We start from the raw sequence: 288,358 nt of genomic DNA on the forward strand, positions 1-288,358 counted from the left end.
TAAAATGTGCGTTTTATTTGTCAGCCCATGAACTGTAAACATATTTTTCATGAATTGCATTGTTAAAGCAATAAATTCTAATATCCAGTATGCTAACGCTAAAAGTGCTGCTAACATTAATAGTGGTGCCAACATTAACATTATCTGTAGAAAAAACAGTGGTCGAAAAATGTTGCAATTCACACAGCGCTGTCCGGCTTTTTTGCTGAAAATTACTTGCGCGTCCCAGGAAATGTACTAGGCGCCCAGCATGCACCAGTAGGTTGATGTTATGTTAATAACATATTCTGTTACTGTAACATTAACATGACTGGCTATTAACATAACATTAGCATGAAATGTTAGTAAAATAACATTAACATAACATAACATTAACATAACATGTTATTAACATAACATTAACATTACATGTTATGTTAATAACATAACATTAACAGTACATGTTATGTTAATAACATAACATTAACATAAAATGTTAATTAACATAACATCAACCTACTGGTGCATGCTGGGCGCCTAGTACATTGCCTGGGACGCGCAAGTAATTTTCAGCAAAAAAGCCGGACAGCGCTGTGTGAATTGCAACATTTTTCGACCACTGTTTTTTCTACAGATAATGTTAATGTTGGCACCACTATTAATGTTAGCAGCACTTTTAGCGTTAGCATACTGGATATTAGAATTTATTGCGCTGTGTGAATTGCAAAATTTTTTGCTACAGCGCTGTTGAGCACACTAAAAGCGCTCACATGTAAAATGAATGCTAAAACCAAAACTAATTTAATACAAACCAAATAAAATTCCCAAAAATCCCAAAACATGGAATTAAAAATAAAACAACTTTATTTACTTTTCCAATTTTTTATTCGCATCATAATTGTTTATTGTGTATAATGCTATCATTTCATAGGGAGAGATATATAATATTGCACAAAATGTCGTTTTTTGCTTTGCTCAAGCCCTTCGGTATTTGCTGGTTGGTATAATAATTGTCCGTATTATTAATAGTATTTACTAAACTTGTTCCATTAGTGATGACTTGTGTGTGTTTTTGCTCATTAGACAAAATTGCTTGCAGCGCAGACACATTGTTTGTGGAAAATTCTAATTTTTCAAATTTCCATAATTACCAACTCTACTTACATTACATTTTTTTACATATTTCTTTATATACTGATACTTGATGTTGCTGCGGTTTTTGTGGTTGTTGCGGCAAGGTGTTTAATAACGCCTTTGCTACACGCCTATTGCATTATTGTATTGGTTTTTATATCTAGGGGCGTAGTGAGATTTTAAATTATTTATTAATTTCTGATTTATTTTTGTGTTTTAATTTTTATTGTTTTTTCATTTTTATTAATTATTTTATTTATTTTTTTCATTTTTTTAATTTTAGTATTATTTTTTAAATTTGTATTATTTTTTTTTTTTTTTTAGTTTTTTCTTCATTTTTTTATTATTTATTATATTTAGTTTTTATTAATTTTTTTATTTTTTTACTTTTTATTATTTTTTAATAATTTTTATTATTTTTTTATTTTTTTTTAATTTCATTATTATTTTTTTATTTTTATAAATTTATTAATATTTTTAATTATTTTTTTTTTTAATTTTTATGTTTGTTGTCATATTTATTTACATTTTTGTTTATTTCTTTAATTTTCATAAATTTTTATTTGAAATTTTTTGTAATTTTTAATTTTTTTTTTAATTTTGTTTTATTTTTTTATCTTTTCTTTTTTTGTGTTTTTTTTTTAATTTTTGCATAAGTTTCTTAAATAGTTATTTTTGTATTTTTTGGTAATTTTTATAAATATTTTTTTCAATTCAATTAGTTGCTATTTAAGTGGCAAACGTTAGTTTTGTTTCTTCATCTTTCATACATATGCACATACTTATTAATTAATACGAATAAAGTGTGTATAGAGTAACTTACAATTAGAGAAAAATGTGTTCCAAATCTGCTACGCCGCCGTCTGTCCGCTTAACTGCTGTTTAGCGTTATTTTCATTTGATTTCCGCTTTTGTTGTTAACAATTTTGTAATTAATTAATTTAATTTTGTTTATTAATATTATTAAGTCTCTATGTATGCAGTTGCTGATTGCAGCTGACCGAGATATGTTGCTGGATTTTATCTAACGGTAATTGTTGTTGCCTATTTTGTAATGTTATTTATAGTTTTCGTAAATTGTATGCAGTAGTAAATGTAAATGTGATACTTTTTTATTTATTTGTTAAATTTAATTATTATCCTCGGTTCTTTTGTTCGGCATTTTATTGCAAATATGTATATACAAACATACAAATAAATAAATATTGCATTGTTAATTTGCATTTGCAAATCTCATACTCTCTTTTTCCACCTATCAACCTATGTTTGATGTGTATCTATGTATGTATGTATATATGTGTGTATATTTATTTATATATGTATATGCATGTATTAGGGTGGGTAAAAAAAAAATCGTTTTTTTTTCATTCACTTGGAACTCTTGATACTCTGAACCAAGAGTTTCTCAGACACCTCTCAGAAAATCAGTAAAGCATTTTCGAAAAATCTACCAGTTTTGTAGTCTAATTTTTTTTTCATAAAAAAACATTTTTTTATATTTTCCCTTAGTATTCTAAAAAAGGTCTTTTGAGGAAGTCTGTAGATTTCTAAATTTTCTACAAAAGTTATATTTTTTCCATTTAAACAATAAAAAAAATATATTGTTTTTATTGACCCACCCTAATATACAAAAAATTTTCTGTGTATATATGTGTGAGAAGTCTAAACAGCTTTACTTTAAATACCAAGCAAAAAATTTTTTTGGGGTTTTGATCCACCCTAATACTTATATAAGTATGTATATATATATATATTTTTCTTTCTTCATACATATGCATATGTTAGAGGTGTCTAAGGATCTATTCTTCAAAGTCTCAAGTAAAAAAAATATTAGATTTTTTGAACCACCCTAACATACATAAATTTGGCTATGTATATACATACATATGTGTAAGAGGTGACTAAGCACGTATTCTTCAAAGTACTAAGCAGAAGAAAATATTCAAATTTTTTTACCCACCCTAATATACACAAAATTTTGTATGACGTACATATATATGCATGTGTTTATAACATGTGCACTCGTTTGGCTTTGGCCTGTTTGTATTTGTTAATTAAATATTAGTCGACTGTGCAATTTAATTATGCAAATTTGAAAAAGGATTATTCTTATACATGCCATTTGAAATTCTTTTTTACAAACATACAGACAGTTTTTTCGGGCTTACTTTTTCCTATTTTAAAACTAAACTTTAACCACTTACACACGAGTTTGTGCGCTTTAATTTCAAATTCCACAATTTCGCTGGACACCAAAACAAATGCAACCCTGTTGGGCTGCGAACTATGAATTTCGGTGTGAAAAGTAGCAAAGCTGCAAATATTCGGAAATATTGTGTTGCAAGTGTGTGTGTGTTTACATTTAAATGTTTCACATATACATATACGCATGTATAACTGTACTTATTGCTAAATTTATACCTAATGTTTATTCTGAATTACGCGACTGAAGACTAGTTTTGCACCTTATACAAAATAAGGAAGCACACACGCGCTCAAAAGCTGTCCAGCTGACCTTCGATCGTTTAACATAAGCTGTACAAATCTGCTTATGCTTACCACAATTGTATTAAGTATAATTATGTTATAATTAAGTTATGTTTAAGTGCTAAGTAAATTTGATATAATGCATTATTATAAACGCTTACTTGTTTTTCTCTTTCAACTGCATTCACTCAACGGCGTTTGGTATGAAATTACAAAAATTTTTACTACGTTACTGCTGCACGCCCATTTGTGGCGCCTCCTTCCTTCGCTTCTGAAAGTAATTTTGTTTTTGCTGCGTCAGACGCTGGTCATGCTGCTCGCTGCGCGTCAGCTGTCGCTTGCTCCTCTTAGGTGATGGAGTGTACCTTCGCCGACAGGCAGTTGTGCACCACGAAGACCACCGGCTTGGGACAGCATTCCATATCCAGTTCCTGTAAGAAGTAGATTCAGAAATTATTTAAAATTGAGTTCAGCAAAAAATGAAGAATAAGTGGTTAAGGGTAGTGGGATGGTTCAAAAAACCGTTAGAGTATTTTGAAAATAATTATTTAGGTGTCTTGAAAGTGAAGCTTGTGATCTCAGCGACATTTGGTTTAACAAGACGTCGCCACTTCCCACACATCGCATCAATCAATTGATTTATTGAGAAAACACTACGGTGAGCAGATAATTTCACACTTTGGGCCGGTCGATTGGCCACCCAAACGGAGATATATAAAGTCTAAAGTCTATTCGGACAATACCGTTTCGACTCAGGCTTTGAAGCAAAACATCACGCGTGTCATTCGCCAGTTAACAGTCGAAATGCTCGAGCAAGTCATCTAAAATTGGACTCAATGAATGGACCATCTGAGACGTAGCCGCGACCAACACTTGAAAGAGATAATCTTAAAAAAATAAATCCCGAATTATGTTCTCTTGAATGATAATAAACACTTCCCATTAAATTTGGAGTTTTTGTGTTTTTTCTTTAAAAAAGTAGGGAACCTCGAAATGGATTACCTTTTATACAACCACACAATAACAAAAAGGCACCAAACTACACTTAGACCTCTTACTACACTAAGTTCATTAGTTCTAAGTTACTGGACTTTAAACAAGAAACGGTGTCATATGAAGCGTATAATATTTGGAATCTCTCTCCCAAACGTGGAGAGTTGCAGTTTTCTATACTAAAGTAATGCTTCAAAAGGTCAAATAATAGAAAAAGACAAGCTTAACTTAACTGACTAACTGCAAAACGTAACGCAAAACTTTCTAGTTAAACGGTATTTCCAGCAATCATACTGCTGAAGCTATCTCTTACTCTGGCTTGAACTGAACGATTCCTACTTGAGGCTCAAACCCCTACTCTGGTCTCTAGATGAGCTCATTTAACACCCTGCCTGCCATACTTTTTAAATTAGCTCTTCTAAAGCCCAGCATAGGAAGCCTCTAGTAGGAGGCAATCAGTTCGAGTCAGAGTAAGAGACAGCTTCGGCAGCATGATTACTGAAAATACCGTTTATCTGGGCACTAAATGACCTCATTCAAAAACTAGGGCAGGGAGCGTGTTTAATGACTCAACTATGGAAGAAAAAATGCTTAGTTGCAAGATTGAGGAATATCCATATAAGATAACGAAACAGCAACAAGGTCAAAAATGCAGAAATAAGCCGCAATCGACTGAGCCAAGCAAGTGCGGACACTTGCCACAAAACGTTTGATTTAATTAAGCCGAATTCGGAGGATAGATTAAGTAAATACAAGAAAACAAATTGAAATCCAAGCAATAAACACACATACTTCCAAGATAAGAGGCATGAAGCACAAGGCATGCGTATGCGTTGGCAGAAACATGTCGCACGAAGGTGTACAAGGCAAGCGAAGGTTAAGCAGTGTAAGGTGTTGGTGAAAAAATTTGTTTAATTACAGTTGACAACGTGCCACAAAATGTGGCGGTAGCAGCACTTGCCACCTACTTCACACCTCGAGCAACGCTGACTGCAGAAGAAGTAGCAGCAGCGAAAGCAATTGGAGCTGATGTGCGGGGCCACAACGGCCGTTGGGGTGAAACGCCGACACGAAACGAAGTGAAGGCCGATTTAAAATTAATTGCAACGTTAGCAAAGGCGATCAAGTGAAGAGCCCTCTGGCTGCTACTTGCGAAGTGACTTAAGTGACGGAAGGCTGTCGTCTGCGAAGCGCTGCAGAGGCGAAGCGGTGTCGAAGCAAGAAGCCATTCATTGATTATGACATTGACGAGCACAAAGGTGGGCCAACGACCAGCCGGCAATGGAGCCAGAGAGCACACGCAGTCGGGTCAGCATGCCAAACGCGACGACCAAACGATATGTAGCACGCGCTGATGTGCAGACCTAGCAGACTGGGCGCAATGTGACTGAGGCTGCCGCCCGTGTTGCTGGCGGTGACAGTTGACAGCGCTGCTTACGGTTGGCTGGCGTCTGGGACCGTTGGGCGCGCCGTGTGAAATTTTAATTGAAAACTTAATGCGTTTCACTTTGTTGCGCAATAAAAGACGGAAGGCGCGAAATGAAAAAAGGAAATATTATTAAGGTGAAGCGGCCGACACGGCTGGCGGCGCGCTATGCGAAATTGAGTCGCAGGAAATCAGATATAAATGAAATGAAAGTTATTTAATTTAATTAACTGGAATCACCGACCAACAAGCAGCAGCGGCAATTCGCAACAAAATGAAACGTAAACGCTAATTTCACTGTGAATAATGTACATAATTGCTTAATTCCACAGCCGACGCGCCAAGCAAAAGTAGTGACGTTTGTCTTATGAATTTTAAAGTGCTGAAATATAATAATACTTACAATTTCGCCGTCATCGCCGAAATCCAAGTACAGCATGCGCATGCCGTCGTCCGCTGAGCCCTTCAATTTGTCGAACGGAAATTGCCACAACTGTGTTTTGGCCTGATTGGGCGGCACTACGACACCCGCCGCCGCCGCCGCTGAAAAGCCGCTGCAGTCGTACAGGCAAAAGCCACGATTCAAATGCACAACCAATTGACACTGTCTGCCCTGGTAGAGGCAGCGGAACGAGAACTCACGCTGATAGTTGACGGCGTTGTGTGAACCCTGCACCAGTGCGCGCGCCCACGCGGCCATGTCACGATGCGTCTCCGAGCGCAGCCAATAGACCAGCACGCCGCGGGTGGTGCCGCAGCGCACGCAGAATACCGTCGTCTGTTGACCCTGAAAAATAATTGAACATTTTTCGCAAATAAGTGTTGTTACAAATTGGCGTAAATGCAATGGGCGCTTAAGTCCCTTGACAACGCTAAAGGCTGACAAATCGAGGAAACATTTATGTGTTCTCAAAATCATGTGTACTGGTAATGTGCTTAAGGCTTCAAAGGAATAACAGTTCACTGTACGGGTAGATTAAGTTTGGCATGAAAATCATAAAACCTAGAAGGCAATGTCGGAGGCTATATAAAGCACATCGTCACCTAAAATGCAAAACAACGTATCATCAAAAAAAAAAAAAAAAATTAAAATCGCTGTCAGATAAAATAAGCAATACATAACCATTTTATAACCAAAACTCAAATTATGTTTCAATATGAGTGGTTTCTTTTTCATACAAATATCGTTTTTCCTTCGCTTGTACACTTATAAAAAATTATGTTCCGTTATTTTGCCTTTTAGGTGATGATATGTAGGTAAATGATCAGTGTGACGAGAGTGTGGTCTTCTCCGTTTGTATACAATACCTGAAATAGTTCCGTAGTTTTTTAGAGCGTATCGCTCTGAAATTTCGCACACGTCCTTTTTTCACCAAGAAACTAGTCATTTGTCGGTATCGGCGATATCGGACCACTATAGCATAAAGCTGCCATACAAACTGAGCGATAGGAATTAAGTGCTTGTAGGGAGAACTCTTTTCTTTGTCAAGATATCCTCATGAATTTTGGCGTGGAGTATTGTCTTAAGCAATTGTATAATCTCAGAAGAATTTGTTCAGATCGAACCAATAAAGGGTATAGCTGTCATACAAAATTACCTGATGAAACTCAAGTCTTGTTTAAAAAAATCTGTTATTTGTCAAGCTATCTTCACGAAATTTGGCACGGATTAATATCTGAAGCAACGGTTTAAACTCTAAAGAAATTTTGAGATTGGACTACTATAGCATATAGCTACTATACAAATTGATAGCATATAGCTGTCGTACAATTTAATCGATCAGGCTCAAGTCCTTGTAAAGAGAACTCTTTTGTTTGTTAAGGTATCTTAATGAAATTTGGCAGGGATTATTGTCTGAAGTAACAGTTCATTCTCTGAGGAAATTTTGCGGATCGAACCACTATAACATATGGCTGCGCTACAAACTGAACTATCAAAATGAAGTTGTTGAAAAACTTCTTTAAATGTGCAGGGTATTCCAGCTTCGATCTGATCAACGCTTTTTTCTTATTTTTACTTTACTTATAGTGGTGCGCTGCTGAAAAACGGTTGCGCAAGAGATCCAGTTTTCAACTGTAATCCACTTTCTAGATTATCGCATGAAATACCTTCAATTCCTACAGTTTCCAGAGAAACCCCGTTAAATTACAGCAGTAGCGATTGCTTTTCTATTCTTCGCTGCCATTTTTGTGGTCTCCGTTTAAATCTCTTATACTCTGTTTGCTCACAGCATATGCTGTTTACCAGAATTTATCGCTTTCGAAAGATCTATTTGCGCACTAGCCAACGCTGAGAAAATATAAAAAATCAGAGGCAAAAGAGAAAAACAAACCGGGCAAAGCTCTCAACCAGTACAAGGGCATAAATTGCAACACTTACGTTCAAAGATGAATTATTGCCAGCGCCAGCCAGTCTTGTTGTTGCCAATGCAAAGCTCTCCAACGGACGTCCCCATGCCTCCACTGACCAAGGAGCGGACTCGTAAATCCTGCGAAAATAAACAAAAATCGAGAGAAGAAGCAATTAAAACAATGAAGGAAGACAAACTAATGTGAAATATAGTGTGATTTCAAGGGGGGTGCGGTAAATTGTGGCAGCCACCACAAAATGCGCTAAAAAAATTCGTTGAAAGAAGCAGAATAATGAGTAAAATAAACAATGAAGCCGGAGTTTGACCAGTCGGTGTGTGTGTGGACGTTGGTGGTAAGTGTGTGTGTGTGTGTGTTTGTGTGGACGTTGGCAGTAAGTGTGTGTGAAGAATGGCGCACGCTAATGGCTGCTGGTGTGGAAGTTTTGTAACAATTTCAAAAATCTGCGGAAAATTTGTACGAAAAATAGTTTTAATAGAAGATAAATGTGAAAGCTGGCACAAAGGATTGGCCGCCGCACAAAAACCCATAACACTTGCAAGGAAGTGCCAGACCACAACGTGTTCCGGCAAACATACAGAAACACACACATACATCAACACAGTTATAAACACAAAGAAAAACAAAAACAGTTGTAAACACAGCCATGCAAACACACACAAATGTACCGGATGCACAAAGCCAAGCAGTGCAAATACGCCCACATTGTGTTTGTGTATGTGTGAGTGATTATCGCTACACAACGGCGCTTGTAAAACTGCTCACAAACAAAGTATAAATAAAATAAATACATTATTTTCCGCCGATTTTTGGTCTATTGCAACAAGAAAAACCTGCATAGCCGCTCATAGCGCCGAAAAAACAAACCGAAGCCTGCACACGAACAATGATGCAACCTGCTCGTTGCATATCGAAATGGCTTTGGCGTAAATGCAGCCCATTGACTAGTTTATGGCTCACCATTTTCGTACTAGTTAAAAAAATACAACAAAGAACGTGAACTTCGGTTGCACTGCAGCTATAATACCCTTCACAATTGAAAGATTTCATAGAAGAATTTGATTTTGAACGTTCAGTTTGTATGGCAGCTATATGATATAGCCGTTCGTTCTGGAAAATTTCTTCGGATATTATAGTGTTGTCTTGGGCAATAATCCTTCTCAAATGTTGTGAAGATATCTAGTCAAATGAAAAAGTTTTCCATACAAGAACTTGAATTAGATCGTTCAGTTTGTATGACAGCTATATGTTAAAGTGGTCCGATCTGAAAAATTTCTTCGGACATTATACTGTTACTTGAAACAACGATCCATGTTGAATTTCGTGTAGATATCTCATTAAATAAAAAAGTTGTCCATACAAAAACTTCTTTTCGGTAGGCCAGTTTGTATGACAGCTATATGCTATAGTGATGCGATCTAAAAAATTTTTGCGGACATTGTAGCCTTACATTAAAAAATTATTCATGTCGTGTTTTGTGAAGATATCTTGTCAAATGAAAAAGTCTTCTATACAAGAACTTTATTTCCAACATTCAGTTTGTATGGCAGCTATATACTATAATGATCCGATATCGGCGGTGCTGGCAAATAAGCAACTTTTTGGAGAGAAAATAACGTGCGCCAAGTTTTAGCGATTTCTCAACAGCTACATGCCTTATTGGGTCTACGAAGTTGGCGCATATTCGCTCAGCTACAAGCTATATGGCCATATATATACATGTGTGTGTGTGTGTGAATATGTGTATGCGTGTATAAGTAAGTACGACTGCTCGTTGGTATGTGCTTTATTGGCGCACAAATTCGGCCGCCATCGCAGCCAAAGGCAGGGCGCTCAAACTAAAGCTGTGCATTGTAAAACAAATAAAAATGCCACAACAACAAAAACTAAACACACCAAATATTGTTGCGCCGCAATACAAAACCAAAAGGAAATACATAGATACAAACAAGAGAAAAAAACTAATTGAAGCATATTTTTTGCATGCCGCGGGTGGCTGGTGTGGAGTTGCGACCGATGTGTGAATTATTGCTCGGGCGTAAAGTGCGACTGCCGATATTTCAACTTTGTTTGCTGCAGAATATTTGAAATTGCCAGCAGTGCAGGCGTTGCAGTAAGCGACTAGTAAGATGAGTAGTAAACCCTGCTTATACAAACGAGCAAACCTAGATGCCGTAGACGCTGGGGTCCCCACGGTAGGATACACTGGAGGAGGTATCGATAGTGAGGCCACAGGGTCTATAAAAAATCGCGAAAAGCGCAGGCATCCTAAAGTATGACTACTTCTCATGGGCCGAGTAACTGAAGTCCATCGGGGATCGCAATGAACTAAAACTGGTCTAAGCATGGTTCATTGGGCTACCAGACTAGCCTAACTTAACATAAGTATAATTTCCACGCACTTTTGTAAGCTAAAGAAAATTGTGCCCATTTCAGTTGCCCACTTTTAGGCGCGACGCCTCTGTACTATTCGCAGCTTTGTTTTTACAAATTGTTTCTATTTTTGGGCTTTTGCCGTTCGCTTGAAAATTTTGTGGCTTTTCGCTATTCACTTTATTCATTTATTTATTTTAAGCTTTGTTGTTTGTTTGTTTTCCTTTTTTTAACTCAATTGGTTTGTTTAGTTTGTTTTGCACTTTGATTTATTTATGTTATTGTATTGCGAATTTGTTCCAATCAGTATTTATACGCTCTCTGCCACTCTGGCAACACTAGCTTTGTGAGCGCGTATTCTGGCATATTCCTGAATGTTTCTAGATATACAAGTATAAGCACCACAAATGACTGCCTTCCACTAAAAATTCAAATTCCAGTAAAAAAAATTCAAATATTTTAAAAGTTGGCGAATTTGCAGGACTTTGTCATGCCGATTAGGCGATCTCTTACAATATTATAAGGAAATATTCAGTTCTAGTGGATCATATGGAAAACTGGATGTAAAACGCCCATAAAACTGAATCTGCAAAGGCAGCTGGATAAACCAAAGATCGCCGTGCCTTTCTCTACTATGTGCTGCCTAACGAGATATCGATAGCGAATTGTTGCCAACTAAATGCGGTCCCAAGATATAGAATCAGAAGAAGTGATTGCGAAAATGAAGCATCGAAAAATCCCGCTATCGTATTGACAGCAGTGTTTTCTTAAATGCGGTCTCGGGTTGCTTACTTCGCTAAATGCAAACAGATGGGTCATTGACTTTCAGGTAGGGAGGTTGACATCACTAAATTCAAAATAAAACCTGACCAAGGATCATTAACCTCACTAACAGCCATTCACTTCAGGTTGTTGACCTCGCTAAAGGCAAATAAAAGTAAGTTAATATTGTAATGACGGCCGTATGGTCAACAGATTGCAGTGCCTTCCTCTACAAAAATGTATCTAACGAGATATCGACGGCCGAAAATGGCCAACTAAATTGCGGTCTCAACTTATGGAAGTATAAGAAGGTATTGCATAAAGAAATATTGGATAAACCCCCATCGAATTGATATACAGTTGGTCCGCGGTATTTTCTTCTATACGCCTCGGGTTGTTCACGTCGCTATATGTAAATTAAAGGATCATTGAACCAGGTAGGAAGGTTAACTCTGCTATATGTATACAAAAGGGTCAATAACCTCAGGTTGGGTTGTTGACACCACTTAATTCAAATAAAAGGCTCATTAACCTCACTAACGGACATTTATCTCAACAAATTACTATGCATTTCTTTGAAATAATCTACCTGACAAGATATCGATTTGCCAACTAAATTGCGGCCTCAACTTATAGAAAAATATGAAGGTATTGCAGAAAGAAATATTCGAAAATCCTCTCTTGGAATTGATATACAGCTGGTCCGCGGTCTTTTCTTGTCTGTGCTAAGTTCTAATTTATAGAGGCGACCAAGTCACCATGCTTATCACTGTCAACACTTTAATTTTCACATCCACAACGCAGTCATTTCAAATCACACTAAAAATAATACCAAAAAACTATGAAACCTCATCGCGTCACACACATATACGCATACATACAAACGAAGGAAGAACGAAAGAAAAAACTCATACCGAAAAATAGCAACCGACAATTTCCGTTTGCAATTTTGCAATTTGCCAAAATATTCTAAATTTCCGTAAGATAAACATACCGAAATACAGGTATGCAAATGCGCATCTAACTGTGTCTCCCCCTCTCTCTCTCTCTCTCTCTTTCTTAGCGACTTCATTCATTTCATTTTGGTTTACTAATTTCCTGCAAATGCCAAATGCTCGAATGGCTTCGAATATCCACTGGCGGCTGACAAGCAACAGCTTGCTGACACGGACAGACAGCATGCAGCATTCAGGACACACACACATGCATACATATGTATGTATGCAACGGCCCCAGCAAAGACTCACAGCGCTTGGAGATAGCTTTCTTTGGCTTTGTGAGTTGGACAAATGACAGCTCGCTCATAGCCGGATTCCATCTGCTTTTATAAAAGTGTGTGTGTATTACTTTTTAGCTGCAACTTGAAGCACACACATACGCACATACAAATAAAGTCTCCTTTGGTCCATAATTGGCATATGTGAATGGGCTATGCAAATGTATTGCAGGACGCCCTTTGGTGTCAACTATGTTGACAGATCAGAAGAATTCCAATATTTCAATGCACTATGTCATTCAATATCAGTTTACAGTTCATTTCGTTTCTTTTTTTTAATTCTTTCGACTTACTTTGAGCTCATCTGACACTAGCTAACTAGCTTTGTACATTTTCCACCTTCACCCGCAAAATAAATGAAATTCTACGGGAATGTGCTTATGTAAGACGAAAAAATGCTGAATATAAATTCTTCTATGCAATTATATACATCTAAATGCCCTATCATCCTAATGCCATACAGTAGCCCAGAAGTGGCTGCTTCTAAAGTTGCAGTAGACTTACTGCTCCACAGTGTAGCTTCTATGAGGGCGACGAGTATTCACTACGACAGCAGAGCGCAAACTTTACGCTCAAAACTTCTCTAGTAGTGTCCGTCGACACTAGAAAAAACATCAAACTACTTCATTATCAGACGCGTTTGGATGCCCAATTATAAAGGAATCGCTGGTAACTGCAAAGCCCATGAGCCTGACAGAACTAGCATCCTTGGCCCGCTCATATCGGAATAGGAATGTATTTCATCTCCATTGTCATCTTGCTTTATAGCACGGTACATATTGACCTTGCGTCCGTTAAGCAGGCATTGGTTGACGACCAGTTCCTCTGCGACTGCGAGATCCTTTTTAGTAGAACGTAGAGAGTATCTTGAACTATTTGCCTTTAGCTAAATTCATCTTTCCGAAATCGTGGGAGTCCTTAGTGGACATTGTCCAATAAGGTCGAAATCAAATTATCAAAGTTGTTTGGAAAAAGGTAAATTGGAAACATTTGGGCACATTCTTCTTCACTCTAGTCTAAAATTAAAACATATCGGCAGGAATACCTCCGACGAATCAGGAGACACAGCCGAAACTAACATTAGGAATAGGATCTTATGATTTATTATATTAGGTAATTGAACGGTCTGCCGCTAACCTGTCGAATTGAGGTCCTTCTTAGTCACATATCTTTATGTTGTTATTGTCGAATACAGAAACGGAGTTGTAGCCTTTAATTCTCTAATAATAGTTGAGGTTATATTATCGAAACAATTACTGAAGTATTATTTGATAATAATATTAATGTGAATATTTTAAAAATCCTACTGAAGAAAACGATTGCTCAAACTCGAGAACGAAAAAAAGGGGTCCGATTTGGCCGCACTCAAGTGTTTGCTTGAGAACATTCGTCGAAAATGGCCAAAATTGTGGAAGAACAATTCACGGATTTTAATGATCATAAAGCACTGTCGCATCGAGCTGCGATTGTGGCCAAATTTAAAGCCAAAAACGCAACAAATACCATTGGTCAAGAACCGTATTCTCCAGATTTGGCTCCGTGTGATTTTTTTCTTGTTCTCCGAACTGAAATTGCCGCCACGTGGAACCCGTTTTCAGTCGATTGAAGAGATAAAAAGAAACTCGTTGAAGGAGCTGTTGGCCATCCCAAAAAGTCTTATGAAAATTGTTTCGAGGGATGGAAAAATCGTTGGCATAAGTGTATTAAACATGATGGAGATTACTTTCATGGCGACAACTGATGAATAATTAAGTATTTTGCGTTTTATTTACAATTTCCGGGTACTTTTTTGTCACAACATTAATCCCCAGCGTCTAAGTTCTAGTGCCTCAACGAAGGTGTTCAGTAGTGCTTGTACAATGAACTAGTTTAGTATATATGCACAACCGTCTGTATATATTAGTATATATGTCTGTCACAAGTCCATATTGCTGTCAAAAGGCAGCAGCTGTCAGCTTTGTATGTATGTATATGTGTTAGGTGACCACAGTTCTGAACAATTTCGGATATAATTTGCGGAAATTGTGTTGCGTGGCACTTGACTTTTGCTCCGTCAGCTAGCATACACCCACCCAGCGTGCACTATACATTCTATATTCTTCTTCTTCTTCTCCTTTCGTTGCTGCTCCGCCTTGCGCAATGCCAACAGACACTACTTCCGTTGCATTGTGCAGCTGCTATAACGTTGTCATGATTGTTGTTATTATTTTTATATCCTTTGCCAGCAATGTTGCTATATTGCAATAATTGCACCCGAGACAAGCAAGCAAACAAACAAACGGGCATACGAAAAGCGAAGGAGCAACAATGGAAATATTTGCAGCAGAGTCACAGAAAATACACAAAGCAAAAATGCGCAGGAAATTGCAATCGTCGCAGCACCGGGCGTAAGGACACCGCGCGGAAACGGGAAATAAGTGCAGACACATATACACACACAGACGCACACACACACACACCGCACATGGCCGCCTGTTGTCCACCTGCTCTACGCAAGTGCACTGCTGTCTACACGCCGTAAAGGCAAACACTAGCAAGCAACAACATCCGCCTGACGCAGGAAGCGCATCTCCACACCACGTAGACACCAACGGCTAGGGTGGAACCCCTGCTTAATTTACTTGCAACATTGCTTTGAAAACGCAGATAACTTAAGATGTTTTTAGTGCATTCCAAGACCTTAAAGCTCTTCATATTTCAAGCTTCGAAGCGCGGATTTCGAGTGTGTTACGCCAGAGTCGGTTCTGCTAACGTTACAAAACGGTAAGCTCATTGCCATTTTTAATCAAAAAATTTCCCCTGCTTCCCACGTCCGCTTATAACTCAATCCAATTAAAACCCGTTGTACCACACAAATCCCATCAGTAATGTTTTGCTGAGTAACCCCACTTATAAATTATATCTGCACGCCGTCTCGCTCTCACACTTGGTTCGTAGCTGCGCGCTGTTTTCATTACCAGTTGACCGTTTGCTGTGCCGGCACATCAACCGTTTCACTCCCAGCTGCCCGCGGTCAGCGCAGTTAAGTCAAAACTTGTAAGGAACAAAAGCTGCAAAAAAAGGGTTACCAAGTCGTTTGTCATTGATTGATGATGTAATATTGCGCAATGTTGCCACAAAGTAAAAAATGTGCAAATAAAACATGGAGAACGTATCGAATAAAAAATGAAACAAATTCAAACAATAATAAATGAGCCCCATGAAAGGCGTGACGTGTGTGCGAAGAGGAGCTTGTAACCGAACAAAAAAAAAAGAAAAAAAGCAGCAAAGCATCTCTACACAATAACAACAATGAAAACGAGTGTCCGGCAAATCGCTTGTGATTAACTGTGCACATAATGGCAAAGCTGTGTTGGCGTGGTCAGCGGAGGGAATCGCTACGGATTTACATACAAGTATTTCGCATAGCAAATTGGAGTGGGCGATTGGAGAGTTATAAGTTTTTTGCGTGAACAAAATGAATGTTTTGCTCTTGACGAATTGAAGAAATAAACTCAAGCTATAAAAGTTTTCACAAATAAAAAAAGTTTCCAAACAAGAGGCAGCTATATGCTGTAGTGACCCGATCTGAACAATTTCTGGGATGGTTATTGCATTGGCTCGGATAATAATCCACGCTAAATTTTGTGACGATATCTTCGAAAAAAAATTTATTTTCAATCAAGAACTTGATTTCAATCGATTAATTTGTACGTTGAAGAGAAGACTCGTTCAGGACAACATTTGAACTCTTCAACTGATGAAACTATTACAAAAGTGAAGGATATGATGCTTGAAAATTGTCAGGCAAGTGTTAGAGAGTTAGCCGGAGAGCTCGACATCTCTAGCAAGTTTTAGAATAATTTTGGTCCGAAGTCCAAGCGACAGTCATCCGAGTGAACTGCGCACGATGAACCCGCTCCAAAGTGTGGAAAAACGTAACAGTTGGCTGGAAAGGTTATAGGATCTGTGTTTTGGTATGCGCGTGGAACAATTTTTACTAACTATCTTGAAAAAGGACGGGCCATCAACTTCGACTATTACGTATCGTTATTGGACCGCTTGAAAGACCAAATTGTCGAGGAATGGATGCATTTGAGGAAGAAGTAAGTGGTGTTTCACTAAGATAAAGCACCGTGTCACATAAGGCAGTGAAAACGATGGGAAAATTTAAGGAATTGGGTTTGGAATTGCTTTCGCATCCAACGTATAATCCTGATCTGGCTCCAAGGGACTAATACCTGTCCTCAGATCTCAAAAGAATGCTCTCTGGGAAGAAATTTTCGTCGAATGAAGAGATGATCGCTGAAAATGCGTTTGAAAAATTGCAGGGTCGCTATACTACTGTGGGCAAATAATAGTAAGATTTTTTAAATCCATTCGTCGATATATTTCTTTTCTACGTTGGTATCACTGTCAGTCACATGTCAAATTTCACATCAAAATATTCATAAGTGTTTAGTCCACGCTTGCTTTTCTGTAGTATGTACATCGATTTTTACGATGAGTGAAATTATTCAACAAGGAAGTTCCATCAAATTCTGTGTGCGGAAACAAATTTCAGGTGCAGAATGTTGGAAAAAGCCTTCGGCGATAATTGTTTGCCGCGAACAAGTGTTTTTGATTGGCACAAATTATGCAAATTGAAATGTTGAAAATGAACCACGTTCAGGACGAAAAGCAACACAGCTATGTTATGAAATGGTTAGTGGATGGCCATCAATATCAACTGATGATCAACATGTTAATAAAATAAAAGAGTCAGTGCTTAAAAATCGACAACTAACAGTCAGAGATCTTACTGGCATCTTTGGAATATCGAAAGGATCAGTGAAAACTATTTTGAAAGACCATTTGGGACGATGAAAAGTGAAAGCACGATTGGCAACAAAATAACTACATTTTTTCGAAAAACAGGTTCGCGTTAACGTCTGCTTTACGACTACCAGGATGTCATTAAATGTATTATTACTGGCGATGAATCTTGAATTTTTGTTTACGACATGGATACAGGCGAACAATCGGCCGAATATCGTAGCAAAGGTGAGCTGAAGTCGAAAAAAACACGTGAAAGCTTGTCAAAAATCAAAGTTTTATTGACAGTTTTCCTCGATGATCAAGTTGTGGTGGACTCCGAATTCCTACCGACCGGCCAAACTGTCAATTAGGGTTATTTTAAAATTATGAAGAAAGTCTTACTATTTTTTTATCTTATTGTAGTAATCAGTGTACCAGCCTTGAAGGGAACTATGTTGAATAAAAACATATAGGTTTGCCAAGCAAATGTGATTTACTATGGTAGACCGTGGACTATTCAATTGACCTCATAACAGTTTTCGAATATAAATATACAGAAATATTTGTGTGCTATGCGGCTTTAGAGTAAAGTGAATTATCAATAGTATACATCTACACACACACACACACATCCAAACACGCGACCCAAAAATGACGAAAATCGCAAACAGACTATAAAATAGTAAACATATGCCGCGATTAATATAATCCATCACTCAATGTGGCACTCAACGCGCAACTCCCTCCATTCACAAACACTTTGAGCTACTGTCATATATCTATTTACCGGAAACGGTGTCTGTATGACAAAGAAACGCACCCAAATTTCCACTCAGAAATTTATTTTTTTGCATTTCAGCGAACTCGAGAAACATTTAAGTGAACACCTGGGTAGGCGGTAAGAGGCAGTTAAGCAGCGCTTGAGAAATTGCTGTGGAACTGTGCGAGTATTTCTGAGTTCTTTGCGAAATTCCACTGAAAAATGTTGTTGTAATTCATAATGCGAATCTCTTTTGCTTTATGAGATTGCGCCGCACCTTTGGCAAACACAGGGCACCGGCGCGTATCATTAACTTCTATACGCAAATACAGATTTACATATACACACGCATTACGCAAAGTAAGTAAGTAAGTAAAAAAGGTAGACAATATTTACATGTCTCTTAGATTTTTGATGGTAAGCGCTGATACTTCCGCTCAGCTGTCGACATACTCAATATAAGTGAAAACGCTAAAGTGCCACACTCGAAGCGGCAATCTCACGGATTACTTGAACTATGGTTGAGTAAACACGTAAAATATACATACACATACACACACATGCAACGCTTAAAACCAAATAATACTTGTATATATATATATATATATATATGCCACTTCGGCTTGCTGTTTCAGCAGCGCAGCATCGTTATTGCCAAATCTGCCAATAATCCAGATAAAGTGTGCTACTCTACAAGTATGTGGCAAGGCGTTGAGCCCACCCGTCTGCTTGAGCAATCACTTACCTGAACTCGCGTTCGGTGACGGCGACAAAAATCGGTTGCCATTTGTCGTTTTCATCGGAACTCTCCGAGCTGGAACGTCCGCTTGGCTAAGGCACAATACACACGTTCAACATTGCATGTGCCATGCCGCATGTAAGCACATTTACAAGGTCAGCATACGAATGTTGCACGAAAAAACGTAGCAGCATACCGGAAAAGAATTGTAAATAAAATGAATTCATTAAAAATGCAATGTGAAGTGCAGCGAATGGTAGGAAAATGAAATGTAAGAAAAGCAAGGAAGGCAACGAAAGCACTGTAGTGCAGTCGCTGCAATGGCAGTTAAAGAGAAAATCAAACGCTTAAATCTACTTGCGGCATCACTCAGTCCGCCGCACTTTCGTTGGCCACTTACCAAATCGCCTGCGCCGCCGCCGCCAATGGCACTGGCGCTGCTGCCACCACCACCACCGCCGCTGCCAGAACTGCCACCGCCAACGCCGCCGCTGGTGCTGCCGCCACTCAAACGCCTGCTAAGCCAGCCAATGTGCTTCAGCTCGCCGATGACATTCATTAGCGCGCGATTGGCATCGGTGAGTGCGCGCTGTGTACTGCCACACATCGCCGAGTGCAGCGCATTGAACCAGATCAGCGCTTCGGCTGAGTCGGTGGCGCGCAGGATGCACGAGTGCACGCCGTCCGGCGAATGCAGTTCGATACAACGGTTCTCTGCAAATAAACAGAACAGAAAAAAAACAACAAAAAATAAGCAATAATTACTTAAGCAGTATATACATATATGCGAGAGGAGAGCAGTAATGGAAGGCATTAATGAATACATGCGCGTAATCAGCGGCTCAGTAAATACTTTCACGCACATTACGTGCGGACTGTTGATTTCACAAGCTTATATACCATATATGCGATATGATTTCGATTATAGAGGTAATATCAATTAAGGCAAATTGATATTACCTACCAGTGAGTTGAAGCAAGGTTCACATAATTCGAAGCCTTTCTAAAATTATATAATATCATACGAAGTTAGTTCAACAACAACAACCGGAAAGAAAAGTCGAATACCCTTTAACACATTCTATATATAGAAAACTTTTTTGTTTGAGGAAATATCTTCTTGAAATTTGGCAGAAATTATATGAAACAGAAAAGGTATAATCTCCGAAGAAATTGTTCAAATCGGACAACTATAGCGTATAGCTCTCGTACAAACCGAACGACCAAACTCAAGTCCTTGTAAGGAAAACTTTTTTATTTAACAAAATATATTCTAGAAATTATGTATGCACTATTATTTAAGATAACGGTACAATCTCCAAATAATTTGTTGAAAACAGACTACTAAAGCATATAGCTGCCATACAAACCGAACCATCAAATTCAAGTCCTTGTATGGAAAACTTTTTATTTGACGAGGTATTTTCTTGAAATTCAATATGGACTATTATTTATGATAACGGTACCATATCTAAAGAACTTGTTGAGATCGGACAACTATAGCATATAGCTTCCATACAAACTGACCCATCAAAGTAACGATAAAAATCATTTTGTACTTATTTAAGCTATAAGAAATGCAACTATGAAGGGTATTATAACCTCAGTGTAGGGAACTTAAATTTTCTTGTTGATTTTAGCGCTTCGCGAGTACCTCATTCTTTTATTCACAACTAACGCTATGTGATTTCCATCTCCAATATTCAAAAACAGAAATTGTTGCCGTCAGAAATTAATATATGCTTTAGTGGTCCCCTTTGCATTGTCGCAGTTCTTAGTGTTTGCTAAGGCAAAGAAGGCAGGTAAATAATAGAGACATCTACGCCACGAGATAATAAACCCAACGTCATTCATTTCTATGGTTATTTACTAGTTTATTAAACCACACTTCCTCATTTACTGGCAAAGTACTAAAGACAATACCTTCCACTTCCAAACTTTTCGCGTCATGGTCAGTTGTTTTTGTTGCCGCAATGGTGCATTGTTTATTCATTTCGAGCAGCATACATTTTTAATAAAGTAATATTACGCGAAAAAGTGCCAGAATATTTTAATTTGCGGAACTCAGCAGCGCGCCACCCGCATACGCCAAGGCGCACCTACCGCAGTCAGCATTAAAAATCATGTATACAATGAAGCATTGAAAGAGAAGAGGAGCTCTGCTGAAATATAGCGGGATATAGCGAAGCAAAAGTCTTGATTAAATTCCGTTGCTGAATAGAACGAACGGCTGTCGGTATAAACGGAAATAGACGAAACGCGTTCACAGAGCGAGGAAGGAAGTTGTGCTTTTTTCGCCGTCAGCATTTATTACAAATGCAAATTTTTACGTTCTTTTCTTATTATTATTTTTGATGAGACGGTGACTAACAACAAATTTCAAAATTTCAGCGCAGGGAAATCAGCAAAGCGTGCACATTTTGTTTTTGTTTTTCTTCACACCCGATCAATCTGCCTGCCCAAACAAAATTTGATAACGCTGATGGAGATGGCAAGCAGTAATGAAGCGCGTAATGAAGTAGCGAGGCGCGACGCTGCACAGTGGCCGATTTGGCTATGCTAGCTCAAGATTAGGCAAATTTCCACTGTTAAAATTGAGCAAAATTTTGTTTCCCACCGTTAAGTAAGTATCCATTTATCAAATTAGAAATATCAAATCCATTAATTTCGGTAAAATTAATAAGCTGTTAGCTCTCAAAGCTAACATATGGTAGGACAACTATTTTCAGTGGTGATATCTCGATTCAGAAATGTGCGAAATTTTTTCGGAATCACCTGTTTTGAATCTCCCATTTTCGTAGAGGCCCAAAACAGAGATAAAAGAAAATTTCCCCTGAATTTTACTCCCGAAAATTCGTTTTGTAATGCAATGGTGGATCCTTCGCACTTATTGTGAGTATCGTCGGATCCAGTAATAACAAGTTTAAGCAAAAGTTCTGCCAATAACTCGAGCAAAACAGCTTTTTTTATTCTGTAAGCCAGAATCTACTTATGGACTACAATGCAAAACACAAAATATATGCACATACAAAATATAAAAAAATTAAATTAAAAAAGCTTTAAAAAAATAAAAAAAAAAAAAATTTAAAAAACATTACAATAAAATTTAAAAAAAAATATATATATAAAAGTAAATAAAATTATAAAAAGAAACATAAAAAAAATAAATTAAACTAAGTTAAAAAAAATTAAATAAAATTAAAAAAAATTTATATAAATAAAAATAAATATTAAATAACAAATTAAAAAATAAATTGAATTATATAAAACAAAATTCAAAAAAAAAATTATTAAAACAAAATTAATAAATAAAAAAAAGTAAATAAAATTAAAAAAAGATACATAAAAAAATAAATTAAACAAAATTTAAAAAAATTAAATAAAATTAAAACAAAAATTTTAATAAAATTTAAAATCACATTAAATTAAAAAAGTAGTAATATAAAAAAAAATTAATTCACAAAAAACAAAAACCAAAAAGTTTAAAAATAAATTAAACTAAATAAAAAAAAAAACGTTTAAATAAAATTAAAAAAAAAAATAAATAAAATTAAAAAAAAAAATCAGATTAAATAAAAAAAAATATTTAATAAAAATAAAAAAAATATAATAATTAAATTAAATAAAAAATAATAATTACAATAAAAAAATTAAATTAAATTAAAAAAACTTTAATTAAAATTTAAAAAAAGTCTGATTAAAATAAAAAAAATATATAAAAAAAATTAAATATATTAAAAAATTATTTAAATAAAATTTAAAAAATGAATAAATAAAATTAAAAAAATGCAGTTTATTTCTTTTTATTTTAACATTTCATAAAAGTTACCAACTTTGTGAAAATATCGTTATTTTTGCGAAACTCCTTTTCGAAAGCTAGATAAGCCAAATCGGTCACTGTGCGCCGTGGTGACTTCCTTTTTTCTTGTATTTATATGGTAATGAGCGAACAACGGAGTCGTTGCTTGAAAACGCATGGGGTTGGAAATATTAAGTGGGCGGTGTAGTTGCCACATCTACAATTTCGGCAACATTGCAGGCGTTTGCGGTTACTTTCGGCAGTAAGTTTGTTGTTCGCACTCTTATAACGCATACACACACAAATAAGCAGCAACACGCAAAGCAAAGCCGAAGTTCCAGATTTTTGTGTTTATTTTTGTTATTGCTTTTGTGTTATCACATCGCCAAAGTCGGTTGTGTAGTAAATTACAAACTTTCCGCACTTTGTATACACTATCTGCTGTACTTGGCTGTGCACACTACTCCTTTAGTGCCCTTACTTATGGCTTAGGTAAATATCAGCCGTCGTAGTTTTCATTTCATTGTTGTTGTTTGTGTTTTTTCTTTTCTGCTTGCTTGCTTCATTACTTCGCTCGCTGCACACCATTCGCCATTTATTTCTAATTAAACAGTTTTTGTTGCAGCAACTTTGTTGCATAATTTCGCCTTGCGCCACCCATCAACTGTACGGCCATTATGTATGTGTGTGTGTACAGCCAAGTTCACTTACAGATATTTTGAAATATAATTTTTTTTTGTCTTTGGCAATTAAAGTGCAATCGTTTTTTTCACACACCTCAGCTGAAAGTTGCGGCTGCTACTTTTCGCCACAATTATAAATTGTGTTTGAAATTGGTCTTTGGGCCGTCGAGATGCCTTCTGTGTGTGGTATGAAAAATTTGTGGATGAAAGATTGATGGCAGCATTATTAATGGAAGTAAGGTCGACGACCAGCGCCTGTACGACTGCGAGATCCTTCTGCTCTAAAGTAAAAGGCAGAAGATCTACTGAGCTGCTTTGACTTGGCAAACTCCAACTTGCCGAAATCATAAGAGTTATTACTGAAAATTAGGATTATTACTGAATACTGACAGGCTAAAAATCCAGTCGGACTCAAGTTATCAAAGATATATGGAGCCGAGTTTGCTTAAAAACTCCAGCCACTATATTATAGCTAAAAGGCAGTAGTCCGATGGCAGTGGAACGACAGGCCGATTAAACGATCAAGCAACCCCCTCGAACAAATTACTCAGGAGAAATGGATAGTTGGATATAACGACGATCCGTCACTTCTATGCGTAAAGGATGTGGTTGCGAAGCTCAAAGCCCATGTCAGGGCGCCGTTCTGAAAATAGTGGACCAACTATGCATTCCCTCCATTCCGAAGGCGAAGATTCTCATACCATGCACAGTAAAACCGGAGGAGGCACTGCGCTTTTCAGAAAAAAGTCTTGATTTACCGGTATCCAAAACTACATTCACCATAAAACAAATCGGCCGAGGGTATTATACGAAAGGTTCGTAGTTAGCGTGTACCTCCACCTCAAGAAGCTTAGTCCGACTGACAACAACGAAAACAGCGACAACAGATAAGCGAGTGGTGGTAAGGATTCTACGAGAGATCTCAGAAGCCACATTGAAGTTTCAAGATACAGGTAAGACGGAGACGAAGATAGGTTTGTAGGCAGCGTGTACTTCCACCTCAAGAACCGCAATCCAATCGATGAGTACGGAAAATCAGATATCACACTGAAGCTCCAAGTCAAGGACAAGACGGTGTGTCAACTCGACAGAGCGGAAAAAGAGAATAAATTTAACAGTGTAGTTTCTGCAGATAAACCTGAATAAGAGCAATGTCGTTTCTGCCAAAATGGTCCCTGGAAACTTTTTTATAAGTGACGGGTATTATGCAAGTTAACACTGTTTATTTTTTGAAGAGCTTTTCATCCTCCTAGCTGTTGTGGGTTGACTTTGAGTTCAAAAATGTTTTAAGGATAGTCTGCTGTTTTAACCAGCATATCAGTTATGTCTAAACTGGCGGGAGTTCCATACGATTCGCTCTCGTGCTAGTGAGCGAGGATAGACCATTTGTATATTGTATGTCTTTACTGCAGTCCGAATGACAGATTTCAACTGAGCTGAGTTGAACAACTAAAGCCAAATTTCAACTGAGTGGCAGCATTATAGCGGCTCTGGGTATTAATGTTGTTGCATTGTTGACTATATTGATGTTGCTTTTGTATCTGGATTTGTGCAGATTTATTACAGAATTTTGTTTCTCTAGCCACTTACTTGTATTGCCAGCCATTATTTTATTTGCCACTAAGCAAAAGCGAATATAATTTTGAATTTTGAACTCTGCATTGTCTGGCACATATTGGGGTATGTCAGTATGTAGGCGCCTCTATTTGTACGCAGATACAATTGCATGTTCCGGCTAACAATAAATCACTGCACATTTGTTTGCACCGTTAGTTGGTTGACTGCTTTGGAGGGTTGGCGGTTTTAGCCGCCAAATGCCGACACCTGATATGACACAATTTCGACAAATACGCGGATTTCCATGTGGCAGCACAGCAAACAAAGCTATGCACATAACAATAAAAACAAAAATGCACTGAGAGCAGCAGAGAAGCGCCGACAATACGCGCTGCGGCATTTGACGCGTTGACTTTACAAAGTTTGCTGCGCTCAGAGATAAGAATTTTATAGAAGGAATATAATTTGAATAAAGCATCAACATATTGACTGTATAGAATGCAATTGTGGCAATAAATCGGAGCGTCGCTGGGAAATTGTGTTTTATTACAAATATTTTAGATTGTTATGCACACAATAGTAGCATTTTTTTAAATAGGAACGCTACAAAAGTAGGCCAAGTCTAGTCAAGCAGTCTATTGACATTTGTCTTTAGTAAGATTTGCCATTTCATCATGAAAGTTATACGATCCAATGGAGCATTCACCAACGTCTCTACAGAATCTATTCTGAACAGTAGCTAGTCAATAGGTCTTGTACCTGCTATAAAACGCTGGATCAGAAGCTTTTTGACCTCTAGACGGAGAAGAGCATAATGAAACGCCACTAAAATGACCAAGGAATCGTGTACAGGTACTCCCCAAGGTGGAGTGCTATCTTCACTTCTATAGACATTACTGGTGAATAAACTGTTAAGGAACTTCAAAGGCAAAACTCTAAAGATAGTGGCATATGCGCACGACATTGCCATCTTAATAACGGCAAGGTGTCTACAGACCATTATCAGTAGTATGACCACCACTCATAATACAGTCCAGAACTGGGAATAGCAAGCTGGTCAGGGGTTGAACCCGGAGAAAACGGATCTGCTTCATAAGAAAGCACAATATTCCACCATGAAGGTTCCCTTCGATTAGTGGGACACAAATCTCTCTCAAGGACCGCAACACTTATTTTGGGGTAGTCTTGGACAGCAAACTGCTGTGGAAGCACAACGCGGAAAAAAGTGTGAGAAAAACTAGCAATATTTTATATATACTGTCCAGAGTTAGACAAAACCTTTTAAGTTGCCGAACCACGGCAGCATATTTCAAGATGAGGTCTTTGCTATTGCGAAAGCTGAAGAGCTGGCCTCTAATGCACCTACAGGCAATTCTAGAGTCAACATCTACGTAAACAGCAGCACTCAAGGCATTATTCTCGTATCGCATAACGGCCAGAAGTGTCTTGGGAAGCAGGGCAGCAGTAAAAAGTGTTGTCAGAAGTAAGCAACTTCACTTCTACTGGGTGCCAGGTCACAAACATCAAACGCAATAAAATAATGGAAATACCAAGATCATGCCTGGTGGCGACACATCCATAAGATGGGGCTTACAAGTCGAGAATTTGATGGAAATGCTAAACCAGAGTCAGGGAAACAATGCATCTGGTGGCGACACATTCGCAAGACCCGCAAGATCTGGGCTTACAGGTATGATACAGATACACTGAAAGTGATGCCTAAAGCAAATTCGCATCAAGCGCAGGGAAAAAATGGAGCATTTCTCTTGTGCACCTAAGTGAACTCCATCTGGTATCGCAAAGGACCTATCCATGTAAGCATTGGCCTAAGAGTTTAACCTCTAACGGTAGTAGCGCCACATCTCAACTGACCTGTTAGTGAGGCCACATTGCCGGTTTGTTAAATACCTTCTTAGGGAGCATCAAGCGAGACAAAGTTTCAGAGCGATATCTCAAAAACTGAGGTACTAGTTCGCGTATATACAGAGGGACAGAAAGTGGTGCTTTATGCGGGCTCGAGTCAGCTCGATACGCTATTTGTTTAAAATATAATAATATAAGGTCTCCGTCGTTTTTTTGGGTATTCCAAACATCATGTTAAACTTCATAAACTCAGTTCAGAGTATAATAGTATTAACACTGACAGAGAGATTGGATTAAGCGCTTCGCTTACACAGGGTTTACCTGTAAATGGTTCGATATTGTAAGCATGATACTGTGCTTACTAAACACATGTATTAAGAGTAATGAATATTAAATACAGAACGCTCGAAATGTAGAAAGCTATGGCAGCAGAAAAATGAAGAAACGTAGCTTCATCCGCGCTCCTGTCATTCGCCAGCAGTGCAACTGTGCGGCGGAGGGTGGCACAGTGAGAGCAACGCTTTGTTGTTATGTGCAATAACGACGGATTAAAGAAAGAAAAATAGCAACAAATAAGACATTACAATTACTGCAACACTTGCAACACACTCATTTGCCACTTGCTGCTATCTCGCAGCCGCGTCGTGGCCATTATTTCTCGTTGCTGCGCATTGCCGCTTTCGCTCTTCCGTCGGATTTGCGGCTATGAGCACAACAAGTATAACAATAACAATAACAGTGACGCCGTTAGTACTTTTCCTAGTGATTAAACAATAGTATTGACAACAAATACAACAACTACAAATATAAAAACAACAACGTCATCAGCAACATCAGCTTAAACATTTGCAACGGAGGCGTTTGCCGCTGCCGCTGCCGCGCGTCGACGTTGCATTAAATCAACGTGGCGGAAAGATTAACCACAGCAACCCTGAACTCAATGCAACCCGAAAAGAGCGCGGGCGCTGAGTTTTACACAGCATAGAGCAGGCTTGGGCGGGGTAAATGCCGTCAAGTTGTGTTGTGGCACAAAGACGTTGCAAGTGCTGTCGGTGTGCGTGCGTGCTTATGTGCGTGTGTTTGTATGTTGGCATAGTGAAGTGAAACAAAAGTCGCCGGCATAAAAGCGAACACGCAAACGAAGAAGAACAACGTCGGGGCGGCGCATGGTTCGGCCAAGGCGATGGGGCAAAAGATATACACAAGTAGGACCCAAGTGATTACGAGTATGAGAGTGTGTGTGTGTGTGTGTAACAATAACTATTGCCACAAATGGTGGCAGCAACGGCAATAGTGGCAAGCAGTGCAAAGACGACAGCGCCTCCACCCCCTTCGCCATTGTCGGCCTCTGAGCAGCGAGTAATGAGACTATGCCGCAGGCTAGCGGTAAGGGCTTGAGGTAAGGGCTGGCGCTCATTGTCAGCAGATCACTGTCTTTGAGTGTGTATTTTGCGCCGGCAGTTTGCAGCAATTCATCGCATTTGCTGATGCTGCCATTATCGTTGCGAGCGACTGCTGGCTGCCGCATGCAAATGACAAGCGGCCCTCACTTGCAACACTCGTTGGTGCAGCTGCAACTGTGGTCTTAGTAGTAGTAGTTGTTGTTATTGCAATTGTTAGTGTTGTTGTCGGTTTTGTTGTTGCAGCTGCAGTTCTCGACTTAGGAATTGTTGTTGTTGTTATTGCTATTTTTAATGTTGCTTTCAGTTTTGTTGTTGTTGTTATTGTTTTGTTGTTCTTATTATTGTTTTTGTAATCCTTATTGTCATTGTTGTTGTTGTTGTGGGCATTGTGGGTTTCACGGGTGACGGATCCACATAAGTGTGTGTGTGTGTGCGATTGGGGTTTGGTTGCCTTTGCATAGATACCAAGCCTGCCACATAGCGGTGGCACTCAGTGTGAGCCGCTTAATCAGTGTGCAGTTGGATTTTAGAGATTTTAGGTCGACTTTGCGCGCTGGTTTTGTTGCCAGCTGAGCGAGCAGCAAAATGATTTATGCAAGTATTTATTTGCCTAAACACATTTCATAGTAAAAATCCGTTGCAAAATTAGCAAAAGTTGCAGGCGGAAGTCTAAAACATGTCTATTTTACGCTAAAGCATGTCTATGTCTTACTTAGTACACATACTTTTAGACACCTAGCCATCTACTATCGCTAGATGTTGAAAAATTCATTTATTGTTGTTGGCTGTGTACTCACCGGGATCGATGTATTTCAAATTGCGCGCCAAATGTGTCAACTGTAACGGTATATAACGCGTGTCGGCCCGCGGTGTGATCTTCGGCGCTGGCGGCGATGTAGGCGCGCCGGGCCCCAGTGGACACAGAAAAGCGCGCTGCAATTCCCAGCCCACTTCGGAGATAATACTGGCTTTTCGGAAGTATGGTGTTACCTCGCGCAGGAATTTCACTAAAAGAAGAAGAGAAAGTGTTTTTAAATATTAATAACAGTTTTGGCAACGTAAGCATGATAATGCGTACAGTTTTTTAAGTGAATTATTAAAAATGACTTTACATCAGCGGATTTTTGTCAAACATTTTTGCTGACTAGGGCGATAAGGTAGCAAATGTTTTAACAAATTAATAGAGAAGGTTGGTTAACTAAAAACAAGACACTGAGATATTGTAATTATTTAAAATTCTATTTTCAGAGGTATTGATAATTTACAGATTTATAATTTAGGTCAATTGTGCCTTGTCTTGAGTGAATCTTAAACGCTTTCACCTTAAGGTGTTATAATAGTCTAGAGGCCCGAATTTTGAGCGTATATTTTTACCATAATTTTTTTTTTTTTCATTGAGTTATGCGTCCTTGAAGTAGAGGGGGAGAAATGGTTGGTCACCATGATTTCTATCCCTGTGGTCATCTGAAAACTAAAACAATGTTCGATTCTGAAGTACAAATGTCGCTAGCTCAAGAAGCTAAACGTAAAAACGTAAACGGCTGCTCACTTTTTCACAAAGTTTTTAACTTTTTCGAATTTTTGAAAAATATAAAAAATTTCAATTTTTAATTTTCTCAACTTTTTCGAATTTTTGAAAAATTTAACAAATATTAATTTTACTTTTTCTCTACTTTTTCGAATTTTTGAAAAATATAACAACTTTTCATTGTTTTATCATTTTTGAAAATTATAACAAATTTCAAAATTTTCTTTTTTTTAACTTTTTCGAATTTTTGAAAAATATAACAAATTTCAGTTTTTATTTTTTTATTTTCTTTTTTTTTTAATTTTTGAAAAATACAACAAATTTAAATTTTTCATTTTTTATTTTTCGATTTTTGAAAAATATAACAAATTTTTCACTTTTTTTTTCATTTTAATTTTTGATAAAATATAACAAAATTAAGTTTTCAGTTTTTAACAGTATTTTTAAAAATATATATATATTTTCACTATGTTTAGAAATTTTTGAAAATTATATACAAATTTCTTTTTTTTATTTTTTTAACAAATTTCATTTTTATTTTTTTTTTTTTTAATTTTTGAAAAATACAACAAATTTGAACTTTTCATTTTTAAACTTTTTCGTATTTTTGATTAATAAACAAAATTTAATTTTTAATTTTTTGTTGCTTCATGTCATGAACGATGACGATAGTGTTTTTTCCATGTTTATTTCATGTTATTCCTGTTATACATATGTATATAAGAGCAAGCTTGAGCAACCTCGGCGGAGTTCTTCCCAAAGCTTTGATCGCTTTGATGAACCTTGCGTTGGTATCTCTCTCAACTGTCAGTTATTATGAAATGCTGACGAACATGCAAAAACATAAGTTGCAATGCCGTGCTGCTAGCAAAATATAACAAATTAACTCGCCTTCTCTTGCACACGCAGCCTACTGCCAGCGCCCGCTTTGTGCTGCCACCGCCGCGTATTGCGTTGCTGAAATTGAATTTACATTTTTGTGCACATCGGTGCGTTGACGCCCTTAGTGCATTGTTGCGGCCGCTTTTGCCGTTGGCAATCGCTATTGGCAGCACAGCTCGTCCCTGTCTAGCAGCACTGCTGCCACTCCCGCTCCGTCAGCGCTTAACCTTTGCTTTTTTCGCGTTTGTGCCGCGCTTTTTACATATTTTATGCAGATCAGTCGGTGCCATCGGGTATAAATTTGCATTGCAACGCGACGTCCTCCATGTAGTTGCCACATACATCTATATATTACTGATAAAAGGAAATAATCATGCAGACATGCACTATAAATATACACATTTTCAAGTCCTTTTGTGTGTGTGTGTGTAATTTATGGCGAAATTGGCAGATAAAGATGCCACTTTGTTATGTCATTCCATTTATGATATAGCGCTGCTTGCAAGTATTTCAGTGCTGACATGTCCATACACATGTACATATATGTATATGTATATGTTTGTATCTGTATAATGAGCGATTGTCATGTATCGCGTAATTTACGCAAATTTGTGTTCTGTATATGATTTTTCTTTTTATTTTATGCATTCTATGAATATATTTCATTATCAATTAGTGCATGAGGGTTCTCACATTTCCATCCAATTTTCATATTTTACGAATTTGTTGTTGCACCTGCTTTTTGCAATGACCCGAAATACAATAGTGAAAGCATTTTTGAATTCAATATAATATATGAAAGAGATACCGTGTGAAAATGTCTTTCATTAAGCAACAAGTTTTTAGAGACTCAACTGATTACTGCCAAAGCAGGTGATCCCAAAAATAAGCTTTGGAACTCGTCTAACCAACAGAAAACGCCGATATTCATATGCCCACTGATTATCAACAGCAGAGGTCTTTGGTTCCTAACTAATGCAGAGAAGGCCAGCAGTGAGCTGGCAAGGCTACATTGAAAAAGAAAGGGCCAATAACCATATGCAAAGCTTGAAGAATGAAGAAAAAAAAAAAAGACAGTGCAGTTTCATCAGGACAAGGCACCGTGTCGTAAGTCAGTGGGACCAAAATACATGAATTGCGCTTCGAATTGCTTCCGCATCCAAAGTATTCTACAATTCAGGCCCCCAGCGACTATTTTTGTTCTCCGATCTCAAGTAATGTTCGCTGAGAAGATATTTTCGTCAAATGAAGAGGTGATCGCCGAAACGGAGGCCTATTTTGAGGCAAAGAACATATCGTACTACAAAGATCGTTCCAAAAAGTTGGAGTGTTGCTATAGTCCGTGTCTCACCCTTGAAGGGAACTAGGTTGAATGAAGAAAAACGAATTTTGCCAACGCTAAAATATATGAAAAGCTTTTTCAGATCGGACACTTAAGTTAAATTTTTGTATGAAAAACATTTTCATTTGACGAAAGATATTCGTTAAATTTCTTGTGAATTAATATTTAAGACAGTAGTACAATCTCCGAAAAAATTGTTCAGATCGGACCACTATAGCATAGCTGTCACACAAACATACCGATCAAAATCAAGTGTTTCTCCGAAAAACTTGTTTATTTGTTAAGAGTAGTCTTGACTCGGTGCAACAGAAGTTGACTTCTTTGTTTTTATACCCTGAACAGGGTATATTTAGTTTGTCACGAAGTTTGTAACACGCAGAAGGAAGCGTCGGAGACGATCGGAATCAAGTTCTTGTATGGAAAACTTTCACATTTGGCAAGATATATTCACGAAATTTGGTATAGATTATTTTCTAAGGCAAAAATGTAATCTCCGAAGAAATTGTTCAGATCGGTTAACTATAGCATATGGCTGCCATACAAACCGAACGATCGGAATCAAGGAAAAAACTTTCACATTTGATGTGGTATCTTCACGAAATTTGATATGGATTACTGCTTAAGGTAATAATATAATCTCCGAAAAAATTGTTCAGAACGGATGACTGTAGCATATGGCTTCCATATAAACAGAACACATAGTTACTAAAAGAAATGCACCTGTGAAGGGTATATTAGCTTCGGTGAAGCCAACGTTAACGTTTTTTCTTGTTTTACTTTCGTCTAAACAACTTAATAATCCACTAAAATCCCCTGCAAAAACACTCTGTGGTAGCCACTTTCAATCAGTAGTCATCTGTAACTTCAATCATTGCATTTATTTTGCCTTTTTAGCAAATTGATTTAACTGTTATGAGGTGCTGCTGCCAACAACGCGAGTAGGATGCCATCAATGTGCAACAAAACAAGCTCGTCTGCCACGCCAATCGCATCATAGTTGTCTTCATTGACATTGTCTCAGTAAGCAAATTCTGCCACATCAGCACGCCAAAGTAACTACTTAAATGTAACAACTTGCAACCGGCGCAGCCAACACACACAGCCGCGCACAGTAAGTGACAATCGCAACTTCATACCATTCACACATTGACAGTGTGTAAAATTTCGTTGCATCCGCTTGCGACTTTCACTTCGCAATCAACTTACACTTCATTGCTACGCTGCCGCAATGAAGCTGTCAGTGTCAGTGCCATTGGCGACGTGCAACTGCTGTTGCTGCTGCCGATGCTGCTGCCAACAGGTAAACTTGAGGAGTGCTGCTAATACAATTTACATTTCCCGCCACAAGCGCACGACGTCGTGGCAACAGACACACACACATACATGCATATATACGTGAATATCGTAAGCGAAATGGCAAATGTCAGTGAGCGCGCAGCAACAACAGCAACAACTTCATCTAGGGCTGCAGGCGCCATCGTTTACCAACGTTTTGGCACTGGCAATCGGTATGCTAGGCTGGCGGGCAGACGGACAGACGGACGGATGCTGCCGTTAGGTGTCAAGTGTTGCAAATCGATACGCCCGTTAGTGTGGCGTTGGCTTAGCACACACTTGCGCACGCATGCGCCAACATGCAACACGGATGTTAGTTTGCCAAATTAGTTGGCAACATCCTTGCCACGTTTGCAGCAAAATGACACCACCAGCGCCGCACTCGCACCGTTATGTTAGCACGCGCATCTCGCATTACCGCCAGCACCGCTGCACATACAATTTACCAGCCAGCAAACAGTTGCAGGCAGCCGAGTGCTGGAGGTGTGCGTGGCAGACGCTCATTTCCCCAACACACAGCGCACACCAAGAGTTAAGTAATTGCCGTTATGTTGCATGCTCGATTGCGTTGTGTATTAATTTCAGTTGTTGCCAAATAGCAATCGGCTCAACGTGGCACATTAGCGGCGGTTGGGGCGCAATCGGGGCGACTCGCAGCGAAATTACTTCAGAACCAAAGTGGGCTGACGCAAGCGCGTAGTGCCGGTAAATAGTTGTGCAATCAGCTTAACGCTTAGTGTTTGCACACCTGCCGCAAATGCTGCTCATCTGCGCCCACACTGCCGCGCTAGTCCGCCGCTTATCCAGCAACCGTCATACGACGCGGAGGCAAGGTTTCGTTGGCATTGTGTACGGTTGCAACAGTTTTGACGCGCCATTGCACGTTTCCAATTGCTTTTGCTTTGCGCACTTAAGCGATTTGCGGCTTATTAGCGCCGCTTCGATTACTTGCCACATTTTTAATGCCTCATTACGGCAGCTGTACCCGCTCACTGAGCCTTTGCTGCGGCGGCAACCAATGCGGAAGCGCGCGCTGTATGCAAATGTTATCGGATTGCAAATTACTCGGATTGTTGCTGTTGTTGTACAACAAGCGGTTCTTATGATTTAGCTTGTTTGCTGCAATGTGATAGGTGTCGTCATGACGCCACATTAAGCGGTTTAGTCCTGTTGCACTTCGGTTGTGCGCTCCGCTTCTGGAAGTCAACGAGACACAAACACATATACCAACAAGTATATACATACATACTCATTCACATATAAAAACATACAAATGCAGGAAGTTCGTGCGCGCAGAGTAGAATAGAGAGAGAGATAGGGAGTAGTTAAAAGCAAGTGTTGCTTAAAGCAATGAGTTCATTTATCAAATGAATAAAAAACAGTTACGTAATGTGGCATTTTATGTGTGAGAAGTGGGAGCAATATGTGAAAAATGTTTAAAATATCTCAGTTGGTTCGCAGCTATAATATTCTTTATAATTAAAGAAGTTTTCCATCAAGAATTCGATTTTGAGCGGTTGGTTTATATGGCAGCTAAATGCTATAGTTGTCCGATCTGAACAATTTCTTCAGATTTTGTAGCATTGTATATACTACATACTAAGAAACCATGCCGAATTTCATGAAAATATCTCCTCAACTAAACGACTTTTTTGTATAAGGAGTCCAGTTTGTACGGCAGCTATATCTTGTAGTGCTCCGATCTGAACGATTTCTTCAGAGATAATATGGTGGCCTTAGATATTAATTCGTGTTGAATTTCGTGATTATAGCTCGTCAAATAAAAAAGTTTTCAAAACAAAAACTTAATTTTGAACAGTCAGTTTGTATGGCAGCTACATGCTATATTGAACCGATCTGAACGATTTCTTCAGAGATAATATAATGGCCTTAGATATTAATTCGTGTTGAATTTTGTGATTATAGCTCTTCAAATAAAAAAGTTTTCAAAACAAAAACTTGATTTTGATCAGTCAGTTTGTATGGCAGCTATATGCTATAGTGCTCCGATCTAAACAATTTCTTCAGAGATTATACCATTGATTCACTTGATAATTTCTGTGGAATTTCATGAAGATAACCCGTCAAATAAAACAGGTTTCCATACAAGAACTTGAATTTGGTCGTTCAGTTTGTATGGCAGCTATATGATATAGAAGGGCGATATCGTCGCTTCCGACAAATAAGCAGCTTCTTGGGGAGAAAAGGATGCGTGCTAAATTTCAGATCGATATCTCAAAACTGATCGATTAAATCGCATATATACAGACTGGCAGACGTTCATGGTCAAAATGACTCAGCTCATCATGTTAATCATTTCTTAATGGATATATATTAATGTGGTTCAAGCTACAAATCGAAAATTTCAAATTCTTTTGAGCAATGCTGCCAACGCACTGTGCATCACAGCTGCTGTTGCAACATGTAGTAAAACAGAAAAGTACCGTATCAAACAACAATACAAAAAATATGCAGGTCTCATGCAGCAATGAAATGTTCGGCTGCGCCTACTAACAACAAAATTCAGCATTTCACTTTGTTTATTAAGGCTGCCGCAAAATGTTGCACGATAGCTTTTGTTTTGTCGTCACACTTTAAATTTTCATATTTCGTTTGTAGTTGTTGGTATTGCTGCGTTAGTTAACTCTAGACTTGCCACTGATGCTTTGGACTTTAATAGCATAGTTGCACACACACACAGTTGCATACGAATTTACTCGTACATGTGCACATTGAAGCATTTACCGTTTTGTCGCTTTTTAAAAGCTGAAAGCCACTGCAAATTCCACTCAACACCGCTCTTAAATTGCTGTTGCACATATGTATAAGCACTTACAACGCACACACATACACCCATACATGCATATAAAGAAGGGCACATGTACATGTGTACACACAAGCAGTGCCATGTTGTAGAGCGTTGCATGCAACATACGTTCGTTTAACAATGGCTTCATCAAGCTCGTAGCTGCAATATGCTGCACTATCATCGCATCATCAAAAGCGCAGGCGACAGCAACAGCAGTTGTTATCAAAAGCATCAAACAACAACAACAACAGAAACGACATGTTGGCATCAATGTCTTTTTATTTTAAGTCATCACCATGCAGCATTTGAAGCCAAAGGCATTTGTTGCCATCTTTAGGGTCCTTCTTGCCACTTTATGTGGCGGATTGGCTGCGAAATGCAACTTGTCACGTTACATTCTGACTTTCTTCTACTTCATGAAGCTGCTGCTTTTCTCCAACTTCTTCATCAAATTCCGTGTTAAAGCTGCTTCAAGTCATCGATTGGCATTTTTTATCGCCAGCAGCTTAACTGCCACCATTTTCTTTGCAACTTTTTTGTTGCATACAACCGCAGCAAATTAATGCGCCAAAAGTCCCAACGAGTCACACCGAAACACTCACAAGCTAGCTCAAATATTATAGTTATGCAAAGCTGTAAGTCCCTCGTTGTGGCCCATTTAAGTGGGGCGGGGGGTATTCACCGAAGTGCAATGATTACAAAGTGTGTCAAAATAAACACTTTAAAGTCCATTCGCCAAAGTAACCACATCAAATTTGAATAAAAATAAAATTTGCATTGCAATTTCAAACCACCCCCAGCCTCATGGCGCTGCCCAAATTGGAGGGTTGGCGGGCTGCTATCAAAAGGGTTGTCTTGAATTGCTGGCGCTCGAGTTGGAGGTGGAAGCAGTAAACTTTTATAAGCAAGTAAGTGAGCAACTTGCGTTTGGGGAATAAGCAAGCAGAACAACAATGCTATTAAACTCGCATTTACCGCCGCCTTCGAATGTGTCTATATAATCTTGTGTGCATGTGTGTGGTTAATAGGGTGTGCGTTACATCGCTTTGAAATTTTGCACACGCTACTTTTTCCCAAAGAAGCTGCTGATATGTTGTAAATCACGATATCGGACTACTATAACATATAGCTGTCATACAAACTGATCGATTAAAGTTAGGTTCTTGTATGAAAAACTTTTTATTTGAAGAGATATCTTCATGAAATTCGGCACATATTAATATTTAGAAGAACAGTACAATATCTAACGAAATTGTGTAGATCGGACCACTATAGCATATAGCTGTCATACAAACTGAACGATCAAACTCAAGTCCTTGTATGGATATCACTTTTAGTTGTCAAGGTATCTTCATGAAACTTGACATATAATACTATACAGAACATCGCTATAATCTCCACAGATATAGCTGTCATACAAACTGACCGATCAAACTCAAGTCCTTGTATGGAAAACTTATTTATTTGACGAGCTTTCTTCACGAAATTTGGTATATGTTATTATCCGAGACATCGCTGCAATTTGTAAAGAAATTGTTCATATCGGACAAATACATATAGCATATAGCTGTCATACAAACCAACCCATCAAAATCAAGTTCTTTTAAGAAAACTTGAATCAGTGAAGGGTATTATAGCTTCTTTTTTTCTGTTTTTTTTTCATACGTGCCCTGAAGTTATAGTTTTTGCACAACAAAAATTTTATTTGATGCTTGCTTAAATCATTTTACGCTTCCCATATTTTTTATATGAGATTTTGTAATATTTTTTTCATTAAACTAGGAAGCCTATGACCTAGAAAAACTTATATTCTAGTACAAAATTTTCTGCTCTTTTAAATAGGTTTTAATAACTTTTTATATATATTTATAATTATAAATTTATATATCAAATGACCTGAGTAAACATATAATACTAATGATTCGTATATACAGTGTTGCTCATATGACATGGTGTACCAAATGAATATCATTCAATAGACTTGTACATTCTATGTTGGTCATACGACATGGTGTACTATTATAATACAGTACCTTTGGTGCATAATTTTAACAGCGTATAACTTTTAAAAGAAATATTTTATGAAAATAATTATCAAGACCGTCTTTGTAGAGCAAAAAATTTTGTTTTGAAATGTATATTTTTCAAAATTGGTTGCTTTGATGAAAAAAATTTAAAACAAAAGATAAAAAATCACATGTAAAAGAGCTGGATGAAAAGATTTGAAATATAAATAAATAGCTTCTTTACTTTAAATCACGTTTTAGGACAAAAACTGAGACTGCAAGAGGCAGTTGCCAAAAAATAATGAACTTGGTAAATAAAACATGCCCTAATATACACCTTAAATATATAGAAGCTTAATAAGAATTTATTTAGCGCAACCAAATATATTATTTACTAAATATATACACATTTATTGCTATATCTGTATATAAGTATGCCACTAAGCGCACATTTACACAAATATATTTCAAAGGAAAAGGTGGAGCTCCGCTTTTCAGGCATTATGGCTGCTCAAAATGTTCAAAAGTGTCCACCAAGTGGTCGTAAGAAGTCTACGCCCATTTTTAAACTCTTGCCTTGACGCTACCCTGCTCTTACCCTACATCGCCACAAGCTAAGTTGGCAGGAAGCAATAACTACAAAAAAGAAGCACATTCTAACCGAAAGCGACAAAATTTATTTTTCAAGTGTTCTGCTGGCATAACCAACGCCTGCCACCGCCACACGCCCCAACCAACATTGCCAACAGTTTGCACGAATTTATGATGTAGTTTGCGCTGTTATCGCTCCGCCTAAGCGCTGCTACTATTACAAATGCGCCGCATCGTTGTTGTTGTATTTTGTACGGACTTTGTTTATTATTGGAAGAGTTGCGCCGCAACCACTCTCATAGCAGGCACAAGAGTTGCAGTTGCATATTAATAACCGCTCCAAGTATTTTTCGTTGTTGCACTTTCAACTTTGCCGCTGCCTCGGGCGCCGGTCGCCGGACGCCGCTATGGCGGTCCACAGGCTGCGTTGGCTGAGGTGGGTGGACAGGTCGAGTTGATGCACTCACACTAATGGCATTGCGGGCGGTGCGCACGGACGGCGGTCAGGCGGTGGAGATTGAAACTTTTCAGTTTATCTTTCAGCAGTGGCCTAAAAGAACAGCCGTAAGCGGCAAAATAGTTGCAGATTTGTGAATGTTTGCAATGCAATTTACAATTCAATGTGCTCTCCAAGCAAGAGATAAGATAAGAATCATATAAAGTTGAAATGCTTCACAACAAACATATAGTTGTTGTGTTTTATTTAAAGTTGAAGCGGATGCAAGTTTTGCCAACTGTCGCCGGGGCCATTTAAGCAACGAAGACGCTGGCAAGTTTTGATGTTTTGAGTAGATTTACTTGTATTTGCGTCAGGCAAAGGTGAAGTTTGCTCGGGAGAGTTTTAAAATATGGGAGCCAGCGTTAAATGGAGTGTGAATGACAAGTCGGGGGATTTCAGAAAACCATAAAGGTAAGTTAATTAAAAGCACATAAAATGGAAAATACGGGTGCTATAAAATTTTAGTGAAAATATGTACTGTTAATGCAAGTAACAAGGTATTTACGGTAATACGAGATTTGTTCAAAATGAGAAAAACCGTTAACTTCTATTGCACCGAAGCTGTACGCTTGCTTAATAAATAAAGTTTTTCCATACAAAAAAAAATGTTCATACAAAAACCTGATTTTGACAGATCAGTTGGTATGGCAGCTATATGCTTCAGCTGTCTGAGATAATAACATATACCAAATTTCGTTGAGAAACATCGTTAAGTAAATAAGTTTTCCATTCAAGCACTTGAGTGTAATTGGTTAGTTGTATGACAGCTATATGCTATAGTAGTTCATTCTGAATGATTTCATGGCGATACTTTGACAAATAAAAGTGTTTTCTATACAAGGACTTGAGTATAATCTTTCAGTTTGTATGACAGCTATATGCTATAGTGATCCGATCTAAACAATTGTTGTTGTTATTTTATTGTTGTTTTTGATATTAATCTACGCCAAATTTCATGACGATATCTCTTTAAATAAAAAAGTTTTTCATACAGGGATGGTTGTTGCATCGATCAGTTCGTACGGCAGCTGTACGCTAAAGTGCTCTGATCTGAATAATTTTTTCGGAGATTGTAGTGATATTTTAGATAATTATATACGCTGAATTTCATAAAAATATTTGTGCAAATAAAAGAGTTTCCCATACAAGGACCTCATTTTGATTGTTCAGTTTGTATGGCAGCTGTATGCTATAGTGTTCCAATTTGAACAATTTTTATGGAGTTTCTACTGTTATCTTAGAGAATAATATATACCAAATTTGGTGAAGATATCTTGTCAAATAAAAAAGTTTCCCATACAAGGACTTTATTTTGATTGTTCAGTTTGTATGGCAGCTATACGCTATAGTGGTCCGATAACGGCGGTACCGACAACGCAGCAGCTCCTTGAAGAGAAAAGGAGGTATGCGAAATTTCGAATCGTTAGCTCAAAACTAAAGGACTACTCGGAGTACAGACGGCCATGGCCAAAACGACTCAGCTCAACTCTATAATTCTTAATAAATCTTATGTATAATTTTTTATGGCATCTGAGCCGGTCTTCTGTTACAAAATTATGACATACGAGGCTGTCTTCTGTTACAAAATTAATTTAACCTGTTCTGAGTGTGAAAAGTAATGTTTTAGTGCAATTTACATCAAAAGCTTTCTGCAGAGCTTTCAACAGAGCTTTCAGTGATATTGTTTTATGCAACTTGCTAAGAGGTTTTATTTTTATTTTTTATTTATTTTTATTTATAGAAAAATAACTATTGAAATATTGTATACCGTTTTGAGTCAAAAGTAAGCCTGTAGCAGCTTTAACTAAACTTTTCTCCTAAATATCAATGTCATACGCGCTTTAAAGCGCACTAGACATTTCCCCATGCCCCTCAGTACAAATAATTAGAAACGCCCATGTATTAGTTATCAGTGCACGCCCAAAAGTAGGCAATAATTAATAGCTGCACATAATGTACGCCATAAATCTCTGTCGTATTATTTTGGGCGCACGAACTAATATAACTGCAGCACGCCTACATACACACATGAACACACACGCACACCCAGCGCCCTTACAGCTTTTTTTTCCGCTGCCGCTAAGCCCAGCGATCTATGAATAAATTTGAGCTAAGCGTAGGCGTGGCAAGCGTTTAGATTAGCTAAGCATACAATTAGGCACAGCACTACAGTCAGTTGGACTGCGGGCATAATGCGCCTTAATTATGCGTTAACTGCTGCGGAAATTTCCGCGCACGTTCAAGCACGCATTCACAAAAGCGGGATTAAGTACAATTATGTTATGTGTGGACCATATGCTGGTATGCGTAAGAAAATGGATACTAGCTGCGCTGCATATCAATCAAAATGAGCCGAACTTTCAGGCATATCCAGTAGGAAAGTGCGAGCAGCAATATGAAGACACTAAATGCTAAATGGAAGGCAGGCAGCACTACATAGTTGGTATTTAACGTCTGAGTCTAAGAATTTTTTCTTCGGTCGAAGGCAACTTGCTAAGAGGATTTATAATTTTTGAATGAAATTATGATGGACATAGCTATAAGAGGTCATTAGTTTAGTCGGACTATAAGTAATAGCGCTCAATCGTGCAGTTGAGCGTTTGGATGATGAGCTAACCGGCCAAGTAAACCCAAAGCAGCCGCACAAATCAACCACTCTCCGGCCAAGGAAAGCTGCCTTAAGATAAGCACACAACTAAGCCACGCACATGCATATGTGGATGTAAAGGGTGTTTTTTTGGACGTGTGGTTTGCAGTAAGGTAATATTTTTTTCTATTTTTTTGTAGTTGGGCCGCTGTTACTTGACTTATATCCAGTTTGGTTTTTCAGACTTAGATATATAGATAGCTAGGTAGGATATGCTCTATTGTGTTCCCTTTTTCTTTCACATTGTTTCTTCAAACCTAAAGCCTTCAGAAAATCTAGTATTTGCTGGATTAATGTGGCTTTGCTTCGGCTGCTTTAGTCCCAGATGCGTCAGTCTTGCTCTAGTTCCCTCAACGCATTCTAAGAATAGTTATTTCCGCCTTCGTGTCTGCCTTTAGCTCATAGAAGCGACAAGTTTCGTCAGAGCTCAGTCCATGGATCAACCGAGGTTACTTATTTATTACCGCCGAGACGACAATACCATGGTGTACGTTGGCCTGGGTTATCTTGATGATAGGTGTCATCACATTCGAACAATATTTGCGCCATAGTCTCGGACTTTAGCTCACAGAGCGACAAGTTTCATCAGAGCTCAATAGAGCGAATAGTCTCGTTCGATACAGTTATCTGCATGACTGCTCCCATTCTTAGGGAACGCATTATCTCGCGTCGTGGGTCTGTCCTCCAAGATCGCCGATTCAACTTCGCTGCACCATTCTTTGTCGAGATTTGCGATATTTCTGAGTCCATTTGAGCCTTGGAAGAGAATATTCGACTCACTATTGCTGACATACTGACATACGGCGATAATTGCTGCCATAAGTGGTGATTCTGGGCTAGTTACTTATACGACCTGTCGCCCACGACTTTAGCAAGAATATTACGTTTGTCGCTGCATGTCTCTATAAGAAAGCTTACGTTTTTGGTCCTCACATTAAATTACAAGCATTTGATTTCTGCTTCAAAACCACAAGTCTAAAAAACACCCTTTATATATGTATTTAGCACGTGCAAGTAAATATATTTCACCAACAGCCGTGCGGTTAGACGCTTGGCTGCTGTGGTTAAGCTGTTTGCGTGTGCCTTACATTGCCATTACAACTACATACATACACTGTGTTTGAGTATGCATGTCTGAGTGTGTGTGTGTGTGGCAAATATGCACATATAAATTGAGTTGATCATATTAAATGCCGCTACTAACTCATTATAATAAATGTTAGTACATTATGTTGCTTAGCAAAAATCTATAGCCATATTAGTGTACTTGTATGTGTGTATGACTTTGTCTAAGGATGTTATTGGTTTTTGGAAATATCTGTCCAATATTGGCTAAAGCTACAGACAATGTTGCTTTGTAAATTGATTGCGGCTATTAAAAGCATTTACTCAAACGCATAGACGCACTTATATATTTCATTTTACATATACATATATACATAAATTAGTATATATATATCTTAGTATATATCGATACCAACCTAAACATATTGTTGTCAGCTACAGCCTACACGCATACAGCTGACGCTTGCCTCGAACTAGCGCTTCTTAAACACTGGTCAAAGACTTACTGTTCGCAGGCTTATTAGCTTTCTCTGCCTTTAATACGATTGGCATTGGCTTTGTGCCAGTATGTTGTTGTTGTATGTGCCTTGATAATTATATAATTATTAGAAATTCGACAAACGCTTTCACAGCGTGCCACAAGTCAAGCCAAGGTATGCAATATTCTTGCTGGATGATGTGGGCGACAGGTCGTATGAGTAACATTAGTGGTAACTATGCTTTTAGCATACAGAAATTTATAATATTAGACCATAGCATTGCCTAGGTATTATAGACACACAACAATTAAGTGTAGCTGAGTGACTTGCTAATGAACATTCCAAGCATTGTCTGCACATTTTGTGGGCAACTTCAAAAACGTCACACACACACACCCACACATATTTTAACAAATGCACAAAGTGAATTCTAGAGCAGATTATATTTAATGTCAGCATCTTTAATTAAATCTTATTTAGCATAAATTTAATTACCCATTTGAAATGGCGCACTGAGGTTTAATTACTCTTGCTGCTTTGCAATATTTGCATATTGTCAGAAATTATTGACGAAAAGTCGAGTTTGAAGCACCTTTAGTGCATTAATTGTTGATTGTACTTTAGTAGATGGTGTTTATACAAATGTGTACTATAAAAAGTGTATATTAAGTTCGCCGTATAGTTTGTAACATCCATATGGACGTCGGAGACCTACACCAATTGCCGGTGAAAGAGATATAATCGTGAACTTATGGAAGAAGGAAAAACTTTCTGTGAAATCGGTCTGTGGCAGGGGTCCAACTTACTCCTCAATTCAAAGAGTGATTGGAACCTATAAAGCTATGGATTTCACCGCTTCAAAGCCTCGTCTAAAGCGTCCCTCTAAATTAAGTGATCGTGAAAAGCGATATATCCTTAAGGAACTGCAGAAAAGTCCAGAGGCGAAGGCTTCAGATGTTGCGAAAGTGGTTAAAATAAGGTTCCAGAAAACCATTTGCCGTGACACCGTGTGCACAATTTAAAAAAAAAATAGATATTGAAGCCGGATCGCACGGAAGAAGCCCTTCAAAGCATTAACGAACAGGCAAAAGTGACTTGGATTTGGTAATGAGCATATTAATAAGCCAGGGGAGTTTTGGAAACGAGTTATTATCTCAGAAGAAAGCTATTTTTGCAAAGCTGGAATGAAAGAACGGAAGCTTTTTTGGAGAAAACAGGGTACTGCACTTAAAAAGCAAAATCTTGCGGCACAAGTAAAATATGGTCGTCGTGGTGTAATGGTATGGGGGTGTATGTCTCCTAACGAAGTGGGCGATGTCGAGTTTATTGAGTAAACGATGGATAAGAGAGTTTATTTGAACATACTTGGAGTGAATTTGAAGCAAAGTACAGCAAAACTGGTGTTGGAGGAAATTGTTGGCAGAAATTGTGAAACTTTGGCTTCTTTACATACGAACTTACTTGGCTTGATGACGAGTTTCTGAATATTACTCCAGAAAAATCAACCAATACGAATTGGAAAGTTAAGACGTGGTGAAATAAGCACCGAAGACGGTGAACGCAGTGGACGCCCAAAAGAGGGTGTTACCTACTAAAACATCAAAAAAGTCGATAGCAGGTACTCTGTAGATGTCAACTGAAAGTATATATCATATCATTCCCGATTATTTGGGTAGGACAAATTTCTGTGCAAAGTGGAAGTGAGCTTCCAAAACCAAACAGGAACAGATGATTCGGAACAATATTTAGAAATTTTCAAGCCCAACAAACCCAAGTTTTTGTAACGATATATGACAACAGATGGAACATGATGCCATCATTTTACTCCAAAGCCCAATCGGCAGTCATCCGAGTGGACTGCACACGATGAATCCACTCCAAGGCGAACGCAATAGTAGGCTGGCAAGGTTTTGGTGTCTGCATTTTGTAATTTCCATGGAATAATTCCTTTAACCACCTAGAAAAACAAAGAATAATCAACGGCGATTATTTCCTAGGGTTATTGGACCGATTGAAGTACGAAATCAACAAAAAACGGGTGCATTTGAAAGAAAAGAAAATAAAAGAAAGTATTATTTCACCAATACGATGACAAAAATTCTTCAGTTTAGAATTGCTTCTGCATCCACCGTATTCTCCATATCTGGCTCCTAACGACTATTTCCAATTTTCAGATCTCAAAAGTTTGTTCGCTGGGAAAAAATTTTCGTCGAATGAAAAGGTAATCGCCGAAACTGCGGCCTATTTTGTAGCAAAGTACAAATCGTACTACATAAATGGTATCGAAAAGTTGGAGGGTATAGAATATTCTGTATTTGTGGAGGGTAGTAAAGCTTTGGTGCTTTCAGTTAACTTTTTCTTGTTTTGTATATAAAGATTCAATATTTATTGATGTAACATATGCCTTGTATGCTACCAATTGCCATGTCTACTCTCAGTACAAAAAAGGCATAACTATAAAGGTTCATGTCATATGGATGCTTACCATAAATAAAGGTGAAACGGTGTCTTATGCTAATTACTATTAGGGTCACATTGAGTTTGTGGATTAAGGAGATTAGAAACAGCTAGCAGATTACAATCAAGCTAAAAGGTATACAAAAGCACTTTTGCCCATTCATCTAACCTAACTCAAATTTTAACTATTATTTCTACCACTTGCATTTAAACTATCCCAAACTTCAACTATTATTTCTTACTTAAGCACAAAATTATTGAAATATCTCTATAATAATAATTTTAGTTTAGCTTTTATGACACTAACACTTTCACATATTTTTTCTATTTCTTCTAATAAGACTAACACGAAGGCTTTCAAATATTTTTTCTCTTTCTTCTAACACTAAGACTACAGTTCAGCTTTAAGTAATTAACATTTTCGTGCTTGCGTTGTCAAATTTCATAAAGCAAATAGTTTCTGCACATTTTATTATTTAATTTTTAGTGCAAAAACGCTGCGAAGTATTGCCTTATCACAACAACAATAACAAACAAACGCGCAAATAACCGCCAACACATACAGCGCAGCGCTCGGCACAAAGTCCACTTCATATCAGCGTTGGCGCTAAAACAAATGGCAAACATTTTCGCAAAAATTGCAGAATAATAACACAAACAACAACAACAGCAACAAAAGTGAAGTTGAGTAGAGGGCAAAGTTAAACAGAAGAAAGCGCAAAAGCGCGTAAAAAAGTGCCGTTGCAAAAGCGGATGAGAAGCTTGTTTTGGAAACATAAACTACACTGGGAAAACAAAAACGGAAACTGTTGAAAGTAACCAAATGACGCGTAAAGGAAAATTAAAGCGAAAGCAAAGCAGAAGCAGAAGTTGCAGTGAAAACTTCGTGGTAAGCAAATAAGGTTTGGAGCGAAAAAGCGCGGTATTTCGGTATCTCAAATGACTATTTCAAGCAGAATTTAACTAAATGAAATTTTATAATAATATTGAAGTGGAAATATTGTTTTGAGGTTAGATTAATTTTCTAAGCAAAAGTTTTTCCAAAGGAATATATATTATAGTAGTAGATCTTGCCACGCATTGGTATCAATATCAATATCACTATCAATATCAATATCACTATCACAAAAATCGGTACAGTAGTTTAGGAGTTTATCTCGAAAAAAACTATCCGTCTTATCTCTGTATAGACGTGAACTAAACCCTCAGTTTTGAAGATATCAATCTGAAATTTTGCACATATTATTTTCTCCCAAAGAAGCTGCCAATTTAAAGGAATCGTCGATATTGGACTACTACAGCATATAGCTGCCATGCAAACTAAACGTTCGATATGAAGTACTTGTATGGAACACATTTTCATTTGAAGAGATATCTTCACGAAATTTCGCACGGATTATTTCCTGAAGCAACTACACAATCTTGGAAAAATTTGTTCAGATCGAACTACCATAGCATATAGCTGTCATACAAACTGAGTAATCGAAATCCAGTTTTTGTACTGGAAACTTTTTTATTTGACGAGATATCGTCACGAAATTTGACACATATTATTCGTCAAAGAACATCAGAACAGTACAACCATCGAAGAAATTTTTCAGATCGGACTACTATGGCATATAGCTGCTGTACAAATCGAACGTTCGATTCAAGTCTTTGTATTGAAAACTTTTTTATTTGACAAAATATCATGACGAAATTCGGGACATTGTAATTTCTAAATCAACGATACAAAGTGTGCAGAAATTGTGCAGATCGGACTACTATAGCATATAGCTGTCATGCAAACTGAGTAATCGAAATCATATCCTTGTATGGACAACTTTTTTATGTAACGAGATAACTTCACGAAATTGTGCCTGGATTATTTTCCAAGATAGTGCTATAGTTTCCATAGAAATTATACAGATCGAACTACTTTAGCATATAGCTGTCATATAAACTGATCGATAAAAATTCAGCCATAGTATGAGAAATATTTTTATTTTATAAGATATCTTCACGAAATTCGGTTTGGATAATTATCCAAGATAGCAACACAATCTACGAAGAAATTGTTCAGATCGAATTACTATTTACTAATTACTATAGCATATAGCTGTCACACAAACTGACCAATCTATATCAAGTTCTTGTATTGAAAACTTTTTCATTTAACAAGATATCTTGACAAAATTATGTACAGCTTATTTTTCCAGGTAATACTACATTCTTGGAAAAAATTGTTCAGATCGGAGCACTATATCATATATGTAGCTGTCGTACAAACTAGCCGTTTACAACCAAGTTCTGGTATGAAATCTTCGTGTATTTCGGTGCAACCGGAGTTAATGTTTTTACTTTTCTTTTTAACACATTACTCTTCTGACTTGAATCTCTCAATTCAGTTCAATGGACTCTACCAATAAAGCAAAAGAATTTTCGAATTTTTGGATACACAGTACACGAAGTATAAACCAATTTTTCGTTATGCGTTTACTAACACGCGTTAAGTACTCACACATGTGTGTGAAAGTCTACAAATTTAGCAACAACAATGGATATGGAAACGCAACGAACACTTTTCAACAAGTTCAAGCTGCTGCTCACCCATTTGTACACCACTGCAACAGCAACACATCAAAATTTTACTATTTACCATTGTTGCCGCCTTTTTCTTGTTTTTTTTTTTGCAGCGCACAATTGCAGCACGAACAACGCCACGACAAATTTGCCATACACATTGCAGTTGCTGCCACCCCACTTACGTAGCGTTGTTGTGCTTGTTGTTGGTGTTTTGAAAGTTTCAGCAGTTTGTTGTAGTCATATTATGTTAATGTTGATGTAGAACAGGTTAAGTGCTACAATAATAATAACAACAATAGCGAGCGCAAACAATGCGCAACAATAACTAACTGCAACAATACAGCGTGTAAGTGTAGCAACAATCCATCAGCAACAACATGAATTGCATTATGAACTAAGTGCAATGTGAATTTTGTATTTTGCACTCAACTATTTCGAGGCGAAACCTAAGCACACAGTTCAAAAAAGCAAACACTATGCGCATGGGAATGCTAAATATGTGCACAGCTATTGATATACTATATATATACATATAAACACACACATATGCGTGCAAGCAAGCATATTGTAAGGCGTCATGTTATTGTTGCTGTTGTTTAGTTGAACTTTGACGCAGTTTTTAATTGTGCTTAGCAGCGTGATTTAGCGCTTTTGCGCCACATGCAACACGCTTTGCCCCAGCAGCAACACTTTCCAGCCAACCGATGGCGCTACTTCCACGTTTGCTTGCGTCTCGGCACACCAGTGCGTATGAGTGCAATTTAATTAGAAAAGAGTTTAGATTTGCGCACACATACACAACCGCACAACACAACTCATGGAAGCGCTAATTGCTATAAGCGTTTAGATTCAACTTTTCTCAAGTCTTCCGCACAACTTGCCGGATTTTTGATTTGATTCCATTCAGCGCAGCACAATCAAACTGTGATTTGGCGCATTTGTTGTTAGCGAAATTTTGAATACAGTTTTAATGAAACGAACACTAGAAGGCTAGACAACTAAGTCAGCGCCACTACATGGGTATGTGTGTGTTCAAAATGAATGCTACTACCTGCGGCAGCTGTTATTCAGCAGAATTATAAAAGCCTTGGTGGAGACCATTGCAGCGCCCATTACAACTTAAACATTTTATAAACAAGCAATTCGCTAATGAAATCTCATTTGAAAAAGACAATAAGAAGCAAATCATTTAGAGCGCTATTACAACTCTTTACAGAGAGGAATTTTAAATATCGCAATAAGTCTTAAGTGACTTTTAATGAGTCTCTCCGTTTGTACATCCGCAAGTCTGCATATACGTGAATTAAACCCTCAGTTTTGGATATATCGATCTGAAGTTTTACACAACTCTTTTCACTCTAAGACGCTGCTTATTTGTCGTAAACGCCGATATCGGACCACTATAGCATATAGCTGTCATACAAACTGTTCGATAAAAATTTAGTTCTTGTATGGAAAACTTTTTTATTTGATGAGATATCTTCATGAAATTTGGCACGTATTATTGCCAAAAGAAAAAATTCAATCTCCAAAGAAATTTTTCAGCTCAGATTAATATAGCATATAGCTGCCGTACAAACCGAAAGTTCGAAATCAAGTTTTTGCATTGAAAACTTTTTTATTTGACGAGATATCTTTACAAAATTTCGGACATATTATTTTCTAAAGTAACGGTACAAACTCCGTAAAAATTGTTTAGATCGGACTACTATAGCATATAGCTGCCATATAAACCGAATGTTCGAAATCAAGTTTTTGTATTGAGAACTTTTTATTTGTTAAGTTATTTTCACGAAATTGAAATTGTATTAGTTTCTCAAGCAACGGTACAAACTCTGAAGAAATTGTTCAGATCGAATCACAATATCATATAGCTACCATACAAAGTCTGCAATAAAAATCTAGAAATTTTATTATTTGTGAAGGGTATGCAGGCTTCAGTACAACCAAAGTTATTAATTTTGCTTGTTATAGCTGCCTACCACGCTTACTAAACACCCACTAATTAAACACCCACCTTTATATTTTGTGCCACAAACCCAACAAAGGTAACTTAATGAACCGAAGGGACTTACACACATTTCAGTTTTACTATTCAACACATTCTTATACAATGTGCACATTTTGTTTGTATATAAATTGCCAAGCGGACATGCAGTAAAGACAGTTTTCCTGCCGCTTAAATTACGACAAATATCCTGGCATGCGCTTAAGGATGCTAAGTGCAACCCAAGACTGTGGCCAATAAATGATTAACCATTCCACAGGGCATTCACCAACACTCAATTGCTTTCCGGCATGCGTCACAGCAACTGTTGTTGCTATTGTAACATATATGTGCCAATAAAGTGTTGACGCAGCCGCTTTGGCCAAAGTTTGTGTGCCAAAGCACAAATACACTCACACATACACCACATATGCTGATATGCTGGGCAGGAAGGCACTGCTGCTAGTTTGGTTAATACGTGCAATCGCTGCTGAGCGACGTGGATGACGCTGCATGTGTTTGTGGTTTCATAAATAAATGCCATGGCATACACAACGGGCGTATTAACGGATACGGAGACGGAGACGGCGCAACAATGGCAGCAATTGGTCAAGTTGCGAAATGGTTGTGGCAGTCGGCGACTGTGTCTTATATTTAATTGCCGAGGTTGGCACACGAGTTACCACTAGCGCTAAGCGCTGCTCTCAAATAATTTGGTTTGCGGCACACAAATGCACACATATACTTAGAGGGTATAAAGTAGGGACACAGCGGCACACGGCAACAATGGCACGCGGCAGCCAATAATAATGGCATGCTAATTTAGCTGGAGTTTGTTGCCACGCAACGCAAAGTGCATGTGGCATGTGGCAGTCTGGTGACCATCAATAAATTGCAAATATATACATGTGCGCATGTCCACTTAGCATATAACAGCCAGTGTGCCAGCGTTTGGTGCTCCAAATGTACCCTTTTGAACGCAGCGCCATCCCGCTGCCTACTTGCATTTATAGTTGACTTCAGTTGTAGCCAACTACAACTACAACAAACACAATAACAATAACAACAGCCGGCACTACATCAATAATGCAATAATATTGGCAGTTGCATTTGCATAAATTGCAGCGCACACGCTTAGCCGCACTCCGAAACTAGGATAACAGTGGGCAGCGGTTGGTGAGCAGCCGAAAGCGTTGAGTAAAATATATTTATATTTATACGTAAAAATGTGCACGCAATTCGGTCCATACTTGGCTCATCGTGGTACACTCATATCTCCTCCGCAATTTGCCACAAACACCCCCCAACATGGTCCCACCTTCGGCTCTGCAACTTCAAGTGCTCGATTTTAGGCGCCACGCCATTCCCAACTACTAATTACTACAACTTCGGCGCTTGTGAATGCGGTTCATTGGTTATGTGGTCCAATTACTCATTCGGCCACACACACACACATATTTATAAATATATGTGTACGAGCTTGTGCTAATGAGGCGCATTTGCTAACTTCTATTTGTTTTTGTTTTTCCTATTTACTTGCAGCACGCACAGTGTTTATTGAAAACTACAAATGATTTCGGCTTCGTTCTGATTGGAATTGGCATTTTCCATTATAGAGATACCTCATATAACTATATGAATGGTGCTGCTGGGGACACTACCGCCATAATGTATTCATAAACTGTCACTCGACTCACGACAGACAACACACACATGTGCAGGGATGTGGTTAATTTGAATATTTCAGATACAATTTCCACAAAATTTAAGCAATACCGACGAAAATTTAAATTTTCCTCAATTCAAGTGAAAATTTTCGTATTCGGAGACACGGAACAGAAGACCGCAAACTAGGCCACACTTTTCTTATAGATATGAATTACGCCAAATATATTTGAGAGCGTTCACCTTGTGGAGAGATGTATTCAATGGACATTTAGGGATCTGTAGAGGCACTGTTCATGGTTGTATAGTAAACTCTCAGTATACCGGAAATTAGTTCGCAGGCTTTTCAATAAAGCCTTACTAGTTAAGAATAGACAGCCTCCTCACAGTCTCTGCGAATGGCAGGCACCTTGTCGTGGTAAAGGGGCTTAAGTCGCAAAGCACACTCGGCTCCTCCCCGCCGGTGTGAGTGGTGGTGTACGGCGCTACTCATTCAGGTTGGAAGAGACCGTGTGCGTGCGGCAACCAAGAGCTGTCACCTCCTAATCCAGGGTATTATGCGATTCCCGTGCCTATTGGACGATTTGCAGCCACGAGGTAAATTCAGCTATATTCCAACGGAGCCTACCCAACACCAGGTCGCCTGAAGAAGTAGTGTTGGCCTTACCGCGTCAAGAGGCTCTTGCGCGGCAGACTCTTGGGTTTCTCAGGAAAATAATAGACCAGTATAGGCAAACCAGGCCGTATGGAACTACCGATCTAGTAAGGTGGTCCTCGAGGCCCTAAGTATAGCCAAGAACAAAGAAAGCAAGTGGACGAGGAACTGACTCATTCCGGCATCAACTCAGCTGAACAGATTGCGACTGCCGCTGTCGTTGAAGGAAAGCGAAACGAGTCTCTTAGTGAGCAGGAATTGGTAGAGCAGGTTGGTGCGGGAGGTGAGGACGAGGACCTGTCTCTCATAAAACCAATTCTGTGATCTCTAGTGTTTATATAGAAGTTTCTCCGGTGAACCTGCACCACGCGACCTGGGTATCCTACTGATCCAGGAACCGTGGGTTTTTAGAGTAGAGGTAAGAGGCCTAAATTGAGGAAGAGGTAATTTGGGATATCTTTAGCGAGAGACCTTGTTCTTGTGTAGTGGTTAGAAACGATTTACACTTCTTCTGTTTCTCAGAGTTTCTAGCGCAGAATCTAGGATCAGGAAGGTTCTGACTTCGCCCTTGCATCGGCCTACCTTCTAGGGCAGACGATCATTTGTATCCCTAGAAGTACGAACTGAGATGTCATTCTAGGACAAAATATAAGCGGAGTGAGACAGGTAGATAGTGCGTTCTCCGTCGCTCGACTATAGAGCACGCTAGCTGCCACAAACCAGTTTATACAGGTACTGGACACTTATCACTGGGTTTGTCCACTAAAGCTAGCCATCAGGAAGTAAACCTGTTCATGGTTGTCTAGTAAACTCTCAGTACACCGGAAATTAGTTCGCAGGCTTTTCAATAAAGCCAAGCGCACGGGCAACTGGGAAGAATATAAGCAGCACCTAACAACCTATAACGAGGGGATTAGGTGGGCGAAGACAAACAGTTTTAGAAAATTCTGTAACAATGTCTCCGCGATTCCTGAGGCAGTCAAACTGAACAAAGCTTTGTCTAGAGACAAGATGGACACAGTATTATCCATTAAAATACAGGATGGGACCCATACAAGCAGCAAGCAGGGGACACGAAATTCGGGTTGGATTATTGTTCGAGGCAACGCTTCAATCTCCGAAGAAATAGTTAAGATCGCGGCACTATAGCATATAGCTGCCATACAAACTGATCTATCACATTGACGTTCTTGTAAGAAAAACTGTTTATTTCGAGAGATATCTTCACGATATTCGGCATGGATTATTGCCAAAAGCAATGCTTTAGTCTCCGAAGAAACTGTGCACATCGCAGCCCTATAGCTTATAGCTGCCATACAAACTGTGGATCAAAATCCAGTCCGTATATGAAAAACTTTTGTATTTGACGAGATATCGTCACGAAATTTGGCATGGGTAAATTTCTTGAAGCAGCGGTACATTTGTCAAAAAATTGTTTAAATCGATCTTCTATAACATATAGCTGTCATACAAACTGAACGATAAAAATCAGGTCACTGTTCGAAAACGAAAGTCAGCATGGACTATTATCCAAGGCAACGATACATTCTTCGCATACATTTTTCAGATCAGACCTCTATAGCATATAGCTCTCATACAAACTGTTCGACCAAAAACAAGATAAAGATCTTTTTGTACGTTTTATGCGATTGGTTTGACAAAAAAATACTACTCAAAATTCAAATCAAATTCAAAACTTTGGTAATTTTGAAGTACTAATGAAGTTTCAAACGTTAGTTATGCCTTCTGCATTTGTTATCGATTCCTGTTATAGACAACGCATATTAACCACTGCATATTAAGTTCTGTATATAATGAATATCAAATGCCTTGATCGCATTTTAATGGAATTTCCAAACCCAATGCCATTAGCGCGCCGCCTCAACTTCAAATTTTTCGTAGTTTGCATTTACATACTTCACTTTACTTTGCCTTCGTGCACTTAGCCGCTGCCTAGACGTGGCTTTGCACAATTATGCAGGTGTAAAACTGCACATGCATACACATACAGACACAGTAGTTATTATCTTGCCGCCACACGCTTTTAATGCAGATTTTTCTACAGCGCCGCGCATTTTCTTCCACTGTCTTTAACAACTCGCCTGGCATAATATTTTCTTACTGCGCCACACACACACACATCATCTATGTTGGCGGTCAACGTGGATCAAGTGCAGACGCTATCTTTACCTAACGCTTTGCACTTGGCTTCTGCATTTTTCTGCCTTTTCAGTGGCCTATCTCCTTGCTCAGCCGTGCTCAGCTTCGTTGGCTGCGTGTAGAGCGTAGGCAGTGGTAATGGATTTTATGGCACTCATTCAGCGTCTGCAAATATTTGTGCAAGTATGTGTATTGTTATTGCACTTAACTGTGTGTGAGTGCGTGAGTGTGTGTGTAGGTGCGTGGATGTCTGCTTGCGAGTTCGTCTTACGTGCACGTTACCACAAATGCAGCGCGAGCAGTGGTAGAGAGAAAGACCTTCATGAGCGCTCGTCAGCCGTGTGTTTAAGGGTAGACGCACTAAAACGTGCCTTGAACTCTGGAAATGTGCAACTTAAAGTGGAGAAAATTACTTGCTGTGGCAGCTTTAATGCCAAGAAACCTTAAAGATCAAAAGCTTCGAATGTATATAGTTAGAATATTTCTGCACAAAATCCTTATTGACATCAATGAATATTTCAACACAAGCTTGTTCTTGGAAGCCCAATGATTTCAAAAAAATGTGCGTAACAAAACATGTTTGTGAATTCGGCTTATAATTCTACGATTGCCAATAACGTATGAGTCTCAAATGCGCACAAATAATTACTTGACATTCCAAGCAACATTTAGGTTAATGAACCGAAATGAACTCGAGTGCCAAGCGCTTGGAATAACAAAGGCGAATCTGATACAAAAAACGCAAAGTAATTGATGAAAAATTGATAAAAAGAAACGCACTGAATACGAAGAGGCCAAAGCAACAAAAACAGGTAAACATATGTACAGATTACATATGAAATAACTGACTATGTATGTATGTTAGGGTGAGCCAAAAAATAGGGAAAATTGTCTAACTCAGAATTTGCGCGAAAATAAAACTTCTCAACAAATTTGAAGAAAAAAATTTTGACTGATGTGCTAAGAGGCATGTGGGGTATTTGAGGCGTCGAATTTGAATTCAAAAATTTAACTTCCTCTTCCTCTGCTTCGCCTGGGGTGGGCCTGCGTCAAATACTTTCAGAGCTGGAGTTTTCGACGACTGTTTGTTTGATGGTAGGATGTCGTCTTGCTCTCGCTCACTACCGAACCCATTTGCTTCGCTTCTTTGCCCAACCTGGGAGCAAGCCGAACTAACGGCGCGGTCAAGGATTAGGCTTGCGAAAAAATCATAAAAAGCGATTCAATTTCCTATAAAAACTAAGACACGAGATATTTTTTGGAATATTTTGAAGCTCGATTCGAGTTTTTTTTACCTGATAATAAGAAAAAATTAGAAAACTGTAAAGCGAAGGAGCTTCCCGTTACAATTAAGAGCGCATATGTACTTGAAGAGAGTTTCTCTGCAGTGTTAAACACTCAATTTTCAAGAGTACCGAACAGGAAAAAAATATTATTTAAAAATATTTTTCTTTTTTACCCACCCTAATGCATGTATTTATGTATGTAAGTGCATATCAGTTGCCGAAATGTCGAACTGTACGGCAACACTATTGAATATCGAACAGAAGAGTAGGGAAAAATGGCAAATATCAAAATAATAGTGAATAGTGAAGAAGACATATGAGGCGCAACGGCAAATAAGAAGCAAAGCACGGAAGAAAAACGAACACGCAAAGCACATTGAGCGGAAGTTCATTAGTCAGCGGCAGAAGCTGATGAATACGAAACTGAAGTACGAGTATTCTCAATTGTTGTTGCTGTTTTGACTTTTTTGTTTTGTTATTGTTGTTTTTTCTATCGTATTTTTTTTTATTTTTTTTTGTTATTGTTATTGTTTTTTTGGTATTGTTATTGTTGTTTTTTCTTGTTGTTTTAATTTTTCGTTTTTGTTGTTCTTGTTTTTGTTCTTTTTTGCTGGTGCTACTGCCACTCGTCCGACTACAATGGCCATTAGGTTCCTGGCAAAAATGGCGAATTCATTAATAACACACTCGAACACACATAACAACAACAAGGCCAACAGCACAATTCATTCATACAAATGGCCACATTTACGCACATGCCGTGAACGGGGGAGGGGAGAGTGGCTCCCACACAAGTTTACGAGCGCTTTGCGAACTCGTTATTTGCTTGTCGAACAAATGCGGCTGGTTGGCGGTTGCCATGAAAAAGACTCAAACGAGCGTATAAAGTAATTGTGAAAGGCTTTGTTGGCAAGAATTTCGAAAGAAAATTGCACGAAGTTTTAAAGAAGTTAGCAAATGTCGTTTTCGAACTCTTTCTAACAGGAAACTTTGAGTTTTGTATTGACATTTATATATATTTAATATATATGTATATGTATATACTAATATATACTAATAGAAGCGGCTCTTATTTTTGAGCTATCGTTTTGAAATTTTGCACGCATCTGTTTCTCGCTAAAATGCTACTCATTTGTCGTAATACGAGTAGCAATATCGGAGCACTATAGCATACAGCTGTCCTACACACCGACCGATCCACCTCAAGTTCTTGTGAGGATAACTCTTTTATTTGTTAAGATAACTGATGGAGTATGCTCTTGGAGCATTCCTGGACATTTCTGGAGAGTTCAACAACGTCTCTACGGAATCTATTCTGAATAGTACCCAATCAAGAGGTCTTGATCCTGCTATACAAAGCTGGATCAGAAGCCTTTTGACCTTTAGACGGATAAGAGCAGAATGATACGACACTGACCAAGAATGTCTGTAGAGATACTCCTCATGGTGGAGTGTTATCTCCACTTCTATGGTCATTAGTGGTGAATAAAGGAACTTTGAAGGAAAAGCCTCTAAGATAGTGGCATATGCGGATGATATCGCCATCTTAATAACGGGTAGATGTCTACAGACCATTAACGGTATTATGACCACCACTCTCAATACAGTCCAGAACTGGGCATCGCAAGCGGATCTAGGCAGATAAAACGGCGGGACGAATACCGGCTGCAGGGGAATTTACGTACAGAAACACTGACTATATGATCCCACTTTTCAACTGGGAAAGAAGGTTCGAAGTAAAAATAGGAAAAAATTGCTGGCAAAAAGGTACGCGCAACACTCTATATATATCTATATTGATGGTTCGAAAATGAAGGATGGTGCGGGAATATAAAGTCCAGAATTTCTTTGCTATTGCGAAAGCAGCAGAGTCAACATCTACGTAGACAGTGAGCAGCAATCAAGGCTGTAACCTCGTATCGCATATCGGCCAGAAGTGTTTTGAGAAGCAGGGTAGCAGTGGAAAGTGTTGACAACTTCACTTCTACTGGGTGCCAGGCCACAAAGACATCGAGGGCTACGAAATAGTGGACGAGATTGCCAAGAATGATGTGCGGCTATCATCCGAAAACACTGGGAAACCCATGCATTGTCTATACGACGATCTCGACAGAAGCATGGTAAAGAAAATCAAATACTAACTGGTCACCGGAGCCGTAAAGTTAATTTGTTCGAGATAGCAGACCCTTTTAAGATATCAACTAAACGTTTACATCATATCATTCACAAGTAGTTAGGTATGAGTTAGTTCTCTGCAAAGTGGGTGCAGAATGAGCTCTCTTTTGACCAGAGCTTCAGAGTTGATGATACGAAGCAGTGTTTGGGGCTATTCAAGCCCAATTAAGCCGAATTTTTATGCCGATATGTGACAATAAATGAAACACACACACGATGAACCTGCTTCAAAATGTGGAAAAACAATCGGCTAGCAAGGTTATGGCGTCTGTATTTGAGAATGTGCATGGAATAATTTTCATTGACTACCTTGAAAAAGGAAGAACCGTCAACAGCGACTACGAAATCGGCGAAAAACGGCCGTATTTCAAGGAAAGGAAAGTGCTGTTTCACCAAGTCAATGCATCGTGTCATAAGTCAGTGAAAACGATGGTCGAAATCCATGAATTAGACTTCGAATTGCTACCACTTCCACCGTATGCTCCAGAATTGGCTGCGATAGACTGTTTTCTGTTTTCAAAAATCTCAAAAAAATGTTCAATAGGGAAGAATTTTCGTCGAATGAAGAGGTTTTCCTCGAAACTGAGGCCTATTTTGAAGCAAAGGACAAATCGTACTATAAAAATGATATCGAAAAGTTAGAGTGTCGCTATAGTCAGTGTATCGCCTTTGAAGGGAACTTTGGTGAATAAAAAAACGAAAAATATGTGTTTTACTATGGTAGCCGTGGACTACAATTGAAACGGAGCAATAACAAAAACTCGCCGTCAAAGACCTTTAAATGTGCAGAGACCGCATGGGTGGCTCAACCGTGACAAAAACTAACCAGCATCAGCATCCACGCACAATCAAAACAAAGTAGCGTTTGACCTGTTTAAAACAACAAGTTGTGTACCAAATAAGCTAATGGCATGGCATTTCGATTTGTGTACACGAAAATACAAAGCCAGCGCAGCCCAACCCAGTGCAAAAACAAAATTGCAACCAAAACAAAACATTTGCACACCTCACTTGGAAGCTGGCCACCCCTGCTACTCGCAGGGCAAATTTAAATGAAACTAACTATACAAACATGCCGCTATACATATCGACAAACTAATTAATGCATGTATTCGTGTGTTTGCGCGTGTGACTTTGCGGTAATTACAACAACAGCGCAGAGTGACGCCCATAAATGTATGAGCTGGACTAGAAAATCAGTTATTTACAGCAGTTGGAATATTTGGCATATTGGAGCGCTGCTTTGCAAATCGATGTGTATTTTTGTGCGTGATTTGTAATCAATTTTTGCGGTGCGTACGCTTGCCACAGTTACGCAAAGGTATTTGCAATCACGTGCTGCCACAGCTGTGAGTGCGTCGCATAGCATAGCAGAGCAGGACTGCAAACATATACTACATTTATTTGTAAACAATTTGTGAAATAAATTGCAACGACGCGAGGTAAATACATATGTGACTGTGCATGCATAATTTAACACGAACACGAGCAGGAATAACATTATGTAATGTAAGCGGAAATGAGTGCAACATGACTTCTAAGTGATATAAAATAATTCAATGACTATTTATAATTTAAAATTTAGAGAAAGTATATAAAACCCGTTAACTTATAGTTCGAACACCCTTCACAACTACAAACGATTCCATAAAAAAACTTGATTTTGATAGTTCAGTTGTATGGTAGCTATATGCTATAGTTATCCGATCTGAAAAATTTCTTCAACTATTATAGCATTGTTTTAGGTTCTCCATACAACTAAATTTGTACCGCTAAATTCGATTTGAAAATTTCTTCAGATATCTTGTCAAGACAATAATTATGCCAAAAAGATATCTTGTTAAATAAACAAGTTCTCCATACAAGGACTTGATTTTGATCGAGCAGTTTGTATGGCAGCTATATGTTATAGTTATTCGATTTTGAAAATTTCTTCAGATTTTGTCACTTTGCCTAAGACAATAATCGATGCCAAATTTTGTGAAGATATCTTGTTAAATAAACAAGTTCTCCATACAAGGACTTGATTTTGATCGTGCAGTTTGTATGGCAGCTATATGCTATAGTGGTCCGATATCGATGGTTCCAACAAATGAGCTGCTTCCTGTTTAGAAAAGGACGTGTGCAAAAATTCAGAGTAATATCTCAAAACTTTCAGTACATAGTACATAATTTATAGCGTCTCCGACGTTTCCTTCTGATTGCCACAAATCTTCTGGAAAGCTAATCGAATGTCATTTACGCAACAACCTAGATCTATCGACTACGATTTCTATGCCTGTTGCGAAATTTGTTCCCAGCAACAAATTTGCAAAGATGTACCTCACTCTCATAGAAGAGTATCTAGAAGAAGTTTGTTAAAGCGAGTCTCGTGGGAAAACTGAAAGTTTGCCGGCAGCAGCGTTGCTTGCAATGATAAACGCGCACTATGTTGTTGCCGTGGTTGTAGTTGCTGCTATCGACTGCACTGACTGCGGACTGCAACAGCTGTTGCATATAATGAGATTACAATCATAATTTATCATAAGGGCAACAGCTGCAACAGCGACACAACAACAATATCAATCATGCTGACAACAACAAGCAGACGTGGTGCGGGAAAAAATAGATTTAAATTGAAAAACAAAGTCGCTTGCTGATGCATTTTTGAAAATATTTTGCAAAAAGTAGGAAAAAGAACAACAAAAGTGCAAAAAAAAAGTTTTCGTCAAAAAGTTGGCGTTAAAAAGCGCATAGGATTACGCAGCGAAAAGGCGTTCAGAAGTGACAGCAAAGCGAATTGACATGCAAAAAATGGATTAATTAAAAAATTCGACGAACGCCAAGCCAAAAGAGGCAATAAATTTGCGATGCGCCGCTGGTACGTGATTGGCATTTCGGCTGCGTCAGCGCGGCACAGCAGGCGAAGCAACTGCGTCAACGAGCAAAAATGCAAAAATAACACGATTAATTTGGTTGCAAAAACAATAAAAATAAAATAAAAAAATAATAAAAAAATTATAAAAATAGTAATGACGTACGTATGTTTTTCTACTTTTATAGCCTGAACAGGTTATAGTATATGAGATATCGATCTCATACAGGGTATATTATAAGAGATATAGCTCTGAAATTTTGCACTCATACTTTTCTCACCAAGGAGCTACTTATTTTGTCGGAACGGCAGGTATCGGACAACTATAGCATATAGCTGCCATACAAACTGAACTATCTGAATAACGTGTTTGTATGAAAAACTTTTTCAGTTGACGAGGTATCTTCATGAAATTTGGAGTGAGTTATTATTTGAGCCATTAGTGTAATCTCCGAAAAACTTGTTCAGATCGGATCACTATAGCATATAGCTGCCATATAAACTGAACGTTCAAAATCCATTTCTTGTTAGTTATCTTGCTATTTGTGAAGGGTATAATATCTTCGGCGCAACCGTAGTTAAATTTGTTCTTACTTTTGTCGTTTTTTATTGTTTCTTCTGTGCACTGACACCACACGGCGGCTTAAAGCCTACATTAACATTGAATTTAACGTCGTTTAACGTTTTGCACTCTTTCGATTATTTCAACCATTGAATCAATAGTCACTTCAAAGGCCGCGCACACAAATATTTTTCGCCAGTTATCATCGACGACTTTGTTGCTGTGTTGACTTTTTAACCTTGCAACCGGAAATGTCAGCTGAATGCGCAAAAAGAATGCGAAATTCGAGATTCGGAACAAAATGTGCGACTCTGAGCCCACAAAGGAATAAAAATTTCGGAAGCAACGTTGTTGTAGTTAAAAAAAAAATTAGTGTATTCAAGTAAATATTATTCTGAGGTTGTACTTGTTTTTGCGCGCATAATTTCAGAGCAATACAACAATAGAAACAAACTAAAAAGTGCACATTTTTTATAGCGTACTATAAAAGCTTAGTTAGGGTGCCGGTAGTACCAGTAACACGAGCGCAGCCTTATTGGGAGTACCACCCACTTGAAGGCAGCACCAAAAAAGTAAACTATACACGCACCACGCCAGATACGCAGCATATAAAATGCGCTTAACCAGCTTCTTACTGCTCGCCACGGCAATCGCGGTTGTTGCGGCAACACCACTTAAGCGCCCGAGCACTCACCAGCGGCAGCGAGTGCATTCAGCACGTCAGGTGTTGGCAACCACCGCGCAGCCAGTACAAGCGCGCACCGGTTACCCGGCCGCCGGCTTTCGGCCACACATACCCTTTGAGTTGCCAAGTGAACGCAAGACGACAGAGTTGCCAGCGGTGAGCAGCACGCCTGCGCCAGCTAACGATGTTACAACAGCACAAGCCGAGGACGTAGCTGGCTCGGGTGACGTAAATGTTGACATTGAAGTGATTGTCGAAGGTGCAGACGTTGAAGAGAATGAGGAAAAAGTCGCAACCACAACCGAAAACCCGAAGAGCGACGCAGAAGACGGCGTTGAGTTGCAAGTTGAAATTAACGAAGAAACCTCAGAGGCCGCAGTAGAAACGCACACGCCCGCAATCGAATATGGGCCACCTGTGGTCGATGCCGACACGGTCGAAGAACCTGCAGAGCACTTTCAACCGCCCAATAAAGATGCCGAAGAATTTGCCGCCAGCAATCCAACACTCGACGCGGACGTGGCCATTGTTGCTGGCAGTGCTGCCACTAATGTTGACGCTGATGCTCCCGCTCAGCCTGTTGCTGATTTTCCGGCTGTGGCGGAGGAGACCTTCACGCCTACTGTGGCGGCGAGCGATGACGACAACGCTGGCGCAGCTCCCATCGATGTGAGCGGTGAATTGGATGCCGAGGCGGCGGAGCAGCCAATACCAGCCGCAACTTACGGTCCACCAACCGGTGTTGATGAAGCAGAGTCACGTTTGCCGGCGGAAACATATGAAGCACCTGGCGCTGATGAAGCAAAGTCACGCTTGCCGGCGGACACATATGGCGCACCTGGCGTTGTTGCGGTCATGCCACCCGTGGTAGAGGAAGAAGACTTTGGCGTGGAGTTGAACGAATTGGAGCCAGCGGCCGCCGCCGAAGATGCCGAGTTGTCGGCAGAGCAAATTGAATTGCTTAGTGGACTTAGCGATTTGCAGAGTGGCCGTTTGATTTTTGTGCCCTCCGATGGTGGCAATTTGCGTCAGATCTTCTTTGCAGCGCCACCGCAGCAGCGACGCGCCGATCGGAATGGTCGCTTAGTCCGTGTTTAGAATAAGACTTTGAAAGTAAATTTGTTTTTGGTTTCGCAATGGTAGATTGCCTTGTTTATATATATGTGTAGTGTTCTCATAACTATGTAAAGATTGGTGTTAATAAAAGTCAAAACACAAACTCAATTTCGTTATTGAAAATACTTCTAGAACCTGTACTCGCTACGCACTAGACAGCCTGTAAGTTTACAAAATAGATCGATTCGGGACTATACCAGCTACCTCATTTTCCACAGATTAATCGAAGTTAAGAGGAAGGGTAGGAAGAGCCTTCTGTCGAGAGCTAAATCAAGTTTCATGGCTCCAAACCACTATAGCGTTTTCAAGATGAGGTGACTCTCTTCAAGGTAGCGGTAGATATACTGCTCTAAAGTGCAGCCTAGTCAGAAAAATATGCATTCAATTTGAAAGCCCATCGGCTATACCAGCCTAAAACTTGCTGACTGTGTGCTCAAAATTAGCTTCATGCTTTTTCCATTAAAGATTTGAATGAATGCCCGGTCACAGCAGAAGCAGCAAAGCCTATGCACTTGCTAGGGAGGGCACCTTTAACCCAATTGCTGCCGATTGGAAGTAGATCGGTGGTCGGATGTCTTCTTGCGTTCCTACCCTTGATATGGATGGTCTCCAGCGCGCTTGATACCCCTTGGTCTACAACCAACAACCATAACTAGTGCGACTGCGAGATCCTTCTGACCCAAAAGCAACCTTAAGAGGTATTCCAATTAAGGATTACGATTTAAGGACATGCACCTAGACAAAGTACAGAGAATTAAAAGGCAGCGGCTACCCTGGCTTGATCATGTCGTCCGAATAGACGAAAACACTCCAGCACTGAAAGTTTTCGAGCGGTACCCGCCGAGGGAAGCAGAGGAAGACAACGAAAGAACAGGTTGAGAAGGACCCGGTTGCTTGGGATCTCCAATTGCGATCAGCGAAAAAGAAGAACGACTGGCGCGCTGTTGTGAACTCTCAGTTATAGCGGTATCTACGCCAATAAAGAAGAAGAGTGAGTAAAAAGAACAGTATCTAGTTAGAATACTTATGGCGAAGATGTGAGCTGAAAGCCTTCGCATCTTACTAAGAGTATTTGCACAGTATCAAAACCAGGTGGCAACTGCGGTTTATGGCATTAAATATTTTGGCCGCAGTCTCAAAGTAAATCAAGTTAATTCAACCAAACATTTCATTCACGATTCATGTATTATTTCTGCACTGATGGCCATTAAGTTCCCACAATGTATCTGAAGCTACTCTCCTACACCAGCAAAGCTGCAATATGAGCGCTCATTAGACTTAATCATACACATTTGCCGTAAAAATCGCGATACATACTCATAAACTAGTGAATGGCAATACGCCAAAGAATCTATGTATGCATGTGTATACATACATGTATGTGTGTATGTATATATGTATGAATAAGCTCAAGTATATGCCACACAGCTGCTGCTTCGAAAGTTGCAAAAGTGTACTCCAAGTGCCAGTAATCGGTAGTGGTTAGTGTTGTAAAAATATGTATTACATTTCCCACTGTTTCACGCCTCTACCGCCGCGCGTACACACGACACTTTTGCCACCGGCATTAGCGTGCGAGCGCAGCAGCGAGAGCCAGGCTTAAAGGAAGGATGAAACATTAAATAAATCTGCGTCGTAGATTTGAGTACATTTCTCATAATTTGCGCACGCTACAACAACAACAACAGCAGAAGCAGGAACAACAACAACTACCACTGTTACAACAACATTTTACTACCTTGCTCGCATGTACACGTCCGTCCGTGTACACATTTTTCGGCTTTCCCGGCATGCGAGTGCAAATATTTCACTGGCACGACTACACACGCACAAAAGCCAACAAATGGGCACAAGTGTGTATCGCGAGTACTCAACACACACGCACACATACTCTCACATGCGTATGTGTGACAAAAATGGCACAAGTGGCCGGTAGTGGCGAATGAAAAATCCAACTGCCGTCTTCATTCATAAATCTTTGAAAGCTAAAGCCACCAGTAACTTGTCAGCCCAAAAGCTATGCGTGTAAGTGTGGGATTTAGATGTGTGCAGAAATATGAAATTTGGCGTGGCGCATTTACCAGCGCAAGTATTTCGCCACTGTGTGGGGGTAAGGTTGCGGGGAGAGCGCGAAACAAGTGAGACAATGCAGGCACAAGCAGCAGGCAAGAAGGAAGACTGTAGTATAAATGGGCTAAACTAGCCGCCTGGCAGCCGAAAGCTGCTGTGAAGGGCTAACAGACGTTAAGCGAAGCGCAAAAAGTGAAATATTTGCTTTAGTACCTTTTGCCAATGAAAAGCTTTGACTGTACAAAATTGCGCACAAATGGTGCACTTTGTAGATATACCCAGTGTAATAATAGCAAGGTAAGTTTAGAAGATATGTAGTGGGTGGTTTGCTAGACTACAATTGCTGCAAAAAGTGATCGAAAATTGGTGACGCCAACAATTTTGCTTTACTGTAAGGAGAAGGGTTTGAAATGGTTTTAAAAATTATTTCGAGCAAGCGAAAAGTCGCTTGACTGAAATATATTCAAATCAGCCGCGACCCCAATTTTCGACCACCTTTTCCAGCAATTGGAGGCCGTATGTCAACAGTAACGAGCCAAACATTCACTTTCAAGACGTCAAGCGACTTCACATAACCCTATCAAAAATAAGTTCTGTTGGAAGCAAAGGTCGTCCACATCAACATTCTCCAATTCAGGCAGGAAAAATGCATTAATCATGGATCTAAAGCGTTGTTGTTGTTCTAAAGGTTATCTACTCATCACTTGAGTGGTAAGGTCGGACTGGTTGTCATCAAAATCTTCTAACGGTAAACTCACGAAACGTGTGGTTTCGACTGTATCGGCCCATAAAAAGAAAGCTGTTTGATGAGTGAGGATCCATCTAGGACTCCTTGTTCGCTGGACATATATTTGTTATAAGAGGGTCTGAGGAGGAACTTCTGGATAAGTAGAAGTTTAACCTGATTCAACAGCCAAAACAAAGTTGCGCAGGGGTCACACAAGGTTCCCGGGGCAACTCGAGCGCTTCGTCTGCAATGGGTGAAGATTTAACTCCAAGTACGACGTTCACTGGGAGAAACTCGATGAAGGTGATGATGGCTCCGCTGTGAATATCCGTCAATATATGTCTAAAGTTTACTGCATCCGAAGTTTGGATATAACAAAAAAGTAGAGGAATCCGAAATCCGGTCGAGTTACTGTTCGATGTCATCGACGTAATGACGGAAATACCTGTTCCCAGGAGGCGGGTTTGCTTCAAGAATACGACTGCAGGTAGAGTTTTCGCGGAAACATTCCATCCAAAACTATTTGGAGAGGAGCTTATTAAGTTCCTGGACCGGAAGCAAGTGGTTTCACTGTGTAACTGTTCGACTGGAGACATCAAGAGACATCCTGCAATCGTTCGGAGTGCAGAATTCTGACACATCTGAAGCTTCTTCATCCGTGTTTCACTACATCCAGGTGACCATATCGGTGCAGCATAGCTTATGACCGGCCAGGTTTCCTTGCGACAGTCGAGCCTACGAAATCGGAAAGAACCCAAATTTTTAATCTGACCAAGAAGTGTTCACGCGGAAGGATTCTGCCACTGCAACAACAACCGGCCGGCTTATTGCTTTTTTCTTTGCACATTTTTCCTTTCCCCATAACCTGCCGGCTACTGACTTTGTTTGTTTTGTTGCGCCTCTGTACTTTAGCAGTATTCGCGTTCGTATGAGAAGTGAAGAAGCACAGGTTTTCGAGTGTAACACCTAAAATCGGTGGGTTGTTAACTGTCTGCACTCCGTCGTCCTGTTAGGAGATGTGTTTTGGGACTTTGTGGAGGATGCTGTCCAGCTGATTTCAAATAAAAATCGAGAAATGTCAAGAAGATAGTTGCTCAGTATTTCCCATCGAATGTAACATTATAGCCGACTTCATTTTTGAAGAAATATGTACCAAAGATCCCCTCTTACCATAAGATAAATGTATGAGAATTTTACCGCGACCTAAGGTCTATTGCGCCCGCTTGCCATAAGCAAACAGTAAGAATACAGTAGATGTAAAATGATGAAACTTCGGAGCTTCATATCAGCATAAGAAAGCATTGGACTGCTAATACCATGAAGGGTATATGAAAGCCACACCTTGCTGTGTACATATATAGTTAACAGCACCAAAGCTTTTCGTGTTCATAAACACAAACCTGAAAAAACCTTCAGAAAAATCAACGGAGTACGGAGAGAAAAACTTGAGGTCAGCACTTAGCTCATCTGCGACACAGTCGGTATTATGTGTCACGCTAGATGGCAAATGAAAAATAGAAACAAATTACAACAACAGGAATTGACAAACAAACATTTGAAAGCATTGCCAGCAAGCGGCGATAGCACAGTTGCACTTAAGTTGTCAAGCTGCCTTTGTGCAATAACAATGGCCGAATACACTGTTGCCGTTTGAATGCAGCAAGCATTTCATTTCTTAAGTGACATTGCAACCAACACATGCTCTTCCTTTGTCACGCCTTCAACGCACATTATTGTTTTCGCCTCGTGCTCAGCACTCACCACTCGCTCGGCCAGCACTCGCTTACACGCAATTTCCACGAATGTGTCACGCGCATTTGTCATTGCCTCGCAGAATTTTAACTGCCTCGAAGCGGCGCTTAATAGTCAAGCTGACATTGTATGTATGCTCCGAGATCCAGCCGACGCCTTTCGCCTCGCAGCTGCATTCAGCTGTCGTCGTCCTAGCTGCAGCACTTTTATTGCTCCACTTAGCGTTTTCTCATTTATTTGCCAACAACTGTTTTAACTGCTGACTTCTTTGCGCATTGAGCTTGTTCAGCTGTCTATGCTGTGCTGTGCTATGTCACATTGCAGATCAAGGACGTGACCACAATCCTTGTAATGTATGTACATAACTGTAGTTGCTTTTTCTAGTTTTGAGGTTATGGCAAAGCCAAGCCTGGATTTGTCTTTCTATGTTAACGCTCGTTTGCTGTTGGCTCTTTTTTGTTTAAAACACAAGCAAATGTATATAAAGGGTGATACATTTCGAGGTAGCCTACTTTTTTAAAGAAAAAACACAAAAATTGGCGTAGACACGGCTTACGCGGTTAAAGCCAAATTTGTAACTGCGTGCCAGTCGTTTCTTATATTCGCAATTCGGCGCCAATTCGAGATACCAAGTGTAGCCAGGTTTTTCCCAATCTGATCTCTCTAACGCAGTGTAGGTCTTCCTCTTACTCTGCTTCCTACGGAGGGCACTACATGTTTATTATCATTCGAAGAAACATTCTTGTTCATTCATTTCTTGAAGATAATCTCTTTCACTTGTTGGCCGCGGCTACGTCCAGATGGTCCATCCGTTGAGTCCAATTTTCGATGACTCGTTCGAGCATTTCGACTGGTAACTAGCGAATGACACACGCGATGTTTTGCTTCACGGCATGAATCGAAACGGAATTGTACGCATAGATTTTAGACTTTACATATTATCACAGGAAAAGGTCTAACTGTTTGATATCAGACGATCTTGGTAGAAAAACGACCAGTTTAAACGTGAAATTATTTGCTCACCGAAGTGTATCCTACTACTTATCGTATTTAATACCGGGCCTTGCAAGCTCAAGAAGCTTTTATTTAATATGCTTCTAGCTTCTTGTGTTAACTGCTGGCTTTGCGACATGGAGTCGGGAACTTTCGAACACTTGATGCTAGACTTGACTACCATATTGCTCAGTATGGCAAAGCAGTTCTATATGATAGTTGCTTTGGAGACTTTGTATATATCTACAGACCGACTTATTATAGCAACTACTATCCATATGTATGGCACGCGGTCATGCAACTCCTGTCTCAATTCCCTCCGACATTTTCAAGCCATCAGTGTACCACTCAGTTGAGCTATCTCTTAACAGTGTTTCGAGCGTGTAATAATTCTATTCAGCCTTACTGCCAAGGGTAACTTCAAACTTCCTTGTAAAGTTAACCTCTTTGGTAATACTGCCCCTTGAAAGAGCAGCCAGTGGTCTTTCATCACTTAGCGCCTGCATTTATTGGGACGAAATTATCTTCCCTCTGCCAACCCTTTCAGCTGTCATTTGCAGCATTGTGTGTTTAGCTGTTTGACTGCTTAGTGGGTATAGCGATGCATTCCAGCATGAACTCCAGTGCTGCCGTCGGGACCTACACATTACATCCGATGCGCAGATGCAGGCAAGTCTTTGCAGTTTCGATAGTTGAAGTCAGACCGAACTCTGCGTTACTCCATACGCTCCATATTCTCCCACGATCCTAGTATACATCCTTGTGATAATTCTTGGCTGACAGCCTCAGGACTTCCTGGCAAGTCGATTGCACACCATGCAACACATGCTGCTACCACCGACGAATGAAACCCACAGTGAGACCCAGATATTTGACCACATATGTCCATAATTTCTAACTCTCTGCCACCAAGTGAAAAGCAGCCTGAGTAGTAGTAGCTTTTCCATCTGTTTAACTATTTAGCTTCGGTGCAGCCGAAATAAAAATTTTTTCTTTGTTTTTCACTCAAATACATTTTGACGTTTTCTCTGCTTTCACTCTACTACAATGTCAATATCAAACTTCGCAACAATAACCAAACCTCTTTAGATTGGATAAAAAAGCGCAGGTACTTGTTTAGTGAAAAGAAAACGCTGAGAAGATATCGAAAACTCCATTATAAATTCCCCAAAGTGGCATAAATAATTTGGATAAACGATAGGCACGAAAGATGGCAAGCACTAAAGAGCAGGTAAGTACCTCAGGGTAATTATATAAACTCAATTTAAATGCAGTTGTTATACAGCATATAACGAAAGTAAAATAGCTGTGAAAGCTAGTTACAGCCGTTGCTAAGAAAACACATTTCTCAATCTTTAGTGCAGAAAATTTTCGAGCGCAGCAGCTTACGGGTATTGCCACGGACCAGTACACATGCATACGACGCGTAGCCGTCACTTATTTTAAGGCGAAAATCACGTGCCAAAAACTTGCATGGCCGTTTTATTTCAGACGCTAGTCACTGCTACGCGCTCGGCAAGCCTAAATGTAACTTGAATTAAGCGAAAAGTTATACACCTTCTCGCGAGTGCGTGATGTGCGCGAATGTTTTGTAACTCTCAGGGATTAAGGCGCAAGTTTTGGAACTTCATACAGTCTGGCACTCCAGCTATGGTATGTACATAGCAGTGGCGGATGCAGAAGGGGTGGAAGGTTTTGTGTGTCAAATCCCCTAAAAAAATAGAAGATTTTAATTCCAATTTTCAATAACCTTTCTTTGACAGATCATGCCTAAGTCGTGTCAAGCTGTCCTGTCATTTTTCTACAGTTTTGTTTAGTATTTAATCATGGAAAGACTTAACCCGAAACAACATTTACAAATCGTTCAACCTTATTATGAAAACTCACGTTTTATAAGGAGTGTGTTTCGAGCGCTTCGCTCAACTTATGGTCAACATAATTGGTCTACTGAGCGTACTATTCCAAACACCCTCATTACTTAGGGTCTCACCCATCTTGAGACCCAGCATTCATTTTTGGAGGAAGCGGTGAAGAAAAAATAGCAGTTGTAGCCGAGAGTGTGCACGAAGACCGTGGAGAGTCGATTCGGCGCCGTTCGCAGCAACCCGTACTGACGTATGGACCGAATGGGCACATTTTATGGCAAGATCTTAAATTTAAAGGGTACAAATTACAGCTTGAGCAAAAACTGAAGCCGCTCGAGCTTCCCAAGCGAGATCGGTTTGCTTTATACGCTCTTGAGAAGTTCCAAGAAGATCCGACGATTTCGAGCCAAATTTCGTTCAGCGATGAGGTCCATTTCTGTCACAATGAATATGTAAACAAACGGAATTTCCGCATTCGCGACGAAGAGCAACCTGAAGAGATTCAAGAGCTACCATTTCATACAGAAAAAATAACGGTTTGGTGTGGTTTGTGGACTGGTGGAATCATATTCTTTGGGTCCATATGCTTTCAAAATGATGCCGATGAGAACGTAACCGTAAATGGCGATCATTAGCGCCCCATGATAACCGACTATTTGAAGCCTGAAATTGTAACTCGTGATCCTGGCCACATTTGGTTTCAACAAGACGGCACCTCAGTAGATTTATTGAGAGAGCACGTCGCTGAGCAGATAATTTCCCGTTTTTGGACTGTAAATTGGCCACCAAGATCGTGTCATATCACATCATTCGACTTTTTCCGTTGGGAGTATGTAAAGTCTAGAGTCTATGCGGCTAGTCTCGCTTCGATTCAAGCCTTGGAGCAAAACATCACGCGTGTCATCCGCCAGCCATGAGTCGAAATGCTCGAACGAGTCATCGAATATTGGACTCAATGGATGGATCATCTGTGACGTAGTAACGCCCAACATTTGAAAGAGATAATCTTCAAAAAATAAATGTCAAAAAATGTTCTTTCGAATGCTATTGATATGTAAAGTGCTTGCGTTTGGTAGGCGTCTACTCGCTTGTGAGCGCATTAAATAACAAATGCTAAACCCCTCGAGGCAATCCCTAAACCCACCTACTATCTTCCACATCATACACAATATTTTTTCAGGCTTCGCTTTCGCAACATTGTCGACATTAAAAATATTAGTTGCTAATACTCATGCGAGCTTATTCATTTTTCACATATTCGAGAGCGTTGCTTATCGCTGCACAATTTCGCATTGTAACGGTATATAGAAGAAACACGCGGAATTCCTTTTTGTTATCGGATTTAGCCAAAGTTAATTTAGCAAAGTGGCTCCCAAAAGGAATAAGAATACAAAGCGACGACAAAAAGTGGCGAGTGCACAAATGTGTGGCAGCTGAGTAAACGAAAGGCGAGCAAATTCAATAACAGAGAGACAAAGTAGAAAAAAGGCGAAATCCAACTAACATTTTCAGTTTAAAAAACAACGCAGACGGCGGCGAAGAGCAGCGTGGAATCAATTTCGATCAAAACCATCGAACAATAAATGTACACTTATCGCGAACGTAAACAGTGGCGCACACAAGTGTGTGTACGAAGAGCAGGCAGGCAGCTTTCAAGTGATGAAGACAGATGGCGGTAGAGAAGCGCAAAAATATTTGTGTTAAAGAAAAGCGAAAATGTGCAGCTGGCAGCAATAATTCAGCAAGCATTCGCAAGCTTTTTTGCAACAACTGGCAACACATGTGAGCGCGTATGTGTATGTATGGCTGCAGACAGATTGAAAATGGCAGATAAAATCAATGAGTATGGCGGCAGCGACGAGCATTAAATAAGAATTGTGAAAATATCAGCAAGCTTGAGGAGAAAAACGCGCGAGGCAGCGAGTGGAGAAAGCAGTAAAACTTGCAATGGAACAGCGGGGAGGGGTAGTAATTGTGCTTGGAGCAACAGGAACAAGCGTTGAAATCGCACTGCAGCAATAGCGGGTTTTGCCGCTACAAAACAGATGCTGTTGCATGCCACATGCGATGCCACGAACAGCGGCTATGCAGGTCATGAGGCAAATAGACACGACAGCAGCGGCGGCAAGCGGCGAGAAAGTGTAAGGAAACTAACAACACATTGCCAAGCAAGCATGTGAACATGACGTCAACTACAGTTAGTTGTCACAAACAACAACAATAAGTGCTATAGCAACGGCGTAACGGTGGTGTTGCAATCAAATAATATCAAAAGCAAAAACAACTAAATATTTCCATGAACTGGCAACGACATAAAACAGCAACGCAATGGCTGCAACAACAACAACGACGGTACAAGCAAGTGCAATAACAAGACATTGCCACAGCTAAAAAGCACCGTTAGTTGTCAGTTGTTGTGGCTGCTAGCACGGCGAAATGATTGCGGCAACGCGAAATGAAATTAAAGTCATCGATAATGAGATATGCGACGCAAAAACCAGCAAGCAATTGTCTAACACTCCACAACGCTGCAACAGCAACAAACGCTGAGACGCCAGAAACAACAAACACACTGTGACGCCAGCAATGCAGGCAACGGCGTTGCGGCTGTAGGAAGGGCAAACAACTTCGTTAGACAACCGCAGGGCGACAAGTTGCATGTAGTCATTGCGACGGCAGGCCAAAGACAGTGGCGTCAGTGATATGCTGCCACAAGAAACCAGCATCATTGCTGCGTGGATATGAATTGCAGTAAAATGTCAATGAAATTGATTACTTTAGCAATCTTCTTCGCTGTCACTGCCACCACTGATTAGCGCGGCGAACTTTCAAGGCAATGACAACTAAGAGCAAAGCTACGTGTCACGACTTGTTGGCTATTGATGAGGCAAATGAGTTTTGAAGAATGTTGCTATTCGAAGCAGACGCTTAAGATATATGCGTGTCGCTTTTGCAAATTTCGTATGCAAATTATATCAAAGTAAAGAAGTGTTTCATTAAAGAACTTAATTTTGATTGTTCAGTTTGTATGGTAGCTATATACTATTATGATCCGATCTAAACAATTTCTTAGGAGATTGTATCGTTATCTTAAGGAATAATTTGGGCCGAATTTTGTGTAGATATATTTATGATTAAACAAGTTTTCCATACAAGGACATCATCTCGATTGTTCAGTTTGTATGGCAGATATATGTTATAGTAGTACGATCTAAACAATTTCCTAGGAGATTGTGCTGTTGCTTTATGGAATTATTTTTGCCAAATTTCGTAAAGATATCTTGACAAATAAAAATGTTTTCCATGCAAGGACTTGATTTTGATCGTTCAGTTTGTATGGCAGCTATATGCTATAAAGATCCGATCTGAACAATTTCTAAGGAGGTTGTACTATCTTCTTAAATATTAATTTGTGCCGAATTTTGTGAAGATATCTAGGCAAATAAAAAAGTTTTCTATACAAGGACATGATTTTGATCGTTCAGTTTGTATGGCAGCTATATGCTATAGAAGTCTGATCCATCCCACTCTGACAAATAAGCAGTTTCTTTGATAGAAAAGTACGTATGCAAAATTTCAGAACCATATCTCAGAAACTGTGGGACTAGTTCACGTATACATGAACAAGGAGAAGGACTCGATTGATATTCTAATACAAACTTATTAGCTCTACAAAAATGTTCTTAATGAATTTTTCCATACAAATATTTCTTTAAAATTTGCACGCAGTTAAAGTTATGCATTAATTGTACTGTATTCCAAAAGTACACCATGTCGTATGAGTAATATATAATGTACAAATCACTAGTATGATTTTCATTTTGTACACCATGTCGTATGAGCAATCCACAATGCACAAATCACTTGTACGAATGCTCAGGTCATTTGATTTATAAATTTAACAGCGCGTAAGCTTTGAAGGAGTGGTTTTATGCAAAAACTCATTGGAACTTGATTGTTGTGCGGAGAATTTTGTATTAGAATATCGCTCTCTCCAGGTTGTAGATTTACTTGCTTAATGGAAAATATCAAAAAAGCTCATAACATATAGATGAATGAAGAAATTTGTGAAAATTAAAATAATGCACTTGTTTACGTTGTCTAATTTTTTTGTACAAAAACTATAATTTCACGAGGTGCTCGCAAAACAACATTAAACTTGGCATGTAAAGTACACCCTAATGTTTATGTGTGCATATGTAAAGTCCGTAATTCTAATTAGTTTAAGAATTGAAGTGGAAAAATATTGCGTTTTTTATTCTGTTTGTAATTGAATTTATATATACAAATATTTTTTTTTGTTTATGTATATGTATGTGTTTGTTTTTACATTTACATTTATTCGTGATTTCTACTCGTCTGTTCCACTTGGTTGGGCAAATGAAATTGATACAAATATTTGCGTTGCCTACAAATTTGTTGCCAAAAAAAGTGAAATGAACAAAGTCTGGGCACAAAATGAATAAGTTAGTCGCGAGTATTTGTATTGACTCCGTATACGATGAACTAATAGAAAAACAGGCAAACACGAAACGATACGTTATAAACTAAACGAGCGTACAAGCAATTTTTAATGGCGAAAAATTTTTACTTTTGCCGAAATTTTTACATTTGTATATGTATATATGTACATATGTATGATTTACAATTACATGTCGTCACCTAAAATGCAAAATAGCGTAACATCACTTTTTATAAGTTGAAAGGCGAAGAAAAAACGACATTATAAAAACCACTCACACTGAAACAAAATTTGAGTTTTGGTTATAAACTGGTTATATATTGGTTATACATCGGTTATATATTGGTTATATCTGATAACTATATTGGTTATATATTGGTTATATCTGACAGCGGAAGCTGAAAATTTAATGCTATATATACATATATATAATGTGATGTAGAGAATCATAAGCATTAAAAAACTCATTATTTATTTTTTTATAATACGTTGTTTTGCCTTTCAGGTGACGATATATTGAATAGCATTAACGCCACATTTAGAGCTGAGCATTTCTGAAAGTCGCACACAATAATCGACAGCAGCGACATTCAACTTTTCATAGCATCAAAGCTACTGTTAGCTTGGAGCTTTAAACCAATGCCACTCGTTCCTGTGTTAGGTACCTTGGAGAGAAGCAAGTTCACCCATTACTCAGTGTCAGTCAGCTGGCCATGCAAGCAAAGCAATGGCAGTTTAGTTTAGTGACGGCGAGTTGTGTGCTTTTTTATTAATAGACAACTTGGTTGGTCCGTTTAAACGCATTAGTGCGTCAACTGCTGCTCACTACAGGCTGGAAATTGGACTTACAACGTGTTTGCTACTGCAGGTAGTTGTGGCATGGCACACAATAAGAGTTCTGCTGTTTTACTTGCATATCCTTATGTTATACGAAATAATACTTTGCCTTGGGCGCCTAACTCGTGCGCATAACAGACCCAATGAATCCATGCAAGGCACATTTGTGTATGTTTGCTACTTTTACTTGATTGCAGATTTCTATACCTTGTGCCAGGGTATTTTCGCCATGCCTGTAGTTTGATGATATCTTTCTGGACTGTCTAATATTTTTCCGGTACAATATTTTCCGCTTAGTTGCCGTAATTATACCCTAAACAGGGCATATATGAAGTTTGCCAAGATGTTTGCAACATCCAAAGGAATCCAAAGGCTGTCCGCGATTATATACACGGAAACTAGCCGCTCAGGTTTTGAGATATCGACCTGAAAGTTTGCACACGTTCCTTTCCCACCAAGCACCTACTCATTTATCGGAACCGCCGGTATCGGTCTACTATAGCATATAGCACCCATACAAACTGAACAATCAAAATCAAATTCTTGTAAGGCAAACTTTTTCAGTTAACGAGATATCTTCAAGAAATTTGGCTAAAATAATTTTTTAAAGCAACGCTGTAATCCCAACAAAAATTTTCCAGATCACACCACTATAGCATATAGCTGCCATATAAACTGAAAGAACATACTAAAGTTCTTGTACGGAAAACTATTTTATTTGACAAGGTATCTTCGCCTAATTTGGCACAGACTATTATTCTAGAAATAGCCATAATCTTCGCAAATATTTTTCAGATCGGACCACCATAGCATATAGCTGCCCTACAAACTGGTGGTCAAACGTAGGTCCTTGTTTGAAAAATATTTTAAATTGACAAGCTGTCTTCACGAAATTTGGCATATATTATTTTTCCGATCAATGCTACAATCTGCAAAAAAAATTTCAGATCAGACCACTATAATATATAGCTGTCATATAAACTGACCTATCCAACCTCAGTCTTTGTATGGAGAATTTTTTTATTTGTCGAAGTATCTTAACGAAATGTTGCCCAAATAATTACTCAAGACATTGGCACAATCTCTGAAGAAATATAGTTATGTAGCATATAGTTGCCATACAAACTGAACGTTCAAAATCAAGGAAAAAAATTTTTGTACCCTGTTTTGCAAATGCACCTGTTAAGGGTATTATAGCTTCGCTACCGCAGAAGTCAACGGTTTTTCTGTTTTTTTTTTATTTTTTCAAACGGCTTGTTGTTATTTATCTTCACCTTTAACCCACAACACTGTTCGCGTTATGTTTTAGGCATGACAGTCTCGCTGCGACCACACCACACTTCTCAACACACTCGAAAAGTTGACTCGTCCGGCAATCAGCGCCCTACTAATGTCGCCGTCTCGCGCGCCAGTGCCACGAACTAACAAATGTACAATGTAAATAAAAATAACAGTAAAACCATAGTTGCGGCATTTATCGTCATCCCTCGCAAAGTCCTTGCCACAGCGTCGTTAAGCATTGTTGTTATTTTTCTGTCTTAACTGCCGTCAATGTACTTATGTGCTTCGCCTGTTTCACTGCCCGACTGACTGGCGGTTCGTTATTAGTCTGACTACGGTTTTATGTTGATGAATTTGTAGCCATTGCCCGGTGGTTGCACATCAAGTCTATCGCCGTCCATCGTCAGTATCCGCCGCAGTCAGGACCTTCAATGCTGTTGATTTACCTGGCCAGTCGTTTTATCTGTTTGTTTTTAGTTTTGATTTGCCTTTTTTGTTTTTTTTTTTTTGTTTTTTTTTTTTTGTTTTTTTTTGTGTTGTTTTTTTGTATATTTTACTGTCCACCTTTTGCTAACCTGCTTCGCAAGCAGACGGCAAGCAGCATTGTCGAGCTCAACTTTTTGATTGTTTAGAGTCGTCATTGTGGTCAGCATGCATGGTGGGAATATTGCGCCGCACACAGATACGCCACATCGAGCTGTTGGCAGCGGCTATCGCTGCTGACTGTCTGACTTTAGAAGCGTTTCCTTTTCAATGATTATTCATTTGCAAATATGACTTACGGTGGAGAGACACAAAGCGATGTGGCAAGAAATGTATAACCTGAACAGGGTATATTATATTTACAGTGATTTTTCCGACTTTCTTTACATAATGTTCAAGTGCCAATAAGACAAAGAACCGCTCGAAATAATGAAATTATTGCTACCGTTCAGGCTCTCAAGAGTTGGGACTGTCTCAAACCAGAACCATGCGGATTTTGAGAAAGGATTTGAGCTTGCAACCGTATATAGAATTGTTCTCACTCAAGAACTGAAGCCATTCGGTAGTCCATTCGGTAAACGTCGTGATTGTGCCTTGGAACAACCACAACCTGGCGGATTTTGAGGCAGGATTTAGGCTTGCATCTGTAAATCTGTATACAGAATTCTGCTCACTCAAGCAAGGAAGCCATTGGATCAAAGTAAATGTGGTGAATTTTGCCTTGGAACAACTTGAAGACGATAAAGATATTTTAAGAAAATAAATAAACAAAATTGTCGTTTCTGGTGCGAAGAAAATCCACAAATTGTTCATGAATAACCACTACAATCAACTAAATTAACAGTTTGTTATGATTTTCAACTAAATTGACAGTTCTGCGCGATTTTGGGTCTAATGACATCCACGGCCCGTACTTCTTTCTTGATGAATACGGTGGTTGCGGCACGATATTGGTTGAAAATTAAGCGAAAACCTCACAAAGAATCAATGCAGTATGCAATGGTGCATTATCGTGGGGCAAAACCCAAGAGTTTTCGGCCCATGATTCCGGACTCTTTTTACATAACATTAAATACTATTCTTTATTGACAGTTTGGCCAGTTGGAAAGAATTCTGTGTACTTCACACACCTCGATAATCGAAGAAAACTGTCAGCATAACTTTGATTTTTGAACTGCTTTGATGTTTTTTTCGACTTGGGCCCATCTTTACAACGATATTCAGCCGATTGATCGTCTGTTTCCGGCTCGTAAGCATAGATCAAAGACTCTTCGCCAGTAATAACACATTTTATGATATCCAATTCGTCGGAATTCATTGTTTCACTGACTGATGATTCCCCACACAAAATTTAATCGAACTTATTTTTTGAATAGTTTCACTTATCGTCAAAATCCGCGAATGCACTTTATGTACTGCAGAAAGACAAGGGCATACTAAACATGAATGATTGTTTTAATGTGACATTTGGCACAGATGTCACTGACAGTCTTGCCAACCCAGAAAAGGAGGAAATATGTTTCAACGAATGGATTTTTTCAATTAAAAAGTCATACTATTTTTGCCCACAGTAGTATATTGCTCAGATCGGATAGTTTGCAATTATTAACTAAAGAAATTCAAACTGAACTGTCAAAACTACAACAAAAACAGTTATGCCAAATCTAGAAAAAAAATGTTTCGACTCCGGATTTTCGTGGAAAATTTAAATTAAAAAGTCTTACTATTTTTTGCCCACAGTAGTATATTGCTCAGTTCGGACCCCTATAGTTTACAGTAAATCAAACTGAACTGTGAAAATCAGAAAAAATTTTTCGCGACGGAAAATGCAACTGTGAAGTGTATTATAGCTTCGTTGCAGCCGACATCGATATCTCCAATTTTAACTGAATATAATCTAACATTTTGAAAGAGGTGACTATAACTCTGCTATTGCTTATACAAAGATGCTGCCACGATTTGTGACATACAGTAGATAATCAACAAATCGAGTCAGACCGCAGTTAAGAAAGTTATTTTCAATTCCTCATTGTCTTCCCACAACATATTCGTCCTGTCAGTAAACTGGTTTTCAATTAAGCAAGTTATACAAACGAGTTTTCCTGCAAATCTTTTCCGCTCACGTGTTTAGCTACAACTTTAGCAATATCCCGAAAGCAGAAATTTATTGAAGTTGTTGAACTATGTTCCCCCAGCGCTGCTTTAATGCTTAATGAACGACAGGAAACGAACAAAGCAACCGCAGCCACATATAGACACACACACGTCGCCACCAGCGGGCTCTAAGCCACCGCGCTAAGCCACATCCTGTCACACACACGCAGCACACACATCCTAAAGCTGGCTTCCGCTTCAACCAAGCACACATACAGACACTTATATGTGTACATGAGTGACACCCAACGAGCGGCGGATGAGTGTGCTTGTGTGGAACGCAAATGAATTTCAACAAAGTGCGCCGCATGTGGCAGTTAGTGGTGGTGGCATACTTTGCCTGTCATTGAAAAGTTGCTGCCATCAAATATCGCCATAATTGCGCACGAACTGCTGGCGAACAAGCGGCAACGAAAGGCTACGAGCGTCGTTTGTTCGAGTGGCAGGAACACACGGTGTTGCAGAGTTGCGGCAATAAGAGCAACATACTGAGTTGCCGAGTTGGGGCTACAAGCACAAAAGCAGTGACAGCAGTGTATCTGTTGCAACACCGCATCAGTGGCAAACATGCGTATGTATGCGTGGAAGGTGAAGGCAGATGCTGACTTAGCATTTGATTGCCACCAGCCGCCAGCCGTCAGCCGCTAACGCGCAACCTCGAGACTATTTGCCAGCGCATCGACCGTGTTGTTGCCACAGACGCTACTTTTGTGACTCAAGTGTCCGCCGCAACTGTTGCTGCTGCCAACAACACTGTTGCCAAGTCGGCTTTGAAGCCAATCGCTGGCGTGCGTGTTGATGGCGCACTCGAAAGCTGTCGCCAGCACCGCCGCGCTCTCACAAGCGAGCACATGCAGGCTATGCAAAAGAGCAAAAATTTAATTAAACTACCAATTCGTCTAAATGGTGGTGCGCGTGTGTGGCAATACTAGTTGTTCGTGCAGTACACAGCTTGCCAGACGACATGGCCCCAAAGCGTCTGCATGAATATAAGCGCACTCAAACACACACACCTCCTATGGGGCTGTTGGTTCAATTTATTGGAAATGTTGCGCCACGCAGGCGACAGCGGCGTTGGGTCGCAGGCTATGGCGCAACATTGAACCTGCGGCGTTGAGAGGCCATGTGCAGCCTGGTTGGCAGTGTAACATGGCGTAACGGCAGTAAATGTCAACACTCGAACACCGTTGACAACGCAGCATGAATGAATTGGATTCAAGCGCGCCGATTGCCATAAAATGCCGGCGAGCGGATGTGGAACGCGTACGCAAAGGCAAACGCGAACGCGACGCAGCCATATGGACGTCGCTGATTGCTGTGTGACGACGTTGATGGCGCTGATGGCTCACATAGCACCGTGAAGTACCTAAAGCACGCAATTTGCTGACGCTTGTTCATGCGACTACAAATGACGTGCACAAGGGTGATGGGCAAACACCAATCAGCCAACTGCCACAACTTGAAATGGCGCAATAAACCTGTGCCGAATGCATAAACTCAGCGATTGAGAATGCGAGCTGAAATTACGAGCCACGACAAGTCGAACTACATACGGTTTCGGCGGCCGGCAAATGGTAGAGGGAGCCGCATATGGAAACGTTACAAACACATACAGAGGACATTTTGCAGGTGGTTTGGTCCACAGGGGCTTTTCTTTTTATCTTTCTTCTGCTTCCTCTTCTGTTTCTTCTTCTTCTCCTTTTACTACTACTTCTTCTTCTTACGCACATACGTTGGAGTTTTATGCGCTCAACTATATCCATGTCGTCGTAGAGCTCATCTAGTTCGTGGCTCCATCTACTTCGTTATTCAACACACAGGCGAACGGCTCTAAAGAAATTGAGAAGTAAAGTCCTTTCTCGACGAAGAAAGACCAAATTCTGGAAGTCACTCATCATCGCCGTCCTGCTACATGATGCAGAGGCATGTACGGGACAACTTCCGATGAGTCAGGTGGAAGATTTAAGTTCCTTTCCGCATTGACAACGGCGACTACAGCAGAGGATGGAACGATGAGCACTGACATAACGTATCAAGAGACTAGCTAGATCATGCCGTCCAAATGGATGCAAACACTCGAGCTCTGAGAGTATTCGACGTAGTACCCGCCGAGGGAAGCAGAGGAAGAGGAAGATCTCTTCGATAGACCAGGTGGAGAAGGACCAGACTACACTTGGAACCTCCAATTGGCGCCAATCAGCGAAAAGAACGACCGACTGGCGCGCTGTTGTAAACTTGGATATAATCGCATGAGCGGCGTCTACGCCAATAAAGAAGAATAATCATAAGAGTCCACAAGGATTTAGAAAAATAGTATTGTGATGATACTGTTATGATTGTAGGGCGGCATCACTTAGATTACAAAGGGTCAAACCGCTAAGACGCACCAACAAGATGACAGTATGTTTATCGTTATCAGATCTTGAACTGCCTTACATTTCGACTGGTTATATATACATTTGGCGCTTAAATATCGCTTATTTATAATAGATTTAATGCTTGCCACTCACCTTCTAAGTCCACAACGCGACCGGCTCGTTTCAGTGCGCGCACTGCCTCATCGTGTGTTGCTTCGCGCAGCTCCTCGCCGTTCACCGACAGTATGGCATCGCCTACATACAGTCCCTTGGCTTGATCCGCCGCCATGCCGCGAAAAATTTTCGATATCAATATGGGCATGCGATTTTCGCGTCCGCCCTTAATGGAAATGCCGAGACCGTTGTTGTCCGATTTAATGATGCGCACCTGCCAAGCATAAAAAATCGACCAAAATTAAAAACAACATTACCACGCGCACGCACGTTGCAGCTTACTTACATGTCTCTTTTGATTTGCCACATGATCAGGTACATCGCACATATCCAGTCCATTGTCCAACGTATTATTATTCAGCAGATGGTCACCGCCGTTAGCGCTGCCACCACCATTGTCCGTACAATCGGTATCAGCGGCGCTGCCCGTGCCCGTGCCGCCCATACCCTGCATGGAGGCCGATGAGGGTATGGACCCATTATGACCGCTGTGGTTGCTGCTGCACAGTGCAATGATAATAATAACAACAACGAAATGCACAATTAAAAAAGGCACTTAATTGCAAAATGGCGAGCAACGACTGCTTATAAGTATATACCATATATGGTATATATATTTGGATGGCTACACAAGCACTACCAGCTACTTACCCCAAAGTGCCATTCAGTGTGGTCGATTGGTCCACACTGATGGCCGCCGCATCGCAGGACTCGTCCAAACTAATTGCCAGAAAGTCGGTTTCCAGCGCCACCAGCACACGATACCAGGCGCCTCGCACGCGCGTCTCCAACGTGCCACAACGCATGCCGGAGGGCGAATGCTGTGCGGCGGCGGTGATGGCAGCTGTTGCCGGCTGCTGTGGATTTACGCATCCAGTCAGTGGCCGGCCAATGGCTGAAGATTCCACCATCGCGTGGCGTGGTGCGCCGCAACAGTTCAGCCGTCAATGCGTGGCTATCACGGCCACTTACTTTGTTGTTGCGCGCTATGGAAATTCGCAATAACGTTGTGGAACCTTTGATATTGCGCTTGTCGCTGTCGCTGCTGCCAGTGTATTGTTGGCTGAGTCAAAGTGAATACTAATGCCGCGCCTCTGACACAATAAACCGTTATTGCATGATATGTAATGTTTGATAACGCTTTGAAGCGTGTGATTTTGACACGTCCACAGGCGGTTGCTGAAATCGAAATGAAAGCATCGATAAGTGAACTTTTATTTAAAATATGAAATGGAAAGAATATTGAACATAAAGGAGAAAGCTAGAACTCAACCAGTGATCGGATTTAATAATGAATGCCAACTAACTTTTTCCTTAACAATGCTAACCAAACCTCATAAAAACAGCACACAACTGAACTAACAAGTGATTAAATCCGCAGCAGTCAAATACTAAAAGGCGAATTTCGATTTCGGTTGCAGTTGGCAAAACCTGCTGGCGGTACAAGATGAAACAAACCATCCAACTGTACAACCAGAACACCGCAACGACTCCCGAAACTCCCGAAACCCACGCAAACAACTTATAAATAACAGAAAATCTCGAACTTTTTGGTAGACAAACAACGAACTGCGGCTGCACATGCAGACCCCAGCATTGCTGGGTGGCAATAAAAATGCAATAAAGCCAAACTAGGAGTGAAAACACAACACAATAAAATGAAATTAAAAGCTCGGCACTCAGCTATCAATAAAGTGTTTGTTTGTATGTATTGTAGTGTGAGTTTGAGCAACCGTCAGGCAACAAAAGTCGCCAACCGACCGAGTGATTGCTTATGGATATGAGTGGAGGTGTGTATTCGACAGTGCCATACACTTTGGTTACCGCAACTCGCATGTCTTTAGTGGATCTGGAAACGGTATAAACAACGAACGAACTATGCTGACATGTACTATGTGAGCTCCACGCTTACTTTGAAGCATTAAAATTGTTTTAGACCCAGAATATGAAAGAAATAATATCGAACATGAAGCAGTTAGCTGTGTAAAATCAGTTAGGCTTAGTTATGTTAGCTTAAATGGTCCTTCCTAACAGGGGTCTCGCTTGGACAGCTCATAATTTCAATACGTTTTGACACCTAGCACTCATGTAAATTTTATCATAAAGACCAGCCTGTATTGACGAAGCGCTTTGAGCCAACACAAATTTGCTGAGCTGGCTAATGTCAGTTGCGACTATGTTACCTGGTTCACCGAAGATATGACTGCCGAATTGTAGCAACCACAGTTTTGAAAAAGCTTGACAATGCAGATGTTGCCACCTTACCTTCTTCCATTAAACTTTGAAAATTTGCGACCGCATGAATGCTTATTGGAACAAGCCCCTCAAGAACTCCTACGATTGCGACAAGATCAGCTTTGCTAAGCGCAAACAGTTCAGTAGAACTCCTCTGTTCTACCAAAAGTATTCCGCAGACGCGCAGAGGCTGTTCGTCAACTAATGCCTGCTAAGTGTACATAAGATCCATAGGTTCAGAGCTAGAACGCAAGATGTCAACGGAGATCCAACTCGTTCTCTATCCGTTCTGAGCGGCATAAGGATGCCCTGTCTTGCAAGCTCATTGGCTTTGCAACTTTCAGCGATTCCGCTATGATCAGGCATCGCTGGCAAGTCTGGTAATGAGTAGCTTGATACCATATTATAATGACTCCGTGACTAACTTTGAGCGTACAATTTACGAACTAACACTAGTATTGCCGCTTTGTTGTCCAAGTGAATGCTGCTTACAGCAGCTGCAAATGAAGCCATTCGGAAGAACGCAGGGACCGCTGTTATTGAATTGAAGAATTATATTTTTCACCTTTAAATACCCTTAAAGCGAGCTGCTCTCAAAACGGTTTCATCCAATATGATAAGGCATAAGAGCACACCAAAGCAAAGCTAAGCAAAACAAATTTTTGTTGTCAAATTCAATTTACATTATTCGCACACAATTTATTTTCCACTCCGCACGTGCCTTTTACTACATGCAGATGCGCGTATGTAGGTTGTTATGCAAGCTATGTATTTTTATTGGCGAATTTCGAAATAAGTCAACACAAATGGCCGGCTGACATGTGAATTCCCACAACTCTAATTGTGTCAAATTAATTTTGCTTTCCTCAAATTTCAAGAAAATAAAATGGAATGCAAACAATTCCAAATATGACCACAAAACATAACTTTACACGCCACACACACATAAGCAACGAAGCACATAAATGCACATAAGCAACGCAGCCCACACACTTGTGCATGTTTATACACAAATCAAGTCATACTCCATTTCACTTTAAATTTCCCCTTGGCGCTGAGTGCAAATTGTTCGTGTCGTGAGCGTCTTGGGAAATTCGCATGCGAGTGTGTATATAACACATACATACATGCATATAAATGATTTATAATTTAAGGCTTTTGTGTGTGCTTTAACAAATTTTGATGAAATGTCAGCTTCGCTGCGGCACGTTGACGACATTGCCACACAGCCACATCGCTAGTCGGACTGCTATATGAGACTGGAGCTCTTGAGTTGAGACGATTTATAAGCACAGCGAAATTGTACTTGACTTCATTTGCGCATTGATCGGCAGCGGCTTTGATTTATTGCCACGCGAGCGCAATAAAACTTGCTGCACATTATTGCAGCAACTGTCAGCGCTGTGGCAGGTGAGGTCATGGCCATTGTAAATATTGTTGATTGCTTGCATGCCGTAAAAACGCTGCCAATTTGTGCGCTTTTATTGCGTGAAACTGAAGTGACGTCCATGTGTCGAATTTCCGCGGCAATAGCGAGCGAACGGTGAAAAGTAACGTAAAGAGCTTGGCAAATAATCCGTCGAACGCGGCTTGGAGGCAACAACTCAAAAGTGTTGCAAAGCCACTCAGAAATTCCAGCGAAACCGTAAACGAAAGTGCGTTAAGTGGAACGCGGCATGAAGCAGCAACAATACAAGAAACAACACCTAACCTAAAGGCATGCGACATGAAACCATGTAAACTGCGCGTGGCACAACATTGAGTTGTGCCAATAAAAATCAGTTTCTTGCACTTACGTGCAACAGGCGAACAACAAAATGGCCATAGGAAGAAGAGCATAATTATATGGCAACAACGATGGCAAACCTCAACGAGAGGACGGTGGACTAGACAACATAGGGATCTGGATTTCCACCTGACCCAAATATTAAGCGGGCATGGGTGCCTCAGAGGCTACCTATACAATTTTCTGATGGTTCCGTGGGAGAGCCTTGAGTTGGGAGTAGGTTAGGTTTAGCAGATTAAAGTTCTACACTCCGGCTTCAGATGCTTACCCCTACTATAAAAAAGGGTACGAGCCAGGTAACCACTAGTCTGATCCCTAATCCTCAAAGGTGCCACGTCTTTATGGCATCCCGAACAAGGCACTTAAAATCGTTATCAAGCATAACAAGAGGGTTTTCACCGACCATTATGTACGAAACAGTACCTCGTCCTTTTTAAAAGCCAACTAAACTGGCGAAAGAGCTGAGTGCGTATGCACCACTTTGCATTATCGAACGATAGCTAAAACATTATTGGCTGATGAAGAAGAGTCTTCTAGCTGACTTGGCTGAAAATTAATTTGGCTTCAGAAGACATCGGTATACCATAAATGTTGTCAAATAATTTACGGGTCTACGGCCAAGGCCGTAAAGGCCAACCGATGGATGGCAGGTTAAGTACCGCAGGATACAAAGTCCATTATTATGAAATGTGCTGTACGATGTGGTTTTACGTTTACTACTGCCAAACGAGGCACAGATAATTGGCTATGCTGATGACATTGCTGTAACTATAGTTGCTAAAAAACCTTTGCAAACTCAGAGTATTTTCAATGAGATCGTATGGAAAATTAAGGATTAGTTCACTACAATCAAGTTGCAGCTTGCCAGAGAAAACACAGAAGCAGTGGTTATCACGAGGAAGAAAAAAAGCTAGAAGCCGTCATCCTGAGTAATGATGGTGGCCCTAGCCAAAGTAGGAGAACTCCACTAGCTAAGGTTAGCCATTAGTACTGCTGTACCCGTCTCGTATATCGTGGACAACCCTGCGTCAAAAAACCTTTGTCAGTAAGGCCAAGACGGTATTCAGACTATGAGTTGCGAAGGCGTTTAGAACGACATTGCTATAATATTTGGTCATATGCCACCAGATGTAATGACCTCGGAAACTTTAGAACGAACAGTCTGAACTAAGAGACAACACAGAGAGATAGACTTCTATTTAACGCAGATCTTGCCAGGCCATTGCTGTGTCAGGTAGTCACATTAACGAATCTGGATCTTCCTTTTTTAGCAGTGACGAAGGAAATGCTCGAGGTATGTAGTGGAGATAACATTCCCACTTCGGTTAACAACACAAGCCGAGGCTCATAAAGTGAATTTGCACACTTTCAGTTGATGCTTAATCCTTGTACACGAAATTGTTAGAGGCACTTCGTTAAACTCCATATATTCATAAAGCGCACACACTCGCACGCACATTTTTATTATTATTGGTGTGTTCTGCAACAATTGCAACCACCGTTGTTCCGTCCGCAGAAGCCTCCTTTCAGTCTCCACACTCTCTCGCTTCGTTGCTTACGAGCAGCGCAGAAGCATTCGTCGAGCAAAAGGCAGAAAGTCACGTCTAAGCGCGTGTTTACGACATTGCGAAAATTCAATTTCATAATTCTGCCCATAAGCGATTACCAACACTAAGGAAGAGCGCGTAATCTGCTGCTCACAAGCACACACACGCGCTCGTCCAAAGGGAGACGCAAGGCTGCAATCGCTAACAGTCCTTCCCAGTTTCACACTTTTCACTCTCTTGCAAGCAATTTGAACTTCGCACGCTCATCACACCCACGGATCCACCAGATTAATAGTACTGTCGGTGTTCTTCCATTTTTTATGCAGCCGAAATCTATCTTTCAGCTAAAGACCGCTGAAAGCGATTTCAACTCATCTTTACTCGGTTTTTTCTTAGGCCCAATCTTTGTCGTTGGTTTGACCATGGTCTTCGTCCGGTTGGATTTTCAACTCTTTCGTGGACTTTTGCCACTGTTTTATAGACTGCTTTATTTTCCACTCCTACTTACTGAATTTTGTCCAGGGCCTAATCTGTATCGCCGACAATGTACCTTTGGCCTTCCCAGGATAGCGTAGGAAAGCTTCCTCTTACGTAGTATTTCAACGTTTTTGAGATCCCAGTCTTCATGGCGAAAGTAAGCAGAAAGAGCGGGAAGGATATATACCTCTGTCTTAGCTAAACGCCGTCTCCTCGTTGCGGCAAGACCTACTGTAGAAGCCAGTTCAGATGCCAAGTCGCACCGGTGAGCAGCAGCAACGTCCGTTACCCACTCAACAACCGCCAGCTAAGATGATTTTCGCTGACCTCTTGACTAACTTTCAAAACATGGTAAGCAGAAGAGATCGGGCACAACCAAGAAAGTTTTGATTTAAAATTCCTTTCTGTTTACTCAACCGGTGAATCTACCGCGACTACTTTAATCGTCAGGCTTTCCCAACTTTATTGAACACATACTCCGGCCACACAATCAGTTACTAGTTTGATAGCGGTACTTTTGACATTTAATTCGTGCTGTTTTTTCATCCCGACTGCAGCCGAGCACTTTCGTTAAAAACTAAAATACATTCGCTAACCGATTTGTTCGATAAGCAGCCAATAAATGACTGTACATTAGCGCGCCAACATCATTAGTGGCAACAATGAAGTGCTCCCGTTACCTACACATATCCCATACCAGCCCGCTAAGGACGTCGTAAAGGAAGCGGGCGCACACCATTTATCAACTAAAGATTGCCACGAATGGAGCAAAGCAATGTTAAAGGAACAACTTCATAAAGAGTCTGACAAGAAAATAGCAAAAGTCACACACCAATAACAAAAACAAATACAAGAAAAACTGCGGTCAAACCGAACTATAATACCCTTCACAAATACAAAAGGTTCCACATAAAATCTTGACTTTTAGAGGTCAGTTTGTATGACAGCTCTATGATATAGTGGTCCGATCTTAACAATTTCTTGAGAGATTGTACCGTTATTTTGATCAATAAATTATGCCCTTTTTTAGATATCTCGTCAAATTAAAAAGTTGATCATAGCCTGAAAATGCCAGGCGTTATGAAATAAACACCTTGATAGGGTTTGAGATCAATCTAAAACCCCTGCCGTATTTTGGGTCCGGCACCCGGTTGCAATGCAACTCTATATTCAACTAACAAAGTGTCAGTTCTTCCTGCATTTGGGTTTTAACTACAACCACCACGACACTAATTCCCAGTTAAACTCCGTCTAGAGGAGATCACACCGTCAACAACTTATAGAGTGGCTCGAGCTACCCAAGTAAAGAGTCCAGCATAAGGTTCCAAATATATGGACCACAGATGGAACCCTGCGGGCAGCCACGAACCACTCCAATCTCCACACTCCCATTCATGCCGACTAGAGAGGCCTTTCTGTCAGAGTACCTTCCGGACAACCAAGCTCTGCAGCCGTTGCGCCACTCAATTCCAGATTAGGTAGTCAAACGCCCCCTTGAAGCCAACAAACATGCCAAGAACATACTTGTTGACATTCTTCCTAACAACATATTGGACATGAAAGCATTCATCCTCTAAACTGCGTCATTTCCTGAACCCATACTGCGGACAAATAGACAGACAGACATCTTTAAATCGACTCAGCTCGTTATCACGTCTCCGTCTGGGTGTTTAAATTTAAAATATTTCATGACAAACTTGAAGTATCGTGTACAGGGTATAAGAAGAAATAAAAAATCTTCACTGCCATTGTTATTGTAGGTACGTTACTTCCCTGCTTCGGAAACGCAGTGTCTGTTGGCGTTGTTGGACGTAAGGCGTCAGCTCAGAAAGCTTTAATCATTTTCAAGGGTCATTTTTCGTACACAAGGGACACCTACGTGAAAAAAGGTATGCCTAAGGCAGCGGTGGCAAGGATGACAGCGACACACACACAAATGACAAATCCGCAAATAAGTTGGGCCGATAGAGAACGAAGAAATGAAAAAGGTATTAAAGATAAGCGGCGAGCAGCAGTGTGAGTATCCCAAAAGTAGACAAAGCAAAAAAGGCGTTGGCGCGTATTAACCGTTACAATTATGTGGGTGCAACGGTACAATGTATGCCAGGCCACGCAGTGTATGTGTGGTGTGTGGTTGTGCAGGAGGTGAGGCGACTCGTGTGTGCCTGCAGGCGTAATTAAGCGCTTATTCATTTGTTAAGACATTTCACACCGACATATAAATATATACTAGCGTGTATAGATATATATTACATATATGTATGTATAACTCAAATGGAGTCAGGTGACAAATGTCCTTTATAACTGTCAAATAAGTATGTACCAAGCAAATAAAACATATCTTTACGACCCAGTGGTGTAATAAAATCAAAGTGGAGTGGGAGTAAGACCTTGTTGTTGTTGTCAATGCCATTTAGAGTCGCTTTTTTGAAATATTACTTATCATCAATAAAGTAGTAGCAATGAAAAATTGCGCTGCCTACACTTTATGCGACACAAAAACAGTAAGTCTCTTTCTCTCCACGCTCAGCCTCTTGCTTTCTCATGCTCACCGCTCTTAATTCATTTGTATTTTTTATTGCTGATTCGATTTTGCTGTCAGTCATTCAAAAATCTTATGATTTCTGTGGCGCTTTTTGACTTTTCCAACTTTTCACAGTCGAGTCGGTTCTTGGCGAAGGCACTTGTAATGCCGAGCTCAATACAAGGAGGCAGGAAACTCAACACAAGAAGGCAGGCAGGGAGTTACAAATGCCAGCTTGATATAGCGAACTTTTGCTTGTAGAAATCAGAAATCAAAAAGCACGCTGCATTGGTGAGATTGTTGGGAAGGGGTGAAAGGTGTTGTCGCCGCGGACAGAAATAAAGAGCATAATAAAACTTTTTATTGCTTTTTGTTAGCAGCGACATCAAATTTATACATACTTTTTATTGTTTGTTGATGACAAAGTCGTGAAGCCGGCGCGCTTGTTAACGCCTTACGGAAAAATCACACAGATTTGTAATGTAATAATGTGATTACCTTTTTATCACGTAAATTTCTTACCGCTAACTTGTTTGTGCACGTATTCCCACTTTAATTTATACTTTTGATGAGTTGGGGATTTTAAATCGTGCAAATATGAAGCAGAAAGGTATGTGTGACGTATTAAGTCTGCCACTTTGTTACGTGAAGGATAATTGACACTTCCACAGGAGCTTACAGTGTGGATAATTTATATAAAGAGTGTTCCAAAATTAATGCATGATTAGGATTGCCGCCATTTATGTAGTAAAGAGTTGACAACCCTAAAAACGAATAGATAACTTACAGTTGAAGCTTAGTAAAAATGTATTCTTTATTGAACAATATTCCAAGAAGAAAAGCTTGGCGACCGCAGTTCAAAAGAGAGTTAGAGAGATGGCAAAAGAGCTCGACATCCATTTCGAGTCCTTTCGAATGATTTTGGTGGATATTTTGGGTATGAAACGCGTTCTTGCTCGATCCGTTAGGATAAAGCTGACTTTTTTTTCAAAAAGAGTACCCTAAACAGGTATCTTTGGACACTCTTGATCATGCGAATTCCGATCCTACATTCATGAAAGGCATTATAACTGCCGATAAAACACGGGTTTATGAGTTTGATATGCAAACAAATCAACAATCATCGGAATGGAAGGAAACACGACAAAAAAAAAACACGCCAAAGCCGCTCAGTATTCCAAGTGTTGCTCATTGTTTTTCTCGATATTCGTGGGTTAATGCATCGAGAATTTGTTCCGAAAGGACTGGCGATCAAAAAGGAGTTATATTTGACTATATTGAGGCGTTTGCCTGTGAACATCCGTTGAAAACGGCCAAAATTGTGAAGAACAATTCATGGATTTACACGATGATAATGCACCAGCGCATCGAGCCACGATTGGCCGAATTTAAAGTCAAAAATGCAATGAATATCATCGATCAACCACCGTATTCACCAGATTTGACTGCGTGTGATTTCTTGTTCGCCAAACTGAAATTCTCCGCTCCGTGGAAACCGTTTTCAGTCGATCGTAGTGATAAACCAAAATTCGCTGAAGGAGCTGAAGGGGTTCCCAAAAAGTGCCAATGAAAAGTGTTTCGAGGACTTTTTTTGTTATTATTTCCGGGTAATTTTTTGTCAAGAGATGTAAGATATCTCACTTAAAGTTTACGAGCATCTTTTTCGGCTAATGGTATGTAGTGTTAGCAAAAATTTATTACAGCGGGTCAATACTAAACCTAGCTCTCATATAACAAATACCATACTCCGACACATACTTAATCACGAGATTTAGGCTGGTGAGTAGATTATCTCACTAATCGACTAGATTTAACAAGATTTCGAAAAAAATTGCATTTGTTAATCTTATCAGCGGGAAGATTTAAAGCTAATCTATTGAAAATCTTCCTGACTCTTATTTAGTGCCATCTGTTTGGCAGTAGAGAAATTTGACATATAATCGCAGCTGATTTAGACACTACAAACTCTAAAAGTGAAAACAAGATTAAACAAAAAATAAAATAAAAGTAAAAGATTAAGGAATTATCAAAGAAATAAGTGAAAATGCTTGAAGGTAGTATCAAAAAAATAAGGAGAGCAATGTAGTGTGAGGCGGCCACAGCCGATCTAAAAGAGTTTTGGCGAAAAAAATGCCATAAACTCCGAACGGGTAGTCAAAAACAGCTAATTTATAAATCTCCAACGGCAGTGAAGACAGTCTATATTAGTCTATTAGCCTTATAGTATATGAAGAGAATAAAAATAATCAAATTACTTAAAATTTTTGGTGGGAACATGATATAAAATAAAAGTTTCATCCTTCTATGCTGTATATATCAGTCAATATGTAAGAGTTAAGCAAATTTAAATCAACTTATAATATTGGATATATCATAGTTTGAAAATCGGTCCACAAATTACCCCGGTTCATATACTTGTATAACACAAACGTATAATGATTTTCCTTATTCTAAGTAATCTCTTGTCGAATATATCGTTGCTTATGCCGAAAATGTCGATCCATGTGTAAGTTATCTTCACAAAATTATGTAAAAATACGTAGTATTCTGGAGTATAACTGAATTATGCCCAAAGTTAACGCAATCAGTGCAAATCTTCTCCTATCCTCTAAGTAACAGATAGAGTAATTTTCGCCTATCCAGCTTGCTTTTAACCGTGTATATGGAGTAATATGTGTAATTTCCGAAGATATTAAGTGCACAACTTTTTCTAAAAAGTATGTGGTTTGGTGCGGCATATGTAAAAAGTTGATGTTGCACTCTGTCCAAACCTTCTATCCCAATTAAAGTGATTTTCCACTTCTAGTTAATGTTTTTCTCTTATAATCAACATATAAAATTTAGTTCTCTGTAAACTTTCTAATACTCTCAATAAAAATTTAGTCTCAAATCACATAAAAAGCGTTTTAAATATCTTTAACTATACGTATGTATACATGTATATGCCTGAGTGAGAAAAACTGTGTAAATGCGTATGTATTGGCAGAGCAAAACGCTTGTAAACGCAAAGTAGCGGTTGTGCGGCTGTGCGGTTGTGCACTTCAGTTCGCAAGTATTAGGAAACAAAAGAGTAGTAGAGTTCTTGTCCAGCCATGTTTACAAACTTAAAAAGTGCAACAGGGTGGAAACCCTGAGAAGAAAAGCAACGAATGAATGCGTTGTGAAGTGGAAGAAAAGTCTGGCCAACAAAATTAAATGCTAGCTGCACAACAATTGTGAGCAGTTTGCAAAAACAACAAATGAAAACTAAAAACAAGAAATAAAAGCAAAAAAATTAAAAAAACACACGAAAATAAGAAAAAGCAAAAAAATAATAACAACAAAAAATTACCAAAAACAACAATAACAGTCTGCATTACAAATACAGGAAATTGAAATAGTGCACTAGCAAGAAATAAACAAGCTAAACTTTGCAAAGGACGCCGAATTAATGACTTTTATTGTGAAAATTAATAGTACAGACTCGGAAATATACAAATGCAATTTTAAGAACACAATATATGTGCGACCGAAAAGTCAGTATTACTCAGCGGAGCTTGAAATATATAAATAGGAAATGTTATATTACTCCTCCGTAGCCTATAAGTATTCTGGTCAAGGTCATATATATATCCTTCTATGAAAAGCACATCGATGGTCTATTGCCCTTGTATGTCCTTGTACGAAGGCACAATAGACCATAGATCGCAGTGAAAAGCCTCAATTTTCCTATGGAAAGCCTTTTAATTTGATGAGATATCTCCATGAAATTAAAAACGAATTATAACCCGAAGCAAGGCTATAAACTCCGAAGAAATTGTTCAGATCGTTCACTTATAGCGTATAGCTGTCATACAAAATGACCGATCAACGTTCTGAACAATGAATGACTAAACCCATACCAGAATTATGAGCACCTCTAATAGCTCGCCCGATATTACCATCGCTAGTGGTAGTCTGATAAATAGCATAACCTGATGACGTATGCTAACTCTCGCATCAGATCATTTGCTTATAATTATCTTGATCGAGCAACCTCCCGACTTTATCTCTGTGGACAACTGCACCTTCGTTAACTTTAATAAAGCTAACTGGGTCGGCTTCCCAAAGAGAGCACCTTCACCGCACTACCCATTCTAACGGACGTAATCGTTGGCGAACGTCAATTCCGCAAGATTATCGCAGCTGCTACCGCTCGCTTCATCCCGGCTAGAAAAATCGCGGAACTCCGCTCCAATTTCCCTGCCGAAGCAGTTGTTTTAGTTAATGGGCAGGACACCTTACGCCATGCTGATCTCTGTGATCCCAAATAAGGAATCTCAATTTGGAGATTCGGCAAATGACAAGATGGATAGAGCACCTGAAGTCTTGCAAGCTCTCCACCGGTGTGAGTAAGCTTTGACCTACTGTCAAGGCTTTGTCTAAGCCGAAGAGACATAATGACCGAGCTTAAATCCACTTCAATGGCCCTGCCTCTTCGGACCCGTAGAAGTGCGCGAGCTATTTTACACTGGATACCAAGCTACTCCCGAACTTCACGCAGCACCTGAGTCTATCAAACTATCAGCATTGGCTTCCGAAAAGTGTTTGGCACAACCACAGCACTTAGCGTCCCCGATAGTTAATGGCCTTGACCAAAAACCATCTTGCGAGAGGGCGGTCCTCACAGCGTTGGACTTGTGAAGAGCCTTTGACACAGTCAACCACACAACACTACTTGACGACATCAAAACATCAAAACATCTACGCTCTCTCCAGGGCTGAAAAGGTGGACCTGTGCGGTCGACAATCATCCATACTGTCTAGAGGTAAAAATTCTAAATTGAGATGAATTAAACTGGGGGCTCCGCAGGGTGGTGTCCTCACCATGTGGTTATATGCTATAAAATCTGATTCTGTGAATAGTATTATAGTTTCGTTCTAGTCGAAGTTGACTTCTTTTTCTTGTTTTTAATATATATCCCCCACAGAAACAAGGCAATTTTCCCCCCTTTAGTTTAACGCAAATGCACAACAACATGCTTTAACATATATCAAATGATCAAATCAAAGCGACACTAATTCACTCATACCCGCACACTTACGCCTACATACATATACAACTCACCCTCATTGCCACTGAAAGCCGCATACACAGACACATTCATGAAAGTGAGCACAAAGTGCATGAAGGTGAGTACAAAGTCGACGAGGGTGTAGGCAAAAACCAGCGAGCCACATTATTGGCAGCGAACTACAAATTTGCATGGCTAGGCTCATGCGTATACAACAAGGTATATTATTTGTTTGTATTTGTGCACGAGACAGACGGTGAAAAAAACTGAATGTCTAGTTAAATGCTTTTAGGCGCTCAAGCGAGCTCACACAAAGCAAGCGCGCACGTAATGGTTAACTGACTGGCAGCATAGCACGAAACAAAGAAACAAAGGCAAATTTATATGTAAGTTTGAGTGAAGTGAAAATGCCTCAATGTTGTAGGATAAATGCAGACAACACACGATAGACAGGCAGCAGCTAATAACAGCGCACACACACTAATACACTTGCAGTTACACTTTTGCGATGTCTTCGCGCTCACTGCTTCTTCGCTTGCGGCTGTTTGTCTTTGCTTGGCGTTGCTTGCTGACGACTGGCAGCATATCAATTTGCGACTATGTTGTTGGTAATTGTCACTGGAACAGACTCCCGCAGGGGCGATTGCGTTCGAATAACTACAAATGTACTGAGGGGAATATGCCGCCTTTGCAGCGGTAAAATAAGGTGATTATTCCTAAATTATTTTACTTTCTTCCATGTGGCTTTCATGCTAATCATGTTGAACCATAATTGTACATGGATAATTATGGTTGCGGTCTTCTGACTGAATATCCGGAGTTGTAAGTCCATCGATCGGCTTGTACCGCAGCTACATATATGCTATAGTGATTCGATCTAAAATATTTTTTCGGAGATTTTGCCATTTTCGTTGCAAACTTAATATACCCTGTTCCTGGCTTTTGATAATGCGTCCCAAGCAAGCGTCATCAAGGCACTGGAGAAAAGGAATGTGGCGGCTGCAGTATGCAGATGGATAGACTGCGTACTAGGATAGTGAAAACCACTGTGGTGGAGGGTAGGATTCGTCTTGGTACTACAAGGGGATGCCCACAGACTGGAGTTCTATACCCTCTACTATGGAGCCTAGTAATATATGAGATGGGATTTGGTGCCAGGAGTATGCGATGACATTGTCATAATGAGAAGAGATACATCTGCGAACACTTTCTTCTACATTGTCCAAAGGGGATTAAATCTAGCAAAGGGATGGTGCCATATGGAAGGATTAAATATCAACCCTTTCAAAAAAAAACCAGCTTGAGGCCCCTTGAGGCCCCTAACGCTTGGTGTCAGGTAGTTGGAGGTGTCAAAAGAGGTCAAATTTCTGGGCCTCATGAAGCTGTAAAGACTCGCCTGCGTCTGCGTGCGGGGCAATGGCAACTTGCCCAACCGTAGCTCTTTAAATCATTCCTGAGCTCACACCGCTACATCTATTGATTAAACAAGCAGCGAAACATGCTGATCATGGCAGCACAGGGTTTTAGAAGATAATGTCGTCTGAACAAATGATGGCCTTATGGAGAGGGTGAACTTCATAAAGAAGTTTAGAGTTACTCTCGGAAGAAAGGCAGATTGGAGTGATTCCACACTCGACCTACTACCAGTGGTACATTGACGGCTAGAAAACACCGAAAGGCATTGTAGCTGGCTGTTTTCAGACCATCTTTCATGCGTGCAGAAATCAATTTTCATCGCAATTATCGCAACCAGCATGTCGCTATCCTCAGCGATAATCAAACGGCACTAAAAGCGATCTCAGCTTATGTGGTCAAATCGCTTTTAGTGGAGCAGTGTATAGGAAGGCTGAATGGCCTATCAGTTTGGCAACCGTGTACACCTGATCTGGGTGCCGGGGTATAATGACGTAACCGGCGATGAGCTGACCAACGAACTAGACCGCTCTGCGGCAGCTTCACGGATGATGACGGCAAAACCACACCATAAAGGAATTGCTCCGCACGAAGGAGAGAGTGTGGAGAGAAAGGCTCTGACAGGTAACAGTAATACTACTACTGAGAGCTTACAACCTGGCAAGCTGTAGAGATATAATTAACCTCTCCCGAGACAAACTTCGCTCTATACAGGGTACTGCAGGCTCAGGAAGCACTTGTCCAACATGGGCATAGTTCTTGCGCATACTGCCGGTTTTGCGACATGGAACACGAAACTACAGAACACGTGATTCTAGATTGCGCAGCAATTTGTAGAAGCAGGCTCAATTCTTTAGGATTCATCTAGGTGGTCAGGAATCACATCACCTCAGTCATATTTCGGTTGAGTTTTATTTTCACTCAACACCAATATACTATGTAAGTTCGGGTTTTCTCCGGCAGTAATGGTGCCCATCCAAACACCTAGAGATCTCAAGATATTAATAATAAAAGCTTGCAAGAGCGTATGCTGCTTGCATACTGATCAACTACTTGCGAATATTTTGCACTTTTCTCCAGCACACAAAAACACAACAAATGCTTAATTAAAATGGCATGCACACACACACACACTTATTCGCATACAGCTACATACTCATACATGTCAGGGGCCCACACTGAGGCGTTGAAAACATGCAGTAGACAACAGTAATAATAATTATGACACAAAAACACGCACGAAATACCAAAAGTACAATTACGGATGTCATGCGCCACTCAGTTGCTGTTTCAAGTGCGGCAAAGGGCATACACGTGCGCCTGACAGAATAGACTAGAAAAGCAACGAAACAAAAATTAAGAAGTCTGCAGCAGGGATGCCACAATCAAACGTTGCATTTGCGGAATGCCTGATTATGACAATAAATGCCGCAAATGAAGGAAAACACTTGCATCCTTACAACAAGACACACGCACATACGCACACATACCTAACACACAAGTAAACATATACTCAAACACCAAACGTGTGGCAACGCATGTGGCGCTGCCTGCTGCTGGTTTGCGTTGGACACACAGACAGACAGTTAGTTAGTTAGTATGTGGGTTTGTGTGGCGTGCAGGTTGCAAGCGAAAGAAAATATTGCAATATGCAAATGAATGCGAACGCACTACTCACAGGCGAAGCTTGCTAGTCAACCACCCAACCACCTATCTAAGGCGTTATGCCACCCGCATTCGCATATTTTCTGCCGCGTCAACACTGTACATCCCGAAAGTAACAAAATTTTGTCAACGTATATTTTCTAGTTGCCATTTAGTGCTTAGCAGACATTTATTACAGCTATTATACCGCTGACACATCAAATTCAGTTGAAGCGACGAAGTAACATGTGGCAGTAAGAGCGGAGTGAAAAATACTATAATGCTGCTACAGAAATACATATATGTATGTATGTATGCACGTGTAGGAATAAAGAGCATTTTCAGTTGGCGTATTCAAATTATTTGTATACCCTGAACAGTATATATTAAGTTTATCACGAGGTTTGTAACAACGAGAAGGAAGCGGCGGAAACCTCGAGTCCTTATAAGAATTTTTTTTTATTTTACAAGACATCTTCCTGAAATTTGGCACAGATTATTATGAAAGGCATCGCTGCAATCTCCAAAGATATTGCTCAGATCGGACCAATATATTATATAGTTGCCTTATAAACTGAACGATCAAGCTCGAGTCCTTGTAAGGAAAACTTTTTATTTGGCAATGAATCTTCATGAAATTTGGCACAAATTATAACAGAAGGCATCGCTATAATCTCCGAGGATATTGCTCAGATCGGACTAATATATCATATAGCGGCCATACAAACTGAACGATCAAACTCGAGTTCTTGTAAGGCAAACTTTTGTATTTGATAAGCTACCTTCACGTAATTTGGCATGCATTATTATCCAAGACATAGCTACAATCTCCAAAGAATTTATTCAAATAGGACCAATATATCATATAGCTGCCATACAAACTGAACCATTAACCTAAGGTCCTTGTATGGAAAACTTTTTCATTTGGCAAGATATGCTCATGAAATTTGGCATGAAATATTACCTAAGACAATTAATCAATATCTGAAGAAATTGTTTAGTTCGGATCGCTGTAGCATATAGCTGCCATAAAAACTGAACGATCAAGCTCGAGTCTTTGTATATAAAACTTTTTTATTTGGCAAGATGTCTTCATGAAATTTCATACAGATTATTGTCGAAGACATCGCTACAATCTCCAAAGAAACTGTTCAGATCGGACCAATATATCATGTAGCTGCCACACAAATTGAACAATCGTACACAAGTGCTTGTATGAAAGTTTTTTTTATTTGAAAAGATATCTGCTCTAAATTTAACAAAGACTACTCTACAAATAAACGGTACAACCTCCGAAGAAATTGTTCAGATCGGACTACTATAGGATATATGTAGCTGCCACAAACTTAACAATCAAACTTGAGTCCTTGTAAAGAAAACTGTTTTATTTGGCAAGATATCTTCATGAAATTTAATACAGATTATTGTCGAAGACATCGCTACAATCTCCAAAGAAATTGTTCAGATCGGGTCAATATATCATATAGCTGCCTTACAAACTGAACGATCGAGCAGAAGTCCTTGTATAGAAACACAAAAAAGTCTTCAATAAGCTGCTGAAAAACTGCTTAAAACTGCAAGAAGACCCTATCATAAATAGACTCTTATATGCAAACTGCATTCCACATCAACGGGGGCAACTCGGGCAAATTCCAAAACTCACTTATCATTGCACGGAATTCGTCAGCAGTAATTTGGACTTCACTTGTTAGCTCTTGCAATTATTGGTGTTGTTATTTTTGCGAAGTTATCGTAGTTATTGCAGCTGCCACTTTATATGCCACACGGATACGCCAACGTATGCACATACATATTTATGCGTTGGCGTTTGCGTTTGTGCAACTTTTATAATTATTGCAATGCTGCACTTGCAACATAGCAGCAGCATATGCACAGACTGCCGTCAGCTTGAGAGTCTGAGTGCGTAAATTGCAAATTGCGACTGCAAACAGAAAGCGGCATTAAAAATGAGGAAGAAAAATAAAATATAAAATAAACACGGAAAAGTCTGGGAACCACCGAGCCACTACGGCGCCCAGGCATAGACGCTGACGTAGAGACGCGTCTGACGGCACAGTGGCAGTAGCAGCAGAGTGTGGCAGGGTTATGCTTGCGAGGGTGTAGCAATGCTTGAGACATGTACGTAATTGCAGGCAAACACACGCAAACGCATGCATATGTGTGGCTGTGTGACTTCGCACAACCGCAACCTTACACAAACACGTACAAAGATGCTTAGCTCGCCTCCAACTACACTAACAAGTTGCACAAATTGCTGAAGAGGCAGCAAGCATAATAAAAAATCCACACTCATCTACGCTGTTGCCGCACTCTACGCTTCTTTAAGCTCAAACACACACACATGCATGTATGTGTGTATGTATTTTTCTTCATTTACAGTTTTACAAGCAGAGTCACACATACAAACATTTCTAGATTTCCATTATACTTTTATTTTTCTTCAACTCGGTGCGCGTTGATTACTTCAAGCTTTTAGTATGCGCCGTTACAAGCATATGTAGATGTGTGTGTGTGATTGCATATAAATATGCTCATTCATATATTTGCTGCAAATTTTTAGTCACTTCTAAGATAATGGTAATATTACTAACTGTATAATTTACAGTTACTACCAACTACAGTTCAGCTTAGAAAAAAATTAAAAAAAGGACTCTGACATAGGCAACTTTAAAGTTTATTTAAAAAAAACCAAACAACCTCGAAGCTTAAATACCCTTCACATTTATAACTTGGTTTTAATCGGTCAGTTTGTATGGCAAAAAATTTTCCAACAAAAACAAAATATTTATCGATCAGTTTGTATGGCAGCTATATGCTATACTGGTTCGATCTGAGCAATTTCTTCACAGCTTGTGCCATTGGCTTAGACAATAGTTCGAGCCAAATTTCATGGAGATATCTTTTCAAGCAAAAAGTTTGCCATACATCATTTCGAACTTGATGTATATATTGTATAGGTTCCTCGACTTTTTTATGTAAAGTCTAAAGTCTATGTGGACAATCCTGCTTCGAGTCAGACCTTGAAGCTTTCGCGTGTCATTCACCAATTAACAGTCGAAATGGCCGAACTAGTCATCGAAAATTTACTCAATTGACGATATCAAACTGGGATTACGGTAAGGTAATGTCATAGAGTTAATCCGCAATCGGTTGAACTCACTTGGACAAGTATCTGTTCTTTGTGTTACCCAAAAATTCCTAAAAATGCATTACCTCATAAGTCGCCGAAGCGTTTTGAGCTAACCACAAATTTATTAAGACGGTTGATATCAATCCCAGCCATTTTGCTAAAGTCTTCAAAGGTATGCTGCCTATCAAGATATTTCAAAGCCAAAATCCGGTTTTTAGAGTAGAAAGTGACAAGATGTGTCTCCAGCTCATCTTCTTCCGCACAGCTTTGGCAAAGTGCGTCAGACGAAATATTTAAACGCATCTTGGTAAACATAGTGGACAGTGTCCAGTCAAAACAGCTACAATTGCAGTGAGGGTAACTTTGTTAAGAGCAAGCAGTGGCAAGGACCTTTTACGGTTCACTATAGACCAACAGAATTTTGCAGTCGCACAAGTTCTGGTTGTTGCCGAGCGCTTGCCGAGCTCACTTGTGGTCCAGCGCTAAAAAAGAAGAGGGCAATCGACTCGCTTCCAATCGAACCCGCTTCTATACGAGCCCACCCTGCAAGCTCATCGACTTTGCAGCTTCCGACGATCCTGCTATGACTGCGCACCCATACAGGTCTGATACGGAAAAAGCTTTCAGCTAGTGCCAATGGGGTCATGCATTCCTTGACTAGTTTTAAGCGTACAGCCAGCAGCTTGAAATGCAGTTTATCCCCTCAGTCAATGGAGTGATCCCCGCAGATCCCTCTGAAGGAGTCTGCACTTCAGAGCAGTATATGTAACCTTACTTTGATGGCATTCACCTCAGCTTGAAAGATGCTGCAGTGGTCTGATAGAGTTGATGGAGAGCTCCCGACAGAAGACTCCACCTCCTACCCTTCTTCTTAACTTCGAACCAACAAAAAAGTCCGTATAAAATATTTCTCCAGTATTTTCTTATATACACGCTCGGTACTCTTATGTTAATGTTGCAATTATTGCATAAATATACTCATCAGCATTTCAAAAATAAGAAGTAATGATTTCGAAATGGTCTTCCTGCCACTTGAACCCCTGCTGCGCCTAAAGTACTAGTAGTACCAGAGAACCTTCGCAATATCGATGAACAGAATGAAAAATGAGCGTCATTACAAGCAAATAACTGTGCATAACTGTAGGTAGATCCTCCGTGAAATGTGGACATGGCATTCAAGCGTTATAAATTCATAAAACCACTAACAAAATAAAATGTAAACAACAACACACACATAAAACAGCAGCACAATACATCTACTCCTGGCAGTAGGTGGCTAGTAGCTACGTGGCTCCGCCGCTGTGTATGTGTGTGCAGGAGTATATCGTAAGTGGCATTGGCAGCCATAACAATTTTGTAAAATAAATTTGAAATAAAAGCCGGAAACAAATTATGATTTTATGACTTTTTGATGGCAGCGCATAATATGCAAAAGCATTTCCTCTTCAACCGCTCATGTGGTTGTTGCCCTTCTGTCCCCCCTCTCACGCCAACAGCAGCACCAGCTAAGAGCGCTCGCGTATAACACTCATGTGTCGTGCCGAAGACGCTTCCGCTTCCTTCCTGTCTACCTAGCATGAATGCCAGTCGACTGCCGCGCCGCCGAAGCACACCGGAGTCGACGAAATGTGTGCAAGTAACACAGTCCCACAACAAGCTGGTCTGGGCGGAGACGCATCGGTTTAGTGCCAACAAAATAATAGCAGCGTAGACGAACACATTGTGTATGTATGTGTGCGCATAAGTGCCGTACACTGGCGCAATAGCAGAGCTTCCGCCGCTATGTGCGCTAGCAAGCCAACGATTTCAACGATTCCGTTTCATTTAGCTAGCGGACGCAACGCGAGTTTCGGCTAGCAGTCGATGGCATGCACCAGGTATATTGCGTTGGTGTGTCCGTGTGTGCGCGACAAGTGGCGTGCCGTGGCATGTAGCAATATAGGCACTGGAAATCGAGTGGAATACATTAGAAGTCAGCCAAGCTAGCATGGCCAGGGTGGTGGTTGCAGTGACGACTGCATGTAACGGTGTACGAAGTGGTGTACGAACTGTTGTGCAAATTTGCCGTATTTGTGCGAGTTACGTGGAGGTATGTATGGAAAATAGCGAAATATAACGCTGCCACAGCAATGAGGACGCGCCAAGTACAACCAAACGACAGAATTTTTGAGTTCTAACCTCGGTATTTGCGGGTCAAATAGCAATTGTGAACCTATGTTGGAGTAACACACATTAAAAAATATTAATATATTATTATTATAAATACGAGTATGTGTATTTCTAACTTTTTAAGTTGAGGTATCCTTCCAATCAGTGCTAAATGAGACAAGCTTAGTGCTAAAATGTATAAAATTTGATCAGAGTTGTTCTACATAAGCACAGGGTATTTTAAGTTTGTCACCAAGTTTCAGGAAGAAAAACGTCTGACCCCATCCTCAGAGAACTTTCCTCACTGGCGTAAACTTCTACACATGGTTCTATTTACCAACCGTCTGAACCTGACTAGCGTGACGAGCTGAGCTGATTCAGCCATGACCGTTTATCTATCCGCAAATTAGTATCTCAGTTTTTGAGCTATCGCTGTGAAATTTCGCACACTTCCTTCTCTACACTTCCCATTTGTCGAAGCAGCCTATATTGGTCTCTACAGCATTTAACTGGCATACAAACTGATCGATTAAAACCAAGCCATTATATGGAAAATTGTTTTATTTAAAAAAATATCTTCATGAAATTTGGCACATCTTATTTCTTAAAGCAACGATAAAAAGCCTGAAAGAATTGTTTATATCGGACCACTATAGCATATAAATAGCTGTCATACAAACTGAACAATCATAATTAAGTCTCTGTAAGTAAAACTTTTTTATTTGACGAGATATCTTCACGAAATTTTCCAAATATTATTGCCTAAAGCATTGCTATAATATCAATAAAAAACTTTCATATCGGTCCACTATATCATATAGCTGTCATACAAACTGAACGATAAAAATCAAGGTTTTGTATGAAAAGCTCTTTTAATTGACAAGATATCTTCATGAAATTTGGTATGGATTAATGCCTGAAGCAAAGATAGAATCTCCGGAGAAACTATTCAGATCGGCCTACTATAGCATATACTCGTACGTAGCTGTCATACAAATATTCGTTTTAATTCAAACACCACTACTGCAGCAACTGTGTACTTTTGCTTTACCTTTTGCGATAATGCATTTTGTAGATGTTAAGTTAGGGACTTAACAACAAAATCGATGTTCTTAATATGCTTTTTCTGTATTCCTTTGGCTTTTCAATTTTAAAATTTTTATAATGTTTACATATCATTTTTCCATGAAAACAGTCCGGTTTGCAGCATCATTTGTTTTAATATCAAAGTTTTTATTATCAAATATTATAAGTATAATATAATTTTGTTTTGTTTCGTAGCGTTGCACTCGAAGTGCGAGGATTACTGTCAGATTTGATGGCATATTGAAAATTTAAATAGCATCAACAACAATAAAAAGTGCTGCGAATAGCAAACATGCTTTGCGGCATTATAAAACATGCATATTTTGCACAATCAACGGCAGAGCATAGCACATACTATACATGCATAATAACGGCATAAAAAACTACATAAATGTGCTGATTTTTATTGATGTATTGTTAGGGGTAGATATGTAACATATATACATATGTATATATGTATGTTTATCCTCCCTTCTTTTTACTAAGCAAAAATTACCACATAAATCTCTAAAGAAAATAAAAATTGTCATATTTGAGCAAGGTTTTAATTTGCCAGCTTTAATATTTGAATTCGGTTGGATTTGCACTTTTATACAGCTGACAATATTAAAATAAATACAATTATTTTCATTCGAATATATTGCCTGGCTTTCGTTGGAAAATAATTTTATTATTTTTCCACTCAGTACTTACATTCCATGAGTAGTAGTAGTTTTGGTACAATAAAATTCGGCATGTGATTATTGTCTCTTAGAATTTAAGTGTACTCTGCCCAATCTACAATAAGGAAGACCCCACAATATGCGCCAACTACCGTGGAATAAGCCTGCTCAACATCGCATATAAGGTACTATCGAGCGTTTGTGTGAAAGATTAAACCCACCGTCAACGAACTGATTGGACCTTATAAGTGTGGCTTCTGACCTGGAAAATCATTAACAGGCCAGATATTCACCATGCGCCAATGCTTGGAAAAGATCCATGAAAATAGGATCGAAAGCCGCTCTCGACAGTGCGAAAAGAAGCTGCCTTTAAGCCGCGATGTCTGAATTTGGTATCCCCGAAAAACGAATACGACTAGTTATAATTAACTGACGTTCAAGAGTCTAACCTTGAGTATGATACGTATACACACTTTGTGGTGTTCAAATCTAGTTGTTTTTGTGGCACCAATTAGATAGCTTGTCGATATCGCTCTGGAAAACATCGGTGTCTTGTTCACTAGTTATCGTACTAAATATCTTCAAATCATCTGCATTAAACAGATATTCAGACTGAAAGTTATCACCAATATCGTTTACAAAACGATTAAATAGAGTTGGACCTTGGTGTGATGGGACACTTCTGAGCTCACATCATGCTTGGTAGATAGCTGCCAATCAACTTTAACTTGAAATTGGCTTCCAATTGGGTCTGATTGGATTCATCTTGCATTATATCGAATGCCGTATCTGCTTAGTTTATTTAGAAAGATACCATAGTCCACCCTATCGAATGCTTTGTTGAAGTCCGTGTGGACGGTATGAACGGTCTGACTGTTGTTTAGGGCTTCGTATAGATAACTGCCGCAAATGGATAAATTGGAAGTTGTGAACCCGAAACCGTGCTGTTTGCAGGTGATAATATTTTTAAAGAATATTTTTAAGAGAATTTTTAAAGAAAATCTGTATTTTCAAAGAGTTAAGCCAGTGCGGATACTATATAAATTAGTCTATAGTTGAAGTCATAAGACCTGGGACCTTTCCTGTAAAAAAGATAGAGATAGGAAGATTTCCAAGCAGTTGGGAATATACCATTTTCGAGTGAGAAACTGAAGGGGAAGATTCTCGGAAAGCCATCCGGTCATATATAAGAAAAATAAACTTTCATTGCCACAAGGAAACAAAAAAAAGTGGCGTTAGAAAAAAGCTGGTCACAAAATATTCGCTTTAATATTAGTACTAAGTGGTGGATTTGTTTAGTCGGAGCTGCCACAACTTTAATAAAAACCTAGCTGCAATAGCCACAAAATTGATGATACTGGCGCACAAATGATTTGCATTGCTGCTTAACCGGCATTTGCCACACTTTTTGTTGCTGTGCTTGTACGCGGCTCTGAGCTGTCGACTTTTGTTGGCGTGTTGCAAATGCTACTTTGGCTGTACTTTAGTCAAATACTGAGGCACATAAGCCAATGCCTTGCCAAGCCAACTGTGTGCAGCACCCTACAGCGGCCAAACAGTTACTGCCTGCATTTGTTGTTGTGGCTGTGCCTGTGTCTTGTCTAGCAGCTTTTGTTTGGGCGTTGACTTTTTGACTGACATGTGTGCAACTGTCTACTGTTGCTGTGATTTGTTGCAAGTTTGCACTTATTGCATTTATTTCATTTGCTGTTAACTGCTGACATTTAAAAATTATAGTAAAAATACCAACAGCAAAAGGAACAACAACAAACAGACACATACACACAGAGATGCGGCATGCAACATGCAACATGAATTTGTCGAATTTGTTGCAGTGGCAGTAAACATCAGCTGCGTCGACAGCAACTGCTGCAATAATAATAAAGACACCAACATAAACAACAACAATTACAACATATTATACGTTGATTTATATTTATGTGGATATATGTATGTATGTAAATTATAAAGCTTATCTTCTTGGATATGTGGGCTGAACAGATATATATCACTTTTGAAGCGTAGCTACCACTCACAGCTACGCTTGGGTCCGCGTGCCTAGCTGTGCTTGCCGTCAGACAAATATTTGCCGTTACGCCCACTTCCCACTGTTTGTTCCTGTGTGTGTGTGTGGGTATGCATGTGTGTAACTGCGGTTGCCCTTCCGTCGGCAATGACTGCAATTTGTGTCATAATTCATTTATGTTCGCTCACCGGAGATATTGCCGAGCTCCTACGATGCAGTACGTGATAAAAATGTTTACGCCTGTTTGGTTGTGCGTTGTTGCTGCTGCTTTTGGTCAGACAAGTCAAACAATGCAGTGTCAACCAATAAGAGCTTAAGCTTGACTGCACAACAATATTTCGAATATACAAACATAGCGAATGCATGCATGGCGAAATAAATATCTCAGCTAATATATAGGTATGTACATATATATAGTATGTATGCAAGTATGATTAATGCTTTTAATTTTTTTTAATATATAGAATGTATATATGCGGAATAGTCCTTAATTTTTTGAACTATTAATCTGAAATTTCGCACACGTCATTTTCTCCTGAAAAAGCTGCACCAATATAGCATATAGCTGCCATACAAACTGAACGATCAAAATATAGTTCTTGTATGAAAAACTATTTTAATTGAGGAGATATCCTTATGAAATTTGGTATGAACTATTACCTATAGGAACTATACATTATGCAAAAAAAAATTCAAATCGGATTACTATAACATATAGCTGCCATACAAACTGAACGCTCAAAATTAAGTTCTTGTATGAAAAACTTTTTTATTTTAGAATATATCTGCACAAAATTCAACATAAATTTTTATTCAAAATATTGCTTTAATATATCTCAAGAAATTTTCCATATCGGATTACTATAACATATAGCTGTCATACAAACTAAACATTCAAAATAAAGTTCTTGTATGGAAAACTTTTTTACTTGATGTGATATCTTGACGAAATTTGGCACAAATTACTAGCTATAGCCACTTTATAACCTTCGCAGAAATTGTTCAAATCGGACCACTATAGCATATAGCTGCCATACAAACTGAACGATCAAAATTAAGTTTTTGTATGAAAAGTTTATTTTATTTGACGAGATATCTGCACGGAATTTGGCTAAGAATATTACCCGAGGCAACTCTACATTATCTCAAAAAATTTTGTAGATCGAACTACTATAGCATATAGCTGTCATACAAATTGTTTAATCAAAATGAAGTTCTTCTATGGAAACTACTTGCTTCGGTGCAACCAAAAACCACGTTTTTTTTTTTTTTTTTTTTTTTTTTTTGATTTTTGTTGTTCTACACACTTCAGCACATTTCGTTTAATTCCACCAAAGCACTGTCTTGACACTTGACAAGGGATAACTTGACACATCAAAGACTCACTTATTTCCTTAGAAACGAGTGATAAGTATTTTGGCAACTATTTTATCCCATTTTATCCAGTTTTCGACACCACCTCACCTACAACTCAGTACGCAACGTGGCATGTCAACGGAAATTTGACATTTCCATTTTGCTATCAGAGCAACACTTGTACAACCATGAATATTAGAAACGAGTATATGCATGCATTTACGCTTGGCACTTGTCAGTATGATTCCACACAGTTTGTGAATATAAACACATTGCAGGAACTGTATGTTTGCGAAATATCAATATTTTAGTCAGTGTGTGCTTTACTATCATGTCTACCGTTGAGCCTTTTCGTCTACTTTGCTTGAGTATTTGGCAAATTGACCATTCTCAGCCAGTTTCACACAACGCCGTATTATGCTAGCCTCCCTCGCTCACTCACCGTTGTGCAGTTGACTTCTCAACATTGTATTATCGGTTTATTGTTTGTCATTTCCTATAATTCCATTTGCATTTGACAATATAATACAATGACAGCTGTAATAACAAAAACAAATAAACAAAATCCCAAGCACATGCAACACTGCGCTACAAATCACTTGGAGTCTAGTGTGGCCAAGTAGAGTTTCGGCCCACACGACGTATACGTGACGAATTCTAGCTTACTCACACACACACACACCGTGGAACTCCGCATGAGTCCGTCTGTGCATGGCAATGCAAATAAAATTATTGCTGATAGCATTGCTAGTTGACTTTTAAGTAGGTACATACAAAGCGACAGCATTTCAATGAAGCATTCGCTCTGCTTGTGTCCAAAGGTTGTCACAACTCACAAGCACAAGCGCACAGGTATTTCACATACCGGCTTGTTCAATCGGTCAATACTTGTGTATGAAAAATGTATGAAGGTCGCTTATTGTGTGAGGAAAATGTCTTGCTATAGCCTTTGTGCCACTTTTCATCGTTCATGACCGAATTCACGTAGGTGGCAGTGCCACCCGGTTAGTCAGTCAGACGTTCTAGTTGAATGTTTAAGTCGTTCGTCAGGAATTCTTATGACTTGCTAACATTTTTGTCTGCTAGTAAAAGGCAAATTAAAATTTCTTCCACTTTTATGGTATGTGGTTGAGTTTCGCCTTCGCCTTTAGCGGCCTCAAGCCCTTTTTTGGCAGAAATTAACTTTTTGTCTTCGATTTTCGTCGATTTCGACCTCGAATTAAATTATGCTTTCAGGTTTTTAGTAAAATTAACTTTACTTCAAACGAATATTTAATGCTTTTCAATTAAAAAGGGTAAGTTGGGTTGGTTGATTCATTAGCTATGTCGACGCTAAGCTGAACAGCTTGTGTTTTTGGTGAATGAGCACCTAAGAACAAGACTTCAATGTATAGTTATACAGTGTCGTACAGAGAAAACAGGAATACGGGGAGAATCAAGAATGCGCTTTCACTAATACATTGATTTTTGGCGAAAAAATCTTTAAAAATTGTTCCAGAACACTAAGAGCCGCCCTGAAAACTCCAGGGTCGGTAGAAATTTGCTCCGATATTCACACTATCGCTTCACAGTATGTATTTATATATATATATATATGTGAACAAGTACGAAAGATATAAGTTCGGGTCTAACCAAACATTTTAGACTCCCGTAAGGATCAAAAGCGAGTAAATACTTTCAGGTGTTGGGAAAACTTTAAACTAAACTACAGAAAGTATTGCACTGATTTCATCCATTTTAGGCAACTGAATGTTATTAAAAAGTAAAAAAAAAGTCAACCGGAAGTTTCAAAACTGTTTATATAAAGTAAATGGGAGCGAAGAAAAGTATTGACCCGATTTTACTCATTTTCGGTACAAGGGCTAGCTGTCGTCACAAATAAATTCGGTAAAAAAAAACAGCAAAAATGCACGCCTCGAACTGATTTTCGGAAGGATAGGGGTATATTGCCCCGATTTTACCCACTTTCGGTCAACGAATGCGATTATCTCAAAAATATTATTCTCGACTTGATTTTCGGTAAAAAGAAATCAGCTTTATGCAGTGAGGTTCCAATATTTGGTGTCTGGGTAGTTAAAATAAAAGGCGAAGAAAAATATTCCCCCGATTATATGCAGTTTTGGTTTGGTTTGGTTGATTTTCGGTAAAAAAAAAATCAGACATATCTACTGAGGCCCACATATTTGGTGTCTGGGTTCTTGCAAGGGAAGGCTAAGAGAAATATAGACCAGATTTTTACCCATTTTTGGTCCAAGGTATGCTGCCATCTCAAAAATATTATCTTCGAATTGATTTTCGGTAAAAAAAAAATTTGCAAAATTCATTAGGGTCCACACATTTGGTGTCTGACTCCTTGCAAAGGAAGGCTAATGGAAATATTAACCTATTTTACCTATTTTTGGTACAAAGAATGCTAAAATCTCAAAAATATTATCCGCGTTTTGAATTTCGGTAAAAATTCTTTTAATCAGCTTTATGCACTGTAGTTCACATTTTGGTGTCTGTGTCTTTGACGAAAGGTTTAGTGGCTCAAACTATGTTTCGATAGCGCTGTAATTTAATTCATGTTCTACTTATCTGTGTCTTTGAAGGGAAAGGCTAAGTGAAATATTGACCTATTTTACCAATATTTGGTCAAAAGAATTCTGCCATCTCAAAAATATACAGTTTTCAATCAATCACGAGGACATCCTCTTTAGAAGATCGCTTCTCCAGTTCCTGAAATCTTGAGCACCGACTATTCAAACTATGTTTCGAGAAAAATACGATCACGATCCTGGCGGGCCGCTCTTTCAAAAATTTTATCACCAACACTTTGTTTTGCGATTACCTTGAAACTTTGGAAAAATATGTCAGGCATGTCATAGGATTAAAAAAATAATAAAAATAAAGAAATAAATTTCGCTCCGCTACATTTTGACATGCTTCCAAATTTTAATAAAATTGCAATTCATCATTACACATTATTAATCAATCACAAAATTTGCTTTAGTACACTCAAAAGCTCTTTAATATACATAATCGACTTTTTATGCCCCTAAAACCCACACTGAACTCCCGCCGTCTTTTGAAATTTATTACTAAATCATCAACAAACGGTTTTTCGCCAACAAATTGGCGCTGGCGACATGACTTTTCGACTGTGACGATTGACATGAGCGTGGGACAATCGTCGCGCACTTGCAAAGCAATCAGAATCAACACCTCGATTACCTGCTCACCTCATGCGACTGTTTCCCACACCGAAGCGCCGGTACTTAGCCGCAAGAAAGTAATCAATCACATTGCTCGTAATTATCGATAATCCAAAACTCATGTAAATGTCATTACAAGCAACAATAAACATCGATCAAAGAGTGTGAAAGCCCCACGTACCGCTGAACGAGTTGCCACACCGCTGGCAAAACACCTCACAGCTGGAGGGCTTTTCTCGCTAAGCTCATAGCACACTGTTGACACAATAAATTACGAAGGGGTGAGAAAACGGTGTGATACGCGGGGATGTGTGTGTAGTGCCTGCGCTCTTAAGTGCGAGCAGACTTCATACATTTTCAGCTGCAAAACATTCAATGTCTAATTATTATTGCATAACTACAGGCGCTAAACGTCAAATTAAATGAAATGAAGCACGCATGCAAATGTGTATCTGCCAACTTTGGTGTATGAATTGCAATGTGCTACACCGCAAATCAGCGCACAGCCTATAACGGGCAGCATGGGGCGTATGAGTAACGGCGCATAAGCATGCAAGCAGCAGCGCCACTGATACGTTTATGTATTGCCGCGTGCGAGCTGGAGTATGGCGCGAAAACAAAAACATAAAACACAGAAGCGCTTATGTAATTAAGTACATAAACGCCTGATTTGCGCTACCGAACACGCGCCGAAAACTCAACAAGCTTAGATACTTCTGTGCCACCAATCACAGCTGTATTCGTAAATATGTATAAATGTGCGAAAATGTGCGGCTATAATTAATCAACGTTGAATAATTTGTATGCGTTCGAGGTATTAGCACGAAGACAGGTGATTCACACTGCCTGCCGCAACAATTTTCGCTTACAAAAATGCTTTATTCTAAATATGTGTGGCGAATATATATGCACTTGTGTAGTTTCTTCAAGTCAGTTTTAGAGATATCGATCTGAAATTATGCACACGTTCTTTTCTTTCAAAGAGCAGCTTATTTGTCCGGAGCCGTCGATATTGGACCACCGTAGCATATAATTGCCATACAAACTGAACGATCGGAATGAAGTCTTTGTATGGAAAACTTTTTTATTTGACAAGATATTTTCACGAAATTTCGCATGAATTATACTCCAAAGCATTGCTTCAATACACGAAGATATTTTACCGATCGAATAACAATAGCGTATAGCTGCCATACAAACTGAATGACCAAAATTAAGTTCTTGTATGAAAAACTTTTTTAATTTACAAGATATTATCACGAAATTGTGTATGGAATATTGGCTATGGCAGCGCTTTAATATTCTAGGGCATTATTCCGATCGGAATACTATAGCATATAGCTGCCATACAAACTTAACGATAAAAATCTAATTCTTGTATGAAAAACTTTTTTATTTAACAACATATTTTTACCAAATTTGGTATCCTTTACAAAATAAAAAGAAATTGTTAAGATCGGATAACTATAACATATAGCTGCCATACAAACTGAACGATCAAAATCAAGTCCTCGTATGAAAACTTCTTTATTTTGTTGGGTATTATAGCTTCGTGGCAGCCGAAGTACATTTTTTTCTTGTTCTCTGCTAAAATTATGGCATAAATTCGAAACTTTTTGCCAACCAACTTAAAGAGGTCACAGCTTTCATGCGCATTTATTGCTGCCATTCGTATTAAATATCAACAATCCAGTGTATAAGCCTTACTTAAGTAAAGGAACAAAAGACGAACAAAATTTTAGTAATACTCATGTCGATAGAATATGAAATATACCGATTATCTACCGTAATTGCGCTTGCAATTATTTAAAAAATTCTTTATCTAGCAGAAATTACAACAAAAAGCAACGAAAAATCGTTTACTAATAATTCAAAGCATATTAAAGTTGCAATTTACTTACGGACTCACTGAGAAACACACATTTTTGTAAAAATCTAGTTTTTGAGCAACATGCACTGCTACAACAACTAAATATTTCACAGGTGTGTTGGCTTGTGTATTGGCGCCGGTCCGTCTGTCGGTGTGTCATGTGTCGCTTACGAGTCGAATTATTTAAACATGTAATCCCTGCATAATGCCCTGTAACTTAAGTTCATTTCTACGCTTTGCCAAAAGCGCTGTTCATATATATATAAATATGTATGAATGTATGTATATATGTAAGTATGTGTGACTAGTTTGTTCTACCTCCCATAGAAGGGCAGCATTTTAACGCAATTCAGCGTGAGTAACTAACTTAAATTACTCTGCAAACACTATACACTATGTCCCCCTCCGTAATGGCCAACTGTATTCAGTCGCTATTACCGTTATTTGCTTACATACATATACATATATGCATATATGCATGTATATGTGCAGCTGCATTTTCATGCTCTGCCATAGCTGCCTGCCAGCTGTAATCCCTTCATGCCGCAGTCATTATTTTATTTCATATCATCTTTTATTTTTGTCTAATTTGTATTGCACTTTTGTCCAAAACCTTTTTCGGTTTCATTGTCTCTAAAGCTTTTTTCACTTACAAACGTATGTTAATACATGTATGTACATATATATAGGTGTGCACATACATGAACGCTTATTCTAAAATTTCTATTTCTATTTGTAGTTTGCGCTACAGCCTCACCGCATTGCAGTGGTCTTTCATGTATGTATATATTTACAGTTAAATATATGCATTTAAAGTCTTAAAGGCTTCATTTCCGGCCACAATATTTTTCAACTGCGCAAGGGAAGAGCTTACTGCGCTGCTGGCATTTCAAGCGGCATTTCGGTATTCGCCGCTTAACGGATTTTAGACTTTTGAAAAATGTCCGACTGTATAACGGCTCATACTATAACGCAAAAGAATGCGATACCAGATGCTTTTAAGGCCGGAGCAAATTGGGGCATGCGAACTACGAGTTCGTGCCGAATTTCGTGAAGATATCTCGTCATATAACAGAGTTTTATTTACAAGGACTTGATTTTGGGAATTAAGACAGACGTGGGACAGTCAAGAAGGAAGCGTTGAGTTGTTTCCAACTCATATTTTTCCGCACGGCTTCTGCAGATGGCATCTGGTAGCATTCCCAGCCTTACTGCGTGGACGCTAATAAGACGATGGCTTGTTAAAGGCCCCAAAACTAGGCACAGGTTAGTTTTATTGAGGGCAAAGATATCACCAAATCTCTTGGGATCCATCTTGGCCCAAAAGGCCTTCGCGACAGCGCATGTAACGATGGTGACCCAGCGCTGGCCAAGCTGCCGTGAAGCCCAGCTATCTAGTAGTAGAACACAAGAGGATACGGGAGCAGCAACCCCCTCTAAATCTGAGGATAGCGGTTCTAGAGTGCCTTTTCTTGCTACCTCATCACACCAGTCTAATCATAAAGACCCCGCTATTGATAAGGCGGTTAAGAACTCCTTGAATAGCTCTGAATGCACTGTTAATGATTTCAAGGCTAGTATCGCCGCTCTGCTATGTAAGGGGATGGTCAATTATCTGAGGGAAGCTGCACACCGGGGCTGCAAATCTACCTTAATGGCTGCAACCTTGGCCTGGAAAACACTGCAATAATTAGAAGCAGCTAGAGTTGATAGAGAGACCCTTACAGCAAACTCCTCCACCAACCTTCACCCAAGCTTTGACCCATCCATAAAGAAGCTCACTGCACCTTTCCTCCAACGGCTTCTTCGCACCCACAATGCGACTCCTTATGTACCAGCACATCAGTCTCTTTAGAGTTTATAGTAAAAGGAGGAGGGGCTGATGGACCTGAAGTCCATCGTATGTATGCCTTACTATGCTATAGTAATCGAATATGAAAATTTTCTTTAGATATCGAAGCGCTTTATGAAGCAAAAATCCATACCAAATTTCGTGAAGTTATCTCAACAAATAAAAAAGTTTTCATACAAGAACTTAATTTTATAGTTCAGTTTTTATGGCAGCTATATGTTATAGTGCACCGATACCGGTTTTGACAAATGAGCAGCTCCTTGTGGAGAAAAGCATGTAAACGAAATTTCCAAATGATCTCTCAAAAACTGAGGGACTAATTTACTAGTGTATAGAAACGTATAACGCTGCTCATTTATGCCTAAAAGTATGCAACATGCTCTATAAACTGTGTAAAGTTTATTCATTTCCATTAACTAACCTATATTTGACAGTAAATTAATAACCATTGCAAATGCACTTCTGCCATAATAATTTCATTACATTTCAATTTGGGAATATGTCGGTCTGCTGCCACAAGGCTTGACGTTAGTTCCATAGCTGTTGGCCTTTTTGCGCTGGCTTGTCTTCCAACCACATTTATGAAGATATGTAACTAGTTGTAAGCGCACTGGGAGCATGCTGAAATTGTGTCATTCATTGTCGATGTGGAGCAATCAACGTGCATTGTCTGCGTAATTGATACCTAAACAACGCTCAAGGGCAAGAGCAAGTGCAAAAACAACAAGAGCAATAGACGCCATGTGAGCAGTTGCAATTGTAATAAGCATAGATATAAAGCTTACATGCCAACCAAACCTTGGCCACTAGTACGCGCAAAAGCAACAACAACACGCTACTGCAACTACACATACTGACCTCCCCTTAGAATGCACCCTCTTAAAGCAATCACTAACCGGTTATTGCCAAGAAAATTGCACCGACTCTCGCATTTGCCATGCGAAACAAAGCCAACGCCGTTGAAGACTGGCAAGGAATTGGAGGCGTAAAAGCGAAAATGTCAACGAACGCAATGTCGGCGACGAGGACAATGGCAGTCAGTCAGTCGCAGCTGCAGCCATACCATTTCCTGCCAGCTTTCCTGCAGCCGACGACGGCTCAGCAGCAAAGAACAATGCAAGCCAAGCGGCAAACACACACACCCAAGTTGGTGTGGGAGAGAGAGAGAGAGGAAGAGAGAAAGAGAGCGCGCTACTAAGTATGCTGAAGGATTCAGGAATCAACGTTTCACAGTTTCCAGCCGGCATGTGTAATGTCTTGCTAAATTTATGTGTGCGCTCGCCATGTAAATTATTAACACACAGTGATAAGGCATTACAAAGTGCTGAGTACAGCAAGGAATATGTGAAGTTAAAAACAGACAACAACAAAAAACAAAAGCGATACAATTAAATAATATACAGTTCGTATATGGTCATAGTAATAAGCTATTTGTATAGCGCAGAAGAATGCGGTCTCGTAGAGGCATGTGTAGTAAGTACGCCTGAGTAAATGAGTAGGTTTTGGTTTGTGCCGCATGGCGTAGCTTTAATTGTGATTCCTCGTAGTGGGTGGCTGTCTTTGTAACAACAACAACTGTAGCAACGCTAACGGTGAATGAGGCAGTGTAAGTGCAACAACAAAAACAACTTTACAATTTTGAATGAAAAGCTCTACAACCGCGTAGTGCGCGTGCATGTCTGAATATGTACATACATATAAGGGTGAGGAGGCAGAGTTGTGGGGTGTAGGGTGGCAAAGCAATGAAAGAGAGAGGGAGAGAGAGAATTACTTTTCACAATTACGTTTTTCTACAACCCATACGTGTAGCGAGTAAAACTCTACAAGAATAGCGCGCTCTATTTACTATTTGCAGAGCGCCGCTCTTTGGAGACTTTCTCTCCATTGTCGCCAACGCCACTATTGACACCCACCGCCAACGCCACAGCGCGCTAACGGCACTTTGCATTCAACGATTAAAAAGCACGAATGTTGGTAGACTGTTGGCAATCTAAAAAAAATGCCTTAAGACAGAAAAAAATTCCTTCGGGGTCTATGGCGGCTAAGCGCGCTGAGAGTTGAGAAAAACGAGCAAACTTATGAATTGAAGCGGCTTTAATTGCAAGCGCTCGATAGCCAAGTGATAATAATAAAAATGCGATATTTTTTGTCAACAACTATGAGCAAAATATTTTTTTCTCTAGGCAAACCAAGCTCGCGCTTTTAAGTTTGCTGCGAACTGAGCGTAGACAACACATATGTATGTATGTAGGTATGTAATGGAGGGAGATTTTACAATAAATTTAGATGTAGAGCGTCACTTAAAATGCAAAATAACGTAACATCACTTTTTTATAAATTTACAGGCAGAAGAATAACGATATAATAGAACCACTAAAATTTAAAAAAAATTTGACTTTTGGTTATACAATGGTTACATATTGGTTATCATACACTTGTATTGAAACAAAATTAGAGTTTTCATTACAAAATAGTTTTATATTTGTTATCATACACTATTATGAAATTTGAGTTCTGGTTATCAAATGGTTATATATTGGTTATAAATTGGTTACATATTGGTTATAACCATATGCTACGTATATAATATGACGTAGTGAATCATAAGCAATAAAAACCTCCATTTAAATTTTTTTGATAATACGTTGTTTTGCACTTTAGGTGACGATATATACATATGTATATGCATATGTATGTATATGTATATAGTAAACCTTTAATAAAATCTACTTACATTTTTTAGCCAAATGTTCGTTGTTTACATGCCAACACCACGTTGTTACTCAAGGGCCTTCACAGAAAAAAAAAAATGTGTCAACAAATATTTTCAATTGAACACTTTGCACTATCACAAATTTTTTGGATTAAAATTACCAAATTTTCTATTTTTGTTTTTATTATTATTGTTTTTTTTTTCTTTTTGCTTTCCTATTATTATTATTATTCCGTCATAAATAATCACACAGCAGGCATGCCGTGCACAGCGCCTGCGCAATTTTTCGCTACTGCGCCACTTTCAACACGCTTCCTTCAGGCACACAACAAGGAAGAGGAGTCCCGACGCCGATGCCGACACACAAACGCGAGCTTTTTTAAGTGCCTTTTGTGCGTGTGTATGCGAAATATTGCCGATGTATTGGTACGCCAATTTACATACTTCTACGCTCGTACATATAGAGTCGGTCGCGCGTCGCACACAATAAATTATATGCAGCAACAACAATTGCGTCTGCACTCTTTGATTTTCCACAGCTCGTGTTTTTCCGGAAGTCTCGCGACGCCGTTTTGTTGCTTCATTAAATACGCAAATTTGCACACTTCATATACAATTTCAAGCACAAGTCCAACAATTTTTTTTTTACACAAATGCACTTTAATATTATTCACTTTATTGGCACCACTATTTGCGGGGATACGCGTCAACACCCACGCCACCACGCCGCGCGCACACACAAATCAACACAAACTTACACATTGCACCAGTCCATACACAGACATAATTATAACACTTAACACTTTTAAACCGCCGCGATGCGTCCCACGCACGATTTACACATCCTTTATCCGCGAATGTTCGCTCGCAACTGAGTTTATGCAGTGGCGCTGCAACGAATTTTAAATCTCCAATAGGCAGCAATAGCGTTGGGAAAGCTTGTATAGAGCACAGTGTGCTGGCTCGCGCACTCTTCGTGTGCGTTGTGTTGGTTTGCAGTGACGCTCTCTTTTATCCTGTGCTTGCGTTGTAGAGTAACCAATTAAGCTTAAATTAAAATGTTGTTTTTGGATGCGGGATTTTTATTTCATATGACTACTAGTCGCTCAGTTTTTGAGATATCGCTCTGAAATTTTTTACACGTACTTTTCTACTCAAGAAGCTGCTCATTTGTTGGAAACTACCGATATCGGATCACTATAACATATAGCTGCCATACAAAATGAAAGGTCAAGCATAAATTCTTGTATGAAACAATTTCTTATTTGATGAGATATCTTCATGAAATTTTGCGTAGATTATTGCCTAAAACAACGCTATAATATCCGATGAAATTTTTCACATCGGACCACTATAGTATATAGCTGCCCTACAAACTCAGCGATCGGATTAAAGTTCTTGTATGGAAAACTTTTTTATTTGACGAGATATCTTAACAAAATTTGACATGAATTGTAGGGCAAAGGGCATAAATAATATCTGAAAAAATTTTCCAAATCGGAGCACTATATAATATAACTGCCATATAAACTGATCCATCAAGTTCTTAGATTACCTCCGTCCGTGCAGACTGTAACTTAAGTGAAAATTGAGATATCTTGATGAAACTGTGCGTTCCTTAGTAAAAAAAAAAATACGAGTTCGTAGAAAGGCGTGTTGGGCCACTGCCACGCCCACTAAATGTCGTTAGCCGAAAACCTATAAAGTGCAATAACTAAGCACTAAAATAAGATGTGGAACTGTAACTTCGCACAGGGAATCGCAATAGCAAGGAGCACAAACTGACAAATTTTTTTTAAAAAGTGGGCGTGTTTCCGCCCTCTAATGGCTTTAATGTACATTTCTCCTAATTCACTTAAGCTACAGCAACCAAATTTGCTGAGTACAAATCTTATAAGAACCTCTACCGACAGTGTAAAAATGGCTGAAATCGGAAGATAACCTCGCACACTCCCCATATAACGGTACTGTTTAAAATTACTAAAAGCACAATAAAGCAATAACTAATTACGCCAGCGACATTAAATTTTACCTCCCAGATGGTATGAGAGGGTTTTATGAGAGCTTTTGAAATTAAAATTGATGCTTTATGCCCAAATACAAATTTCGAAAATTTTGGGTTATGCCATTTTTGTATTTCGTGTGCGACATAACCGCACCGCCAAATCGCGTCACCCGCGACAAACTTCAGCGCAACTTAGTTAACAGTAACAAGTGCTGTAAAGAGTTTTAATTTAACAGAAAGCTTTGTCGAAGCTTTTAAATTTTGCAGCTATGTATATATTAGCGCTGTAAAGTTGTTGGTTTTATTGGAACTACACATTACAAACTACATTGCAAACAAGCAGCAGCGTTAAGGCGCCACTTTGTGGCCCTTTTAATTATCGGTTCAATATAAATAAATTCTATCATTTTTTCAACACATTTATTTTTATTATTTTTTTTTTTACACATAAAGTCGCATTTTAAATATTTGTTTACAGAAATTGAGTCCGCAATTAAATACTGTGTGAAATTTGCTCGTGCATACGTACATATATACCTGGCAAAGGAATATCAGTAGCTAAAGCGTGTAACCTTAACACTTAATAGCTCTAATTGCATTTTTGTTAATAATGCTACAAAGAATTTTTGGTGAAAAATCTGCTGATGCAATTCGCGCCAATGAGCTATCATTTGAAATAAGAACCATTCATACATACATATGTACATACATACATACAAATATTTCATTCCTTCACAGGGCGCTGTAATCAATTTACTACCAGTTTGACGTTTCACAAATTTAAAGAAAGAGCGCGCTAATGCAAGCGACAAGAGAGCGAGCGCGGTGTGGCGTAGAGTCACCTACCTTAATCAAAAATCAGATTATATTTTATTTTTATAGAAATTTACTTTGAAAACATTTGCTTTTGCAACATATAAAATGGTTATATATTGGGTATCATAGACTCATATTGAAACAAAATTTTCAGTCTTGGTTATGAAATGGTTATATATTGGTTATCATACAATCATATTGAAACAAAAATTGAGTTTTGGTTATAAAATGGTTATATATTGGTTATTATATCTATCAACGATTTTCATTTTTTTTTTATGATACGTGGCTTTCCATTTTATGTGAGTATATATGTATATATATTTTTTATATCATATTTTATTCAACTCGAAATGAGGCGGTAACCCTTGCGCTCTCTTAATTCGTCGCGCGTCAGCTGTTCCAATTGCACGTGCTCTTTGCAGAGACCAAAAAACCACTGCGACCGGCGAAAAAGCAGTCACATCTATACATACGATATCATTTGTGCATGCTAAGTATATCTAATATATCTTAGACAATACCTAAGGTTTCGATATTCATATGTGAAACGTCCACGCGTAGAAACGAGACATGAACACGCTCCAGCTATTACCGGTCGCCGCGTATTTAGTTAACAGTTTATTACTTAATCAGCAATAAAATATATGTGGTTGTGATTTAATTTGGCAAAAACAAAAATACAATAAATATACTAAATTAAGTGAATTGTAATAAAGCAACAAATCGACGCTGAAATGGAGGAGTTTCTGGAAAGTTGCGGGTAAGTGAAGCAGCCGTGCGTATTGCTAGTAAGAATTTCTTACCTGACGGCACAGACAAATGTTTGTGTGAATCTATTGTATTGATGTATCGTAACGCCGTATCGTAGCACCCTGCCTACGTTGCAGCTGTCTAATAGAAACGAATTTGCTCGCACAAAAAAATACTAAAAGAAAATTATTTAAGTATTGACGTTATGTGCCAAGCAAATGTGCAGCGCATGCACCTGAATGAGTACATTTGTAGGAGCGTATAAGCAACGGGCTATTTTTATTACGCGCGCAACTAAATTTGGGCTTGCAGACGTATTCCCCCAACAACAACGAAATTCAATTATCACACATCTGATTGCTATGCCATGTGGGAAGTGGAAATACAGACATACAGACATATGTACATACATATATACAAATAAACTATTGATATTTTCAGTTGGCTTACTAAGTCACTAGCTAGTAGTGCGGATTAGTAAATGGCAGAGAGCGCAGCACATGGTTGGTGGTGGCGAAGAGAGAGGGAGAGAAAGATAAGAGCGCGCTGACGTACATATATTGAATGTTTTGTTGGCAAATTTTGCTTTGCTCAGAGTTGCCATATTAAGTTTTGTATTTGTTCACCGCAAAACACGATAAACTGTAAAATTCCACTTCAAAAAATTAAAAAAATAAAAAATAAAAAAGCATACATGACTCATAAATTATTAATAGCAACAAATAGCCAGTAAGAAAGTGCTGAATTTGGGTGTAAGCGAACATTTTATAAACTCGTAACATGCAAACCTCAAAGGTGGGAAAAATTATTTTCATATTTCAATTATAAAATAGGTCGACCGATATTTTCAGTAAAAGGTTCGCAATAGGAACTAGGGTTCACATATTCAGCACCTGCGGACTTGAATAGTTTTGGTCTGATTTGAACAATTTTTGGTCATTAGGTGGCACAGCCAAAAACCATTATTCGGCAAAGTTTTAACCGGATACATTGATTGGTGTTTGATTTTTATACCGGAAAGTAAAAGAATCAGATTAAATTTAAAAAAATTTTATATGGAAAATAGCCGTAGTTCTTGTCTAATTTCGTTCAGTGCTGCAATGTTGGAATGGGAATGTAGGTACAAAATTACCTACCGAATTTGGTTGAAATCGACACCGCTTGACATCGCTCTCTCCATGGTCCGACTCCGTCGAAACAGCACGTTGCCTGGGCCTACCGTTGGATGATCTCGATGACAATTTTTCTAATCCTTACCATGCTAACGTGATTAGGTAACCGTTACAACCACAACAAAACTCACAACAAAAATCGGTCTTGGGTCAAAAGTGAAGCCCATTCATCCAGTAGTACCTAGACAACATGTGGAGAGTGGACGCATTCCCACTCCACTATTAGCGAAAGTAGGGTGCCAGCTCTTCAGCTTTACCGTTGCCTACGATTCTTCTGTGGTCCTGCACCCATACTAGTCTTATCACAGGTTATAGAGTTTACGGTTATAGAGTTTACGACAGTCTCGTTCTGTTACTTACTGTTGGTTTGACAAAAAAATGCAATAGAACGTGACGTAAAGAAGGAGAGGAAGGTCAATTATGACGTTTCGATATGGCTAAATTAAAGTCGTTGGTCGATGCAAATAAATAACTGGAAATATTGCTGAACAATTGAATTTGTCCGTTCACAAGCACACGAAACATCAAGTATTAATTTCGAAGCCTAATATTATATATGGGTTTCTCATATGCTTTTAGAACAAAATTGGTTTCGTCGCATAAACGAGTATGACTTCGAAGTGTATTGGGAACAGCTGGACAAAATCTCACCATATTAGCCAGACTTCACAACTTTGGATTATTACTTATTTCGGTTTCTGCACAATTTTTTGATTGGGAGAGCTTTCACCTCAAATCATTTTTTTTTTTTTTTGGCTGAGAGAACCTTCACCTCATATCAGGACCTCAGAAACCACTTTTACCAGTTTAATGCCTGCAATAATCACACATTTTATGAGCGTGCCTGAAAGTTGGCCTAGGGTATTAGATGAAAATGGAGATTATATAGTTTCATAAAGTGTCTTACACAACAAAACAATATTGTTTAAATTGCTTTAAAAAAACGAAATAACTTGGTGAACGACCCAGTACTTTGCCATTATTCGTAATCAGTGAGTATCCCTTAAACAATGCGCTTAGAAAGCGAGTGATTGCGTAGCGAGGACGAAGTTAAATTTTCAAAAATATCAAATCAACATCGCTTCAGCATCACACACAGCTTTCCAACCCCTTTTGAATGCTTCATTTATTGATAAATGTATATGTGTTCATTACTTACCCGCAGCCACGTAAAAGCTTTCATAAAAAGCTTTGGCTACGTTACAATTTTACGCGCTAAAACTTCGTGCTTTCAGTAATTTACAAAAGTGGCTTGCGGCTTGGCAGCTGTGTGATGTACCGCTTGCATGTCAAATCGTCAACGACGCTCAACCCGAAAAGAAGCCAATTGATCAGCAGATCACAAGCTATTGACATACACGAATCAATCGAAATAGATTAGTACCATATAGGCTGTGATAGATTTTTATTGCTGGATTGCAAATGAAAGACGCTGAAAAAGGCTTTTCTTTATTGGTGTTTTAAATGAAAGACGCTAAAAAAGACGACACAAGAGGATACGACGCTTGTCGAGCTGTGAAGGTCGAAAATTAAATAGTGCGTGTGATTTTATTATTTCTTTTCGCCGCTAGAAGAAAAGGTATTTGTTTGTGTGAAAATTAAAAATTGTATATTATTATAGCCTATGGAAGGAACCATTTGCGTGGCGCGTATATATATGTACATATGTATGTATATATATGTACATATGTATGTACGTAGCTACGAACTTACAAAAAATTATAAAAAATACGCTTAACTTTTTTTAATTAAAAAAAAATTAAAAAGAAAATTTAAAAAATTTAAGAAAATTAAAAAAAAAATTTAATTAGAAATAATTAAAAAAAATTAACAAAATTAAAAATAAATTAAAAAAAATTTTAAAAAAATTGTAAAAAATACTTTTACGTTTTAAAAAAAAATTTTTACATTAAAAAAATTTAAATAATTAAAAAATTAAAACAAAAAAAATATCAAAAAATTATTTTAAAAAACAGTTTTATAAAATTTAAAAAATTTCAAAAAAAATTATTTAAAAAAAAAATGTTTAAAGTTTTTCATAACAATTTAAAAAAATTAAAAACAAAAAACATTTAGGAAAGGCAAAGTTGGTCTTTCATTTGCGTAATTGCAATGTAAATAGTAAAAATATTTAAAAAAATATGCTTGCTTCATTCAACTGCGCGCTAAAATTTCTGCTTCCAATGGCATCAGCAATTCTTCGAAGGTCTTGAGCGCAGAGAGCTGCATTCTTACCACGCATAAATGCAATGCTCTTGAAATATCGGCAAATATTTCCAACGCGTATTTTTCGGATTTGTTTTCGGTTTGGTCTGCGGCAGCTAAAATCGTACAGTTATCTTCCAAAAATATACAACGCACTTTGTGGCGCACGCGTTAGTCACATTACCGATTTTTTAGCACCCCACAATCATATAAATAATTTTTGTTCTTTATAACCATAATCTATAAAAACGCTTAATTGATCATTATATTAATTTACTTGCCACTGAAACCTGTAGAGAAAAGGTGCTAATCAAATAATGGTGAAATTTGATTGTTGTTTGTGTGATAACTGTACATTTGTTCCAAGCGTAAGCGTAACTTGTGATCGATGCTGCTTTGTAAATTCGATCGACTGCCAAGCTATGAAAGGGTATATACCATATATTCCTTTATACTACTAATCAACCTATTCAGGTCTGACTTAAGCCACTAATTTCTACTTTATACTGTTAAGCTGCGCAAATAGTTTGAATTTCAAACGTGCTAAATGCTTTATTGGTTTCGCTTTGTAGAATATGGAGTATTTGAAATTTCGCTTAATAAACTGATATAAGTATATATATATAGTGATATTGTAAGTATACATGACCATATGCATGTGAAATTTGAAATTTTAAAATTAGTCGAACCAAGCATTCCTAGCGGTGTACTCGTACCTAAACGTGTCTTATCACACAAAAACCTCACACCAATAATGCATGGTAAACAAGCCATAAAAGTTTATAACATATAAAAAAAAAAAATAGCTTCCGCTCCAACTACTAAAATTTCTTCTACTCACCCACAGCATGCCTTCGCTCAGCATATCCGGCGCCTATCATGTGTTAACGCGACGCAAACCCATGGAGGATACAACCGAGTCCAAGTTAGCCAAAGTACTATCCGCATTTGATCTCACCGCACTCGGCATTGGCTCAACATTGGGTGTCGGCGTTTATGTGTTGGCTGGCGAAGTTTCCAAGGTCTATGCTGGACCGGCGGTCGTTATAAGTTTTCTTATCGCCGCTATTGCATCGATATTTGCCGGCCTCTGCTATGCAGAGTTTGGCGCCCGTGTGCCGAAAGCTGGTTCGGCATATATATACAGTTATGTGACAATTGGCGAATTCATGGCGTTCATTATTGGCTGGAATCTGATATTGGAGTATGCAATCGGTGAGTAAGCAGTTAATTATACTTAGAACAGGGTGTATTATGTTTTGCACGAAGTTCACACAATCTGGAGAAAACGTCGGGGACAATAAGAAATATATACATACATGTATATAAATGATCAGCTTGGCGATCTGAGTTAATTTAGGAGGCCCATCCGTACGTCTATCTGTAAATACGCGAAATAATCTCTTGGAACTGAGCGATCGGTAGAAAGTGCTTGTATAGAAAACTTTTCCATTAGAAGAGATAATTCCAGAAATTCGGTGTGAATTATTTTCTAAGAAAACAATGCATTCTCAGAAGAAATGGCTTAGATCGGAGCATTATATCATATAGCTGTCATACAAACTGAACGATCCATATCAAGTACTTGTATGGAAAACTTTTTCATTTGACGAGATATCCTCAAAAAATTTGACACGAATTATTGCACAAGATAACGGTACAATCTCCGAAGAAATGGTTTAGATCGGAGCTCTATAGCATATAGCGGCCAAACAAACTGAACTTGAAAGTTCTTGTAAGAAGTAATTTGTATTTGTGAAGGGTATTATGCCTTCCCGTACAAGCGAAATTAAAATTTTTTCTTGTTCTATTTCTATAAAAATATGTATCTTCCAAACCTCAGAAATCGCGCCTGAGCCCTAACAACAATGCTGAGCTTGCACGCACATGTACAAGTAATTCCCTAATTTGTTTCGGTTTCCAATTCGACTTTGGAGTCCCTTAATTGAGTGTAATTTACGTCGCGTTTTCCAATTTAATGCCGTTGCACATACACATACATATACATTATGTGCGTAAATACATATAAACATTCATATATATATATATATATATATATTTGTATACACATACAAACGCAAGCGCTAAAGCATCACACTGCTGTGTATGTGTGCCTTAGCATCAGCAAGTCACTTCGATCTTTCATGTCTAATTGAAAATATTTGCACAAACACAGCAACAACTTGCAAGAATCACACCCATATTTATGCTATTGATAATTGTGGAGCTCTTGGTATATTTAGTAAGTTCAGGTTTCTTGTCGGTTTCAGCCAATACTAACTGGCTTGTGTGCGAAAGTGCTGGCAGCGCTAATTTTCGCCATAAAACTTTTCATTTCAGCGTCACTTTTAACGAAATAACAAATTACAATAAATATGTTAACTACTTTCTTACACTTACGCTCTATCTCTCTCACTCTATCTTTCTCCTTGTAACTAAAGGTGGCGCCAGTGTGGTCAAAGGATTGAGCACGTACTTGGACAAGCTCTTCAATTATGCGATGCGCGATTATTTAAGCAAGAATTTCGCCATGAACATCGAGGGTCTTGGCGACTATCCGGATTTCTTTGCGCTCATCGTTACGGTGCTTTTTGCATTAGCCATTGCAGTGGGTGCCAAGGAGTCGTCGCGTTTGAATAACGTCTTCACATTCCTCAATTTGAGTGTTGTGCTCTTTGTGATCATTGCCGGACTCTTTAAAGGTAGCGTCTCAAGCTGCATTCCCACACATATTTCAACTAATATTTACCACCTTTATGACACACAGTTTCGCTTAGCAACTGGTCCATACCGAAATCGGCAGTTCCCGAGGGTTACGGTAATGGCGGTTTCAGCCCTTATGGTCTGACGGGCATCATACGTGGCGCTGCGGTTTGTTTCTATGGATTTATTGGTTTTGATTGCATCGCGACGGCCGGTGAGGAGGCCAAAAATCCCAAGAAATCCATACCGTTTGCGGTGGTCACCTCGCTCGCCATGATTTTCCTCGCTTACTTCGGTGTCTCCACCGTGCTCACCATGATGCTACCGTACTACGAGCAGGACGAACAAGCGCCGTTGCCGCATGTCTTCAGTCGCTACGGCTGGTGGGTTGCCGAGTATTTGGTAACAATTGGCGCGCTGTGCGGGCTATGTGCCAGCATGATGGGCGCCATGTTTCCATTGCCGCGCATAGTTTTTGCCATGGCCTCTGATGGATTGCTCTTCAAGTGCATGGGTGAGATTAGTCAGCGCTTCAAAACACCCTTCAAAGGCACGCTGATCACTGGCGTGCTTACCGGGCTGCTAGCTGCCATCTTCAAACTCAGTCAGCTGGTGAGCATCATGTCGATCGGCACGCTCTTGGCCTACTCGATGGTGGCGAGCTGTGTGCTCATATTACGCTACGACGGCGATGACCGCCGCGATGGTCGTGGTATCGGCACTGGACGTGCCTTGGCCGACCGCGCTCAAACCAATTGCAATCTTTGGCGTCAATTATTCAACACCAACAATGTGACGGTGGCGAATGGAAAGAGCGGTAGACTGGTGACCTTTCTGATAACATTATACTGTAAGTTGTATATACTATAGTGTGTTGAAGTCGTCTTTATTATTATCTTTCTTTTTTTGGCTTTCAGTTACTTGGTGTTTTGTATTCTCACACTTTCTTCAGAAGGTGGAAATCGAACCAGGCAATATAACGCCACCTTATATAGTGCTGCTAGTCATCACTGGTCTGCCTTTACCGCTGATATTGTTCATCATTTCACGTCAGCCACGCTCCAGCACGCAGTTGGCGTTCAAAGTGCCAATGGTGCCTTGGCTGCCCGGTCTTTCAATCTTCATCAATGTCTACCTGATGGTGCGTCTGGACGTAATGACCTGGGTACGCTTCGGCATTTGGATCGCCATCGGTCTGCTGATCTACTTCAGTTATGGCATACGTTACAGCCGTCAGCGCAAGCGTGAATCTCGCCTGGTACTACAAGAAGCGACGGAGAACAGTGAGTCCGGACTGCCACTAAATAACGATTACACCGAAGTTCCGCTCATAATCATGAATAATACAAGTTAAAAAAGCAAAGACTACACACCGAAAATGTTAAGCAAAACACTTAACGGTAGTATGTATTAAACAGTTAGGCATAGAAAATGGCCTTGTGGCCAGAAAGGGGCTCGAAGTGTCCGAAAATCGTAGTTTTATAATAGTCTAGCATTAACTTAAGTTGTTTTACTTTTCCTAGTATATCATTAATCGCAAGCGTGATTTAAACCAAAAACTCATTAATTACTAAAATTAATGGAAGTACTTTAAGGGTTGGGTGTAGTCGGAGGCAAGAAAAAATTACAATTTTACGAAGCTCCTTGCGGTTCGTTCCAGATTTCGGGAAAATACCAACAGTTAATCAAAGCTATGAATCTTCATTGAAATCAATCGAGCGATTGTCGAGTTACAATAGTCAACACTTCAAAAAATATGGTTTTTAGAGAAACGCAATTGAAGCGTCCGAGAACGCTTTACTAATTATCGCACAGCTCGAAAAGTATTTGCTAGATTTACTTCAAAAATTCAGAGAACATTTCTAAGAGATGATAATATAAGAAAATTAAAATCTTTTGAAAATTCTGACTATCCTTAACGCCTTAAAGCTACTCTACAAAGATATCTCAACAGCACATCAAATCAACAAAGACTATCCCACCTATTTCGCAGTGAATCGCTGAATTTTGATTTTGAATATTTATATGCATTTGTTACATAACCTATTAGTAATAGTTATATATTTGGGTATACAGTTACTGTTATTATGGTAATTAGCAAGTAATATACCGATTTGTATTCTTTTCGTTGCTTAAGCGAGTGAAAATTATTTATTCAGAAAATTAACTAAGCGTACTTAAATCTTAAATATCTAAGTTTTGGAAAAATGCTCTTAAGCTTTTTAAAAGCTACTAGGTGCTACCAGCAAGCAACTTTTCTGTTAAAATAAAATAAAATAGCACTGTAAATGATATTTAACTTAAGAAAACCTAATTTGAGGTATTTTGTTTTAATAATGGGTCAAAATTTTGGGATGAACTTCTTGAAGTCCTCAAGGAGCTGTTCCACCACGCTTTTATGGGTGGTGATGGCTTGAATGGAGTGCTACTTCAACTCAATGGAGTAGGATTGAAAGCAGTAGCATATGCAGACCTCATAGTGTTGATGGTATCAGGGATGCTTACTTCCACAAACAGTGAGATTATGGAAAGGACCATATTAATAGGTCCGAGGGAGCCTGGGAACAACGGACTTGGTATTTTTTGTAACCTACATCTAAATACCTGAGATGAAATCGATACCAAATTGAATTGAATAACTTAAATTGAAAAAAGAACAAATGAAGTATATATGACCTATATGCAAGCGAATACTTAGCAGGAACTGGGTTTTAAACCAAATTTAATTATGTAGATGTTCGAGCCTATTTCGCTAGGTAACGAGCCAGATAGGGCTCAACTATAATAAGAATAATGCTAAGGACTTATCACATAGGTTCATGAATAGAATTTACAGACTTACAGCAACTATAACGGCTGGCCTATGCGCTAAAAACAAACCAGACACTGAATACTTGGAAAGTGCATCAACGAAATCAAGGAATTGAGTTCAGAATGGCAGCACTCCTACGTATTTACCTATTCCCAGCATATTTTGCTCGTCCAAATTATAATTAAACACAAATGTATTTTTCTACCAAAAGAGGGCACTGACTCACCCACAAAATTTAATGCCATCTCATTGATTTATAAGCGCCGACATGAAAACAAAAGAAGCCACTCGAACCTTTGTTTGATAAGCAGTTGTCTACTTAACGAATTAGAACTGCAATCCACAATAGGCACGCGGGACTCACGGGGACTTATAAAACAAACTTAATGTATTTAAGTAATTCACAGTTGCGGCAATTGCAAACGGTTTAAAATAGCAATTGCATAGTGAGATGGTGAGCGTGAGAGCGAAGCGAGTGAGTATTAGCAAAAATGATATTATTATAAAGTAAGCAAATAAATATATATTATTAGAATTATCATTTAAATAAAAGTGTGATTTTTGTCCTCGGTGAGGTAAGGGTTGCTTGCAAGCTTTCTTCATTTGATGCCAAGTACGCGCGGACTTAGCTCTACATTTTTACAACGATCGATGTGTGGCTGAGCTGATTTTTTCGCTGACAGCATTTGTATACCCTGAACAGGGCACACTAAGTTTGTCACAAAGTTTTTAACACCCAGAAGGAAACGGCGGAGGCCTTAAAAAATATATACCTTAGGTTGGGCTTGGACAGCAAACTGTTGTGGAAGCTAAAGGTGGAAGAAAGAGTGAGAAAAGCCAGCAATGCTTTATATGCGTGTAGGCAGGTGCTCGGCACAACCTAGGGCTCTCTCATGCACCGATGCTACACAGCAATTTTAGACTAATTCTGCTCTACGGTGCAGTTGTATGGTGGACAGGCATACGGAAATCCACCTAACGTAAGCCAATGGAAAGGATTCAGCCGTTCGCTGCGCTGTGCATAACGAGAGCTTTAAGAACAAATGCAGAGGCGGCTCTTGAACTGGTACTAAACTTCCCACCTATAGACCTCTTCGCTGAAAACTGCGCAGCAAAATCGGCAGGACGACGACTGGCTGCAGAAGAATTTACATATCGAACCTTCAGGCATAGCGCGGTGGATAATGGCTTTTGGGCAAACACCTACTACATGACCCCACTTTTCAACTGGGAAAGAAGGTTCAAAGTAAACATACAAAAAGGTTTGCTAGCTACGCGCAACACTGTAAACATGTATACTGATGGCTCGAAAATGGACAATGGAGTTGGTGTGGAAATATACTGTTCAGAGTTAGGCATAAGGCAACCTTTTAAGTTGCCGGGCCAATGCAGTATATTTCAAGCTGAGGTCTTTGCTATTGCGAAAGTCGCAGAGCTGGCCACTAATGCATCTGCAAACAGTTCCAGAGTCAACATTCGATGATGTCCTCGTGCAAGTGAAGTCCATCTGGTAGCGCAAAGTACCAAAGTGGTCTATTGGCCTACAGGTTAAACTTAGCCTAACCTAACCTATAAAATGTATATGTATATAAATGACCAGCAGGACGAGCTGAGTGGCTTTAGCGCTGTTCATATGTCCGATTGTCTTCATATACGCGAACTAGTGAGATATTAATCTAAAATTTTGTACACATTCTTTTCTTCAAAAGACGCTTTAAATTTGTCGGAATCGCTGATATCGGGCCACTATAGCATATAGCTGCTATACAAACTGAACGATCAAGTTTACGTTTTTTTATTTGAGAAGATATCTTCACGAGATTTGGTCTGGATAATTGCTCATAGCAACTGTAGAAACTCTGAAGAAATTATTCAGATCGAATGACTATAGCATATACATAGCTGCCATACAAACTGAACCTTCAAAATTAATTTCTTGTATGAAAAACTTTTTTATTTGACAAGATGTCTTCACGCAATTTAGCATGGATTGTTTTTTAAAGCAATAGCATAATCTCTGAGGAAATTGTTCAGATCGGCCCACTATATCATATAGCTGCCATATAAACTGAATGATCAAAATCAAGTACTTGTGTGAAAACTTCTTTATTTGTGAAGGGTGTACTAGCTTCGGTTAACGTTTTTTCTTGCTTAAGTACCAGTCAACAAAATGTGATGCGGCATTTTCGTGGCGTCTGATAAGTGCCCGCTGGTTTTCACGTAACCAGACACCAACGGCAGATACGCGTATCTTATCACCATTGACTGACAAAGAGCCAGAGCAGCGGAGAACGCAGCAGAGCAGCAACCAACCACCTAAGGTGAATTTGGCTGTTTACCGTTGCTTTTAATACAAACAAACATACATACATAGATACTACTACAGCTGCAAAGAACCATACTCGCGCACACACAACTAGAGTGGGTTTCGTAATTTCGCTGGATTTTCGAGATAAGGATCAAGAGCTAAAAAAAATCTTATACTTGCCACTAAAAAGCTTAAAAGTTCATATTTTTAGACATTGTACAGATTTGGATATGCGCAAATTGTTAATATAAGAGCGCCTGCGTCGAAATTATTCTAACATAATGTCAACAAATGTACTGGCATTAGTAAACAGAGAGCAGCAGAGCAGCGTTTGCCCTTCGACAACCGCTTATACAATATCAGCGCCACACAAAAGCAACGGCAACAAGGCAGCGCTCAGCCAAAACACGGGGCTGCGTGCGCGCTGCTCCACTTGTTTACAGGTGCAGTCGAGGCTTGAGAGGGAGGGTGACGAAGGCTGCTGGCATGTACGTTGTGGGCCAACAGGTGCTCGGCGCGCTAGCGCTCGGTGCTCAGTCAGTCGTAGCTCAGCAATCGCAGCGCTTGAAAGTCTCGAAAGTGTCGGTATCGGGCTTGCCGGTTGTAATCACCTTAATGGCCGTAAATTCTCACAAGACGTGCGCTTATCTCAGTAATCAAAAACAATTGTTTTTTCGATTGTCGTTTCCAGCTTCGTGCGCCGTCGTCTGTTCGGACAGCTTCAATTTGGTTAGTCACTGCACTAGCGCGGATATCTTGCTGATTTTGCTGATAGTGTTGGCTCGAGATACGGCTTATTTGCATTAGTTTTTTCAGCGCGCTTCTCGCATTCTAGCCGCAATTAGCGTTATTATTTTTTTTGCGAACTGGAACTGAAACTGAAACTGTGTGATTATCATTCAACTGAAATGTAAATATTTGCTGCACACAAAGAAATCGAATGGAATGCTTGTGCGCGTGTGTGGATTGTGACTAAATATGTGTACACACAGACACACAGAAAAACATACATAGGCCGTGTATGTGGTACGAACGTCAGTTGATCCTTATCTCCGTTATCAGTGCGGCTGGAGTTCGTGTCATATTTGTGCTTGTAGTTGGGTTTACTGAAAGTTTTGCAGATGTGAACATGTTTTCGTAGCTCGTCTGAGGCAAATTAGTGTATGTGTGTATGTGTGAGTTACTACGCTTGTTACATATTTAACGGCGCTTACTTTCAGCAATTATATGGCAATATTCAACATTATTTCGCGTTCGCTTGCTCAGCTGCGCAGCGCATCAAAATGTATGCTTGCTTGTGTGGCGTAGGGAAGGAAAGGGGGTTTCGCATAACCTTTCAGGAACTTTGATCATTCGCCATTAATTTAGTCACGCCGCAATGCGCTTTATACACTTCAATGAAAGTGAGAATAATTCATGACTTATTACTTCTTTGTTTACATAGCTACAAACATACATACCACACGTCACACGCATATTTGCATACTTACACGGTAGCTTGCTGCTATAATTGTAATTTATAATGAAAATTTTTTTGAAAGCTTTGTAACGCTTATGAGCTGCTTGTCTTCTTTAATACGGTATTGGAACGAAGCTTATATAATTTGTGAACCCAGCTAACATTAAGTTTGGCAAGAAGTTTATAGCAACCAGAAGAGAAAAACGAAAATATGAATATGAATATGAAAATCTACGTGACCAGCTGATTCGATTTGACGAGATATCTTCACGAAATTTAGCAAGAGTTATTATTTAATCCCAAGCTATAATCTCCTAATAAATTTTTTAAATCGGAGCTTTATAGCATACAGCTGCCCTACAAACTGACAATTCAAAATTCAGTTTTTGTAAGAAAAACTATTGTATTTACAGAGATATCTTCATAAATTTTCGCATGAATTATAAATTATAGCAAGGCTCCAAACTCTGAAGAAATTTTTCAGATCGGATCACTATAGCGTATAGCTGTCATACAAACCGAACGATCGGCATCAAGTGCTTGTATGGAAAACTTTTTTATTAGTTGAGATATCTTCAGGAAATTTGACATGAGTTATTTTTTGTATTACCGTTATAATCTCTGAATAAATCTTTCAAATCGGATAACTATGCATATTGTATGGTTAAAAATTCAGTTTTTTTTAAATTTGTATTTGAGATATCTTCAGGAAATTTGGCATGAGTTATTTTCGAAGTCAACGTCATAGTTGCTGAATAAATTTTTTCAGATCGCATCACTATAGCATATAGCTCTCATACAAACTGATCGTTCAAAATCCAGTTCTTGTATGGAAAACTTTATTATTTGTTGAGATATCTTCACGAAATTTAGCGTGAGTTATTTACCAAGTCAATGCTATAAACACCGAAGAAATTTTTTAGATCGGATAACTATAACATATAGCTCCCATACAAACTGGCCAATCAAAATTAAGTCATTGTATGGAAAACTTTTTTATTTGACAAAATTTCTTTGCGAAATTTCGTATGAATCATACTTGCTAGTCAGCGCTGTAGTTTCTGAATAAACTTCACCGCTCAAAATCAAGATAAAGATTTTTTATACCCTTTTAAGCTATAGAATACAGCTGTGAAGGGTATTTTTGCCATTTTCAAAACTGCTCCTCCTAGCAAGTAGCGAACAGCTTAACTTTTTATACCGCTTCTAGCACACAACTATCTATAAATGTACATATTTATTTGCTCGCATATGTCTAACAAACAGACAAACATATATACTTAAGGCCCTAGACTTCTTACTAAAGGGCACTCGAAAAGATAATTCTAAACAAAATTTATTTAAAACGGTGAAGATATAATTTCCATATTCAATATACATACATACATACCAACGGGTCACAATAAAACAATATAATCGACAACAATCAATACAGGCAGGAATTCATCACAAATATGCTTCGAAAATAAATACTTCTACAACTCAGTACAATGTACATATGTATATAACCGAATATATCAAACGCGTGTGTGTGTGTGATTGCGAGCAATTATTTATAAATATTATACACATATCTATGTATATACAAGCGTCACAAGCGTTTAACTTCACGTCGCCTTTAAATATTACAAGCACTTGCATATACAAGTGGTTGTTGTTATTGCTTTTTGTTTTTTGCAAAAGCTTGCACGCTTCAAAAATATTTGCGAATGCATCTCGACGTCGACTGACCGGTAACCACTTAAGCAGCGGCCACTCAGCCAGTCGATCAGTCAGTCAGTTAGTACCTAAGTGACACCGGGCGACAAGTAAGTAAGCGAGTACAATACACTCAGGGGAAGAACGTACAAAATACGCCGGAATAATTAAAACTCGCCAACAACAAAAACAACATGAGCGCGGCGAATAACCGCTTATAAAATGCGAAAATTTATTGTGCACATACACACACGGTGTTTTATACAGCGACGACAGAAATAAAACATACTGCTCACAATAACAACAAAAACGATATTAAAACCGCGCTTTGACGAAACGTTAATTGACCACGTTCACGTTCGCGCTCGCATTCGAAATCGAATTTCAAATACTTACATACATATGTACATGCCAAACGCTTACACTATGTACAGCGTAACTAGAAAACCTTTGATTTTGAAAAAAAAATATTGCGTTAATGACAATGTATTTCAAATAGAAGAAACGCCAACTTTGGTGGCAACGCAGTTAAAATATGCCTTACAAATATATGCCATACAAAGACTTGATTTTGAGAGCTCAGTTCGTATGACAGCTATATGCTATAGTCATCCGATCTGAACAATTTCTTCGAAGATTGTAACGTTGTATTGGATAATAATGCAAGCCAAATTTTTTTAAAGATATCTTAACAAATAAAAAAGTTTTCCATACAAGAACTAGATTTTGATCGAACAATTTGTATGGCAGCTATATGATATAGTAGTCCGATGTAGATGGTTCCCACAAATAAACAGCTACTTTGCGAGAAAAGAAAGTCAGCACAATTTCAGATCGATATCTCAAAAATACAGAAAGAATGGCTAAATCGGATCACACCGCATGTTCCGACCAAAAATTTTAAGTGATGAGATTAACTTTAATCTTCTCACTAATCTAGACTGGCCTCTCTGCCGTTAAAGATTCATAAAACAGATTCCAAGCTGTGGCATTTTATTTCGCCACAGCTCTATAAGATCGGCTTCGGCTGCCTCACTCTACATTACTCTGCTTTTTTGATACTACTTTCTGCCATTTTCTGTCATTAAGGTGATATTTCCCTTCCCATGGTTGTGTGGTTTGAGAGACCTAAGGTTTGAAACTCTAAATTCTCCAGCTCTAATAGTAGTGTCCTGGCTCTTGCTTTTTGGATCCCTTTAATCTTGACATCAGTTTCTTTGATCTACATTGCTTCGAATATTCTTAAGGATCTCTGCTTAGCTATTGACTTCTGCTGGCCTAATGATCGCGGCCACTGACTGTCGCTTGCGCCTATTATATGCTCGCTGACTTGCAGCTGTATTCTTCCCTTGTTGTCTTTCCTTCTGTGCTTTTAAGGGACTGCGTGAGACTTTTACGTCCTTTCGAGCAAGATTTTAGCCACTGACCATCCTTTTCGTTACGTGATTGCAATGTTTCGAGTTTCCAGAGGGCATGTCGCTTGCCGCTTCGAGGTAATTGGCTCGGGGATAGTGGCGCGCTTACTTAATTGTCCCCGCATTTTCTCATTTTCTGCGGTAAGCCAGTTTCTACGGTAACTTTTGATTACGTCAAAGAGCTCGTCTAGCTGTGCCGCTCCGTGGTTCCAAGTTTCGGGAAGCTAACTGGCTTAGTTTGTACTAGGTTGGTCGACAGAACCGTACCTGCATGTATATAGTATCTACGTTAACTCATAAATTAGCTCAACGTTAAACTTAAATGCGTGCAAAATAAGAAGTTTTGTGTTACGCCTCTCTTCAAAAAAGGGTTATTCGTATTTGACTACATATTTACACTTGTGTTTGAATTCGCTGGCTTAAACTACGTCAAATGTCGTTGCGCGTCGCCTCAGTTTGCGCTCGGTCTCCCAGCTACGGAGCCGATCAACAAAACAAAATTTCGCTGGAAAATTGAATAGTCAACAAAGCAAAGTAAAATATTTTGCTAAAATTAATCACTTTTCTAATACTATTTATTGTGCGTAGCAATGAATCGGTGCTTGTTTAGCACGTGCTTGTCGTCGAGCGGGAGCTGGCAGCGTGTGAATCGAATTACACCAATTTGCGGAAGCGTATGAGATTCAATTAAGTATTATTACGAAGTAATGACGCATCATTGAGTATACAAGCTAAAGTAAGCTGGGTTAAATAAATACGTGCTTTCGAGGCAGAGAACTGAGCAATTGGATTTTAGTGCACTGTAACACATTCCGAACGAATTGCGAAGATCGCTGGGTCTTTAGTATATCGGAAAGAACGCGAAACTATCCTTTTGCTTGTGTAAACTAGTTAATAAAGCCTATAATTATGCATACCTATGAAGATAGCGATTAGATAGCGTTTACTAGTGGTAATACTGGCGACTTAACTAAAATCGTTTATGAGCAAATTAAAGAAACGCGATCGCCATGACTGATATGTAGCGATTATTTTCAGGTCTGTTTATATAGTAAGCTTCTATGACATTATAAATTAGTTACGAATATATCCATATTATATATGTATATGCTATTGTTTTTATTAAATATGAAAGTTAATAGAAAAAGTTAATTATTTTTAATAAAGCGGATTATATGTTGATCAAGGAACCGCTTTAAAGATGTTTGTAGGAATGTATGAACATATCTAACATAAAAAATAAATAACTTCGGCTGTCACGAAGCCTTAATACCCTACACAAATGCAAATCGTATAGCATAAAAGGGTAATAGCAAGATCATTATCTTATAATTACTCGAAACCCAACTTAAGAGACGGGGAGTCCAACAGTGGTAGTTTTTTTGTTCTATGAAACCATAGTTAAGCCTATAATGCTCTACCGAATTTTTGTAAGGTGGAAGACTATGGAAAAGAACAAATTTGCGAAAAAATTAGGAAGTGTTCAAAGAAAAATTTCGTCCGCATGGATGAAAACACTCCAGCACTGAAAGTATTCGACGCAGTACCCGCCGGGGGAAGCAGAAGAAAAGAAAAACCTCCACTCTGTTGGAGACATCAGATGGAGAAAGACCCTACTGCACTTGGTATCTTAGCTATAACCGTAAATGGTGTCTACACCAGTAAATATGTAAGATGAAGTTCAAAGAAGACCACACCAACTGTGTTGTCCAATTTCATGCTGCAAATAGCATCCGTGGACATAATCGGAAGATGTATGGCCATGAAAGCAGCTCTGAGATTCAGAGAATTTAAGTACTTAGATGACAACGAATCAGGCACGCACTTGGCAAATACTTGGACTACCAGGTTTCTGAACTAAGCCTTGGCTGTTCTTACCTTCTAGGGAAGTATGGGATGGAAGCACTCGCTGGAGGAGAGGGAGTGGGGAGGTGGTATAGAACTGGTGGTGGAGTATACTATGTATCAAGAACTATCCATCAGCTTTCGTCTACCAAGCGGCTGCAATAGATCTACTGTTTCGGAAAGCAATATTTTTTTTTTTGATATTTAATATCCGCTGCGATAGTAGGACAGCGTTATTAGCCTTGAGCTCGCAGACTGTGGGCGCAATACTAGTGGGAAAATGTTTAGACTCCTTATCTCTGGCATCGAGTTATTACAATATATGTTTGAACTGATTTGCGTGTCTGATCACAGCGGTATTGCAGGAAACTGTAAAGCTAATGAGCTCGCTTGGACAGCCACTTCAGTCTCAATAACTGCGGAATGGTAACGGGTTAGAGCTTCGTTGGCTGCTGGGTATATAGCCCTGACCTTGCACCATCGGACTACCATTTGTTCCGGTCAATGCATAACTCCCTTAGTGGAGTAAAGTTGACTTCAAGAGAAGCCTGTGAAAATTACTTGTCGCAGTTTTTCGCCGAGAACCAGAAAGGTTTTACACTGATGGAATAATGTCTCTAGCGGAAAAATGGCAAAAGTGGTCGACCAAATGGTACATATTTGGTCCATAAAAGTTCATTATAAATATAAAAAGGTAAGTTGTAATTTGATTAAAAACGCGAAAAGACTTTTTCGACTACCCAATATTAATCAAAACGATATGCTTACATACATACTTACATACGTGCATTTATTTATATATGTATATGTACGTATATATGTATAGGAGGGTTTACAAAGTTGTACTGGCTTCCTGAAAACACGGCGTCCCAACACTAACGCGCACGGGCGCTCACTACTCGGAGATCGTCGAGCGATTAACAAACAATTACATTTTTGTTGTTTACTTTCACAGCAGTTCAAGAGTCTATTATGTTTTGCTGTTGTTGTATACACTAAATACCATATTTGTTTTTACTAACCTCTTTCCTCCCTTTGCCTTTTACCTGCCACACACCTATGCCGCTGCAACGCCAAACTATGTAAACACTACACTAGTCCGCTACTAGTGCACATGTAAGCAGTACTGTTGCCTGCGATGCTTATCAAATAAAATAGTGATCGCAAGCGCATGCCTCTTTGACCAGATCCTCTATGAAGTTTTCGCTTTCTTGCTGCCGCTAGGCTGCGCTCACGTTATCAGTAGCTGTGTGCATACATACATACATAAAGTACATACAAGCGTTGTCTTCCTGCACATATGACAATAATGCCTTATGGCACGCCGCTTATTAATTACGCGCACTGTAGGGGCGCATACGCCGCGTCTTATCTGGAGTTCCATTGTTTAAGTTGTTTACTTGTTTGTTTGTTTACATTGTTTGCTCTTTTCACAACGTTTTTGCTGTATTTTTTGTGCCTTTTTCCTTATTCAAACGCTTGTCTGGCTACCTACTTTCGCGTATTTGCATGCATGTCGTATTTTGATATGCCTGAGCGTGTGGTTGTGTGTGCGTGTATGCTGTTCTGTAGCCTTTCCACGCTTTATTATAACTTTTGCATTTGTTGTTGTTGTTGCTGTTATTGCATTTGTTCGATTTGTTGTTATTAGCTTTGTTCACTCCATTTGATTGTAGCCGTAGCGACTGCGGACTGGGGAAGTGAGGCTGGGTTCATAATTGATGCGTAACCCGATACGTTGCTGCCTACTCGGCACTTGTAAACACGTCGTGTGACAGTTGAGACGGGCACACCGACGGCAGCGGTAATAAGTGCAAAAGCGGCAACAGGTTGCAAATTACGTGCGAGCTGAGGGCGAAAGTGTCAATGCGCTGAGAGGCTGCAAGAAACTCAACAATATTTTTTTTTGTTATTTGTTACACTAATTAAATATAAAAAAATAAAATTTTTATATCAATTAAATAGTTTGCATATATTTAGATTTATTTTTTGTTTGTGAAAGAGTGTTTACTGAGCAGCAAAACGTTGGATCTCAGTGACTTTTTATCTACATATCTTTTATAATGAAGTTAAATAAGATAATGTGATTAAGAGATAGTAAATGAATACTTGTTGAGCACGGACGCATGTGTTTCGGCAACTAAATACACGAAAGTTGCATTTAAAACTTGCGATAAATGAACACAGCAAAAATAAATGTTTAAAAAATACACATAACTACGTCAGCAGGATTCAAGAACTGCAGAAAAAATTGGAAAAACGGTAAGTGTACATACATATATAAAATTAGTATTTTCTTATAAGAAATAAAACTATATAGAAGACTACACTGGCAGGGTAATTAACGGTAAGAGTATTAAGTTTGTAACACCCAAAACGAAAAGAAACTTTGCACACATGCTTCTGTCAACAAGAAGCTGCTTATTTGTCGGAATCACCGATATAATTCTACTATAGCGTATAGCTGCCATACAAACTGTTCGATCAAACTCAAGTCCTTGTATTGAAAACTATTTCATTTATAACATCATCTTTACGAAATTTTGCACAGATCATTATCTAAGTCAACGCTACAAACCTCAAAGAAATTGTTTAGATAGAATCACTATAATATATAGCTGCCATACAAACTGACCGATCAAAATTATGGCCTTGTATGCAAAACTTTTTTATTTGTTAAGATATCTTCACGAAATTTGGCATATATTATAAGCAATAGTATCGCAATAATCTCCGTTAAAATTGTTTAAATCGGTCTACTATAGCATATAGCTGCCATACAAACTGACCTCTCAAACTCAAATCCTTGTATAAGAAACTATTTTATTTGTCAAGTTATTATAACGAAATTTGGTACAGATTATTCTTAAAGGCAGTTATACCCATCTCCGAAAAAACTGTTCAGATCGGGTCATTATAGCTTATAGCTGCCATACAAACTGACCTATGAAAATCAAGCGAAATATCTTTTTATACCCTTTGATGCTATAAAAAATGCAACGAACTAAGGCAACCGTCAGCATACTATATATCAAAATGACAACATGTTAAAAATATCACAAATAAAATGTATTCAAATTGTTAAAAAACACATATTCCAATTGGATGACAATATTAACAGTAGGCATAGGTATTTAAAAAAAAATCCTCTTGATTTTTGCCTACAAAAACCAAATTAAAAATGCCACACATATAAGTAGTAAGTGTTTTACAAATACTGTTGCTTACTACAAGAATATTATCAAGCGCTCCAATTGGGAGAGCGAGATTTTAATTGTTAAATAAACGAAACTCAACAAGATTAGATTAGTGTAATCACAGCCCTTCAACCACGACCTTCGCTGAATATGATTCTTACTTTATTGCAGTTGAAATTTCAAAATCTTGCTTAATTCTTCGTAAGTGGCAATCATATGCAAGTTGGCTATAAAATTGTGTAAGTAGGGTTTGTTTACAACAGAGGCCCTCGTGCACTTAATAACACCGTCTTATCGCATGCCACTACGTAAGTTGTAGGCGCATTATTATATATATGTATGTATGTAAAACTGGCAAAGTAATATTTATGTAGTGATTGGACGTTCAATTTAGCTTACAAGAATTTTAAGGCTAAAAGTCGTTTGTCGATATGCGCAGAAAAAATCATTTAATCATTGCCAAAAGTAAAAATACATAATCCATGGTGCTCGGAAGAGTTATATAAGAAAAACGAAAGCACTCAAATTGGAAAAAAAATGATTTTTGGTTATAAAATGGGTATATACTGGTTATATATTGATTATATATTAGTTATTTTTGACAGCGGAAGCTGAAAAGTTTATGCTAAGAATCGTAAGCAATAAAAAATCAATTTCGATTTTTTGATAATACGTTCTCTTGCATTTTTGCTGGCGATATACATATGTTAAAGTTGTTTAAATTAAAATGAAATACAATTTGTTGTTTGGGGAACTTGTTATTAATGGTTTAAAAAAGTGATTAATATAAGAAAAAAAACAATACTTATTTTTGCTGTAGAGCAGGGTAGATAATTTTTGAAAAATGAATATTGAACAAAAATGTCATTGTAGTGATTTTTTGGCAATTTCTGAGAAAATTTTCTGTAAAAATTTAAATATTTTTCATACCGTCAAAAAGTAGAGATTTCAACAAACATGAAGCCTGCAGATTCTTTAAAAGCTGTGTTATTTTTACGTGTGAAAATTTGACTAAAAATTAGGTTTTTTTTTCAATTTCATGTCGAAATAAGATTTCTTAAGAAAGTAAGTTTGAACCAAATTTCGTGAAAAATAAGATTTTTTTTACAAAATAAAAATAAAAAACCCATAAACTTGGATTTTTTGTATGTTTCACATAAATTTTAAGGTTATGTGAAAAATGTGTTTATACAAACGTTTTAGATCCTTTCATTACCTACAACTTTTTCAAATAACTTTTTCCTATAGGACTCGAAGGAAATCGAGCTACCTAGAACTTTTCCAGTAGGACTCGAAGAAAATCGAGCTATCTACAACTTTTTCATATAACTTTTGTTTTCTGGATCGTAGGAAACACAGCTAACTACAACTTTGTCATAAGAAAAATCATTTTTAACTCTTAAAAGTTCCTCTAAAACAATTTAAAATCAAACATTCGCCTTCTACTTCCTGACCACAGTTCGCCCGTAAATAATTTTTCGTTTCATTTTTGCTAAATTATCTCTCTTCTCCAATGATTTTCAATCGCCTATGAAATTATTTCACTTTTAACCATTTTCAAAGACTTCTGCACTGGTCTACTGCCAGCATTTCGCTGTAGAAACAATGAGGCAATAAAGTTTCGAAGCGGCTGGTTATTTATATTGGCTTTAGATGTAATTATCATCATATTCGTCTAAGAAAAACTAAAAAAAAACAACAATAAAAATAAGCAAATTTATTACAATTCTTGTCATTGAGCGCGTTCACTATGTCCATTTCTAGAAAGCAATATTTGTAAACGTGCGCATTCCAGCATCGTACCTATAGGAACTTGCAACACTTGTTGACGATTTGTCACAGTTTCAACTGTGCTTTTGCATTTTATGAACAGAAAAGCTTTTACTTTTTTACTTCACTGATTTACATTGAGCACGCGATCAGTGCACCAGCAATGCACTAGCATGCTATATGGCAGGGATAAAGGGATGTCCAACTTATTCCAGTAATTTTCACTGTTTTACATTTTTGATTACTGATCATGAGAGACGGCAACAAATCCCTCCAAACACATATATGTTTGATAGAATTTTAATCGGCACCTATAAATCATTCCAATTGCCAAATGTCAAAATCTACCCAATCCAGTAAACTGTCAAAGCCGGGTAGGTGAATTACGCTCTCATTTCCAATGCCAGGTGAAGTGAGCATCCCTTTATCACTGCTAAACGGCTTGACTCTTTCGGTTATTGACTTGATGCTTCGCCCAAACAATACTTTCGCATGATCTGGCTAATGTCTGGCGTAAAACCTGCCCAGCGAGCAAATACACCTACTTATATATGTATATATTGTATATATATATATATGTATATGTACGTGCCTAACCACCTGCATGCAAACGATGCGTCATGGTAATCTATTTTTGTGTATTTCTTAAAATTACCTCTTGAATCAGTGCCTGTACACAACTCTGCTTGGTGTTTCCCTTATTTACTTATTTACGCGAATACAAGAATTTCAGATAATCAATTAGCATTTGATATGGTTTACTTTTACCCACCAACCGCTAACTTTCCCTCGCCATAGCTTCCACAATAAGCATGTGTATGTATAGTGTGCTTGTGTTTGGTATTACACGGCGTATGAGTGTCGTGAGTGCGTGCGTGTTATTGGCAGCAATAAAAAGCATTCTGCGCTTATACTTATTGTTTCACACTTAAGAACACTCGAGTCGCAGCGTTTGTGTTTATCGAAAAGCAAATAAATTGATAAGACCAAGCTTACGTACAAACAAATTTGTGATTTTTTGCGTTTTTTTGTTGCTGGTTACTTATAACTAGCGCATATTTGTATGCATTCGCTTTATATATCGCCAATTATACACAAATCTCGGCTTAATTAAATATTACTTAGTGCTTTTGGCAATCTATAAGTCAATTAAAGATTTTTAATATTTGTGATAATGGCTTATGGATGCATTAATATTTAAATTTTTGTTTAATAAACGTTAAAATGTGTTCGCCACCAAGTTTGTAAAACCCTTAAGCTAACATCGGAGGCCCATGCAGTAGATATGTATATGTATATCTCATCAGCTTGATGAGCTAAGTTTATTTAGCATGTGGAATCTTGCATACGGCGTTTTATCGTCAAAAATATACTTATTTGTCCGTACCGCCGATATCGGACCACTAAGGCATATAGCTGCCATACAAACTGAACGTTCAGAATTACGTTCTTGTATGAGAAACTTTCGTATTTAACGAGATATATACACGAAATTTGGCATGAACTATTTTTCAAGACAATGCTATAATATTTGAAGAAAGATTTCCGATCGGACTACTATAGTATATAGCTGCCATACAAACTGAAGTTTCAAAATTAAGTTCTTGTATGGCAAACTTTTTTATTTGTCAAAATATCTGCCTGAAATTTGGCAGCACTTATTTTCTAAAGCAACGGTAAAATCTTCGAAGATTTTGTTCTGATCGAACCACTATAGCATATAGCTGCCACACAAGCTCACCGCTCAAAATGAAGAAAAAGAAGAGAAAAGATCATTTTATACCATTTTCTGTTGAAAGAAATGCACCTGCGAAGTGTCTTAATGCTGTGCTGCAGTCGAATTTAGTTTTTTCTTGTTTTTTGTTTATTTGAAAATTACTTCAAGCAGCAAATACATAGACATTTTGGCACATAAAGTGCCCAACCAGGTGTTAATATGTTGGTGACAGCTTAAGAACTTTCCAAACGACCCTAAAAACTACTGTTATACATGTAGCTAGATAATTAATTAGTTATGTGCCACACACGCGCACATAATTACATATATGTATATAGTATATATTATTTGAGGTGTTTCCCCAATCGATTAGCGCGAGTTCGATGAAAGAGAAAAAACTTATGACTCATATAACTCCTGAGAGTGAGTGTTTAATCACACCTATGTAATCATCTTGGTGCTAAATGCTCACATGTTAACGTTTTTATAATAAAAATCGGCTTTACTTAATAACTAAACCTTTCACTTAGATACGTATTCGCGCAACAACAACAATTTACCACTTAGTTGAATACAGCTGATTGATCAGCAATGCCGTCGCTCACTTTGCCAAACTTATTTAAGAGAGGTAATTTAACAAGCTGTGTGAAAAGTGATAAGTCATAGTCGAACGCGCAGTCATCCATCAAAACGTGTATGCATTATCAGCAATTGTAGGTGATTTTCTGAATTTATTGAGCTAACCGGTAGCTTATAAAGAAAAATAAAATTGATTGTATTCAAAAATGTTAAGGTGTTAGGCGGACATTTATCTATACATATGGTATGTATGAGAGATTACATTTTAAGTAGCAAATAATTTAAATTTCTAAGTCTTTACACAGCCACTGCTTAAAGGCTTCTATGAAAAACACTACCCAGAAGTTATGCATTTAACATTAGCAAATATGAAATGCCCAGCTTCATGGCTGATAAGCAGAGAATGTGCTGCAAAGTAGCACGCCAAGTGAAGCCCTGCTCGCTGACCTATATACCATAAAATGGGATAACCACAATCAGTGGTTCTATTAATAAAATATAGTATTTAAAATTCAATTAAGAAAAAATGAATTAAAGATTATTTTATATGATTTGCTGGTGTGTGCATAAATTTAAAGAATGCATTAACGATTTCGAAACGCCGATCCAATGGACTTTGCGCTGCAGCTATGCAAATCCGTGCAGGAATGTTTGCGATTTACTTATAATTACATATATACACTATATATGCACCTAACAGGCGAACACACACACACATGCATACACAAAAGCCCACTTGCTTTATTTGGCAAACAATGCAATCACATCAATTACAAATTATTTTTATGAGTTATTTATTGGGCAAAAAAGCAGCTGGGTGGCTTTTAGTGACATTCCAGCGCCAGCAAGTCACTGCAACAAAAATAAAATAATTTTAAGCACGAAAAAGGGTTAGCTTCGGTTGTACGGAAGCTACATTACCCTTCATAAGTACAAAAGATCCCCTACAAAAAGTGATTTTGGTCGTTCAATTTGTATGACAGCTATATAATGTAGTAGTCAGATCTGAACAATTTGTTCGGCTATTGTACCGTTACTTGAAGCAATAATGCAAACCCAATTTCGTGAAGATATATCGTCAAACAAAAACGTTTTCCATACAAGCACTTAATTTTGATTGGTCAATTTGTATGGCAGCTATATGCTATAGTGATCCGATCTCAACAATTTGTGCGTATATCATACCGTTCTTTAGAGCAAAAACGTATACCAAATTTCGTAAAGATACTTTGCCAAACGAAAAAGTTTTCCATACAAGCACCTAATTTTGATTGGCCAGTTTATATGACAGCTCTACGATATAGTGGTCCGATCTGAACAATTTCTTCCACGACTGTAGCATTGCTTATAGGAATAACGCTTGCCGAATCTCTTGAAAATATCTCGTCAAATACGAAACTTTTCCGTACACTTATTTGATTTTGATCGCTCAGTTCGCATGGCAGCTATATGCTATAGTTGCTCTATATCGGTGATTCCGATAAATGAGCAGTTTCTTGTGCAGAAAAGAATGTATGCAAAATTTCAGAGCAATATCTCGAAAGCTGAGAGGCTAGATCACCCATATACCTATTCAGGGTATAAGAAGGTTAATGAATGAATGGTCCTTTGTGTATATTTGGATTGACTGAAGTTGCATAAAAGGCAATCACACACTATTTACAACAAGAAAAGCACACAAAAATGGAAGAACTTCTAACGCTACGTAGCAGCCCAAATATATATAAAAATTTTAATTGCTTTCCCATTTTGACATAATCTTGCGGTGGTTCTTCGCTTTTTACAGTGTTGTTTTGATTGGCAGCTAACTAAAATCAAAATTCAATATTAATAAGTAAATGATTATGTACAGATACAGCTGTAGCAAAAAACATAAAGTGGGCTGACATTTACTTGAAATTCGGCTATAAGTTGAGTTCCTTCTAAAAATGAACTGCTCTCAGCCAGTAGCGGATTCAGAATTGCTTACTGGAGGGGCTTTCTTTCCAACTTACAGCAGTTCTAATATTATTGTTACTGCCTAAATTCCTCTGATTCTGCATAAAAACCACCGACTTTGGAGGTGAAAAACAAAACGAGCTGCCCTCAGGCTGTAGCGGATCCAGAATTTATTACTGGGTTGGGATTTCCTTCCAACGTACAGTAGTTCTAATATTGTTGTTACTGCGTAAATTCCTCTGATTTTGAACAGAAAACACCGATTTTGAGGTGGAGGGTTTTTACACCCGTAGATCCGCCACTGCTCTCAGCTTTGATACATTGCTTTTATGGTTATAATGCATAACACAATACCTGTAATAAGGCCTGTAATAATTATACATTAAATAGCGACATAAGACAAGTTGCCTCACTTGTTCTTATCTAAGTTCTGTACAGCTTACCTCTCCAGAACCACTCACAACCGCGCTCCCATTTCGCTGGAGTGTGCAAGTTACGGCACCTACAACGCTCAGTCTGGCGATTATATATATATTAATAGCTGCTCATTATAAATTTACTGTTATACGCGTATAGACAACGTTCTTATCGAAAGACAATGCCGCTAGTCAACGTCTATCAATACAAACATAAGTACAATTAACTCAATAATCCAATTAACTGCGCGACTGCCAATAGAAAAACATTGATCCAATTGAGTGCAACAAAATATTATAAAAACAGTTACTAAAAACTTAGACGTACACTAATGACACATTAAATTATTTCCTTACAGATTGCTCAGCATTAGCTTTAGTCACAAGCAGTCTAACAACAGTTCGGCCCACGATAACTCCTCGAACTTCTCTTTGCGACACTTTCACCGAAAGCCGCGTTGCAACTACACGAAAATGCCACCGCAAACAACTTATTGGAAAGTGTTGACGCGCCGAAAAGTTTTGCCCAATGAGGGCACGGAGTCTGATACGAAGCTGAATCGTGTGCTCGGCTTATTCGATCTGACCGCGCTGGGCGTTGGTTCAACCTTGGGCGCAGGCGTTTATGTGTTAGCTGGGCAAATAGCACGCGATCAGGCGGGACCCTCTGTGATGCTGTCGTTTGCAATCGCCGCACTGGCTTCCTTACTAGCAGGTAATGTGGATGATAGGCGTGTGCATCTAAAACAATTTGTTTTTAATTTGGTTGTTTTTACTATAACACAGGCATTTGTTATGCGGAGTTTGGCGCGCGTGTGCCCAAAGCCGGTTCGGCTTATGTCTACAGCTATGTTTGTATCGGTGAGTTTGCGGCCTTTGTCATCGGCTGGAATCTGATGTTGGAGTATATTATCGGCACGGCAAGTGTTTGTCGTGGCATCAGTCTCTATTTGGACACGTTAATCAACGATACGCTCAAGCACACCTTCGCCGAGATAGCGCCAATTAACGTTAGTTTCCTCGGCAGCTACTTCGATTTCTTTGCATGCGGTCTAGTCATTGTTTTTGGTGGTATGTATGATAAAATGAAAGTGGAAACAAAAGAAAAAAAGGCGCCACAATTTGAGCTTGACTTTCAACGCACTTTTTTTTCTCATTTTTTACAGTTGCTTTGGCCTTTGGCGTGGAGACTTCAGCGCTGGCTAATAACTTCTGCACGAGCCTCAACATCTTCATACTATTGTTTGTGATAATTTTTGGTGCTATCAAAGGTTAGCTGCTTATAATATTCCAAGCTAAACTCACTTACCTCTGCTTTCCCTATTTTTAGCGAATTTCGCCAACTGGTCTATCGATCCGCAAGCCATCAACGCCACCACCACCGCAACGGGCAACATCGGCGCCGGCGGTTTCTTTCCGTTTGGCTTCGCAGGCACACTAAAAGGCGCCGCCACGTGCTTTTTTGGTTTTGTTGGCTTCGACTGCATCGCTACTACCGGCGAAGAGGTGCGCAATCCGCGCCGCAACATACCACGTTCCATCCTGCTCTCGCTGTTGATCATATTCCTTTGCTATTTCGGCGTCTCAACAGTGCTGACACTCATGGTGCCCTACTACGAGCAAGACCCGAATGCGCCACTGCCATTTGCTTTCAAACAAGTCGGCTGGACGTTCGCCATGTGGATCGTGGCGATCGGTGGACTGATCGGTTTGTTAGCCAGTTTATTTGGCGCCTTGTTTCCATTGCCGCGCGTCATGTACTCCATGGCCGATGATGGTTTACTATTTCGGTTTTTGGGCAAGATCAGTCCGCGCTTTCGCGTGCCGGTTAATGGTTCGATCTGCGCCGCCATATTCACAGGTACGTACTGTCAACTCCAAAGTTTAATTTATATTTTAATGATTTTATAATTATTTATTTATCTTACTTTAGCGCTCATGGCGGGTTTGTTCGATCTGCAGCAGCTGGTTAGTCTCCTGTCAATCGGCACTTTACTGGCCTACAGCGTGGTGGCCATTTCAATTACCATACTCAGGTATACATATATCATATAACGGGGTTTTTTAATAGGGACGCTACAAAAGTAGACCGATAGGGACAGCAAGCGACGCCATATTTTTTCTCTCTCACTTTTAACATTTCTCTTTAGTAAAGTTCGAAGTTATTAAAATTTACAATCAATTGAGGAAGACCAAAATCAGTCTCTCACACGTCGTTTTCAAGCATTGGCCAACCCTGTAACGTCGTTGAGGCGAATTTCGGAAAAGATCTTGGCCTACATCCTTACAAGATCAAATTTACGCAAGCACTGAAGCCGCTTGCCGATGAAAGGCAAGCATTTTGAGACGACATAGCGGATCCAAGCAGCATGCATCTCGGCACTCAAGGCTATTCCGGAGAATGAAACGTGCCCGTCATCACCATGCAAAAGAAATAGAGTTCCATATTTTATTTAAAAAAACTTTTGTAGCGCTCTTGTTGAAAGACCCTTTACAATCAATCAGCATATTACTCTGTTTACTCACGCAACTGCTTCACATTTGACAGGTACATGGAGTCTGCTGATTCTGCGGATTGTGAAAGCGGTAATCAACCATTAACCGAAAACTCCATGCTCACATCCTCGGGTACACGAGTCACCGCTAAAGCTGTATTACTACAATTGTTCAACATCAAGCATCTGAGCACACCAAACTCGCTTTCGACGCGTATCGTTGGCACCTTAATAACAGTATTTTGTAAGCTTTTTATATTGTCTGAATTTTTTCCTTTAACTCGCTGCTCTGTTTAGGTCTTCTCTCACTATTCATCGGTCTGATATTCAAAGAAGCTTATGATGCGCTGCTCGAAAACCAACTGTGGGTGCTTGTTCTATTGCCCATTTTAGTGTTATTTGCTATACTGACGCTGGTCATGATTTGCGTGCAACCCCGTGAGCCAGTCATAAAAACATTCCGCGTTCCCATAGTGCCGCTTTTACCAGCCATTAGCGTGTTTATTAACATCTACCTCATGTTGCAGCTGGATGTGATGACTTGGATCCGTTTCGGTATATGGATGTTGATTGGTGAGTATGCATATAACGCTAGATTGCATGCTTTATTTACACAAAATACTAACTCCAATTGGCATCATCCATGTTTGGAACTCGGAAAGTTACACGTACCATATAAGCATGTTCCTTAGCGCTTAATTATTTAGTTGTACTAACAATGGTATTGTTTTACTATTTACTCCCTAACTTCCTGTACACCACACCACCCAAAATGCATTGCAGGCATACCAATATTCATTGCTTGTTGGTGCATGTATGACATTGGTGATGTCACCAAACGGAATCCCGAGCGCGTGGCATTTGAGCGCGCCTTGAAAGAGAGTGCGCGCAACGCAAAACCGTCAGCCAATGGGCATTTAAACAAGAATATGAAAACAAATGGTGTGCTAAAGAAGTCGAAGAGCGCCAATGGCGTGTCGAACAACAACACTTTAAGCGCACAAAATGAACACACGGTGAAGAGTCTAGACGAAATTATGAATATGAATGAGGTCAGCGACGACTTGATCGAGATGCGACATAATGGCAAAGTTTTCTACATTGAAGACAATCGCAGTCACTCGTCGAAAAATTCACTGGATAAGTCAGATGGCGAGAAAGATGGTACGCGTGAGGATGAAAAGTCTGTGATAGCAATGCTGGACGATGTGTTGCAAGCGGCGGATGTCGGCACTACAATAACATCCAATATGCCGGACTATCGCAAATTTAGCGTGGATTCCGAAATGCTGCCGAGCGTGATCGAAATGAACACGATAGCGACAGTGCACACCAGCAGCAACTCATCGGACGATTTGGAAGCGGTGCCCGAGGTGGAAAGCGGCAAGGGCTCCAGCTGTAGCAGCCTTAGCAGTGGTACTGAGCGTTTCACCGCCACGCAAGCAGCTGCCAAGCAATTAGTTGATGACATACTCAACAGCGCTGAGCTTACGGAAGCTTTGACACGCCAAAAATCACTAAACGAAGCGGTGAATCTGCAGTTTTCGAATGGTGAAATAGATAATAATGAAACAAATCTCCAAAATACTAATATTTCAACTGATAGCGGTGTGGGTAAGCCAAACCGCACGGAAGAGAATGATAGCAGTGAATTTAAGCCAAAAAGCACGGAAGAGAATGTGTCACTCGCACGCAAGAACTCCAAATCATCGTTACTCTCCATTGATGATCCCATACATTCCGAAAACTTTAAGAATAAGCTAAGTAAAATTCTAATGCTCCCACCGGTACAAGTAACGCCGCACAAAACTCCGCAAAAGGAGCAAACACAAGCAGATAAACCGGCCAGGGCAAACTCCTCACCGCGACCGCAACTCAAACATTCCAAAAGTGAAACGGACCTACGCCAACTCGTATTGCAAGCAATTGTAAATACAGGATTAGCCGAATCAAACGACGAAGCCGCACCGTCCGATGCAAATTTTAACAGTATACCGAAACCACCGAAATTTGATCCAATACTCTACAAAACAATCAATAACCTGCGTTCCAACAAAGAACGACCAAGTTTACAGCGCCTAATGGAAGCCAACGAAACGCCACAGGCGCCTACACAAACAGCCGAACCAATGGAAGAGGCGGCATTGCCATTTAAACAAAAGCTAGAAGCCGTGCTGAAACGCGGGCCATCGCATCGCCTGCAACAGCGTCCCGAAGCAGTGCCAATACGTCGACCCAAGTCCGTCGAGCCAATAACAGTGCAAGAAGTAGCCGAGGAGCAATCAATGCTTAGGCCCAAATCAAATGGCACTGCGGCTGGCAGCATTGCACGTTCCGAAAACAATCTCGCGACCAAAATTAACGCCGACGACGCCGCGAATGTGATAACGAACGCACGCAGCTTACTGAAACACGTACCAAACGGCACCGTCGAGCTGTATGGATAGCAGACAATCGTTGCACGCGAAACTTTATAACGGATATTTACATGCATACATATTGTAGATGTGTATGTGTGTGCTTAAACCCTACTTAGCAGGGCATACTATATGTATTAGCGTATTCAAACCTATATACTGCATTTTAGTATTGTAGTTGTTAAAGATATTTATTGTTGGAATTTATTAAACAAATATTTAGTCACAAATACTTAAAAAGCTCAAGTAACTGGCTCAAAGCCTTAGTGTAAGCTCGTTGTTGTAGGCGTAGACACTCGTTAGCTTAAATACTATTTTATTCTATAGGTGTAATACATAACTGTATTTGTATTGTTATTGTTGATAAGTACACAAACACTTATATATTAAGCTAAGCCATATAAGCGCAGCTTTGAAAAGCTCACAACGTGCACAAAAAAGCTTATTAGTGCTTACGTTTTATATACGTATTTTTATACCCTGAACAGAATATATTAATTTTGCCACCCAGCAGGTAACCTCGGGACCATTTAAATGTATATATTGGATAGTCGGAAAAGTATTTTCGTAATTTGTCAATATATCTCGTTGCAGTCGTATATCTCCAGTGCTATCAATCACATTGTGTCATACCATATAGTGTTGGAAAGGTGAGATTTTAAGCTTCATTTCAACAAAAAAAATTAAATTCGAGGAAGTTGAAAAATAGTTACAACTGTTCAAAAAAGAGTAACAATAATGAAGAAATTCGCTACATTTTGAAATTTTTGTATAAAAAAGGGAAAGATGCCACGCTAGCCACCAATGAAATTTGTGAAGTTTACGGACACACAGCATCATCAGTTCGTGTAGCGCAATAAGGGTTCGTTCGATTCCTTTCTGGAAATTTCGATGTGAAGTTTGAGTAGAAATACGAAAAGACTTTTTCGACTACCCAATATTATCAGGAAATTTTGTACAGAATATTATCTGAGGCAGCGCGAAGCTATCCGATTAAATTTTTTTTGATCGGTCTACTATAGATTATAGCTGTCATACAAACTGAACGATGAAAATGTAATTCTTGTATGTAAAACATTTTTAATTTACGAGATATCTCAAAGAAATTTGGCACAGATTATTATTTCAGGCAAAGATAGACTATTCGATGAATTTTTTTTAGATTGGAAACCTAAAGCATATAGCTGTCATACAGATTGAATAATAAAATTTTTTTCCTTGTAAAACTTTTTTAATTTACGAGATATGTCAAAGAAATTTGACATAGATTATTATTCAAGGCAGCAGTACAAGCGACCAAGAAATTGTTTAGATCGGATCACTATAGCATATAGCTGCCATGCAAACTGAACGTTCAAAATGCAGTCGTTACATGGAAAAATTTTTTACTTGAATATATATGTATGTTCTCCAAGTTTTATACAGATTATTATTATTAACTGTACAATTTTCAAAGAAATTGTTCAGATCGGACCACTTTTGCACATAGCTGCCATATCAACTGACCAATCAAAATCATGTACTTGCATAGACAACTTTTATATTTGTGAAGGGTATGCCTTCTTCGGTCCAAGTTAACGATTTTTCTTGTTTTATTATTATTATCATTTTTTTAATTATTCTTAATTTTCTAACTATAATTAATTTTTCTTTTTGCTACATTTGCATATGTGCACGTTAGTCCTTACTTAGCCTAAGCTAATAACTAATCAGTCGTAATGTAACTACCTTTATCTATACCGATTGCATGCCATAACCAAACCTAATCAACTAATTTCTTTGCTGTATGATAAAAATTATTCAAAGATTTCTAAAACATTCTTCCACTATTAATCCATATCAATAACGAATCTTATAAGAAACAAGCGATTAATGCAACTAACACAACATAACTATCTTCACCATATCTATACGTATCCGTATATACATATATGTTTGTACACATTCTTCTAACCACTCCACAGGCTTGTCAATATACTTTTTCTATGGACTACCAAATAGTTTAAGACAGTTAAAGAGGCAGCGTAACGGTTGGCAAAAATTGAAATACAGTAACTCGTTCTAATCATAAGTACACCACCATCTAACAGTATCTCTGTATAACAATGCACGGGTACATCTGTACATAAATATGTATATATACTGCATATATAACTGTTATGTATAGCAAATATATATAATTATACGTATTTTTTTAATAAAACTTTAATAAATAGTTAATGAAATGGTTACAATTAGTAATTAAGGAAGTGTAAAATAGTACATAAAAAGTGAGCTCCTAATATATTATGTAACTTGTTAGTAAATCATAATAATTGTATGCGCAGGGCCACACACCAAAGACCACAGATAATTCCGATTATACGAGAACAAACCTATATTTTTATCATAAATGTAAATTCAAAGCATTGAATGGCACTATACATAAATAAATTTTATTAATTATATCAAAATAAAAATGTATTTTAACTCATTGAAATTTCCGAAAATAAACGACTATGGAATATGTCAGGTTAGGTTAGATCAAATCCGCCAATCTTAAGAGGGATCTCACTTGATCAGCTTAAAACGCCGATCAATTGTGGTACCTAGAACTTATATAAAATTTATTACAAAGGATCTCAAAGCGCCATGAGCCGATCACAAATTTGTTGAGGCGGTCAATGTCTGCTTTTGCTAAGCCTCCTGGTTCGCCGAAGGTATAACTGCCGAGTTGTTTCAAGATCGGTCCTGCAAAATTTGGAACAGAAGAAAGTGCTTGGATTTTCTCACCTCACCTCTGTGCCTCACCTTCTCCCGTATAACTTTGACAGTTTTCGTCCGACTGGATTTGTAGTCTTACAATGCCTATTGGTTCCCAGTAAAAACTCCTACAATTGCGGCAAGATGAACTTTACTATGGGTAAGTAGTTCAGTAGATCTCCAACGTTCTAGCTACTCTAGGCCAGAAGCATCTCGCAGTCGCACAGCATGCCTACGGCAAATGTGGGTTTGATAGACACTGCTCTGCACTCCGTTGTGTTGTGGCTGAAGGGAGTCCTCTTGCGAAGTGAATATGCGGTGAGACATTTCTCGGAAAGCGATGAGGTCTCTCAACAAAAGTTTTGCTTTAGCTTTGCGAAACCATAGTTACGCCAATACAGCTCTATGGTGTATTTGTCTAGTGAAGAGCGCCTTTCTTTGGTATCAGTGGTTCATGTACAACACCAACGAGAACACTTAATGCCATTCTTCATGTATCACCCATGTACATTACCTACAGATGCACTGCTGCGAAGTTTGCTACTAAACTCCGTGGAACGGAGCACATGACGTGCCCCAGAGAGGGACATTTCGAAATCCGCTACCTACACCTGGCGGCATCTTCTCCGTGCACATACCTCGGAGAGATATATGGGTGTGACGAGATCGCTAGAGAATAGGCCCAATAAAGTTTTTCGCATATGCATGTAAGCTCAAGTAGAAGTTTGGAGTCTTCTGTCAGAAGCTTTCAATTAATCTTTATTTTAGACTGTCAGACCACTGTAGAGTCTCTCAAGCAGAAGGGACAGCCATTAACATCAGATGTACTCCTCCGAAAGCGGCTTCTTTTACGGAGATATGCATTCACTCCGGTAGTAGAGCTGCTATGTAAGCCTTGAGCTTGCTTATGGGAGCTCAAAGCCAGTTAAGAAGTGCTTGACTTGACAGTCCTAAGACGAATAAGAATCCGGGTACATTTCGGTTATGTATGTTGACTGTCCAGGGAGCGGCCAAAGCTGATGTTACCTCTTCAGGCAGGTAGGTAGAGTGAGACGACACACCAGACCTTTAGGAGGCTCATTGTGAAAAAACTAAGCTCATTAACTTATGAAAAAATGCATCAGCTAAATGATGCTGTGAAAGAGTAAAATAAATCCGTGTATACTCATCGCTTGGAAAAAGTTCTTGTAGCATCTAAAATCTATTTATTAATCAATCGTATTTATATACATATTTAGGACTAAACTAATTTAATTTAAAAACACGATATACAGGAGTTTAAGGCTCATTCTACTAAAAATTCTAAATATATATTAATACAATAAATTTGAACAAAATGGCTTCTGAAGGCTTTGCATCCACATTCGATTCGATTATTGCAACGCGCTCTGCGGTGGGGTGAGCGGTGTCCAAGTGCCGCTTTGCGTATTTTGGCTGGCTGTGGCAGCAGCCACTTCGGCTGCAGTCCCAACCGACGCGCCATGCTCGTGGCTAGGCGCGACTACACTGTCCAGCGTTTCCAATTTCACGGCGACGGAGGGCGCATGTTCCTTCAAATTGCTGCATTCCAAGGTAAGTACTGAGCTACCAGCGCCAGCGCCGTCCGGCTGCTGTGGCGGCTTGTATAAGGCGGCTTGCGGGTCTTCGTAAGATTTAGGAACTTCGACGGGCTCTAGCGGGTGCGTGGTGTAGCTGCTGGTGCATAAGATAAATTGGTGGAGGACAAGGATTTAGGGTTATGCGCGGGTGGGGAGAAGGATATCAATAAAAACTACATTCAATGAAATTAGTTCAAAATCGAGATAACAGTTGTTTGGTTTTTTTATTTCGAATTTTTCAGTTGGAAGTACTAAACGCGATAGTAACAGTTAGAGGTCTGTTCTTGAAATCACATGAACTTCTGCAAATGTACGAATTTGGGTAACAGCGCGGTACTTTCCAACGCGTAAAATTCAAAATTTTTGAATTCAAATGAGCTTTTGTCTGTAAAAAACTTACCCCAAGTCCGAGACTAAAGGTATATACTCCGGCTGGTAGCCATAGGCCGCATTCTGATACAAGCCATACTCAGCGCCGCCGCCATTATGCCACGAGCTGCCGGCATAACTCAAAGCCGTTGGTGCGTTCAACACATTCGTATACAACTGATGCGGTGGAGATGTGGGCGTGGGATGATAGACCTGATGTGTGGGCGCCGCCGCGTATGACTGTGTAGGTGCGGCAGAGCTTTGATACATATCCGCTGCATGAGCCGCAGCCGCCGCCGTTTGTGCAACATTGTACTGATGAGTAGGATGCGATGTCAGGTGGTGTATGGTATAACCAGGCGAAGGACTGGTGTAGTTTGGTGAAGCACCATTGGTGGGAGATGGTGAATTATGTGCAGCTGTAGGGTTGAGAAAAGTAAACATCAACTGTTAGATACATTTACCTTACACGTAAGCTTTACGTTACTACTCACACATCGAACGCACAGCACTGCCGCTGCCGTTGCTGCTGTTTTGGCTGACATTTACCGGCACCGCTGCGGGTGGCACAGCTGGCACTGCCGCCGGCGTGCTCCAATAGCCAGCGTTGCCTTGCCAACTGCCGGCATATGAAAACATCGAAGAGCTCGGCTCCACCGGCATAAAACTGGATTGCGTATAGGAACTGGTGAAACCGGCGAAAGAGCCAACCGCACTTGCCGAGCTGCTGGACAAACCCACATTACTGGCGCCCGCACTCATATTGCTGGTGTGTGTGGACTGCATGCTGGTGGGTGTGTGCGGCGCCGATGGTGGCTGCTGCGGCGGTGAAGCGCTGCCAGCGCTACCATTAATCACGCCGACTGGACCCGGCGAGCTCGCGCCCGGTGTGCTCGACGGAAGACGCGGTCGGGTGTACGGTGAAGCGCGTGCGCTATGTGTAGCCATGCTGCGATTGTTGAGCGCGCGTCCATAGCGGTCGCAACTCATGCCCAAAGGCGAGTTCGTCACCGCCAAACTGGATGGCGGTGGTGGTGGTGCCTGCGCAACGCTGGTGTAATGTGTTGGCGGCGGTATTAGCCAGCCGTATGGTGCCTCATGTGAATATAATGTGTCGGGACGCTCCTTTGTGCAAGAGCGTGTGTTTTTATTAGAAATGTAACGGTTTATGTTGGAAGAAACGGCTTACCTTAGCATCCAAGAACGCCTTTGCAAACGGATTGTATTTGATTTTCAAGGAAGTGACCTCTTCATTTTGATATGCGGTTACGGCTATGAACTGTGTCTCCGGGAATGCATATGTGACGACGTGACGCTGTTCGGAGCCCACGCGCACCAAATGCACACGCGGCTCATACTTGTGCAACGAATTCAGCATGATCTGTCCATTACCATTGGTTTTGTTGGTTAATTTCACCTTGGCAAACGAAATGGGCTCCTTCATCCAGTGCGCACCGAAATTAGGTGACTCGGGATGCACATAGATGGGGTTTGCGGGTGGCACCTCTGCCTTGCCGCCAGGTACCTGCAAAAAATCCGCATGACACTGCGTTAATCATAATTTTAACTTAGGTTAGGTCGCCGTAAGCTGTACTCACCCACTCGCCGTTGACATACTTCCAGCGATGTGTGTCCACCTGCACGAACTCCAGCAAAACGGTATACATGGCGGCTGGATCGAGGCCGGAAGTGCTAATCTTGACCACCGGAAACATGCGCCTGAAAACGTGTGTATATTTTTGTGAATACAATGCAAATTCTTTTCGTCAACACCCCCATCCCCTCCCCTCCTCAAACTGCTGCTACTCAAACAGAAATTTTCCAGCTGGTTAATTTGCAGTTCAGCCCTACGCGTTTCATTTATTAATTAAACTAGATTTATTTTTAAAATGTCTATTTGTAAAAGTACGAAGTAAAATATCGCACCTCGTGCAAACGTTAACTATTAATTAGGAGCATCGTAAAACTTATTTTTCATATCCAAACAAATAAATAGAAAACCCCATTCAAACCATATTGAAACTATATTATAGAACTCATTGCCAATTAACGCGTAGCAACCGCTGTAAGCACACTATATACTACGTATATACAACAACAAAAGCGTTAAACACTTACTCCTCGAACACATCAGTTTCACAGCGTATCATGCTGCCTAAACTATGGTGGTTACACCAGCGTCCCTACCAACTTACCTGCCATTCTTCGTTACGATCATTTCGTTGGTGAGATTCTGAAAGCGCAGCCACAATTCGCGGTCATCGAGACTGACATGCAGATTGCGCTCCATGCCCGGGCTGCGGTTCGCCGCCAGCGTGCCACCAAGTTGGTTCATGCTAGCGCTCATGCCGCCGGCGTTGCCAGCATTGATGCCATTGCCGCCGCTACTGTTGGCCGCCATATTGTGGTGTGCATGATGTGGCGAGTGCGCCCCCGTATGACCGCCGTTAGTGTTGTTTGTGCCATTGTGTAGCGCGTTGTCGGCACTAACGCTCGCCATGTTGTTGATGTTGTTATTGCTATTACTATGATTCCCAGTACCATTCATGCCGGAGGGATCGGCAGCAGACAGAATATGAGAGGTGGTCATCGTTGCTGAAAAAATATGTATATTTATTGCTTGAGACTTAAGCTTCGTGCAAGTGAAAAACCAGTTTCCGTTAACAAGTATTATATGCCTCTTTTAGACCTTTGGAGTCGCTCTTAAATATAAATTCTTTTGAAAGCAATTCTTACAGCTAATAATCAACATCTCAATTATTCTTAAAGCGGAATGTTTCAAAACATTTGACGGGACGGATATCAGCTCAGAGAGGGACACTTTTCACATGGACGAGATTCCGGGTGGGACTGCTCAGTGTTTAAGCCGAAACTCAGCTGTCTAGTAATTACTCGAACTCAAAGTGCTTTGAATGGCCAAGAAACAAAGAAGGCACTTTGTCAGCACCAGAAGTACAAATTTTATTAGATACATAAAAGGAATTTATAAGAAAAAAGGTGAGGGAGTCAGCGCTGCGACAAGTTGGACACACAGCAACTTGTTTACCGCTACAGGTTTGAATGGATCGAAATTGTTAAAGCATAAAAGAGCGTTGTGACAGCATCAATTGGTGATAAAACTTTTCTAATTATTTTTATTGAAGCTACAACTGATTGATTCCAACATAACTTTTGATGGCAATGGCACTCAAATCGATGCAAGCACACCAAAAGGGATGACTTCATTACACACCGTTTCATTTACACACACACACGCAGCGGCACTGCAAAGCTGCTGAGTAAACGCTGACACCGGTATTCATATAAAATTTTGATGGTATATGGTGTATGGCTGCACTTGCATGAATCCGAAAACGTTTGTCGGCTTTTCAATTTTATTGCATGCACCGGCAGCGGCCCTGCAAAGGCCGATTGCCAAGAGAAGATGAACTTCGAAAGCCGGCGGCGCGCAGTTGTTGTTGCTATGCGCGTCGAATAACCACTAAGATGGCACGTTATAAAAGGAGCACTTATGTGCACAAAACAAAAAAGCCAAAACAAAAACCAGAGCCACTTCCCACAACACAATCAATCACCGACACTTATAAGCATTTGCGCCGGCCATTTATGATGGCTATGTGTTGTGTTGTTGCTGGCATTTCATTAATGTAATTTCTCTTTTTATTTAAACCTCGCTTTTACTGCTTTTTGCGCTGCGCTACCAAAGTCACGGCTGTCGTCTGCAGTTTGTTGTTGCTTTGAAGGGGTTCCTAGCTAACCGAACGGCTGCTCTGCATACCGTAGTGATGTCTAAATCTTTTGCAGCATTCTTACGAACGCACACACACACACAGCTTGTGGGCATCTTCCGCACAGACAAGCGATGACGAACTGCCGTAAATGTCATAAATTAACAAAATGTATTAATAGTTTTGTTTATTTTTATGAGCGTCGAAATTGGTGCTTTGCCGACATTTTATTGTTGCTTCTGTTATTGTTTTTGCAGTTGTTGGTGTTATTATTGCTGCCGCTGGACACGCCGTTGTGCTGCCTGATTTTATCACGCTGGTGGATTTGTGGATGCTTTGTAGATATGTATGTACGAGGGTAGCCTTTTAGGTTACGGGATTAAGAAGTAAAAATAAATATTGATATTAATATTAATTGTGATATTATAAAAGGCAACCCACGTACATATTATTAATGTTAATACTAATATAATTTCAAATATTCTCCACTAACAAATCAATTTGAGAGTTCCCAGCCTGATACCTATATAATTGGCAATGGATGAAACATGGCTCCATCATTTCACCCCGAAGTCCAACCGGCAGACAGCTGAGAGGACTGTAGACAATGAAATGAAGGAAGCATGGAAAGAATCAACAATTGGCTGGTAAGTTAATGAATTTTTTATTTTTGGATCTGCATGGTATAATAATTTATTAACTACCTTGAAAAAGGAAATATAATCAACAGCGATTATTACATAGCGTTGTTGGACCGGACCGGAAATTGGTTGGAATTGGTTCCGCATCAACCGTATTCTTCAGATCCGACACCTTGCGACTATTGCCTGTTCTCAGATCTCAAAAGAATGCTCGCTGCAAAGAAATTTTCTTCGTATGGAGAGGAAAAAGAAAGTGTTGTTTCACCAAGACAAAGCACGCTGTCACAAGTCATTGAAAACGATGACCAAAATCGATGAATTGGACTTCCAATTGCTTTCACATCCACCGTTTTCTCCAAATATGACACCTAGCGACTATTTCCTGTCCTCAGATCTCAAAAGAATGCTCGCTGGAAGGAAATTTTCATCGATGGTGATTGTCGAGACCATTATTTTTTTTAAGTAAAGAACAAATCGTGCTACAAAAGTGTTATCGAAAAGAAAAAAGGTCGCTATAAACAGCGTATCACCCTTGAAAGGAACTACGTTGAATAAAGAAATGATAGCCGGGGACTTTTCAGTTGAACTGTGCTGTTAATCTACGTAGAAAGTTGTAAAAAATAATAACGCGAAGATAATCGCACTTTAAACCCATTTTTCGCCGAGATGAATACTTTTTGGTTGAGATGAATATTTTGAGTTAAAGAATACGAACTTTACTCCAAATCTACATTACATTTTTGGCAGAGATGAATATTTTAAGTTACTGTAAACAACACAAATAGCGCTCTTAAAAAGTGCTGAGTAAAAATACAAACTTTAGGCTAAAGCTGTGAGTTGTCAGATTTGGACGATGTGAATATTTTAAGTTACTGTAAACAACACAAATGGAACACGTAAAAACGTGCTGAGTATGTATTACATCAAAAATACAAACTTTAGGCTAAAGCTGTGAGTTGCCAAATTGCATTAATTCCATTTTTTTGCCGAAATGAATATTTTAAGTTACTGTAAACAAAAAAAAGTGTTCGTAAAAAGCGCTGAGTATGTATAACATCAAAAGTACAAACTTTACTCTGAAGTGGTGAGTTGCCACATTGCATTAATACAATTTTTCGGCCGATATGAATATTTTAACTTACTGTAAACCACATAAATAGCGATCGTAAGAACGTGCTGCGTATGTATAACACCAAAAAGACAAACTTTACTCCAACGTGAGTTGCCGATTCACGAAATATAAAAGGCAACCTACGTACATATAATAGTCACCCGGCACTCTTGCAGCAACACTTTTTTATTGCATTTTATGGCACTCTTTCTGTTTTTAGTTCGCTATTTTATATTTTTATCTCTATCGATGTTGATTGAATTGTTTTTAACATTTTTTTTTTTGGGTTGTGGCATATGATAGCAGTGTCTACAGCGCGCAGAGGCACTTTGTAGAAGTCATGCTTACTTAGTTTAGCTATTTCCGCACGACAGACATGTGGCAACAAGCACTTTAGCTACTAATACATATGAGTATACATTTTACGCGTCTGTGTATGTAGTTCCCGGTAACCGGGCAGGGCGCTGTCACAAATCGTGCGTTTCAATTTAATGCCGTAACTAGTTTCAACTTGAGCAGCCGAGTTTGAGACAGTTGGGCTTGGTTCAAGCCAAATTCAATTAGTGTTAGAAAAAAACCGCTTGATTGGTGTTAGAGACAAGCGAACAAAAGACTTAAGCGACGAACTTGTCACACTTGTGAATGCATTTAATTGATGTTTGATGCATTGGATGTGTGGCAATTCAATGGCTTTCACTTAATCAAGTCTAGCACGATTTATTGTGGACTCAATTTGTAATAAATAGTAAAATAATGAAAATAATGTCTACGTTGACAAAAGTTTCAAAAATGGCTGCCAAAAGCCCAGAGAAGCACAAGACAAGACTAGAGATTTATTGTCAGCAATTTGCTGAGGATGTAGCATTGCCTTATTCACGTTGTTAAGGATCGCTGGAGCTATATTTTTTAATTTAGTAATGTTTTTTTTTCTTACTGACATTTCTCACTGCTAACAAGCAAGGCTTAGCACTCCTTGCCAAGTCGCTTTCAAATAATATTTTGAATAAAAGTGCCAACGCGCTTTTCTTGTTTTTTTTTTTTTTTTTTTTTTTTTTTTTTTTTTTTTTTTTTTTTTTGCTTTTTTTTGTTGTAGCTATTGCATTACTTTACACATTATAAGCACAAACGAATTGTCTATTTACCAAGCCTACACACCAATACATATGCAACGCATATACACGCATAGCCGAGCCTGGCAACAAGGCAAATATAAATGTTTGCTCATACCGTTGGAAATAGGCACAAAACAAAAAGAAGACTAGAGTAAATATGAAGCATAAAGTGAATGAAAACAAACAACAATGGTGTGCCGTATGACCGCCATATTGCTGTGGCATCTACCTTCTTCCATAAGCAAATAGAAATGTGTGTGTATGCGAGTGTGCGTATGCGCATCATGATCTCTCGAGTTACTTCTACTATTTACTTAATGAAACTTTTAACATTTTCTTACTCCGTTTTGCCTGTATCACATGCTGCTATGCCGCCGCGACGCTTCGCCTTAATGGCAGGTAGTGTATGTGCGCTATTCGAAATTCATTTGAACAATTTAAAATTTTAATACAATATTTACACTAAAATCAAGCCAATACAAAAGCCACAAACAGCGTTATTTACTATGGTTTATATATATACATATGCATGTATATATGGTGTATCGGTATATATGTATATTACAAATACATACCTAGTTGGATATAGATGTGTATACACACTATACGTGGCGCACAAAATGGTTGAACGCAACTCGACTTGCTCGCATTATTTGCACACTTAGCTGTCAGACAGTCAAAAGTATGCAAAACAAGCTAATTTGCAGCGATATTCAATGAATTCGTGAATTCAAATGGCTCAATGACTCAGCTTGCACACATTTTAGGATACCTTTTTTTTGTTTTTTCTTTAATTATTTTCAAAAGCTTAATTGCATATGGATATGTGTAGAATATAGGCGTTCGATACAGCAGTTGTTTAATTCAAAGTTGCAGTTATTCTAAATAATGTGGATTTGGCGCATGTTTCTCTCAGCATCAGCCACATACTGTTGTCTACTGGAATAAGGCTGGTGTCGCAGACTAAGTCCGCTCAACGAATATATAAAATTAATAAATATTAATAACATTAAAATGTTTTATTGAATGACTTGAATTCGTGCTGCACGTGTAACTAAAGTTTATTTATGGGCTCTTAATTGATATAACCTGAACAGAGTCTATCGGTTAGTATGTATATAAGCGGACTAGTCTCTAAGTTTATGAGATACCAATCTGAAATTTTGCACACGTACTGCTTTCTCTAAGAAGCTATTTATATGTCGGAATTGTTGATATCGGATCACTAAAGCATATAGCTGTCATACAAACTGAACGATCATAATGAAATCTTTGTATGAAAAACTTTTTTATTTGACGAGGTATCTTCATGAAATTTGTCACAAACTCTAAGCCAAGACATCGCTATATTTTGTGAAGCAATTATTTATATCAGACTACTATAGCATATAGCTGTCATACAAACTGGGCTTTGGAAATTAAGTTCTTGTAAGGAAACCTTTTTATTTGACAATATATCTTTACGAAATTGAGCACAGATCCCTATCTAAGGTAACGTCACAATATTCGAAGAAATTGTTCAGATCGGACTACTATAGCATATAGCTGCCACACAAACGGAACGATCGGAATAAAGTATTTGTACGGAAAACTTTTTCATTTGAGAAGATAACCTCAAGAAATTTGGCATGGAGAGTCTTCCAAAGCAACGGTACAATCTTCGAAGAAATTGTTTAGATCAGACTGATATAGCATATAGCTGCCATACAAAATGAACGTACAAAATCAAGCCTTTGTATGGAAAACATATTTATTTGACGACATATCTTCACGAAATTCGGCTTTAAGCAAAATTTAAGATAACGGTACCACCTCCGAAAAAACTTTTCAGATCGGAACACTATAGCATATAGCTACCACACAAGCTGATCTTCAAAATCACGTTTTTACATTAATAACTTTTTTATTTGTTAAGGGTGTTTTGTTTTCGGTGCAACCGCAGTTAAACGTTCTTCTTATTAATTATTTAATTCGATTAACACCTTTAAATATATCAAACGAACCGATACTTGCACGATTTCTCAGCGCATATCATTTGAAACAGCGTCAAAGCTAAGATAAAAGATATTTTATAAATATTTGGAAATTTTTAAAGTAAATTTTTTTTCTTTTTATTTTCGTTTTATTTTTATTTTATTTATTTTTTTTATTTTTTGCTTTATTTTGTTTAACTTTGTTTTATATTATTTAATTTAAGTTTATTATTTTATTTTATTTTATTTTATTTTATTTTATTTTATTTTATTTTATTTAAAGTATTTCATTTCATTTTGTTTTATTTTTCTACTTATTTTATTTGATTTTATTTAATTTCATTTTTTTATTTTCTTTAACTAATTTCATTTTATTTTATTTTATTTTATATTATTTAATTTTATTTTATTTTATTTTATTCAACTTTATTTTATTTAAATTATTTCATTTTATTTTGTTTTACTTTATTTTATTTTAATTTTTTTCTTTTTATTTTTTTTAACTTTTTTTTGCTTTCGTATTTTTGTTTTTTGGTCATCGATCTTAATTCAAAATTATGAATAAACATTTTTATTTTAATTTTATTTTATTATTTTATTTTATTTTATTAGGTATGTTTTATTTTATTTCATTATTTTATTTTATGTTATTTTATTTTATTTTTTTTTCATTTTTATTTCTTTTTTTTATTATTATTTTTTGTTTTTGTATTTTTGTTTTTTTGGTCATCGATCTTAATTCAAAATTATGAATAAACATTTTTATTTCGTTTATTTTATTTTATTTTATTTTGTTTTATTTTATTTTATTTTATTTTATTTTACTTTATTTTATTTTATTTTTTATTTTATTTTATTTTATTTTATTTTATTTTATTTTATTTTATTTTATTTTATTTTATTTTATTTTATTTTATTTTATTTTATTTTATTTTATTTTATTTTATTTTATTTTATTTCATTATTTTATGTTTTTTATTTTTTTTTTATTATTTTTTTTTGTTTTTGTATTTTTTGTTTTTTGATTCTGATCTTAATTCAAAATTATACCGCTTAAGCTTCTGATAGTTATTCAAAATAATGCTTTAATCACATTTGCATATGTCATTTGTTTACATTTATCATTGTTATGATTATCAGCTTATCAGCCGGCTTTGTTATTTCACGTGCTGCGACACCATGTCCATATTGACATTGTTATTTCCGTTGGTATGTGAATTAAATGAAATTGTCAAATTTCACACTTTCATATGCGATTATATCCACCGACGCTACCCCAGCTGCGAGCAACTTCCGCTGCCAAGCTGCTAATCAGCCGCGTTTTGCCACACGCTTGAAATTCCAATTAGCTTCAATGGTCCGAAAATACGCCTGCCCAGAAGTCAGCACGCAACAAGTTTGCCAGCAGCAGCAATGGCGCCCACACACATGGTGCCTTTGTAGCAGCAACACAAACACCTAGCAGAAGCTGTAAAGGTTTGTGCGTGTGTGCGTGATTTCAGCAGGAGTTTCACACCGGCACGCCAAAGTTGTCACCAGTAGCGTTAATTTCAGATAAGACGCGCAATATGTTCATATTTGATCACTTTTATCGAGGCACATTCATTCACGCCAAATTGAGGGCGCGGGCGGCAGGGTGCGCTACAATATCCAAACTAATTCATATGATAAACAATTCGAATAGTATTTCCTTCGACGGTTTCAGCTAATTGCCGAACGCACTTTTCATAGCCAATGAACTCGGTGGTCGGCTCCAAACCAGCCCCTTGCTGCCAGTTACTAAAACTTTGTACAAACTGCAATTAATTAGTAACCATTTGTCAAGTATGTACGCGCGCAGCATTCGCGCTGCCTTTATGGTCGGCAATGACATAGCGGTTCAGCAGCGGCTTTCCCTCCGCCAGTGCTGATGCGTCGCCGAGTGGTGGTGAATCCCTTCAGCAAACAATTCTGCTTTTTGGCGACTCTTTCACGTGTATGGGTGTGTGTGTGTGTGTTGCCATAACATGCTTACATACATACATGCACATGTATATGCGACTTTTTTCAGCAGCTTTATTTAATAGGATAATTTTCACATTGGTCGTAATTGCTCTGCTGACTGTATATAGCGGACTTGGCCTTTCTTCCGCGGCTTCTCGCACTTTTTATTAACGTGTTATAATTTTTTTCGTCGTCGTTTACTGTTGTTGGTTATTGTGTTTGCCATTGTATACAATTGATTAGTGTCAGCTTATTAAAATACCATTTTTTTTGTCATTTAACGTGCGTGTGTTTGCCTTTGGCTGTGACAAGCTGGCAAATTTTTATAACTTTACTAATTTGCGTGTGAAAATCTCAAACTAGAAACATTGTGTCAACTATATTATAATGCTATGCTGGTAGCAAGTAAACACTTGGCAATATTATATTAAAATATTATTATTTTTGTTAAATCATGTGCATTCTGCGTAAAAGTAAATAAACAGATTTTACAAAGCTGTAGTTAGACTTGTATATAAAAGACTTATAGGCTTATAAAACTGTGTAATGGCAACATCAGGTTAGGTTAGCTTAATCTGGTAGGTCAATAAGCCACGCATAGACCAGTTTTGCTCCTTTGCGATACCTGATGGAGTTCACTTCACTAGGTCCATGAGGAGTAGTCATGTAGCAGTCAAAAGTCATTTTGAAATATAATTTGGACCTAAAAACCTAAAAGGACCTAAAAGTGAAACCTCGATTGGTTAATTTTTTTCGAAAAACAGCGTCGCGTTAACGTCTGTGAAACAATGCTTTCCGACTACCAGGATGTCATGAAAGATATATTACTGATGATGAGTCTTGGATCTATGCGTGCGACTCGGAAACAGACGAATAATTGACCGAATATCGTGACAAAAGTGAGCCGAAGCCGAAAAAACCAAGTGAAAGCAGGTCGAAAATCAAGGTTAAGTTAACAGTTTTCTTCAATTAACGAGTTGTAGTGCTCTCCAAACTCCTTCCAACTGGCCAAACTGTCAACAAAGAATATTATTTGAGTGTTATGCGTCGTTTGCGTGAAACTATTCTTAGAAAGAGGCCGGAATTATGGAACGACAAATCTTGGGTTTTTGACCACGATAAGGCACCGTCGCATACTGCATTGATTCTTCGTGAGTTTTTCGTGAAATTTTCAAACAATATCGTGCCGCAACCACAGTATTTGTCTGATTTAGCTCCGTGTGACTTCTGGCTGTTCAGCAAGCTCAAGCGGCCGTTCCGGTGAAACCGCTTTGAATTAATTGAAGACATTGGAGTTTGAATGACAAATTTAGGAATTTTCCAATTATGAACAAAGTCTTACTATTTTTTGCTCATATATGCTATTAAGTAAGTTTATAAGTGGTTTTAGAAACGTTGCTGCAAAAACAAAACAAAAAAACAAAAACAAGAAAAACGTTTACTTTAGCTGCATAGAAGCTATAATAATTTTTACAGTTGCATTTTTTATAGCAAAAAAGGGTATACAAATATTCTCATCTTGATTTTGATAGTTCAATTTGTTGGACAGCTATATGCTATAGTGGTGCGATCTAAACAATTTTTTGGTGACCTGTAATATTATCCTAAGTATTAAGTTTTGCCAAATTATGTGACGATATCTCGTCAAATGTAAAAGTTTTCCATACAAAGGCTTTATTTTGATATTTCAGTTTGTATGGCAGCTATACTATATAGTAGCACGATCTAAAAAAATTTATTGGGATACTGAAGCGTTACTTTGGGAAATAAGCCATGCAAAATTTTGTGATGATATCTTGCCAAATAAAAAGGTTTTCCATACACGAACTGGATTTTGATCACTCAGTTTGTATGGCAGCTGTATGCTATAGTGGTCCGATCTAAATGATTCCAACAAAACTTGTAGCAATGACTTCGATAATCATTTGTGCCAAATTTTATGAAAATAACTCGACAAATAAACAAATTTTCCGTATAACGACTAGCGTTCGATCGGTCAATTTGTATGGCAGCTGCATGATATAGTAGTTTTGGATATTATAGCGATCTCTTCAAAAATAATATGTGTCAAATTTCGTGAAGAGAACATGCAAAATGAAAAAGTTTTCCATACAAAGACTTAATTTTGATCGTTCACTTTATATGACAGCTATATGCTATAGTAGTCCGATATCAGTGGTTCCGACAAATAAGCAGCTTCTTAAAGGGAAAAGAATGTATACATAATTTCATATTGATATCTCAAAAACTAAGCGGCTAGTTCGCGTATATACAAACGGGCACTAGTATATCCAGACGAACATGGCTAAAAGGATTCAGTGCGTTACGCAGCTTAGTTATATTTATACTCTATAGGCTCTTTAACCTACCCTTTTAGATGCTATGAACAACGTGGTAAACTTAATATACCCTGCTCAGGATATAAAAAGCCTTCCATGAATGACAAATATAAAACTACTAGAAAGTTTCATAGTCGAATTATAGTAAAGAAATCGTTACTTAAAAATTCTTATAAATAACTAGAGCTTCTATTTGAAACCAACAAAAGAATTTACAAATATCTAAAGCTTTTATTACAAACAATAAGGGCCTTAATAATACTGTACTAACAAATCGGGTTTCTTACACTTACCACTCTTCAAACTGTAGTAATCCTAGAGGAGGCGATCTACACCAAAATAAATGGCTGACGTCTCAGTTGAAGTCGTATATCCTATTCGTTCTGTATTACTCAGCACACACTATAATTTTCTACCCACTTTGCTATAAATATGAGCTAATCCACCAACTTCATGCACTATAATACTCTATATAGCTAAGCAGATCCTTATTTGTTTATTAAAGATTCTTGGTATCTGCAGTAGCTTCACGCTTGTTTCTATTGTTTTGAATATTTCGGCTATTTTCTACGTTTTTTTTTTTTGTTTTGTGGCTATTTAGCTCATTTTGATCACTTTGCGGTCACCTTTGCGTTCGCGATCGCATTCGCGTTATTCGCACAACTTTTTTTTCCAGACTTCACACCCGTTTGCGCACTACCAAGCTAATGATCGGTGCTAATTTTTTCAGCCATCACAAACGTCCGTCTTCAGCTCAGATGCGAACGCTGTCGTTAGCTGATCGGCCGGTCAAATGTCCATTCGGTTGTCGGCCACTGTTAAATGTACATATGTATTTATTTGTTTTTGTTTTTCTTCGTTATTGATTTCCACATACAACACATTTTGTTTTTTCTTCTATCTTTCCTGCTTTGACAACAGCGCGCCACACACGAATCCCACCCTTTCGCTTGTGCAGCCAGCTCTGTCGCACACATTGACTCATTCGCACTCACACTTGCTGCGCGCATTCACCGGAGCCACACCTTCGCTGCACAAGCCAGCCATGTTCAGCAGGTCAGCCTGTCCGTTCGACTTACCTGTTTCGTATGCGAAACGCTGATCAGCCTCACTTACGTTACACGCACACATTGAGCAAAGCGCTCACATGTGTCTGCTGTGTTTGTGCGCGCGCTCATTGGGCTGTCGTTGTTTTTGTCGCATGATTTGTTGATATGTCAGATATTCATTAACTAGAGATCACTCGCCATTCCGAGAGCTTTGTTAACTTGTCAGCTCAATGTTGTTATTGTTGGTAATCCACCCAAATTTTTATTAGGTTCAGTGTTGGAAACTATTTGGTATTAGTAGGCACACAAAGTATCCAAAAAAATAACCACGTTCATGCAATGTGGGAGAGGTGGTCATCTTCAGGCCGTCACTTTCATTAAGAGATTTTCAATAACTCGTTAATAAACTATAATGGGAGAAATGACAGCAGAAACTACACACTTAAACAGTCAAACCTCTTCTTTTCTAAGAAAAATATTAAATTCTATGAAATCTTATCATTGATCTGATGATTCTAAACCCAATTAGTGCTGTTAAATCTATTATTCCCGAGCATTTGATATACGAGTATAGTAAATCTTCTTAGCTTTTGGAATTAATGTTTTAGTTCAGTTTAAATCGCACTCTCTTTTGAGATATCGATATGAAATTTCGCACACGCTCTTTTCACCTTAAGAACTAGCTCATTTAGCGGAGCCACCGATATCGGACCACTATAGCATATAGCTGTCATACAAACTGAACGTTCAAAATTAAGTGCTTGTATGAAAAGACATCTTATTTGATGAAATATCTTCACGAAATTTCGCATAGATTATTACTCAAAGCAATGGTAAAATATACGTAGAAATTATTCAAATCGGATAACTATAGCATATAGCTGCCATACAAAAATGAACATTAAAAATCAAGTCCTTGTATGGAAAACTTTTTTATTTGGCAAGATATCGCCATGAAATTTCCCAAAAATGATTGTCTAGAGCACCGGTATAATTTGTAAAGGATTTTTTTAGATCGCACCACTATAGCATATAGCTGCCATACAAACTGAATGAGCAAAATTAAGTTGCTGTATGAAATATTTTGTATTCATGGAGGTTATTATAAATTTTTTCAGCGATATTTTTGATTTCCACTACAACATTAATTCTCGCTTATTTTTTTATTTTTCTGCTGCTACATTTTTGATAGCTTAGCTTGTTAAAGGCCAATGCAAGCCCCGCGTAACTCATAGGAAGCGCTGCTCTCCACATTACTTCAGCATAATATTCACCTTTTTCACATCGTCACATAAACATTAATATTTATGTATACATAGCGATCTCTGTACGCAGAAACTGTTTTTCAGCAGTCGGCTCATTGTTGGTTTACTCACACACACATACGTACATACACGTGTACAATGCGTATAAACATTTTCTGTCCATTTACAAATTTGTTGATTTTTCTCATTGGCACATTATTTGGTACGTTTTACAGCGCCTTCTACAAATGTTAAAACGGTCTGAAGTTAGACGACATGGGGGCATGAGGATATGGGTACACACATAAATGGCATCACATTTAACTCTTGGATATATTCGCTTGTGCTACGAGACAGCGGGTTATAGTGAAGCGAAGCGAGTTATACAGAACTTTAAAAAACTATTTCGTTTTCCATTTTGAAGAATTTTTAAAAACTATTTCATTTTCAAAATTAATTTTAATATTAATTTTTTTTAGGTTGAAAGCGAGTAAGCTTTAGCCAGGACACTCCAAGGGAATCGGTTGCAAGCTACATGGAAACTAAAAATGAGCAGAGTCTAACTTTAGCATTGTTCTGGAGCGAACAGTCCGATTTATGAACGCCTTTAAGAAAAAATTTAAGCTTCGTTATACAATATGTTGACCTAAGAACCCAAAATTAATAATTTAATACTATCCATAATTTTTTTTTACACGCCTTACTTGGTTGAAAGTTCGACATTCATCAGATCTGCTATATGGAATAAGGCAAAAAGACAAGGACGACGCTCAAGCTCGAATCGGTTGCAAGCTTTACATGGAAAAGAAAATGATGTCACCGAAAACTGTCATTGTTCGAGCGAAAGTAAATTTATGAACGCCTATTTTAAGAAAAAAAAATTCGGAAAATAAGATCGATTATACAATATGTCTGACCTAAGGACTATTGTGTACCAAATTTGTCTTATGAAAAGAACAATTGATTAGTTGAAATACCCCTAATGAACTTACTTACGACTTTTGTCGTTGTCAAAGCATAGCCTTTTGCAATACTAGATACCATGGACTTTCCAGATCGTTAAACAGAACACAGCTGCGATAGATGAAGTACATATTATTGCTTCTAGATCTGATACTATTTCATATGATACCAATAAAAAGGAAAGAAGAAAGTTTCTAATGCGTTAGAAGGATCCAATAGATGAGTTCTTGACTTCACTTAGTATTACAAATTGGCATCAACTACCGAAAAAAAGCGACAAAAACAAAAATAACGAAATAGATGTGGGGAGAAGTAGGTCGGCACCGACCTTAAAATTGGACAGTTTTCCGGTTGGGTACCTGCCTGGTGTGACGGATTCGTAGTCTACGAAGGGCAGCGGGAAAATTTCTAGGTTGGATAAACTTGTCAGTAGAAGTCCATCAGGTTGATACATATGTATATAGATAGGTGCGAAATGGAATCGCCAGAACCAGCAGAGGAATCTAAAGAGGCGAAAAGCTGCGGTAAAAAGCAAGCGTCGGACGGAATTCAGCGGGTTCGAGTATGTCCCGGAAGATAGAGCCATCTCTCATGAGGTATCCGCGGCTTTTATGAAGGTGAAGGTACGGCATATACAAGCTTGTCAGAAGCGGTACCCAGGGTTGGAGAGATCTGGAAGGAAGCCAACCTAGAGGTTGGCGAAGATGACTCTTTCACTACGTCCATTCAAAACCTTCCACCCCTGACGAGATACAGAAGATGTTGCGCTACTGCAATCCGTCTCACCTGACTCGCGACTGAAATTATAGGGCTCGAGTGAACCACTGACACATATCGCCTGTTGCTAATCCTCCTGAGCAAGGAGTCCATCGGTCCTCTCACCAAAATCACACTTTGGAAATAGTTTTCCATTCAAAAAAAAATCAACTATCTTCGAAAAATTTCTTTATAAAGAAAAGTTGTTGATAAATGATATATTTCGTTTTTTTTCCAAACTCTTGTCGATCTTTTATTATATAGTATACTTGCGGTACGCACCTTAAAGTTTTTCCACAGCTGTTTCTTGTATGTACGGAACTTGCACCCTCCACTCTTTGAATACAATTTAAAAAAATGCGACTGATGTCCTTACAAGTATGTGGGAGATTTGAGGTATCCTTATTGCGAATTTGAGTTCAAAAATTTTCCATCACGTATAGCACCCTTGACCACAACAAGCAACCCAAAATGAGCAAGATACAGGCGCTAACATCACAGTCGCAAAATTACTATTAACTACTGTTATCAATTTCAACCACTTTTTGTGGTCAAAAAGGGACTCAAAAATTTTGACCTTGAGCCTTGAAAATATTTCTTCAAATAATGACGACATAGTGCCCTAATTTCCTTGATATCACCTACCGAAATGGTTGCTGTTATGCAACTAAATATGCAAATGTTTACGGATTAGTTTAAAGGAAAGGCACAAACGTGCCGCCCAAAGCGGCAAGCGTCCTTTGTATGCAACATGTTCAAGGTCAAATAGCAGCGCTTGCAGCAATTAAGCCGCAAAATTATAAACGCTTCCCACACGGCTACCTGCCTAACAACAATACGCACGATTTATACATGTGTGTGGGTGTGTGTGTGTGCAGTAACATTTCAATCGAAATAGTATGTAGTGCCATAAATCACCAGTTTCCCGTGTATAACTTTGTTTCCGAATAGTTGTTGTTTTTTTAATGTTTTGCTCATTATTTTGCAGTTTGTTTGCCTGAACCCTCCCTTAACCCTTCTGCTGACCCTTGCATGCTATTACAACTATTTCAGCCATTCAACATCAATATCTCAATCCTGCAGCTATCCCTTGCCTAGCACAAGCAACGCTAGCGCTTTATGACACTAAACGTGTACGGTCTCACTTAATGGCAGCGCCTTAATTAGTCTGAGGTTATTAACACATAAATAGCTGGTCTAAAATGTGTGCAGAAAGTGTAAACAATAAAAACAATAAATTATTATATGAAAAGCGGTGAATGCGTGGCATAGCCACCGGTCTCTGGGCGGCTTGGCCGTGCCGACCGTCGAGACAAGCAACCGGCGGGAAAACCCCAGGCACAGCGGGCACTGCAAACGGTAGCAGCGCTGTGATGTAATGCTTTCGAGGTAAAAGAGGCGGATATTGTATGACTAGATTATGTGCCTGCGGCTGAGAACAGAAGACTTAAAACACGAACCCGCTGGCTGGCACAAATAACGCATTTCTTTGAATAATGGCTACTTTCTTTGCTGGCATAAGGAGGCTTTGTTTTATGTGATTTAAACTAGTTCAGCCGCACTCGGTTAGCGGGTTTAATGCCTTATTTAATTTTTACCAACAAACATGCCTCATTCTGGACGACCTTCGACCGCTTCAACTGATAAAAATATTAAAAAAGTGTAGGATATGGTGTTTGAAAATCATCAGGAAGTGTTAGAGAGATGGCAAGAGAGCTCAACATCTCTCGCGGGTTCGTTCGAATGATTTTGGTTAAAGTTTTGGTTAAAATATTGGTTAAGTTTTGGTTAAAATTTTGGGTATGAAAGGCGTTCTTGCTCGACTCGCTGATTTTTTTTTTCAAAAAAAGTAGCGTAAACATGCTGCTATCAATAAATATGCTTAACACCCTGTATGTTAAACCAACCGACAAACATTACTTCTCATTTCTCATTCATTTTTGCTGTTGCTTGCACACTGTTCAACTGTCTGTTGTAAGTAAATGTTTAGCCAATATTTACCCGCTTCATCTATTGTGTAGTTAAATGCCTGTATACATGTATATACACATGCATGCCAGTTTCTCTGTACGCATATACATACATACGCACGATTTAAACTATCAGCGCACGGCTCGGTGTGCATGCGCTTTGATTTGTTATTTGGTTTGCTCAATGTTACATACCTGTTGGCTCATTGTTCATGCTCTGCTTGTGCGCAACCGACTAAAATAACTGAAATGCTAAAATGGCTGCGCCGCAACTCGCGCTTAGTGCGAAAGTAAGAAAAACTAAAACCATTACTAATCATCGTTCAAAGCGAATGGCCGCCGTCAGTTTTTTTCCTGAACATTGCAGGCAACGGTTAACTTGGTCTTGCCCAGTTTGTGTGTTTATAGAAATCAACGAAGAGTTACCAAATGCATTGACTACATTGAATGGCAATAGATAACTAAAAAATATGTAAACTGGAGCTGCACTGAAGCTATAATGCCCTTTAGAAATAAAAAGTTTTCCATAAAAGCACTTAATTTTGATCATTCAGTTTGTATGGCAGCTATATGCTATAGTACTCCAATATCAGCGACTCCAACAAATGAACAGTTTCTAGGCGAGAAAAGGGCGTATGCAAACGTTTATAATGATATCTCGAAAACTAATGGACTTGTTCGCATATATACAGGCCGACAGACGAACAGAAGGACTTGGCTTACATGACTCTGCTCATCATGCTGATCATTTATAAGTATACATATAGAGTCTTCAATGTTTCTTTTTGGATATGAAGAACTTCATGGCAGACCTATTCAGTGTATAACCCTGACATTTGTAGACGCACATATACATACATGGATACAAGAAAAAAATGTTGAGTTCTTCAACTCAGAAATCCGCCGAAGTAATTGATTTCCATACTCATATCCAACTATATAATCAAGATATCGATTTTAGGCTAATAAATTTCACTGGCATTTGCCTATAACTTTGCTCTAGTAGATAATGCGCATTCCCAGAGGCGCGGAAGGCTGCTGTGGCGCAGATCGAAGCAGACCAGAATGAGTGTATGCGCCATCGCATGCAACAATTGGGAGCTGTGCCGAACCACCTTGTAGAAGATTTTGCGGAAGGATCTTTGTTTTCGGGTTAACAGAATCGAACTCGTACAAGAATTGAAGCCGTACGATCATCAAGCTCTACGCACGTTCGGTGAATGGGTCCAAAATAAGTTAACCACCGATTCCAGCTGTTACATAAAAATGTTGTTCAGCGATTAAATTCACTTGTGGTTGAATGGAAATGTCTGATGAGTCGACGTTACGAGTTTTCGAGAGAAAGTTTCTGCGGAAGACTTATAGTCCATTGCGCATTGGCAACAGGATCCATTACAGGATGGTACGATAAGTACGATTTATACGACGGCACTGACATAGTTCAGCGAATTAAGAGACATCGACTACTCTGGCTAGGTAATGTCGTCTTAATGAATAAAAACACTCCACCTCTAAGGGTATTCAATGAAGTATCCACCTGGGAAGGCAGAGGAAAAGAAAGGCCTCATTTCCTTTGGAAAGACCAGGTGGAAAAGGACCTGGCCACGCTTGGAATCTCCAATTGGCGACAAACAGCGAAAAGGAAGAACGACCGGCGCGCTGTTGAAAACTCGGCTATAACCACGTAAGCGGTTTCTTTGCCAGTAAAGAAGAAGAATCAGTTTGTGAACGGTGGACTTTAATCTTTCACACAATACACTGCCACGGTAGTTGGCGCAGATTATCGGGTTTCCCTTTTTGCAAGCTGATGCATGCTCCTTATCACTTCTTCACCGCCGTATTTGAATAGCTAGGCCTGCAGTCCATCGGCCCCCGCCTCTTTGTTGTTCTCAGACAGCTAATTGCTATTCGAACTTCTTCAGGGTCGGGCAATGTAGCGTCTGCTCCATCGTCATCGAGTAGGGAATCGGGTTCACCATCCCCCGGTGTTATGCTTTCACTGCCATTCAGCTGGTTTCAGAAATTTTCCCTCCATAATTTCAGTATGCTCTGGGCATCAGTCATAAGATCACCTCTGGGTGTTCTACAACAGTATGCTCCAGTCTTGAAACCGTCTGTTAGTCGCCGCACATTTTCGTAGAATTTTGGCATCTTTTTGCAGAATTTTCGAGCATTACCCCTGTTGGCCAGCTTGTCAAGCTTTTCACGTATTTCGGCCTCTTAAAAAACCATTCCTTTATTAATTTTCCCAAAAAATATACAATTATAAAATAGTTTAAGTAGTTGATGTACTTTATTTATTTCACTTATGTGTGTATATATAATTAATTATAATAACAATCGCTTTAACCCAACAATGTACGTTAGTATTTACAATAAAAATGCTATGTTGATATGGGTGCATATATGTAATGATAATTCTATGCCACTTTTGGCGCATTGCAAATGTCTAACTGTCAACTTTTGGCCAAATTATATGCCAACTCGCTTGCAGTTTGGCTAAAATGATATTTGCTTGTTGATATTTTTTTGGTTCTCCGTGTGCTAGCCGTTCATTTACGACAAAGGGACAGCCAGAAAGCAATCAAATTAGTATACTAAGAACTTACAACGGTACATAGTTTTTGTATTTGGTATTTGATTTGGTATTTGATATGCTCAAGGTACATATGTATGTATTCTATATGCAATTTGGAAGCATTAATGTATATGCATTTTTGTATTTTCCAAAATTCGGCAGCAAATTTGATTTATTTCTGATTTATTTTTCATGCGAAACTAACACTTCAGTGCATTTGCTAGGTCTGCTTGCCAATTAATCAGACCTTCAGTTAATATTTCTGCTAGTTAATTTGGCTTGCGTTTTTTTTTTGTATATATATTATATGCATATATTTTTCTAATAAACTTAGGCTTAGCTTCAATTTAGCTTACATTTATATAACGCGTAAATCGATAGGTTTTCTTAAAGAACATAACCGTTAATGAAAATTAGTCCGCAATATTATTTTTTTTATTGCTGCAATTGCTCTATAGTTCAAATGGCAATTTTATGTATTATTATGCTAAAAATAATTTTATTTCATTTTTACTATATTTTAACTAAATTTGTATACCATATACCGTCCTCAGTGCTCGTGTTTCAAACCAAGCCAATCGCTGCACCTTCAACCTTCAAATTCTCAGACGATCTCTAAGCGCTCGTACACAGTAATGTCCAAGTGTTCAAACTGACTTATATTTTAGCGTTCTACATGTTTGTATATACATATGTGTATATATGTATATATATATATATATATATAGGATTTTTATACCATATTTGTATATTTGTTACATTTTAACAACATTTAGATTTCTCACAGAGTTTTGTGCAATTTTACTATAAATTTAATATGCAATGAAAATCGTCGTAGAATTTGAGAAAGTTAAGATTTCAATTATAATACTATATATATATGTAGGATTTAATCAACAAATCAAAAATGTTTAACTATTTATGTAGTAATTCGATTAAAAAATGCATGAGAAAATTGATTTTTAACTACTTTAAATTGTTGAACTTGTATACGCGCATAATTTAATGAAAATAAATAATTTTACGCTCATGCACATACATACAGTTGTGTTCATAAATATAGTAGTGCCAGAACTGCTTATATTTAAAGATCTTTTCTAAATTATACTGACTTGGCAACTCAACTAATATGCTTATTTTGGTAGCATAGACACTTAAATTTATAAAAACGAACAAATACCGTTATTTTTGCTTCGCTAATAACCCGATAAGAACGTTAACATCAATGGCGACCTTTATCGCGCCGACTATTCGGTGTCTGCAATTGGAGCTCGTGATCAATCAATGGAATTACTGAGCGAGCACTTCGGTGAGCAGATAATTTCACGTTTTGGGCCAATCGATTGGCCACCACGATCGTGTCACATCACACCGTTCGACTTTTTTCTGTGGGGATATGTAAAGTCTAAAGGCTATGCGGACAATCCCGCTTCGTTTCAGGCCTTGGAACAAAACAAACGCGTGTCATTTGCCAAATACCAGTCGAAGCGCTCAAACAAGTTATCAAAAATTGAACTCAACGGATTTTTAAGGAAAAAAATAAAAATATGTTGAAAAAATATGTGTATGCTAGAGTGGGCAAAAAACATTATTTTTATAAAGAGACTAATTTTTAAGTTTTTTTAATAAACCTTTAAAAAAAAGTTATTATTATTGAAAATATAAAACTGTGTATATTAGGGTGATTACAAAAAAAACATTATTTTTACAAAGAGACAAATTTTTAAGTTTTTTTTTAATAAACCTTTTAAGAAAAAATATGTATATACATTGAAAAAATAAAACTGTGTATATTAAAGTGGGTAGAAAACCATTATTTTTTAAAGGGACACATTTTTAAAATTTTTTTTAAATAAATCTTCAAGAAAAGAAAAATATTTTTATATATCTAAAAAATAAAACTGTGTGTATTAGGGTGAGTATAAAACCGTATTTTTATGAAGAGACTAATTTTAATTTTTCTTAAATAAACCCTTTAAGAAAAAAAATATTTTGAAATATTGGAAAAATAAAATTGTGTACATTAGGGTCTGTAAAAAAACATTATTTTTTATGAAGAAACTAATTTTTTATTTTTTTTATTAAACATTTTAACAAAAAAAAAATTTTATATATTGAAAAAGCAAAACTGTGTATATTAGGGTGAGTAAAAAAAAATTTTTTCGCTTGGTTTTCTAAAACATAGGTTTTTCGACAGCTGTAAGAAAATCTCTCCAAAAATTCTTACCTCGCTTCCAACTACTTGAAATTGAATGCTCTACTAAATGTTCTACAGAGTACAAAGCGAAAAAATATTCGTTTTTTTACTTAACCTTCTTCTTCTTCTTCTTCTGCATATAAATAGAAAAAATAAATAAAAAAAATATATCTTTTAAAAAATTGTTTAAAAAAAGTAATTTTTAAAAATTTAAAAAAAAAATATTTTTTTAAACACTAATAACTATAATATTTTTTAAAAAATATTTAAATACAAAAAAAGTTTTAAAAAAGGTAAAAATTACTTTCAAATCTTATTGGATTCGTAGTTTGTATATTTGACTCGATTTTTCGTTTTTTTTCTAGTCAAAACCCAACAGCACGACTATTTTCATGAGCACAGCTGTATACATATGTATAGTATATGTACATATATGTATATATACTAATCTAGTTATAACTGTCATATATATGCAGTGATATGCTTCTTGTAGTGCGCATTCATTTTACTATACTTTTAAATTTGTTGTTGTTGTTGTTTTTAACATTATTTTTGTATTTTGTGTTTATTTAACAATAATGGAAGACTTTTTGCAATTCTCCTAATTTAATCGCGTTTAAATGTTCATTACTTACTTGCTACATGACATGCGCCATTGCCTTTCCGTTTTGGTATTTGTATACACGCATCAATTTCCTTAGACATTGAAATTGAAAATTACATATTTTACAGTTATATAACGCATATTAACCAGATATGTACAGCGTTTTTTCACCAGCGAAACATTTTACTTTATGTTACGTAAACTTTTGTAAGGCGGCATGTTGAAAAGAACCGAATTAACTTTCACGAATTCACTAAGCCAACGAGCGCATTGTAAGCAAGTAACATTTTCTCTCCAAATACCGCTTACTCCATAGAACCATATTGCACTTTCTTGATTTTGAAGTAGCTGCATGTAGAAAATAAATATAATTATTCTCTTCTCTCTCTTCTGCTACTGCTCTTCAGCTACTTACCGCCAACCACCGTAGCCGGATATTGTTATTAGTACCGCTATCGCCAAGGCGGTGCCCACCGCTAGAGGTGCCGTCTCGTCGCGATATGAGCCCGTAGCGCTGCAATGGAACGGTGGGCCCCACTTGCCGCTTTCCTTAAACATGAAGCTTTGCATGTGCAGATCGCGCAGATAGAGGCGTGCAATGTGCCCCGACATGTCGCCGGAATCAATGGGTGCATACAAGACGACGCTTTGCTCCTTGTCACAAACGTATGACTTGCCGACGGGCGTTGGGAAGTACATTGGCGTGTGCGCCGGCGAAGTAAGTTTCACATTCAGATTTGGGCGATCGGGATGTTCGAATAGTGCATTCGATGAGGAATAAGTGAGTTCGAATTGATTTATGTACCAGCCTTCGCCACCAGATGACTGTTGGAAGTTGCAAATTAAAATGTAGCAGTGCTTATGAACTTAATTTCGAAAGGACTATAGAATAGGTATGTAAATATGTATATAAAAATATAGTGTATATACATATATAGAGGTACTAAGATCAAGTGAAAGCAGCAACCTGTACAATAAGCTCTAACTAAGTTAGGTTAGGTTGGGTTAGTTTAGGTTAGATGGCTGATTCCTCAGCAAGGCGGGGGTTCACACTTAGACTGTTATGTTCGTTCCTTTGTGAAGTCCAATGAAAAAACGGCTGTACTTGGATATAAGCTAACGGCAATATGGCCTGGCCCTATCACAAATCTATTTAGCTGCTTTATTTATATTTCCGCTTTTTCAACTGGATGTCTGCAGGTATGAGATCCGACATTCCAGAAAGAAGTGTTGATGATGAAGCTTTCAGCTAGCAACAGACAGAGGACTTTACTTCTCAATTGCCTACTCCGTCTGAAGTAGCACCTGTTGGCAAGAGTTATTCTGCGTTGGAGGCTGACATTGTTATTGGTGTTAATGCTGGTCCCAAGATAGACGAAATTATCTACGACTTCGAAGTTATGACTGTCAACAGTGACGTAGGAGCCAAGTCGCGAGTGCGATGACTGTTTGCTTGATGGCTGGAGATATTTCGTGTTGCACTCGTTCACTATCAGACCCATTTGCTGCGCTTCTTTGTCTAACCTGGAGAAAGCAGAACTAACGGCTATGAAAAATTCAATCAGAAACCCTTGACCAATTACATAAATTTTCGAAAATGGCGATGCATAGGTCACGCACTGTGAAAAGATGCTACAAAAATTTGCCAACAATCTCTGGATTGAAGCCACCAAAGAAGTTGTAAAATGGAAATGCTTTAATGAGTCGCTAAGCACTAGTGGAAGATACCGGAAATGATGATGATGCACTCAATACCCTTTATGGATTTCATGTATGTAGCCCACTACTATGAAATTATGGTGCGCCGACTTTAAAAACTACCTGAATATAACACTCCTAGTAGCTTGAGCTTATTTAACTAACCTATATTTAACACTGTTGGACAACTATTATTTTTTATTGTCAATGATTGTCATGTAAACTGCTTTTTAAGCCACACTCGAGCCAAATATACATACATACATATTTAGTAAGTAATACAAAGTTTTTAAACTTTTTACTTAACCACTCACCTTGCGGAATGTCATTGTCAAGGCGAATCCTTTGAAATCTAATCTCAATATTTCCATATTGGATTCCACACATTCGCCCGTGAGCTTTGGATCATCGGGTAGATAGAGATCAGCTTCAACATCCTCGTTCAACTTATTGCGATATTTAATACTGATGAGGCCATCCACACTAACTAAAATGCAGGTGATGCCATTTGTGGCATTGAGGCGATAAATCGAGGTTGTCGCATCGTGATTCATTGAAGAGGACTACAAATAGAAAATTGCACAGTTTGATGCTGTAGTAACTGCAATCTCACTTCTAAGCATATAAAAGCATAAATCACATGAAGAACTAATTATAGCTGCGCACCAATACAAGCATATCAATTGTAAGCGGCTGACTTTGCTTACGTCTCAACTTTGTAACAATTAAAATTTGGTGACGAAACAGTTAAATACGCCCACCGCTTCGCCATTGCATACTTACCGACGCTGGCTTCGTCGTGTACTTGGTAACCCTGGGCGTTTTGGTGGTAAAAGCGCCTAGCTGCAAGCCATCACAAAGCGAAACTAAAATTTTTGGAGAATAATATGCATTAATAATCAAATAAAGCAAGTGTTAGTGACATTAAGCAATAAATGTCTGAAGCAATAATATTTTATATGCCATATTGATTACACGAAACCAAATTGGCGATAAGCTGCCTGTGGCCTCGAGCCATACGCTTATCGATTTTCTGATGTTGTACTCACCTAAAACAAATAATAGCAGACAGCCTACAATTTGTGGCCCGTTTTGGCTTGCCTTAAGCAACATGATGCTACTGCTGTGTAACTACTTTCCTTGACGATTTTTAAGTAAAACTCACAAAATATTATTAATTGCTATTTTTAATGTTTTTCGTTTTTTCGCACTGCCGCTTTTCCTTCGTAGCACCTACCACCAACCGTGTGTTAAACTATCTAGCGAGTGAAAGTTTGCATAAACGCTTTGCAATCACTTTCGATTACTTGTCCTGTTGCCGTTGCGGTGCGCAATGTTGGCTGCCAATAGTAGTCGGCTCTAGAGACAATGTCCTGTGCAGGAATTCGTACATTCCTGTGTATACATTTTTTGTTGTTAGTGTGTATGTATGCGAGCACCCATGTAGATACTTTTGAAGAGTTGTGGATTCGTTAATACATACTTACTTGCAGCCCCACAGCAGTTGCCAGAGAAAAGCTGCCGTTTTGCTCACTGTATGCAAAGCTACAAGCATAAAATATGATTTCGGCGCATGCGCATAGGTTTTGCGCTCTTACTCTCAGCGTTAAAACATACGCTAGTGTTTCAAAATGTATGCAAATTAATTTGCTGGAATTGCTGGTAGTATCGTTAATATTTATGGTAAATAATGTAGTTGTATGCATACATACACACATAAGGAAATGAAAACCAAATTAAAGTCTCCAGAAATGAATATGCACCAATTGACACCCTTTAATTTTTGCATTGTGTTTTTTGACGCCTTTGATAATAATGAAAAATCCGCACATAGATGGCGCTGTAGCTAGCCATATTCAGCGCCCCAGTAATTCCGGACGGAGAACGTATATCAGAGACAGAGAACGTATATCAGAGACAGAGAACGTATACCAGAGACAGAGAACGTAGATCATAGAATGATATAGCCACACTTTCTTCTGAACAGTCCCGCGTTTGGGAGGTCAAGTCTTAAACACTTGAGACCACATACCTTCAAACATCCCACCGAGCTGACGAGAATGAAAATTAAACGCCTGTGCAAATTTGTATTGACTACTAAGCGTTTTGCTAATTTATAAATACGAACACAGGAGTTCTTCTTTTCGATGGCCTCACAAAGGACTGCATATAGTAGTCCACAGCGATCTTTGATCAGCCATCTAACCTAACCTAACCTGTATACTATATATTCACGAACTCAGAAAAAATTTTACGTTTTTGGGATTTTCCTCGAACTAAAGTCTTGCTTGAATTTTTGTTGACTTTTTATTTGACTTCAAAGCTGAATTTGTATATATTTGTAGTTTATTTTTTCGCATATTAATAATGATAATAAAATCGGATTAATTCATAAATAGGTATATGTATATTAATTACGCTTATATATACTCCGTGAACTTGCTTTAATATTGCTTTATTCAGTATTACAATTGTCGCTTTGGTTGTTTTGTTTTTTAAGAGCAAATCTGGCAGAGATGACGGATTTCGGTGCCACAGTGTAAATACGGTACATTATTTATTTATTACCTAAAAAAATGTGATTAAAGAAGGAAAAGTTTGAAACATTGAAAAGCTCGTAAGCATTATAGTTTAAGCTGACTATATCGATGTGTGTGTGTCATAAAAGACTGGAAGGAAGAGACATAGGAGGAAAGTTGTAACGTGAGTCGAGTTCTTGTAATTCATAGAGAGTGAGAAGGAAGGCAAAATGAAAGATGTAAGATGGAAAATATAACTTGAATTGAGTTCTTGTAGTTTATAAAAGGTTGGAAGGAAGTAAGGTAGGAGGAAAATCTGCGTGAATTGAGGTCTGCTTTGTAGAAAACTGTAATCTAATTTCTAGTATCTGTGCTCTAGTAAACTATAAAGTTATGTTAAAGAAAAAAAAAGTGAACATTATAAAGAAAAACATCTGTATGTGTGAAAAGAAAGTAGGAATGCTTCATCATACTATTTGTTAAAAGTGATTTTATTTAATAAAATATTAAATATACTCGTATACATTACAAACAATAAGTTTAAGTGACTAACTAATAAAAGCACTGACTTTGGGCATCACATTTAATGTAATGTAGTTATCATAAAATTATCAAAAATAAACAAAAAGTAATACAAAACAAGAAAAAGTGTTAACTTCGGCTGCACCGAAGCTATAATACCCTGCACAAGTGCATTTTTTATAGTTAAATGTTGGTAAATAAAAAAGTTGTCCATACAAAAACTTGATTTTGATCGATCAGTTTGTACGGCAGCTATATGCTATAGTAAGCCGATCTGAAAAATTTCTTCGGAGATTATAGCGCTGTCTTTAAGAATAGTATACGCAAATTTTGTGAATATATCTAGTCAAATAAAAGAGTTTTCCATACAAGGAGGAGTATTTGATCATTCAGTTTGTATGGCAGCTATAAGCTATAGTAGCCCGATCTCAACAATTTCTTCGCAGATTGTAGCACAGTCTTTGAAAATATTTTGTGTTAAATTTTGTGAAGATATCTCGTCAAATGAAAAAGTTGTCCATACATGGATATGATTTTGATCGTTCAGTTTGTATGACAGCTATATCATACAATTGTCCGATATCATTGCTTCCAATAAATAAGTAGCGCGTTGGTGAGAAAAGCACGTTTGCAAAGTTTCAGTTCGATATCTCAAAAACTGTGTGACTAGTTCGTTTATTTGCAGACTGACGGAAGGACATGGATAAAACGATGCAGCTCATCAAGCTGATCATTTGCATATGGTATATATTTTCTAGGGCCTCTGATGTTAACCGCTGTAACTTACAAACACCATGGCAAACTTAATACACACTGTTCAGGGTATAAACATAGCTGATGAATCCATACATATGGTATAGTAATATATCGGTAATTTTTTATTCGAAAGTAAGCTGTTAGTACAGTTTATATTAGATATATTTCATTTTATGTTATATATATAAGTCATTTTATATTATATATATTTCATTTTATTATTTATATATATTTCAAATCTACAATAAACTAAATATTTTCATTTATTATTTAAATTGTTCGCATTTTTGCTTTCGACTGCTAAAATTTTTCTCCGCATTTAACATACATACCGTCAGCTGAAATGCAAAACAACGTATAATTCGAAATTGAGTTTTTTATCGCTTACGATTCACTAGATCTTACTACATATATGTATCATAAACTTTTAAGCTTCCGCTGTCAGATATAACCAATATATAACTAATATATAACCAATGCTCAAATTTTGTTGCAATTTGTGGATTCTATTATATCGTTTTTCTTTCGCCTGTAAACTGATGAAAGTGATGCTACGTTATTTTGCATTTTAACTATCAAATATAACCAATATATAACCTATACATAACCGTTTTATAACCAATACTCAAATTTTGTTGCAATTTATGTGGTTCTATGAAAAGTGATTTTACGTTATTTTGTATTTAAGCTGTCAGATATAACCGATATATAACCTATACATAACCGTTTTATAACCAAAACTCAAATTTTGTTTCACTTTGTGTGGTTTCTATTATATCGTTTTCCTTCGCCTGTAAACTTACGAAAAGTGATAGTTATTTTGCATTTTAGGTGACGATACGCTTCTTTACTGCTTCTTTTTGGTTTTCTCGATATTCATAAGTAATTGTAATTCTATAATTGCTGCTTGTTAATTGGTTAGGCGCGCTATTTACGTATAAATAGAGTATTTTTGTTGTTTTTTTTTTAATAATTGTTTTTGCTGGAATTTAAATAAAGTTTTACTTTGCTCGTGTTATAACGGTACTCTAAATAAGTTTAGGTAAATTTACTACATTCCATACATAAACAGTTGCAGCTAAGCTGCTATATATTAAAGTGGTAAGTGCTAACTGGTTAAAAATATTGCAATTGCTTTTTGATTAATTTTCCCCCACGAAGTCAAATTTCCGATTTTTATTTTTTAATTAAATTTAATTTTGTGAAACTTTGCATTTTTTACGCTAATTGCATTTTTCGTTTAGGAATTTCATATTGCAGATATGGTTCATTATTCCCTGCAGTGCTTTAATTGGCTATCAGTGCTTGCTTTGTTCGTATCCCAAAATTAGCCACGGATAAGCTTTAGCGCTATGCTTTTCGTAAACGGTTTGCTATTATATATTTCAACTCTAATCTAAATGTTTGTACATGTCATCCAGCTGCGGCTTGAAATAGCTCTTCAATTGTGGCCGTTTCGCTTTGAAGGTCGGCGTTAGCAAGCCATTTTGTACCGAAAATGGATCCGGATGCAAATAAATGTCTTTCACCTATAAAGCAAAATGAGTATTGTTAATACTTTTACACGCCATTGTGTTTCACAACTCACTTGTTCAAATGATTTCAAGCCGCTCTGTTTACCCCAATTGAGCATATCGCTCATAATCAGCTCCTTGACCTGTTGATTATTGCAGAGCACAGAGAGTGTGCCCTTGACACGATTCTCGTTAGCCCATTGCTTGAGCACATCCACATCAGGCACAACGACGGCAATAATACAGCTCTAAAGTAACGGAAATGTATGGTTATTAGGCACTACATAAAATGGTTAGCACAATTTATGCACCTTAAGACTCTCGCCATACACATACACCTGATTGACGTACTGACTCAGCGTGTAGATATTCTCAATTTTCTCTGGCACAATGTATTCACCTTGGCTAAGCTTGAAAATATGTTTGCGACGATCGATTATGCGCAGCGTGCCATTTGGCAACCACATGCCGACGTCACCAGTATGATGCCAACCCTCGGAATCAACAGCTTCAGCAGTTTTCTCTGGATCTTTATAATAACTGCGTAGCGAAAGTGTAAAGTGTCAACAGAGATTTGAAATATCGTTAGACTATAAATTTACGCTTACCCATGGAACACATTGGAGCCGCGTACGCATACCTCGCCAGTATTTTGACTGGCAAAATACTCCATCTCCGGCACATCCACGAGCTGTAAGGAAATTATATCAATAAAATGCAAAAAGATTTACAGAGCTCAACTTACTTTGACGGCATTGCAGGAGACCGGTGGTCCAACATGATTCGGCACGTAGTCACCCTGTACGGTTAATGAAATGGCGCCAGTACATTCGGTTTGGCCGTAACCCTCCAACACCAAGCAGCCGAGTGCACAGCGCATGAATGTCAAGACATTGCCGGCCAGCGGCGCGGAACCGACAACCATCAGACGCAGATTCCCGCCAAAAGCTGAAAATGATTCATATAAAGCGTCAATGAAGACTATTGTTCACTTCCGTTCCCATAACAGTCAGGTTTACGTAACCGAAATGGATCTGAGTTTCTTAACCGGCCAAGGACAGTCAACTCGACAACAACAACAACAATTCTTCACTTACCTTGGTGCACTTTTTTGAAGACCAACTTGTCCCAGCAGCCGTTGCGACGCATAATACCGCGCGAGAGCTCTTTCTCCTTGGCCTTGAGCGCCATATTGAATAAAGTACGCTTGATGGCCGACGAGGCAATCTCATTTTGTATTTTATCATAAACGCGATTAAGTAAACGCGGCACCGCTGGCATTACGGTTGGTTTCAACATTTTCAAATCGTTAGTCAGCTCCTTAATGTCGCCCGAATAGAAGCCCACGCAGCCGCCCACATAGTAGATGCCGTTCTCACAGCAACGCTCAAACATATGCGCCAACGGCAGGAATGATATCATGACATCGCCTGCCCGTATGCGGTGTTCACCTGTTAAACAACAAAAACGAAAAAAAAAATAATAATTACATAGCAACACCGAATAGCTGAAGCCGGCATGCAACACTTACCCATTTGCAAGATCACCGCGCATACGCCGGCGACCACATTGCCGTGCGTGAGCATCACACCCTTCGGATTGCCTGTAGTGCCGGATGTGTAGCAAACGGTGCACAAGTCTTCGGATACTGGCGGCACTTCCGGATGGTTGCCCTTAGCGCCCAATTTCTCCACATCGATGAAAGAGAATATCTGTATGCCGCGGCTTCGGGCGCGTTCCAGCGTATGCTGCCTTATAGGCTTAATTGAGACTATGATCTTCAGCGTGGGCGGCGCTTTCTCCAACAACATCAAAGCCTTGGCATCATCCTCCACAACAACCAATGACATTTCTGTTTGACGCATGATGAAGGCACACGCTTCCGGTCCGAGCGTATCGTACAACGGCACCACAACCAAAGAAAAACTGTAACAACCTTGCTCATATAAAATCCATTCGGGACGGTTTTGCGAGTAAATGCCAATCAATTGTTTGGGACGCGCACCTAAAGCAATCATGCCGGCGCCGAAATTCTTGGCGCGTAGCAAGGCTTCATCGTAATTGATCCACTGCGTAAGACAGAGCAGAAAAAGTCAAATTTTTGGCACTTACAAGCGCAGAAGAATTGTGGAATATGGTTTGTGTATGATAAACTTGCCTGGTATGGTGATGTGAGTGTCTCGCGCCAACCCAAACACGGTCCATTGTTTGAGGAGTAGGCACCTTCACGAAATGTCTGATATAGCGTGCGCACATTCTCGGTAATGTAACTGATGAATTTGCCGTTCTTCGCTTCTTTATAGAATTTCGAAACGTGTATGTGATCAGGACCCTGAGTGGAATAGTGGTTGGCATGCATCAAGACAGTAATATGGGAAGAGAGAGATAAAGGGAATACTTCTATTGAATAAATAACACATGACAGGCAAGGATTTGTAGGTTAGAAAATTAATTATATGAATATGCATGTTAGTGTCCAGTGTAAAAACGACGTGAGTGCACGTTCACGACTTCAATAAATAATTAAGAAATATATTTCTATACATACACATATATATGTATATTCGTCTCATATATGCTAGCATATGAAATCTCAATCACAACTAATTGAGTACAAACGTGACAACGCGACTTTGGTCCCATCTTAATTAATGATCAGCAGTTCGAATGGTCAGTGCAGTGGCAGGTGAGTCTGTAATGTGCCCTCGGTAGCCGAAACCAAACATACCTACATACCTTGGATTATATAGTAAACGTTGTGTGTATAAATAAAAAGGGTGGCATATTTGGGTTGCTGAGGTATATGCTGCTTACTAAACCCTCAACTCGATTTTTTTAGACGTGCGGTTTTCAATTAGGCATTATTTCTCTCCGAAAGGTCTTTGAAGCCGGCCGCGTGAGCGGTGAATATTCAAAAAGATGGAACCGCGAACTGTATGAGCCCTACGACTATAAGAATACAGTTAAACGCATAAAAATAAAACAAATTCGGTGGTTGAGTCCTGTCGTTGGCATATTTGGGTTACTGAGGTATGGGCTGCTTAATGAACTCTTTGAAGCCGTCCGCGTGAGCGGTGAATATTCAAAAAGATGGAACCGCGAACTGTATGAGCTCTACGACGACCCCAATTGCTGCAAAAAGCGTTCGAAAATTGGGCTTCTCCTTTCGGCTGGATTTATTCGAGCCGACAGCGTCGCTCACTTGTCTGTAATCATTTTTAAAACCTAATAGCAAAGCCTAAACTTTATAATAAAGCAAAGTTCTTGGCCATTACAATAATTTATATTAATTAAATAGTATTCTTGAAAACCACATATCAAAAAAACACCCCTTACATACATTATTGAAATCCATCCCTGTACACTATATATTTCAGTTCGATACCAATAAAACCCAGTGAATTGTTTGGGCGTTTTGCAGACTGACAGGCGGACGGCCCGATTTGATGGGAATAATTTTATTTTTCCTTTCTGATATTTACAGCAACAAAATTATATTAACGTTTCATATGCAGTGAAGAGATAAAACGGTATATCATTACAGAATCACAATTAAGCAATTAAGCAACATATGCACTCATTTGAGAGCTTTCACGAATGAGCTTCTGAAAACAATATATACCCGAACAAATATGATTGATGAAGACCACAACTCATATATGCAGATATGTATGTATATATGATTATTGTGGCCATATAGATATATGTAGAAGACTATTTTCAGTTTTCTATTATAAACCACTGTCTGCGTAAATTGCTGTATAATAAAATAGACCAGCTGTCGCGTTGCGCCTCGCTAGCGAGGCAGAAGTTGATAAATTTCGAATATTTTGGATCAATATGTACATATGTATGTAAGCGGAATAAGTATGTAAATGGAATTTACGTAAACACATATTGGTCTTCATTTGGATAAATATGTATACAGATATGTGAAGGACTGTGCGGTTTTTAATTTGTTTATTTTTAACTATCCGTGAATTGTTGGCTTAGGCGACCATAAAATTATTTGGAAGAAAATCTTGCATTCACTTTATCTACTTATTATGGCCTGAACTGGCTATATTAAGTTTGGCAGGAAGTTTGTAACAGCCAGAAGGAAATGTTGGAGATCGTATAAAATATTTCTATAAATGATCAGCTTGACAAGCTTAGCCGATTTAGCCACATCCGGCTGTTTGTTCGCCTGTCTGTCTGTATACCAAACGGTCCCAATAAAGTGCTTGTATAGAAAACTTTTTTATTTGAAAAGATATCTTTACGAAATTTTGCATGGAAATTGTTCTGATCGGGCATATAGCCATATAAACTGATGGATCAATATAAAGTCCTTGTATGGAAAACTATTTTATTTGAAGAGATATCTTCACAAAATTTTGTATGCATTATTTCTTAAATCAAGAATAAAATGTGCGAAGAAATTATGCGGATCGGACTACTATAGCATAAGCTGTCATATAAACTGATCCGAATTCCAGTTCTTGTAAGGAAACCTTTTTTTATTTGACAAGATATCTTCACAAAATTTAGTATACATTATTTCTTAAAGCAACGATATAATCTGCGAAGAAATTATTCAGATCGGACCACTATAGCATATAGCTGCCATATAAACTGATCGACCGAAATCCAGTTCTTGTTGGAAAACTTTTTTATTTGAAAAGATATCTTTACTAAATTTTGCAAGAATTAATTCTTAAAGCAAAGATATAATCTCCCAAGAAATTATTCAGATCGGGCTACTATAGCTTATAGCTGCCATATAAGCTGATCGCTCGAAATCAAGTGCCTGTAAGGAATATTTTCCATTTCTTAAGTTTTTATTATTTTTATTGCTCTTTTCTGCATCAAAATTTGTAAAAGCTTCGTATAAGTCTGCTGCTATTCCAACTACTTCAATTTAAGTCAAGAAGTAATATACTCGCTTTGAACTTCCATTTAGCCTGATCAGTTGTATGCTGCACTGCAGAGGATGTTTGTATTTGCGGATGTGCGACAACGATAACGAATTGCTTTCATCTACATATGCATGTACTTATATATGTATGATGGTGTCTCGAGCGTCATCGTACTATGTATGTATATGTATGAACACATGTGTGAATGTGAACATGACATTTTAGTCAAATATAAATGCATGCCTTTCGATACACACTAATTTGGGTATTTACTGGGATGCAAAACTCATTGTTAACGTTTTTTCTCTTTTACCCTGCGATGAATGTCTAGTCGTGGATCGTATCTCAACTAAAATGCGGTATTTTGTTGATTTTGCGTTACGTTGTTGTTGAAAATAAATACAGAAAAAAATACAAAATAAATAGCAATAATTAATTATTGTCAACATGAAAATAAAATAGTATAACGGTGTGGCGCTGAAACCTTAATAGATGTTTAAACGATTTTGATTTTCTAAGTTTTGTATTATGTACATGTACATATGTATGTATGTAGATTGGGCTGCTCTGACAAATGAGGAATAACTTTAATGACTTCCCCAGAACTCAAAGTATAGTTTTGCCTGCCATTGATTCGGAAACTCAAGCAGTAAATTTGCTGAGCTACGACAATCATAAATGATATAATTTATAAGACTTTCAAAAACAGTACTCCAGTACAGTAGCGGATACAGAGTTTCTTTCTGGGGGGTTTTTTCCTTCCAACATATTTCCAATATACATAAATTCTTCTGAATGTGAAATAAAAGTTTAGATTATTTTTTTTTTTTTTTTTGGGTGGACCCCTTTCCCACGTACAATATTTATTGTGATATTTGGATCGTGATCCATATTGAGAATTGTTGAATCGCGAATGAATCAAAAATCCTTCAGCGAATTTTTATCGAAAATATCGGTCAATCTGTGAGATATATTACATAAATTCGGAGAGAATTCTTTTCTAATAATAGTATTCCTGTGAGTCAAAGATGAATCGGACCAAAAATTCCTAATAGAAAGATTTTGGACCATCCGGTTGACTTTATACCGCATGTGAGTTATCTTAATATCAATAAATATCGTGATCAGGATTATTTTCTGATATGGATCGCGGTCTATCAATATTGTTTGACAACCTGGCAACATCGCGTTCAGGATTATTTTGTCATATGTATCGAGATCCATCTCAATTGCATACTAAATCTACAATAAACATGACAATCAGCGTTAATTTGTGCTATGGATCGCGATCCATCTCTATTGTATGATAAACAATCAACATCGCGATCCATCTCCTCAGCTACTAAACATTCAATAACTATTCCGATCAGGATTATTTTATGGATTGTCATCCATTAATATTGCATACTAAACTAGCAACAAATATCACGATCCTGGTTTGCAGTATATATAAGTTCAAATCATTCTTATTTAATAAAACTCAGTTTTTTGTTTACCTTCAAAACGTCACTTTGACTGGACATTTCGATGGGCGGACGAATTGTTGTTATTTGGCCACAGCACGACATTTTGCAGCTGTACAATTGAGACTCACGCTCTTTCTCTCACACTTAAGCAACTTTTTGAAAACACTCACGAACGATAAATAATAAATTATTTCGTTTATTTATTTACTGAATCACTTATGTGTTTTGATAAAAATAAATACACTCTGCACTTTTTCAATTAACTCTTCGGACGCGCAACTGCACTTAAATAAAACAAAGAATTTAAGTTTATTGAAAAAAGCGTACAAGCACTCTGCATTAATTCTATTATCTATTTTTATTTTTATTTATTCGGCGAGCATTAAAGATTTCAAAGATCACATGAAAGTAAACATATTAAAGACATCAGCACCTAGAACACATAATTTTTTTATTAATCGTTTACACTTTTCGCGCCTCGCATTAAAGCAGCACGTTATGTGCCACGAGCAATAAACGGATTTCACAAAAATTATTTACGAATTTACTAAAAATCTTTTTTGTAGATTTTTTAATTAAACAATTTATCTAAATAAAGATTTCTTTTCATGTTGCCTTTTGAGACTTTATACAGAATTATATGACTGCAGGCATTCCTTTACAAACTGCACGAATAACAATGAGTTTGCTATTAATTTTTTTAATTTTTTTTTCAATTTTTTTTTAAATTGTTTTAAATAATTTTTTTGAGTTTTTTTTAAGTTTTTTTGCTTTTTTTTAACATTTTTTTGTTTTTTTTTTAATTTATCTTTTTATATTATTTTTGTGAACAATGAGTGTTAAACCCCACAAAGCTCCACAAAAATGGTTTCTATGTTTTTTACATTTTTTACGTTTTCGCCCAATTTCATTTGTTCATTATTATTTTTACACTTTTGCAAATTTCGCTTCTATTAAAAAGTAACATCAAATATATTTTCACACTTCGTTTATATGCACGTCATCTTCGTATTTACACATACAGAAATAAGTGGGTGTCTATATATATAATATAGACAACATTTTAGTCTTCATTACACGTGTCGTACACGTAAGCTTCTTGAGACACTGGGCGCAGGAAATTGTCTCACAAACACGACGAGTTTTTTATAGTTTAAGCATATATTCGCCGATTTTGAATTATTGTTTGCAATTAAGTCGAAAAACGCAAAAAATGTAATTGATCTCGGCACTAGCGCACATACACATTGGCATGCATACATACTGCTTTGAAAACCTTTCAAATATTTTTGAAATCATCTCAAACGTTTGACACCACAAGGCTAAAGTCATGGCAAACACGTCCGAAGTTCCCCAAACGTACAAACGCTGATACCGAAATGTCAGCAAACTTGCTTTCCGCAGAAACGGTTTGCCTTATAGCGCAGACAATGGCGTAGGTGTGGCTGTCAAAGCATTTGCGGAACACCTTGAATTCGGTCAAATAACATACATAAGTACAAGTGGACGCGGTTGATCGCGATCTTTATGTGTTTACCCTTAGCGCGCGATTGGCAGATTGTTGCAGGTTCTAAGTTTGCTGTATTTGGTTAGAACTTTTGGAAGCCTAGGGTCATATTATAAAAGCCTCGAGGCATAAAACACCGTTATATCATTATAAATGCTGCAATTACACGTTTGTCGCCAGACTTACGCAGAACTACAAATGTATGTACGAGGGTGGCTCAAAAAAAGTATTTTTTTGTTTTTTCGTTTGTAGTCTGGAAAATAGGTTCTTAGACACATCTATGAAGATCTCTCTTATTATCAGAACGCGTTCAATCAATATTACGTCTAAGTCTACAAGAAATATCGCGATCAGAATTATTTTGTGATATGGATCGCGATCCATCTCTGTTTCATACTAAACTTTCAAATAAATATCGCGATCAAAACTATTTTGTGGTATGGATCCCGATCTATCAATTTTGCATACTAAACCTATACAAATATTCTGGTTTCCTGTTAATATACATACATACATGGCATTAAACGAGTAGTAGCCACAACGCAGCTGCAAAAAATTCATATCTCGTTTGCAACTACTTGAAAAAATATCTCGTTTTATAAATTTTATAGATTATTGAATGCTCCATAAAATGGTCTCTTACGTTTGTTACCTAAATCTTATCACTTAAAAGTTAGTAGCATTTGAAGTTTCTTTATTTTAAGGCAAATTGTTTTTTCTTAAGAATTTTATAACTCAATGGTAGAAATCATTTAAAATTGCAAAACTCACAGTTTTGTAGGAAATTTACTAAAATGATTTCGTAAAAAGCGAAAAACAATATTCATATTTTTATACCCACCCTAATACATGTAATTGTTTGAAATAGCAAAACTCGCAGTTTCGTAGATATTTACTAAAAATGATTTCTTAAAAAGCGTAAAAACAATATTCATATTTTTTTACCCACCCTAATACATATAATCGTTTGAAATAGCAAAACTCACAGTTTCGTAGGAAATTTACTAAAATGGTTTCGTAAAAAGCGAAAAAACAATATTCATATTTTTTTTTACCCACCCTAATACACATAATCATTTGAATTTGTCAAAATCACAGTTTCGTAGAAGTTTACTAAAAATGATTTCTTAAAAAGCGTAAAAACAATATTCATATTTTTTTTTACCCACCCTAATACATATCAATATATGCACGTATATTGCTAGCTGCGTTAGTGAAAATTGTGAATTTCTTATTAGTCACCTGAATACTTGAAATGCCAATTTTCAGCACCGTTTGTGTTGTGTCAAAAATATGCTCAAGCAAATATCGTGAAAAGCGAATTGGACAAAAGCGAATGCTGCTTCACACATTCACAACGCTATTAATGTGGTGCGTCTTTTAAGATTTTACTCATTCATACATACGGTATTAATGTGGTGTGTCTCTTAAGAGTTTTCTCATTCATATATCACCAAGTATTAAGCATTTATGCGCTTGTCTCTCTCCTTTTTAATACATCATATGATCACTAAGCTTTTTAATTACGTTTTTTTCAGTTTATTTTTAATGTGAATTTGCTATATGCATACATTAGGGTCACTTTTACTTCCTAAAGTTGTTATAATTATATATTTTTCAGTTTCTTTTTAATATAAGTTTGTTATATCCATAAATTAGGGCCTCTATTATTTCCTAAAGTTATTTTTTTTTTTAAAGTTTCGCTAAAAAAGGATCGCACAAAAAAGTTCTTTATTTAAACCGTGCTTAAAACATTTTCTTTTCAAGCATATTTTATATGGGATTTTTGGTTATTTTGCAATAAAGTTCTTAGCCCCAAAGCAAGTGCAACTACAACTTTACAAAAATTATATACTATTAAAAATGATTTGAATACGTTTTTTACAATATTAATGAATTTTTCATACAAACATTCCCTCAAAAGTTGTGCGCAGTTCAAATTAAGCATCAAACGTATTGCTGTACTCATATAGTACAACATGACGTATGAGCAACACAAAACCTGTAAATCCCTTGTATGAATACACATGTTATTTGGTGTAAAGCTTTAACTGCGTATAACTTTTAAAGACATTTACTCATGAAAAAAAATTTTAAAAAAGAAATTTGTTTATGAAAAAATTATTTGCAAATTTTTTTAGAGCAGAAAATTTAGATTATCACATTTTCAAAGCCATAGCCAACAACTCGCTTTATGCAAAATGTGAAAAAATTGTAATATGAAATATGTATATGGGAAAAGATATATAAAATATATAATTTAGGCACGATTTAAATGAAAACCAGTAAAAGCGTTAACTTCGGCTTCTACACAAATAACCCTACACAAATAAAGAAGTTTCAAACAAGAACTAGTTTTTAATTCTACAGTTTGTATGGCAGCTATATGCTATAGTTGACCGATCTTAACAATTTCTTCAGATATTGGAGCATTGGCATGGACAATAATACACGTTAAGTCTCGTGAAGATATCTCTTCAAATAGAAAAGTTTTCCATACAAGAACTTGATTTTGATCGTTCATTTCGCATGGCAGCTATATGCTATAGTAGTCCGATCTAAACTATTTGTTCGGGAATTGTACCGCTTTCTTTAGCAATAATCTGGGTCAAATTTTGTTAAGATATCTTGTCAAATAGAAAAGTTTTCTATACAAGCACTTAGTTTTAATGCTTCAGTTTCTATGGCAGCTATAAATAATAGCAATCCGATCTGAAAAAATGTATGCGAAGATTATAGGATTGCCTTACATAGCACTCATTACTAAATTCCAGCAAGATATCTCGTCAAATGAAAAACTTTTTCATACAAAAGACATGATTCTCATTGTTCAGTTTGTATGACAGCTATATGCTAAAGTGACCCGATTTGAAAAATTTCTTCAGCTATTTTAGCACTTTATCTTAAAATAAACTTCGCAGAATTTCGTGAAGATATCTTGTCAAATAAAAAAGTTTTCCATACAAAGACTTGAGTAAAATCGTTCAGTTTGTAAGGCAGCTATATGCTATAGTGGTGCGATAGCAGTGATTTCGAAAAATGAGCTGCTGCTTGGGGAGAAAAGAACGTGTGCAAAATTTCAGATCGATACCCCAAAACCTGAGAGTCTATTTCGCTTATAATAAAACTAGTTCAGAAAATAACGAACACCCTAATATGATAGACGCAAGCAGACATACATATGTCACCGTTTTATTATTTCTTTTTGCAAAATATTTAACTTCTAGATAGAAATCGAAAGGATATATATATATGTATGTATGTATATGCATATGGATCTGAATGTATATAATATACAGCTACGAGATTTCTTTCATTAATTTTTTTATAATAATAATGTTACATGTTGGTGACAAAAAATCTCACTACAAAATTTTTCAAATGCAACGTATACATATTACAATGCACATAAGCACTTACAACCATATTTATGAATGTAAGTATATAATATTTGAAACGGTAAAAGAACTGAAAGGCGTTGTGTGCAGCATTGACTCGCTTGGCTTATTTTATAAAATTAACAATAAACATTTTAATTGTCTATACAATATTTTCGTTGTACAAACCATAAATTCATTAGATATGCATGCATGTTTGTTGTTGCTACACTCATTTTCAATTCATAAATTCACGAGTATTCGAACATTTGTCTATAAGCCTTTAGTGCCATACGGGGAAATCAACTAGTTCGAAATAAATTTTGCTATTAACATTAAATGACTAGTCAGCCGACTAACTACTTTCTAACAACAACAGAATTTTGTGTCGGCGGTAATGCCACCCAGGGCCCGGAGCTCTCTAAGGGTGCCCTAGCAGACTACATTTATTTTATTTCATATCCGTCTCAATGCTGAAAAACACAGTCTACTACATAGAGGAACATTTTCTCGCTTTTGTAATATGTCATGAAAAACCAGGCAAAGCCATTGCTGCTTTAATTAGCAAAACATTGAAGAATTACCACATTCCTTTGGAAGGTTGCTGTGGACAGTGTTGCGATAATTGTAGTAATATGAACTCGTCGAGTCGTAGCTGAAATTTTGAAATATGTGTAGCGTTTTGATGACACATTCATATGGTTTAAGCCCTTCAGTCAAACGATGAAAAAACTTGCAGCAAAGCGGAAATTGAATTGAAAAGAAATCATTCTAGTTTCTAAGCAGTACCATGATATGAAAGAAGATGACACGTTGAGCAGCTGCAAAAAAGTATTCCGTTGATGTAACTGATTAGTTGTCCAATGAAGCTATTGCAGATGAAATTATACAACTTATTGAATGCCAGTTCCATGATATGAAAAAAGATGACACGTTGAGCATCGCTTTGCTGTTTCTCTTACAAACGGTGAACGTTCGTTTAATTACCATGTATCAAAAATTTGTATCGATCATGCTTGACTCAGGGCAGATTCAGGACTTGTTGTCCATAATAAGCCAAGATGAAGACTAATATTCACCGCAGCCATATTTATAATGCAAAATTTTAAAACCCTTCTTACTTTATACAACTTATTGAATGCCATGCAACTTCTTTCAGAGAAAGGGACGTATGAAAAGTTTTAGAACATCCATGAAGAGCATTACAGCTGCCTATAAGACATGGGTTTATGACATGCAAACAAGTCAACAATCATCAATGATGAATTTGTTCTGGAGGGTCAGACGGTTTTATTTGGCCGTATTGAGACGTTTGCGGGAGGACAACCGTTCTGCATTGGAAGAACGCGTCATGAATTTTACACGATGTTAAAGCACCATCACATCGAACCACGATTGTGACCGAATTTAAAGCCAAAAACGCAATAAATACCATCGATCAACCACCGTATTCACCAGATTTGGCTCCGTGTGATTTTTTCTTGTTTCTCAAACGAAAATTGTCGCTCCGTTGAACCCCGATGTTGCGTGGACTGGAAAAATTGTTGACATAAGTGTGTATCTGGTGGAGATTACTTTGAAGACGACAAAATAAATATTGATGAATATTTAAATATTTTGCGTTTTGTTTTTAATTTCCGGGTACTTTTTGTCACAATGTACATGCGTTTCGTTGTTATTGCGATTAGTTTTGGCTTTAAATAAAAAAAAAACTTAAAAAATGCTAACGGTTAAACAATGAAATATATTTTTTGTATTCATCAAAGCCACTATCTTGTCGTTCTGCCAGTCTACATAAGCACTGAAACCACTAAATACTTAAAACCGTTATTATTTCTTGGCAATAGTTAGTGTACGAAATTTGCTAAAAAAAACCCCCTGAAATGTTGAAACTATATAGTTTTTATGAAAGGTATAATTCGGTTCCCAGTTATTTGGCGGTACCACTAAATGCGCGTATGTATGTATGCACGAATGTGCATGCGCTGCACCAACTCATTTAGCATAGGGAAGCCACTTTAATTGCCTCAACAACTGCACTTATCTCAGCATTTTATATTATTTCTATTTTCAAACGCAAATAAATTATTATATGTACATATATATATATTCAATCTCATTTGCTTATTTGTAAGTATAATTATTCGCGCATTGTTGTACAAATAGACGAGCGTTTTCGTGCCACTTTTACGCACAGTATAACATTTACGTAATAGACAAAGCACGATGTCACTGTTTTTCAATTAATATTCAAATCGAATAAATTATACACATTTTTTCTTAAATAATATATTTGTATTTACGTCGCAACGATTGACACCACCGGCCACAAATAAGTAGTTTAGACGATTTAATATTAAACTTTAAACGCTTTACAAGCAAGTGCACGATTTTAGAAATACCGACGCAAAGTTTGACTGCAAACTAAATTTTTTAAAAACTGCTTTAACTCAACATCTGCATTTTCGAACAATCGAACAGTCTTTTTCGCTTGGGAATCGCGACAGTTATTCGCAACAAGCAAGCTATGCCCACATAATGTTCGGGCATCGTGTGAGAGCAAGCACAAGTGACCAGAGCATAGTTGTCGTGCATTTTTTCGGTACGATGCGCTGTTTCGGCCGACTTTCGAAATATAGTATATGTAGAGAATGTACAAAGAAAATAATTTCGTTTATTATCGTTAATATTCGTGGCGGTGCTCTTTAGCGGTCTCACGCGATCAGCATTTTTCGAAGCACATGATACTGACAACAAGCTTGTGAGCGGCGGCGTTGAGTGGGCAGTGATGCTTGCAGGTGGTTTGGTATGTGGAAGCCTGCTGAGTGATTGACACTCTGTTTAGATCGTTTATTGGATATATGGTATTCTATAGTTCATCTTACGCGTATGGATGTGAATTCCAATATTTGAATATTAAACGAAAAAAACGTTAATTACGGTTGTAAGGAGGCCATAATACTTTTCACAGTTGCTTTTCTTATAATATAAAACGTTATAAAGTGATATTGTCTTGATTTTGTACGATAAGCTTGTATGGCAGCTATATGCTATAGTAGTTCGATCTCAAACAATTTTTTGGAAGATTGTGGCTTTGCCTCCAACAATTATTCACGCCAAATTTCGTGAAGATATCTCAACAAAGAAAACAGTGTTCCATACGAGTATTTAGTTTTGATCGTTCAGTTTGTATGGCCGCTATATGCTATAGTGATCCGAATTAAACGATTTCTTCGGAGATTATATTGTTACTTCAGATAATAATTCTTACCGTATCTTGTGAAAATATCTCTTCAAATTAAAAAGATTCCCATACAAGGACTGCATTTTGATCGATCAGTTTGTATGGTCGCTATATGCTATAGGGTTCCTATCTGAACAATTTCTTTGGAGATCATAACGTTGCCTTAAAGAATAATACATGCAAAATTTTGTGAAGATATCTTATCAAATAAAAAATTTTCCATACAAGAACTTTATTCTGATCGTTCAGTTTGTATGGCAGCAATATGGTATAGTAGTCCCATATCGGCGGTTCCGAAATATGAGCAGCTTCTTGATGAAAAAGACATGTATGCAAGAACTTAGAACGATATCTTCAAAACTGAGGAATTAGTTTACATATATATGGGCAGGCAGATGTGGCAGAATGTGATATGATTTGAAAGCCATATGTTGACCTCACGGGAAGTTAGCTGCCAGCTATCTCTATAAAAGAAAGGCAAACACTGTGCCTGGCCAGTGCTTGGGTGACTGTCGCGCCACGATGTGATGTGATTTGAAATCCATAAGTTGACCTCACGGAAAGCTGGCTGTCAGTTGCCTCTACATAAGCAAAGCAACCACCGTACCTGGCCAGTGCTTGGGTGACTGAAGCGCCGCGATGTGATGTGGTTTGAACATCATGAGTTGAGCTTACGGGAAGCTAGCTGCCAGCTACCTCTATATAAGCAAAGCAGGCACCGTACCTGGCCAGTGCTTGGGTGACTGTCGTGCCGCGATGTGATGCGATTTGAAAGCCATAAGTTGACCTCACGGGAAGCTGGCTGACAGTTGCCTCTATATAAGCAAAGCAGGCACCGTACCTGGCCAGTGCTTGGCTGACTGTCGCGCCGCAGTGTGAAGTGATTAGAAAGCCACGAGGTAAAGTCGCGCGAAGGTGGCTGCCAGTTGCCTCTATATAAGCAAAGCAGCCACCGTACCTGGCCAGTGTTTGGGTCACTGAAGCGCCGCGATGTGATGTGGTTTGAACGTCATGAGTTGAGCTCACAGGAAGTTAGCTGCCAGCTAGCTCTATATAAGCAAAGCAGGCACCGTGCCTGGCCAGTGTTTGGGTGACTGTCGTGCCGCGATGTGATGCGATTTGAAAGCCATAAGTTGACCTTACGGGAAGCTGGCTGACAGTTGCCTCTATATAAGCAAAGCAGGCACCGTGCCTGGCCAGTGCTTGGCTGACTGTCGTGCCGCGATGTGAATGGCTGCCAGTTGCCTCTATATGCAAAGCAGCCACCGTACCTGGCCAGTGTTTGGGTTGACCTGTGATGTGGGAAGCTGGCTGACAGTAGCTGCTAGCTCTATATAAGCAAAGCAGGCACCGTGCCTGGCCAGTGCTTGGGTGACTCTCGCATGACTCTGCATGATCTTATTTTTTATCATAAATAATATTTTTAATATATTTTAATATAAATAACGTTATTAATAGCTACAGGAAATTATGGTTTTAATAATATTGAAATATTTGTTTATTGTGGTTATAAATTTTGAAGCGTAATTTTTATTATTATTATTTCTATGCCCAGAGGTATTGCTTTGTTGTTTCGTGGGGGCTGAGCTGATGAAAATCAAAATATTCTAATCGAATTAAATCGTCAAAAAATAAATAAATTTGTTAGAATATTGTAAACAAAAGATGCCAGTGATTGATTTTCATCAAAAATTTGCCGAAACGAAAAACATCAAAGTCGAAAAATCGTACCAATAAAAGCAACAACAAAACTTGCTTTCATGATGCATATGTGAATATAGCAATTTAGTAACGGAATTCCAATTATTGGAAACATAAGTTGTTATTCGAATTTTATTAGACTGTAACGTCATTGACTTTGTAGCGTTTAACAGCCACGGGATAACCTGAATGTTTAGGTTTGATTAGATTAGATAAGTAAGATTATTAGATAAGTTAATGAGGATTGCACCGCGACCTGGGATCTATTGTGCCCTCTCCTAAGTCACAACGTCTCAACTTTATTCTTCTTCTTTACTGGCGTAGACACCGCTTACGCGATTACGTCTCAACTAGCCCCAGCAAAATGAAATCCTGGTGTTTCAAACTCCAAGTCGAAGAACCGGCAATTCGCAGACGACAAATTGTCTTGTTTGTTCCCTTTCGGACCAATTCTTTTATAGAGTGGGGACCAACCGCAATGAAAAATTCCGATCCTACCATGTTGGTGGATGCTGTGGAGCGGGCAAGCTCATCAGCCAGTTCATTCGCGACTATACCTTTGTAATCTGGGCACCTAGATGAGGTGCACTTAGTTACGATATGATAGACTTTTCAGTCGTTCTGGACAAATAGCGATTTTATCTAGCGTTGCCAGGCAAAGTATGAAATATTCTGTTGAACATAGTAATGAATGTTGCTGTTTAATCTCAGTATGAACACTTCAAATTACCGCTAACCAAATACCAAACGCATTTCAATATACCTATGTATGACGTGATTTAGCAGTAGCATTGTGTTTTTTTTTTTCAAATTTAATGCCAATCAGATCGTTTTCGCAGACGTGAGCACATGAATCATGTGACTTCTGTTGCTACCTTAAACCATATGCAAAGATATATGTATGTACATACGAGGGTTGGCTTTTATATTTCGGGATTGGAGAACAAAAAACAAATATTAATCTTTATTGTTTTTCAAAATATTCTCCTTTTGCCACTCTGATTGCGGCATCTCGACAACATGCTTTTAAACGCATCAACCGTCTCTAGAGATGCTGAAAAACGTTGACCTCTTAGTTTATCTTTTCCGTACGGGAACAAAAGTAAGTCATTCGGTGCTAAGTCAGTACTGTATGGTGAATGCTGATTAGCTAGCTTCCTGATTTTGGACAACCGTCACGAAATTTATCTTGGATTGATCTACGAACTCTAAGATCCACCAATAAGCACTGGTCTGATGCAGCTTTATCGCCAAAAATGTAATTAACTACATCGATACACATTTGCTGAATTAAACCACGTCGAAAGTTGTCAAAAAATAATCGCAAGAAGATACTCGCACTTTAATTCCATTTTTAAACCGAGATGAATATTTTAAGTTACTGTAAATAATACAAATAGCTCTCATATATCACAAAGGTCAGAGTACGTGTAACATCAAAGATGACAAACTTGACGATTTGCCAAATACCGAAATATAAAAGGCAACCTACGTAATATACTCAGTTGGAAAATATATTTTTGAGAAACATACATATCTATATATAGTACATATGCTTCTCTGGCTAGTCAGTGTTTAATTTAAGACATCATAACAATAACGTAACGCAAAAATTGTAGAAGTAAAGGGTGTTTTTTGTAGAGGTAAATAACTTTAATTTGAAAAAAAAAGCACAGAAAATCAATGTTAATTGTTGGCAATGGCTTAGGCACGCAATTTTTGAGTTCCCATTTTTTATCACATTTAAAAAAGTAAAGGGGGTGTTTTTTTGTGGCAATTTCTAAGTTCGCATTTTTTATCACATTTGGTATTTACAAGCTGGAGGCTGGAAATTTGTCGAAGCTTTGCTTTTCTTTGATAGCTGGTTTGCTAATTAGTTCTTCAAGAAATTCCATTCCCTAAAAATGTCATGTTGCCAAAAAACAGGGAACGAAGTAATATCAAGGGTGTTTTTTTAGACATGTAGTTTTCAAGAAGAAAAAAATGGTATATAATTATATATAATGACCAAGAATTTAGCTCGTATAAATTCGAACCGACAAGCTCAATTTTCGATCACTTTTTGCAGCAATGCAATCGCAAGAGAGCAAGGGAGTACGGATCTTTACTACTCTCCCAAGGAGTCAATCGTCTCAGGCTTAACTGGGTACACAAGCGATTTCAGATAACCCCACAAAAAATAGTCCAGCGGTGTTAAATCGCATGATCTTAAAGGCCATGCTACAGGCCAAAGATGCGAGATAATGCGCTAACCAAAAGTTTCCTTCAATCAATTGATTGCTGCGTTGGCTGTGTGGCATGTAGCACCATCTCTCGTTGAAAAAAAGGTCTTCTACAACAACATCCACCAATTCAAGCACGAACAAGCTATTAGTCATTTCTCTATGGCTTTTTGAGTTTGTAACGGCATCTCAATGAAGACTTGCGGATCATCATCACTTCAAACTCGAGAAATTTGTTTATTAACATACCCATTCATTCAAAGGTAAGCTTCATCGCTAAGCAAAATTTTCTTGTAAAAATCGAGACCATCTTATTTTGTGCCCATTCACCGAAAGTGCGACGCGTTTGATGGTCGTTCGGTTCCAATTCTTGCACAAATTGGTTTATGTAAGTCCACAAACCAAATATAAAGTGAATAAGAACAGCTCCAAATGTGCCGCGCGATGGCGGATGGTCTAATTCGGGTCGTCTTCGATACTCTGCTTTAAAGCAGCTACAGCGTCTCAGCTAGAAGCAGCTATACGTAGTGCGCCTCTGAGGAACCGCATTATCCACTTGAGTAAACGTGACGCGAGATCTATCTATTATATTAACATGTTAATCTTATAAACTGTCTCACTTACCTCCAATATAGGCGCTTGATTATCCAGAGGCACTAGCGGCTTTTCCGGTATGGGACGCGATTTTAAATAATAAGTAGCCGCTGCTGCAATACCAGTTATTGTGATAACGCCCGCCGTACCACCAAAGTAATACAAATAGCCGTCAATCTCATCAACTGTAAATGTATTTGAGTGTTACTTTAGTATCGAAAATTACAAAAAATGCATAGTTCTTTCATATTTGAGGGTACTAAAAACAAACGTCATTAACTATGTTTGATTTGTTTTAAGCAAGCCTCCGTCTGGGCTTCGAAATTACCAGCCCTATTATATCATCATTTTATACCATTTTCCTTTCAAGAAAAGCGTGAGTTCCTCTGAACCGTTGCTGCTGCTATGGGTATTCCATAGTACTACGTTTACATGTGTCCTCTTAGGACCGCGTCAGAATAGGTACGTTTATTCCGTAGCGGAAATGTATGCAACTGACAACTGAGTTGACTGCATTCATTTATATGGAGAGCGACAGATTGACAAGTCTCCGGTAGACCAACTCTCAACATTTGCTTGACGAACAGCTGATTTTTGTTTACTTGCGCAACGCATTCGTTGTGGCATACCTATACGTTACGTACGCCGCTTCATACGCATGCTGATCTGTCTTTAACGTACAAGTACCTATTCTGACGCGGCCTTTAAACTATTATTTACAGCAGTTACGTTTAAGTAATAAGTTTAAATAATCATAAGTCAATACTTACGTAAATATGAAAAGTTGCTCACTATAAAGTGATTGAAGTAAGCTAAAATTGATTTCTCCGGCGTCATGACTGACATCTTAATTGAACTGTTCTCCGATATCGAAAGACTTATTCAAGCTATTTGCGAAGCGCAAGTTGAGTATTTATGTATGTAAGTATGTTTCTATATAAAGCTTTCCACGTCGAGTATCAACTTAAAGATTGCTTTTTATCAACATCTACAAAATACTTGAATGAAAAGTCTGACAGCGACTTATTGGAATGCAAGTTATTCGGTTATTTACTAATTAGAAGAAAGCACGTGCTTTGTCGTTTCTGAAATATTGAAAAGAAAAATAAATAATAGCTATTTTATTTCTAGTACAACAAAAATTTTAACTTCTGCTGCATTATAATACCCTTCACTAGAGCATTTTTTATGGTATAAAAGTTTGTATGGCAGCTAGATCTTATAGTGGTCCGATCTAAACAATTCAATCTCATAACAATCTATGCCAGATTTCGTGAAGATACTTCTTCAAATAAAAAAGTTGTCCCTTTCTTAAATTTCATCCGATTGGAGTCGGGACGGTTATCCAATGTTCCCTTGCGTTCTGGCGTTGGACCATTGGACCTTCAGTGAGCTCAGCAAACGCTGTTTAACAAACAGAGCTTTTGCGACTACGAGTTACTTCTGACCCCGAGTGAATCGTAAGAGGTCTTCCGAACTACTGGCTCTTAACAAAACCAATCTCTCCCCAATTATAGGTGTTCTGACCGGACACTGTCCAATATGTTTATATACGGTGCAGCTCAATATTCTGTCGGACGCTACTATATGAAGGAAGGCAAGGGGGTATCATTGAAGATTGAAATATGTATCGCGGTAGATACACCAAAACGATTCGTCGATCGATGAGTATCTGATAATCTATCTTTCAGGAATTTTTGGGTAACACAAAGGACGAATTTCTGTCAAAGTAAGATTCAACGACTTCCAACGACGTCACCTAACCTATAAGATCTCCCAGTTCAGTGTACAAAAAACAAGTTCAGCAACAATTCTAGCAAAAGTTATTTAATAGAGCAATTTCCCAACAGGAGGTATGACAACAACTTGTTAGTTTCTATTGGCTAGCGGCTGGCAGCGTTTATGTCATAGTCACACCACCACCCTCAAGTCATAACGTCAATCGATTGCCCTGAGAATCAGCAAACCTGCAGCAGACCATTAGTTGTATGGTATCGATCGCTGTCTACATACTCGTATAGATAGCATGCACCACTAAATAAATAAATAAAGAATTGTGTACGAATATCAATAAGTCTTCTAAACAGGGTTGCGAATGCTTCAATACACAAATTTTGGATCAAAAATTGAAAAACTATTGAATTAAAACTTAAATTTTAAATTAAAGTGAAAATTAATTTTTCTTTATCCTAATTAAAAATTAAATTTAAAATTAGCAATTTCATGAAACATATCGGTGGTTCCGATTTCCTAATTAAAAATTAATGTTTCATGAAATTTTTAATTTTAAAAATTATATTTTTCATTTAATTTTCATTAAATTTTTAGTTTCCCGGTTAAAAATCGGATTTTTAATAAAACTTTAAAACTATTGAATGATAAGATCGGAAATATAAATTCAAAATTTATTTTTTATCCGAAATAAGTAACTTTTCTATTGAAAATTTATTTTTAAATAAAAATGGCTAATTAAAAATTCAAAAAATTACATTATACAAAATTAAAAAATGTGGAAAAATGAAAATACATTTAAAATCCGGTTTTTGGGAAACAAAAACTATTTTTCCGTTGTTTAGAATAATATGTTTTTATTTTTTAATCCCGTATTGGGGATAAAAAAATTTTAAAAAATTAAAAAAAAAATTGTTAAATATTTTTTAATCCGGTTTTAGATTAATTCTTTTTTATTTTTAATAAAATAATTTTTTTTTTTAATAAACAAATTTTAAAATTTATTTTTTTTTCTTTTTTTTAATTTTAAATTAATAAAATTATTTTAATAAAACTAACTTTGATCCCGTATTTGTTTTATTAAATTTTTCAATTTCCAATTCCAAAATCAGAATTTTTTCAATTAACGTTTTTGGAATAAAAAAATATAAGTATAATTTCAATATGGTTTCTGAAAAAAAAATTAAATATTTAATATTTTAAAAAATAAAAAAAAAATTGGAATTAAAAATTACAAAGAAATTTTCTCAAACCACGGACTAAAAGTATTTATGTTTTTTTTAATGAAAATATATTTACTCTTATTTTTTAATAAATAAATTTAAGCACATAAAAGATAAATTTATTTAGCTCAAATAATAATTTTTATTGTAGAATTGTTTTGTTTTTATTATTTAAAAATATAAAATATCAAAAAAATTAAATTTAAAAATATATAAAAACAAAAATAATATATACATATAATAAAAAAATAATCAGTATTATTATTATTAATTATTATTATTTTTTTCCGATTTTTGAGATTAAAAATTAGGTTCATAAAAAAATAAAAATAATATTTATATAAAAAAATTAAATTTATTTTTATTAAAAAAATATAAAATAAAATAAAATAAATAAATATAAAATATTAATAAAAGCAAATGTTGAATCTGATTTTTGAAAATAAGAATTTAGTTTTATAAAAAAACAAAATACAAATAATATTTATATAAAAATAAAAAAAAATAAAAATAAATTTTATTGTGTAAAAAAAATTTAATAATTAAATATAAAAAATTAATAAAAATAAATGTTTAATCCAGTTTTTGAGAATAAAACTATATTTTTATTTCCGGTTTTCGTGGCTTAGTTTTTTTATATCATTTTATAGTATTTTAGATAAATTAAAGAGTTTGAAATAAAATTTAAAACAAATAAAAAAATTCAAAATTATTATATTTTTTTAATCCGGTTTTTGAGATATAAATAAACTAATAAATATTTATTAATTACCAATTATCCCGTATTTATTTTTTGTTCAATTCGATTTTTGACAACAAAAATTTTAAAATTCTTTTTAATTAAAATTTTCGGGATAGCAAAATAAAAAAATTAATTTAAAAGTTAATTCGATTATTTTTTAAATTCAACACGTCGCGTATGTTGTATATCAACACAATTGACCACTTTTCGTTTTTTTAATTTCGTATTTGGCATTTATTTTTTTTTTTAATCCAGTATTTTGGATTGAAAATCTAAAAACCATTTCTAATTAAGATTTTCGGGGAAACAAAAAAAAACTATTATTCAACTGTTATTTTTAAATGCATTGCAACCCTGCTTCGAACAATAAATAAGCACACGTCACATGTATGAACACACCTGCCAACTTTCTCATTACAAAACTTGTCTATGAGTTTTAAAAAAGTTACGCTGGAGAATGGGTGCAGCTGTGCATGAATGCGGCGCATGAAAACCTTATAATTTACATAGCATTTAGCTCACAAAAATGTCATCATTATTATTATATCATTATTATATAATGGCAATAATAGCTGCATTTACCGTTCAAAATGATAAGAAATTAAAAAATGAGCCGAAAGTTATGAAGCGTGAAAATACCAAAAAACGCCAGATTTGAACTTCGTTGCTTCTGCTGTTGTTGTTTTGATTTATTTTTGGACTGTAACCTAAAATGCAAAATAACGTAACATCGCTTTTCATCAGTTTACAGATGAAGGAAAAGCGATATAATAGAAACCACTCATATTGAAAAAAATTTGAGTTTTGGTTATAAAGTGGTTATATATTTGTTATATTGGTTTTAAAATGGTTATATATTGGTTATGTATTGGTTATAGCTGTCAGCGGAGACCGAAAATTTCATGCTACATATATTTAATATAAGCAAGTGAATAAAAGCTCAATTTCGATTTTTTTATGATACGTTGTTTTGCATTTCAGGTGACGATATGCAGTCCAAAAATCAAAACGACAACAGCAGAAGCCACCAAGCTTAATTGTGACTTTTTTTAATACTTGGTTGCAAAGATTAAAATCAATAATTTCTTATTTTGTTATTGAAACAAATCTATCACACGGACCAATGCATCCGGTTGGCTTTCCAGCGTTTAAACACACTGCTATTCATATGATTTTTACCCCTGCGCAAAGCACAATAACATTAATTTAATTAACAGCTTACATTTCGAGAAATTGAAAAAATTATAACTAAATGTTAAACAATTTTGGAGCCACTGTGACTGTTCCGAATGCATATTTCGTATTTAGTTAGTAAAGCTTAAAATTTACACTTTCAACACCTTAATAATTAATCCAACTTGAGTTTAAACACTTTATTCCAATTCAATTTTCATAAATTAAAAATTTTGTTTTAAAAATGGAATATCTTATGTAGCAACAACACCAATATTTCCACACAAAAAAATTTTAACAACTGAAGACCTAATATTTCTTTATTATATTCTTTATTTATGTTATTTATATTCCATAATTATTTAATTTCCGGCACTTACCGCACACGATAATGTTTACGTTAGCCAAGAAAATTATCGATTTTTCCAATTATAGCAAACATTCAAAATTTTTCTTATTTTTCTTTGTTATGTTTTCATATATTGACTGCTCACTTACAGCGCCACATAATTTTTACTTTAGTCCAATTACTTTCAATTCTTTTTCAAATTATGAAAATTCGTAATTTTGTTACTATATTTTTTTATGTTTTCGAAAGCAAGTGCTTTCGCTTCGAAACCATACACAGTCTAAACAAACACGTGCGAGTCGTCTGCCCTCTTACGACAGACTTATTAGACCGGAATACAAAGCGGCAGTCGCGCAGCGAAAGGAGCTACGAAAATAACGCTCGTGTTGAAAATTGTCAAAAACCCGATCATATGTTGTCTTTTAATTGCTTTGCTATTATTATTATATTTGTTTTTGTACCAGCTGCTCGAGCACACAGTAAAAATTCTAAAGCTAAGCCAAACACTTACTCACTGTTTTATAGACTTTAAAAACAACTCTCAACCGAAAAATCGATGGCAGAGTAATAGCCCTACGCTGGCCTACAACTATGTATGTAGTAGGTATGTATGTGTGTAAAAGCTTTGCTGCACTCAAATGTCAAACGCGTACTGAGCTCAGTTGGCTGCAGGACGGCAGAGTGCAAGCGATTATTGACCGGCGCGTTAGCGCATAAATATCTGTCTTCCAATGGCAGTCAGGGTTGGTATGGCATTTAGTATACATGTTTGTACATATCTGCAGTCATATTTAGTATTTGCATGCGATTATATTAACAAGCATATACACATGTGATGATGTTTAAAATCGGCTTCGTTTTAATCAAAGCTGCACAATAATAAAATTTATATTTTTGCGTTTTATGCAATCTTTATGCATAATATACATAATATGTAATTGATAAGCTTGACAAACATACAGACATCCATACATACATATGTACATGCATACGTACATATACATTTATGGATATTACAGTCAAAGATAAACCTTTGTTGCAAGTTGTTTATATGTACATGTTTGCATGCTTCATTCAAAAGCGCAATACATTAACCTCTATATTATATACAAACTAAAGGGTGATCCATTTCGAGGTTACCTACTTTTTTAAAGGAAAACCCAAAAACTTCAAATTTTTGTGTTGAATGTTTGTTATCATACCAAAGAACATTCTTTGCCATTTATTCTTTGAAGATTATCTCTTTCAAATATTAGCTGCAGCTATGTCTCAGAGGGTCCATCCGTTGAGTCTAATTTTTGATGACTCGTTCGAGCATTTCGACTGGTAACACGACGCATGATGTTTGGCTCCAAGACCTGAATGGAAGCTGCATTGTACGCATAAATTTTAGACACAGAAAAGAGTCTAACGTTGTGATATCACACGATCTTGGTGACCAATCGACCGGCTCAAAACGTGAAATTATCTGCTCACCGAAGATTTCATTGAAAAAAGTACTTTTACTTGAATCACCCATTATTACTCGAAACGATTTAGGCAATATATTTAGCTGCTACCAATAACAGTAATATTTATAGAAAACGGTTCGCGCAACATTCGGGCTTGTCTAATCAAAACGATCCCTAACTTATTTCCACCTAGGGACTATCAAACAGTTTTAGAAAAGAAAAAAAACGAGAACTGTGAACGAGCTCAACTCATAACTAGAACTGAAACACATATAAAAGTTCAAATTTCACATAATATGACAGCTTGACACGACTCACTCGTGATCTGTCAAAAAAAAGGTTATTAAAATAAGTACCTCTACTACTACTTACCAGTTCATTTCCAAAAAGCGCTACTAGACATTTCTATTAAAGATCCTATGAGTTTCTAAAGACTCAATTTATAATACTAACCGAAACTCTTGGGTACTTTGGATCCTTCAACTCTTTCTTCCGCAAAGACCTTACGAGTTGCACCACATATATTTGTCAGTTTCCGCTCTAACCCTATCTATGCATTATAGTTACAGTGGCTTGTCTTGCTGGTCACTTACTCTTACTTCTTTATTCGTTTCTTTGTTAATCTTACAACAAAAGTAAAACCTCAACAGGGTGATTTTAAGAGCTTGAGACCTAAAATGCAAAACCACGTAACATCAAATAAATCCAAATTGAGATTTTTATTGCTTACGATTCACTACATCACATTAAATACAAGTATAATAAACTTTAAAGCTTCCGCTGTCATTTATAACCAATATATAACCTATATATAACCATTTTATAACCAAAACTCAAATTTTGTTTCATTATGAGTGGCTTCTATTATATTGTTTTTGCTTCGCCTGTAAACGAAAAGTGATTTTGCGTTATTTTTCATTTTAAGTGGCGATATATTAATTCAGATGATCCAGTGCTGGTTTGGAAACTTAATTATATGCGCCAAACCAAACAAGTACTCAAAACGAAAAAGCTTCCAACGTACAATAAAATGCAGCTACGGAATAAGCTTTTGCATAAACTTAGGCGCAAAAATATCAAATACAACGCTGAGCAACCAAATTCCTCTTATCGCTCAACACGAAACCGCAAAAAATCAAAATATAAACTTGCATACATGTTGTTGTACTTGTATGTTGCGATGTTGTAATCTTCTTAATGAAATGTTATATTTACAAATCACTCAACTGTCTGTCAAGCGAAGGAAAACAACTATTTTCTAGCTATCATCGTGGTTAATTTTATTATATTAAAATAACAAAAAATATTGTTTATGTGACGTGATTAAAGTCAGTTAGTTTCATTCTATTAATAAAAAAATATTGTTTTTTTTCGCCGTCATTATCAAAATAAATGTTTCTGGCATAAATTGTTGTAATGGATACGAAACTAACTGCCAAAACAGCCGAAGTGATACATTTGGGCGCTACAACCAAAACTATTTTCCAGGATGCGGAAACGCAAAATCTAGCAACGGAGCATAAAATTGATAATAATGACAGAAGTGGCAATAATGCTAATAATGACAATAATAGCAACAATAGCAACAATGGCTACGATATTGTCGAAACGGATAATGAACCTGAAGCATACCCGATTGTGAAGCGTCCCACTAAATCGGAGCTGGGACGTATGAACAGTTTAGATTATGCAGGAAATAAAAATGTAGTGGAAGGTTTGTAAACTAAAAATACAAATTTCATAATTTAAAACATTTATCACTATTTGCAGGTTTGATGGACATTGCACTATTGTCAGCGAACGCTAATCAGTTGCGGTTTTTACTTACATACAATAACAAAGCGCCTACCTTTTATATCAGTCTGGGGCTAGTGAGTGTCTCTTTAGTGCTGCAGGTTGTTGTAGGTCTGGCGCTAATCTTTAAGGTATTAGTAATGTATAGTAAAAACATTTGCTATGATTAGTTGTATGTGTGTATGTAGATGAAATGCAAACTGTTTTTTACAGCGTCACATGAAGAAGAACGATCGACGTTATATCTACATTAAGGAGCTGCTGATTTTTGGCATATTTATTATAACTGTAGTGAATGTACTGATTGCTGCATTTACCACAACCGAAAGCGATGACAAACCATAGGCGGTCCGATTGATCAAATAACACCAAATAACAAAGTATAATGAAATTTTTTAGAAACTAAAAAGACTAATAAAGACTGCTGTTAAAAGTTGAGTGAGTTTCAATGGTTCAAAAAGTGGGTATTATTACTCATTTTTTAAATATAAAAAGATTTTAATTCAAAAATTCCGAAAACTGAGTCGTTTGTACGTCAACTTACGTGACGTCTCAAAAAAAGTGCTCTTGCCCTTGACAGCATAACTCATTATTGCTAGATTTAAAAACAAAAAATCAAAAATAGTTCGTTTGTATATGGAAAAATTTCATTATTGGACGAAGAAAACAACTAACGTGTGATCCAGTAGAGGTACGTTTTTTAAAGCTTTTCAGCCAGATCACGCGTAAGTCGTGTCAAGCTGTCAGGTTGCTTTTGTTCAGGGTTGATTGGCATATCATCATGGAAACAACTTTATCAACTTTATTACGAAAGTTTACGTTCTGTACAGAATGTATTTCGCGCGCTCCACTCAACTAATGGTCAACATAATCGGCCTACTGAGCTTACCATTCGCAACACTATCACGCATATTGAGACCCAGCATTCATTACTGGATAAGACTCGACCGAGTAGACCAGGTCCAGCACCCAGTGAAGAAAATATAACGGACGGAGCTGAGAGTATACAAGAAGACCATGGAGAGTCATTCGGCGTGGTTCGCAGGAACTCGAACTGACGTATGAAACGACTTGGCGCCTTTTACGTCGACCTTCCCAAGCCACCTTCTTGAAAAGTTCCAAGAAGATCCGACGTTTTCGAGCCAAATTCGTTTAAAGGCCTTGGACCAAAACAATACGCGTGTCATTCGCCAGTTACCAGTCGAAATGCTCGAACGAGTCATCGAAAATTAGGCTCAGCGGATGGACTATCTGAGACGTAGTCGCGGCCAGCATTTGAAAGAGATAATCTTTAAACATTCCTCACGAATTTTGTATGGAAAACTTTTTTGTTTGACAAAGTATCACCACAAAATTTTTCACATATTACTGTCCAACGTAATGTGATAATACCAGAAGAAATTGTTCAGATCGGAAGACTATAACATATAGCTGCCATACAAGCCGGCTGAACGAAATCAGTTTTTTGTATAAAAAGTGTTTTATTGGTGAAGGGTTGTTGTTGTTTTTGTTGTAACGCCAGAAATTTTACGAGTTGAAGGTTCTTTGCCTGAAAAAATCCGCGTCCGTCCCACTTAAGTAGACTCAGCTGTCGTGGGAACGGGTATTCTAACTTCGGTGCTAATTTCGAACAAAAATAATAAATTTTGTATTTTTTGTACTAAAAAAAATCTAAAAACATATATATTAAAAACTTTTTCATTATAATTTGTTTATTTACTTTCTTTCTTTTATTTATATTTGTATATTTAAAATGTAATAAATGCACATATTTTACAGACTACATAAATTTAACTTATAACAATGGGGAAAGGTGTATAAAAATAGTTTTAGAAATTTGCTTTCAACGTTACATACGTATATAATAATATATATGTATATGTTGATATGTACATATATACAAGTTAATCTGGTATTGAGCGCATGACTTTGATCTTGCAGCATCACACAAACAATACACTAATAAATGCACTGTAGATTTCTGTTACGATATTGCACCTGCCTTCTAACTGGCATACAACAAACAAGCTGTTGTAACGCCATCATTTCTCACATCTCTTTTCTAGTTTACTTGGCGTACTCCTTCTTGATCACTTTAGCGATTGTGCTCAACTGCATGTTGGTGGTGCCTTCATAGATGGCGCCAATCTTAACATCACGATAGTATTTCTCCTGTGGGAAGTCGCGCGTGAAGCCGACGCCACCCATCCAGTCAATACACTTGATGGTGGCACGTTGCGCCACCTCTGACGCGAAGAACTTGGCCATGGCGGCTTCTTTGAGGAACGGCTTGCCCTGCTCCTGCAAACGTGCCGCATTGTAGGTGAGCAAACGTGCCGCTTCAATCTCGGTAGCCACCGTGGCGATTTGATGTTGCATGGATTGAAACTCATAGATCTCCTTGCCGAACTGCTTGCGCTCCAAGAGATACGGTATGGTGTGATCGAAACAACCTTGCGCGAGTCCCACCATTTGTGCGCCAATACCGATGCGTCCCTCATTTAAGAAACCAGCAGCATATTTGTAGCCATGACCGAATTCACCCAGTAAATTCTCTTCGGGTATACGTACGTTATCGAAGGTTATCATGCATGTGCCAGATGCGCGTATGCCCAGTTTGTCTTCAGGCTTATTCACAATTAGACCGGGTGTATCGCGATCCACAATGAATGCGGTGATGCCGCGATAGCCCTAAGCGCAGGAAAAATTAAGAAAATATATATTTATTTACTTGTATATATATACATATATATTAAAGAATTTTCTATATATGCACTTTGGCAGTAGTTAATGATTTGACTTACCGCTTCTGGTTTGGCGTTAGCGAATACAAGGAAGACGCCAGCCACATCGGAATTGGAGATCCACATTTTTGTGCCGTTAATCACGTAGTGATTGCCATCTTTTTTGGCAACAGTTTTCAAACCGAATGCATCCGAACCAGCACCCGGCTCAGTCAAAGCGAAGCTGCCAGGCTAGAAACAAAAAAAAAAAACAGTGATATAAATTGTAAATATAGAAAAAATAAGTTGAAGTTTGATTAGAAATACGAAATGACTTTTTCGACTACCCAATATATGTATTTACAAGTATTGATATTTACAAGCTCGTTATACGCTTAATTTACAAATTACTAATTGACAGCTTAAATACTTGAATTATATTGCCGGATATGTGGTATTGACTCTCTCTCACAACAACATTTTTTCATTAGCAATATGGATCTTACTGTTACGTATTGTAAATATTTAAGTATGCACTCTATCAGGCCTGTATATTTATTCTATAATAAAGTTTTATAATCAAACGGGTGTCTGTCGAGATTTGTAAATATTTAGTCTGTCATATAATTGAGTTATTGTCAATAACATAAAGTTATTAATTGTATTTTAAGCACAATACTCACATATTCTTGCGCCAACTTCGGTAAATACTTCTTTTTCTGCTCCTCACTGCCGACTTTCATCATTAGAGAGACAACCAAAGTATTGTGGATATCAACTAAAGCAGCAACGGCCGGATCAACCTTTGACAGCTCTTCAACAACTAGTATGGTGGTCAAGAAATTGCAACCACTGCCGCCCAAATCTGGATCAACCTCAATGCCCATTAAACCGTTCTCGAAAACCGCCTGCACCACTGAGGGATCGAATTTGTGTTCCTCGTCCATTTTTTTAACAAGTGGAGCGATTTGTTCTTGAGCCAATTTGGCAACTAAAAATGTTTGAGAAACATAAATTTATATTTAATTAACAACGAAGTGGAAAAATTAAACATAATAATTGCTTAAGTACACATTAAACCATGAAAATGTTAATATGGAAATAGCTTTCTTCAGTTAGCGAAGAGTTGAAGAGTAACGAATCGAACAAACTATGACAGATGCTCCAACAAACGGGCAACATTTTTGGTGCAACCCTGCGCTAATATTGTGACTCAGAGTCTAGGGCTTCTTAGTTTTGTTTTCTATATCTTACTATAATTGATCTTAAGTCTTAAGTTTCAAAAATTCAATAAAAAATAATAATTTTTTATGGGCTGTACCACTTTAATGGGCTATACTCATTAGAGCAGGTCTATTTACAGGTAGCCAAAACACGGAAATATCGGTTATGAGGGAAAATTGTTCTACGGATCATTCATCATAGCCTGAGAGGCTATGTGTCTAAAACCGGTTTCGAGCCGACGGTTTTTAAAGCGAAGTTTTTTAGGGATTATAAAAATTTGTTTAAGCCATATAGCCCGGAATGGAAGATGATACTCTAGCGATAAGCTCCTTCGTTTCGACACCCATAGGTAGACAATGAAAGTAAGGGTAGGCAAAGATCCAATGGAAGGACTAAGTGTATAGCAACATGGCTGTAATTGGCATGTACAAATGACGTGACCTTGCAACGAATAGAAGCAACTGGTGAAGTTTTGGGACCCACAGTTGTAGTACCAAGGAAGAAGGCAAAGACTTGATCTCTTTTAAGGCGTTTACATGCAGAAATTTCTTTATAAACGATCGGATTTGTGGACAGATATTTCATCACGATAATACACCGTCACATTCTGGCATGATTATGACTGACCTTTTTGACCAAACATAAAACACAAAACAAGCGCCAATCGCTCTGTCAAAACTCGCCAAATTTAACTGGCTGCGACTTTTTTCTGTTTTCGAAACTGAAAAATTCGCTTCGCGGAACCGTGACATGGGTCCATTAAAGTCATTCGCTGAAGGCACTGAAAGCCATTCCAGTCAAGGCAAAAAGTGTATGGAAATTGGACCAATTGTTACGCTTGTATTGACTCAAAAGGAGCCTATTTTTATAGCCTTTTAATACAGATTTGTATTAAAATTCATGAAAATGATATTTTTTATTATCAGACCGTGTCAAATTCGCTCAGATGATATGTAATCTCGCACTAAAATGTGTAAATTTATGGATTTAGTAAGTAAGTAATTCGAAACGCAAGTAATTCTAATGTAAATAGAATCGGATCTGTCGTCAGTAGTATGTACGTATGTATGTATTAAATCAGTTTTATTATGAAAATAAACAAGTAATAAATGCACATAATAGAAAATAGTCAATAACATCAATCGAAGTTTTGCGTGAATGAGCTGATCGTGTCACGTCATATGCTTCTCTCAGCAGACAAGCCCACATTTTATGCCTTTGGTATATATACATATGTATATATGTATATAGTATAGCTCAGCGCTTGGCATACCTCCTTTTATACGGTAAACGTGAGCGGCAAATTCTCACTCAAGTTCATATATATGATATGCACAATGTTTGTATGTAAATATGTATGTATGCATATATTATTGGAATTTGTTGGAAATTCATAACGTGGTGGTACACATTGAAATCCAAGCTTTTATAATACCATATATATACACACACACACATACATGTACATATATACACACTTTTTGAGAGCTAATAAATAACAAGTGATAGATATCAGGTAACTACCACAATAAATATTTCTACCCTGAACAGGGTATGGTGTTGCGCTTGCCACAAAGTTTGAAACAACCAAGAGGAAGATCCGACTGAACCCTACAAAACATATATCTTTGAGAAATCGCTTTAAAATTTTGCACACTTCCTTTCGACCTCGGAACCGCCGATATCGAACAACTATAGTATATAGCTGCCATACAAACCGAACGATTAAAATAAAGTTTTTGTATTTGAAAAACAAGAATTTTTTATTTGACAATATATTGTCTTTATAAGAAAAAATTTGATAAGATATTTTCACGAAACTTTACATACATTGTTTTTAAAGACAACACTATATTATTTGAAGAAATTATCTACATCGGATAACTATAGCATATAGCTGCCATGCAAACTGTACGATTAAAATAAAGTTTTTATAAGAAAAACTTTTTTATTTGACGAAATATCTTCACCAAATTTGACAAGAATTATTTTCCAAGACAACGCTAAAATATACAAAGAAATTTTTCAGATCGGATGACTTTAGCATATAGCTGCCATGCAAACTGAAGGAAATTGTGAAGGATATTCCTGTATTCGGTGCAACCGAAGTTAACTTTTTCTTTTTTTTTATACATATTGACAAAAAAAGCTGTGTTCTCAAAGAATACACCCGAACTAGCCGCAATTAATGCCAAACGGGTAGTAATGAAAATCAGTTACTCTCCAGTCAACCCTTTTAAAAGCTGTTACCAAAGCATAAAAAGTGCTCTGTATTCATACTTGTATAAATACAGGCCCATTATTTATATACTCAAAGAAAAGTGAATCGCACATTTCATAAAAAAGGCACGAATGTACATATGTATGCATGTATGTATGTCTGGTATCTTATTCTCTTTTGCCCAATTGTACTCACACACACTCATATGTTGGTACATAAACTGATTAGATTGCTTTCTTGCTTTGTTGACTATATTTATATTCATAAATATTTAGGTACACACATATGCTACATACTTACACATATGTGTATGTGTATGTGTAGATCAATATGTATAATATAATTTAACATTTCTATTGATGTGGCACGTGTATGCATACACGAATACGATACAAGTATAAATAGACCGCTGTGTGTGTGTAATTATAACAAAAAACAGCTTTGCGAAGCGTTCGGACCAGTTCTAAAATTCGCTTTAGCGATGTTTATTTGGCGGACAAGTGTATCAGAACAACAACAGCGGCGTCGTCGTTTGACTTGACAAAACATTTGTCGCATATACATACATATGTGAGTATTTTTATACCCTAAACAGAGTGTAATAGGGTACCCACGAAGTCTAGCACTCAGAAGGTTTAGCGGAAATCTTATAAAGTATATCGGGGCCTGAAATGCAAAACTACGTATCGTCAAAAAAATCAAAATGAAATTAATTTTATTGCTTACTACGTCATATTACATATATATATGTATCATAAAATTTTAACCTCCCGCTGTCGTATATGTATGTATAACCTATATATAACCATTTTATAACCAAAACCATTTGTCGAAATATCTTTTTCTAAGTTGGTATGACTGACAGTGACATCTGCGCCAAAGGTCACATCAAAATAATCGTTAGTGTTTAGTATACGTTTGTCTTTCTGAATATTAAGAAATTCCATTAAATTTTGTGTGCGGAATCAAATTTCTGGTGCCGAAACGTTCAGAATGTTGGAAAAGGTCTTCGGTGATAACTGTTAGTCGCGAGCAAGTGTTTTTGATTGAAATCGCGTTGACGATGAAGCACGTCCAGGACGGCCATCAACATCAACTGATGAGCAACTTGTCAATAAAATGAAGGAATTGGTGCTTGAGGATCGACGATTAACATTCAGAAATCTTACTGGTATCGTTGATATATCGGAAGGATCAGTGAAAACCATTTTGAAAGATAATTTCGGCCTAAGAAAAGTGAAAGCACGCTTGGTTCCAAAATCACTCAATGTTTTCGAAAAAAACGTCACGTTAACGTCTGTGAAGCAATGCTATCCGACTACCAGGATGTCATGAAACTGGCGTTGAGTCTTGGATATATGAACAATATTAAAAGTTAAATTTTAAAAAGTCCTCTGGGAGTGAACTGGAAAAAATTATCATCTAACGAATTAACCTTGATTTTTCGTTTTATGAGAGGCGCCGAACCCCTATTTTTTCAAAGACAAATTTCGAATAATTGCTGCCGTTTCCGTTCTTTTTTTATGAGCTCAAAACGATCTATAAAAGTTTATGCAGATTTTTTTTGAAATACGTTTTTAACACTGTTTTCTTCTGATATGTGTATTTATATGCATGAACATATATATATACATACAAGTAGTATATATTAACTTTTTCTTTTGTGAAGGCAATTGTCGATCAAGATAACCAAACAAAGCGTGTTTGCTTTCCTTTTAGTACCTGAAATACTGAAGACTCATGCATGTACGAAAACGTAATTACAGTTAGTCGCGATTTTTAACTAAGACAAGAAAAAAACCCGAATACCCTTCACGAATAAACAATTCTATAAGCCAAAACTTGATTTCGATCGTTCAGTTTGTACGACAGCTATATGCTATAGTGGTCCGATCTCAATCAATTCTGCGGAGATTGTACCGTTTTCTTAAATAATGGCCGTACCAAATTTCGTGTAGATATATGTATGTATTTACAAATAAAAATGTTTTCCATACAAGGATTTGATTTCAATCGTTCAGTTTGTATGGCAGCTATATGATATAGTAGTCCGATCTGAACAACTTCTGCGGAGATTATACCGTTTTCTCAAATAATGGTCTGTATCAAATTTCGTGAAGATATATTTACAAATAAAAATGTTTTCCATACAAGGATTTGATTTCGATCGTTCAGTTTGTATGGCAGCTATATGCTATAGTGGGCCGATTTGAATAATTTCTTCGGACATTAAACTGTTTCTTTAAATAATAGTCTGTACTACATTTCGTGAAGATAGCTTGTTAAATAAAAAACTTTTCCATACAAGGATTTGATTCCGATCAATGAGCAGCTTCTAGGGAAGAAAAGGACGTTTGCAAATTTTAAGATCAATATCTCAAAATCTGTGGTTTTTTAACTAGTTCATTTTTATATACAGACAGGCGGACATTACTAAATCGACTCAGCTTATGCTGTTTAGTTTATAAAAAACTATATATAACGTATTATATAGTAAATTATTAAGCATTAGTTAAAAGTAAGTAAGTCTTATAATTCCTAAATAAATAAAATTATTATATTATAAGTCTTTAGATTCTTAAATAAATATAATTTTGTCAACTTTCCAACTACGAATTGAGGCGCTGATCACTCTTGCTCACGCATATGTGTTGTCTCAATTCAACTCTCAAGGAAAGTGCCGAACATAACCGCATGCCAGACACGCACATCCAGCGCACTAGAACAGTACAACACGGAGACGTTGACAGCGGCGTTCATTTAATTTGCTCTATCACAAGTGTAACGCTTTTCAAATTATTGTATGCAATCTGAACCGCTGACTGCTTGTGAACAATGCAACACAAACGTAGGTTGGAGGAACTGTTACTAATTATCTATAATTTTGCTACCTACTGCGCCATATTCAATTAAACATATTTTAGTTTTAATTAAATTTGCATGTTCGAAATTCAAATTCAAATAATGTCAACACAGATCGGAAACACATGGTATAAATGGAAATGGATAAATATGCGGCATAAACGGCGAAAATTCGCAGCGCTACGGAACAGGATGCGAACCCATGCCTTCAAAATTATTACAAATTTATTTACAAGTGTTGTTCGTAGCTTGTTATCGGCCTCGGCTAACAATGCCAACTTATAACACTCGTTTATTAAGATACTTGAAACAAGCAACGCCCCCTAGCGGTGAAAAATACCAACTAAATTTGACGATGTGGACTGTTTCCTCTTTTCTTTGCGTAGCAATAACAGAAATGGCTGTTGAGAATAACAAAACGAAAACAAAGCGGCAATGAAATTTTTAGAATATTAATTATATTAATATTAATATATATACATATATTATATTAATATTTTCGTCGTTTGCTATGGAAAAAGAATAATAAAATTATTGCCTGTCGCAAATGTTATTCCATATGTAGGTAATGAAAAGCAAGAGGAATATGAAAAAAATACCTATTATTGTAAATTGTTAGAAGCACAAATAAATTATTGATGCTGATGTATATAAACATATACACTTACATATGTATGTATACACATATGTACAAACATATGTATGTATATCCAAGTTGTGGCAAATATGTGGGCATGTTTACCTTTATGGCTGGACTTTAGGTACAAACATATGTATATACGGATGTATCTACCTGTGTTTTATATACATATACATATGTATGTATGTATGTACATATGTTATGTATTAGAAGATACATATTAGTTTGTACATAACCAACCGGCTTAGATAGCGAGCGTGCACAGCATTTCAAAAACACAAAAACAAAAAAAACAACATTAGAATATCCACAGAGAACGTAGAATAATTTATTTTACGTGCTCTGATAGCCCTTTTATAAGCATACTTTTGTTCTAGAAATCGTTGAGGCAGCATTGTGTTTATAAAACTTTAGCACCAGCTAAGATTTTGGAAGTTATGTAACGTTATCAATAGACAAAAAGCAAGATTAGTTTGTACAATCACGTACATACATACATACATACATATGTATGTACACAGTATCTAAATATGTATGTATGTATATACAAATGTAAGATTCCGACTATGGCAACAAAAAAATGCATTTAAAAGAATGTATGTACATATACATATACATATGTACATATGTATGTACATATGTATGGAAAAAAAATTTATATACTCAAAATTAATTAATCAAAAATTATTGCTATATTCCAGAAAAACAATATTTACATATATGTATGTATATATGTATATTCACATTTCTGCAACATATATGTACGTATGTACATGTTTATACGTAGCTCTTCATGTACAAACGTGTACGCGCACGCAGGATAACCTTCATCTCCACCATTTACTGCTATTATATACGGATACAATAAAAGGTGTCATAATTTACTCACCGGTCTCCTTCATTACGCGCTCATCATCAGTGAGGACAGTGAGTGCTGACATGGCACCTGTACCGCTGGACATGCATTGCTGCTGGCGCAGGACTGTGTTAGCAACCTAAATGAAAAATATTATTTGACGACAGCAACGAGATTTGATTTTATTGTGTTTCAATTAATTGAACAAAATATGCGCGTACATACATATATATTTATATGTGTACATCTATATATATTTATATATGTAAGTATATGTATGTACATACATATAGACTAAACATATTTTCTATCAACTGTGTATATAAAGTATGTTGTCACGCATATGTTGTGCGCTTTTATCGCTTAACTTACCATACGTAAAGGTATTTTTCTCAGGTAATTCATTTTCCTTTTTATGCACAACTGTTAATTTTTAATTAAAAAATAAATAAGAACTGGACGATACAATTTTGGAAACAACAGCAGCTCTGAAACGATCAAATCGAACTGAAAACAACTGTCTGATTGCAAGATCACTTAAGCGAACTAATTGAATGTGGTATTCTTGATCACTGTGCAATTGATAGGAGTGTTGCTGAAACCACAAGTCAAATAGAGTTGCCGCTGTTAAATGAAGCTGTTAGCAACATGGCTGGGCACATGTATTATAAATATTAGGTAAATGTGTCAATATATGAAATAGGCAAATATGTATGTTATGTATGTTTTTTTATGCGAAAAGCTTTACCCAGAGATACGGCTCAGATCAAGGTTGCAAATAATTTATAAAAAAATTAAAAAAAAAAAAATTAAAAAAAAATATTTAAATGAAAAAAGAAAAAAAATTAAAATTAAATTTTTTTAAATTTATTTTTTTTTAATCTCGTATTTGGCATAAAAAAGTTATAATAAACTAAGTTATAATAAATTAATTTTTTTTTAATATTTTTTTTTTTAGTTTAAATCTCGTATTTTGAATTACAAAATAAAAAAATATTAATTCAAATGTTAATTAAATTCTTATTTTTTTGTATATTATTATTAAAATACTGGTTTGAAAAAAAATTAACACCAACAAACGTATTAAAAATGTATATTTAATTAATTTTATTACCGCAAAATTTATTAAAATCTCTCAATTGGTATTAAAAATTGTATTTTTTATTATTTTACCTAATTTATTTTTAATTAATGTTTAATACCAAAAACCGAATTATAATTTTTTTTAATTTGTTTTAATACAAAACCAGTTTAATTTCTTAACTTGAGATTAAAATTCCATTTTATAATACTTATTATTAAATTCAAAAATAACAATTCTTAATGTATTTATTTATAATTAATGTTTAATACCAAAAATTAATTTTAAATTTATTTGTAATTAATTTTTAATACAAAAACCATATTAATTTCTCCATTTGAGATTAAAAAATTAATTTTACTATTAAATTAAAAAATAATAATTTATTAAATTAAAAAAATCTAATTTATATTTTTTTTAATTAATTTATTTTTCATAAAATTTTTAATACCAAAAGCTGAACTAAACATTAAATTTAAAATTTTTACTATTACAATAAAAAATTTAATTTTTACTTTTTTAATTAATTACCTTTTAATTTCATTTTTAATGCCAATGCCGATTTTGGTATTAAAAATCAAGCTTAAAATTGTAATATTGAATTAAAAAATAAAATTTTAATTTGTTTTATTTTTAATTTTGTTAACTAATTTATTTTTTATAAATTTTTAATACCAAAAATCGGCTTAAAATTTTGGGATTACAATAAAAAATTTTTACTATTACAATAAAAAATTTAATTTTTACTTTTTTAATTAATTACCTTTTAATTTCATTTTTAATGCCAATGCTGATTTCGGTATTAAAAATCAATTTTAAAATTGTATATATTGAATTAAAAAATAAAATTTTAATTTGTTTTATTTTTAATTTTGTTAACTAATTTATTTTTTATAAATTTTTAATACCAAATTCGGCTTAAAATTTTGGGATTGAAAATTAATTTTACAACTTTAATTATAAAATTAACCGGAATTAAAAACTAAAATTTTATTTTTTAACTAAATTATTAATTTAATTACAAAAAAATTAAAAATCAATTCAGAAACTTTTAATTAAAAAATGTGCAACCCTGGCTGACGTATAACAACAAATTCTAAAAAAAATCTATAATCTCCAATACATACGGAATATTTAAAAATTGTGTTCAAATTAAAAATCCTAGGCAAGGGTTAACAGTGTGCTGTTTTCTTGATTTTTTAAATTTTATTTAAATTTCAAAATTTTATTTAAATTAAAAATTCTTATGCAAGCATTAGCAGCTTCTTGTTTTGCAGTTTCTCATCAAAATGTTCTCACATAAATAATAATATTAATAAATTGATAAGTTCTGTAGCATATTAATAACATGATTGAGCCTATAAACGGCAACAGCAGCTAACTTCATGTTAACATACTTGTTTGACGTTTCACCAAATTTTTAGTACTTCCGACAATTTGATTGTCAGATTCCTTCTTTTTGTTGTTTTTACGCGACTAGTTTGGTGTAAGTTTTGCTCCATAAAATTTTTATAAATCTCTCTCCATCTTTGCGGCAAATAAATTATATGAAATGAAATTAATTTACTTAACGACGTAGATGAGTAAATTTTGCGAAATTCCTACTATTTCGCGTGCTAATATTGTATTTCATTGCCTACCGCCAAATGAATCTTCAATATGTGCCTTGCGCGAAACCATTGAAATTTCCCAATGAGATATGCGAAAATTTAACTCTCTTCTAGTTTGTTCAAGTTTGTGCCACTTTGAGAAGCAAATATTTACATTTGGAAATAGTTTTAAGCATATTGTTACGGTGTTTCTATTCAAGTTAAAGATATTAACTTTTGTTGTTTTTTACAGGGTAAACAACAGCGTGTGCAACCATGAAACAAAACAAATTTGTCACCTCTTCGCGCAGGAAGAACCGCAAGCGTCACTTCCAGGCTCCCTCACACATCCGTCGTCGTTTGATGTCGGCTCCACTTTCGAAGGAGTTGCGTCAAAAGTACAATGTTCGCTCTATGCCCATTCGCAAGGATGATGAAGTGCAAGTGGTGCGCGGACACTTCAAAGGTAACCAGGTGGGCAAAGTAGTGCAGTCGTATCGTAAGAAATTCGTCGTGTACGTCGAAAAGATTCAGCGTGAAAATGCCAACGGTACCAATGTTTATGTTGGTATTCACCCTTCCAATTGCTTGATTGTCAAATTGAAATTGGACAAGGACCGTAAAGCAATTTTGGACCGTCGCGGCAAGGGACGCATGGCGGCATTGGGCAAAGATAAGGGCAAATACACTGAGGAAACTGCTGCGCAACCTATGGAAACAGCCTAAGCATTTGCAGTTCATCTTTATAAGAATACCACTTTAGAATAAAATAAATCTTCCTTTCAAAAAATGGAAAGTGATCGTTGTTTTATATAAATGTGTGTGTGTTTTTCAAAGTTATTTAATATTGGCTAGTAATGAAGTCTGAAAAACTAGGTAGCCGGTTGTTTCCATAAGCGTAAACCAATAATTTTTTTTTATAAAACAAATAACGCCATCAATTAGTAAAGTTTCGACTTGACAGAAATTTAAAAAATATATATATAATTGTGGCTGTAATGGCTATTTTTATTGACCCAGTTCCAACCGAGGCTACATGCAGTGACCATCTCTTGGAGATTCATCTAAAATCAATCGGACAAAAGAATCTAGTGCCTACTCAAAACATGTTTTTCCTTAAATAACTAATTGGCTCCAAATTATAAAAAATCGAAATTGGCATTCGATCAGGTACTAGTTTTTTATGTTTACAAAAAAAAAGCTGCCTACATTTCATTGAAATCCACCGAGTGGTCTTCGAACTACCAGTTCAAAAAACATAGATTTGAGAAAAAAGCATATGAAGTCTTACACGAACTTTTTCAACCGCCCATGAACATTTTGCTAATTATCAAATAACTTGAAAAGTATTTGTTTGAATAACTTCAAATTTTCAGAGAATATTTGTAAAATATTATACTTAAATGTTAAAAAAATTTTTTTTTGTAAATTTTTACTAAACCTAACTTGAACGAAAGTGTGGTGGCGCTATTATAATGACGCGGAGTGTATGTATCATTCTTATCGATATGAGAATATCCGTCATACATATATCGATGTTGATGTAAAATTATCGACTTTATATCCTCATCACTGAGCACACACATTGTAATCTACTGATTGATTAGTTAGTTTTTGTACAATATTTAAAGCAGCTTTCTTCAAAAATGGAAATGATGGTAAATACTGTTTTGTTATTTGAGAAGTAACTATATACTACAAATCTAAATAATGGAAAACAATTTTAGCAAGGTGCCTCATTATTGTCGCGGCCCGCGGAGGAATTCGGCAATGATGAGCTGGTTGAAGAAATGTGGGCTTTAAAGGCAATGGATCACGCTGAAGTATATTTCAATGTAAGTATTAAGCAGTACTCTTATAATAATAGTTATGGCTTAAGAATGAGTATTATTTTTGAATTGTTTCATTGAAGCTACTCACAAGCGTGCACCCTTCATGCCTGCACCTGACCCCATATGATGATCAAATATACCAAGCATTTCGAGAAGATTTTCCTGATCTAAAATTAGAACTGATAACGGATGATACGCTGAAATCAGAAGATGCTAAAATTCGTTGGCGCACGTTTGCGGAAAAATTCAATAAATTAGATGATTACGCTTATGGTACATTAATACGGTCCGATTCATCCAAAGAATTTTCACCCGAAAATTCACTACTTGTTGTACGTATACAGTTTTTAGCAATCGAAATTGCACGTAATCGCGAGGGACTAAATGATGAAGTACATCGTAAATTTCGACCTCCACCACGAACCACAGTTGCGGAAGAATTGGTGCCGGGCGAAGTGCAAGAAACGTAGATTTTAGGAAAATAGAAATATAACTAATCAATGGCATAGATATATAATAATATATATATTTTATATTTTCATAAGTGGGAAAAATATACAAAACAAACAATACAAAACTGTGCATGCTAAAGCATGTTTTTGTATGGAAAACTTTTTTATTCAAATAGATATCTTTACGAATTTTGGTGTGTATTTTTGTCGTAGCCAACGATGCAATATCCGAAGAAATTGTTCAGATCGAAGTACTATAGCTGCTGTACAAACTAAACGATCAAAACAAGATAAAGATTTCATAAAATTTGTTCTTTCCTTTTTAAATAACCTTTTTATCAGTGCACAGAACTACAGATCGGATGAGATAACTTCGTGAGAACTCTAGATGGAGAGGAATGTAAGCAAATGTACTGTATAACTTAGTAATCGCCATCGCCAATTATTTCAAGTATTTGAGGTTATAGAGTGGAGCTCTCATTCAAACTAAAATATCATTTTTTACTTATGTAAATTAAAAGCAGAATATTATATTTTTCACACATGAAATAACTCATTGTCCATCAATAATGTTTTGTCCAGTTATTTATTAATATATTCGTTAATTTCGTCACAGTAGAACTCGATTTCAAGGTATTCTACAGCATTACGCACTTTTTAGTTATTATATATAATATATTATATTATATTAATAAATTCTTAATTTAGTTCTCAACATTTTATTTCCAGCAAAGAACAATGTTTTCATTAAGTTTACAAATACATGCGTACATACACATACACATGTGGTATGTGGTGCATGCTTATACAAATACTCTTACGTACATACAATACATATATTTATTTATTAATTCATTGAGAAATGCAGTTTAACTAAAATTAAAACAAATTTACGTTTCACAAAAAAAAAAGAATATTTTCGAAAAGCAAATTCAGGCGGATTAAAAACCAATATTATATTAAAACTAGCTGGTAATAAATTATTATATGTTTACATATATATATTTTTGGTTCTTAACGCTTGCTTTTAAATAGTTTTTTAATTATTTTTACTTATTTGCTTTTTTTTTATTTGTTTACTTTTTTTTATTCGTTTGGTTTTTTATTTTTTTATTATTTTTAACATGTATTTAGTGGCTTAATACTATGAGTGGGAGCTGCCAGCTTCAGGTTCATTTTTATATTAAATAAATTTGGTCTTTATTAAAGAGAAAACAAATAAATTTATCAATGCGAGCTTAAAGTGCAAATTTGCAAATTAGAAAAATCACTAGCATTCTCAAAATTAATATATGTATATACGAGTATATATAACAACATTAGAAAAAGTAAGGTTAAATAAAAAATTATTTTAGCACAACATTGCATTTGAAGTGGTGCTTTTTTATGCATTAGTAAAATATTTCAATATATTTTCGTGTTATAACTTCTAATGGATACTGGTCATAGGCTTATTTATTTATTAAATTAAATAAATGTTCTTATTTTTTATTTTTATTTGCAATTAGAAGGCAGTTAAAATTTTTATACCCTTAATTTCCTACAACTTTTTTAAAAATTAGTTCCATCTTTCAATATTTTTTCACTTTACAACTCTCGTAATATTGCAGTTTTATTCGTTTACAAAAAAAAAAATTGTTTTGCATGTCCCGTGCACCGCGCAAGCAATTGCATTTTTTTTTTGTTTTAGTTTATTGTGTCTGTGTTTCAGCATTGTGTTGCAGTGCACGGGACAAATAGCTGTTCCAAACAGCTATGTGGAAATGTTTGGTTATCATTTTTACAAAGTGAAATTTGGCTAAGCGCAACATGACGGCCACTCGCACAATTTCACAATCCACATTATCATCACAGGCAAGCGGCAAACAATGAATTTCATTTGTTCTAATGTAAATGGAATTCATGCGCAATAGTTTTTTTTTACTTTTTTGTTTTCTGTTTATATATATATAATTTTTGTTATAATTAGTTTTAATTAGGTTATTCGATTTTTTCTTTATGTTTGTAGTTTTCAATATATATTTACTCTGCTTACGAATTTAATTTAAGCTTAAAAGCCTTAAAATGTACCGTAGCAACGCGCTAAATGTTTATGGCGTGGCCACGGCTTTAATAACACACTTCGGTATTCAATCAAACAACGGAATCTTTGCGTATCCTAGAAAGGCAAAAAATAAATATTGTTAATTTTTGCATAAAATCAAGTAAAACTAAACTTACCACATATAGTTTTCAGTCTGTGGTGCTCTCATCACACCTACGCCACCACCTAAGCGACGATAATTCATACAACCACATAAACGCCATTGATTGGTTTCTGGATCGTAAACTTCAATTGTTTTTAAGTAGGCCGAGCCATCAAAACCGCCAACGGCATATAGCTGCCCATTTACCACGGCCAAGCCAACCTAATAATTAATAAATATATTGTAGTGGAATGTTTCATATTAATCTATGCATATAAGAAAGCAACTGTGAGGAGCCGAAATTAACGTTTTTTATTGTTTTACATTGCTTTAGTCACCGAATTGCACTTACACCGCTGCGACGCGAAGTCATTGCCACAATGGGGCTCCAGGTATTTGTATGCGGGTTATAGCGTTCAGCTGATGATAATTCCATGCAATCATCACGTCCACCGACAGCGTATATGTAGTTATTGAAGACGGCGCAGCCCAAATGCTTGCGACGTGTGGACATTGGGTTAACAGCGCACCACTTATTTTGTCTAAATAAAATAAAAATAAAATATTTTTATTATATGGGAATATTTGTTATAGGTACCAATAATATTTATTATATTACATTTCTTATGAGCTCACCTTGGATCATAGCGCTCGACCGTGTTTAGTGGACATTGGCCATCAGAGCCGCCAATGGCGTAAAGATAACCACCCAAAACGGCTACGGCCACGCCTAAACGGCGAGTTGTCATAGGTGCGACCTTGTATTTCGAAATAAAAATTATTTAATATATCATCATATAAAAATTTAAATTTAAAGCAATTCACACGCACCTTTGACCATTTGTTCTCTTTAGGATCGTAGCGTTCAACATGATTCAGACACTGTACGCCATCCTGCCCGCCGACGGCATACAAAAATCCGTCCAAGACGGCCACGCCAACACTAGTGCGACAGGAGGTGGTTGGCGCGACATCACAAGACCATTGATTGGTTTGCGGGTCATAACGTTCGATGCTATTCAAATAGCTTTGTCCATCATGTCCACCAACGGCATAGAGTAGATCATTGAGTACGGCAACACCGACGCCACAACGTCGCTTACTCATCGGTGCAACCATTTTCCAATCGTTTGTTTGCGGATCAAAACGTTCTACGGAGGCAATGGCGTCACCTGAACACCAACCGCCAACAGCAAATAATACTTCACCACGACGTGTGGGTTTACGTGGGCGTGTGCGTGGACCTTGCATTAGTGGACGTTCTTGTGGTAATAATAAATAGTTCTTGGCTTCATCAACGAGATCACGGCATGCTTCATCTGAACGCACCAACAAATCAGAGCCAACAGTACCAACGAGGAATTTTGGTGACAACAGCGGTAAACGTACATGTTGCAAAACCTGAATATAATATTTTAATAATAATGAATTTGTTTTGAAAGCAAAAGTATATAATAAGCCAACCTGTGCCAAATGTTGACGACGATCGGCCACATTGTATTTCAGCCAAGACATAACAGCGTTGAAAACCTGCTCTTCAGAACGTACATTTAACTCATCACTGCAAATAATATCCACAAGTTGTCCGACTGGTAGCAATAGAAATTCCTCGCTTTCCATAACATCTTGGAAGTTGTGTTGTGTAAATTTGTCGGCAATGCGCAACAACTCCCGGCATGAGTGTGTATCGGCAAAAGCGCGTATGCCTAAACAATTTGTCGGATCCAATTGTCGCTTTAGGAATTCGCAACAAATATCTTGTATTTCAACAAGTTGTAGTAGACATGCTGCTGGTAATAAAGTTTGCACGTTAGACTCCTCGACAATGATGTGTGCAGTGTAGCAAAAGTCGATAAGCAACTCCATGGCATTTTCATCTATATCTCGTATAGTTACTTCGGTTTGTCGTGATTCCTCCAATTCACCGGTGAACATGGCGCGAAAATATGGACTGCACGCGGAAAGTATTACGCGATGTGCGAAAATTTTACGACCACCAACATTGAGTACAACATCACAAAGTTCCCGATGGCGTCGCAGCATATTCAACTCAGATAATGTAACCTTGGGGTGTTTCTCCGAGGTGTGCGATAGACGTGCCGGAGACGGTGGACGATCGATGGCACCAGTTGAAGTGCCAGCGCTGCCAGCCGCTCCTGCCAGCATTGGATCGCCCATCCTGTTCGCCGCTAAACGCAGCGGGGCAGAAGCCCAACCCCACACCGCGTCTATCTGTAATACAATATTATTGTTACTTATAATCGTATTTATGTTGAACTATTGTTACTACTTATAATAGTATTTATGTTAAAAATAAACCAACATTTTTCTATATATTTACATAAAGTACATTTTATTTTTAATGCATGCGGCTGGTATGTAACCTATTTTTATACGTCTCAACTCCAAAAATATCACAAATATGTCTTAGTGTAAAGAACTAAAACAAAAAGTATTGCTTCGCCCACCAATCCAATTTGAGTGTTTATGCCCACAACAGCTGTCAACAGCTTCGCCCTACCACACAACAGACCAAAATCAACAAATGAAGTATCTATGCCACTGCCATCGTTTAACGAAAAGCTTTGCCTACTTTTTCTGAGCTAATTAACAATTACTACCTAACTAAAATGCATATGTATAACAATTGTTGTATTTTTTTACCTTAGCGTTTTTGTCTACGGCAAGCCCAAAACACCACGACCAACTCCAAGTGGCAATTCTCGAAAAGGCAATTTTCGCTGTTATCTCAGTGGCTCTGTTGCATTGAAAATTGTAATTTGTAAAATTTTAGAAACGCGACAAATATAAAATATACGTCGAATTTTATTTTTTCGCACACTACTTTTGCCCTCGGTCAAATAATCGACCGACCTTCCTTCCAAAATATTCGTCTGCTTGATTGCTGCCGCCCTAAGCTGGTGCCACACCGTTCTGCTGCTGCTGCTATTTTTCTTTCGTTTTGTCTTGTCTTTCGTAGGTTTTTGCAAGGCAAAATTTTACAAACGTCACTACAGCGCACTGTCTTGCGAAAAATTTCGCCTAATAACGTATATTTATTATATTTAAGTTCATCTTTACGTTTATTATATAAAAATGTTAGTTTCCTCAATTATTTTCACAATAAATTGAGAAAATCGTCACTTTTTCTCGATTCACCTCACTGCACAACACCAACACACATCCGACTTATAGTGCTGCCAACTGCGGATATTATCTACTAAGGCGGACATGGTTGCGCAAAAGTCAATTTTGCAAACAATTATTGTTTGAACTATTACTTGATTATGAAATATTAGCTGTAAAAGAAAAAAATCTATGTTCAATAAAATACTAAAATTTCTCGAAACACTAATATTTGAGATTAGTTTTTTATAAATTATCATAAAAAATAGTTTCAAATATGTCAGCTTTTTCCAGTGTTTGGTAAACGGAGATATAACAAAATTATTCTGTAAAAATACAGGGTTTCCCCAAGTCCTACAAAAATTATTTATGACAACCAATAAATAAATATTATGGGTTCATGCATTACATTAACTTAAATGTTTTCAAATCATTTATAACTAAACTGTATAATTATATACAATTAATGTAATTGCCTTCAGAACAAAGTCTGTATTCACAATTTGTATATAAACACTATAAAGTTGGCAACGCGGTTGGAGTGACAGTTCACGAAAGGCTCCAGACGGTCGGCGAGAGTTGAGGAAATAAAAATCTTTCACTACAGTATATTTATGCGAGTATTGGAAATAGTGATAATTTATTGAACTTCAATCCATTTAATTATATACATAACTCATATATTGTTGACTAGTGAAAGTATAATTTAATTGTTTGAAACAATGCAAAGTGTTTTGAACACTGTGAAAGGAACAGCCCTTAATGTGGCAGAGTATCTTACTCCAGTTTTAAAGGTGTGTGATTTAGTTGAATACCTAATTACATATTAAAATTGAACAATAATAACAATTTACAGGAATCTAAATTTCGAGAGACAGGTGTTTTGACGCCGGAAGAATTCGTAGCCGCTGGAGATCACTTGGTGCATCATTGTCCAACTTGGCAGTGGGCTGCCGGTGATGAATCGAAAACAAAAACATATTTACCTAAAGGTTTTGTTTATATAAATAATAAATCGCGCAGTGGTTCAAATATTGTATATTGTTTTGTAGACAAACAATTTTTGATTACTCGAAATGTGCCTTGCTATAGGCGTTGTAGACAAATGGAATACGTGGGTGAGGAGACTGTAGTTGAAGAGGAAGGTGGTGACGGTGGCTGGGTAGAAACGCATCAACTAAACGAAGACGGCACAGCAGAACTCGAAGAAAAAGTGTGTGAATTGACATTCGATGAAAATAAAGTATGTGTACAACAGTTTTAACTACATCCATGATAATAGCAAGTCTTTTTATAATTTTAGGATGAAATGCGTACTCCAGATGAAGACAAAGGTGCGAATGGCGCCGCACTTATTGATAACGATAGCGATGACGAAGAAGATGACGAGGCAATAGATATGGATGAATTTGAAGAAAGTGGTATGCTGCAATTGGTAGATCCCTCTGTGGCCACTACAACACGTAAATTAGATACGGAAGTCGGAATAAAAAAATCAAATTCTGATGAAGCAGCTACTGGAGGTGCTGACGCAACCGATTCAGTGTTGCATACACGCACCTATGACTTGCATATTACTTATGATAAATATTATCAAACACCAAGACTTTGGGTGGTCGGTTATGATGAGGTTAGTTATATTATTTTATATTAAAAATGTATATTATTTATTAAGAAAAATATTTATTTACGTTCTTGACACAGAATCGAAAACCTTTAACTGTCGAACAAATGTACGAGGATGTTTCGCAAGATCATGCTAAGAAGACTGTAACAATGGACAGCCATCCGCATTTGCCAGGACCCAATATGGCTAGCGTGCACCCATGTCGTCACGCTGACATTATGAAAAAGATTATACAAACTGTTGAAGAAGGTGGCGGTGAGCTGGGCGTACATATGTACTTGATTATTTTTTTGAAATTCGTGCAAACTGTTATACCGACCATCGAATACGATTTTACTCAAAACTTTAATATGTCTTAAACCATTTATTTATAGTGCTGAAACAAGGCTTTTGATCACTACATAGGCAATTTTAAAGTTAATTATAAGATTTAAACTTGGAAAGCTGCTAAAATTGCTTATGCCTTAGAAATAAATTTTTTGTATATGATTTATTAAACCACTTTAAAATATATATGTTTTTGCAAGAAAATCCGCACATCATATATAGTTTGAAAATAAAGTATAGGATTATAAGAAATATAGCTTAAATCTTGAAATGCACGAGAAATGGCAAAAACAATAATGACTTTCATTTCAAGCGATGACGGAATGGGGCATAGGTTAAAATGTCCATAGCTTAAGTTGAATGAATAGGAACTTCTTTGTGCAAGAGCAATTTTCCCCGCCTTGTAGAGTACTCAATGAAAATTTTTCCCGATGAATACCAAGAAAAAATCTGCTGTCTAAAATCTTGCGGGCCGAGTTTCAATCAAAGCTTCCAAAGGAGTTTGCGGTTTAAAAGACTGGCGCTTAGACTCAGCTGTGCAATGATGCATCCATGTTTTACGTCTTGTTATAAATCAGCTATAGGCAGTTTTTCCCTGCCATAAACAAAAATTGCAGCCTTGAGAATCATTGGATTCGTCGCGATCCTTTGTTCATATCAATGACTTTTGAGTTGTATTTAATTGTTATCATCAAATTAAATCACATACTTGTATATGGTTGAATATTTTTTGTGTATAAATTTCTTTAAGAGAAATATAAATTAAATAATATCAATATAAACAAAAAAGTGATGAATTCATAACTTGTTGACTCCTTTTAAAAACTTTATCTCTCTGAGACAATATATTGGTTGGCAACGCTTGTATTTTGACATTCCTGCAGCTAGTCAATACGGAATTTTTGTTAATTTTATATTTTGTGCCGCCATTCTTATTCTATTTGAAATTTATTTGATATCGAAATTATGAAAAATATTAAGAAAGCGAGTTGTAACAATCAAAGTATAAAACGATTTTTGTCGCCACAGCCTTCAAACATTCCTTGTAAAAGGCAATGTAAGCAAATGGATATGGAAAATAAATGCAATACTCAAAAAGGCAGGGACATCTGCATCTTTTCAGGCAACCCAATTAAACAACCAGATGAAATGGAAAAGAGAAAAAATAATTTGAAGTTAAAGTAAGTATTTAGCTAGAAATGAGTTTACAATAATAAACACATACTTTTTCAGTACTAACAATAATGCAGAGGATAAGTTCGACTGGAACAGTTTTGTGCGAGATCCTGGCGAATTACAAGAGAGCCGATATCCAGTAACCCTCAACACTTTCAAAAGTATGACCCATTCTTTGAGCATCGTCAATTGCATACTCGAGGATATCAAAATTGCAACAAGTCTCGACTTTATAAACGATGATCTGATGAAAGAGCGTGTTTTAAAAAACTTCTTTATTCAATTCTATGAAAATCCACAAATTCGCAATATATATAAGCTGGAAACAAAACCATGTCCAACATTTTTAAAAAAGAAAATAATGCAGATACCAACATTAGAAATTATTGAAATCAAAGGTAATTGTAAAAAGCGTATCTGCTTAAAATACTAAATGTGTATATAATTCGTTTCCAGATAGTACTACTAATGCTGCTACAGTAGCAACTGCAAATATTGCCCCTCTTGAGGCCATTAGCAAAACAACAGAATTGAGGGTACCTGCAGAACAATCACTCAAAACCGCTCCAGATCCAGTAAGCAAACCAGCAGAGCTAGAGCGAGTTGAAGCACAATCATCCAAGTCGCAAAAAAACGAAATACCGTCACAACAGTAAGTCAAATGCATCGTTTTTTGGGTTTTTGTATTTAAATATTATTATAATACTTTAGGACCAATGAAAAGTCTAACACACTATACTTATCGAAAAATATGTTGCTTATGGATGAATCATTTTTACGCCGACATGTGAGTCGTAACACTCAACAAATTGAAAAACTAGATATTATTTTAGAGCGAATATATGCTGAATTGTTGCCACGAAAAAAGTCGGCACAAACTAAAGAAGTAAAGTCAAAGCCTACAAAAGTGCACGAAATATCAAATGAAGTCTGCATCGACATTAGCAATAGTCTTGTAGAGGCATCAGCTGTAATAGCTAAGGGACAGCGTATAGAGCAAGCTAAGCAATTGTTTCTTACAGAGTACACAAAGGTCTGGTTTTTGTGGTTTATTAATATGGATTTTATATAATTTATTAATTTTAATTTATTTACTACAGAAAAATACGTTAGCATATGCTTTGCGTTTTCATAACGGTCTTAAGCGGCGTATAATATCGGCAATACTCGAAATGTCTATTGATGAATTCAAAAAATATACAAAAATTCATGATGTACCAGAAATGTATGATGATCCCAAATTACTGCACGATTGTTACAATTATGCGATCAAAGCGCCTCAAATTTGGCCTGCCAATCTATATATGCAGTTGTGTGATATATTTGAATACCTCCAAACAAAAGGTGTTAGTGTTGACCATTTAGAAGATATTTCACCAATGCTGCTGCATTTGGACTGAACTAGCTGTGATAACGAATTTTGATGACATTGTGCAATGGGATTTTTACCGTTGTAAAGGTGAAAAATTTCAACAATTCACGCAATTGGATGTGTATCGGAAAACATTTTATGAGAAATGTTGGATGCACAACACTTGGTTGCGAGAAGTGCCGAAGCTGCATGTGGAGACGCAAAAAGAGTTAACAACGGGAATGGAAGTTGTTGAGAATGATAATGTAAGCGAAGTAGCAGCTGTTAATGAGGCACCGACTAATGTAAATCTTGTAAATACAACAGAGCAGACAGAAACCGCTACAAAAGATGAGTGTACAAATGAAATGAACGTAGATTGCGCTAAGCAAAACGGAGAAGCAAACAGCAATAATACTGTAGCTACTAACAATATAGCGAATGCCGCGCACGCGCAAGATGCTGGTGCTGGTCACTTAGCGGAGACTAATGAACCAATATTGTCACATAATCCTAACGCAGCAAGTTCAGTTGAACAAGCAATAACTCTGAAAGAAAAAGAAAATACTTTACCTGAAGCAACTGTAAATTTACAGACAACAACAACAGCAGTGGTGGAAGTAATTACAAACTCAAAAGAAAATGCTGTGACAAGTAATCTAGAAGCAGAGGCTCAACAACGCATACAGGCAGCGCAGAAATTGTACTTTTATGAAGTTGAGAAAGTAGGCGATTTGTAAAAATTAACAAAATATAAATATTTCTAATAAAAAATACACTTTTTTCTTGCAGTCATATACTCTACCATATCTACTACGCCTTCATAACGGTTTGAAGCGACGCATACTGCACGCCATTCTGAATATGACCTACACAGAATTCAAACAATACACACACATACACGAGGCAGCAGAAATTTACGAAAATAACGAGCTTTTACAGCATTGCTACGACTTTGTGGTTCGAAAGCCGCAAGTATGGCCCGTTAATCTCTATATGCGTTTGGTGGATCTTTATAAATTTCTGAAAATCAAAGGCCTCACACTGACAGCAGCTGACCTAGCTCATGTCTCACCGAAACTTTTACATTGGCACGATCTAATTGAGACCACTAATTACGATTACCTACTATTTTGGGACTATTACCGGCGTAGTGGTAAAAAAATGCCTAAAAATAAAACTCGTCTGAATACATATCGGCAAAAGTTTTATGAAAAATGTTGGCTTTATGACAGTTGGATATGGCATACACCGAAAATATGCGACAATGTACTCACCGATGACTTTGTGGCCGTTGTAGTAGCAGAAGATAAGGTGAATGCCAACTTTGAAATAGCAGTTATGACACATGCACTGGAAGAGCGGGATGAGGAAACGACAGAAACAGAAACTGTAGAAGGAAACAAGACAACGACAGAAGGCGAAGAGATAACTGACAACAACACGATAAACGCAACAATTGAATCATCGCCTGTGCAACCGATTGCGAATGAAAATGTGGTGCCGCACAAGAATGTCACAGGAAGCGTTAGTACCGTTGATGCGGAAATACAAACATCACGTAAGTTTATCTCATACAGCACTCGCCTTCCTTATATTTCTACACTGAACAAGATATCTAAGGTTTGTCATGAAGTTTGTAACACCCAGAAGAAAACGTCGGAGACCCTATTGAAATATATACAATATAAAAGAGATCAGCGAGACGAGCTTAGTCTATTTAACCGTGGCTGTATCCCTGCATTTCTGTCTGTCTGTATATACGCGAACTATTCTCTCTGTGTTTGAGATATCGATCTGGAATTCTGCTGTCATACAAACTGACGAATCAAAATCAAGTTTTTGTATGGACCCTGGGAAACCCGCCAACAAAGTTGAGTCCTATCGTCCGATAACTCTCCTCTCCCTAGTAGTGAAGACGCCAACAAAGCGGAGTCCTATCGTCCGATAACTCTCCTCTCTCCAGTAGTGAAGACACTTGAGCCCTTGATACTCCCAACCTTCTCGCGCCACTAGAGTCCAGCAAATCGCCAGCATGGCTTCCGAAAAGAGCACAGCACCACCACAGCACTTAGCGTCATAAACGTCCAGATAGTTCATGGCCTTAAGCAAATCCACCTTGCGAGAGGACGATCCTGGTAGCGTTGGATTTGTCAAAAGCCTTTGACACAGTCAACCACACATCGCTACTTGACGACATCGAAAAATCTACGCTCTCTCCAGTTCTAAAGAGGTGGACTATAAACTGCCTGAGCGGTCGACAATCATCCGTACTGTTTTGAGGTACAAACTGTAAATTGAGAGGAATTAAACAGGGGGTTCCGCAGGGTGTTGTTCTCTCCCCGTTGTTGTTTAACTTTTACAACTAGAAACTCAATCAACCACCAGAACGAATTTCCATCACTTCTCTCCAAGCAGTTTCTGCTGGGAGCCACCTGCTTGTAGCGGAACCGTCGACATAAAACAATACCCCGACCAAACTTCGGACGCAACAAACTTCAGACATGAATTGACCGCCATTTACAATGGAGCCATTAACACCTTCACCGACTCCCTCTCAGTGAATGGCGTACTTGGAGTCAATCCACTACCCATTGCAAACGAGGAGCTGGAGTTGCCGCTAGAATCGAGAGCGACCCTTGCGCAGGTTCGTTCTGGCTACTGTAGCACGTTAAACTCCTACTTATCCAGAATCCAGAATCCAGAATCGACTTATCTTATCCTTACCATCCTAACGAGGACTAGGTGACCGTTACAACAACAACAACTTATCCAAATCAAGTCCTTGTATGGAAAACTTTTTATTTTTCGAGGTCACTTCATGAAATATGGCATATATTGTTGTTCAGGGCACCTCTACAATCTAAGAACAAATTTTTCAAATTGAACCACATAAAAATTGATCAATCAAAATCTAGTTATTGTATGGAAACTTTTTTACTTAGAAGGGGGATTATAGTTTCAGTTCAACCTAAGTGAACGCTTTTTCTTGTTTATTACTAATAATGCTAAATTTTGTCAATAGAACATCTATTACACGCCGCATGTGCCAACTCGTCAACAGTTTCGTGCGAGAAAGAAGTACCAGCCCAAAATCGTAAGTTGATAAATCCTTAAATTTCTTATAACAAGTTTTCTTTAGCTTGTCTTATCGTTTTAGCCAACCCAGTGATGTTGCTTTGCAAAGCTATTAAAAAGGAGAAGCTCTCACCACTCGATAAATTGCAATTTAATCTAACAAACGATGAGGAGAATTACGAATGTGTGCCAGTACCGGATGATATAGTCGATCTTGAAGGATCAATATTAACAAACGAATCACAGGAAGAGTTATTGCTGCCTCTTTCGAATTCTGAAAGTTTGGGGACACATGACAACAAGTTGTTGTTGTCACTTGATTCTACAGAAGGTAAAGTTGCAGAGCATACTGCACAATGCACAGAGAATATGGATAGTGAAAGCATAATGGAACAACAGCCAAGTCTCGAAATGAATAATGAGCAAACGCAATTGATGCCCGAGTGCATAGTGGAAATGGAAGTTGAAGTTCAATCAACAACAACAACACAGCAACCACTACCTGGCCCAGTATTAGAAAGTAACGAAACGCCTCTAGAGCAGCCACAATTTGAAACGCAAACAAAAACGCATTCAGCATCCCAAACAGGGGAAACTTGCTCGCTACAAGAACAACAGCAGCAAGAAGCGCATATTGTTGTACAACAAGCGTTAACAGGCGAGCAAGTCCACGTTCCCGGGTTTATTTCACGCGAAGTGAAGGAAGAGCTGCTGCAAGAAGCACAACAACCAACCGATTATTGCACTGAACAACACAAACAAAAACAACAAATGACGAAGCAACTAAAAAGTACAGGAACAGAAGTTGCCACAGCACTAACAAGAATTATGGAGGCACATAAGTTGGCGCAGCAACAAAAGAAACAACATAATATCAAAACTAATGCGCAGACGACAGTGGAAACCCAAGCTAAACAGCAACAAGAACCAACTGTTACAAAACCCGCAACGATGGAAAAGCAACAACATTCACAACAACTACAACCTTCACAGCAACAACGACATTCACAACGACTACAGAAACATTTACAATCACAGCAACAACCATTACAAAAACAACAATCACAACACCAACAGCCGACAACAGCAACGGAACGTCAGCAAGAGCAAAAACAGCAGCAACAAGCTTTTACTGTTAAAATACCACTACCAAAATCACAGCAACAACGTAAAAAGCAACAACCGCAAATATCAGCCCTAAAACAGGCAAAGGAAAAGGGGCCAGCGGCAATAGTGCAACAGACCGTACACCAACAACGAGAAACTGTGTCAAAAGCGCCACAAACAATACAACAACAAGAAACTGTAACAAAGCCGCAGATAATACAACAACAACACAATGCCTCTACAACAATCGCCGAAGGTAACAACACACAAAAAAGGCAAAAATCCACACAGCCTCAACAAAAACAACAAACATCAAATGAACAGCGGGCAACTCGACAACAAACATCGATACAACAACAACAACAATCGCTACCAACCGTAGTTATACCAATGTCAATGCTACAACAAAAAAAAGAATTTGCAGATGAAGACCAGGCGCCACAAACGCAACAACAACAAATAAGAAAATCGCCGAGAACACAAACATCCCAAATTATCGCAAAACTAAAGGTTCCACACACTAAAAAACAGTTAGAGCCACAGCAATTAGCCAAGCCGAGTCAAGCACTCCACACAAAAATTCATGTACAGCAAGAATTGCAGGAACAAGATGATCTGGATATTGAAAAGCAAATGGAAGAGTTGCACCAAGAACAGCAATTATTGCCTCTGAATGCTGCAAAAGCAAGCGCTGCGCAAATTCCACCAGAGCTGCAACAGTCGCCACAACAACTAACTCAGACCGCGCTACCCAGCCTTTTAGTACAACAACAACAAGCAATAAATAACCACAACGAAAATGAACTAGCTGAAAATCCACAAATGATTGAGTCAATGAAACAAAATCAGCCAATGCAACAACAAACAATAGTAGAAACTCTCAATGCCAGCAAACCGACAGGACTCGAGTTCCTGTCACAACAATTGCAGCAACAATTCTCTCAACCACAATTAATACTACAACGCACAAGCACTCAGATAAACGAGCAGGTAATGTTGCGGTCTACTGGCACGCTGTCACAGGACTCACCAATCAATCTGCCCCCATTTGTGCAACTGGCCAATAAACAAACCACCAACACAACAAAAAAGAAAACTGTTGCAACGAAAACAAAGACAACAACACGCAAAGCCGCAAAGCTAAGCGATTATGTGCCACAACTCACGCACGTTTTCCAACCGCTACCTGTTGCTTTGAATACCAAGAAAGCACCTACACTTGAACCGACAACCACCGTCGACCTGCCACAGTCCAACACAAACGTTGCAACAACAAGTCACCAGCAATTAACACCGACCGGAGAAGAGCAATTTATTACCGCCAGCAATATAAGCTTATCACCACCAACTGCAAATGCCATGCTATTGACGTTGCCAGCAACACTGAACGCGACAAGCACCAGTGCGTCCAATGCATCGTATGTGTACACGCTGAGTGGCGATAGCAGCTTGTTCAATAGTTCGGAACTCTTGAAGGTGCTGGAAAGTTATCAACTTCAACGTAGTCAACAACAACAACAGCTAACGCAGTCGGAGCTAACGTTGCAACAACAACCACTAACGCAGTCAGAGCAATCGTTGCAACAACAAGTGCAGCAGGAGCTACAATTTGAACCCATCTATAATCAGCTGCAAGTAACGCAGCAACAACAATCACATTATCAGGCAGCTATACAAATGTCACAACCATTGGCGTTTGTAGAGAGCGTGAAACAACAAGAGGAGCAGGAACAACAACAAGATGAGGAACAACAACAACAACGGGAACAACAACAACAACCGCAACAAGAAAAACAACTGCAACAACTGTTGCTACAACAACAACAACCACAATCACAAATACCACTGTTGCTACAACAACAGCAGCAACAGGAACAACAACAACTAATACTACAACAACTTTTACAACAACAACAATTAAACCCACAACAACCTAACCAAACAGCCATACAAATACAACAACCTCTGTTGTTGTTGGATCACGCGGAGCAGCAACAGCAGTTACAACAACAACAATCATATCAGCTATTATTACAACAACCACAACAGCACCAACAAACGCAACCAATTGTATATCAGCTAGTGGATGTCAACCAGGTAAACAATAATGCACAAAACAAGGATTCTGATGCTGCTGCGTCAAAAAACCAAATGCACCCTAGTACCATGTAAAATACGCCACCACTTAATGTACGCTTGTAATGTCACGCATAATGAATAAGAACAAGCATACATATGTATATTAAACATAAACATTCCCTATGTACATAGACACATTTATGTACAACAAAAAACAAACCAGTGCTGTTGCTTACACTGCTCTTCTTCTTACGTAGGCGCCGCACACCGCCGCCACCCTTGCCGGTGAACAAGTTCAACAGTATTTGCAGTTATCACAAACACCATATTTCACACAACGTGATGTACAAGAAGAGTCTGCCATACAAACGCAACAATCCACCACACTCGATACCGTTAACGTGCCCGCACACTTACCGCCTACGAGCACAAGCGAAATGTTGCAGGTAAATATTTGGTTCGAACACAATTATGCCATGGCACCACTATCACCCGCACTACACTTAACATCATTGCCTTCACCGAAAGGTGTCTGTCGCATGCGTTCCCGTCCGTTGCCTAAACCATTCTTCTACCGACGCTTAGAGAAAATAGACTACTTTCGCGAGTTGACGGCGCTCAATATTGCCGAATATCAGCTGCAGTGCACCAGTTTGGGCAAATCATATTTGCAAGCGCAGATTCGAACCACACACCTGCGTACGGTAGTGAGTGGCGATATATTGGCGGCGTTGTTGCCACGCTGTGCGCCAGATTTGCTGAAACACTTGCAATTGGTGCTGCAATATCTTGGCGAATTTCACTTTAATACCTGGGAACAGCGTCAGCAACGAAAAGTAATTTCGAAATGCTCACAACGCACGCTGCACACCCTGTGCGCGCATATACTGTTATTATTTTTTCAATACTCATCGCCTTTCCAAGGTAAATGTTTGGATATGGCAACAGGCTGGTGGCAATTTGAGCAGCGTGACTGCTTGGGAGTTGGAACAGCGCGTGCGTCCACTGAAGGAACGGTTAATATGTTTGAGGATTTGAGTTTGGCTATTGAACCGTGTATACTAGCGGAGATGGCAGCGCTTAAGCGCAATTTATGACAGTTACAAGGCAATTTTGCGTTGTGTAGCAGTTTAAAATTGCACCAAATTATGTTAGGTTTTCTTTTTTGGAAATTTTAACATTAATATTAAGTTTATTTTGTTGTATAATGCTAAAGGTCACATAGGTATATATGTATAACACACATATTTCCCACTCAATAGTCTGGTAGACAGTAATATTTTCAATACTCAATATACATACAATACAACATACATATGTACGTATATAGTAAATATCTATAGCTGTTAAATAATTAAGTTGTTATTTTTCAAAACAAAATGTTACTATTACTTCAACAGCCAAAAACAGTTTTTCAAAACATTTTTTAAACCATTTATTCAAAACAATATTTTTCAAAAGATTTCTCAACCCATTTTTTCAAAACAGTTTTTTCAAAACAGTTTTTTCAAAACAGTTTTTTCAAAACAGTTTTTTCAAAACAGTTTTTTCAAAACAGTTTTTTCAAAACAGTTTTTTCAAAACAGTTTTTTCAAAACAGTTTTTTCAAAACAGTTTTTTCAAAACAGTTTTTTCAAAACAGTTTTTTCAAAACAGTTTTTTCAAAACAGTTTTTTCAAAACAGTTTTTTCAAAACAGTTTTTTCAAAACAGTTTTTTCAAAACAGTTTTTTCAAAACAGTTTTTTCAAAACAGTTTTTTCAAAACAGTTTTTTCAAAACAGTTTTTTCAAAACAGTTTTTTCAAAACAGTTTTTTCAAAACAGTTTGTTGAAGTAATAAAAAAACTTTCTCGTTTGAATATCAGTATTTAAAACTAAAAAAAAAAAATATTTATAAAAATATATTATACTAATTAGCTGTTAAAAATATAAATTTTATGCTATTTGTTATAATTTATGAATAATAGGTTAAATTAGTATATTATATGCTATTATTATCATTATTTTTTAATTTTAATAAAATTTGAAAATTAAGAAAAGTTAGTTGCATGACGGTCCAATAATTATTAAGTTTACGAACATACGAACATTTTGGAAAAGTCGCGATTTATTTCTTAACATAGTCTCGTTTCAACTCGATAAGCTTGTTAAAGCGATGTTCCAACATCTTTAGAACGTCCGAAAAATATGTCGTCTGGAGCTCCGTAAACCTAGACTAGTATTTGACTTAAATTTCTGCGGCGATGTGACTAAGAAGAATAAGGAGGAAGGGGTGGCAGATCATAGCCTAATGGTCTAAGGTATGAGCCGGTTTTTTCTATTCTAGATAAGGTAGCCGTTTTTTTAATTTTCTTCCTTAAATTGGCATAATAGTGAGCTGTGGCCATTTTTCTCTTCTACAGATAGTCGAAGAAAATAACTTTTAGTTAATCCCATCACCTCTCGGGTCGATAAGACAGTCTGCTGTCCTCTGCCACTAACTTTTCTGCTACCCGCCACATTAAATTTAAGGTCTTATTAATTCATTGCGTAGGTAAAATTGACAGCTTTGGGCATTGTCGCATCCGGAAACACAAGTATTTGTCACAATAATGGTATACGCCTAACCTAGTTCACAAGTAGTCGCTGGCTGGGTATTCTATTAAATAGTAAACCTCGAATCCTTTTTGTCTTAAGTCTTACCAATCTTATCTCGGATTTCCTGACGTCAAACAATTTGGGTTCAAGTCTAAAATGCTTAAAAGAGAGTGTTATAGATAGTATATAGTACAGTCTATACGCTATTTTTGAAGTGTAAAAAATGGAGTTGATATCCCCATGGTATCATCTGAAGGTGATCTGAGGATGTCCGTCAAAGCTGTTTTGGCATATTTCTCTAATGAAAAGAGAATTTACTCAAATCTCATTTTCAAAAATAACAATTTTATTAAGTGGAGAATATATAATGCATTTTTTATATGGATGTGGGATCACTGATACAATTGAGAACATGGTCCAAAGGATAAACTGATGTAAAAACGAAGTTAACTCGAAAAGATCGAAGTTCAAAACAGCAGAAAAAATATATTTGTTTCATAAGTGGTCTCTGGTAGTGGAAATAGTAAAAAAGTACTTGTAGAAAGGTGGTCCCAGTTAGTGAAACTTTCGGTTTCGGCATATCTCTCTTTACAAAAGATCATACGACTGACATGTAGGGTATTAAGTAACGCAAAGGTATTCGTGTAACCAAATTAGCCGATCGCGTGCCAGAAGTTGTTAACCCAAAATCGTGGACTGTGGCAGAGCGCGAGAGCGCCGCCGTACATGCACAGAGCGCTCTTGTGACGCAATCATGAGGCACTCATTGCATGTTATCGGGCACAAGCGCCTCAGTGCTAATATGACTTTGTCGTTAATGCAAGCCAAAAGCAGCAACAGCCGCCAGTCAGCCAGTAGTCGGACGTGAATACTCGGTCGTGCAGCGTGCGTTTGGGGAATAGCGGAAAAGTGAGCGTAGCAAACGAACGTGTTGTGAGGTGTCAGCGTTAGTTGTTTGTTGGCACAAAAAAACAAAGAAAAACAAAAAAATATAGAAAACAATTCGTGAAAAGCACAAAGGCAACAAATTCAAGTAAATCAAAATATAACATAGAAATACAAACATACAAATATATACATGTATATTACGCTGTGCGACGCATTAACTTAGCTGCCAAGTAAATATTTTATTTTATTGCAGTCAGCTGCAAACAAATAACAACAACAACAAACAGCTAAATTTAAATAAAATCTAATGAAAATGTGTTTTTTCCGCGTATGTGCATTTGTGTGCGTGTATTGGTGCATCGCGTGGGCATTGAGCGAAACAAAACAAAATTGTTGAAAATTCACTAAAACAACAACAATGTATTTAATATTGACCCAATTCAGAAAAATCGAAAAGCGAAAGAAATCATTAGAAAGCAAGCGAAGCTATTAATTGAGTCAATTGCTAACTGTTAAGTATTTCAAGGGTTCAAAATTGTTGTGGAATATAGTTGAAGGAAATATTAACCGGTTTTTTTACACACAAAACTAGTATTGCACGCGCTTTTTTGCATATTTTTTATGAAAAATTTTTTTTTTTTAATATTTTATGTTTGTTTAGTTTAGTTTAGTGGCTTGCTGCTTGCGGTAAACTGTAGTTTGTAGACAGCTAAAATAAAGAATTATTTAAAAATATTATGTTAGGTTAATCTGGTATCCAAGCATAGACCACTTTGGTCTTTTGCGATACCAGATGGAATTCACTTACTAAGTCCAAGTCGTCGTCTAAGTCATCGTTTAGGATACTTGCGCTTGACGCGACTCACTGTCGATACCTCCTACAGTGTATCATACCGAGGAGTAGTCATTGTTTAGGATGCCTGCGCTTGACGTGAATTACCTCTTCCAGTATATCATACTGTGGGGACGCTTACAGCGTAGTCTTGCCAATGCGCGGCAAGCGCGCAAGAGATGTTCCATTGTTTCTTTGGTGCCCTGCACTAGGCATTTCCTGCAGTCCTGCACTAGGTATTTCCGTCAGTTAGTACTTTCATCATGTTCCTACAGTCTCTTCTATCGAGTGCCAATAGGAATTTTTTGTACTTCCGATCTACCGTTTTTCACATGACTTTTGCAGTTCTGCACCGAGGTAGATCGTTTTATCATGTAGTCATTTTCCTTACCATGCTTCTGTCCAGATCGTTGAATAGACAATGCATGGGTGTTCCAATGTTGATCACGGTTTCGACGCTAGCTGTACACCATTCTTGCAAATCTCGTCCACTATTTTATAGCCTTTGATGCCTGTGTAGCCTGGCATCCAGTAGAAGTGAAGTTGCTTACTTCTGTCAACACTTTCCACTGCTGTCCTGCTTTCCAAGACACTTCTGGCCGATATGCGATACGAGGTTACTGCCTTGATTGCTGCTTGGCTGTCTACGTAGATGTTGACTCTGGAATTGCCTGCAGGTGCATTAGAGGCCAGCTCCGGGGCTTTCGCAATAGCAAAGACCTCAGCTTGAAATATACTGCCGTGATACGCCAACTTAAAAGGTTGCCTTAAGCCTAACTCTGGACAGTATATTCCCGCACCACCTCCATCGTCCATTTTCGAGCCATCAATATGTCAACATATTGAAATATTTCAATTTTTCGCATAAATTTTGAGGTTTAGTTCAAAAGTGTTGATACAAAAGTTATTGATTTTTTCATTACCTACAACTTATAGAACAAAAATTCCTATAGAACTCGTAGTTTAATTTTTTAATTTTGTGAAACAAATTTAATTTCTTTTTCATACGAAACTCTATTTTACCGTCTACTACTTAGTAAAGTGAGCTAAATTTGCTAGCGTACCTAATCAATGCAGATAAGTACGGGACACACGCACCATAAAACCATAAAACAAAAGAACACGAAGTACAAGTGTGGAAAATCGCTAGATAAAAGAAAAAAGTAAGGGAGGTCGGGCCGAACCGGCGCATACTACTGTGAGCAAAAAATAGTAAGACTTTTAATTTAAATTTCGCGCGAAACCCCATTTTTCCTAGGTTGGTATGACTTTCAGTGACATCTGTGTCAATTGCCACATCAAAATAATCTAGTTAGAGTTTAGAATACGCTTGTGTTTCTGAGGTAATGTGCATCCAGTAAATTTGGAGATGAGTGAAATTATTCAACAAAAAGGTTCCATTCAATTTTATGTGCGGAATCGGAAAAACCACGTCAAAGGAGGTCAAAAATCAAGGTTATGTTGACGGTTTTCTTCGATTATCGAGATGTGGTGCACTCCGCATTCCTTCCGACCGACCAAACTGTCATCAGGGATTAGTATTTAAGTGTTATGCGTCGTCGACACGAAGCTATTAGTAAAAAGAGGTTTTATGGGCCTACAGCTCTTTTGTACCACGATAATGCACCGTCGCAGCATCGATTCTTCGTGAGTTTTTCGTGTCACAACCACCGTATTCATCTGACTTAGCTCCGTGGAACTTCTGGCTATTCAGCAAATTCAAACGGCCGCTCCGGTGAAACCGTTTTGACTCAATTCAAGACATTAAACGTGAATAGCTATGCGCATTGAGGGCTATTCCGGAAATCTGTGATTCGGAAATTGCTCAGTTATTATGATATCCCAAATCCTATGTCCATTATTACGTGCACAAAGTCATAATACTCTTTTTGGAATGTGTTCCTCCGCGACCAAAAAAAAAAAAAACAAAAACAATGAACGCCAGCTATTTCATTTGCAACACGATTTCTTGGTAGGCAACTACGAAATTTGCTTTTGTTTCCATTTTTTCTCTGTCGTTCGAATTCTAATTGCATTTGTTGTGACAACAAACAGCTGGTTGTCTTACGAGTTTAACAGCTTACCACTCAAGCACACTAGTTAAACGGTATCTGTTGCGCTCTGTTTCATATATTTAATAATAATAGACGCTTATCAGCGCGCTGAAGCAATTCACTCAGATAAAAGCAAAAACAACAAGTACATACATAAGTACTCTAGTTGTATGTATGTATGTATGTATGTAAACTGGTAATTAATTGCATAGAATACGCCAACGCAAGTTTTATTAAAACACAGTCGTTAGTGTTTTTTAAACTCTGGTGAGTGAAGCATTTAATTAACTACTGATTTTTCATAATTTTTTTTCGCTTAGTGTTACAATTCTGTGGTTAATTTTGCAATAAATAAATAAAATTATAAATAAAATAAATACTAGCTATAAAAAATTAAATATTGTGTCACATACAACAACAAAAAAGTAACCGGCAGTTTCACAGGTGTTCGCAGACCTGATAATGCATGTAAATTGCATGCTAATTGTTACAAACATTATTTGGGAAAAAATAAAAAAAAAACTGAAACTTTAACTACGCTTTGGAAAATTATTTTTAGCAATTTACGTGAAGTTTTCTTGTCAAATAAAAAAGTTGTTCATGCAAGGGCTTGAGTTTGAGCGCCCAGTTTGTTTGACAGCTATATGCTATAGTAGTCCGATTTGAACCATTTGTTCACAGTTTATAGCGCTGCTTCGGATAATAATCTGTGCCAAATTTCGTAAAGATATCTCAGCAAATAAAAAAGTTGTTCATACAAGGGCTTGAGTTTGAGCGCTCAGTTTGTTTGACAGCTATATGCTATAGTGATCCGATCTGAACAATTTATTTGTATATTGTAGCGTGGTTTTCGAAAATAAACTCTGCCAAATTTCGTAAAGATATCTCAGCAAATAAAAAAGTTGTTCATACAAGGGCTTGAGTTTGATCACTCAGTTTGTTTGACAGCTATATGCTATAGTAGCACGATTTGAACCATTTGTTCACAGTTTATAGCGCTGCTTCGGATAATAATCTGTGCCAAATTTCGTAAAGATATCTCGGCAAATAAAAAAGTTGTTCATACAAGGGCTTGAGTTTGAGCGCTCAGTTTATATTACAGCTATACCCTATAATGGGCCGATATCGGCGGTTCCGACTAATTATCAGCTTCTTGAGGAGAAAAGGTTATGCGTAAAATTTCAGATCGATATCTCAGATCGCCAGATCTGTCGAAATAACAGTCCTTGGCCGTATAAAATCTGATTCACTTTCGTTAACGTAGAACCGGCTGTCTTGGGAACCAATAAGTACTATATATTCATTAATATAAGTACTTATATTAATTAAATCGTCTGGTGGAATGTTTTTTAAAGAGATCTATTGATAAAGAAGTATATGTTTCTTCGCAGGAGTCTTCTCTTTTTTATTGAAAGGAAATATAATTTTTTTTTATGCCTTCCTCTAATAAATGTGGAACGATCTTCAATCAGTGATATATTTTAAAGCTCACAACTGCCCTTAAAAATATCTAGATGACGTTAGATTTGAGCTCGCTGGCAAAAAATATCTGCAAAGGTATAGTCTAGTACCCTACATAACAGTCTAAGTGTGATCGCCCCTGCAATGCTGAGGAAACAGCTATCAAACCTAAGCATCTAATCATAGACTGGGTTAAAATTAATTATGTATATTCTTGCGATGACAGGCAATACAAGAAGATTACGCAGATATCTTTACTATTTACTTCAGATCGGAAAAGGGGTTTCTGTGTCTGCCTTCGGTCAGTTTAAATTTGTATATATTTGGGCTCTCCAAGCAAGTCATCTGTAAAGCTTTTATTGAATTCTCTTACTATCCATCAGTGACCAGTCGATTTATCTAGCTTTCTAGACACATTTTACAAGTCAAATCGCTCTGATATATAATAATATGTGAAAAAAGTAAAATACATATATGTACATATGTATATGATAGACCAAAGTGACTTGCACTTAATTAACCCATTCAGTTAAGGAATGCAAGACGAACTCATTCGAGTATAAAATCTCGCGAACAAAGAGCAAAAAATCGCTTATCATAATGAAAATTGTCTTTGTTTATCTGCGAGCTTTGGCATTACTTGGCATATTATTAAAATGATGAGTGCGCGTTGAATGCAATTATTAACTTTTATGTATGTTTGTATGTGTGTGTGGTTATTGCATGCGTGCAATCGCTGCTTCCTTAATTTATCTTTAAATATATAAAAGTTGCGTTTAAATATAAATATATCTTCATAAAACTATATTTGTATAACCAACAGTAGTGGCTATTAACCTGAATACTTATTCGCACTTAAGTGCATACACTCACGGTCAATGTAATGTTACCACCTACATTTTTTCAGAATATTCCCGCAATGCTCGATGATTACAGGAAACAAGGTAACATTGCTGGCTTTAAAAGGCTCTTAATAAAATCAATATATTAAGCAGGCTTTAAGGAACGATTCGGTAAAAGTTTTACCAATTTTAAAACAAAATAACGATAACACAAACATACTGACACTTAAAACGCAATAACTTCACTTCCAATCGATGAAATGTCATGAAATTCTCACTGGAAAATCGATAAAGATAGCAGATTCTAACGCACCAGTCGACATATAGATGGCGCCAACAGAAGGCACTAGATTCAAAAAGTCCTGTTTACTTGGGAACCCACCTTGTATATAACTTTCTGCGTACCGTGTTTGCACTTACATCCACCGAATATCAATTACTCAACTCTTAGCTTGGCTCCACAGAAGTTTTAACCGGCTTCGCAAGCTTTGATTTCTTAAATTTCGGTTCATTTTAGTTGATGTGTTTTTCTTTCCGAATCCACTTCCAGCAGCTTTGTTCAAAAAATGTACTTGGTATACAGCAATATCAAATTTTCCGCGTGGTAACATTTTATTGGACACTAGCGTATAGTATGTGAATGCACTTGGACTGCTGGATACACGCCAGTCACGCAGGTTAATCTCATTGCCAACAAAGTGAGGATTGCACTTATTTTATTACTATTACTCTTTTTTATATGCATAAGTTTGTATGTAAATAAAAATGTGATGTGAGACATTGCATTTATAACTGCTGTCATTAGTGATGTACCTTGCACGCATGAGTCAGGTGCAAAGGTGCTACTCAAAACATTTGTTTCTTGGATGAAAACTCGCACAATGTTTTCTTCTATAAAATGTTAAGCATTATTATTAATTAGCAAATATTAATATTTTAATTTATATTATTTATTTACCTAACGCCTTATTTAGGCTACTAAAGCTGTTTCAAAGTTTCGTTTAAACGCAAGACTTATCGATCGATGGTTGATGAGCGGTAAAATAGGTTAGGTTAGACTAAAGTGGCTCAATTTCACGTCATACATAGAGCTATAGTTCCTTTGTAATGTCAGATGGAGTTTAACTATTAATACAAGCGGAAGTTTATGTCATACAGGTACCTAAAGCATTCTAGCTGGCCCACCCTCCGTCTGTTACCCTTTTCGGGAATTTCATTGTGTACCGTCGTTAGCAACATGCGTATTTCTTGAACTGGTTCGGTCAAGCGGGTGATACGATTGGCAATCTTATCATCATCATCGGCTATTTCGCTTTCCGAAACGCCTTTGTGGTCTGGAACCCAGCATATATCCGTTCGCTTTCTGGCAGTCACTATATCTGCAGCCTCCTTGCTTCTATAGTCATTCTCTGACGCAATGCGATATGAGATTATTGCTTTTATTGCCGTTTCGATATCTGCAAAAATGTATGTATATTGTTATTATTTATGTCGTTTCCTGCGGTATTAGTTATCACACCAGCTTTCCTGACTGCAAATACTTCTGCCTGGAGTTTACTGCAGTACTCCGGTAGCTGGAAGGGTCGCCTGAGATCTAGCTCAACGCAAAAGATCCCGTCGCCCCCTCCATAAGCTGTTTTTGATCCGTTCGTGTAGATATTGCTGCTGGTGATTCGCATGCTTTTGCACCATCCACCTTCTTTTAGTGAAACCTTCTCTCCCAGATAAGGTGTATTTTATCTACCGACCCCCTGCCTATCGAGTTATGTTCGAAAATTCTTGTGGAAAATTCGCTTAACGCCACCAATCTTGCAGCTGATTTCGCTGCCGAGCTTTCTACTGTAATGTCAATTGGCGGCAGGTTGAGTAACCTTTGTGGTGGAGGCCGTTGGAGTGATTCCTAGTGTTTCGGATATGCAGAGTGCAGTATAAGATTTTATCAGCAGCGGTCAACCACACTAAAGCACCGTAAAGTAAGATTTATTTGACTACTACTGTGTAACATCAATGTATAAGGACAAGTGATAGGGTCCTAGCATCTTCTTACATGCGCAGAGAGCAGCACTGGTTTTTTTCATCTTCCCTTCCACACTGAGTTTCCACGTCAGTTTGCTGTCCAAAATTACTCACAGGTACATACATATATACACATCTGCTTTACTGTCCAGCTTTTGCCAGACTAACTTTAAAGCATCTCGGTTGCCATACCTCAGGTCTTTTTGATCCATACCAGTTCTTGGCAAAACAACGGACAGGCGTCTCTCGCTTATTCGTGACCTAACGAGAAATCAGCCTGTTTGCCTAACCCAACATAACTTAATACTTTCTCCTTTATACTTTTTATCGGCAGCACTTTGTTCTAAAATTGCCTAAGTCATGCCATTATAAACATTTATAAACGTAGAGATTTCAGGTAAATAAGATTGTGATTACTTATCTTGATGAAATTGCAACAATTTGCTGTAATCTTTCACCCATCATTGAGATAAGAGGCATACTCTTAGCAATTATAGAATTTTTCACGTGTAAATAGTAACTGATTTCATTTTGTCAAGTACTATATTGCTGACTAATTTGCTGAACGTCAACTACTACTTATATACATATGCATATGGGATAATAGCTATAATTCGTTATCTGCATGTTCCATGCGTGTTAGGTAATAGGCTTAATCTTAAGGAGTTTCAAATTATTTTATTTACGATATTTCGACGTAGTACTCATAAATATTGAGTTGAGTAGAAGGTTGCCGTTTGCTGCTGCAAAGCCTATTCGAACACTTTAGTATGACAACTGCGCTCGAGCAGCTATAATTCGTGTTGGGATAACTACTAAGCCTAAGGGTAAGCGCATAGTGAAATGGTAATCAACACAACCGGGAGTTCTTCGACAACATATTTTGAGTTATAAAGTACATCGCTTATACTTTCTTTTATGTTTGCTAATATTTGCATTTATTAAGTCATTGACCATCAATACTTAAAATGCTAATTATATTGGCTTAGATCGCATGGTTTTAAAAATTATAGTGTAAAGGTCGCATGGAAAATGTTTTTCTTAACAGACCGGAAGAGCTTCGAAGGCACATAGAACCTTTTTAAAAGTAAGAGGCCAATTATCTCCGCCTTGCGACATAGTTGGCGCACCTAGAATGAAATCCGTATGATTTTTAGTTGGTCTTCACTTTCAAAAGACGCGTGTATAAATTTGACAGCTGTCAGATAATTAATTTGTGAATTATATAATTTTGAGTGAAGTGTTACAAGTATTGTGGGAAAAATGGATATAAAGGAATGTCGCATGTTGATAAAATATTGCTTTTTGAAGGGAAATAACTACAGTTAAAGTGAAAACTTGGCTTGATGAGGAGTTTGCGGCCACTGTCCCAGGAAAATCAACCATCACGGATTGGTCAAGAGAATGCACAGTACCACAAGTCAATAAAAACGATAGCAAAACTCCATGAACTGGGCTTCGAATTGCTTCCACATCCAACGTATTCTCCAGATCTGGACCCCAGCGACTATTTCCTGTTCTCAGTTTTCAAAAGACTGCGCACTGGGAAGAAATTTTCGTGGAATGAAGAGGTGACCGCCGAAACTGAGGTCTATTTGGAAGGGCAAATCGTATTACAAAAATGCTTTCGAAAACTTGTGGGTCGCTATAATCAGTATATCACTCATGAAGGGAACTATGTTGAATGAAAAAACGAATGCCAAAAAATATTTTTTACTATGGTACGCCGGGGACTTTTTAGTTGACCTATTAGCGGTTAATAGTCGTGTTAAGTTATTTTATCAAGTTTAATACTTGAAGAAGCTTTTAAGTATTAAGTATATAAGTACATGTGCGCTTTTAGCAAATTTAAGCTCCTCCAAGCCTCTGTACAATCATTACTATTGGAATTTAGTCCATGACCGCCATCAACAGCCATTTTTAATGAAATTTAGTTTGATTCGCTTAAGCTTAAGCGGAGCTTTTCTGGCATAGCTGAGCACACCACCAGTTTTGCAAAGCTTTTTGAGTTATGACATTTCATTGCACTGTTTAGACAGATGCTCTGCAGCTGACTGCATATCCTGTTGTTTGTTTACGAAATTGCATTCGTAGAAACGGTATAGTTTGTTATTGAAACGAGCAAAGCTTGGAAGTAGCACTCACAATTAATATTGAGAGTTTTACTATCGACGTAAGCATAATAAAGTGTTCATGAGAATTAATTATTTTATTTCTCTCATTTTCTCATTTTCCTACAGTTTCCGACTCAGCATGTAAATCAGCATATATAACCCGGAATTGGTTTCTACAAAGCATCATTTGCTTCTAACTAAATTTTCATCAATGTTCAGAGAGTTCAAATGTCGTCCGCAAAGCTGCAAAACACAAACTGTTGACTACGCAAGATCCTTAACTAAAAGTACAAATACCAACAATGGGTAATTCTTGTAAAAAATCACAAAATCCAAAAATACCCGACGATGTCAATGATGGCCTTGAGACATTGGAGGAATATCGGAGCCGTTGGCGTTCGGTGCGCGTTATTTATTTTACAATGTTCCTGATGTCACTTGGCTTCAGTATTATACTAACTGGCATATGGCCGTACTTAAATAAGGTATACATATGAAATGGTTCCTAAGAAAGTACACATACTTTTTCACATATTACTTCATAGCTAGATCCAAAGGCGGGCAAAGAGTTCATGGGTCTCATTGTTGCCGCAAATCCGTTGGGTCAGATGATCTTCAGTCCGCTCTTCGGTTGGTGGAGCAATAGGATTGGTAGCATACGTTTACCCTTACTATGTTCGTTGGCGTTGTTCACATTCGCCAGTGGGCTATATTCATCACTGGAAATGCGTCCCGATCATGTCAAGTACTGGATGTTGATCTCACGTTTCTTAATTGGCGTCAGTTCGGCAAATATTGCTGTGTGCCGTTCGTACTTATCGGCAGCGACACGTTTGAGTGAACGCACGAAAGCCGTTTCGATGGTGTCACTTGCACAGGTGTTGGGCTTCATTGTGGGACCCGGTCTACAGACGGCTGTAACACCATTGGGTAATGATGGCTATAGTTTTCTTTGGGGCTCCATTGTTTTCAATATGTACACGGCTTGTGGCTGGATAAATGTACTTATGAGCATTGGCAACTTCGTCATGTTTCTGCCGGGACTATTCGAGGTAGTATAATTATTAGCTGGAAAATAGTGCTTTTTTCATAAGTCGTTCTGATTCACAGGAGCATAAGATAGCTGCACGCGAAATAATGATAAAACAGGGTAAAAGTTCGGAGCGTGAAACGTGGAAGGCCATCAAACCGGACTATGTGTCAGCCTGGACCTTAATTATGGCATTCTTCGTGTTGGTCTTCAACTTTGTGCTGCTTGAAACGTAAGTACTCCGTACTTATAAGTCATATTCGTAGCTTATCAAGTGGAGAGTTTTGTTTGTTGAATAACGATGGTGGAAGAAGCTTAAAGAACAAGACTTTAAGTAATTAGATCGATAATTTCGTCTATCTTCGAACCGGCATTAGCACCAACAACACGTCAGCCTCGAAATCCAATGCAGAATAACTCTGGCCAACAGGTGGTACTACGGACTGAGTAGGCAATTGAGAAGTAAAGTCCGCTCTCAATGAATAAAGACCAAACTACACAAGTCACACAGCATCTTCGTGCTGCGTGCCTGCTATATGGTGCAGAGGCAGGGACGATGACAACATCTGATGAGTCGCCGTTACGACTTTTCGTGAGAAAGTTTCTGCGGAAGATTTATGGTCCTTTGCGCATTGGAAATGGCGAATATGGCAATAAAGAAGAAGAAGCTACATCGATGACCTTATTATAATAGCTTTAGCTTTTTTCTTTTTCAACTAAAATATCCTCAAGAGACTCTGCTGATTCATTGAGGGTACTTGTAATGAACAAGCATGTTCTTGAGGGTTCTTACTTTCTAAAGAAAAAATTCCTTATTCTAGCCTTTGAAAGTTTGACCTCTTCATCACTGTTGAACAAAAATGCTCTCCACCGAATATCCAATTCAATCTTTAATCCCTTAAATTAAAAATCCTCTTCTCTTTCAGACTCGGCACTTCTCTCACCATGGACCAGTTTGCATGGAGCAACCATGAAGCGCTCTACTACATGGGCATTCTGATGTCAGTGGGTGCTATTGTGGCACTCGCCACATTCGTTGCCATCAATCCGCTTTGTAAAGTTTTTCCCGAACACTATGTGCTCATATGGGGTGGCTTTTCGTTAATGGTACTCGGTCGTGTGCTGTATATACCTTGGGGCGATGGACCACCTGTTATTGCTGAAGTTTACAATGAAACATTACCGCTGACGGGCAATGCTACAATAGATCTCGATCCGAATGATATCGTATTTCTCGGCTGTCCCAAAACGCAGCCCTGGTGTGAGCTAACGCCAGCGCTGACTTTGACACAATTCATCATCGGCTACGCATTCACCTCGATTGGTTATCCGATCGGTGTCACATTGATACAGACGATCTTCTCAAAGGTTTTGGGACCACGACCGCAAGGTGTTTGGATGGGACTGATGACTGGTGCGGGTTGCTTGTCACGCGTATTGGGACCGGTTTTTGTAGGTGTGATCTATACACGCTATGGCACATACTGGACGTTCGGCATAACGTCGGTGATGATGTTCGTAGCCATGATTTGGTTGCTGTTATCTAAGTGCGTACTGTATTTACGAAAACTAAATGTTCTATATTCACTAATATGTACATATGTATATATATATATTCTAGAAATCGTTTGATACCACCGAGTTTCGACAATCCTATGGGTGCCGAAATGCAAACATTGAGTACAAATAAAGTGCCACTAGAATCAGCGGAAGTAGAGTACAAAATAGTGCCACAAATTGATGACGAAGCGCCGGCGCTGATAGAGAATGAAGATGAACTGGATACCGCTCTAAATACAGCGTTGTTTTCGGACAAAAATAACATAACTATAGTTGTAGCGGAAAACAGTTATAAGTAGGTGTACTATATGTGCCTCGGAAGTTCGGCTTGCATTACAAAACTTGTTGTTGAGCATAAACTCTGGTTTGAAAAAAGTAAAAATTACAAAATTATAAACAAATTATGAAATATCACTTCAAACCTTCTCAAAAAAGTTTTTTTGTGAATATAGTGTTATATATTCCTCTATGTAAATTATGTTTACGATAGTTTTAATATTAATTATGTCGAAATTATAGGTTTTTACAGTTGCCAAGTGTATTTGCTATTGTTTACTTTAGGATAAGCAATAATTTTATATATTTACATATATATGTTTACAAATATATACTAAATTTGAATATTTTTATAAACGCAAATTTAGCTAAATAAGCAACAATAGTATTTTTAGCATATTTTTGAAATATATTTTTCAAGGTCAATATTAAAAATTAAATAATTGAGAATTTTAAATTGTTGAATATCAATATCGTAGCTCGAATTTCGCTACAATTTTTAACTCCGAACCATAAAATGGTTTTAAGTAGATTAGGCTAGGTTGAGTTCAAGGGTCGATCCTACCAGGGATTTCTTGGACAGCTAAGAACGACGATCTGTTGTATCTATAAAACTTCTATCGACGAAAAACGGGTTCCACGGAGCCGAAATTTCAGTTTTGGAAACAAGAAAAAGTCACACAGAGCCAAATCTGGTGAATACGGTGATTGATCGATGGTATTCATTGCGTTTTTTGGCTTTAAATTCGGTCACAATCGTGGCTCAATGAATTCTTCATCCATATATGTACATACTTATATTCAAAAAGAATATTTTTACAATTAAGAGAAGAAGAGAAATTCATCTTTACTCTTCACTTAAGTATCAGCTATTGTTATGGTGTTGATCTCTGATCTGATCTATTGTGGATGTGTTGATCTCACATAACTCTCTGTTTACAAACAAAACGCCTGAAACTCAACTTTCCTCTTGAGTGCATTCTATTCTCATATGAGTAGCAACTTGTTTCACCGATGAGCTCTTTTAGTGATTTCACTACAAAATGAAAACAACTTAAAAGCTAGGCTACTATTAGCGAAATAAATAGTAACTAGATTTCTGCAAACTAAGTGTTATTAATAGCGGGTGATCCAAGTAGAGATACTTTTTTCAATAGCCTTTTCTTGACAGATCTCGCGTTAGTCGTGTCAAGCTGCCATGCTATTTTTATCCAGTATTGTTTGGCTTTTCGGCGTGGAAAGACTTACGCCTGAAAAACATTAAATCGTTCAACTTTATTTCGTGCGTTTCGCGATATTTCGAGCTGCATTATGTTTTCACTCTACACACCATCACATATGCAGGTGTACGAGATCACTGCAAAACCGTTTCTGGGCGAATAAATTCCAAAAAATATATATGTATACATACATATGTACATATATATTCTTATATACTTATACATATTATCGCCATAGAGTACCAACGAACTAGGAGACCTGGGTTAATCACTAATTTTTCTAAAAATACTGGATTACTGAAACCAAAAAGAAAGTAAAAAAGGAAAACTCCGAAAACAACATTGACGATCACATTTAGTACCGACAAATTGCAACAATTGACCTCCGAGTTCCGCATATAAAGACATGACTACAAGTGGCGAAAAATTTACCTATTCAGACCACGACAGACAGGAGACTACGAACAAGTCTTTTAATTTTTAAGATACCGATTTGCTTTTTTGTATTTCATACTACAAAAAATCACTCGGTGCTATGATTAAAAATTTAAGTAGATACCATTTTTTCGGTAGACATTTTTTCCGCCTATTTTGAGTAAGTGAAATTTCTCTGTTAAATTCTGTGTTTTTTCCTCGCCGCAAACTTAGTTTCTTAAATTTGTTGTGAAATCGTTTAATCTGGTCACTCTCTTACTGAAAAGAGTTATAAAGAGAACCTTTTGTCGGCGCGACTCTTTCGATTTCTGATTGCTTGTACGAGTACATATGACTTAAGTACTCGTATAATGTATAATGATTTGCAAATTTCTAAACTCTTGTAACATATTGCTCATAATATCATAGTTTTGTTCACCTAGCAGTTGTATGTATCACCTAAAACTAAGCGAGATAGATATAGGGTTATATATAAATAAATGATCAGAATGACGAGGCGAGTTTAATTCTGAGTGACTGTCTGCCTGTCCGTCCGTCCCTTTGTCTGTAAAAATTGAGACATCTTGATGTAACTTTGTACAAGTGTTTTTTTGCAAAAAAAAAAGTGAGGATGAGTTCGTAAATAGGCATAATCGGACCACTTACACGTTCACAAAACGTCATATAATCTCGCTCACTTCCCATATAACCATAAAACTTTAACTAAATGTGCCAGAGACCAGAGACAAATTGTACACTCGAGATGAAAAAAAAGGGCTTTACAGGAGTCGGTGAACACCCGGGATCGATATTTACAATCATTTGTGAAATTGTCGATCGATTTGAATTGGGTTAGGACACACATGAGTTCCAACTTCAAGAGTTTTCGAACATCAAAAAGGACTTATGGATATAAAAAAGACAATAGCTATTCAAATATCAAACTTGTTTCGAAGTTCGGCCGTAGGATATACGAGTAACCTGCAACAGTTGTTTCTCTTTGTAGTCGAGCCGCCAATAAACAATGGTTACTTGCATGCAATAAAGTAATAAATATTGACCTATAAAATCAAGCGAATATGCTATTTAAGATCATACTTTTACAAATTCCTATAGTTCTTAAGAGAGATTGTGCTTTGCTCTTCACTTAAGTATCAGCTATTGTTATTGGTGTCCACTGTACATGATGTGAGAGATTATCGCATAACTCTCTGCTTATGAATTTTATAAACAAAACGTTTAAGCTTCAACGCACTTAAGTGAGCCATTTGTATGTACTATAACTTCTCTCTTAAAGTGATTTCACAATAACATTTAATTGAACTTCTGAATAGCTACGCTATCGTTACTTGTATAAATAGTAAATCGATTTTCGAAAGTTGTTCAGTCTTTCACTAGTCTTCATTTGTGCAAACAGTTGATATTCTTTTCCCAAGTGTAAACAATATAATGGAACGTTGGCAAAATCGTGTTGCAGTCGTTACCGGCGCCAGCTCCGGCATAGGGGCTGCCACCGTTAAGGATCTGTTGAAAGCTAATTTGATTGTCGTGGGTCTGGCGCGGCGCTTGGAGCGTATGGAAGCACTGAAGGCACAATTACCCGCTGAACAACAAAAACGCTTTCACGCCGTCGCTTGTGATGTTTCCTCACAGGAATCCGTTGACACGGCATTCGATTGGATCATCAAGGAATTGGGAGGTGTCGATATCCTTATCAATAATGCGGGTATTTACGCCGCTGGCCAGGTTAGCACTCAGGATCCGGTGGAATTGCAAAAAGTTTTACAAACCAACGTAATGGGCGTGGTATATTGCACACAGCGTGCCTTTAAATCGATGAAAGAACGTAATTTTGATGGTCATGTGGTTGTTGTTAATAGTGTGGTGGGTCACAGAATACCTATGACGTTCGGTAACAATGAGCCACCAGCGGTTTCTATTTATCCGTCTTCTAAGTATGCACTGACCGCCTTATCGGAGGTATTGCGTCAGGAATTTAAAGGACTGGGCACCAAAATTAAGATTACTGTAAGTATATTTTGAGTAACAGTTATGTATATGTAAATATAACATGCAGGGATATAAATATGTAATGTATATATATAGATACATATATAGGCTTCTATAAATGTATGCGCAAACTATGCGTATGAGGTTTCGATTGTCAAGTATTGATAAGAAGATCAGATGTTGTCGTCGCCCATGCCTCTGCGCCATAGACCGGGATGGGAATAATGAGTGACTTAAAGAGTTTGGTCTTTGTTCGTCGAAAGAGGACTTTATTTGCCTACTCAGTCCGAAGTAGCACCTGTTGGCAGGAGTTATTATACGTTTTATTTCGAGACTGGCATTGTTGTTGGTGATAACACTGGTTCCAAGATAGATGAAATTATCTACGACTTCGAAGTTATGACTGTCAACAGTGACGTGGGAGCCAAGTCGCGAGTGCGACGACTGTTTGTTTGCAGACAGTAAATATTTCGTCTTGCCCTGGAGAAAGGAAAACTAATGGCGCGGGAGTTGCGACCATTGATATCAATATCATCGGCATAGGCCAGCAGCTGTACACTCTGATACCTTCTCTATTTAGTATTTTCTCCAAGAGTAGATTGAAGAAGTCGTACGATAGGTAGTCGTTTTGGCAGAAGCCTCGTTTGTTATCGAACGGCTCGGATAGAGCCTTCCCGATCAGGGCGAAACTTTTGGAATTGCTCAACGTCAGTTTACACTGACGTATTAATTTTGCGGGGATACCAAATTCAGAGATAGCGGCATAAAGGCAGCTCCTTTTCGTGTTGTCAAAAGCGGGTTTAAAATCGACGAAAACGTGGTGCGCGTCGATCCTTTTTTAGCCGAAACTGATGCATGCTTCTTATCAGTTCTTCGCCGTATTTGAACAGCTCGTCCGGCAATCCATCGGCCCCCCCGCTTTGTTGTTCTTCAGAGGAGTAATTGCTATTCGAACTTCTTCATGGTTCGGCAATGGAACGTCTCCTCCATCGTCATCGATAGATAATTATTTTGTAGAATTTTTTAAGTTTATTTTTGTTTGGAGGCTTTCGGGTATAAAAGTTATAACTAGTCTCTTCTTTGAATTAAATGAAATGTAAATATACACTTTCTTCCATACGAAAATATGAGAAATGTCATTAGTCATACGTTCTTATACATCTAAACTCGGACTCATTCCGAATTACCTCCTTTTTTAGGCTATATCCTACTTATATGCTTTAATCACTATTATTTTTTTGTCTTGCAGAGTGTTAGCCCCGGCGTAACCGATACGGAAATTGTGCCAGATGCACTTAAGGGCGCTCCAAGCCTGAAATCGGAGGATGTTTCGAGCTGCATTCTGTTTACACTCTCCACACCACCACTTATGCAGGTGCACGAGATCACTGTGAAACCGCTTTTAGGCGAATAAATTTAAAAAAAAAAATATGTATATAAGTTAAGTACTTATGTAGTCAATTGTGAAATATTTAATTACTTGCAATAAAATTAATTTTAATTGATTACGACATTTTCTCTGAACATCCCTACCGTTTTACATTGATGCATACTCGTCATACGTCAATGCTAAGAGTTCTGGATAGCTTCTCTGCACTTTCTGCATGTATCATCCATCGGCCCATTCGACTCGTATGTGCTGTCAGTAGGTTGTGACCCGTCATGAGGCCAACAACCATCCGGCAGTCCTTTAGAGACCGTGTGAGGAAAAAACCTGCGAGTTTTCCTATCGGACGCTTGCACATGATATTAGCGATGGTGCATGTATTTAAGACATTCCATTTCCTGATCCGTCTGTCAGCACTTTCGGAATTTTCATTATATATCGTTTTTAGCGACTACCGTTTCCTGTTCTTATTAGGTAGTTAGACGAATGTTAATTTGGCAATCTCTTCGACATTATTTTATGGCCATTTTCTGACGTAACAGGATGTGAGATTATGGCAAAAACTTCTGCTTTGAAGATAATGAAGTATTCCAGAAGAATGAAGGGTCGCCTAAGATCCCGCTCTGAGCAACAGATTCCGGCTCCCACTCCATTAGCCATTTTTGAACTGTCTGTGTAAATGTTGTAAGTTCCGCTGGTGAGTCACATCCTCCTGCACCATCCACCCTGTTTTGAAATGATCTAGCATCTTCTCTCCCGAATAAAGCGCGAGGTTATATGCTTGTCCAGCCCATTGGTGTTTGGTGCTTAGAGATACTTCTTACCGCTAGCGCTATAAATAGCAATCAGATTTCTCTAAACACATCAGTTTTTCACTAGCCTTCAGTAGATCAAACAGTTGGTGTGATTTTTCTAAACGAAGTGTAATATAATGGAACGTTGGCAAAATCGTGTTGCAGTCGTTACCGGCGCCAGCTCCGGCATAGGGGCTGCCACCGTTAAGGATCTTTTGAAAGCTAATTTGATTGTTGTCGGTCTGGCGCGGCGTTTGGAGCGCATGAAAGAACTGAAGGCACAATTACCCGCTGAACAACAAAAACGCTTTCACGCCGTCGCTTGTGATGTTTCATCACAGGAATCCGTTGACACGGCATTCGAAAGGATTATCAAGGAATTGGGAGGTGTCGATATCCTTATCAATAATGCGGGTATTTTTGCCGGTGGCCAGATTAGCACTCAGGATCCGGTGGAATTGCAAAATGTTTTACAAACCAACGTAATGGGCGTGGTATATTGCACACAGCGTGCCTTCAAATCGATGAAAGAACGTAATTTTGATGGTCATGTGGTTGTTGTTAATAGTGTGGTGGGTCACAGAATACCTATGACGTTCGGTAACAATGAGCCACCGATTTTTTCTATTTATCCGCCATCTAAGTACGCTATAACTGCCCTCACCGAGGTATTGCGTCAGGAATTTAAAGGACTAAACACCAAAATTAAGATTACTGTAAGTATATTTTGTGTAACAGGTATATATGCGTACATATGACATGTAAAGATATAGATATGTAATATGTATATAGATATATTGATACATAGATAGGCTTATATGTACATATTCATGCGCAAACTATGCGTGTGAGCTTTCGATTGTCCAGTGTTGATAAGAAAGGGATAAATGCCAGGTCAGGACATCCATGACTATAAATGTAAAAGGTTATATACAGTTAGAAGGCCGAAAAAAGCGAATTTACCGGAATTTTTTCTGAGAAAACTTTTAAATTTTTTGACAAAAATTTGTACACATATCTTTTAACTGTAATTTAAGACTCAATATTAGTAAAAATATGTATTTGGAAAGGAACTACAGTTGATCTCCGAGAGCTCTTCGCAAAAAAGGCGTTTTACGGTGAGCACTCTATCTCTCAACTGGATCCTTTGAAATTAAAAAACCAAACAGATTTCGTTAAAGTAATGCTAAATCTGATAATTAATCGAAGGAATAAGCGAAATAAAATTTGGGCACAAATTGGCGATTTCTCAAAAAAAATTTTTGACCAAATTTCGGCCGTAAATTGTTTAAAACGAAAAATATTGATCGGTGAGAAAAAATCTTCGATTAATTACTAAAAAATATATTTAAGAAGCTCGCTTTAAAATTTGAGACTAATCGGTTTAACCGTTTCCGAGTAACGTTGGTCACCGTCTTTGGAAACATCATTTTGAGAAAAACGAGTTTAAAGTTTGGAATGCACTTTACAAACACTCTGAAGTGAATATTTTTAAATACACATACATATATACATATCATCACCTAAAATGCAAAACAACCTATCATAAAAAAACAAATATCGCTGTCAGATAAAATAGCCAATATATAATCAGTTTATAACCAAAACTCAAATTTTGTTTCAATACAATATGAGTGTATCATAACCAATATATAATCAGTTTATAACCAAAACTCAAATTTTGTTGCAATATGAGTGGTTTCTTTTATATAGTTTTTCCTTCGCCTGTGAAGGTGTAAAAAGTGATGTTACGTTATTTTGCATTTTAGTTGACGATATGTATGTACATTAAGAAAATAAAATAAAAAAATCTATTTTGAAAATTCTAAATGTATATAAAACCTTTTAAAAGGGTATACGCGAATTGCTAGAATAGATATTTTTAGAATGTAATTGAATGGTAATTAGTTCCATATGAATATGTTAAGGGTATAGTTGGAGATAAATTATTTATATCCTTGTTTTCAAGGTTTCCTTTAAATGTTAGTATAAAAAAAAAAATAACTCATTTGCAGAATTTTTTAAGTTTATTTTTGTTTGGAAGCTTTCGGGTATAAAAGTTATACTTAGTCTCTTCTTAGAATATGATCAAATAAAGAGGAACAATTCGTTTCATATGAAAAGATGAGAAATGTCATTCGTCATACGTTCCTTTACATCTAAACTCGGACTCATTCCGAATTATCGCATTTTTTCGGGCTATATCCTACTTATCTTCCCATGTATTTATAAGCCTTAATATATATATTATCTTTTGTGTTGTAGAGCGTTAGTCCAGGTTTAACCGATACGGAAATTGTGGTAGATGAATTTAAGGGCGCTGAGTTTCCAAGCCTGAAATCGGAGGATGTTTCGAGCTGCATTCTGTTTACACTCTCCACACCACCACATATGCAGGTGCACGAGATCACTGTGAAACCGCTTTTGGGCGAATAAATTCAAAACATTTTCTCTTCTGAACATCCCTATAACGGATAGTTTAACGCACGTGCATGAGCATGTATTTTATATAGTTTCACCTCTTGCCGATAAGGTTAAAATAAATATAATTAACTATTATTTACAGTTACTTGTACTTGTTACATGATTAAATCAACTGATAAAGTGCACTTTTATATCGCCAGTAACTTTCCAATTGTGCATCATAAAGGGTACTAATTAGATTAATGAAGTAGATTTATATTAAGGGCACCAGTAGTTGGGTTCTAAATATAAAAAGCACAAAAGTCATAATTTGTATATTAAAAAGTTCATTATATAATTTTATTGGCATTTAAATCTAACCTATGACTGCTTTAAACTCTGTAACTTGACAATTATTTGGGTTTTGAACATTTGTTCGTCAAAAATATAATATAAGATTTGGTAAAACTGCCTCCAAATTTAAAACTTTTAACTGAAAGGTTGTAAAAGTCGTCAATATCTCCAAAACAGATTTCATATTTGGAGAGAAGACATTACAATTTTGTTTAGGCGATTTTTTTCACTGAACAATTTATAATCGTTATCATCGTATTGTCAGAGCAACAATTGAGTGTCTAATGGAAAAATTTGAATCCACAGGCACAGCACAAAATCTTTTTGTGCCAGTGAGACAAAGAAGTGCCCGTAGTGTTGAGAATATTGCTGCCGCTAGCGCGTCAATTGAAAAATACCCAAATCAGTCTCTAACACGTCGTTCTCAAGCGTTCGGTATCTCTGTGACGTCGTTGTGGCGAATTTTGCGAGAACATCAAGACGCAAGAACTGAACCCCTTTCACCACCAGAATCGTCGTATGTTCGTGAATTGGGTTGAGCAACAACTTGACAATGATCCGGATTTTCATTGAAATATCATCTTCAGCGATGAGGCTTATTTCTGACTGAATGGCTTCGTCAATAAGCAAAATATGCGTTATTGGTCAGGCGGCAATCCACACATACTCCATGAGTCATCATTGCATCACGAAAAAACTACGGTTTGTTTACATTTTTTTCTCTTTGTAGTGTCTCAATAAGCTGTTATAATGTAATATATTTCCAATGCTGACAAGTAGATGGCGCAAAAGTAGAGTCGCACCGAGAGATTTAGAGTGGATCAGTCTCAAATCACTTCGAGGAAGTGGTATAAATTTATAAGATTAGTGGGATAAACTACTCAACAGCCGAATCGTGTAATTAAGGCCATAAACTTAGACTTATCTTTATTGCTATATTTTAGTTCGAGTCCGCTAAATTATACAATATTAAAAATTTCTTCAAATGAGATATGTGTGATATGAGATATCAACTCCACCATAGAATTTAATTGAAATCGGTCGAGTGGGTTTCGAGATATGTGATTTCATTTCATTTCAATAGTGGGGGGTGCCACGCCTATTGTGAAATTTTGAACTCGATTCCTACAAAGTCCTCATACAATCGCGGGGGTAAAATTAAATGTGTCTGATCCGATTATGCCACTCGTCCTTACTTTTTTGTCATGGAACACGTCAACAAATTGTCATCAAGATTTCTCAATTTTTACTCAAATTATCGCTTTTATGGACGGGTAGATGGACAGATGGTCAGACGGAGGGACGGACATACAGTCATTCAAAATTCAACTCGTTTAGTCACTCTGATCGTTCATATATGTCTTTAACTCCATATCTATCTCGATACAAATAAAAATAGTGACGCAAACAACCGTTAGGTTGACAAAACTATTATACCCTGTGCAAGATGTTGCGTGAGTATAAAAATAACTCAGCGCTATGATATAACAAGATAAGGAAATTCTTTTTTGGTAGACAATTTGCATTGATTTTTTTAATTTTTATTGATTTTGAGAGAGTAAGAGAAGTTCTATTTTTAAATTTGTTCTGCAATCGCTTAATCTAGTCATTCGTTTATAAAGTATAATAATTGATATTTATTACTTCCCCGGAACACTAATAACTGCATGCGAAATAATGGTAAAACATGGCAAAAGTTGCTGTCAACACAACATTGATTTTTGACCAGTTTTGACATTTTTTTCTTTGCCACGATATTCAGCCGATTCATCGTCTATTTCTGGGTCGTAAGCATAGATCCAAAACTCATGACATCCTGGTAGCCGGAAAGCATTGTTTCACAGACATTAACCCGAAACCGTTTCTCGAAAAAAATGAGAGATTTCGGAACCAATCGTGCGTTCTCTTTTCTTAAGCCCAAATGATCTTTCAAAATGATTTTCACTGACCCTTCCGATATTTCAACTATGCCAGTAAGATCTCTGACTGTTAATCGTCGATTCTCAAACACCAACTCCTTTATTTTATTGACGTGTTGATCATTAGTTGATGTTGATGGCCGTTTTGGAAGCGTTCTCAACCCTCCTTGAATAATTTGTACCAATCAAAAAGACAACAAACAATTATGACCGAAGGCCTTTTCCCACATCTTGAACGTTGCGGCACCCGTTATGTTGTCTTCTTAAGGCGTACTACTGGTGGTTGCTTTACATCAACTTGTCTATCGGTGAATTAAAGCATAAAAACACGAATGAGGTTTTCTTCTCAGCAAGTTTCGTTTTTCGGATGAGGTATTTCTTTCTTAACGAGACCGCCTTTGCGATAATAAAACAAATATGATTGAGGGCTTATACCTTTCGACTTCCAGTGGAACTAGTTGAAATTGGAATAAATCGTCTAAGCAGCTTTGAACTGATTGCAAGACGTTTTGAGCATACATGAGTCCCAACTTCAAAAGCTTTCGGAGAACATAGAGATCTTAACTAAACAAATATTAGGCCCGTTTCGGAGATCGGTCATGAAATCTAACACGTAACAATAAAATATTAAATATTGAACTATAAAAGCAAGCGGAGAGTCCATTGAAGAGCATATTACGCTAATATCTATATCCCTGCTTGTTCGGCCGTAAGAGAAATTACTCTTAAAATTACTTTTACTTTTTACTAAGTATCAGCATACATACATACATATATTATTCAGAGATCGCTGAGTCACTACAAAACGCTAACATTTAATTGGACTACTTAATAGCTACGCTACTGTTAGCTGTATAAATAGTAAATCGATTTTCGGCAGTTTTTCAGTCTTTCACTAGTCTTCATTAGTGCAAACAGTTGGTGTTCTTTTCCCAAACTAAGTGTTATTAATATAATGGAACGTTGGCAAAATCGTGTTGCAGTCGTTACCGGCGCCAGCTCCGGCATAGGTTCTGCCACCGTTAAGGATCTGTTGAAAGCTAATTTGATTGTCGTGGGTCTGGCGCGGCGCTTGGAGCGTATGGAAGCACTGAAGGCACAATTACCCGCTGAACAACAAAAACGCTTTCACGCCGTCGCTTGTGATGTTTCATCACAGGAATCCGTAGATACAGCATTCGATTGGATCATCAAGGAGTTGGGAGGCGTCGATATCCTTATCAATAATGCGGGTATTTTCGCCGGTGGCCAGATTAGCACTCAGGATCCGGTGGAATTGCAAAATGTTTTACAAACCAACGTAATGGGCGTGGTATATTGCACACAGCGTGCCTTTAAATCGATGAAAGAACGTAATTTTGATGGTCATGTGGTTGTTGTTAATAGTGTGTTGGGTCACAGTATACCTATGACGCTCGGTAACAATCAGCCACCAGCGCTTTCCATTTATCCGTCTTCTAAGTATGCAGTGACCGCCTTATCGGAGGTATTGCGTCAGGAATTTAAAGGACTGGGCACCAAAATTAAGATAACTGTAAGTATATTTTTTATATACATTGACATATCTATAATACGTAAATAGGGCACGTTGCGTAAATTATGCGTGACAAGTTTTGGTTTTCAATTTGTCGATTAGATAAACATATGTAAATGCCAGTCATGACTTTTTAGTACATACAATATACATATGTATGTTCATAAATCAGCAAACATACGAACCGGTTCACATATACAGTAAACTTGTGCGAGTAATATTCAAAGCGATTAGATTTAAATTTGTACGAATTTTTACAGTTAGTATTTTTTTTAAGCTTTTGACTATAAAAAGGTACAATTAGTCGCTTCTGAGATCAGGAGTGCGATCAATGGACGGAATTTGTCTCTGAGGAGGTTAATTTTGCCCTTAAACCTTAGTAAGTTATAATCTCCCCTTAGCAGCTTTTGTGCTTAAGCTTTGCTTACTGCCAGTAATTTTCTCTGTCGACCCTTTCCTCCGAGCGTAGCAGCTCTTTTACGGTGAGGAACCTTACCGCAATACAGGGTTTTGGTTCTATTATTCTAGAAGCCGAAGCTTCGCTCGGTTTCTTCGTCAGCCAGCTCTTTACTGGCTACTCCTTTATGCCTCAGCACCTAGATCAGGTGTACATGTTTGCAGATTGATAGGCTATTCAACCTTCCTAGGCATTGCTTACGGTCTTTAAGCCCCGAAGAGTTCTTTACTTTCTAAAAGGAATGATGGTTGTTTTTAACGGATTAATGTCACAAGTTCTTTTGCGTCTAAATGCGTACTCAACCCAGACTTTTTGCATTTTTTCTGGTTATAGATACACCTATTCATATCTACTTGCATTAATCTATATAATTTTTTTCTTGCAGAGTGTTAGTCCCGGTTTAACTGATACTGAAATTGTGCCAGAACATTATAAAAACTCCGGCATACCAATTCTGAAAGCGGAAGATATTTCGAGCTGCATTTTGTTTACACTCTCCACACCACCACATATGCAGGTGCACGAGATCACTGTGACAGCATAAATACAAAAAAAATTTTTGTATCGGTTTATATGTATTTCGTAAAGATGCTCTACTAAATGCTTACGATGTATCAGTATTATATTATATTAAACATATGTATAATAGTACCGTAATTGTAAACTATTTAGTTGCTTGCAATAAAATTATTTTAATTTGATTTCAAAATATCTCTGAACTCTGAAATACATATATACATATGTATGTATGTATATAAAAAGGAACAGCATGACGCCCTGAGTCATGTATGTTGAGCGCACTGCGATTATGATCATTTAAATCGAAATGATTTTGTAACCTTTCTTTTTCTATTTTCCATACATGCACCATGCACTCTTAACAGTAAGTGCATGATGCACTCGTTGCTTTATAGCTTTGCGATGTTTTACATTACATTGCCTTTCAAGCATCAAAACAGAGTCTGTATGTAACATACTGTTTGCTTTGTTGAGAGCAACGAGCGTTCTATGTATGTATGTTTGCTTGTGGTTTTTGCCTTCGTTGCTATTCAAGTAAAACAGCTTACATTGCTGTAAATGATATCAAACACTGTTAATGCAATACGTCACTTGTTGCTCCGATGATATCAAGTGTACTTACAGATGTATCAACATGCATTAATATACATATGCTATTATAAATATTTTATTATAAAATGTTTATTATAAAATGTTTATTACAAAATTTTTATTACAAAATTTTTATTACAAAATTTTTATTATAAACATTTTATTATTAAATTTTTGTTATAAAAATGTTCTTATAACAATTTTATTAAAAAAAATTTTGATACACGGTACGCTACACAAAAATATTTGCTCACTATAATTTCTTGTATTAGAAAAATTAGTGCGTTTCCGACCAAAACCTTCCTTTTCGTTTTAGTTGTTGAAAGCGTAAGAGCAGTATTCTCTTGATATGCTCTTTCTGCACGCAAATTTTGTTTGCCAAATTAATTGGGAAATTATTTAATCTGGTCACACTGTAATTGATGAGCAGAGCAATAAAGAGTAGCTTTCGCTCTACAACTTTTAATCTATGAGTTCATGTCTATATTGTCTCTATTTAAATTTTTCCTTATAATAATAAATGTATGCATGTATACATGTATGTATAAGGAGACTACCGGTTAAAAAGTAATTTCATCACATATTATTATGTGAACGCCGTTCTTTGCTGGAACTATGAATATAAACAAGTGTTAATACATACAAACCTACATACAAGTAGTACAAAATAAAAATATATTTTTGCTGAGAAAAGTGTGTATTAAGTTTGTCGCGAAGTTTGTGACACCCAGAGGGAAACGTCACAAACGAAGCTATGAAATATATAATATATACATACATACATAAGTATATACTATTAGGGATTTCATATAGTCAAATAAACTTATGAGTTATAACGAACCAAAAGCAAAAACATAAAAAACAACAATTTTTTTAAACAAGTGTAAAAATGTATGATTTTATGATTTTACGATGCGTTATGGCATGTTGTGAGTCCCATATATACATATAAATGACCAGCTGCGTAGATATAGCCATGTCCGTATGTCGCTATCTACGTATGCACGAGCTAGTCTCTCAGTTTTTGAGATATCGTACTGAAATTTTGTATATGTCCTGTTTTTTTCAAGAAGCTGCTTATTTGTTGTAATCGGCGATATCGGACCACTACAACATATAGCTGCCATATAAACTGAATGATCGAAATCAAGGCCTTGTATGGAAAATTATTTTATTTGAAGAGATAGCTTGACGAAATTTTATGCATATAATTATCTATGGCAATAGTACAATCTCCAAAGAAATCGTGCTGATCGGGTCACTATAGCGTATAGTTGCCATATAAACTGAATGATCGAAATCAAGGCTTTGTATGGAAAACTTTTTTATTTGTCAAAATATCTTCACGAAATTTGGCATGTATAATTATCAAAGGCAATCGTTCTGATCGGGTCACTATATTGAATTGGACTTCGGCATAAAATAAAGATTTATTTTCTTCTGCACCACCCTAATAGTTGACCAGACATTCCAGTAAATATATACATACATATAGATTAAATAATAATCTATTGTGTATATGTGGGTAGATAACTGTATGCATACGGTATGCCCACTTGTCGGGCTTAACAACAGCGACTACTGGAAACGAAAAAAAACCGGCCAAACAATGCCGGTGAGCACTACAAAGTATTTGCTATCTACTGTTGCTCAATTTAGTAATCGCTTGCATTTCATGCTGAACAGTTAATTAAAGTTAAATCAATTTCTTTCGTTAAATTCAACTACGTAATTTTTGCAAATGTTTAACATGGAGCGTTGGTCAAATTGCACAGCTGTAGTCACCGGTGCCAGTTCGGGCATTGGCCTTGCCATTGTTAAGGACTTGCTGAAGGAGAATATGCGCGTTGCCGGCTTGGCCAGGCGCAAGGAACGCATGGAGGAATGGCGTGCAACCTTGCCCGAGGAACAGCAGAAGCGCTTTCATCCCGTCAGTTGTGATGTCTCATCGCTGGAGTCGGTTAATGAAGCCTTCGACTGGGTTATCAAGAATTTGAGCGGTGTCGATGTGTTGATCAATAATGCTGGCATTTACAATGCCGGACAAGCCACAGAAATGGATCCGGCCAATTTGCAACAGGTATTGCAAACCAATGTTATGGGTGTGGTCTATTGCACACAACGGGCTTTCCGTTCAATGAAGGATCGCAGTGTCGACGGCCATGTGGTGATCATTAATAGTGTTTTGGGGCATTATGTGCCACATAGTGAACCGCATACGCCGCCAACTTCCAATTTGTATGCGCCAAGTAAATATGCGTTGACCGCTTTAACGGAGGTGTATCGTCAGGAGTTTCGAGGGCTTGGTACCAGAGCTAAGATCACTGTGAGTGTAGAGTGATATCGACAAATCCACTGCTTGCTATATTTATGTACAATTTTAAACTGTTAATATGAATACTTCGTTCTTTTTATTTCACAGAGTGTCAGTCCCGGCTTAACCGATACCGATATTGTGGCTGCACGCTCGCGTGGCGGCAAAAGACCAATTCTACAGCCAGAAGATGTTTCTCGCTGTGTATTATTTACACTCTCGACACCAGCTCATATGCAAGTGCATGAGATTACAGTGAAGCCAATGTTGGGCGAATAGAATGGAATAGATATGTATTAGAGCTGAGCTGAAAGCTATCGGCTTCTATTGGCGAATAGCATGGAATAGATATTAGAGCTGAGCTGAAAGCTATCTGCTCCAATAGGATTATGAAATATTAAAATACTAAATAAAAGTTGTAGAAAATATTTGTGTACATAACCTTTTTTTCTTAATAAGTTAGGGTGGTCCTTAAGCCCAGCAGCCGCATAAGCGTGTAAATATTTAGTACACTTTCTTCTAATTTGGTCTGTATAGAAGTCGATCCGATTGGAAATAGTTATCGGTTACTATATTTGATATTTACTTGCGGTGATGAGGAGTAGCAGGCGAAGAAGAAAAGCTATAGGTTGCAGAGAGGTCATTTTCGCTACTACTTTTATTATTTTGACGAGGTTCTTAAGGAGGACAAGGAGTGATTTTTATAGAATATAATTCTGTAGTATTCCATAAGCTTTAAAGACCGATAGGAATGTTCAAAACCCATCAAAATAATATAAGTTGGACATTTCTAAATATTTTCACTATATAACTAAATGGTGACACATTTCGAGGTTCCCTAGTTTTTTTGATGAAAAAACCAAAAATTCTGGAAGAGCTAGTTTTTGGTGGAATCGATCAGCTTGTATACAATCAAACTAAAAGGTGAATTTTGAACTTGGAAAAATATTCCGCCGTGATGGCCATCAGAGCCTTCTTCGATTCAGCTTTTATATCCTCAATTGAGTCTAAACTGTGTCTTCGTAGTGGTCATGTGACTTTGCTGAATAGCCAGAAGTTACACGAAGGTAAATCGAGTGAATGCGTTCATTGCGGCACGATATTAGTTGAAAATGTGTCGAAATGATCACGAATTTAACTCTTCTCGTTATAAACAACCGTTAGATGCACCTCTGCTGCAACATGTTGCGAGAGTATAAAAATTGGAAGTACTATCTCGTTTAGACAAGTTCAGTCTGTAAGTGCATATATATACATATATGCATGTATGTATATATGTATTTCAACTTTTTTAATGTCAATGACCATTTTATCAGATTACTTACGGAGAAGTCTTATTAAATATAATCAACACCTTCAAGAAAGTTTATGAAATTCATATGTGACGAGGTTATGACTCGAATAGATAAGTATTTACAGATAAGAATGCAGAAATCACAGCCAGAGAAATACCTTAAGTGTAAAATGTCAACCAGAGGATCGTAAATTTATTCGGCATAAGGTTTGTTAGAAAAAGCCAAATCATTATATGTACATATGTATATGGGAGTTAGGGCAGTATCGACCCGATTTTATCTATTAACTACTAACATATTACATCACTAGTCACCCGGAAGTTCGCAAATCTTTATGGCTGAGGGAAGTATTGACCCGACTCTATCAATTTTTGATACACAGAGTTACTATTATCAGGAAAGGATTCTCTCTAAATTTCAATTGTATATCCCATACATTGAACGATATTTTCGGTCAAAAGTCAACTTTAGATACTGGGGTCCACATATTTGGTATCTAGGGGTTTGAAAAGTTTTGTTTAGTATTGGACATTTTTTGGTCATAAGGTCGCATAATTTAAAAGAATTATTAGGGAAAAATTTATTGCTGTTAAATAAATTACTTCTCAATTTGTGTACTGCAAAGTGAAAGAATCACATGGAATTTAAATTTAATGAAAGTAGGCGTGGTTGTTGCCCGACTTCACCTATTTCCGCATTGTGATATGTGAATATGAGAAAAAAGGTACGTACTAAATTTAGTCGAAATCGGTTGGTCCGGTCCCGAGATATGATATTTCACCATAAGATGGGCGGTGCTATGCCCATCGTCATTGCCAGATGGACGATGCTAACCACGATAGTTTAAGAGAAATGTTAATCAGTGATAGTAGCAGGAAGCTACCTTAAAAATGTGCAAGCGCTCTTAGCAACAATTTTGAGAGAATGTGCCGTTTACTCTGCTAATGCAATTTCCACCTTACCTGAAAGGAACTATAAACAATGGCGGCGGAAATAGGAGGAGGCAACTGATGATATACGCTCTTGAGAACACCAACGACATCTATTGGCAGCTAGAAGGATCTTACTGTGATGCAGTGGCAATTGAACTTTTTTGCTAATTTATATGTATGTATATCTACATGTATATAAATGTACAAATTAAGATACATACAATTTCGTGAGAGCTAATTTTATAAATTTTAGTATTTTTCTACAGGACTTACCTCACTTAATGCTCTATAGCGCACTCTGATCCCCATATACGTAAGTGCCTTTCTCACATCTGAAACAAAGTTTGTATACACCTTCTGCCAGTACGCCGCTTGCTCCTGCTGCCACTGATCATTATACTATAGATATGTACATATAATATACAACTAATAACACCCGCACACACTTATCACTGTTAAACGATTAAAAACCCTAATTTTACTAAAAACACCATAAATTGCCCACTTTAATACCTTTATAATATTTGATATTATATTTAAGCACTTACCGCACTTTATTTCACTTTTTTTTCGCAATTTTCTGCAATAAACTGATACACTTCCCTACCTTAGAGTCTTTTCCCTACTTCCGACACTTTATTTACATTAACATAACATAATTAACATTAATAGAACATTTTATGCACCATCACTGGCAGAGCTCTGCGTGCGGCGCTGCTCAGCGCTCAGCTGCTGCACACACTTTTTTTCACTTTCACTTTTACTACAAAAATAACAACGCCCGACTACTGTTTTTACTTTAAAACGATTAAATTAACGAACTTCAACCTAATTCTACTAAAAACATCTTAATTGCAGCTTTAATTCCTAAATTAATTTCACTTTTTTCACCGAGCTGCTTTATATGCGGCTTACACGAACGCGTTATAAGGAAACGAATGTTCGAAATGGCGGCGGAAATTAGGAACGACAAATGCGAGTTGCCAGATTATGCAACCAATGCTTATGAACTTTTCTTAAAAATAATTTCACGCACCATGATCACCCTGTTAAGTAATAATAACAGAGAACGTATACGTTCTCTGCTGTAACATCTACAACAGTTTGAGCGCCTTTGTAAATAACACCTGACAGCTGTTTCGCGCATTTTTGTGCGTCGTTCGGAAATGAGTTTACGGGTTGATTATACAAATTTGTCTGAATATACAAAAAATAATCGAAATATAGTACAAAAATGTGAGTATTGCATATATTAACGTATTTAAGTTGTAAATAAACAAATAAGCGTGATTTTAGGAGCTGACCGCAGGCTTTATCAGTAAAACACATACCCAGGGCCTGCTGCTAGGCATTGAAGTAGGCTTCCTTTGTCTAACGACAACTAAGAGGAAGTTGTTACGGAAGGCAAGGTAGTATAGAGATATTTACATATTACTATTTCGAAATTTACTTTGTGCTTTTATTTCAGCGAAATGACAGCTTGAACGCCGCACCATTTACCGAGAGTATGTATAAAAGCTATTGCACCTCAATTTGTGTGTGCAAACCCGCGCCAGGTGATAATTGCAAACAATTTGAACTTCTTTTGCACAAATTTAATGAAGGCCATGGCAATTCTAATTATTAAACGGATAGCGGCTGTGTGACCGACCGCAGCCTGAACATCTGCGGGCTAGGGTTCGATAAAACGCCATTTCAGGTTACACTTTGTTGCGGCATTTGTAATTTACATGTTATGAATCATTTGTGCAGTGCCTAGTGATTGCAGTTTACATAAATTAAACATCGTTATGAATTTTTATGGTAATTCCTATGCACTACGCTGTATATTTATGCTGTGCTATGAATAGCAAGTCGCTGCGGCAGTAATAAATTTTTACGGCTGGCCAAATTTATGCAATATTAATTGCGGATGGTTATAATTGCCGATTGCATGTGTAAATTAAAAGGTTTGTGGTTTTCATTGGTATATGAAACATAAATTCGTAAAATAGTATATTCTAATCTTAAATTTAAATTATTTAAATTTTATTGTAGTTGCAAATAAATTAATTTGAAGACACTTTTTATTTACAGCGTAAAAATAAACAAGAATAAAGAAATGAAATCAAAATATTATAACCGAGGCTTACAGTTATACTTCATAAAAAGTTACATCATATTCATAATTACATTACATCTATAATAAGATTTCATCAACTCATATTGTTAAAAAAATATCACGTAAGTCTTCATGTTTTTACAAATTTCTTAAAAATATTTTGTAGTTATTGAATGTTTTATGAAACAACTTCGGTTTTGAAGTAACTATCGTGGGTACAAAAAAGTAGTTTTTTTATATTCAGCGCAGGGTATATACTAAGTGTATATATAATTGATTAGCGCGATCAGCTGAGTCGATTTCCATGATGTCCGTTGTATATACGCGAAATTGTTTCTTTGGATTTCAGATCTGAAATTTTGCACAAACCATTCTATTTGCAAGACGTTGCTCATTTGTCGAAATCGCCGATATCGAACCACTATGACATATAGCTGCCACCCAAACTGACCAATCCAATTTTTGTAGGGAAAACTTTGTTATTTGAAGAAATATCTTCGCAAGATTTTTGCAGAGATTATTGTCAAAGGCAACGCTAAAATATCTGAAGAAATTATTTTGATCGTATCACTATAACATTTATATGTATATATAGCTGCTATACAAACTACTTAATCGATCAAATTCAAGCTAAAGATCTATCATTTCTCTTACCCTTTATGTACAGCCGAAGTTAACGCTTTTTCTTGTGTTTTTTTTTTTAATTTAATTTAATTTTTTTGAATTTAGTTTAATTTTTTCTTAACTAAATTAAAAAGTTTTTCAACTACTTTATTTTTTTTTAATTTGTATTAAATTTATTTATTTTTTTTTAATTTAATTTAATTTTTTTAAATTTAATTAACATTTTTTGAATTTGTTTTAATTTTAGTTAAATATTTTTTTAAATTTGTTTTTATATTATTCTTTTATTTTAATTCTTTAATATTATTTTTTTTAACTTTGTTTCTTAATTGAATTAAAATTGTATCATTAACTTTATTGTTTTGTTTAATGTTAATTAAGTTAATTCTTTTTAATTTAAATTAAATTATATTTTTAATAAATTATTTGTTTTAAATTAAACATTTTCTCATTCAAATAACATGTTTTTAATTAATTATTTTGTTTTAAATTATAATTAAATAATTTTTTTTTATATAATTAAATATTTTTTTTTTAAGTTTTTTTAAATTTAAGTTTTTTAATTATTTTTTTTTTAATCTAGTGTAATTTTTTATTAATCAAATTAACATTTTTTTCATTGAGCTTATTATTTTTTAATATTAGTTAAATGAAATTTTTTTAATTTGAATTCAATTTAATTTTTTTTATTTAAGTTAAATTTAAAAAATTTTATTTAAGATAAATTAATTTATTTTTAATTTAATTAATTAGATTTTTTTTTGAAAATTTTAATTAAATAAATTTTTTTAATATTATATCGATTTTTTTTTAATCTACATACATATACATACATATATGTACATATATGTACATATATATATATGTATCATATGTACATATTTTTTAAATTTAATTTAATATTTTTATTTAAATAAAATTTAAAATTTTTTTTCACTTATTTAATTGTTTTTTTTTTAATTTCAATTAAATACATTTTTTTTAATATTAAATTTGTTTAAATTAACTTTTTTAATGTAATTTAATTTCTTTAAATTTAATTTAATGTTTTCTGAATAAAATTTATTTTTTTTTTCATTTTATTATTTTTAAATTTTCATTATAATTTAATTTTTTTTAACTTAATTTTAATTATTTTTAATTTAATGTAATTTTATTTTAATATTAATGATTTTTTTTTTTTAGATTTTTAAATTTAAATTTTATTTTTTAAATATTATTTAATTTTTATTAAGTTATTTTAATTCTTTTTTATTTAAAAAAAAATTAAAATTTTTTTTTGCATTTTTTTTCATTCGAATGTAGTAGTCATATCCAAAGTTGCATAATTTTTGTAATTTAGTTTATGAAATTTTAAGTAATAGTAGAAAAACTTATACCCATATCACAATACCCAAACTTACTTATTTGATTAATTTTTTGACTAACTTCAGTACTCGCTGGAGCTTTTTTCTCTTTCTTCAGCAACAAAGTGCAATCTAACAGCGTCCAACTACTTTTCGCTATGCAAAGAACTAATTAGCATGTAAATTTAAATCCGATC

The 288,358-nt window shown here is 37.4% G+C and overlaps 18 protein-coding genes, 3 long non-coding RNA genes and 1 pseudogene across 38 annotated transcripts in view; 15 read left to right on the forward strand and 7 right to left on the reverse strand.

Moving 5' to 3' along the window:
* Positions 1-5, forward strand: part of LOC126761434 (uncharacterized) — a 2,325-nt gene extending 2,320 nt beyond the window's left edge. The window contains exon 6 of the long non-coding RNA XR_007667364.1: positions 1-5. This exon is cut by the window's left edge and continues 499 nt beyond it. This is a non-coding gene — a long non-coding RNA (uncharacterized LOC126761434).
* Positions 6-2,014: 2,009 nt separating this feature from the next.
* Positions 2,015-120,483, reverse strand: LOC126761409 (beta-1-syntrophin). The gene is made up of 10 exons (XM_050477544.1): positions 119,624-120,483; positions 83,537-84,064; positions 83,172-83,385; positions 82,865-83,099; positions 29,178-29,387; positions 19,476-19,789; positions 19,082-19,167; positions 8,400-8,508; positions 6,423-6,806; positions 2,015-4,031 (listed from the first exon to the last, which is right to left on the reverse strand). Exons 2-10 carry the CDS (start codon positions 83,794-83,796, stop codon positions 3,948-3,950), a joined length of 1,896 nt encoding a protein of 631 aa, XP_050333501.1. The 5' UTR covers positions 83,797-84,064; positions 119,624-120,483; the 3' UTR covers positions 2,015-3,947.
* On the forward strand, positions 89,180-96,357 carry LOC126762844 (uncharacterized; annotated as a pseudogene).
* Positions 120,484-122,920: 2,437 nt separating the features above from the next.
* LOC126761410 (cationic amino acid transporter 2) lies at positions 122,921-131,570 on the forward strand. Of its 3 annotated transcripts, none has more exons than XM_050477545.1 (5): positions 122,921-123,186; positions 127,401-127,768; positions 128,995-129,255; positions 129,321-130,106; positions 130,174-131,570. In XM_050477545.1, the coding sequence occupies exons 1-5, from the start codon at positions 123,161-123,163 to the stop codon at positions 130,608-130,610; spliced, it is 1,878 nt and encodes a 625-aa protein (XP_050333502.1). In that variant the 5' UTR covers positions 122,921-123,160; the 3' UTR covers positions 130,611-131,570. The 3 variants fall into 3 exon arrangements, with proteins under 3 accessions (XP_050333502.1, XP_050333503.1, XP_050333504.1); XM_050477546.1 differs by lacking the exon at positions 122,921-123,186 and adding an exon at positions 125,624-125,927; XM_050477547.1 differs by lacking the exon at positions 122,921-123,186 and adding an exon at positions 127,233-127,314.
* A 3,358-nt stretch (positions 131,571-134,928) lies between these two features.
* Positions 134,929-157,517, forward strand: LOC126761403 (cationic amino acid transporter 2). 6 transcript variants are annotated; one of them, XM_050477529.1, is made up of 10 exons: positions 134,929-135,105; positions 142,774-143,055; positions 150,770-151,125; positions 151,197-151,481; positions 151,577-151,681; positions 151,741-152,271; positions 152,344-152,446; positions 152,959-153,149; positions 153,203-153,478; positions 157,287-157,517. In XM_050477529.1, exons 3-10 carry the CDS (start codon positions 150,885-150,887, stop codon positions 157,385-157,387), a joined length of 1,833 nt encoding a protein of 610 aa, XP_050333486.1. In that variant the 5' UTR covers positions 134,929-135,105; positions 142,774-143,055; positions 150,770-150,884; the 3' UTR covers positions 157,388-157,517. The 6 variants fall into 6 exon arrangements, with proteins under 6 accessions (XP_050333486.1, XP_050333481.1, XP_050333483.1 ...); XM_050477524.1 differs by having other exon boundaries at positions 134,929-135,286; positions 153,689-157,287; XM_050477526.1 differs by having other exon boundaries at positions 134,929-135,286; positions 142,796-143,055; positions 153,689-157,287.
* A 1,815-nt stretch (positions 157,518-159,332) lies between these two features.
* On the reverse strand, positions 159,333-162,624 carry LOC126761433 (T-related protein). Its single transcript, XM_050477572.1, has 6 exons — positions 162,227-162,624; positions 161,630-161,750; positions 161,221-161,556; positions 160,526-161,156; positions 160,063-160,450; positions 159,333-159,756 (listed from the first exon to the last, which is right to left on the reverse strand). The coding sequence occupies exons 1-6, from the start codon at positions 162,619-162,621 to the stop codon at positions 159,438-159,440; spliced, it is 2,190 nt and encodes a 729-aa protein (XP_050333529.1). The 5' UTR covers positions 162,622-162,624; the 3' UTR covers positions 159,333-159,437.
* An 18,547-nt stretch (positions 162,625-181,171) lies between these two features.
* LOC126761417 (lysosome-associated membrane glycoprotein 5) lies at positions 181,172-187,326 on the reverse strand. The gene is made up of 6 exons (XM_050477554.1): positions 187,027-187,326; positions 186,761-186,843; positions 186,292-186,540; positions 184,695-185,104; positions 183,223-184,627; positions 181,172-183,109 (listed from the first exon to the last, which is right to left on the reverse strand). The coding sequence occupies exons 1-5, from the start codon at positions 187,088-187,090 to the stop codon at positions 184,585-184,587; spliced, it is 849 nt and encodes a 282-aa protein (XP_050333511.1). The 5' UTR covers positions 187,091-187,326; the 3' UTR covers positions 181,172-183,109; positions 183,223-184,584.
* A 1,633-nt stretch (positions 187,327-188,959) lies between these two features.
* Positions 188,960-216,160, reverse strand: LOC126761405 (long-chain-fatty-acid--CoA ligase 5). Of its 7 annotated transcripts, none has more exons than XR_007667362.1 (12): positions 215,547-216,015; positions 211,068-211,382; positions 210,328-210,482; positions 193,447-193,620; positions 192,820-193,357; positions 192,386-192,739; positions 192,034-192,236; positions 191,897-191,979; positions 191,600-191,828; positions 191,363-191,536; positions 190,488-191,303; positions 188,960-190,371 (listed from the first exon to the last, which is right to left on the reverse strand). XR_007667362.1 is itself a non-coding variant. In XM_050477534.1 (11 exons), exons 2-11 carry the CDS (start codon positions 211,141-211,143, stop codon positions 191,166-191,168), a joined length of 2,124 nt encoding a protein of 707 aa, XP_050333491.1. In that variant the 5' UTR covers positions 211,144-211,382; positions 216,031-216,160; the 3' UTR covers positions 188,960-191,165. The 7 variants fall into 7 exon arrangements, 5 of the variants coding, with proteins under 5 accessions (XP_050333491.1, XP_050333490.1, XP_050333489.1 ...); XR_007667363.1 differs by having other exon boundaries at positions 188,960-189,781; positions 189,812-191,303; XM_050477534.1 differs by lacking the exon at positions 215,547-216,015 and adding an exon at positions 216,031-216,160 and having other exon boundaries at positions 188,960-191,303.
* Positions 216,161-218,017: 1,857 nt separating this feature from the next.
* LOC126761557 (ninjurin-B) lies at positions 218,018-219,198 on the forward strand. Its single transcript, XM_050477858.1, has 3 exons — positions 218,018-218,680; positions 218,737-218,891; positions 218,974-219,198. Exons 1-3 carry the CDS (start codon positions 218,383-218,385, stop codon positions 219,103-219,105), a joined length of 585 nt encoding a protein of 194 aa, XP_050333815.1. The 5' UTR covers positions 218,018-218,382; the 3' UTR covers positions 219,106-219,198.
* Positions 219,199-220,444: 1,246 nt separating this feature from the next.
* Positions 220,445-229,833, reverse strand: LOC126761556 (short/branched chain specific acyl-CoA dehydrogenase, mitochondrial). Its single transcript, XM_050477857.1, has 5 exons — positions 229,659-229,833; positions 229,320-229,425; positions 222,167-222,474; positions 221,565-221,735; positions 220,445-221,451 (listed from the first exon to the last, which is right to left on the reverse strand). The coding sequence occupies exons 1-5, from the start codon at positions 229,689-229,691 to the stop codon at positions 220,828-220,830; spliced, it is 1,242 nt and encodes a 413-aa protein (XP_050333814.1). The 5' UTR covers positions 229,692-229,833; the 3' UTR covers positions 220,445-220,827.
* A 1,925-nt stretch (positions 229,834-231,758) lies between these two features.
* LOC126762085 (60S ribosomal protein L26) lies at positions 231,759-232,752 on the forward strand. The gene is made up of 2 exons (XM_050478580.1): positions 231,759-231,853; positions 232,210-232,752. Exon 2 carries the CDS (start codon positions 232,233-232,235, stop codon positions 232,680-232,682), a length of 450 nt encoding a protein of 149 aa, XP_050334537.1. The 5' UTR covers positions 231,759-231,853; positions 232,210-232,232; the 3' UTR covers positions 232,683-232,752.
* Positions 232,753-233,504: 752 nt separating this feature from the next.
* Positions 233,505-234,430, forward strand: LOC126761156 (protein PBDC1). The gene is made up of 3 exons (XM_050477112.1): positions 233,505-233,614; positions 233,684-233,791; positions 233,869-234,430. The coding sequence occupies exons 1-3, from the start codon at positions 233,603-233,605 to the stop codon at positions 234,256-234,258; spliced, it is 510 nt and encodes a 169-aa protein (XP_050333069.1). The 5' UTR covers positions 233,505-233,602; the 3' UTR covers positions 234,259-234,430.
* A 377-nt stretch (positions 234,431-234,807) lies between these two features.
* LOC126761397 (kelch-like protein diablo) lies at positions 234,808-239,632 on the reverse strand. The gene is made up of 7 exons (XM_050477515.1): positions 239,091-239,632; positions 237,891-238,658; positions 237,258-237,827; positions 237,063-237,184; positions 236,779-236,968; positions 236,461-236,648; positions 234,808-236,398 (listed from the first exon to the last, which is right to left on the reverse strand). The coding sequence occupies exons 2-7, from the start codon at positions 238,602-238,604 to the stop codon at positions 236,374-236,376; spliced, it is 1,809 nt and encodes a 602-aa protein (XP_050333472.1). The 5' UTR covers positions 238,605-238,658; positions 239,091-239,632; the 3' UTR covers positions 234,808-236,373.
* Positions 239,633-240,096: 464 nt separating this feature from the next.
* On the forward strand, positions 240,097-241,803 carry LOC126762041 (ubiquitin-like-conjugating enzyme ATG3). Its single transcript, XM_050478520.1, has 5 exons — positions 240,097-240,346; positions 240,409-240,544; positions 240,605-240,795; positions 240,856-241,182; positions 241,257-241,803. Exons 1-5 carry the CDS (start codon positions 240,275-240,277, stop codon positions 241,536-241,538), a joined length of 1,008 nt encoding a protein of 335 aa, XP_050334477.1. The 5' UTR covers positions 240,097-240,274; the 3' UTR covers positions 241,539-241,803.
* A 635-nt stretch (positions 241,804-242,438) lies between these two features.
* Positions 242,439-250,631, forward strand: LOC126763254 (uncharacterized). Its single transcript, XM_050480560.1, is given in 9 exon segments — positions 242,439-242,687; positions 242,740-243,080; positions 243,139-243,334; positions 243,394-243,715; positions 243,783-244,073; positions 244,075-244,758; positions 244,826-245,594; positions 247,059-247,130; positions 247,194-250,631. Coding segments are annotated over 9 exon segments (6,087 nt in total). The 5' UTR covers positions 242,439-242,472; the 3' UTR covers positions 250,391-250,631.
* Positions 250,632-253,724: 3,093 nt separating this feature from the next.
* LOC126763255 (major facilitator superfamily domain-containing protein 8) lies at positions 253,725-266,404 on the forward strand. 4 transcript variants are annotated; one of them, XM_050480561.1, is made up of 6 exons: positions 253,725-253,907; positions 263,208-263,566; positions 263,627-264,133; positions 264,192-264,343; positions 265,038-265,658; positions 265,733-266,404. In XM_050480561.1, the coding sequence occupies exons 2-6, from the start codon at positions 263,384-263,386 to the stop codon at positions 265,968-265,970; spliced, it is 1,701 nt and encodes a 566-aa protein (XP_050336518.1). In that variant the 5' UTR covers positions 253,725-253,907; positions 263,208-263,383; the 3' UTR covers positions 265,971-266,404. The 4 variants fall into 4 exon arrangements, with proteins under 4 accessions (XP_050336518.1, XP_050336519.1, XP_050336520.1 ...); XM_050480562.1 differs by lacking the exon at positions 253,725-253,907 and adding an exon at positions 261,669-261,794; XM_050480563.1 differs by lacking the exon at positions 253,725-253,907 and adding an exon at positions 263,003-263,140.
* LOC126763261 (uncharacterized) lies at positions 259,459-261,308 on the reverse strand. The gene is made up of 4 exons (XR_007667599.1): positions 260,999-261,308; positions 260,471-260,909; positions 259,910-260,408; positions 259,459-259,842 (listed from the first exon to the last, which is right to left on the reverse strand). It is a non-coding gene; the product is annotated as an uncharacterized LOC126763261 (long non-coding RNA).
* A 2,542-nt stretch (positions 266,405-268,946) lies between the features above and the next one.
* Positions 268,947-271,096, forward strand: LOC126763259 (farnesol dehydrogenase-like). The gene is made up of 2 exons (XM_050480568.1): positions 268,947-269,609; positions 270,841-271,096. Exons 1-2 carry the CDS (start codon positions 269,031-269,033, stop codon positions 271,003-271,005), a joined length of 744 nt encoding a protein of 247 aa, XP_050336525.1. The 5' UTR covers positions 268,947-269,030; the 3' UTR covers positions 271,006-271,096.
* A 733-nt stretch (positions 271,097-271,829) lies between these two features.
* Positions 271,830-274,341, forward strand: LOC126763258 (farnesol dehydrogenase-like). Its single transcript, XM_050480566.1, has 2 exons — positions 271,830-272,488; positions 274,038-274,341. The coding sequence occupies exons 1-2, from the start codon at positions 271,910-271,912 to the stop codon at positions 274,206-274,208; spliced, it is 750 nt and encodes a 249-aa protein (XP_050336523.1). The 5' UTR covers positions 271,830-271,909; the 3' UTR covers positions 274,209-274,341.
* A 2,971-nt stretch (positions 274,342-277,312) lies between these two features.
* LOC126763260 (farnesol dehydrogenase-like) lies at positions 277,313-279,140 on the forward strand. Its single transcript, XM_050480569.1, has 2 exons — positions 277,313-277,982; positions 278,825-279,140. The coding sequence occupies exons 1-2, from the start codon at positions 277,404-277,406 to the stop codon at positions 278,981-278,983; spliced, it is 738 nt and encodes a 245-aa protein (XP_050336526.1). The 5' UTR covers positions 277,313-277,403; the 3' UTR covers positions 278,984-279,140.
* Positions 279,141-281,206: 2,066 nt separating this feature from the next.
* On the forward strand, positions 281,207-282,291 carry LOC126763257 (farnesol dehydrogenase-like). The gene is made up of 2 exons (XM_050480565.1): positions 281,207-281,875; positions 281,972-282,291. The coding sequence occupies exons 1-2, from the start codon at positions 281,291-281,293 to the stop codon at positions 282,140-282,142; spliced, it is 756 nt and encodes a 251-aa protein (XP_050336522.1). The 5' UTR covers positions 281,207-281,290; the 3' UTR covers positions 282,143-282,291.
* Positions 282,292-285,225: 2,934 nt separating this feature from the next.
* Positions 285,226-286,211, forward strand: LOC126763262 (uncharacterized). 2 transcript variants are annotated; one of them, XR_007667601.1, is made up of 4 exons: positions 285,226-285,326; positions 285,387-285,499; positions 285,559-286,039; positions 286,167-286,211. It is a non-coding gene; the product is annotated as an uncharacterized LOC126763262 (long non-coding RNA). The 2 variants fall into 2 exon arrangements; XR_007667600.1 differs by having other exon boundaries at positions 285,559-286,211.
* Positions 286,212-288,358: the final 2,147 nt, after the last annotated feature.

The sequence above is a fragment of the Bactrocera neohumeralis genome, chromosome 6 (genome assembly GCF_024586455.1).
Source record: "Bactrocera neohumeralis isolate Rockhampton chromosome 6, APGP_CSIRO_Bneo_wtdbg2-racon-allhic-juicebox.fasta_v2, whole genome shotgun sequence".
Lineage (NCBI taxonomy): Eukaryota > Metazoa > Arthropoda > Insecta > Diptera > Tephritidae > Bactrocera > Bactrocera neohumeralis.

Coding starts and splice junctions, on each gene's coding strand:
- LOC126761409 (XM_050477544.1), bottom strand. CDS start 83,796: ATGGTGGAATCTTCAGCCATTGGCCGGCCACTGACTGGATGCGTAAAT. Junction 83,386..83,536: donor ACACTGAATGGCACTTTGGG/GTAAGTAGCTGG, acceptor TGCACTGTGCAG/CAGCAACCACAGCGGTCATA. Junction 8,509..19,081: donor GTCACCGAACGCGAGTTCAG/GTAAGTGATTGC, acceptor TTATTTTCGCAG/GATTTACGAGTCCGCTCCTT.
- LOC126761410 (XM_050477545.1), top strand. CDS start 123,161: ATGGAGGAGTTTCTGGAAAGTTGCGG. Junction 127,769..128,994: donor GATATTGGAGTATGCAATCG/GTGAGTAAGCAG, acceptor TTGTAACTAAAG/GTGGCGCCAGTGTGGTCAAA. Junction 130,107..130,173: donor CTTTCTGATAACATTATACT/GTAAGTTGTATA, acceptor TTTGGCTTTCAG/TTACTTGGTGTTTTGTATTC.
- LOC126761403 (XM_050477524.1), top strand. CDS start 150,885: ATGCCACCGCAAACAACTTATTGGAAAGTGTTGACGCGCCGAAAAGTT. Junction 151,126..151,196: donor ACTGGCTTCCTTACTAGCAG/GTAATGTGGATG, acceptor ACTATAACACAG/GCATTTGTTATGCGGAGTTT. Junction 153,150..153,202: donor CACCTTAATAACAGTATTTT/GTAAGCTTTTTA, acceptor TGCTCTGTTTAG/GTCTTCTCTCACTATTCATC.
- LOC126761433 (XM_050477572.1), bottom strand. CDS start 162,621: ATGACCACCTCTCATATTCTGTCTGCTGCCGATCCCTCCGGCATGAAT. Junction 161,751..162,226: donor ATCGTAACGAAGAATGGCAG/GTAAGTTGGTAG, acceptor ACACGTTTTCAG/GCGCATGTTTCCGGTGGTCA. Junction 161,157..161,220: donor AGGCGTTCTTGGATGCTAAG/GTAAGCCGTTTC, acceptor TCTTGCACAAAG/GAGCGTCCCGACACATTATA.
- LOC126761417 (XM_050477554.1), bottom strand. CDS start 187,090: ATGTTGCTTAAGGCAAGCCAAAACGGGCCACAAATTGTAGGCTGTCTG. Junction 186,844..187,026: donor TCTGCTATTATTTGTTTTAG/GTGAGTACAACA, acceptor CAAAAATTTTAG/TTTCGCTTTGTGATGGCTTG. Junction 186,541..186,760: donor ACACGACGAAGCCAGCGTCG/GTAAGTATGCAA, acceptor TTCTATTTGTAG/TCCTCTTCAATGAATCACGA.
- LOC126761405 (XM_050477534.1), bottom strand. CDS start 211,143: ATGTCAGTCATGACGCCGGAGAAATCAATTTTAGCTTACTTCAATCAC. Junction 192,237..192,385: donor CTTCAAAAAAGTGCACCAAG/GTAAGTGAAGAA, acceptor AATCATTTTCAG/CTTTTGGCGGGAATCTGCGT. Junction 191,537..191,599: donor TGTATGGCGAGAGTCTTAAG/GTGCATAAATTG, acceptor CCGTTACTTTAG/AGCTGTATTATTGCCGTCGT.
- LOC126761557 (XM_050477858.1), top strand. CDS start 218,383: ATGGATACGAAACTAACTGCCAAAACAGCCGAAGTGATACATTTGGGC. Junction 218,681..218,736: donor AAATAAAAATGTAGTGGAAG/GTTTGTAAACTA, acceptor CACTATTTGCAG/GTTTGATGGACATTGCACTA. Junction 218,892..218,973: donor GTCTGGCGCTAATCTTTAAG/GTATTAGTAATG, acceptor TGTTTTTTACAG/CGTCACATGAAGAAGAACGA.
- LOC126761556 (XM_050477857.1), bottom strand. CDS start 229,691: ATGAATTACCTGAGAAAAATACCTTTACGTATG. Junction 229,426..229,658: donor GAAAAATACCTTTACGTATG/GTAAGTTAAGCG, acceptor TTTTTCATTTAG/GTTGCTAACACAGTCCTGCG. Junction 221,736..222,166: donor CGAAGTTGGCGCAAGAATAT/GTGAGTATTGTG, acceptor TTTTGTTTCTAG/CCTGGCAGCTTCGCTTTGAC.
- LOC126762085 (XM_050478580.1), top strand. CDS start 232,233: ATGAAACAAAACAAATTTGTCACCTCTTCGCGCAGGAAGAACCGCAAG.
- LOC126761156 (XM_050477112.1), top strand. Junction 233,792..233,868: donor ACGCTGAAGTATATTTCAAT/GTAAGTATTAAG, acceptor GTTTCATTGAAG/CTACTCACAAGCGTGCACCC.
- LOC126761397 (XM_050477515.1), bottom strand. CDS start 238,604: ATGGGCGATCCAATGCTGGCAGGAGCGGCTGGCAGCGCTGGCACTTCA. Junction 237,185..237,257: donor AAGAGAACAAATGGTCAAAG/GTGCGTGTGAAT, acceptor TCGAAATACAAG/GTCGCACCTATGACAACTCG. Junction 236,969..237,062: donor GTCGAGCGCTATGATCCAAG/GTGAGCTCATAA, acceptor TATTTTATTTAG/ACAAAATAAGTGGTGCGCTG.
- LOC126762041 (XM_050478520.1), top strand. CDS start 240,275: ATGCAAAGTGTTTTGAACACTGTGAAAGGAACAGCCCTTAATGTGGCA. Junction 240,347..240,408: donor ATCTTACTCCAGTTTTAAAG/GTGTGTGATTTA, acceptor AACAATTTACAG/GAATCTAAATTTCGAGAGAC. Junction 240,545..240,604: donor AAAAACATATTTACCTAAAG/GTTTTGTTTATA, acceptor ATTGTTTTGTAG/ACAAACAATTTTTGATTACT.
- LOC126763255 (XM_050480561.1), top strand. CDS start 263,384: ATGGGTAATTCTTGTAAAAAATCACAAAATCCAAAAATACCCGACGAT. Junction 263,567..263,626: donor TATGGCCGTACTTAAATAAG/GTATACATATGA, acceptor ATTACTTCATAG/CTAGATCCAAAGGCGGGCAA. Junction 264,344..265,037: donor AACTTTGTGCTGCTTGAAAC/GTAAGTACTCCG, acceptor CTTCTCTTTCAG/ACTCGGCACTTCTCTCACCA.
- LOC126763259 (XM_050480568.1), top strand. CDS start 269,031: ATGGAACGTTGGCAAAATCGTGTTGCAGTCGTTACCGGCGCCAGCTCC. Junction 269,610..270,840: donor GCACCAAAATTAAGATTACT/GTAAGTATATTT, acceptor TTTGTCTTGCAG/AGTGTTAGCCCCGGCGTAAC.
- LOC126763258 (XM_050480566.1), top strand. CDS start 271,910: ATGGAACGTTGGCAAAATCGTGTTGCAGTCGTTACCGGCGCCAGCTCC. Junction 272,489..274,037: donor ACACCAAAATTAAGATTACT/GTAAGTATATTT, acceptor TTTGTGTTGTAG/AGCGTTAGTCCAGGTTTAAC.
- LOC126763260 (XM_050480569.1), top strand. CDS start 277,404: ATGGAACGTTGGCAAAATCGTGTTGCAGTCGTTACCGGCGCCAGCTCC. Junction 277,983..278,824: donor GCACCAAAATTAAGATAACT/GTAAGTATATTT, acceptor TTTTTCTTGCAG/AGTGTTAGTCCCGGTTTAAC.
- LOC126763257 (XM_050480565.1), top strand. CDS start 281,291: ATGTTTAACATGGAGCGTTGGTCAAATTGCACAGCTGTAGTCACCGGT. Junction 281,876..281,971: donor GTACCAGAGCTAAGATCACT/GTGAGTGTAGAG, acceptor TTTATTTCACAG/AGTGTCAGTCCCGGCTTAAC.